This window comes from Aptenodytes patagonicus, chromosome 3, assembly GCF_965638725.1.
Source record: "Aptenodytes patagonicus chromosome 3, bAptPat1.pri.cur, whole genome shotgun sequence".
NCBI lineage: Eukaryota > Metazoa > Chordata > Aves > Sphenisciformes > Spheniscidae > Aptenodytes > Aptenodytes patagonicus.
The window spans coordinates 76915378-77159821 of NC_134951.1; the positions used below are offsets into that span (position 1 = coordinate 76915378).

Below are 244444 nucleotides of genomic sequence, written 5' to 3' on the forward strand. Positions count from 1 at the left end.
AGAACAAAGCATGGCCCAGTCTGGCCACTTCTAAATAATGCTGCCATGTACCTGCCTCCAAGTGCAATCACATTTACAGGCTTAAATTCACACCATCACACCTGGCACAGAAGCTGACCGCGATTTAGTGTTCAGGTTGAAAACTACATCATGCTGAAAAGAACTGTGGTGAGTTAAAGGGCGGGGTAAAAACAGAGAGAGGAATCGTTTTCTGCAAAATCCCCGATGAGGACTGTGGTGAGCGTTTCACCCAAGCACAAGGGAAAGCAGGAGGACCTGAGAGCTGTTTTTCCTCAACAGCAGGTTGATGCAGGCTGGCAACTGCAGTCACGCCAGGCCCATGCAGAGCCCATCCACTGCTGCTGGATGTTGCTGCTCTCTTGGCTGTGCCATCTCCTGTCCCTGCCACATGTGATGGATAATCTGTCACTTATGCCAAGCTTTGTTTCCTGCACCTGCCTCCCTCTTTTATCTACAATATCTCCTGAGTCCAGCAGCTTTGTATCAAGCTGGCCACATTTTTTTTCCAGGACTTCAACTTCTTGGCAAACTTTGGAATCCTGTAGTGTCAACAAAAATAAATCAAAGTAACAGTCTCCATAAATTAAAAGATTTACAGACTTTTAGGACGGTAGAGAGTATCTGATCAAGTAGTCTGGTCCCTATGTAGCCCAGGTCATAGCACCCATTCAGTACTGAGCCCAGTAACCAATTTTGACTGATTCAGAAAGTAATCTGCTTTGCTCTTGGCATCAATTGATTCAGAAGTGTGGAAGAATGCTGAAGTATATAACTCCACTAAGGAGAGAAGAAAGTTTTGAACCAGAGAGGACTGGAAACTCAGAGCTTGAGTGAGTGTAATCTATAGCACTTCCAGTTGTCTGTCTGTCTTTTTTCTCCAGATGTCTGCCACTATCTAGGTCGTTCTGGCACCCTTGAGCTTGAAAATGTGAAATTTAAAGACTACTATTCTGAATGAAAATGAGATAAGGCATAGATAGTGCCTGAAACTAGGGCCAGTCCCTGAAAAGAGCAGGCACTAAACAAACCACCATCTGCACAGCCTGAAGAATAATAACACTGAAATGCTAATCTATGGATTGGTGTTGCTATCTGCTGTGGATTCCAGCAAGCTTTCACTGAATTTTTCATTGCAGCTGATACCTATTGTCATGTGTCCTCTAAAAAAGGCCAATGACTGAGCAGAATTAAATTTCAGTTTTGTGCATGGCACTAAAATGCACAGCACACGCGAGAGCATCATGTTCCTACCACCATTAAAGTACAGTCCTGTGCTCAGTCTAACACAGAAATTTTTGCATTTCTTTAGTTTGCCAATCTAAAACCAACCAATTTCAAGGAATAAGGAACTCCATCAGCTGCTCTGGTCAGTTTTTTTCTTATGAGAAAGAAATTAAGGAAGATGCCATTTCAACAATGTTTAATATGAGAACTTCTGGTGATTTTAAGAAAGTAATCTTTTTCAAACACTGGACACTGTAAATGAAATATTTTCACATTGCTTTTCTTCTTTTCCTCTGCAAAACAGTTTTTAATCAGCTCAAATTTTCTGTCTTGCAGGATCTGGCAAGGCTACAATTTGTTCAATCTACTGTGAGAGTTTTTGAAAGTAATCTGCAATGTATTTTACTCTGCACACCTGTAAATACTAGTTGCTGTGGCTTGCTTGGCATTTTTAAAACAGAGAGACAACATCGTATGTCTGGAATTACTTCTTGACATTACTGAGCAGCAGCCGATCCTTCAGTAACATTTTTTTTTTAGCAGGGCGTTGATTTCAAGAGGATCTGACTGGGGCTGAGTTTGTGCACCTTGTTAAGCTTCCTTTGGTGCTGCCTGTGCTGAGAGGCCTTAAGGAGAAAAACTGGTGAGACCCTCCTGCATAGGGGGAAAGGGAGGAGGGGGCCTAGAAAGGGAAAAGTCAGGAGCTCCCCGGGTCAGAGCAGGTGAGGGAGCACCAGGTCGAGGCAGATGAATGAGACTATCCGGGATCACACAAATCATGCTGCCCTCGTTCACTGCCCGAGCATGGATGATCCCACCGTTATCTGCCCTAGAAAACTAAGCAGAGCTCATACAGTCTGTACCATTAACTTGTTTGCACAGTCCTTTCTGGGCATGTTTTTTGGTGCATGCCTATGAGGAGTCTCCCAAGCAATCCCTGGGTGTTGGTCAAGGGCCAGCATGGGCCGGGAGCCATCCCCAAAGGCAATCCAAGTATGACTACTCTGTGTTGGAGAGTACGGGATTTTAGCCATAGGGATTCAAGCTGTGCTGTGCCAGTATGCTTCAGGGCCAGAGATTACATCTGATTTATTTTGTTTAGGATCCCTGTAGCCACTGGGGCTGCAGCATACAGTAGCAAACGTTGAGCTGGCAGGTGCAGAAGCCTGCACCCCTTCCTGCTGTGCAGAAAGCGCTCGTGCGCTGCGTGCTGCTGCCTGACATTTGGACATAACAACTGTCCTTGTCACACATGCTGCATGTTGCAGACAGTCTGACTGCAGCCACCGTGCTCTGAACACTGCTCCACGCAATGGTTGTGGTGAATATGAAATTAATTTGAGAGGTCATTTGAAAGGTACACGGTACCGTGTACCCCGAAAGCAAATTCCCTGAAATCGGTCAACCTTGTGCACTTGGGAAGAAGCAGTATCTAACCCACATCATCTCAACCTTCCTGTCGAAAAGGCTCGTCGACGAGGACAGCTCCATAACACTGAGCTGCCTTCTCACCTGTGACAGGCTTTATCCTCACCCAAACTTTGGTGCAAATCTGAAAACTCAGCTTGCAAACTCAAGAAGAAATTGTCCTTTAAGGTAACATAGATGGAAGAAACATGATTAAGAACATTAGCATGGGCAAACTCAGGCTGTGCGTTCCTCTAATAGGCTTATGAAAGCAGTTTGTGTGCAAAAGCTAATGGCCTTTTTTCTATAAAAAAGATTTTTTTGTGATTTACCACCCTGTGCTCTTTAAATAATGTTTTAAATTATTTCTGTGCCTATGTTTGGAATTGGCCTTCAAAGAATACCGATATCATTAATAAAAATGGTAGTTCAAATGTCACTGTTAATTGTGTACTTTGATCTGTGACATTTGCATATTATATTATATTGCAATCTGTTGAACCGACGTCAGAAGCACAAAAGCTTTTGACAGCTGATTTTGTTCCGCTTAGATTCAAACGATACTGTGTTTTATTAACAATCCAATGGGATCTGTGCCTTTTTCAATCCTCCTGTGAAATTAATTGTCTTTTAGCTAGCAGAAGCTGATTTCTGACTTCTTCCTTTTTTTTTTAATCTAAACATCAGAATACTGGAGTGGCTGAATTAAAAATTGGATGCTTGAATTGTGGTCGAAATTACAGCACATAATTAAAGCACACTCACCTTTAGTGAGTCTAACATTAAAACATAGAATGGTAATGATTTTTTTTCTTTTACTGAATGAGTTTTTGAGTTATTTAATCTAAATGACATCATTATTTCAAAAGTTCATTTTTTAGACTAAAAAGAGAATGTAAAATGTATTTCTCTCTACTCCTTATGCAGTCTGTAGACAGGTCATGTAATATATGCCTGAGTATCTCACCATCAGGATCACGTGGCAATCTGGAAATACAATGAACAGTAGCTGGGGGTTCCAGCAGTTCTAAGCTAATCTCCAAAAGCAATAAGATCATCCATCATTTTTGTAATAGCCTCATGTTCAGTTCTAGACTGGCCATTTATCTTGTTCTCAACAGGCGTTCTAGCTGTCAATAGTGTAATTATAAATCCTGATTTCCAAATGTTTACACAAAGATCATAAACATCTTACAGTTTCTTATGTCTCATAGATTTTGTCTGAATTTTACCTCCTGCTAAATCCATACAGCCTTCCTGACCTCAACACCACCAGTGCAATAATATATATTCCAACCTGGGCTGCTGTAAAACAGCATTCTGCTGCTGCAAATGGTGAGACACATCAGATGCCTCCTTTACTCTACAGAAAATGTGGAGAAAGGAAACCATGGCATAGCGGGAAGATACAGGTCTAGCTACGAGGTTTTGCCTGCAGAGGATAAAGTAAACTCAAAGCATTCAAACTACAGCTTTCATTGGGCAGACAGATGCAGATTAATAGCCAAACCACTCTAAAATGAAACATTCCTATAGTTTCTTCATGCAAAGTGATGATAACGCCTCAGTACTGAGGAATATTCCATGTGGACAATTTTAATTGTGCTGAAAATTCATTTTCCTCAAATTAATCAAGATGCACAGTTCTGAGCAGCTTTACCCAGAGATACTCCCCTATGCACATTCAAATTCTGGATAAATGTATGGAGTTTTACAATTAAAGATTTTAATGGAGCAGCCAATGGTCTACTTGGCCTGGAGGCATGGAGCGTTCTCTTGCTTACTTATCCTTTCATTTAATTTTTTAAGTTATGATGTGTCCTATGATATAACAAAGTGGTAAAGTATCACGGTGATAATAAGTGTTATAATTTCACAAACTGCTCTCAAGCTTCCCTTGAATGCGTTCTTTCACCACTCAAGGTTACAAAATTACCAAAACAGGAAGCCCCACCTTCTGTTTGTATATATATATATATATGTATATGTATGTATGTGTGTATATATATATTTTAATCACAGACTTTTATCCAACCTTCACCTAAAGAAACCCTGTGAGCTGTGCTAAGCTCACATTTCATTTTTTGTCTTCAGTCACTTGTCCAACCCTGACAGAATTCCTCCAGTAATCTTCCTGTGATGCTTTGCATAGAAAATCTATACCGCTTAAGTATTTGGAATAGTTTTGAGTACTTGGGAAAAAAAGCAGCTTAAAATCCCCAGAAAAACATCTCTTTTCTTTGGCTGTCATTCCACGTGCAGCTGTTGATGTGTCCATTGTCTTCTGACAAAATTTGCCTGCCAACGCGTTGATCTAGCTGGGCTGGTTTTACCAGCAACCTCTTTCACATTAGTGACTGTGCTTAACAGCAGAGGGGAGCTCGAACCTCGAGGCTCGATTCAGAATGCTGAATTGAGTATTTGTGGAATAGTCACTGAATATTCAGAATATTGTTGGCTACTAATAGTGTTCACTTGCAGGAAGACTTACTCTTGTATTAAATTTAAATATCAAGTGTTGAAATTCAACCCTTTTTCTTATTTCTTCTTGGTCATTCTATGCAAGACATTTAGCTAGCACAGACTTCCTCCCTGCCTCATCACGACTTACAAGTGACTGAACGGTACGGAGCTTTTAACGAAATATTTAATCAGGAGGAAAAGATATTGCTTTGTCAGTTCCAGGTCCCTCCCTCCTTCATTAAATCCATGTTCTCTCTCCTAGGTGCAGAAGACAGCCATTTAATGAACAATAAGGCGGTGTGAAGTTAATGGGCATGACCACCTGGCCAGTTGCCAAGCTGCTGGGTGGTTGCATGTTCTGGCCAAAGACTGATTTTGATTAGTTACCACAATTACAGTTACACTTGCAATTTAGCTTCATGTTTACCAAGAGAAGAACCGTCCGTGCCTTTAGACAGTATCCCTTTGCCCAATATTTATGTTATTCATTCCCTTTTGGGAAAACAAGATTTTTCAGAGGTGTCATAGTAAAATGCACTGGCAACTGGGTAGTGGTAAAAGCAACAGTTGACTTCAGAACAAACTTAGCCATTAAATATTAATTAATAAATAAACTCAGAGCAAGTTTCCAGAATTATTAAAAACTAATAGCTGAAAAATAGGCTTACCTGTGTTGGCAGTCTCCCTATTAGCGTGGGAGATAAGGTGTTGCAGGGTACATGGTGCCCTAATTCTGGAAAGCAGCTATAAGTCTTGCTGGATGAGATGCCTCCTGCGCTGTGGCAGTAAGGCAGGAGACGTGCTTGGAGCTTGGATTTTTACAGTCTCACTCTGGCAAAGTTCCTGTGGACCTCAGACACAAGGGCAAAGCAACAGTTACTGAGGGATTGCCATCTTGTCTGTAGTCTTCATGGTTGTGCCAGTTCAAATCATGTAATATTATTTGAATAGGTTTTTAGACATATATTGAATGTGTGTGTGTGTGTGTGTGTGTACACACAGATATTTTTATCTTACTGGAGACATAATCCTTTGGCAGTCAACTCTGAAGTGCTTTGGAGTGCGGCCAAGATACTACTTTCTGAAATCTTTTTGAAGTTCTTCTTTTTTGAACTGTGAACATACTTCATTTTTTTCACCTCAGACTATCTTTTTTTTTTAAAAAGGATACTGCCAGCTTTGTCAGCCTTGCATTATATATCACCAAGCATGCTTTGTGAACAACCCCAGATGAAAAAGAGGCCTGGCGTTCAACTGCATGTGTGCATTGGCATCCTATAGAGCGGACATGCTCAAGTACTCCTTATGGATGAGTCAGGTCTCTGTGCATCACTGTGGGATAATAAAAGACTATCTGCTTAGTGATGTTATGAGACCACAGCATCTGATAAATGACCTTTTTATGAAGACTACTGAATGTGAGTGATTTACCTGTATCTCCCACTGACCCTGCAGACCCAACAGTGATTAGATGCACCAGTCAAATGCATTCATACAAGAGACTGTTTTCTTTCTATCTTCCAGTAACAGAAAGCTCACTTATTTGTGCAGGAATAATGAGTTCTGTATTTATGGAATCCAAAAAACTGCCAGGTGCCCTGTCTATAGGATAAAAGTTTGTACTTCAGGGAGAAGAAAAGAAAGGAAGCAGCATCTAAGCAAAAGATACAAGCACACGTTCTGTTTCTTCCTAATTACCCCAATACTGCTTGCTGTGTTCTTGTAAATTACATAAAATGTGCTTTTTTTTCTTTTTTTCTTTTTTTTTTTTGCTATTTAATTCTTTCCTATTGGTTGATATATACTTTTTTTTAAGTTCAGATGTGTAAAAGAGGGGGCAGTTGGAATATTTCTAAGCTGATGAAAGCTTTAATCAAATTATTTAAAAATCCTGACCTTTTTGTCCCTTATTTCAGATAGGTTGCTAAAGTTATAAGGAAATGGCCTAAGACAACCAGATTTTACAGCATTTTCTCTTTTTTCTCCCTGTTTTTCTTCAGTGAGATGCTTGGCTGTTTTAACAAACACGGGATATCTTTTATCCCATTTTTGAACCATAAGAATATTCAAATTTTCTTTCTTTCCAGATTGCAGATGGGAAGGGTTTTTGCTTGCCATGGAGAAGCTCACTGAATTTTATTTTGGATGTGAGAAGAGAACAAGTTGGCAATACCTATTATTTGTCATTTGTAAATGATTCATTAGGGACTATTATATCATGTTATATATCTACATATTATATAATATCTGCATTAGGTAAGTAGCACACATTCACAAATAATGTGAAATATGAGTTAAACTATTAGAGCTTTTTGGTGTCTTCATAAATCTGTCTTTTATTTCACACAAACAGAGCCACCAGAGACCTGACAGCCACTCTTACAGTGGCTTCTTACCCCCCCCCCCCCCCCCCCCCCCCCCCCCCCCCCCCGGCCCCAGCAGCTTACGCTCCCTTCCACAGAAAGTGGCTCATGAAACACCAGGGCCCCACTGGACATGCACATAGTTAAACCAAAGAGAGATGGACGTGCTGTCAGGTGGAACAGGGCTGGATGTGTGTGGCTGCCAGTGTGCGTATATCTAAGGAGCTATGGGAAAGAAGGAGCTTTCTCAGTCTTTGCTGCATATTTTACGTCCTTCGTTTTGTGTCTTGCATATTATGACAGAGCACGTGACACTATTAAAAGCTACTGCAGAATCCTCTTTGCTAAATTGATGAAAACTGGCCTTATAATGGGACAGAATATCAGAATTAGCACTGCCTAGCAAAGGAAGTTGCCAGATTTCTTAGATGAACTATAGCATAAACAAAAAAATGTGATTGCCTCTCATGTGATTAATTGTAGTGGCAACAAAAGCCCAAAATAACACCATTTATATTGTCAAGTGATTCCCAGATGAATAACTTTTCTTTCGTCTAAATAGCACACAGTCACAATAAATGTCAGGGGATAATGGATGCATCTAGATTTTCAACCAGACTGCTTGACAAAGGTTTAGAACTGCAAGAAATACCCTACTGAACAGGAATAAGAACAGCAGAGGTGCTTTCCTGTACTTCTGAATTTGGCTGATGGTCTACCCCAACATGTGTCGCTGAAGACTGCTACCCTGGCATTGCCTTAAAGCTTTACAGCATCACCTGCTGTAAGACTTTGCTTGCAGCTGCTTGAAATTTTGTTAAACTGAGCTGTGATTTTCCAACAGTTCAACCAATCTCAAATTTTAAAAGGTAAAATTAAAGATTTCCTTTTGTCGGTTAAAAAAAAAAAAAAATCCATCAGCTTCTTCAGGCCTGCAATGTGTCTGCCAAGGGGTACGAGGTACTGGGCATGGAGACCGGGACCCTCTCCCCTGAGAAGGGAAATTGTAGGAGGTTGGTGGGGAAGCAGACACACCTGACACAGAGATCACTCCTTCCAGAGTGAGCCAGTGGCCCCAGCACATGCTGTAAACTCACTGGCAAAGCTTCCCACCACCCTGTAGCACTGGGCTATTGAGGGGGGTGAGAACCCCTTATTGCCGCTCAGTTACTGCAAGGACTATGCAGTGACTTAGCGTAGCCCAAGCCATGAGCAGCCGCCACGAGGCTGCCACTGCTCTGCTGCTGGGTGCAAACCCCAGGCTGTGTTTCAGCTTGAAAAAGATGGTAAATTCTGCCCACAGGAACAGTATTAATACACACCACCTGCAAACTTAAACTCTTAAAAAGCATAACTTTGTTTTGTTCCCTTTGTATAGACATGTGAAGACAGCTTTTAAAGACAGGAGCAAACACCATTTTCCCATGGGCTACTTTTCTATTCAATAACAGGATGAACTTGTTTTAGGAATGAATCAAGTTCATGTGGTAAATGAAAATCATGTAGTAAATGAAGAGGGGGTTTGAGAGAAGGCAGAAGACTGTCTTTCATTAACTTAAAATGTTAGGCTTTATTTCCAGCTTTGGGCAGTCGTATGTGGTACCAAAGTAATGAAGCTGCGATTTTATGTATGACTTCTATATAATATTATAATGTTATGTAAATTGAAGTAGCTTGGCCAAACTGAGGACCCACAGTTAATGGTTGACCCTCCTCTCTCTCTGTCTCAGTTTTATATACAGCTTTGTGGGACTAATAGTGTTCTCATGTCTCATAGGAGTTATAAAATAAAATTAATTTGATTAATTTGAATTATGCTTAGTAAAGAAAGCTTGCTCACCTTCTCATGAGTGAAGAACAACAAAATATTGAGAAGCTACTCACTCTCTGAGCACAGTCCATCCCCTGCACTGGAAGAGAGGGAGAACTCCTGTGAAAGGCGGACGGTTATGTGGTGACATAATTAAAGGCTTTGTCCTAAGGAATGTCTAAAAAGAAATCAGAACTACAGATGAATAAGCAGTCTTACTTTGGGCATGGCCTATTTCAGAATGCTAGATTTGGGGCTAGATGGTACCAAGTGACGTTAGTGTAGCTTTTAATGTTCAAGATGAGTATTGATAAATATTATAGGGTAAAAAGAGGCGAATCACTTCTCTTTCTGCTCAGTGCCACAGGTCCCCACTTGTGCTACAGGATCCTTCCCTTGGAGCAATAGTTTGAAACATTTCTTCAGAAAGGCACCTAAATCCATTAGAAGTTAGATCAACAACCCAAATTTTATATATATGCTTAATATCTGTAGCTGCCATTAACTTCGGGAAAAGACAAGAACTGAAACAGGCTTTTTTTTTTTTTTCTTTAAATGTCAAAATAAGAACTTAGTGCTTAGCTTGAGGAAAATATTTGCAAATGTTGGTGTTAGTATACGATGTGTCAGCCTCCTCACCTGCCAAATGGGGAGGACAGTGCTACATCCCACACAAACACGCTACATTACAGACAGACTGAATCCACGACTATTTTATGCTCTGTAAAGCTCTAGGAGAGGAGCGCTCATAGCCTTCCAGAAGCCAGCCATTGATGAGCCCAAGTGTCTTGTGACCAGGCTGAATAATGACATAAATCTCAGAGGCAGAAAGGACTTGGGACTAAGCTGTTTAAGTGTGAACACAGTATTTTGTAAGATGCCGTGTCATCAGTTTAAAAAATCTTGGAGGTACTTCTGAGAGAGAATGAAGATATTCATGAGGCTTAAATCTGTCTTGAGTAACTTCAGTGTTTCCGTAGGCATGAGAAGGTAAGTTTGTTTACTCCCGCTTATATTTTCCAATAAAAGTGCTGCTTAGTGATAATTAAAAGGTGGACTCATGTCTCCCAGTTATTGGATTAAGACCAGTAATTACTTTTTCTGCATGGCTTGAGATGATTGTCAATGATGAAGACTTCCCACACAATCACTAATGACTGGATATCGTCTTATAAATATCAGGCTTTCTGTCTAAGTGTAAAATCTCTCTTTTCTCCCAAGGAACCAGCTTTACAGTATTTCTTGCTGTAGGGCAAACACGTTTCAGTCTTTTGTTGAAAAACACTGAATTACATATTTCTAGGAAAAGATACAGTACAAAGTGTAACTTCTGAACATGAGCCGGCAGTGTGCCCAGGCGGCCAAGAAGGCCAATGGCATCCTGGCCTGTATCAGAACTAGTGTGGCCAGCAGGAGTAGGGAAGTGATCGTGCCCCTGTACTCGGCCCTGGTGAGGCCGCACCTCCAATACTGTGTTCAGTTTTGGGCCCCTCACTACAAGAAGGATGTTGAGGTGTTAGAGCTTGTCCAGAGAAGGGCAACGAGGCTGGTGAAGGGTCTGGAGAACAAGTCTGATGAGGAGCGGCTGAGGGAGCTGGGGTTGTTTAGCCTGGAGAAAAGGAGGCTGAGGGGAGACCTCATCGCTCTCTACAACTACCTGAAAGGAGGTTGTAGCGAGGTGGGTGTCGGTCTCTTCTCCCAAGTAACAAGCGATAGGATGAGAGGAAATGGCCTCAAGTTGTGCCAGGGGAGGTTTAGATTGGATGTGAGGAAAAATTTCTTTACTGAAAGAGTGGTGAAACATTGGAAGAGGCTGCCCAGGGAAGTGGTTGAGTCCCCATCCCTGGAAGTATTTAAAAGACGTGTAGATGAGGCACTTAGGGACATGGTTTAGTGGGCATGGTGGTGTTGGGTCGATGGTTGGACTCGATGATCTTAGAGGTCTTTTCCAACCTCAGTGATTCTATGAATCTATGATTCTATTCTGTATGGGTTTATGCAGGGCTTTCGTCTCAAAATAAAGGAAATAAATCAAACCTAGTCTTCTGTTAAAGACTATTTTTCTTTGTCTGAACCTGGTTAACGCATATTAGCCACTCGTGGCAGTTATGAGTTGCCCGTAAGAGAGCTACCTTTTGGAAAAGTTAGCAAAACTGGCCTGACTGGATGATTAGCATCAGGCATTAGCTCACTACATCAGGTGTTCAGCCTTAGTCAGGCAACGTGGAAAGCCTGCATACTGCATCTTTAAATGTAGTTGCTCTAGTAGAGACGAAAACGTGACTAAGGGCCTTAGGAAAAATGCTCATAATTGGAGAATCCTCTCCCTTTTCTTCTTTAGGTCAAGCAGCAGATAACATGTGCCCAACAGCTGATCTGAGAGCTGTGATACAATTTCTAGATATACCTGACAGTCTGCAGGAGGCTTATTTTTTGCAATATGGTAAACTAAATAATAAAATAAATATTTCAGTGCTTGAGTGGACCTTTCCTGGTAGGGAGTGATTCAAGTTTCCTTTGAAGTATTCTACAGATGCAGTGATACTTTCAAATCTGCATTAAAAAGACTTTTTGCCACTATATCCTATAACTTTTATATTAGAAGCTGGACCCCGATTCCTCTGTCGGTCACTTAACATTAATCATCCTTGTGAAATTTGGGTGTATGGGCACCACTTAAAGATCTTTAAAAAGAGTTGAGATTTCCTCAAAAGAGCAGAAGATGGAGAAATCCCTGGCATAGTGTTATTACAACACTATGAGGCTTCTCATTTCTTCATACCCTGCTAAGCATTACTCTTAGCCTTTGGCTGGACTGAGGGAAAGTCCTAGCAATTGAGCCGGGGAATTGAGGTCAAAAGGTAAATATTGCTTGCTGCGATGTTTTCTGCCAGCTGCGTGTTGTTCATGCCGCTGTGAACAGAGGTGCTGAGGCTCCCAGCAGCCAGCAGAGCTCAGAGACCTCTAAATGCAGAATGAAAACACATACAACACAAACGTCTCCAAAGCAGTGTGCTGTGCAAGGGAGCTCATTCAGTCCCTGGGTCCTGATCTTGCTCCGGCACTGCACAGTGCCCAGTCTCTCAAGGACCGGGTGTGCTTCTCATTGAAGATGATGACACCTATCTTGAAAAACAGCAACAAGAAGAAAAAGGCTTTGAATGTTTTGTAAGTGGCGGTAACAAAGTGAGGAAAGGTCTGTGCACAGCAGCCATTGAAGATGATGATACCTATCTCAAAAAACCAGCAGTAAGAAGAAAAAGGCTCTGAGTGTTCTGCGAGTGGTGGTATTGCAGCTGACAACACAGCATTATGCTGGAGCTGGGACTCAAAGCCTGGATCTTGCTGGGAAAATTAGTTGTCCTTAGACCTGCTGGCATTTCTGTCCTCCTGGGGGTTAACTGTGCTGTGGATTGTGGCCTTATTTGATGATTTATATGGCTGCAGCACCTGAGCTAGCCCCAGCTGATGTGTCTGTTGTGCCCCCTCTTTGTGTGGTCTTTTTATTCCACAAGCTTTCACAGACCTCCAAAATCTTCCTTTAGCACTGATCACGAGGTAACTGGAAACAAGAAGGAAAATGAGGGGTCCCAGCCAAAACTATTGAACTAGATAGTGCCACCTCCACAGCTATGCCATATACACTTTAGAAAAAGGCTGGAAAAGAATGAGCAAGAGTGAAGTGGCATTGAGATGGAGTTGGGAAGGAGAATAAAAGGGCTATGGAAATCCTCATGTCTTTATACACTCCTCTTTTGTGTCCAGACCTGAAATGGAAGGAAAGACAGGCTGAGTTTTCAAAGCTGTCTAAAGGATTTCCATGTCCAGTTTTTACTTGCATTAATTGTAAACTGGCACCCAGCTCCCTTATGCAGCTTTGGAATACCCCTGGGTAGATGAATGTCCCAAAGCCTCTACATGAGTCAACAGTTGAACTGAGGACAGAGCTTGGGGCCAGGCTGCGATGCACAGAGTTCATCCCCAACAGCGTGACTCCTGCCAGACTGCCCTATATGAGCACCGGGTCCATGGATCTGTGCAAATCCTGCTGCCAGGGACAACAGGAGGACAAAACTTTCTTATTCTGTGTTTTTTAAAGTGAACAACCATGTTGCCCAAGGGCAAAGAGCAGGATGGAGGGGAGGACAGCCAGCATAGCCACCCCTCAAAAAGGGAAATAGAGCTCAGAAGGAAAATCTCTTGGCACTGCTGGGGAATTACAGCCTGACGGGCACTTCCACCCTGCAATTGTGCCAAGGCTGGTAAAGGCACCACGCAAAATGATAAGAATAACGAGCAGCAGCAGCAAAACCAGAGATAAGCCAAAGATCCTCACAACTGCAAAATGGAGCTTGGGGTGGGAAATACATCTTTAGGAAACTCAAAAGTTAATAGCACAGGTACTGGACCAGCTTTTCACGGAAAATGACATAATTCAGGACTTACACTGATTCATACACATTGAGGATCTCAGCACCTAAAGGCTTCAATTTCTAAATTAGCATTGCACAGATGCACAGGAAAAACCTGGCACGGTTAATAATATTGCTAGGTATTCCAGGCATTATTTTTAAGCAGAAAAAAACCCCAACAAAAAACCAAACAACTCCCCCCCCAAAAAAATTACCAAGGTACCTGCCAAAGTAAAATACAGTTGAATTGTTTTGCTTAAGTGTTCAAGCAACACGTCTATAATACATCCCAGGAAAACACATTAGTTCTTGCCTCCTTCCCCAAATAAGAAGACATCTATTTGTCAGTGCATTTTTAAGTCTAAAAGGCACATTACAAAACTCCTATACTGTAAGTTTCTGAAAACATTGCTCAGATTCAGCTTCCATGACAGCCATCACTCCCAGTGGTGGTATTTAAGCATTTTGCTTTGATAATTTTGCAGTCTGTCTATTTTAGTGTAGCTAAAGAAGGAAGGGCCAACTCTTCAGGTCCATCCAAATGCAAATCGCAGGAGCTGATGGGACTTTGTCGGAAGAGAGGCTCTAGCTGAAGCCTTTAGGGATACACTGCTGGCTAGGGAGCACAGTCCTGCCTGCCTTTCTTGTAAGAGAGATAAAAGCAAGTTGTTCTCTCTCTTTTGCTCTTTCTCTTTCCCTGTGTCATTAAGGACAGCGGAAGCTACAGCGAGCCCTCTGTGCCACTCAGCCCCCCCAGCGCCAGCAGCTGAGGGAGCAGCAGGCGGGATGTTTCGACCGAGCACGTGTGCAGGGGCTGTACACACACCACAGACATTTGGCAGCACATGCTGCTGGGCATTCAGGAAAGCAATGGTTCATCACCCCCTGGATTAGGGCCATAGGATTGACAGGTCTGGTTAGCTGTAGTGGGGGAGACTGGTCTCACCTCAGCCTTCATGTAGTCTGTTGGAGGGGAGGTTGGGAAACAGCTCTTGTTAAAATACTGACTTCTTTTGAGGCCCTCCACAGCACTGAAGTCCCCCATCTCTAGGTGGTGCCTGTAAGGAAAATACGCTCTTGGTGCACTGTGAAGACACCCTGTGTAAGGAAACAGGGAGGCAGAGGGAGCCGACCAGAGACTTGTCTACCCTGAGCCGGTCCCCCAGGCACACCACCTGGCCAGGAAGGAGGTCTCGCAGGTCCCTGTTCCTGGCACAGACTCAGAGCAGCGCAGGGAGGTAGGAGTCCCATACACCATACCGCGGTGTGGGTGGGGGGGATGGATCTCATGCCACCTACATATTGCATGGTGTGCAATAAATAAGTGGGTGGATTGAATGTCATAGATACATACCACTCCTAAACACTTATCTGTCTGCACTGGTATCTGTGCCAGCTGCTTCTCCACCTACCTAGAGGCCTTTCGGTTATGGAAACCCACAACTCACAATGATATTTTACTTCTGTAGAGATATACTGCTTACGCCCACCTTTGAAACTGAGTAGATAACAGATGCTCTTTCTTGGTACCAAACAGTGACCTGCTCTCTCAGGTGGGGAGCAGTCCTCTTTTGTGTGATTTACTGAGAACTGGAAGTTGAATTAGCAAAGGCAAAGAATACCTTGCTTGTTTTTTGAGTTGGATAGGATTTACCCATAGCACTGGAAATGGCAACCAGTCACTCCTGCTCTCATCTACCATCTCTGGGAGCTTGCAGCATTCGCCAAAATGTGGGCCCAGGTCCAGATATGGCGCCTGTGGTAGTACCACGCACTTGGCTGCATGACATTCCTTATCTCCCTTTTTGCTAATAGCCTTGTTGGAAATCTTACGCAGATAAAAATAGGCCTTGATATTCACTACAGAGGCTGCATCTCCTTCCCAGTGATTTGCAGACAGGTACTTGCCAAGTGTCTAGTGACTCATTTATTTGGGAAAAAAAAACCACCACAACAATACAATCTGCAAAACCACGCTTTTCCCACTCCCATGTAAGAAACATTTTTAACAGCCGCTCAGACCTTGTGTAGAACAGCTATTAGCAACCTGCTTCTCTGTTCTTCCCTAAAGAGTGATGAATACAACTCCAGGGGCCCGATTTCCATTGTCTTTTGCTTCTGGTAGCCACTTACTCCATGCAAAGTGAATGTGACACACTAGCCTGGGTCCAGAGACCCAGCTTACTGAGCAGAGCTTGAGTGGGTAGGCACGGGCCGGGCTGGTGGAGACGCCAACACTCTGTCCTTGGCAGGAGGCTGGAGACTAAAGCTCAAGTATGTTAAGCTGCTTTGATGCTCTGTGGTCCTGGACCAGTCATCCATTTACTCGGTGTAAAGCTATTTTAGATGGGCTTTTTTGGCAGCTTGTGAATATTATGGTCATTTAATCTGACCCTCTGCATAGCAGAAGCCTAACAATTCTACCCTGTGAATTCTTCACTGGTTTGAAGACTTAAAGAAAATTTGCTTAAATCTCCCAACCATCTGCTGCAGTACTCAATTACATTGACAATTCAGATTTGCTTATTTCTAATTTAAAGCTTTCATACTTGTGTCTCCCCAGCCTTGGATTTTGTTATGCCTTTTCTTAGGTTAGATTAAAAGAAATGCAGCTGAAGGCATATAGCTCCGTTCCCTTTCCACCTGTCACGTTATCTGCCCTTGGGGCTGAGGCCAAAGGACTCTAAAAAGACTCTACAACACCGGAGCAGTCTTTTCCTTTGTCAGACTAAAGCACATTAAGAACTGCTCTGGAAATCTAGAGACTAATAAAGCAGCTTTAACAGGCTGGAGTATCTGGCCTTCTACATATTTTCCTTTAGCACTTCCACCAACTGTTGTTTGCTCATATCTACTGGAGTCTGTTTATATAGATTTTGCCCAATCTGCTCTTTCTGGTAATGTTCATATTGTTGTATGTTTACGTGGAGGAAAAAAAAAAAAAGAATATAAACTGAAATATTTATGTGGTCTAAAATGACTGAAACTGAAATGACTGATCCTCATCCATGCTCTAAGCTCAAAACGCAGCAATACAAAAACTGAAACTGCATCAAAAAGGAAGTAAGACTTGCTGGGCTCGTTGTGCTAGTCAGACTGTTTGGAAAGTCATGCATAAAACAATTAGTACTAACCTCCTATGCAAATACTGCAATTTGAAATGAATTCATTTGCACAGCATATGTGTAGCTAGTTAGACACCAGATAGATAACAATTGTTATTTCTTAGATGATTCTCAGATGTCACCACCATACTTATTCCCATGTTCATTGTACAATGTATCCCCAAATGCCACATGCGACTGCTGAGATGTGCAGCGGCCTCAGGATCAGGTGCTGTGGGCTGGGTCCCACGAACAGTAACTGGTTGCAAGAATGGTGCTGGCAGCAACGCTGCACTGGGTTGCTCTGGAGGGGAGTAACTGCTGTGTTGCCCTACGGATGGTTTTGTAATTGAGTCCACTTGATCAGCAGAACCTTTACTAAGACATAGATTGCCTAGACTTTAATTGAAAAAGAGAAAAAGAAAGAAAGAAAGAAAGAAAGAAAGAAAGAAAGAAAGAAAGAAAGAAAGAAAGAAAGAAAGAAAGAAAGAAAGAAAGAAAGAAAGAAAGAAAGAAAGAAGAAGGAAGGAAGGAAGGAAGGAAGGAAGGAAGGAAGGAAGGAAGGAAGGAAGGAAGGAAGGAAGGAAGGAAGGAAGGAAGGAAGGAAGGAAGGAAGGAAGGAAGGAAGGAAGGAAGGAAGGAAGGAAGGAAGAAGAAGGAAGAAAGAAAGGAAGAAAGGAAGGAAGGAAGAAAGGAAGGAAGGAAGGAAGGAAGGAAGGAGGAAGGAAGGAAGGAAGGAAGAAAGGAAGAAAGAAAGAAAGAAAGAAAGAAAGAAAGAAAGAAAGAAAGAAAGAAAGAAAGAAAGAAAGAAAGAAAGAAAGAAAGAAAGAAAGAAAGAAAGAAAGAAAGAAAGAAAGAAAGAAAGAAAGAAAGAAAGAAAGAAAGAAAGAAAGAAAGAAAGAAAGAAAGAAAGAAAGAAAGAAAGAAAGAAAGAAAGAAAGAAAGAAAGAAAGAAAGAAAGAAAGAAAGAAAGAAAGAAAGAAAGAAAGAAAGAAAGAAAGAGAAAAAAAAGATAAACCTCTACAAGCAGAGAGACCAAACTTTTGGCACTTACCTCTGAATGTAATGTCATTCTCTATACTCCAGCAGTGCAGTAGTTGTAGGTGGACTGACTCCTCAGACATGGGCTCTTGCAAGGCCAGATCCAAACCAAGGAGCCACTAGAAACAAGCCTATTCACAAGTGTAAAGAGAAGAAGAGCTGGATTTTCTATGTTTAGCACCACTTGGGTCTGAAAACCTCAGCAGCACTCCAGAAAAAACATTTATACTCCCATCTTACTGAGCCCATAGATGAGGCACGCGGCAGTTCAGGAGTCACCAAAAAGCCACGGTGTGTGTGAGTTGCAGAGCAGGAGTCAAAGTCCCAGTACTTTGCTCTATACAGAGGCAGTAAAGGAAGGAGGCACAAGATGCCTGGGACGGATCAATGCCTACTGCTTATAGCTGTCAAGAAAGCATATTTGAGTTTCCCTGATAGGAGAAGCTGACCTCTCACAGAGTCAAACACATGGAGCATTTCCAGCGAAGGGCTGGCGTTTCCCCATGTTCTCGGGAAGCAAAATTTCCTGTCATTTCCCATTGAATTCTCTTCTACAACATGTCAGCCCGAATGCATACCTATGGTGCTCCTGATTTTTATTAGGAAGCTAAAAAGCTGGGGTTTGTTTTCTAAACAAAAATCCTCCAACTCTCCACCATCTCACCTACATGCCACAATCTAATCAATACCTACCTCCATTTGAGCATCCCACCATCTCTCACACATGATGCTGAAAAGCCCTAGAACAATTAATTACTATACATGGCTATTTTCTACTTAGGAAGCAAAAATTAACAATCTTGGCATTCTATTTTTAAATAATAAATAGAAAATATTTATTTTACAGCATTTTCAAGATCATTTTGACAAAAAGGCAGTTTTCATCAAGCATTTGACAGACCAAAAGAAAGAACTTTTACAGGAAGCTTATAGCTCATACAACTACATACACAAGGTGAGTTCTTGCTCTTTAGATATATTTACGTATGTGTATGTTTCCAGTTTTAACAATTACAAACTAAAAGCTAATATACTGAATTTCAAGAAAACTCCTACTTATGATATAATTACATTGCAGGAATAAAATCAGTGCTTAATATGTTCAAACCAGACAGATATGAAAACAATATAGTACCTTGCCACATTGCTGCCGCCCCATCTATATGAATCTGTTATGTTTCTTTTTCTTATCTATCTCATTTCTTCAAAGACCGGCTTCCTAGTACTAGCTCTGTGCTACTGATAATGTATGTTTTTGGAAACAGCACAACAAATCTTATATGAAGATTATAAGAAGATAGAATTCATTGCCAGTGCGGTGAGCAGCAAAGAAAATATGGCATTTTTCTAATTTCTTTAATGAGCAATCAGCATTACTCATTTAACAACAAAAAATATCCCCATAAAAGCCCCAAGCAGACAAAAAGCAACCAACTGACCCTCAGGTGTCTTTAGTTCATTATAGAACATCAATCTACCGACAAAGATATAACCGTGTCTTTGGGCAAAGTCATTTCATGCTTTCTACATCAGGACGATGATAGCAATTGGCCACTAGTCATACTGAAAGGAGCAAGCATCGTGAAAAGAGATGAGGAAAAAAGGCTCTATCTGGTTTTGAGCACCAGCCAAACCTTCCAGTACCGCTACTATATAATTAGATCAAAACAATGAGATTTGGATCTTCAGAGAAGAATTGATGACTGGCAGCAGGACTTCTTAAAATTCAAGTGAAAAGAAAGAAGTGTAGAAATATGCTGAATTCAGAAAAACTCTGATAGAATATTCACAAGAAGCATGGTTAAAATCAGGTTTTGCAACTATATTAGCATGAAGAGATTCCTTAAAAATATCTTTGGAAATAAAGTGTAGAACTGTGGGACAGATCCTCAGCTAAATTCAACAGCACAATCAAAGTTCATAGCAGCTGAAATCCTGTCCTGTATATGTATAATGCGCACATTTATAAATAAGGTAATAATAAGTATAACTAAGTTCAAGCCACAGCAATTAGACCTGAACTTTGAACATGCCAGCCATTAGGGAGCTTTGGATTAGGCCCATCTCTAGGAAACACATAAAGGATAGAGGAGGAGGAATGAATGACTACAGCTGCTTAGGAGTGACCTTTAAGATACAAGACTGTATATTAAATAGAAGAAGTGAAAGCGTATGGAAAGAACACGCAACTAAGCATCATAAAGAGATTAAAAGACCTGTTTATAACAAACCCTGGGAATTTATGCACACATTAAGCACTGATGAAATTTCCTGTCCGGACATGATTTTATTTTAAATTATCTGAAGCAACAAAATGGTTTAATTACTTTTCCCATCTCGCCTTTATACTGGCATGTGCAAGATTTCTAAACCACACTTTTTTCTTTTTGTGTTTTCTTTTTTTTGTTAACCACATTTGCTGCAAATGTAAAATAACAAGTTCTCAATGCACTGGTTATTAATGCCATATGTCTACTTCATAAAATATCTGCAAAATAAAGCACCCTATTATAAGGGTAACAACTGTCTCAGCTTGTATATGAAAAAAGATGTGTTAGCACAGCATACAAACCTCCAAAGATCTATCGAATATTTGTAACAATGCGATATAAAACATGATTTAAACATAAAAATATTCATAGTATATATGACAATCTTCCAGTGGTAGTTATTGGACATTACGCTTCACACATACTGTACACACACATACAGAAACACAAACGTACGCTCACTCTCTTGCTTCGAGACTGACTCTATAACCCCCAGTATGGAATTGCCTTTCTTTCAGAGTAATAGTTGTTGCTCTATGTATACAGCTATTTTCCAATGTATTTCATTCCAAAGAAACACAAAGGAATGATGTAATCACATGGCAAATATGTTGTATTGTGAAAAGTTAGTCAATAAATATTGTTCTGCTACAGGAAATGTTGTGTAACAGTTTAGCCACATGGTTTGCAATCTTATACAAAAGGGCAGTTTTTCTAAGTCCTTATCATATTACAAGTACTACAGCAAGGGCTTTCTTCAGAAACCTCTCAAGTCTTAACTTGATCATATTTCTTGCTCTGTTCACAATCAGCGTTAAAAAAAGCCCAGATCCCCCAAAAAGCAGCCTAGTATGAAGAACAAATTGTTCAGACAGAAGTCAGTAAGAGCCACGTGCTTTCACATTATCTCAGCTCCTCTCCCCCAAACACATTACGCAGTTATACCACCTATAGAAACCAGGAAAAAAATATTTATGCAGATATGCCTCAGATACAAGTAGCTTCATTCCTCCTCAACGCACTCTGCCCTTCCCGCTCCTGGGTGTGTTGCTTCCATAGCAGACAGACAGCAGTCATGAGATGTGCTAATGACTTCTCCAGGTCACACTTCCCAGAGTCCTTTTCAAGCATTGCCAAGAGAGGGTGTGACTAAGTGTGAATATTATTTTTCCTCTGTGTTTATTCATTTTTTTGCTATAGAAGTTGTCTCTTGGATTTGTGCTTTGTTATGGTTTCCTATCATTTTCTCAAAGTACGATATTTTTATTTTTAACAGCTAGAGAATTTTGAGCCCTCAGAATGTTTTTTTTTTTCTTTTTCTTTCCTTTTATTTATTTAAGTGCAGGATGAAGTTTTTGCTCTGTCATATATGACTTTGTTCTCTGCTCTCTCTCCCCCCAGCCCTGGGAGACTTGTTTCCCCAGGACCTCCCAGCGGGCAGCTGCCAAAGTCCTTCTCGTCTTGCCTCTTGAAGCGTCTACAGGGTGGACGAGCTTTGCTTATAATCCCTCAGGATGACAGAGGCATAGGTCACATCTGGGGGGGTGCAGAGCACCGACTCCGAGACGGGGGAGCTGGGCACGGAGCTGCCAGAAGCCACCGAATCCCGGAAAGGGGACGGGGGCGTCAGCGCCGGAGAGTCTTCCAGAGTCAGTTTGCTGGTTGCTGGCTCCTCGTCCTCCTCCTCTGGGTTCTTCTCGTAGACGTATCCCTGAATGAGCTTCAGCTTCTCACTTTCTGCTTCCTCAGCTGGGGGAGACAGGGGCTCCTCGCTGAAGGTGGCCACCTGGAGAGGCGGCAGGGGCGGCTGCTGCGGCGGGGGGGGCTGGTAGGGGGGCCGCACGCCGTTCCCCAAGCCGGGCGCGGGGAGGATGGCATTGAAGTCGGGGATGCCGGTGGCAAATTTGTTGACCACTCCTTGCAGCTGGTCCATGAGAGACCGCGGCTGCAAGGGCAGGGTCTTGGGGGGCTGCTCGGGCAAGAAGAGGTGGGTGTCCTCCGCTGTGGCCTGCAGCGGGGGGGTCGTCGCCACCCGCCTGTGCACCACCATGGAGGGGCTGCCGGGCTGGTTGTGGCGAACGGGCTCTCTATCTTCTTCCTCCACCACATTGTACAGAGTCTTACTGCTGATGTCGGTAAAGGTCAGGCTCTTGCTTTGGCCGTGGTAGCTTTTAGTGAGGGGTTTGATCACCGCTGTCTGATTGCACCCTGTCTCCTGGCTCTTCACATGCACTGAGAGTCTGTGCCACATGTGTTCCCCCTTGGGAGCTTGTCTTCCACCTGGTTCAGACCATGACACAGACTTTCCATTAGAACTATGAATAAAATAAAGATGGGTTTATTTGCATTTACATTACGCAGACACAGGCAGTATAACAAACAAGCCTACAAAAACACTGATTGCTTTGCCTCATTAATAAGCCTTCCCCCTCCAGTTCTCCGTGTCCTCCCAGAAATACTACAGAAGAAAACAACAGTGTCTTTTAACAGCAGTAATTACTGCGATTTTCATCCAAAAGCAATTACTCCCTGCTGGTTACGCACCCCACAGGCACCCTGGTAAGCCTAGCCTGCAGGAAGGGCTCTGGGAGGGCTGGGGGTGTTTTGAGCACTCTAGCTATGTCATTTTGTACCTTGCAGGGGGAAGAGAAAAATGGGGAAAAAAGTCACAGGAAGAGCTTTAATTAAGCCTGCTTTATAGCTTATAGGAAATATTTCCAAACTGTTGGAAGAAAACAACCCACAGCCTTAGCCTTTAGCACGCTGGGTAGAGAGAGGAATTGTTACTAACTGCTCCTTTCCTTTTTATTTCCTGGCCCCCCTTTGCACTTAGGAACAGATTAGCTATTACAGAAATGAAGGACTCGCAGGGTCTCCATCAGGTAGGAGGCAAACGCACTTCTTCCCGTGCGACTATTATTTACAAACCAGGATAAAATACTGGGATTGAAAACAGTTGGTTTGTGTGGGTGGAGGAACAAGCAGAGACATGATCACGGGGAGTCGAACCCTCCAGCATGAGGGCTGGATCCCATCAGAACACTGGGATGTTTGGCTGAGTGAGAACCTGAGGGCCAGGTCTGTCCCTGAGGAATTGTAGTGGGTTTTTTGCATTTTCCTGTACCTTTGCAAGGAGCAGCACTCAAAGCAGAGTGATATCTCATTAGCAGCTGGTGGGACAGGGACCTGAGTGGTGCTTTAGAGGACCAACCAATTGTTTAATTGCAGGTCAGGTCGTAGAGATCATTTACAGATTGTAATATACATCACCTGGGTGGAAACCAGAGACTGGAGAGAAATTCTGAGATGATTTATGCGAAGCAGCCTTATCTCAGGGTTTCTTCCCTCAGGGGGCAGAAGTAAACAAAGGATTACATTTCAGACCCTGTGACTGCAGTGCAGGTGGGAGGCAATCTGGGTGGGAGGCTGGCACAGCAGCGTTGTCTCCTGCTACGGCACACACCAGGGCAGATCGCTTCCCTTACATACAGCCTGCAATATTGTTCTGAGTATTTTGCTTTTCTTTGCTCAGACTCCTGCGCTTCTCTTTTTCAGGGAGTAAATAATTAGCAGTTGAATTTTGAAAAAAATATATTGACTAACTTTGTGATAGCTGGAAGAAACTGGTGCAACACCGATAATGTTGTAAATCTGGCAAAACGGAAAAGAAATGTACATGACAATGTGGCACTTTTCTGCTGAGCAGTAAATATTCCTGGAGAAAAAAAGAATTTGAAATGGATCCAAGCTGGGAAGTTCATCTCCAACTCCAGACTCCAAACGCTGGACCTGTGACTCTCCACCTCTGTGGGAACTGGCTCACAAGAACAGGCCAATCTAAAACATTCGTAACTTCCCCCAAGCATGTAGTTGGTAGGCCCTGGAGCTGTTTAGATTTAGAGCTTTAACCTAGAGGGGAAAAAGAAAGCCAAGTTCCCAGCTGAAGAATGAAACCTCTGTATTATAGTGATCAATTAAAAGATAAAAATGAAGGTTTAGAAGCATTTCCGTTTTGATCAAAATGAGCTGTGGTATGGCAATTTTTTGAAGTGCTATAGAGATAAGCAAATGAATGTAACTGTTGGGCGTGAAAGATTTTTAAAGTAATATTTTAACATACCAAGATCTACAAACTCTTCACACAGAAACACATTTTGACTGCTTTGACTTCAAAACAAGTCTCTTGTAGAGAGGAAAATAAGTCAAGTGCTCTCATATTATATTTTGCTGATGCTATAGCTTACAAATACTGCAAAGGGCTTTTCTGAAAAAAACATGATGATTATCTGCTGTCTCTTATGCTAAGTCCACTTCTGCATCATTTACTTCTTCATATCTAGCTCTGGTGTGTCATCTCACTTTTGAATCCCTCCTCACACCATCTGTTTAGTCTCTATCTCATTTTGTTCCCAAGATTTCGTATTTTACATCAAAGGCAAGCACTGCTATTTTAAGGAACTCACTACCTCTGTCTTCAGATCTTCCTCCTATTCAGTTCAATTTCCTCCCCCTCACTCTCAAATTCTGTTCTTCTGACTTCTTCCTTCTGTAGCACTCTCCATAGTGTACTTAATTGAGTCAACGGCCGTACTTAAATCAAACTGCGCTGGGACTGCAATACCCAAACGTGAACAAACCGCTTAATCAGGATTTGTCTGTTACCGACTTGCTCTGTGCGGAAAGCTGGTGCCGCCGAAGTGCCTTGCCTCCGCTTGCCAGGCCTCGCTGCTCATGACTCCGATGGCCTTGTGACAAATAGCTTTAGAGCCGCAGTGGCTCTCCGTGGGGTGAATCTGGTGATTTCCACCAGGAGATCTCTCTTTTCTGTTATTGTCCTCCTCAGTCTCTCTTTCCTCGCTGTGTCTGTGCACCGTTAGCCTGTTAATGAGTCATGTTTGAGACGGAGTCACAAGACTGTCATAGAAATACCTGGGCTCTGTCTTGCTGGACAGCTGGCAGGGAGTCATGCCGAGATTGACACGTTCAGGCAGAATTAAGAATTAACATGCAAGAAAAACGTTTGTTATCTTGGAACAAAGACCAGCTATCTTGAATGGCATTAATTGACATTTAGACAAAAAGCAAAGATGGGGCTGGAAAAGCTCAGACCTGAACTAGGCCCTGGTGAGATAGGAGTCAACTCACTTGTGCAAAGCAGTGATGACAATCCTGACTGTATGTGGGATGCATGGTCACCATTCGCTAAGTGATTGTCACCTTCTTTTTTGAAGGAAGCATCTGTGGGAGAAGGTGAAGACCAAAATAATCTGTCTGGTATAATGGGAGAAGGGATGATTTTTCCACATGAAGGCAGGAGAGGGCAGCAAGCCAGATCACAGTTGGGGTATTGAAAACGTGGTGTTCAATTGCACAGTGACGAGGTGGGACTAACTGGTGTTTTCTTGTTTTTATCAATAGGACCATTACCCATTTCATGTCCATTATGTATTTATTTGCCTTTCCTAACTTTCTCTTTCCTTTATACAATTTCCCGTAAGATTTAGACTTCACACTTACTGCCTAGAACTGAACTCCTTGGAGTCTCAAGGGTGTGTAAGATCCTTCACTTTCTGCAAATTTCTTTACTGAAAGAGTGGTTAAACATTGGAACAGGCTGCCCAGGGAAGTGGTTGAGTCACCATCCCTGGCCGTACTTCAAAGACGTGTAGATGAGGCGCTTAGGGACATGGTTTAGTGGTCATGGTGGTGTTGGGTTGACGGTTGGACTCGATGATCTTAGAGGTCTTTTCCAACCTTAATGATTCTATGATCTATGATCTTAAGGTTTGTAGTTGTGTATACCCAGTGCAACACTCCAAGTACTATTTCTTCAAGTCCTTGCATCTAGCCTAAAAGTTCAGACAGGTTCTTGGATATCCTATCAACACGTAAGATGTGCTTGCTTTTGCTTTATAGGCAAGGACATATACATTGAATTTAGCTGCTGTTTCTCAATTTTCACCACAGCTTTGTCTAGGTTTTTCATATTTTGGGGGAATAGACATGAGTATATTTCTTGTGTGAATTTTTATTAGTTCCATGAGCAGATCTGTCGCTATTTTTGATAACTCAAAGTGTTGTTTTTAATACATGCATTGATCTTTACAACGTACAATCTGCATGACTCTGGGGCAGTCATTTTCAGATACTCTTAGCTGATGATTCTAGACACTAAACAAACCAGAAAACAACTTCAGACCTTAATAGTTACTTGCAGGAAGTCTTTAAAAGAACTGATGTACCCAAATCTGAGACTGTGGTCCAAAATACCCCTGCCCAGCCATTTCTTACCCGAGGACATGCCTACATCTTGTTAGATGGCTCACTGTTCACTGTTCCTTACCTCCAGCTGCCCAAAATCCCGCTCCTGCTTGTGACTAGGACTGCCCCAGTCTCAAGTCCAGTCACAGGCCAAGAACAGAGCCCTGCTCCTGCTGGTGCCTGGGGGATCTGACCGTGTTGGCTTCCTTGGAGCCATATTGAGTCTGAGCACCTCACACAGGTGGTTCCCCCCGACACAGCAGGGTCCTGAAGATGTCTTACTTTAGACATTAGATAGCAAAGGTTTCTTTACATCTTAGAGGCTGAATGCTCCCGAGGTAGAAGATGATTGCCCCATTTCTGAGAGCCAGTGGTCTAATATAATCTAGTCTGTGCAACTCTGATCTTCTCACCAGCAAAGCTATAGCCTGAGACCCAGAGCATAGAGAATCAGATAAACTTTCAGTCATGTGTGCTTGAACCTTTGTCTTTTTTGCCTTGAACATTTTATGCATAACAATTGATACTACATGAAATGGTTAAACAGAGTGATATTCCCAGGGTGCTCTGATGAGGTTAACTTTAGGAACAGGCATATTGGGAAATGGCTCCTCATCTGATCTAGGGCTTGTTACTGCCAGAATGAAACAGCTGGAGATGCAGTCAGGCAAAGAGCTTGATAAAGAGCCCTTCCAGTTAAAAAGGAAGGGACATTCCTTGATCTGGATTGTGTGAATTTTTATTAGTTCCTTGAGTTCATCCCCTATTTGATGCCTTTAGGATGCCAGAGTTGTGGTCTGTTATCTTTTCCAAGTGGCCATGAGCTGAGGGAGCATCTTAAGCTTGCTGAGATGAGGGATACAGTCATTTGGGCCAGGCCTGGTGGTGTTAGACAAGGTTCAGGGCACAGGTTTATGATATAAGGCTGTTGTTTTTTTTAAAGCAGCAATGACAATTAACCAGTGAAAGAGGTTCTAGGAGAAGTGATACATGTTCCCTTTCTTTCATTGTCAGACTGATGCTTTGGCCAAACCTACCTCCTTGTAGTCACTATATTAACTGAAATGCCACAGACAGTAGGAAGCATTGGGATAACCTAGTGGTCCCTTCCGTGAAGCTAAAATTTTAGGAATGAACATTAAATACAACCTGAGAAGGGGCTATCAACTCTGTCAACAAAAATTAGGTCCAAAACAAACCCTGAACTATCTTATCAGCAACCAGACGAGGTCGGTGTCAGGTACTGCCCAGTCAACAAATGACGCTCCCACCTTCACAGAGCCGGGCACCGTTACAGGCCACCTGACAACTGTGCTCCAGAAAGCAGCATGCGCAGGGCTGTCCCTGCACACTTACACAGAGATGGCCAGCCTTCAGAGACAGCGGGGAAGCAGAGCAAAGGAAAGGCCCCATCCAAAAGCTGTGCATTGGACAAAACATTTCTCAGCCCAAACAGCAACTGCTGATGGATGCCCTCCTAGGGAAGCCAGCAGAGGAGTTTCTGCCCTGCCCACAGAAAGGCAGTTAGCCATCCACAAGCTTCCCCCAACCCTGCAATCATGTAAGAAGTGGTAATGAGCCTGAGCAAAGCTGTGTCCCACTGCAGCCTCACCGTTCCCAGGACCCGAGCTAACAAGCTTAAAATTCAAGGCTAGTACCTGCACTGCAGCACATTGCAGGAGCTTTGCTGGTATCCCCAAGGTCTATTCCATTATTGTCTTCATTTCAGTAAGGCTGCTGGGGCATGAAATTTGATTAAGGGAGTGAACTGGTTTTAATCCAGAGTAGTGACACCTCCTTATGCCAAACAGGACCCTCCTCTCGGAGCTGCAGCAGTCAGCCCTGCCACTCATTAGCAGAGCAAGCCACGCTGGTTAGCATGTTCCTGCATGCCTAATTTTTGGAGCATTGCTTCTGGGGACTCATCTCTTTTACTAACCCAGGTTTAACCTCTCTGTGACTCACCCAAGAGTGAGGGAGCCATCACTGACTACAGTCCCTATCTGGTGTATACTCATTTTTTTTGCCTGATAAGCATCAGTTATTATCATCTAAAAGAAAAAAAGAATCACAAACCAGTTTCAGCCTTAGTCCATTTACACTGTAATCTCTATCTCAGTGATAAGAAGACCTTACAACAGTTCTCACAATGTGACTCCAATGCTTTCTGTGGTGCTGTATAATTAGAGCAAAGTTTAACCTCCCACTGCTGTTTCTGGAAATTGAGATTACTGAACTAACTTTTCCTTGCTGCTCCCCTCCCTTTTTTTTAGGACAAAATTGCCTTGGGCATGGGACACAATGTTCTATGTAAATTAGAGACCTGCTTTAAATGTATGATGAAAACTGCTACACAAAATACAGGAAAACATAACGCTGCCAGGCTGTCTCACAGGGGCAGAACCTGATAAGACTTGGGGTTGTTGTGGGTGAGCCCAAGCCTAGAGCCACCTTTCCAACCCTCCATCTTGCCACTGGCTTATGTCAACTAAATCTGACCTAGTTATTTCCTTCATTAGTTATTCTGCTGCAAAAGTTAAACATTACTTTGATCTGAGCTACACATAGGCTTTCTAATGTACATCGACCCTACTGATAACTGATTTTTTGCTGATTTTTTTCTTTTTTTCAATTGAAATGTTAATATTATACAGACTGTAGCGTGGATGCAGTAGCTATGTCTAGCCTGAATATGCTGTGACGTGATCCTGGTTCCCATCCACAGGGTCCCCAGGTTGGGGTCAGACCCCCGGGGCAGGACCAGAGGGTGCCAGATCTGACTGACTACTAATTATAGTTACTAGTATTAATTTTTAGTCTCATCTGAAATATAGAAGCTATGTCACATTTCAGTCATCCATCTAATTATTAGTGAAGAAACTTTTGGCTCACGAGTGTGTTTTGTTATAACAAACTGATTAAAAACAAGTTACTACAAATAATTTGGAGAAATATATTTGCAGAGTTTGCAAACTGCTTGTGATCTGTTGGCTTTGACATTATGAAAGTGTCCTCAAAAGTGCAAAGCAGTGTCGCAGCTCGCAAACTCTTCATTAAGTATTTTGAAAAAAATACCAAATAGCTACTAATGTGTTGCTTGGAGAAAACAACTCGTTCCAATAGATAATACAGGATAATAAACAGTTTGTCCCAAATAGCAGGAAAATTCTTCCAGTGTTCAAGAAAAGAAGATCAGAAACCTGCAAATCAAAGTGAAATTAAAAAGTGCTCTTACTAGTGAAAAGATTTTGAATCTGTTTATTTTCTGGTCATTAATAAGCAAACCCCACCAAATATTCAGAATTAATACATCCTACTGGATCACCGTTGTAATTTTTTTAAGGATTTTAAAGTTAGTGCACAGAAAAAGCGTGGTGTAAATCATCATAGATCCTCTGATATCAATGGAGAAGCACATTTGTGTTACCCGAAGATGTCTCTCATGCTGCACATTTGAATAAATGTATATGACAGTGCAGCCAATGACAATACCTGAACCGAAGCATTTATTCAGACAGGCTCGAAAAGGAGCACAGCTAATAGAACCTGAAAACTGAAAATTACTGTGTGTTGAGCAAAGGGACCTGGAAAGCTTAGGAACACGGGAAGAAAATGATAGAATGAAATTAATTTAGGAAGAGTGCAGGTGGGTGCAACTAAGACAAAATAGCAGGTAGGGCTGGAAGGCTGTGAAGATCAACAACCTTCAAAAAACATTGCATCACAAGAAACACCATCAAAACAGATCTCGAGCTGCTGTTGAACAAGAAACACTAATTAATGACTTTTGAATATAATAAAGCCACGAAAATAGTCCATGAATTCTGTGTTTCCCACTCAAAAGCACCACACCATGGTACAGAGATTAGAAGGTCTTTCCTATGAATGCAGTTTAACAGTAATTAAGACAGTCGGAGGTTTGTCCTTGCTTTCTGTAATCCTCTGTGGTTCTGACGGAAAATGATTTGGGGCACCACATTTTTACCAGAAATATATTGACAAACTGGAAGCTGTATACAGAGCAGCAACAAAAAAAGCATCGGGGACAGAGAAGAGAGTGTGTGAGAGAAAGCTAAAATAGTTGAATATATTCAGTTTGATTTCAAACATTTGAAAGGCATTAGCACCCAGGCTGGAAGGTATTTCACATAGCATATAGATGCAACTGAGCCCCCTAGATGAAATTACAAAAGGGAAAAATTATACTGAAAATCCAGACTATTTCCTAGTCAATAGCTGTATCAGAGCAGGAATAAATTCCTAATGAACTGGTAAAAGCCTGTTGCTCTGGATGTTTGCTGCCAAAAAGTGTGCAGCCCTTGCAGAGGTAGCAGTCACTGAGGTCTTTCTCCCACTGTAACTTGTCAGATTCTCTGCTATACTTGAGAATTAAATAAACTCCCAACAGTTTAAACAGTGCTCGAAGAGCCATCAGACTTGCCTTAACATGCCAGCATTTTGAGTGCAAACTTAACCCAGTTGCCACAGGAAGCTTAGTCATGAGGCCCCTCGCGTGTAATATACAGCTCTCCCTAATGCGCTGTAGTAGATAAAGCAGCTAGGAAAGCCTGTGGGTTTTCTGGGCGTATCTGGAAGTTTCCATGGTAACAAATGTGCAGCTTCAGAAGAAAAGAGCCCTGAAACTCAAAGCTGATGTTTCTGAGTTTTTTAATACGATAATAAATCTTTATTATTCTATATTTTCATGTTTCTGCATTTCTGGCCATCTCCAGGATCACACGGAGAACGGAGATCAACATTAGCACAATAACTGATGCTAAGTATTGTGTATATCAAAACACAAGAGCGTTTCCAGTCCCTACACCTCTTTGCTTGTAACTGGAAGGTGAGGGAAACCATGGCACCTGTGGTGATTTCTAGCATCTTGGGGTAGCAAAGCAGGGCTTCCTCAGGAAAATCCAGACTCGCAAACTGCTGCAGTTCTGGTGACTGAGACTCAGGCATGAGGCCAGGCGGTGCTGATGGGCATCTGGTGATATGACGGACACATGCCTACTGCTCAGCCTGGGCTGCGTGGCCACAGGGAGCTCAGGCAGTCGGTTGCTGATGGAGGACGTGCCCTTCCCCTGACTGCAGTGCAGTGCTGCCAGGCCTCTGAAAGCATCAGCCCTGGCTGGAGGGAGCGGGAAGCCTATGGAGGGGCAGGGCCGGGGGCAGAAGCCAAAATAACAAGCTTCATGCTCAGCAGGTTTGAAAAGCTCCACTGCTTTTTAAAGCCTTTCTTATCTGTGCAGCTGCCACAAGCATTTGAAGTCCCATCGGATGGTTGGAGTCCCACCAGAGGTGTTTTTCAGGAGCTCATGTGGATGAGGATTTTTTTTTTCCAAACTGAAAAAAAAATCCCAAGCATTGTCATGCAAAAAGCAGGAGGTTCAGCCTTCCCTGTGCTCAGGAGTTTTACAGCTTGTGCCCATGCTTTTTAAATATAATCCGTTGTTGCATTCGCCTTTCTTTGCCTCCTACTGGTATGCCTGTGTTGGACTCCCATTTCATCATCAGTCTTTCCAGACAGACAATTGGTGATCTGTGCCCTGGGAATCTGCAAGCACTTGCTCCAGATCAGAAAAGAAGGGCATATTGTTGTCGGACTGGAAGCTAACAACAAAATGCTTGTACTGCTCCTTACACTGGCTTTGTAAAGTTTGCCTTTAAGGGTGGCAAATCTGGTTGCTGCACAGGCCCTGTAAAACCATCACTACCGCTCCAAATATATGATGCATCATACGTATTTCTTCTGATCTGCAAATCAGAGGGGCAGATTTGATTGAATTAACATCATTGCTACCTGTCCACAAATAGCATAGACTGTCAGAGGCATATACAGAGCTAGAATGCTTTGTCGCTGATTAGAGGAGCTGAACAGCATCTCTGGCTGTACAGAGGCAGTGCTGCTCAAAATACCGTGTCAGTGGATCACAGGCAGCTTTCCACCTAGTCGCTGCACAACCTTCCCTGGGGCAGGGAGCAGGACTGTTTCACATCTGCAGTTTATCAGATGGAAATGAGCATAAATCTGTCCTGGAAGAAATTAGGTGAGGCCCTTCTGTTTCTGCAACAGCTAGCATGTTTTCTCCACCGGGTTTGTGTTTGCTCAGAGAGGGCAGCGTTTGCACTTCTTGTTTCTGAAGAGCCGAACTTTGCTATTGTTCACTGAATGGAGAATATGCAGAACCTAAACATCTTTCAGAAACTATAACAGGAAAAATTTCTCTGCTATTGTTTAAAGATACTTCAGAGCAACTATTTGTTCCAGGCCAGATTCCGCTGGTTTTATTTACATGTGCCTGCTCATGATTTCCCTGTTCTGCAAATCCCACCAAACCAGTGTTTACTGTGTTCCCTCTGCTGGCTCTGCAGCAGCAGTTCACTAACAAGCACAGTTAGCAGGAGCTGTGCACAGCAAAGGTGTCTTGCCATGAGACAGCCGCTAGATTGTTGTTTAAAGCACTCAGGATAATGTCATCTCCATGCAAAACTGTAAAAAAGAAAAAAATCTTAGCTAAATGGAAAAAGAAGATAAAATTAGTACCAAAAAAGGGATGTATTTGCAAGGTTGTAGGCATTTACAAATAAAATTGAAGGCTTTAAAAAAAAAAAAAAGTAAAAGCTGCAAAAAAAGTATTCAGTGTCCTCTTCATCACATCTGGACAATCAGATTAAGGCATTGAGCAAAACAGGGGACATCATAAGCAAATTTCCCATCTTTAATGGCATGCACCACATTTGTCCCATCATTAGACATGATAAACCAATGAGAAAGAGAAAGCAAGGGGTAAAACCACTCTTTGTCATGCAGCTTCTCTTACACATTCACTGCAGTGTGGGATTTTTCAAAGCTGCACATGTGCCGACGGACACTGGCTGGTGGGCGAGAACTCTGGCTGCCTCTTCCTGAAGATTGAAAAGAAAAAGACACCCAGTGAGTGGTTATACACATGTGCACACATGGTGGCTATACCACTCAATAGGGTGCCTGTCCCTGACCTATGCCTAAGGGTCACTGCGGGCTTTCCCATTTTTTCTCCTCTTGCTCTGGGCCAGTCACCTCGACTTGCACACAAGTTTCTCCTTGGCTCCAGCACGGTATTGTTTAAAATAAGTTCTCATGGTGCTTGTCCCTGCTTCCTCTGCTGAGCCCTGATGCACTTTACACACCAGATGGCAAGGGCTGCTGTGCATTTAGCTGTCAGTGGGACTTCTCCCCTGGTATTCTCAACGCGGGGTGAAATGATGAAAAAGGAACATCTGCCTTTCGCATCTTATTTACAAAAGCATCACCAAAAGTTTTTGTTGGTGGAGTTTTTAATATATACTCAGCTCCTGCTTTTTCTCTGTGCCTCTTATTCCCATAATCTGCTTTTCTAAATGTTTCCTTTCTTTTGCTTTTTAGCTTTAGCTGAATAGTCACTAGCTTTCATTATATGTGATTTCACTGTATGTGCTGCTTTTTTCTCATGGAAATGTTGGCCTCATTGAGGTAGATGCAAAATGAAGAGTCTCCTAGATGCTCTGTCTGCAATGGCAATTCCGAAAGGGATTGCAGATGGCAGTTTTGGCCATTAATATAAGATAATTTCCACTTCATTCTTCTCCTCTCCCTTATCCTATCAAGCGGATGCAAACTTTCATTTGTCTTCCCCAGTATCAATAAAAATACATACACACACACACGCGTGCTTTGACAAAAATCTCAGGTATTTTTGCACATGGAATGTATCAATGAATTTCTGCAAAAAAAGTTGTCATTGTAGTGCAAATAAAATGCAACTCAAAATTCAGCATTTCTCCCCATCAAACAAACAATCATAGTGCATGCTTGCCAGACTTCTGTTTACCTCAGAACAACAGATTCATGGATGGTGTGTGCATGTACTACATACTCAGCACAGCTGCTCATGAGCCAAACAAGCTATTCTTCTCACCACATACTAAAGCACGGGAGCACAGCGTGATGTACACAGAATACATGCATACCCATTTTGGAGAGGTAGATGCCTTGAGATGACTTCTGAACTATTATGAATAAAACACAAATAAGACATACTGCTGAGCAATTTTGTAAGCCTACTCCATTTGAAGTCTCTAGAATAATTAAATTCCTTACCAGATGTAATGATATCTCTGAGATTTGACAATTTAAAGGCAATCATAATTAGGAACTTAGCTACCATGCTCTCTCCTACACCCTTTTAAAGTTACAGAGATTATTAAGCTCCTGATTAAACAGAATATCCGACATTTCTACAGACCTTCAGTTTTCTTCATCTATTGACAGAACAAAAGCTTTCTACTTTCTGCACTTGGTTTGTTAAAAGACAGAAATTAGTAGTTTATTCAGTCACAGGAGCTAATTTTACAAAATAAGTAGCAACATGAGGTTGATTATCTTGGAGAAAAATCCAGTTCTAAAGGTATTTCACACACACACAGTGCTGTATGCACAATAGAGGGCACACAGCCATGGAGAGCCTTGCTCAGGGACCCTGGAAAAGGTGGAAGACTTTTGTTTCAGAGCACTGCTTAGGACCTGGGTCTTTCTGAGTCAACAGGCTTTACCAGCTATTATCCCTCAGCTACTGCAGTTTGCAGTTGCTTCTGGCTTACTTAGTGGCATCTCGTTTCCCCCCCCTGTATTTCTTCTTATATCCCCAAAGTGAGTTCAGAGCATTTTGCTCTCCAAGCTCTAGACGTCTATAGGTCTTGTTATGAAATCCTCCTATGTGAAAGGAAGAAAGCAGCCTGCTTCCTCGGGCAGTCCAAAATGCTTCCTAACATGTTCAAAATACAGTGAACTCTTTTCTTACTGTGGCTATAGTTGTGCTCCTCAGCCAAAAATCAAACACAGGTGTTAGATTTAATAGAGTATGCAACCCCCAAATGCCTCGCCAGGTTTGCATTCTGTGGGAGGCTGTTGTTAAAATGCTGCCAAGCTCCATCAAAGCAGTGGTCTGCCTTTTGGTCAAGGTCAAAGGGGATCCCCATATGGTGATATATAGCATATACACTACAGAAATCAGCTCTAAACCTCAAAGTTCATGCTTCAGTAGAATTTGGATTTGGATTTGTAATGAAATTTGGATTTATAGTGTTATGGGAAATGTAGTGCATGTGTTGATTATACTTCAGTGAAATATTTTGCAATTATCAAATCATTGTCTAATAATAAATGCTTTTGAAGCATTCAATTTGAAGTATCCTTGTAGGCTTGCTTTGTCTTACTAGTAGTGTGTGCTAATACTGCAGAGCCCTGATTCAGGATTAGTGCCCAGCTCTCTGTACCTCTCTTTTTTCCCTTTTATATTTAATTATGACAATGTGTCCCCTCTCCTTCCTCCCAGCCTTGCAGGCAGTGATGGCACTTCACATACATTTCTCTGGTTACAAAAAAATTAGGTAGCCTGCCTATCTTTACAATATGAGGAGTAATGGGTCATTTTTGGGGCAGTCTTCTCAAGGGTAATTCCTGCTGAGTGGTAATTTGTGTCCTGAGCCCAGAGGCAGGATGGATCTTCTGTGCATTTGAACAAGGAGTTGGCATACCATCATGAAAGTGTCTGAACTGCTTTCTAACGAACCCCTGGGTGCAGTAACAGGGAGTCTGGCAGAGGAAGCAGGGTGGCAGTGCAGAGGGTTCCTGAAAGAAGTGTATTAATTGCTTTACTTTATGTTCTTTGAAGCAGAAAAATGCTTCTAGCCAGTCGCTCAGAACAGGGTAGGTAACAAGCCTGTTGAAATCTGCAGCGAGGAATATAAAGGATCTGAGGGAAGAGTCGCTCTTGCCACTGTTTTTTCTCTTAAGTGTAAAGGAATCATCCCACGAGGCAAACAGCTGTGTCAGGGTTGTAGGAAAGTGTAAATTGCTATCTGTAATGTTTTATATCTGAACAGCTATGAAACTAGAAACATTCACTTTCTGCTCTGGAATTACTCTCTCTGCTCATCCAGACTCCCCAAACAGACACAAATTGAATGAATCTGTCTGGCGTCCAAGATAACTGAAGCGCAGGACACTGTGTTACCTGTCATCTGAAGCCACAGTCAGAGATCCTCCACACTAGACGTTGTCCGAGCTGTAAAAAAAGCTTTCACATTCCCCACAGTCAAAAACATACAGAAAAGCACGGCCCTGGATTTTATACAATCTAATCTGAAACGACTGACCATCAATGACATTAGGAAGAAAGCAGGTGGGGAGGGAATTCAAGAGAGGTGATGATAGCATCATGCTGATGCTTACAGTGATAGCCCTGAATCATTCCCTAGTTTTTAAGAACTTACGTATAACCTGTAGCTTTAATACAGGAAAGGAGAAGCCTTGTGCCATGTGCCCTGTGGCACACTACCATCACATCCTAGAGTAGTTCCTGCTCCAGCATTCAGACTGACTGCCCTCCACACTCCCAAGGGACAGCTCAGCAACACCGCAAACTTTCTAGCCTGCTTTTCACCTCCTCAACCCTCTAGCAGTCTGCAAGGTGACTGGGGAGGTAAGCACACTTCGTATGTAGAACCAGATCAGCAAAGTGCTCAACTAAACACTCATCCCAAATCCTCTTGCCTCTCTAAATCTAGCATCTTCCTAGGCAGAAGCATGTTCATCTTCTGATGTTTGTGTCCTTGAAAGGTCAGGTTTTATGTATGGTTGTCGTGGCTGGATCAAAAGATATCTACATAAAAAGAAGCAAGGCCATGTCCTTTTCCTGTAGGAAGAGGGGCTGAATTTTCAATACCTTTTGTATGAGCCAGGATCTGATAGAAGACTTCTGCAATGTATTTCATTAAGCCAATAGATGAAGTTGGGAAGATGGACAGGTTTTCAGTACAAATTCATTTTTAAAACACAAGTCCTGAATTCCAAGCTAAGTGATGGTTGGAAATAATTGCTCTGAGTTTTAACTTAATTACGCTAATCAGTGGTGCAGCGGCAGTTTTTGGGGGGAAAGAAATCATTGAGAGCTGTGGAGCAAAGAGCGCTGCAAGTAGGAGGGAGGTTATAGGGTCATTCACCCTTGCCAGGCAGGGTGAGACATACAGATAATTATCACCTGCGGAGGACTGAGGAGCAGGAGGGATTTCACAACACACCCTCTCTGTCGAGGTGTGAGCATCTGCCGAAGAGGATAGAAGGGCCACAGTCACCAAGGAGAACATAGTCCCAGTAGGATGCCCAGAAAGACCCAGCACTGAGCTGCACGTTGGAGGCAGAGCTAAGGCTAAACTTAAGGTCACCCTGGGCCAGCAGGAGCCAGCTGTGTGCCCAGGGGAATGCTCCGGCCCTCCCCGGCTGCTCCCTCCTGCTGCTCCACCTGCCCCTCCGCCCCAGCACAACCCTTGGTGCAATTGCTCAATCAACTGGCAGGGAATGACAGGGACAACTAATCTGGGTCACAGCTAAGCCAGAAAAAGAAAGGGGAAAAAAGCCAAAATTATCAGTTCCCCGCTCCAGTTCACAGTGTGGCCGTCCAGGCTCTTGTCCCTGCATAAGTGAAGGGACAGCACAGGGTAAATGAAGGCTTTGGGTGTCATTTCTGGCTTAGGGCAGCTTAAAGCATTTGTGGATTTACATGCTATGATAGCCCAAAGTAGCTGCAGGCAAATCTCTTGGCTGTCCAGGACGGTGGCAGGAGAGATTTTTGAGATAACTTATATAACCCTAAGGATTAAGAAATGTGTATAACTTAAGGAGAAAGGACTGCTCACTGAGTGGCAAGTACAGAGATCCCTGGGGCCATGCTTTGCACCCCACGGAAGCCTGTACTACCCATATGCACGAGCTCCCACTGCACACACACGCGAGCCCCCGCTACACACCCATGCGAGCTCCCACTATACCCCCGTGAGCCCACGCGAGCTCCTGAGGACCCCTGCGGAGCTGCTGGATTGCCCCTGCGTGCTCACGGCTTTAACCTGCCACCTGGGGCACGCACGAGAGCTGGTGGCAGTGCCGGTTAGTGCCGGCTGGCCCAGCCCTTGCAGCCCATGGCTCAGCGGGGTTAACGCCACCCACGTGCTTAATCTGCTCGCTCGGCATTTTTTGCAGTCATTTGTGCTGCTGCAGCTATGCTTTCAAGTGTAGCCCCTTGTCAGTCTGCTCAAGGTAGATAATCCCTCCGTGGGAGCTTACACAGACTCTGGGATTTGCTTTTTTGTTGTTGTTTGGTTGTTTTTTGGATATTTTGCTGCTGGCTGTCTGGTTAGTTGCCTGGTCTGGGGGGCTTTGGGATGGAAAAAAATGAATAACGTGGAGTAAGTCCCAATTTCCAGACAATGCTTGATCTGGGAATGCAAGGCTTGCAAGCCAGCCAAAACAGGCTGAACTGAACCACGTGAAATGATCCAGCTTGTGCCATGAGAAGAATTGGCCAGAAGAGAACATTAAAAAGATGTTTTCCGTGGAAGTAGAGGGAAAGACTAACAAGAGCTTGAAGTAAGAAAGCAACAAGAGCAGAAGTTCCTGGCTTTAACACGCTAAGGATGAGGAAAGATTAGTAGTTTGCAAACAGCGTGGGTAAAGAGAAGGAGGGTATACGAGCTAGAAGGTGGCTTGCAGATGGGCATGTAAACTGAGCCTGTGATTCTCTGGGGATACCTGGGACGGATCAGACTGAAACTGCAAACACCAGCAAACCATCTACTAGTGAGGAGCTGCTAGAATCAGATCAGGGGCACTTGTTTTGCTAGAGTTTAAGATCAGCTTTGACATCTCCAGCTGTGGTGCTGCAATACAGCTGAGCTAATCTAATGATCTGCTGCTGAAAGGGACAACTCTCACCCCTGTTCCCCAAACCAGGGGCAGCAGGGACAGCTTCTCTGGTGCTGACATTAATGTTTGTCTGACCTTGAGATCTGGCTCAAGGACAATCCAGCAGACAATAATTCGCTTTTTTTCTTTTTTTTCTCTCTGTAAGGTTAATTTTACAGGGTGGAAAAACCCCACATCCTGCACGCCACAAAAGAAGAACCACAGAGCAGAGAAAGGGAAACAGCTTAAGAAGAGATAACTGAAGCAGTAAGCTAGAAATGGTCAATTGTTTATAATGCAGTAATAACAAACCTGGAGCTTTTAATTTTCAAGCGGGCTTTAAAGTGACAAATTGTGTGATTACTTCTAGCCTGCACAATTGTTTGCTGTTTACAGTGATAATGCCTTTTAACCTATGCTTGTCAAGTGTGGGAGGCTGAATGCCAGAGCACATATATGCTCTGAAGAATTAGCTGACTTGTTATTTCAAAATTAAATAGTCTTTAACAACTTTAATGTGGAGGCAGATGTTCTATTGATACAATATACTTCCCTTTTCAACCCACACTTAAAGTGGTTTCTTAAAGTCCTTTGGCATAGCAGAGAACATAAATTCTGTTGTTGGCCATGATTTTTAGTGACTCTTTGACAGTGGATGTCTTCTGTGTGGGCATTAAATCTGTCATAGTCTGTTCTGCAGAATTCCAGACGTGGGTCTGGAAACCCCAAACAAAGATCTGGCAATGCTGATTTTGCCCATTCAGAGTCCTTGGGGCACAGAGCTAAGAACTGGGAGAACAGAGGAGATCTCAGTCAGATCTCTGCTCTGGGTGTGAACGGTACTCAGTGCAGTTGGGGAAGATGGAAAACAGTATCAGAAGACAGGTGAAAAAAGCATCAAACCATACTAGCTAAAACAACCCCAAAGTCAAGCAGGAAGTGAAGATGGAGATTTTGAAATTCCTCACTTTTCCCTTTACAAACTCTTAAATCACCGTAGACAAAAATAAAGAGAAGAAAGTTGTTCCATTACTAACATCTGTGGAACAGGCATTTAGCAAAGACTACATCCAGATTTTGGAGTGAGTAGTGCACCAGAAGTTAGCCTCTGCTTTGCCACACATTGTATCCAGCGCCAGTCTCTGCATCTTGTTCTGTGTTCTACGAAAGTCATGTGAAGAATGGAAAAATTAGGATAGCATTAAATGTTGTAGAAGGTAGTACAAGTGTTTGTAAATGAATGTGTCTGAATTTGTGGGTATTTTAAGAAAAATGGGCTTCTGCCGGTGCCTGGCTAGTGTGCTGTGTCCTGTCCCTATAATAACAAACACAGCTGCTGGTGATGGTAAGGCACAAAGGTGTGCAGGTTGTGGTCTCACAAAGGCGAGTGCAATTGGCAGTGGTTCATGCTGTTGAGGCATAAGTAAGCTGAAACTGCTTGACTTTTGTTTCCAAAGTTTAGTAAAACTCCCGTTAAAATACTCCCAGCTCTGGGAGCACAAATAGCAGGGGGGAGCTAACCTGAGCTACTGCTGGTGAGAAATTTTTTTCAAATCCTTCCTAAGGATAGGGAAGAGCTGTGGAGAACATTCCCAAATTACAGTGATGATGTAAGTCAGAATAGTCAGGTCTTTGTGCCTTGGTGACAGCAGGCATCATCCTGACAAATTTGCTTTGAAACACATTACTGATCAACTGACAGCAACGTGAGGGCCTCTTCTCACAGCAAACAAAACATATGTGCTAGTGTCATCCACCAAGGTCTTCAAAGATATTTCTCTAATGAAACATAGAGCAATACTGGACTGAGACTAACACTGTATAATCAGGATAAAACTCTGCTCAGACAATTTAATTTCTAACAGGGTGGAAAACCATACACACCTACAGTCCCTTAATAGAGATGGACCATCTTCTCTCTCTGGGAGTGTGATTCGCCTATGAATTACAGAGTCTTGCTAAAAATCAGGTGCTCTGTCAGCATGTTTGCAGCATCTGCAGTTTGGCTTGCAGTGTTTTGTTTTGTGAGGCATCCCTGAGCAAAGGGGAGCACTCATCACAGGCAGGGATAAGCTCGGTGGACAAGCCAGAATGCGAGATGCCTTTCACATCAGTGAAAGAGGTGACATCCAAGAGTGCTGTCCTCTTCTTGGGCTCTTACGTGCTTGTGTGTCCCTAAGCATGAAAAAGCATTAAATAAATTAGCAGTAGTTCTGCATTTCACATTAGTAACTTTGCACTGAATTGCTGGAATGAATCGAGTATTTTTCAGACTACATCTTAATTTGAGGAAAAAACCAAACCCCTGTATTAACTGTATATAGATGTGTATAGTGCTTGTGCTGTTTTATAGCCTTATCCTTATATAGAGAATATCAGAGATCCACATGATATCCTTCAGTACCCAAATTTTTGTTCACCTCTAAATTAGCTCAAAGATGTATGAAATCACAAGGTAGCTCAGAGATTCCTGCAGAATAAACACTTGCAGAATATCCTGTGTGTTTATTCTATAAGTATTTGTACATGAATCATCATGTGTTCATGAAATGTCACAGCTCTGTTTGCTTCTGCTGAGGGGAGGTGAATAACTGAGGCACAGGGCTGAAACATCACACCTTTGAGGATAGGAAGGAGGTAAAATGCATTCTTGACTTAAAAAAACCTTAAAGTAGCCTCTAGGAGACTTGTATTTTAGTTCTTTATTTCATTTCCATTTTAAAATGCTGAATTAAATAAATAAATAGCTGTTACGCATTTTAAAATGGTATTTCAGACCACCCTCCCTTAAACGTGGGTTGGTGGGGTTTTTTTTCCGAAGTATGTGCTTATGAGAGTTGGAGTCTGACTTCTATATGTAATATAGGGAAGTATTCAGGTTTTCAGGTGCTTATCTGGATGCAACCTTCAACACCTATTTATTTACCTGACACTCTCAAAAGGAGAAGATTTCTTCCTTATTTTTCTCACAGAGAGAATTCTAACCAAAGCAATGTGAGATTACAGTGCTAAGCAAATAAACATCATTTGCTTATACCTATACGTGAATGGAGTTGTTTGTATCACTCACTGTTGAGTTGGTGTATTTTTGTAGCATCCTAACTGGATTGTTATGACTACATTTCAGAATAAAAATGCAATAAATAATATATACAAATACAAAAATACAAGGAAATGTAATAAGTGATCCAGTCAAGCAAGAAATTAAATTACAACTGGTGTCCTTATTCCTGTGTTTTATGCCAAGAAAGATACTAGCTTTCCCCAGGACTTCTGTAGTACTGCCTTTGCTTCCCTTCAGTCAGGAAGCAGAGATTGTGGTGCGTAACTGCAAAGCTCCCCTCTGATGTGACTGTGTATCTATGCGTCATTGTGCTTAAGTATTGAGATTCATTATAGAAAGCTGCCTGGTGCTACAGCAGTGCCCGTTAAGTTACACAACATTTTGTGATTCAGCATTTTGAGAGCAGCAAAACAAGAGAAGGAGCTGTAAAGTGAAGTTCTCCAGGAGTCCTTTGGTAAGAACCAGGCTGCACTCAGAGACCATTCCTTGGGTTTACGTCCTGTCAAAATCCCCTGGGAGAACCGAGTTGTGAATACCCATGAAAAGGAAGTGGCAAAGCTGCCCTGGACTGGCAACTTCTGAGAAAGGGAAGAAATTACATAAAACCTTACACAACAGCCCTTTCACCTAAACGGACCATCCAAATAAAATGTGCCTCTGACTGGTGACAAAGAAGCAGAAGTCTGGATGGGAGCCCAGGTGCAGGTACTGTGCCCTGTAAACTAATTCAGTATAACCTGGGGTTTGTCTGAGAGGGGTTTATCCCCATTGCTCTTACTGGGAAGCCACTGCAGAACCTCAGTGCTTTTCTTATTTATTTCTCTTAAATGTAGTCTCGGGCAGCCTCTGTTCAGTCACAGAAGGAAACCCAGAGGAATAAGGCTAAACTGCCAGATCTCTTGGCTTGTACTTAATGACAATCGTCCCAATCATATTGTATATCTGTCCCTGCTCCTTCTCCTCAGCTGGCCTTAGGAGTGACATGTGATTGGTTATGCATGTGCTGGGACTCCCTTTAGCTGGGATAATTTGCAAGCAAAGCTTACAGTGCCTTATGCAGCCTTACCCCTTATTTCTCATTAGATGGAAAAAGTAAATTCTCTATCTCCAGACATATATTGCGTATATATTGCACACATATACACAGATACACAATTTGGTATATAATTTGGTATACACATTTGCCATGCCCGGTTTTTAAATAAATATGATTCATTTACATCGCTAGAAAGAATGTAAGCGTGGAAGTGACATCTCAGAGTTATTTGTCACCTATTCTGTGCTTTTTCAGATGCATGGGACAGAACTACATCATATCTATTAAAGCAAATAAAAATTCAAGGCTAAGAGGACAATATTAGATGTAATTACATAGCTCAAATTTAATGGACAACCCTGCAGCAGGGCTAGAAGAGATTGTTCTTGGATTATTAAGTTTCAGACTCCCTTATTTGTGTTTCTTTCCAATTCTTTAACACCAATTGTAAGAATCCCTTTGGAAACATGTAACTGCCTTCTGGGAGTTTTAAATATTCACTTAAATCAATATACTGACAAGGACTGAAAAGCTTGGCTGAGTTTGCTGCATTTTCTTATTTGAAATTCACATCACATACATAAGAGAAGTGGGTAAGAGCTGTGTGCTGGAGACACAGTGCTATGTGTCCACAAAATCATTAATGGTTTAAGCCCAGTAAATAGCCCAGCAAAGCCAGCAAGTGTACCAACTGCTGAGAGAGAGATGTTTGGCATTAAAACCTTCAACTATCTCTGTAAGCATACAAGATGCTTTCCCAAAAATGCACTGCAATCTCAGAAAACGGTGAAGGACTACACTGCATATGGAAACTAGGCAAATGCCAGGGAGGGCTGTGACGGGGAGATGAGTCGGGCCAGACCAGGGTGCCACCTGTCCCTGGCACCAGGGAGCCACGCCAGAGCTGCCACAGCTCCATCCGCACCGCAAAGGAAGCAGACTCCTCCATGATATGCCCTGGGTGGGATGCGAGGGCGAACCAAGTGCCCTGTGGTTGTGGAGCCCCGCGCCCTGATGGGGAGCCGGGAGCCACGCAGCCACGGACCAGCGCAGCACCCTACACCCCATGGTGCCACTGCTCTACAGAGTCAGCACCGAAAAGAGGGCCTGGACGTCAACGTTTTATTGCTAGGTTACTGGAGAGATCAGACATACAACAACAAATAAATCATTTAAACAAACAACATAACCTGTACTGTATAATTTTTCCCACTATCTTTTTTTTTTCTTTTTAATCTTTGTGTTAATTCCTACTTGCAGGAGCTTACAACCTTTCTGCTGTTTCAAAATTCTCTTCCGTAATATGCCTTCCCCTCTGGGGTAAGCCTCAGCAGGATGGCTGTGCAGGCCCAGCAGGTTTAAAGGCCTTCTTGAAAGTGCCTTGGAATTTGGTATTTTCCAAGGTCTCTAATGGTAAAAATAAAGGGCTGTCTTTATTGTGTATGCAATACTACTACGGGACATGAGAAGTTTACTCACTGCATCAATTTTCTAAATTGCAAAGCAAGCTAGCCTGCCATTTCCTATTAGATTCAGCGATTGTCTCTATACTGGTTTGACAATGCTGTAGGAAGATAAAACTACACCAGACAGTAATCTGTACAACAAGCATTTAAAGATAATTCTTACATGATGCAGGCTAGGTGACACAATTTAGGACCGAAGATAATAAATATATTGCAGACTTGTCAGATTGGGCTCGTGTCCTGAAGTGCAGGAATTTAACAATATATTCTTTTTTATAGGAGAAGGTGCAATGGTGACCAGTTATTATTAATCATCCTTGCACTTTCCACTAAATCTTCTTGTTTCAGATCTTTTGATGCATTTCAGCCAGACGGAGTGAAATATTTCCTGTGCAGCTGTGCTAAGTTGAGATTGGTTTTGTTCGATTTCACACACTTTAGCCTGCAGAGGTCAGGACAAAAGCCATTGTTCTTACTTACACAAAAAGTGTTTCCATGTCTTCTGTTCACACTTTTCTCCTCTCCCCCCTTGCCTCCATAACCCCGTGCTTCAAGATAGCATATTGACTGCATGGAGTAGTAACGTGAGAGCAAGAAGAGAGAATACTCCTGCGTATGTCTTACTATGACGAGGCACTCAAGTTGGATCAAGCGAGAGGCTGTGAAAGATCTGCATTTGTATGACTGCAGCTGAACACGCTGAACATTTACTCTCTGTTTCTGGAAGCTCCAACTCTTGCCATGCTGCACTGTGCATTTGCTTCCTACCACCACCATGAAAAAACAGTGAAACAAAATGTCCTGCCTTCTGGACGTGCTTATGCTAAGATTCCCCTCACTGCGTGTCTGTGGGAGGCTTTGAAAATGAAGGGACTGAGGAGACCAAAAGCTTTTGTGGACTGTGAGTCGCCAAGTGAAATGAGTCCCAGAAAAACATGGCATGTCAGCACAGCTTGTTCAAGATGAAATGGCAACTCAGCAAGTCAGTTTAAAGAGTAACTTAAGAATACCTGGAGATAATGTTATAACTGGCAAGACAAAAAAGCAGATAGTTCCTTAAGCCTTGGTGAGGGAACAGACACGTTACTAGAGGTAACTGAGAAACCTGATTCCCAGCTAAAAAGCTGTATATAGGGACCCAGTACAGAGGGAGAGAGGATGAAGAACAGGAACAGGCTCCTGTAAAGGAAGCAGGGAGAACGTATTAGGGGATGCTGGGTTGCCCGACCCTTTTTATTGGAGTAAAATAAAGCCATTTTGAGAGATCCTTGGCCCAGGTGACTGCCTGGACGCTGCTTAGGGTGGATGCCTGTGAGAGCAGCTTAGAGGCGTGGACTGCCAAAACATGTTAAAAAGATAAATAAAAAGTACATGTTTGGAGATACTTAAAAACAGTCATTCATTTCTGGGGGCAGACAGCAAATACATTAAAATTACAAGGGGAAGCAGGTGGCTTACGCATTAATGTGGAGTCCTCGCCACTCAGTGAGTCTTGCTAGTTGGCCTTTCCATCAACTCAAATTTTGCTACACAACTTATGTTGACAACTAAATCCATACTTACTCTGAATCAAAATGCACTAAAATGGTGTCCAGACCTGGGGTCTCAACCATAAATTTAAAATCATTTATATGTGAAGACCAAGGCAACAGCTCAGCATCACCGCCAAACCTGGAGCTAATTACCCAAAGATGGACAACAGACTTATCCCCTGTGGTCCCCTCTGCAACACTGATTCTTCTCATGCCACTGCAGCCCACAAGAAGTGTGGGAGAAGAGGTGAGCCTTGCTGTGTGGCCCAAGCTCTATTTGAAGTGTGCATGTGGGCTATAGAAGAGCAACACAACAGACCTGCAGATGCAGGCCTGGCTCCAGCCTCCTGCACATTGAGTAGGGTCCATTTGAAGCAGAGGCTGGAGAAAGTGTTTCCTGAACCCTCCTCAAGATCAGCATCTTCAATGTCACTGGTTATTTTTTCTGCATGTAGTGCAGAAAGGAGCATTGCTTCCTCAGGGAAGCAATCATACAGGCACTGTACAAGAGTGCTGTTCTTCAAGCTGATTGACCCTCGTAGACCAAAGTAACATTTGTGGTCAAGAACAAGGCTAATGATCACAGCAAGATCCATATCCGAAATTTACAATCTCACAGCTGGGAAAAAAAAAAGATTAAAAAGGCTCTCCTAAAAAATGCTGCTATGTCATCATCCTGTAACAGCCAGGATCTTGTAACATCATCAAGCAGCAAACTCTAACAAGAAATGTCCCCACAAAGCTTCAATAAAAGCAGCAGATATTACTCTCTCTTAATCTCTCCTGATGGAGCTGTTCCATTTTTTATAAATGTTTAAATATTCATTTGACAAGAGGCAGAGACTGAGAGCAGCTCTGTACTGAAGACACTTGCGAGGGATCTCTCAGACCCAGGTTCAAGTTCTCTCACAGAATAATACAAAATATTTCTCTAGGGTTTGCATCAGGATTTTTTTCTCTGTTCCAGGACACATTGCTGGTCAAGAACAGAGAGAAGGGAGGAGACTTGCCCTGGGACAGTGCATAGTCCGGTTATAGAGCGTTCACCTGGGAAGTGAAGGAGATGCTCTTAACCTAAGTGAGTGCCTTAACTAATGGCTGTTGAGGTAAAGTTCCCTCACACTTTCCCAGCGCCTTCATCCCTCCATGGGAAAAAAAGAAAGTCCCCCTGGCCCAGAGAGGATCCCTTCCATCAAAGCCCAATTCTGTGAAACATTTTGAGAGGCCAGAATTTTCTGATGGAAAACATATTCCACTGGAAAGTTCCCAACTAGCTCTATTTGAAACAGCGCTGGCTGTAATTGCTCATAGTTTAACTCAACCAAATAAGATAGAGTTCTGTGCTGGTTTTGGCTGGGGTAGAGTTAATTTTCCTCATAGTAGCTAGTATGGGGCTGTGTTTTGGATTTGTGCTAAAAACAGTGTTGATGATAACACAGGGATGTTTTCGTTACTGCTGAGCAGTGCTTACACAGAGTCAAGGCCTCTTCTGCCTCTCCTGCCTCTCACCCCACCCCACCAGCGAGTAGGCTGGGGGTGCACAAGAAGTTGGGAGGGGACACAGCTGGGACAGCTGACCCCAACTGACCACAGGGATATCCCACACCATATGACGTCATGCTCAGCATGTAAAGCTGGGGGAAGAAGAAGGAAGGGGGGGACGTTCGGAGTGATGGTGTTTGTCTTCCCAAGTAACCGTTAGGCGTGATGGAGCCCTGCTTTCCTGGAGATGGCTGAACACCTGCCTGCTGATGGGAAGGAGTGAATGAATTCCTGGTTTTGCTTTGCTTGCGTGCGCGGCTTTTGCTTTACCTGTTAAATTGCTTTTATCTCAACCCACGAGTTTTCTCACTTTTACCCTTCCAATTCTTTCCCCCATCCCACCAGGGGGGAGTGAGCGAGTGGCTGTGTGGTGCTTAGTTGCCAGCTGGGATTAAACCATGACAAGTTCAAACCCTCATGACTGCACTCTTTAGAGTGCAAAAGATCAGTAAAGGCAGCTTGCTTTGTTATTTAAGTGAAGACCAGTGTTACTAAACAACTTATTTTCATTGAAACTGTTGGTAATGCAGCTGGGACAGACATTTTTCAAGAGGATTTTCTGACCTCTGTATCAGCACCAGATATAGCTGAAGGTTTTGAATTGACTAATAGATCCTTTGTTAACAGACTTCCCTGGTTGATTCTTTTGCTCTACTTTAGAAAGGAGAAAGGAAGAGTGCGTTGGCTTCCTCTAGTCCCCAAGATATACTAGCTAAACTAACAGCACAACATTGCATGTGAGTGTTTTATCAAGCCTTATATAAGTTTTACTTGTCCTTGTAAATGTAAACTAGTTTCCATTTTTAAAACTAACTCAGTTTAACTCTGCACACCAATTTAATTTAGATGGATGCCACTTTTCTGTTTACGAATTGGAATTCACTGGATTAGCAGAGGAGAGGTTTGATCCAGACAGGAAAAGAGAGATGAAAATTAAAAAGTAGAAAAAGAAAACCAAGCTAGGAAGAGAGAGATAACAAGAAAGTAGATGGAAAGCTGTTGTAAGTCAGCTGGAAAAGCAATCTTGAGTGAAGCACTGCTGGCCACTTACAGACAGAAAAATGTGGCCATAGGCAGAGACAATTACAGAATCAAGAAGCAGAGCAACATACTCAGGGATCTGAGTTATTGAAAAAGTGGCAAATAAATCCCAGATTTTGGTAAGAAATGAAAAAAAATGTTGAAAATCAGCCTGGAGGCCATTCCTGTGGGCATTAAGCATGTTCCAGTAGTGTCAAGTCCTGTTTCAGAAAGGACCTGACTACACATTTGAGTTATCTAGGGGCTTCAAAGGCTCCAGCAAATTCTACTTTTTCCTTCTTGGTTTCCTCAGTGACTCACATTTCTTCATCTGTGTCAGTGCACTGTCCTCACAAGCTTTGCAATGGACTCTGCTAGGAGCTAAAATACCCTCCAAAGCCCTGAAATGACTTTTTGTGCTGTCTTGCGACTTTACTTCCAAAGCTGCATGTTTGTATACTACACTGCTTTCAGTTCTTCGTGCCCGTGTACAGAGAGGTATGCTGTCCTTCTCCACTGGCAAGCCTAGCATGCCTCCACATCTGTGCTAGTTTAGGTGAAGAATGTAGTAGTAACTGCACAAGAGGTTTAGGTCAGAGTTTGGGATTTTGATGTGTAAAAGATCTGGAGGTTTGACCTGAGACAAAGAAGCATATTAACTAGGTGTTGAGCTTTTAGTTTAGAAGAGCACCTTAAAACTCTATCGGGCTTTTTTGCTTCATACTACTCACACAGGCTCAACAGAGAGGTCAAGAAAATCTTACTAAAATCATGCAACAAACAAATTGCTAAAAAGTTCAGGTAAGCCTTGTTGTTTTTTTAAGGTGACAATGTGTGAAGCTGGGTTTTTGAACAGGATAAAATATTTTCTCATGTTATCAGTTGTGTTCTAAATATATTGCATTTGGGTCTTTTAAAGTACAATTTTTTTGGTGAAAGTAGAAGAACAGTAAGCACAACAAAGAATTAGTTACTAAGTTTCTCATGATCTAAAATACTCAATAGTCCTTTTTTTTGTCAGACATCATCTTAAAGATACCAACAGCGTTAGCCAGAGACTACGCTGCAGAGACACCGCACTAGTTTCTTACAGATATGGAAGACCCCATCCAACTTCCACAGAGTCAGAGGAAGGTGGATCAGGCTCCATCTTTCTACTTGCATGGAATTCAAGCGCTTGAGCTACAGAGATTTTTGGCCATCTCCCTGCATGAGGAGCTCCCAGGCCTGCAACTTTCACACCAACACTGGGTTTGAGAACATGGACAGGTTTACACTAATGATGATTAAGAGCATTGCTTATAATTCTGAATATTAAATAGAGCACAGGAATAGTATGAAGGGTACTTTTGGATCACAATCATGAGGACTGTCACAAAACAGTACCTTAAAAACTAACGTTCAATCCCCAGCTTTCACACACACATCCCAGTGGCCTTAGACAAGTACATGTGATTTACAACTACTCAGAGGAGCTGGCAGCCTTATCGTGGCCCCTGTGGCACACTGAACTGTGTATTTGGGTTACTTATGTCTCCATTCCCTTCTCTTCCGCCCCCTGCCTGGCAACAAAATAGAAACTATTGAAGTAGCATAAAGGTAAAATTGATCACAGCATGGGTTTTCTACAGTATTACCTCCATTCTTATCCCTTCCATCTCCAAGACATACAAAAACGGTTCTTAGGCAAACTGAATCGAAACCAGCTCGAGTGACTCAGAGAAACCTACAGATCCCAAAGAGCTTGAAATTAACTGAATTTTAATTCTATCAGGAAGCTCAGAAATGTAGACTTCACTGGTTCTTTATTATTTTGATAATTTTTTAAAACTGTGATAAAAATAATCTAACCTCATGTCTAGCCCTATGGTGCTTCTTTAAAGATTAAAAAGCAAGAAGGTAATAAAGAATGCAAATGTTCAGACAGCTGCTCACAGGGAGATGCTGTTTGAAGTAACGGTTCTCTCTCCCCCTCTGCTGCACCTGGGTTGCTTTTAATTATTAGCAAGGAAAATAACAGGTTCAATAGATGTGCATGCAAGTTCATTTTCACCGTCAGTTGACTTCTGCAACTTTCACACCAACACTGGGTTTGAGAACATGGACAGGTTTACACTAATGATGATTAAGAGCATTGCTCATAATTCTGAATATTAAATAGAGCATAGGAATAGTATGAAGGGTACTTTTGGATCACAATCATGAGGACTGTCACAAAACAGTACCTTAAAAACTAACGTTCAATCCCCAGCTTTCACACACACATCCCAGTGGCCTTAGACAAGTACATGTGATTTACAACTACTCAGACACAGATTTCTGGTCCCCTTTCCCAAAAGGCTACAATAGCACCTCAGTTTGAACACAATGCAGAGCAACTGCACGTAGGGGCATGAGATTCCCATCACATGCACAGAGAGATGGGAGAAGCTGCAAATGGAGCTTGGTTCCTCTGCCACTGCCTGACCTGCCCCAGAGGTAGAGGGAGTTGTGTACAGGGCTGCCTTGAGAGCAGGAGAGAAAATAAGAAGCAACATGTCAATATCCATCTGAGGCTTAGATCTAAAGGATCATTTCCACCTTTTCTGCTACACACGAGATGAAAAAATGTTACATACCTTACTATTCAGCAAACTATGGTCAACCAAGAGAGGATGGCAAAGAGAGCAACATATACAGGTAGATGTGTACCTGCAGTCAATCACTTACTTTGGATTTCCAGCCCCTGGCTTCTTTCTCCGGAATATGTTGAGGAAGGTGTTGGACTTGCAAGGTGTCTTGCCGTCCCCGACATGCATACGCACCACATCTGAGGTGGTGAAGGCACTGCGGACGTTCCTCTCAGGCTTGGCTATGATGATGTACATCTTAGGAGTGAACATGCACCCCAGCGCCACTGTCACGCTCAGGCTCACTGCAAAACAGGTGGTGATGATCTTGTAGTTGCTGCCGAAATAGATAGGCACAAAGGCCAGCCAGATGATACAAGTGGTGTACATGGTGAATGCAATGTACTTGGCCTCATTGAAATTGGCAGGCACATTGCGAGTCTTGAAGGCATAGTATGTGCAGCTCATGATGAGGAGTCCATTGTAGCCCACAGGAGCCACGACGCCTAGGTTGCTGGTGTTGCAGATAAGGTAAACTTCCTTAATGCTGGGGTAGGAGAGGATGGGCATCGGGGGCTCCAGGATGATCAGCGTGACCACCAGTGTCAGCTGCACGCTGATCAAAATGGAGGCAATAACCACTTGGGCCCAAGCGCTCATGAAACGTGGCTTGCGGGTACAGATCTTCTTTTTGCTGCCTGCCAGGATGCGTGCAATGCGGTTGGTTTTGGTCACAAGGGCAGAATAGCACATGGCAGAGGAGAGACCCACCAGAAGGCGCTGGAGGTAGCAGGATGTTGTGGTGGGTTTAGCTATAAGGGTGAAAGGGCAAACGTAACCCAGAAAGATGCCAGCAAGGATAATGTAGCAGAGCTCCCGGCTGGAGGATTTGACAACAGGGGTGTCCCTGTAGAGCACAAAGATAAGGGTGACAAACATGGTGACCAGGATCCCCAGGCAGGAAAAGACCACAGCCACAATAGACTCTATATTGCTCCACTGGAGGTACTTTACAGGGATGGGTTCACAGCCTGCAGCGTACAGAAAAGAAACAGAGTGTTAGAAAGGCATTTGCTTGAAGAAAGAACTTTTTTTTTCCTCGCTCCCAATATAATCCAAACATTAGTTTATGCCTATGTGCCATGGATTATTAAAACCATTTTACAAAGGAGTGAACTGCAGCATGGAAAAGTTTGGATGAAATATCTTCAAAAAGCAGCCATCAATTTTGGGTGTCCCAAACATTCACTCATGATGCTACAAAGGAAAATGAGATTTGGAATTTTCTTCCTAATTTCTTCTCTTTTCACCATCTCCATTAAATAATGTAATTCAATTCTTGTGGAAAAGTCAAACCCACAAAATATGCATGCCTTCAAAAAATTACTGGAAAGGCACTCCTTTATGACTAGTATAGATGTGCAAACATAGGTATTAGTTAAGACGGTACTTAACTGCTCTCTCCCACACTCAAGTTAAAGGAGTCTCTGGCTACCTTCCCCACTGAGCTGAAGATGTAATACCGGCAATAAACTTTACAGGGAAAATAAAAGCCTCTGTGCTAATAGGATGTTATGGTTGTGAAGCTGAGTTACTGAAATCCTTCATTCTGGCATTTACTAATTTCTGTTCTTGACTTCATAGTGCCAAAATGCTTTTAATATGTTTCTGTATCCCAAGTATCCATGGCCTCTTCTACTTGTTTCTGTCTTCCTCCAGTTTCCCTTGCACCCAGCTCACCTTTTGTGCATTTCCCCCACCTCTCAAGTATCTTTCCTCCCAGTCCCTCACTGTCCCCGTCTCAGTTCCCCTTCAAGTTCAGTTTTTTCCTAGCCAGTCACCTCTCCACCCAGATGTCTCCATTACGAACACCTCTGGTCCAGCTTTTCACAGCCTGGACCGGCTGCTCATCACCTCTGCCTGTCTGGGTTGTTGGACGCGGCTGAGAAGAGCAGGGAAAAAGGCGGTGGTGTCAGCGAGCTTGTAAGAGAGGCATTTTTTTCCTCTCAGTTTTGCTGCTAAATCTTAGCAAGAGCTCTGATATTGTGGTGAGCAAAAGTCGTGCTCAGCCCCTTCCTCCTCAGTATGGAGTATATCTGCAGAAACCAGCCTCTATGAACTAAAAGCTTCCGAGGCCCTCAGTTTTGCTCAGTTTATATGCATCTTCCACATGGTGACACAAAATTACCAACTGATACCTCTACCAAAATGTAAAGTCCTTCCTTCCAAATACAGGAGAAGTAAGCAGAGGTATGGATCAGGGTTGAACAGTTTTACTGTAACCTCATTTTGAGAAATAGAAAAAGAAAAAATGTTTTTTGTTGAAATTAAAAAAAATCAGCCTGAGGCTAAGTCCTGACATGGAAAATTTCTGCTCGAACTTTTAATGTCTGCCAATGTCATATGAACTGAAAGAATGTCTTATAATTCTGTACTCTTTGTCTCTAAGAGTATCGTGCTGACTTAACTACAGGTAATGCTGTCTACTTAACTACAGGTAATGATGTTACAGGTACCTGTAACATCAAAAACAGTAGAAATGATAATATGTGCAACTGGAGGTCTTATTTGAGAAAGGAAAGGAATTCTGTTTTGCTCAAAGTGGTCTGTTCAAGACTCAGATAGGTGAGGAAACCTGTTCTTCCAACCAGTATTTTTATGGTGAAACATGAAGGAAAAGCTTTTTATTAGAAGTGGGAACCTCTGGCCATTGGCCGCCGCAGCCCTGAGTGAAAGTTGGCTCCTTCTTTGATTTAATAAAAGACTAAGAATCAGAAGCTCCTGCTCATTGATTAATACATGCAAAGCTCTTCTTAATCAAGAAGCCAGTCTGTGGTTGCTGGAAGAGTTAAGTTTCAATGTGGGCTTTAAGCTTAGCAACATCAAGCCATACTCATATTATTCCATCTTAAGTGATATTTTCAGAGCCTTAGCCCTGATTCAGCATGGTAGTTAAGCCTATCGATTGCTTTAAGCTTATCCTGTGTAAGGTCTTAGGAATCTGCTTCATTAAATCAGTGTAATTCCTGTGCACCAGCAAGCCCCAAGAGCCACATATGCTACAAACATTGCAAAAAGCTGCCTGCACTGCTTGTATCAGCAAACAGTTGTTGGTTGTCAGCGCCTGTGAAGGTGGGTCATTTCCCAGTTAGGAAAAAGTGGGCTGGGGAATCTTGTTGAGACTGGGGGAGGATACCCAGGAAATGGTGTACTTACAGGTTTAAAAAAAAAAACCAACACAAAAATCCCCCCAAAACCCCACAACAACTAACACAAACCTCAAAAAATCAGAGAATTAGTGGCAAAAGCTTCACAGTTAAAAGTTTCTAGTAAAAAGCTGTTCGGTAGCTTCCATCTACTCTTTTCCTTGCACTTTAACCATGAATCATTTTCTAGAGCAGAAGGCTAATCGAGTTTTTAATTTTTTTTTTTTAATTATATTCATAATGCAAGGCCAATAAGACAATCCAGGAGGTTTTCTGAGGTCATTAACACATCCCGGGTAACTGATGGCCCCAAACCTTTATGATTCATTTCATAATAACTCTGTAAAACTTCCTGTCCTATCTTGTTTTATTGCTTATTTAAGATGATTTATGTAAACTGGGTTTACTAGCTTGACATTCATTCTTCTTATATTGGATTTTGATACTATAAAAGATATCTCTTCTTCTCGGCACAAGGCCTTAAGATACTGGTTTTAGTGACTATTTGTCAGGTCAGGTTTTTATCATCTGTGGTGAGAAATCCTTTGTGCCTGCTGACTCCACTTCACTGAACACATATTTAGGGGAAGCAATCTAAAAAAAAATTTGTACATTTAAAAATAAAATTCAAATGTCAGGAAAGGATTGCTGAGCAACAGAGACTGTTTTCAAATGGAGAGGATGAGCACCTTGAAAAGCATGTCTTAGGAAATGGGTTAGTATGTGCTTCACCTTTCTTAAAGGGACTAAGGATTTTAGAGCCTCCGTCTGCGATGGAAAATGGGACTAAAACTGCATACATGTTTAGCATTTAAGATTTAAGGCAAAGGGAAAAACAATCTGAAATGTGAGATGTTAGATGTTAACGTCTGTGTCTAGATGCTATGGTGACTGGCAGGGCATGAATACAACACACAAAAGCAAGCTATAAAAACACATTTGATGAGAGAAATCTTGGCAAGAAAAGAGAATTCCAAATTAAATGGTACCAATGGTGACTCCCACAAAGTTCAAGAGCCAGAGTTTATCTAGCTCAATCTGCCTTTTCTAAAGGTTAGGATGGCATCAGCTTCTCTTCACAACTTTGTACTTTGTACTGCAATACAAGTAAATGAATTGCAGGGGTTAACAAAAGAAGTTTTTTCCTCAATAAGACAGAAGAAGAAGCTGTGCAGGCGCAGACTGCCATTTTGATGTTCTCTAGGAAATCAGTCGATGACTATGCTGTCATTTGGCTGATGCTACTGTGATTTTAGAACAGCAGCAGTCCAGTCACCTTGCTGAGAAGAAACACAAATCAGCAGGTCATCTACTGATTTCATTAAAAGTTAATAGATTGCAACATGCCCCTGAGATTTTTTCCAGCACTGTTGCTTTCCTCAACTCCTGTCAGCAGTGCCTGTCATTTTGACATGCCCCCTTTTGAGCTATTTTTGGCAGCTGGTAGCACTGAACCATATTTGCTCAAGTGCACATTGATCTCTCACTATGTTCTTGTTCTGCCTTATTGATTAAAAAGAAGCCCCAGTTTTCTTCCCTGAATAGTAGATACAAACAATTCTGTGACCCTCCGAGACTAACAGAACCCGGTTGTCTATGGATATCTGCTTTAAAATTAGCAGATGCTGGTGTCTTAGGAGGTGGGATTTGGATATGAACTTTTCCAATGGCCAGGACATTTATGAAGGGTGCTGTGGATTTTCTGGTGTCTAGTAATAAAAGATGTTTTTCCACAATTGGGGCCCTTACAGAAGGTATTTTTCAAGAACTCCTCTTCCTACAATCCACTTACATGAAACTTGAAGGAACCAAATGATCACTGAGATTTCTGTACCCTGACAAATCTGTTTGAAGTAGGTTCAGTTGCACAACAGAGGGGGGGGGGGGTGGGTGAGAGGTATATACACACATATCTGGGACATGACCATAGCTTATTTTCCACAGAAAACCAAGATAGACAATGGGTCAAGTTTCCCAGTTTATTGTGATTAATCATATATTTTTAGCTGGAGAAGTGGCCAGCTTTCCCTCTCAAAATAAATCCTCTGAAAACTCACTTGGCTTCAGTGACTAGCTTAACAGTATCTCTTGGAAGTATTTAATCAAGGTTTGAGTACTTTATCTGTGTTAAATGCTGCAGCATTTAGTTGCCAGCCAGTCATATTAAAGGACAAAGATGTGATAAGTTGCACATTTGATCTTCAGCTAGGTAGTCATATTGTTTCTCTGACTAAGAATGATGCCCTGCTGAATACTGGCAGCCAAGATTTGCAGATGCAGCATGGGGCAGAGGTGCCAGTTGTCTTTTACAGTGATACAAAGCAAACCCCAAGGTCAAGGTGGTGCTTCTCAGTGCATGAAGTCTCTTTTCTTGGGGTAATGGTTACTGCAAAGCCCAGAGCAGGTGTGGAGGTTGACCTTGATAGGTACAAAATAACAGAAAGATGCCATAGCATACAACTCATCCAAAGCATATACACAGGGGACACCAATTCTAGTTGTTTCCATTTCTTCTGCCAGCCTTTCTTAGGATTTTGTTGACGTTCCTCTTGCTGGCGGGTGCAGTGAGAATGATCCTTATACCAAATGAAAGTCTGGTAGTCAGTTACTGAATGGCCTGAAATCCCAGCTAAAGTATTACTAATTGCATGGTAGAACGATCAGAAAGAGTATCAAGTTAATCTGACAAGGATGCACTGAGCTCTTGTGATAATCACTGCTAAAATTGCAGCAAATGCTGCTAAGTTCATTAGTAGTCTTAACAGATTTATCAACGCTTATGCTAACTGAAGGGGAGGAACAGACCGACTATGTCATTTCTTCTTGGTAGAAATTTTTCCGTCTTTGTTGTCACTGCTGTTGAACTGAGCCAAAAGATACAGCACTTTTCACTTGCCCTAAACTGCATTGGGATGTGTGTTTAAGTATGTACCTTTAATATCTCTGCATGCTGCCACCTTACTCTCCACCACACACCGTTCTCCTTTGTGCCCTGTAAAATGGGAATGCATTTGGAGGGACACGTCCCTACCTGTCAGGTCAGCATTTGGCCACCAGCCAAGCTCACAGGCTTTACATGTGAATTCATCCTGAACAAACTCATTCTCCTTGCAAGCAGTGCAAATCCAGCAGCAACTCACTTCTCCTTTCCTGATCACCTGTAATGCAAAATACATCCTCAGCTATGATCCTCTATAAGACAACACAGAAGCACCCCCCAGCAAACAGATACCGCCTGCGCTGTTTAAAATATGACAGGATTCCTGTGTACGGCACATTTCAAACAACTAGAAAACATGAATCCTGGTTCTGTATCTACCCCTGTGTATTAAAATTTGTGCTTAGGAGTTCAAGGACAATCTCTGGGGACAATTCTATTTTGTTTTGGGGGGAGCAGTTCTGAGTTAAAAGTACAAAACCATTTTCCCTTGGGCACAGAGGCATGGTGAGTGTTATATTTTCAATCAAACTTGAGAAGAGTCTTAATCTGAGAGATGGTTCAGGTCAGGACAAGTAGCTCAGCCCATGCTTAATATCTATTGCATAGTAAAAAGCAGTAAACAAAAGTTAGAACAAAGAGTGATTCATGCATATACATATATATATACACACATACAAGCACATGCACACACACATGAATTCCAATTTACATGGAAGTCTCTTTGGGGCTCATTTCACTAGTGTAAATAGAAATTCAAATAAGAGCAAATAAAAAATATACTGCTAAAAGGATGTAATGGTCCTAGTAGAAAGTAAAACCAATACACAGTGACCAAGAACATGCTTCGGAACAGCTCTTTTGGAGACAAATGTCCCTGAAAGCTGTAACTATGTCTGCTGTGAAGGCTGCTAAGTATAATCATCCAATGTTGAGAAGACAGTTTCCTCGTCTTGACTCCTAGTTTCATTATGCTGAGGCTGAAAGAAAGATTAAGGATATCTCCAGCTCATGGGGCTCCAACAAAGACTCTGGCTCTGTTTGCCAGAAAGAAGGAATCCAGCCGTCTCTCCGGAATCTTCCTATCCATCTATATGCAGAGATAAGTGCAGTAGTGAAATACAAAATGTTTGTTTTATTGAATGCTGGCTTTGTGAGTTTTTTTGTTAACATTTCCTCCTGCAGTCTGTGGAGAGAGTCCAATAGACTTCAATGGGAGCTGAAGCTGGCATTTTGTATGCATGGTGTTTACATATACACACATACACAAACTGCACAATCTCAAAAACAGGGAAAAGATGTTTTGGAGGGTAGTAAATACCGATAATGTTTCCCCTCCAAGATTGTTGGAGTATGTCACTATGCCTTTGCCAAATCATCAATCACTTATTGCTTAGAGTAGCAATATAGAATTAAAAAGCTGCAAATGTTCTTATTAAATGAAATTAGAAAGGAAGGTCTGCTCTAAGGTGGTTTTCCTCAATGGGCTTCTTGCCATTTTAAACTAACTGCATCCATAGCATTTTGAAAGTGGTGGAGCATGTCTTTATGTCATCCAGACATGGCAGGTGGCAAATTATTTGTAGCCTGATAAAAGTGCTACTGTTTGGTAAACACAGAGAGATTTCATTTGTGTTTTCATACCTCCTGTTGTGAACATGAGATACAAATAGGCTTTTTTTTTTCCCCTTTTTCTTGCAGGTGTTGTTGCTGGAACAAAATACTGGATTCCCATGGGTCATGTGAATCACAGCCACTGAATGTTGTAGGCAATGATTAAGTGAAAATCTTGTTCTTTCTCGCATAAGGTGAAATTCAAATCCTGTCACACTAGAAGATTCTGCATCACTACAAAGGGCAATTTTAGAAAACATGGGCCTGTATATGGGATTGTAAGAGTAAGATGTTAATCTATGAGTCTTTCTATATTTTTGGCTTTCCTGAAGAAAAGGAAGTCCTATCCCTTGGCTTGAAAGAAGCTTGCTTGGGTTTAGGGAAAAAAACACTGACTGGTTATTCACATTTCTATAGCAGAAAGTGCCTGAGGCATACCTTAATCTGGCCCTTCAAGCAAGGCTCACTGCACACCGATCGGACCATTCCACTCTTATTCATCTGAATCCTGTAGTCGTCGATGTTGAGCACACCTTCGTGCCAGGTCCCAATGAGGACGTAGTCATAGCGGTTGGGCTCTATGTACTGCAGGTTCATGATGTCATACCTGCAAGGGAAAAAAGAGAAAGCGAGTCACTGTCCTGCAACACAAAGGATAAAAATTTACCTTGCCCTTCTCCTTCTGCCTCCGTAAATATTCATGTCATCCCTTAACACCAGGGACTAGAGTTTCACGGAAACACCAAATACTGTAGGATTTGCAGCAGAATCATGGGAAATGACAGCTCTGATTGCCACACAGTTACCGACTGCCTGCCCTGCTTACATAAAACTGTGGGTAAAAAGTTGTGTGTCCAGGAAGAACTGCACATCAAAGACAGCAAGCTCTGCTAAAGATGCACATGTAGGCACTGTCTGGATGGTGTGTTTTTCAGCCATTTTTCAAGATGTCTTTAACATTCGCTTAGTGCCTACATACAGGTTGGTTGCAGTATAGCCCCCGCTGGGAGCTCTAAAGTAATCAGTAGAAATGCTCAAGCTAACTGAACTGGTGTGCCATAAGTTAACTGTAAGCACTAGTTCAACTATTTATGTTGCCCAGCCCAGTGAGACTGTCGGGAAAAGTTAGCAGCTCAGGCACAAAATTTACTTCCTCGCCCTAGGCAAGTAGGAGACAACTTCCTAAGGCTAATGTAAAGGAAGCATAAAACACTGCTACAATAAACATTCAGCTTCCCTGCCTCCATCATGGCCTTCCATGTGTTGGACCTGATGTGTGCACATCCTTTACTGCTAATTATTCTGTTCCTTCTTTAACCCACAGAACGTGGCTTGTGCCAAGCAGTGATTAACTGTGGTCATTTCTTAGTAGGAAATAAGCAAGAATGGGAGAATGAATATTGGAGAGTGCACAGAGAGGAAGAACCACAAAAGAGGCTGGACCTACAGCCTGGCCTCCTAAGATGAGAAGGGGGAGGGCTTTGTTTAAAAAAGGACAAGAGAAAGAGGGCTGAGAACCAGAAATCAGCACTGGGATGCTTGGTTGTGGGCAAAGAGAGAGACATATCCATTTCTTTCTTTTCCCTTCTGAGGTTCAAACATGCAAAATTTCAGCTCTCTCTGCACTTTACAGAGGAAAGAGGTGCTAGAATTACTCTCTAGATGTCTGTTTTTCTTAATTGAGCCTTTGGGATCTCTCTAGTTAAAGATGATTTAAAGACCTGCATATTTACAGCTGTATTTAGACCTGTCTTGCAAATATGCATGCTTAGAAAATATCAGTGCCACTGCAGAGCTCCACTGAATTACATGGGAAAAGGGACTCTGGCCACTGAGTTCAATGGAGCTCCAAGCAGGAGGCAGCTCCATTGGTTGGCAATTGGCTACTAATTGAGGAACTGCTTAGAAAAGGGGTAAATTTCAAATTCACTAGGAAACAATTCCTTTGCATATCGCAGTTCTTGCAAAAGAAGAACATAAAAAAAGAAATGCTGTTTTCAGGATTGTGAAGAATCAGGATAGCAAGAAGCAATAAGAGCCGGGCACTTTATAATGTAGACTCAACAGACAGGAGCAAAATTGAGCAGGAATGTACATGTCTCTTCCTAGCAAGAAGAACCTACTTGGATTTTAGTGTGACCTTGTATTAGACTGATACAAAATCAGTTACTCTGGGCTGGAAAATGAATTCAGGAAGGGGAATAAAAGATTACTAAAACCTCACATTCCCTTAATGGAATTTCTGAACCTGCACAGATTGTTTTCATTTTTGCAAAAATATATTACAAGGCACAGAGTGGCATTAATGCAATGTCAATCAAGAATTGGCAATTTCAGGGATATGATTTTAGGTTGAAAGCCATTCTTATGTTTTCTTATAATACTGTTCCCTTTTCTATCAATTATCTGTCAAGGAATAAAGTATGCAGACTAAAAGGTCTTACACAGTCTTGCATATGACAAGTTGTAGTACAATGTTTGCAGCTTTGATATGCAACTTGAATTTTAAGTGGAGAAATGTGGTCTAACAAACACACATGGTATATGGAGTCATGCATAAGTTCTTTACCCTTTTCTTCTTTTCCTTAATGAAAAATTTCTGCTTTGAGTAAGAATGAGTTCAGTGCTGGAATACCTCCCCCCATCCCCTCACTCACATATGTACAGCTTTAACAGTTTTGGGCTGTGTCCAAGCTAAAAATTATTATTCCAAAAGAAGTGGGTTTGACAAGAGTTGTGAAGCTCGAAGAGAGCAAGGACCATGGAGGCAGCTGGATTTCACACACATACGGCAGCATTTACAGAAGCCATGAAAACATTCCATACATAAGAAAATGCATCTTTCTTTTAATATAAGGGCAAGCTCTCTGGTATATTGGGAAATGATGTGACCAAATAGGTGGTGTCATATGAACAAGTTACTTGTGAGGTGAGCCAGACCATGAGCCAGCTGGTCACAGGCACACTCTTACTCTGGTTACTCTGAGATGGCTGAAGTTACCTTTCTCCATAATACCAGACTGGCAGTAAGGTTTGCTATCCTGGAAGGCAGAATGGAAAACAGCAATGGTGAACAATGCTGGGGAGTAACTGGCCAAAACAACCACCCACGGAGCCAAACTCCAAAACAACCACCTATGTTTTGAGACACATTCCTTTATGTACTATATAAGTTCGAATTATTTGCATTATGCATTTGATAATTTACTCAAAGCATTTGAGTTGATAGAGTTGCCATATCTGAAGCCAGAACAGCTACTGGAAATTTGGAACTAGATAGAGTTATATGGGTCTACGTCCAAGTCTACTTAGGGTAAAACGAACAACAATGTTTCTGTTAGCTTGTGAACCTTAGCATTTCTCCACACATCAGAGGTCCAGGGTAGGGGCTGAAGTTCTCCTGACAGTTGTCTCATAGCGTTTTATGGTTAGAGGCCTACGCAAATTGTTTGTCCTAGAGAGGTAATTTTTTTCATATCTGCCATAAGCTAGAAGTAGGCAGTTACTCTAGAATAGACAAGAGCTCAAAATGGATCTGTCCCCTGCTCCTTGCATAGGCCCAGAGAAGGATGTGGTGTTGACTACTGCATCCCTCACATCTTCTCCAGCCATTTCTGGGAATTTGAGTGATATGATTACTATTGAGAAAGGAAATGGGAGGTACTCAATGAAAGTAAAAAGTTCAGCAATTTTACCAGCGTGTACCAGTATAGCGAGTACATAAAGTTGCTGATTTTCCAGAGCTACATCCATGTCATTTTTCCCAGAGGCAGTGCAGTCAGTTAAGGGACTGCGGTTGTGCCCTTTTGATAAAACTCTGCTTCACATTTCTGCGTAAAAGCTCTGCAAAGAAAAGGTTCTGCACAGAAGAAATAAGCCTTTGAAAAAGTGCTTCATGTTTTCTAATCTCCTTTTGGTAAAAGCTTGAAACCATGAATTGAGCCTGAGATAGAAAAAGAGTTATATCTAACAAATGGTTAAGGTTTGACGAAGCTGTAAGGGGTTCAAAACAGGAAATTATGTGAGTGTCAGGCAAACATAACTACAGGCATCTCTACCTGCTCTACCCATGATGATATTAACTAGGAGTTTGTGAGAGTCAATTGCTCAAAGAACCTCACAGATTTTGAAAATAAAGTATGAGGAAGGTTGCTGCCTTCTAAGAAGGAATATTGATTTATTCCATCTTGTGAAGTTGATTTGTTCACATGATATAGTAACATAATATCAATATCATTACATATTTGTGTGACGTTCTTGCACTGGCATAGAAAAGCTAAAACACTAGGAAATTTCAGATCTGGCTCTCTTTGCTGTATTTAGGTGTTGTATGTGGTGTTTATCTTTTCATTTTGCTGAGGTACAAAAGCTATTTTGGGTACTGATAGAATGGTATGGTACGTTCACTCATCCACAAAGAGCTGTGGAAACACTAGGGCTAATCTGGAGCTACATGCAATTCTGCATGGGCATAAACTACTGCTGGCATACAAAGATCTGACAGACTGTACAGATCACATTTCAGATACACATCACCATTTTCTGATATGGTATTGCCCATGTCATAAATGCCACAGACTGATACAAGGATTACAGCATAACAAAAAGGTTAATTGAACTTTCTTGCCCAAACTTGCTAACTCCAGCTGTGAAAATATAAATGAGGAACAACAAAAAAAACCCCTACCTAAAATAACCCATCAAATTCTAAATAGGCCAGGGAATCAAGAGAAATGAACCTTGCTATAGACCAAAATGATGGATGGAATAAATTCTATCATCGTGACCTACTCAGAGAAATATCCTGATATAAACTCTCCTGTATTTTGAATTCAGGAACTGTTCATTCTAATTCTATGCTTGGTACTGATGAGAGTTGCGGAAATGCTCTCAGGTGACAAGACAATAAATAAGATTTGGGCTAAAATTGGAAAATTACACCTAAACATCGAACCACATAACTAACACGCAGACAATGCAGCATATGCAAAGCTGGAGTAATGCTTTTACAGAGATAAATAGTGTGAAATAAACTCAAAGCTACACTAAGCAGTAATTTCTCTGTATTATCTAAATGACGTGTACAAAGATTTGATTTATGCATTTGTGTCAATCAGTATGTGTTTGACTGTAAGAGAATTGCTTGCCTCTACTTTCAAAGTCTGACCTAGCTTGTCTATGTCTTTGACTAAAAAAATCTAAAGTATACAGAACTCAACGAGAAGACCAAACTGACCAGCTTTTTCTTACTATTTAAATGTAATGAGCAGTTTAGATGTATATACTGTTTAAATATAACAAGCAATGCAAACAGCAAATGCTAAAAAAGTTGGTCAGTTTTGCTAATAAAGGCTAGTAATAGAAATAAGAGTTTCTTTAAGGCCACTGTGTCTTAGAAATACTCTTTGAAAGCATATGCCAGACTGCAAACTTGTTTATTCCAGAGCACTCCCTCTTTGTGCAGTGTTGGCACTCAGATGCATTTATGCAATGAGCCCAAAGATGGAGTGAGAGAGTCTTTTATAACACTTTAATAACTCAGTAGGAAAACTAGCTTCAATGAAGTAACCCCTGAGTAGGTTTCAATTAATAATGGATTGTGTACTTCGGCAGCTGAATTAAAATTATTTATAAAAAACACCCTCAAACTCAAAAAATAAACCCACAGAACTAAATGAAGAGGAAAAGATTTCTGTCAGCTGGCTCCTGTAAGGGAAAAAAAGGTGACATCCAAGTCCACAAAGTTGCTGTCTCACCCATTGCTCGGGTACGTACTGTGTCTGCTAGGGAGGGGTAGACAGTAGCAGCTGCCACAGCTGGAATTTAGCAGACCCCAAACGAGTGAAACACAGTGCCTTCTGGCAAAAAAAAAAAAATTATTTGTCGTGCTCTACTTGGACCTATCTTTAAACTCTGGGATAGCCGAGCTTATTTAGAGTGAAAAAAGTTAAGAAGCGCACACAGGAGCTCACCAAGCAGAACTAAATAGTCTTTGGCAAGGATACAGTGCTATGTCCCGGCAGCACTTGGAGCAGCAGAGATCCAATTGGAAAAGTACGTGCTCTACAGCCCTACCTTCAAAACCTTAGCAAGCAAATGCTTCATTAATTTCCAAGCACTTGTATTAGGCTTTATACCTATTAAAGCCTTGGTGCTGAGCCCCAGTGGTAGCTCAGACACCAAAAGTCTGTGAGATAGAAGGTTTGTCCTGTTGTGAAACAGTAGAAATGTTACAGGCTGTACTGTAGTTCCTGTCTCAATTTGAGCTGTAGCTATCAATATATCATGTGTTACCAGTGTTATTCCTGGCTATCGGTAAGACTAATCCAGGTAAGTCCATTTGTGTCTCACAGTATGCATGCTGTACGCTTCAGCAAAACAGCCACAAAAACCTCCATCACCAAACCCAGCAACATTCCCCCTTCCCAACGTCTGGTTTAATTAGCTGAGATGAAACATCTCTTTACCTTCCAGGGGCATCTCCCTTTTCATCAAACCAAACTTCTTCTCCAGAAACACCAATGAATGAGGATTTGAGGAGGAACTCCAAGAGCTTGCTGCCATCAATTGGCTTCATAGCATCACACAGCCCAACATGTCCAGGGCAAAGGGAATGATGCATATTTTGGAGCCCATGAGCCATAGCATATATAGCATTGATGACAAATCCCATTTTACTGTCCTGCACATAGTTTTCTTCTAGGCTTTCATTGCCTAAAATAGTAAGAAAAAAGTGTTGTTATAAACAAAGATGAAATAACATGAACATATGAAAAAGCAGTGTGAGATAAAAAGTTTTCTTATTTCTGTTATAAAGCTTTAGAAGCATAAATGAGGTGCCAGCCAGGGATTTTAATTAAATTAAAAAAAAGACCAAACCACTTCTTTTTCAGAAATCTTTAATTCATTGAAAGCCAAATGCCTCATGAGAAAACACCAGTTTAATCAAACTGTCAGCTTTAATTTGTTCTTTTTGGATTTTTCGCTTGTCATTCCCCAATATTATTTATGCTAAGAAGGGTTAAACAGCCCAGCATCAGAATGATGCATTTCAGCTACAACAATTTTTTAAAGCAATTTGCTTGTAAATTTGTCTTTCTGTCACACTTGAAGATTTTTTTTTTTAAATTTCATTTAAATTTAGTTGGCCCTTTTGAGGGCCAAGATAGCAATGTCCCTTTCAGTGTTAATAAGCAAACAACCTAAATCAGCATCACTTCTCAAGTTATCAGAACTAATCATTTTGGGATTGCTACAGAAAGTCAAACGAAATTCATAACACTAAAGGACTTTTTATGTAACTGCAGCTTAGAAGATCCTGTATGAGCAGACATTAAGCCTCTAGCGGTCCATTGAGCGGAAACAACGTGGCAGTGAAGGTTTTCCCCACACGCAGGTTTTAGCTCTGATCTGCTGATGTGCAGGCACTGCCAGAGGGTACCATTTGTGGTTGCATTTCACATCAGACCCCACTGGGTCCTGGGCCATTCCCCCGCTTCTGGTCACGAGCTGCTGAATGCTGTCAGTGCCGACCCCGAGTCACAGCGGACCTTTGCTGCAGGGGTGCTGAGGGAGCTGGAAGTAAGAAACCTCCCTGTTTTGATTCCTTTCCCCTGAGTCATTTTTTCGCAATATGCTCCAAACTGCAAGATGCTTTTATCTGTAGACCTCCCACGTCACTCGGTGTTTAACAGGCATTTGCAATCCAGTCTTTGTTACTTTGTCTAAGTAACACCTTGTCTACGCTAGGGAAGTAGGATGTGTGAGAGACTAGGTGTTAACTGACACTTCTCAAATCCAGGTTGGAGAAGATAGTTGTCATTTTAATATGAAGAAAAGAGGAAACTCTACAAGCTCACTGAAACTTTCAAGTTAAAAAAGAGTTCCCCTAATGTAGATATAAAATGGCTTTCAAATCAAATCATGAAGACCATCCTTACATTTATCCTTGGAAAAGGCTCTGATTTAGTAGGTCTTCTCAGCTCGTTTGCCCTACAACTCAGAAATGTCAACTGGGGATTCATTAGGCTAGCAGAGATCCCAAAGGCAGGTATGTCTAGGTTCCTTTCTCTGGGTCTTCCTTGCACAGGGCATTCATTGCAACTGGGCAGGGAAGTCTTGCTTCAGGAACTGTTTTCCAGATGAACATAGCAAACAGTTGTGATGGTGAATTAAAAAAGCCTTGTGAAAACAGCATAATCTGACTGAATGAGTTCATGTGTTCCTCTCACTGCCATACATTCACCACCAGCACCACCAAGCAAGGAGCAGCTGGAGAAATATTTCCCAGAGGCAACATATCTGCCACTTTCTTTGCAGAAGAAGGCTCATAGCTCCCATTCAAATTGCATGAAACCAACGCCATTCAGATCCATGTTCAGAAACACAGAAAGAATAGAAACCTTATATGTAAGCTGACAGAATATTTACCCATGGAAGCAAAGAGTACGCCACTACATGTACCCTCACTTATGTACTGCATATAGTATGTACGGCATGGTCTAGGCATCTGTTGCCTGTGTATGTTCATGTGCGGTCTGTATATGCTATCTCTAGGTGTGTTGTATCTGTTGATTAGTCCCTTAGGATTAACACACTGTGAATTTATTACTGATTCTGCTTTCTTGTAAACAGAAAATGAATGTGTTCTCCATCCCTATGTGAAAGAGAGGCAGAAAGCCCCTGAGCTCGGCACAGCAGTCCTTTCGTTCTTGTGAAGCTTCGAGGCAGCAAGTTGCGTAAGAGATCACAAAATGACTGACAGGGCACAGCACTCACTATCGACTGTTTTCTACCTGAGAGTTTATCTCAGATACCTCCTTAATTTCTCAATTAGTTAAAAAAAAAAAGGAACGTAACCATCAGTGACACTTGCAGCAGATAATGATAGCATCCATATGCGTTTCCTGAGGCAAGCATTCATGTGGCTGCCGGAGGTAGAAAACTAAATGTAACAGAACTTGCCAATGTTTTAAGAAGAGGCCATTTCCCTCAAGTATGTATTAACTCAGCAAAGCATGCATTTGGTTTCTCATATTTCAATATAATATGCATACCTCCAAAAAGAATAAATATTTGATGGTGGGAGGATTTGCTTTAGGAGTAAACTTCTAGCTTATGTTGAGGCTCCAAGCATATAGTCCCACACTGCAGAGGTGACTGCTTAACGTCACCCATAGAAATAATTGTACTGTAGTGGAAAGCAACATGTGAAGCATCATATGGTCATGAATTGTCTACAGATCAGTAATATAAACATCCCTATGTGTAAATAAGATATTTTCCAGTAAATCCAGTGTGAGAGTCATGCTTTACCTAAACTTAACTTCCTGCAGCTAAAATAAATTTTATTTCATTTTCATCGTTATAAGTTATCAATATACGTACGCATTTGAGCTTGTAAAAATTCACTTATGACAATCAGTAAGAAATGTGTGGGTTTTTTAAAACAAAGGAAATAATGTAATTATGTTCAGCCAGAGACAAAACAGAGGCAATCAATGTTCAATTAAGTTTTCATAGAACAGCTTTTCAATAAATGCAAGAACTATATTATGTTTGTTATGTGGCTTCTCTGTAAAGTTGTATTTTTCCTCAGTGAGTCTTTGAAATGTTACAAAGGGCAAAGCAGAACTCTGGACTGTGAAACTTTTATTTTTCCTTCCTCTTTTACCCGGAAAAAATACCATTGATCTACAAAGACTAATTTGAACACTAGGGTTTATTAACACTAAAAATAGAAAAGTACTTTGTTAGCTTTTTTTTTTTTTATTTTAGGGTTCTTAGCTTTCACTAAGCAAAGAAAAATTGTAAGGCATGTGAGTACTGGATTAATTGAAGTCACTCAAATTAGGCCATTACTTTTTTTAATGACCTTGAAGAATTCAGCTGTCCTAAATTTCATACTTACTTATTTTTGTATTGGATGCAATGCAAATCTTCCTTTAATAATTTCATTTTAACAGTTCCTCAATAATTTGGGTCATTTTTTCTTATTACAGTTTTGGTTTTAGTCTTTGTTTCTGTCAGTCAATCTTAAAGCTGAAAAAGGAGGAGGGTATATACACACATATACAACTAAAACAAAACAAAACAAAACAAAACAAAAAAACCCAAACACCACACTCTGGCTGCACACAACTGAAAAATGCTCCCAACATTGCTAAAAGTAATACCTAAGTAGAGGGGGAAGGAAGACAGGACAGACAAAAATTTCATGAGACACTGTGAGTCTTTCCTTTTACCATAATGTGCCCCAAATCTAACTAATATTAGCTTCAGCTAGGTACTTAGAAGGACCTGAATGTAAAACAACCATGAACTTAGTCTAGTGCCTTTGCTGTGAAGTCGGTGTCAGGCTAACAGTGTTCTCGAGAGCAGAGCGGGTACTCATGCAAATCCCACTTGACAAACAGAAATTAAGAAAAACTACGCTACCAGAATTATGGCTAGAAATGAGTTAACTTTCATGTATAAAGACAGGAAAAGTCTATGTTAATATTCAATAACAAATTAAGCACAAAGGATTACTCATTTGCAGTCCTCAGAAAGGCTAGGGCAGGAAAGAATTTGGGATGGAAAGAAATGTAAAAGCATTTTGGTTGGGGAATCTGATCAATACCTAGCCAGTTGGTAAATTTTGAACAAACACACACATTTGACAAAGAACACAGTCTGTTCACAGATGACTCTTGATTAGAATAAAAAGCAAAAATCTGTTGAATAAAATTGTTATAAACTATAATGTTTCAGCTGGAATAGGCTGATAGTTTTATGGTTTGTTACTAACTGTCATCTGCTGAATACTCAAGGTCACATAAAAAGAGATTTTGTTGTCTTGGTCCAGTTAGCAACTATTATGAGAGCTATCATCTTTTCTGGTGGTCCTGACAGAGGTCTGAAGGTCTTAGAAATTGTATATACTGCCTTCTTTATTTGTAGCGATCCTTCCCGGCACTGATATGCTTCATGGGTAGGCCATATGAGATTTTAGCTTTGTTGCGAGTTACAACATGGTGTTGGGTTACATTCAATACAAGTGCTCATTTAAGCAAAAAAAAATATTCTGGAAGCACAATCGGGGTTAAATTTCACTGGGGAGATGAAATAAAAGAAATTTCCCATACTTGGGCTGCGTGTGTAAGAACTTGGCACAAAGCCGTGCCAAAGAGTAAAGAGGGGTCCCCCACAAAATGCCAGGTGGCAGAGCAGGGGTTACACCATGAACTGGTAGAGCAGTACCCAGGCTTGCAGCAAATGTCCATATGCATTGGAGAAATCATGGAGGCAGATTTCTTATGCTTCTTCAGTCCCAACATACACCGCCTTAACCACAGGGTGGTCAAACACTGGAACAGGCTTCCTAGAGAGGTGGTCAATGCCTCAGGCCTGTCAGTGTTTAAGAGGCATTTGGACAATGCCCTTAATAACATGCTTTAACTTGGTCAGCCCTGAAGTGGTCAGGCAGTTGGACTAGATGATCGTTGTAGGTCCCTTCCAACTGAACTGAATTAAAAAAAACCCAACAAAACAAAAGAACCCCCAATGAATCTGAGCAAACGTGCCCATCTGGCTCTGTACGAGCTTGTGCAGAGATGTGACATAGTATGTCCTTGGAAAACAACAGAAGTCACGTATCTTGCAGTGTCTCATGTTAGAGAAGACCTGACAAACTTTGACCACGACAAATTTGTGTCATAGGATCTTGCAAGGAGCAGGGCAGAAGGCCAACATGCTGAACTGATCAGTCATTTCAAATCTGGGTCCCTAACGGTAAGAGCTAAAGATTATTTTGGCAACTAAATGACACATGAAAGGTGATGAACAGACTTAGCTTACTGTGATTTTAGTGGAATTTTAGGATATTTGGCTTCTTAGAAAAATTAGAGCACTTTTATTTGGATGCTTAACTATCTAATTATTATATCTTTGGACACATTGGAGAGAAAATGCAATCAATTCTACATTTCTGTTTTGTCACTGATTCCTTGAAATAATTTTTTTTTTTCATTTTATTTAGTAATGGCTAATTCTCTGAATAACCATGCCAAACTAAGATTCTATGAAATAATTTTTGCAAAGGGTTTCATTTTTTTAAGCTCATTTGCTGTTATTGGTTCAGATATTTTACAAATATTGCTACTTCGCTCCCTCTTAGATTCTATTTATAACGTCTTGCATTATCTAACAACAAAGATGATAAAATTATTTAACAAATTTCACTTTAAGGCACTGTAAAATGAATAACACAGGTTATAATGTCTCTAAATGCAATTACTATAATGATGGTGTGTTCAAAACCTGTGTACTAGCTGTCTTTTTCTCTTCATATCACTTTCTTAATAACTAGTGCATTCGGTTCATTAATATTGTATAGCTGAATGAAATCCTCACCTCTTGATGGTATAAAGAGGACTTTTATTCATGCCGCTGTGCTCATTATATCCAAATGTAAGTCACAGGCAACAAGTCAGGTTAGTAAAAGTCAGTTATTCTATATGAAAACATCCAAACACCCATCTCTTTCAGCCCACAGTCAAATATACAGCTACAAGAATTTCTGAAGTTGTGTTTTCAGAAGTAGCTGCCTGTTTTCCAGGCAATTCCAGCTGTAGCTGACTGCCTATGAGGGAGAGGCCAGGAAATGCTACCTGGTGACCAGAACAAGCAATTGTGGATCAGGGCTGCAGGCTTCACTTGTCGTGGGCTGTCTCGCTGACCTTGCTGTCTCTATGTGCAAGCTAATGTGTCCGCAAACAATTTGTGGGAAAATGATATTTTTTTGTGTGTTTTACCAAGTCAAAAGAGGGTCAGAAAAAAAGAGGCTTTGTTTCATTCTCAATTAAAAAATGATTTGTAATTTTCATGAGACAGAATGATAGGCTGAAAAATTTGTCACACACCATAATAAATGCTTCATTCAACCTACAACAAATAATGCCATCATGGTAAATTATTGCTTCTTGTATGGCTTCTGCTCCCGGGAAACCAGTTATTATGCTGTTTTCAAACAAAAGCGGACCATATGTGTAATGGTTACCCCTTCATCTCCTACTCTGATGTCTGCATCTTTGCAGCAGGGAGGCAAGTTCAAGAGGCAGCTAAATACAGTGAAAGAGAGGAGAGAGAGGACATATAGGGAGGATAGTAGAAGAGCTATCAAAAAGACACAAGATAAAACAGGTAACTCAATTCCCATTGTATGTGAACTATTTGTTTGACCGGATGAAGCTCCACTACTTGTCAGGTAAAGGTGAGGAAGGATGTATTATTTAAGAAAAGGGATCTTTCCTTAACTGCCTCCTGAGCATCATGTCACCAGTCTGTAGAAAATAATGCAGCACTCTCTATAGAATTGCAAGTTGCTCTGCCCTTTGGCAAGAAGAGAGGAAGCAGAGCTTTCACTGGGGCAGCTAAAAGGAGGGAATATCTTACAATATGCGGGTTCTACACCAGATTTCAAAACACGCTGATAAACATTTGACATCTTACAGTACTCATGAAGCAATAAATGGAGTTCACAGGGTTGCAGACTTCATTTTCAGGATATCATTAAATCAGAAAGGTTTCGCTTCCATTCTTCAAATGGTTTTTATGTCCCCAAGCAAAGAGATTCAATTCACGCAATTATATTTGATGTATTTTTCCCTGAAAAGCTAGGATACAATTACAGTTACCAGTTGAGACACCCTGCTATTTTCTTTCTGAGCATGGGGAAATCTATGGGTCTCCCAGATACTACTGCTTTGTTACATCTGGCGAATGTTGCTTTTTAACTGGGATTAGTGTACTTCTATTCTTGTATAAAACTACAGAGAGAAGTGAAAGCCATTCAAAAGCTGGGCATTCAGCAGAAGCTCCTCAAAAATTTGCACTAGAATTCTCTATCTAAGGCATTAACAGGATGCTGATTGCAGTAATATTTGTATGCAATGGGTTATCTATTTTTACTAGCAAAGTTGATCAAATAACTAATGAACCTTCTTCTCCTGGAATAAAGTTGATATTGAATTTAAAAGGGTTTGTTTGGTTTTTTTTTTACTTACTTTTACCAACATATCTTTCACAGATGTCAACTCAATGGCTGAAGGAAACCAAAACATTAATTCAGCCATCAAGGCACAGGTTCTCCTTCATTTCAGATGTCTAACACCTAAACTCTAGAAGATCAGCCCCCTTTCTAGATATACTATACACCACCAGTGTCTTCAGTTTCCTTGTCTGTTTTTGTGCGGATGCCACATTGTTCTTCAGTGTTCAAAAAGAAGCATCTTCCTTTTGTCTCTCCCAGTGTGTCAGAAGCAGGGGGGAAAGATTTTAACTAAATGTACTTTCTTGGTTCTCCATGTCACGTTATATAAGCACATTAGTGCTTTAAGAGCTTAGTGTCAAAGATTCTGGAATGAGGCTGGCATACACAAATACAACAGTCCCACAGCGAAGCTGAAATATTATGAGGAGAAATGACTGCACAAGCTGCTGACTCACTCTAATCAGATGCAGGGAGAGTCTCAGAGTCGCTAGGCGCTGGGCAGGAGAAAGGGGACTGAGCAGTGCTGCCAGCCCTGCGCCAAGTCTGAACTTGCAGGTCCAGCCCATACACCATGCAAGCTGGGAGCAAAACAAAAGGAAACTGATCTTTTTCTAACTGCTCCCATCTTTCCCAGTCTACAAACTTTGCTTAGCAGACACAAGAGCCTGAAGCTCACTTCCCCTCCCTGCTCTTTCTGCCTCTCCCCATGGACGTTCAGATTGTCACACAGCTATATGACTCCAGGAAAATCAGATCTGAGATGTAAACACCAAATGACAATGCACATAACTCATGCTCACGCTGTGGGAGATGACAAAGCTGTGTTCAAATGTGCCTGTGTCCAAGAGAGCAGAGAGAGCTTTCCTCTTATGTCTCCTTTCTAGTGACCCAAAGGAGCAAAGCAGGGGATGAGAAGACCGTCATTTCCCAAAGGCTGGCTGCAGCTTCAAGCAAATGGGAAGGAGTGGGCACGCCTGATGTCTGTACCTGACAGTGCTGGGGTGAGCAGGCAGCGCACGTCTGGGTGAGATACTATGTATTCACAAAACGCTCCCAGCTGATGTGCAATGCTGCAGCCCCTCTCTGCCTTTGGAAGAGGCTACAGGGAAGCTGGAGGCCTTCGCAGCAGCTGGCAGCATGGCTATGCCAGCACTGCGTCACTGGAGTGGGAGGCAGGGGAGTGCAAAACAGGCCTCTGGTGGAGAAAAAGTTCCTTTTCCCCTTCTCCATAAAACTGCATCGCCTGCTCTGTCTCTTGTGTTGCCTACCAGTGGAAGAAAGGACTCAAAGGGAAATATAATGCACCACCTAAGGGCCATGCTAACAGCACAGCTGTCTGCATGCCAGCCACCCCAGGAGAGGGCTGTCTCTTCCTTCACTAGGCTGCCCCTGGCAAGCTGTAGCTCTGTACCATCACAGGTTTGCAATCTACACAGATTGTCCCCATGTCCTATCAGTGAGAGCTGAAAGAAACTGATCAGAGAGTTGAAAAGTTACAAGAATACATGTCCACAGAAAGTGCTTATAGCAACAGGAAAAAGCAAGAAACTGGGTAACAAGCAGAGAACTTCCTCTACCAGTTAATGTATATGGCACATGCTGTTAAATACAGGTCTGGAGAGATCCACTTATAGCAGATGGCTTGACAGTAGTTCACCAGCCAAATAAAGCTTCTGTAGGGGATGACAGTATGGCCTGAAGCCTCTGTGTTTCTTCCCACTGGGCTAAAATTCTTCATAAGGAATTTTACTTAAGAAAAAACCTAGGGTTTATGGCCCTATGAGGATGATTTGCTGAGATTCTTTCTCCTCTAAACAAGCCTGCAAGCTGGTATTTGAAACCTCTTCTGTACATATCCACTGCTATAAGCTGTTAAAGGCTTGGCAGGAAATTTTAGCATTGCTTCTCTTTGTTCCTAGCTTTTAGTGGAATGATCATGATGAAATAGCGCTGCAGTGAAGACTGTTTTTTAATGAAATAGAAACTGAAGGATACACAGAGTATAGCTCAGTGCAGGGTAAAAAAACCAGCCCCTTCAAAACAAAAAGAAAGATCCACACGTGTGATATTTATATGTGTTCTTGCAATGCGATCAGCTTGAGAAATACAATTCACAGAATGTCCAACAGTGAAGCAACATAACCAAAAATTGACAAGAAGGTTAAGTTTTAAGGTTATCGATTACCTCATTTTGGCTATTATCTTAATTCCTGTCCTTTGTAATTAATAGACTGGAAAACAACAGAGGAAAATAACTGTCCCTATTTGAGATAAATCAATTTCTGCACCTTGGACTCAGAGGCAAACACGGTTCAGTATCAATGCAAATAGTTTGAAAAGAAACATGACTTTGTATTTATATGCCATTCTTTTAATGGCTGCATTCATGAGCCAAACTGGGACTATACATACTTACAACTGCCATAATGCACATAAAATTATGAACGTTCATTATTATGCACGTTCTAAGGAAGATGTTTGGAATTAACTCCATCATGAAGCAAACAAGCTGTAAAGATATTTAACCTACTTGATGATCATAAAACCCCCAATATTTGGCCCTTCTAGCTTATGGAAATTAATCCCCAAATAAAATACTGTGATCACCTGCTGGAAGACTCATGGAACTGACCAGGAATCTGGCATGGAATGACAGTGGCTTATTAGTACCTACGGTCAAATACCCAAACGTAATATTCAAGGCTTAAAACTAGAAATCAATGAAACTCTGCTTGTGATTCTGAACTTGGGGAATCCATCAAGTCGGAAGCAGTTTAAGCTTAAAAAAAAATCTACTAAATTCAGATAGGTAGGATATAACATTAAATGACATGTTCACTCTAGAAACAGGCAACATAGAAGGTAATCTGAAGTGATTCCATTACCTTTCTTAGAGACAGAGAGTAATTATGAGGGTAGGAAGGCTCTGCAGAGGGACCTGGACAGGCTGGATCGATGGGCCCAGGCCAACTGGATGAGGTTCAACAAGGCCAAGTGCCGGGTCCTGCACTTCGGCCACAACAACCCCATGCAGCGCTACAGGCTTGGGGAAGAGTGGCTGGAAAGCTGCCCAGCGGAAAAGGACCTGGGGGTGCTGGTCGACAGCCGGCTGAACATGAGCCGGCAGTGTGCCCAGGCGGCCAAGAAGGCCAAAGGCATCCTGGCCTGTATCAGCAATAGTGTGGCCAGCAGGAGTAGGGAAGTGATCGTGCCCCTGTACTCGGCACTGGGGAGGCCGCACCTCGAATACGGTGTTCAGTTTTGGGCCCCTCACTACAAGAAGGACGTCGAGGTGCTGGAGCATGTCCAGAGAAGGGCAACGAGGCTGGTGAGGGGTCTGGAGAACAAGTCTTCTGAGGAGCGGCTGAGGGAACTGGGGTTGTTTAGCCTGGAGAAAAGGAGGCTGAGGGGAGACCTCATCGCTCTCTACAACTACCTGAAAGGAGGTTGTAGCGAGGTGGGTGTCGGTCTCTTCTCCCAAGTATCAAGCAATAGGATGAGAGGAAATGGCCTCAAGTTGCGCCAGGGGAGGTTTAGATTGGACGTGAGGAAAAATTTCTTTACTGAAAGAGTGGTTAAACATTGGAAGAGGCTGCCCAGGGAAGTGGTTGAGTCCCCATCCCTGGAAGTATTTAAAAGACGTGTAGATGAGGTGCTTAGGGACATGGTTTAGTGGGCCTGGTGGTGTTGGGTTGATGGTTGGACTTGATGATGTTAGAGGTCTTTTCCAACCTTAATGATTCTATGATTCTATGATTGTATTATGAGAGCTTGACAAATAATTATGATGATTAATTTGTTTTTCTTAAAAGCTGGACTGTGTACAAACTGCCTGCAAAATGACCACAACATGTTCTATTATTTATTTGAAATTATTATTTAACTTCTGCAGCAAGACATTATTTCTCAGCTCCTATTTTAATTAGAAATGAATGTTTCATCTTACAAACAGGAATAAAATATGCCAGCTGATTTTTTTTTTGTTCCTTGATTGAATGGTTTGTACATGTAATCAGCAAAGGCACTGATTTCAAATCAAGATATAGCATTTGAAATTTTATCTTATTATTTCTTATTATTTCATTAGCTGACTAAAATTTAATGCTGACAAAAGCATTTGAACAGCCAAGCTCAGCCTTTGCATTTAAAGGACATAGGCAACAGCACAGTTATTTCAATGGAAGATTCACAAACAGGGTGAATGGAAAGGGGGGCTTTTGCCCTGTCTGATCCTGGTCAGAGGCCATACTCTGATCTGGCATCATGATCCCCCAGTCCCAATTTATTCTTTGACTTTGATTCTTCCTTTTTTTAAATTATTTTCTCTTCTTTTCTTCTGTTCCCTTTCTTGGGAATATGGCAATAGGGAATTCAATTTGTTACTCTTACTGTGTGTCCTATAGCTGCTTCTGCCACTCCCAGTCCAACAATAAACTACCTCTGAGCCTCTCTCTCAGGCTCTGCAGGGTCCCACAAGTGCCCGTGCTCCCAAAGCCTCAGGCACCGTTTTAATGTGATCGGCTGTTATCACAGAGACCTTGGATGTGCCTGCTTCTCTTGCTTTCTTTGCAGCCTTCCTCCAGTGCCATCCTGGTTCCTGACCCAGTCTCTCTAGGGACAGGATTCCACAGAGCCCATTTTCTACATGACCTGAACTCCTGTGGAGAAACGATTAAAAAGAAAGAAAACCCAACCTTCAGTCTTCCCCTCTCCCTCAGGTAACTATGTAACCTTGCTGCCTTATTTGCTCACTCTATTAAAGACATATTTAGAACTACTATTCTTAACAGATCTGTTATTTGGAACAAGTCTAGCAGATAATGAGCTGCTGATACTCTTACATGAGACAGGAATGAACACACTTAAAATTGAATTCATTTACAAATTTAAATAAATATTTGCAGATTTTTATGTTATTTGGCTAGCTTTAATCATGCTTTTCGCTCAATAAAAAAAAAAGTTGAGTCAGATACCCTTACAGATATCTTATTATAACACACAATAATGGAAAAATGAAAAGCACAGGAAATAGGACTGATTAAATTTCAAGTGTCATGCTTTTCATATGAAGCCTGCGACTTTATCTGAAAGAAAGAGACAGAACTCAGTAATTGTGCTGCAGCTTTCAGAACATTAACCACCTTAGATACTTAAATTAGGAACCTGATTGCATATTCAGGTACCTAATTAATTGACTTGATTAATACCTGAACTTCTCTAGCTGCTGTTGACTTCCATGGGAATTATGGGAGATCAGTACCCTTAAAAATCAGGCCAATTTATCTAGGTCTCAGAGCATGCACTTCGGGAGCCTAATTTTAGGCATCTTCATCAGAAAATGCTGGTTCAGAGTTGAAAATAAGCAACCTTCATATTAACCATAGAATGTATTACCACTGAATGGGGCAAAGAAGTTAACAGAAATCTAGTCTCAGTATATGTTAAATATTCGGCACCAGTACAACACCCAAAACTATTTCTCAGGGTCTTTAGATCAGAGTGGAAAACTATGATGAAAATAATAAAATACACATATGCTTTAACCTATCCTCTCTGGAGATCTGTGCTCCGATCTGGCATGGAGACAGCAAATGGAACAAATCACATAAACTCTACTCCATCCATTGATCTAGACCTGTAGACATCTACGTACTAGCTCATGGTTGTCAGTGTATGGGCATGAGATCCCGAGGACTTCAAAGGTATGAGTCAATATCTCATGTTAACACCAGACCAAGTACTCCCCTCATGGTAGGATACCAGCCCGTGGCTGGCAGGCACAGACTAGCTGGCCTAATTGGTCTTTTCCTATTTTAAATTGCAGTGGTTCTGTATGAGTCTGAAGAATAGTCAGCAAAGATATCTAGTATTTATCACACTTTAAAACACTATTCATTTAAGATGGGTTTCAGAATTCTTGCATGACAGTGTACCGCCCATCAGCCAGTACTATTGGTTTTCTTTTTCTTTTATTATTATTCTAAAAGAACAAGCCACTTCTTCCTCACTTCTGTTCTTAATGTTAAGGTAGTATTAAGAACACCAGCATTAGCCACCCCAGTATAAATCAATATGAACACACCAATGTATCTCACTTCTGCAGAAATATAGCTCCCTCCAAATTTCTCCTTTGCCAAGTTTACTGTTGGTTTCGCGTTGTTTGGGGTTTTTTTAAATAGACCATATCCTCACACAAGAAACCTTCTGTCTGAAGGGCTAGCTTCCTGGAACCACATGGTTGCATGCTGATGGGGTGGATTTCACACACGCAACATGAGTAATCACGGCATGCCCAGCCTACACAGCAGCCCTGCAGCCACGCAGTTGCAGTCAGAGACTCCCCTTGCTTCCCGGGATCAAAGGCAGCTGCTGCAGCTGCTCTGGAGCTGAGAAGCAAAGTGGCCTCTGCCACCCTAACTAGCACCTAGTTGGACCATGTTACAATTTAACAGAGCACACTCACAGTTTTTGGTTTAAATTAAGTGTAGTTTTCAAATGGTTGTTAGGAGGATCCAAATATTCCCTTGTAACCCTTGCAATATGCAATACATTAATCGCAAATACACAGAACACAAAGATCTGCTTTATTTTCCCCTTAACTGGACATATGCCCAGAGCTGTGTTCAAGTACAGTATCACAGAAAAGATTCATTTTAAAGCTAAGCTAAGATTAGAAACTTCTGAATGACGTCTGCATGAGGACAATGCATCGCTGATTAGCAGCAAACTAGAGCTAAGCAAATCAGAAGATAAAATAAGTGCCCCTAATTTTATTCACACATTAAATTCAACAGAAAAACAGAAGCAGGATTCTTTCAGATCTGAAAGAATTTTAAAAGCATTCATTTTAGCACACCTCCTTTTTTCCTGTGTGTAGCTAAATGTGACAATGCAGAAAAAAGGGCTATCCAACCCAGCCAAACCCAAATTACTGAAGTACTTGAGATCTCGCAAGAAAATGGGCCCTTGTGATATGAATTTTTAAACAAAATAAACCTGGAAAAACAGGCAGAGCAAACTGTCCTTTGCAGAAAGTAGACAGTACACTGCATAGCATGATGTGTAGAGTGCTATGCTTTGAAGAGAGCAGCCCTGATTTTCCATCCCTATAGAGCTGAGCCTGAATCCAGAGCTAAATTAAAGGTTCAAACTTGCAGGTTCCTCCAAAGCTGCCTTCTGTTATATGAATCTCAAAAATCTGAGCTGAAGGAAAGCTTTGGAAATCATCTTGTCTCGCACCTTGCTGTGCTGCAGTGGCCCCCCCTGGCTCAGCCAGCAGCCCAGCCTAGCTGCAGTAGCTGCTTTCATTATTTTTCCCTAGTTCTCTCCACACTAGCAGACTTCAGCGCTCCCCCAGACCTCCCGGTATGAGTGGGAAAACAGAAGTTTATTTTGGCAGCGCTAGTCTTTGGAGCACACACCTTCCATCAGATTATTCTCCCTATGGCTAACAATACAGCTTATTCTAAGCAGGAATGTTTGTGGTTTGTATGGTTCAGGTTTTACTATTCAGGCTCATAATTTATTGTTCTTTACACCACTGCTTGGCCAAGATCTGTTAAGCGGAACCCATTTATTTTAAGAACTCTGTTGGCTATTTTTCAGAAAATATCCTTGTGCACAAAGGGTATCTCTGGGCTGCAGCTAGACGTGTGAGTGTGTGGGTTTGCGCCCACACATGTTAGCCTCTACTGTACCTCCTTTGCACCTGTATTTATGGGGTAATGCTGCCAGTAATGACAACCCGTAAAATTGCAAGCTGAGTTTTAAAACATTCCACCTACAGGTAAATGAGGAAAGGGAAGATATGATCTAATGAAAGACCAGGAGGGCTGACAGAAGGCAGTTGGCCTTGTTTTCAGATCGGTTGCCCGTGTCATTTCATCTGGTTTACTTACTGATTTGGTTAGGTGCTGATATCTAGGCTAATTGTTCTGATGCATGACCTGCACAAACAATTGATTTCTAGGAATGAGTCAACTAAATTTAGTTGTGTGCTTTTGTCTTCACCACACTCTTGATAGAGGTTCAAAGCACCTGTGACAGCCTGAGCAGTCGGGAGTGCTCCCATCACTCTCCAGGCACAGGAGACAGGAGCCCCGAGGAGGCACAAGGGAGCATGATTCATGTGCCCTGTTCCTTTGCAGCACCATCGGTTTAGTCATGTAATGGAGAAGGCTGAATGTCACAAGCCTACCCAAGGACTGTTTCAATCCCAGAAGTGAAAACTTTGACTGTTAAAACCCACAATGGAAAATGTAGATGTAAATATTAGATTCAGAAAACTTTTGTCATATCCTGCTGTAATATGTATATATTCTGCAAACTGTCTTCTATGCTGTTTACAAAGGTATATATATACTGCTTCATTCCTTTATTTGATGATCATTTCATTTTTTCATGGATCCCAAAAGAAGAAAAATATTTATTGTTATTGTATTTTGATTGACAGCCTGGTTTAAAAGTATTTTTGGAAATATAAAATATTAGATAAATGTAGCTGCTTTCTTCCAAACACAGAAATAAGAAGCTAGAAGCAAATGAACAAAAACCTGGCCATAGATATCTTCTCCGAATAATTCATATGATTTATCACAGATAAGCACATTATTAATCTTCCTCTTCTTTAATCCTTAAAAGCTGTCTGTAACCTTGTCTGGGAAATAAAATGAGACTACAGCTCTCCTGTCTTATCTGCTGTAAAAAAGCCTTGACTAAAAAGTGTAGCAATTGGAGTTCTTTCAGACAAGTTGTCCCTAATGGGCTTCATCCTAGGTGCCCATGAAATTGAGATCAGTTTTGATCACTACTGTGGGACGAATCCTAGGATCTCCTGCCTCATACTGAGGACAAAGTGAGTGACACAGGACTCAGCTCCTTCTCTACCTAAGTATATAATGGGACCTAAATATATAATGGGAATCCAAAGCAGGGGTGAGGGAGGGCGAGTCACAGGATACATAAGGTACAATACATCTTGAAGAAGTCATGGCATGTCAATAGCTTGATTTCTTCTTCAAAATCATATGAATGTGTCTCCTACATACTGCACAGATTATTTAGAAGCAGTGCGTGGCCTGGCAGAGTGTGCACCCAGGCTGTTGTAGTGAAAGTAGCTCCTACTGTAGGTGCTTCTGCTGATGCAAAGTCTTATGGGACAGGTGCTCCATGGGGGAGCCTTGCAGATGTTGAGATTAAGGGAGTGTTCTCAGAGACACACCTATGAGCACCTCTGACACAGCAGAATGAGCCCTAATAATGTCTGCTGGATCTAATTTGTCCAACTCACAACATAACCTGAAACTTTAAAAACCACTCAGATCAACTCTCACTGGAAATGCATTCACCCTTTCAGCGAAGTGTAGAAAAAACCAAGTACGCATCCTGGAGTGCTTTGGCCACTGATATGAGAAAATGAGGGCCCCATGTTACCTCATATAAATTCATCAAAACTAAGATGGGTCTTGAGAAAAAAATCCTTGATTAAGAGAAGCTCTGAACTACATTACTGGTGGACTGGATGTAGCCTGAAAGATGCATTAGCCAAGTACAAAACTGTCTGAGGATGGGAATAGGTCAACCATCAGTCTTCTATCTTCCTATCTGGTGCAATAAGTGCAATCAAGGAGAACTTCACGGACAAATACAGGAAAACAAACATCACAACAGGCATGAGTAGAAGCTCTGTAGATCTTCTAAAAAGACGTTATTATCCTATGTCAGAAAAAAAACCACCTCACTAAAAGTATAAGGACTCTGTCTATGTCTGGATGAGATAAAACCAGTTACTTTTTAATGAGTAGGTGATAATGGTGGCAAACACTTAGGGATGCTTTTCAGAGAAATCGTAACTAGAGGCAAACAAGTCAAGCTGGCTCCAGAAGCACTTGTTGAAATTATTGGATTTAGTATCTTGGGTGTAATGTCCCACAAACATAACTATACTACTCCTGTACTTGAACTAGTATGTTCATGTAATGCTGCACCGCTCTTTGTGTGTGTTGCTGTGTGGGTCTCTGATATCTAAAACACCTCTGCACCATGCTCCACATCTCTTTCATATTATGGCTATAGCAAGCAAAGTGAAAGATTCAAGGTCTTTACAGTGACAAAATAATCTATATTGCCTGCAATTTTTGTCTCGAGAAGTATGACTCTGCATTATTCATACCAAAGCATAAATGCTTTTTCTGGAATATTTAGTCTTCCTCACAAGCTCTTTTCTGCTATCATTATTACGTTCTGCCCATGATTTGACATTCTGTGAAAATTTGTGGTGGACATCCAGAACTACCTAGGTGTGATGAAAGCTTATGTCCTCTTTCTGAGCGAGTCTGCTGATGCAGAAAGAAGATGGGAAAAGATACAACTTCTTAGAACCAAATTTGACACAAGAATATGGTGGCCATACAGATCCTTAGCAGGAATGAAGGCAAGCAGCATCCTGGGTTGTGCTGATAGCACAGCCAGTGACTGCGGCATGTGATTACCTCCCCACTACCACTACCCTTTACTGTGCACTCACCAGGGTGCATCTAGAATACTGCATACAGTTTGTGGACCCCCAATACAGAAAGACACTGATAACCTGGAGCACATTCAGCAGAGGGCCATCAAGATGATCTGGAGCTGCAGTCCTTGCCCTTTGAGGACAGGCTGAAGGACTTGGGCTTGTTCAGCCTGGAGAAGAGATGGCTGCAGGGGAACCTCACAACAGCCCCTCATACCTACGGGGTGGTTATCTACAAGGGAGAGGTAGGTTCTCCATGGTGAATCATGGTGGGAAGATAAGAGACGATAGACATAACTTTAAACAAGAGAGGTTCAGACTGGATATGAGGCAAAACTTTTTCACGTTCAAGCAGTGGAACATGTTGCCCAGAGACGTTGTGCCACCTTCATCCTTGGAGGTTTTCAAGGCCCCAGTGAGTAAAGCCCTGAGCAACCTGGTCTGAACTCATAGCTTACCCTGTTTCGAGCAGGGGGTTGGACTACAGTCTTCCTGGGCTACCTTCCAGACTAAGTGATTCTGTGATTCTGTGACTCTGGCTGCACTCAGACTGACTGACTGTAGTTGTCTTGGATCGAGACAGGAATTAACAGATAAAGCAATCCTTATGGCATGACCAAGGTATGAGTAAGCATCCTACAGGGAACTTGAACTGTGACCTCCTTTGGAACAAAAAAAAATCTACATTTCTTGTTCTTGTCCGCCACAAATACGTTCACTGACAAATAATCCTTCTCCTCAAAGATCAATTGAATCGATGAATGAATCATGAATTGCCCACTTTGTTCCACTTCGCTCTGTTGAAAAATGTCTGTGCTGATTGCCTGCCAATGTATTTTGTTGTCCCAGCAGATGAACTGCTGTGAGCATAATCTGATGTTTGCATCAGTTCCATAACCAATTTCATAACTGTTTCTTGTGGTGCAGAGGAGTAGTCATCCCACCCGGTTTACATAAACTACAGCTGTTGTATTATCTGCCAGAAGGTGAATAAAGCATTCTGTAAAAGAGCTGTTAGACCTCCGTACAAGTGTTTGGACTGTGCTGAGTTCTACACCATTTCTGCCTGAGTGTGACTTGCATTTAATTCTGGCCTATGTGGGCTCACCAAGTCCAACAGGGAAATATTTGTCACTGTAGTTTTGTGGGGAGAAAAACACTTCTATTTGGGCTATTTCTATCAGATCAGGGAGGAGAAAACATCCTACAGAACTGTTGGAAGGGTATCTGAACTCTGTTGCCTGACATATACAGTCTATCACCTAATCTTGCTGTCAGCGTACAATCTCCGTACAATCTCCAAAACGTGGAAAAGGCTGAGTTGTCTGATGAACTGAGACAAGTTGTGACTGTTGCTTGGGGCAGTGCCTGTGGTTGTGTGCTAAGGGAACTTAGTGTCAGGTCCATCCTGAGTTAGGTAGCTTCTTAGTATCTCAAATTCAGAAACAGCTTTTTTCTGTTAGTGTTAAAATGGTCTGCCCTGTTCTGACTTTTCATCTGAAGGGCATGAAGAATGGTGTGAAGTTCTGAACCTCGCAATGTGTCAGGGGTCCATGCAGAGTTGCAGGACATGCTTTGTTTCCTAAAGAATGTAGCTACTACATGGAAAACATTGAAAGTACCTTAGTGGCATGGACAGTTTAAGAAGAACAACTCTGTACTGGAAGTGGTTTTGACCCATTAGATATCAAGGAAACTACAGGAGAGTGGTCATATACAAATATCTCTTTTCTACTGTGGTGGGTTGACCTTGGCTGGCTGGCAGGTGCCCACCAAGCCACCCTCTCACTCCCCCTCCTCAGCAGGACAGGGGAGAGAAAATAAAATTAAAAACTCATGGGTCAAGATAAAGGCAGTTTAATAAAGAAAAGCAAAGGCCATGCATGGAAGCAAAGGAGAACAAAAAGATTTGTTCCTGAGAAAAAAAGAGGGAGAGAGGGAGAGAAGGAGAGGGAGAGAGGCATTCCCTTATGAGAGGCATTTGGCTACAACATTAGCAAAGAATGAGTCAAAAATAGCTCCCACTCATTTGGCTGCCACCCAAGTGGGAAAAGTAAGTTGTTTAATTTTTGCAAGAAGGGATGATCCAAAAGAGCAGTCACTGCAAAACTCTGAATGATTGTCTTCTCTTCCTAAGAACTTGTGCTACTACCATACAGTCCTAGTACATCCAGATAAGCTGTTCTGAAAATGTGGCCCATTGTTAGGCATCCCACAGACTTCACAGAGTAGAACACACTTGGACGTGCTTCCTTCCAGTAGTGCTTAGACCAGATAGACCTTTTTCCCCCAAAATACACACGTACATTCAGAGCTCAGTGTAACATGAGAATTCCTGAAGAACAACATCAATCTCCTCAGGGACTGAATGAAGAAATTCAAGCAGTAATTCCTATCATCAGAGAAGGAGGATTTCTAGGAACTGGCTTTCCCTTGCTTCGTAGAGAGCCTGCAATACCAAGCTAGTGCTGACTCAACAGTAACAGGGTGTGAGAAATTGCAAATTCAGCAACTGTAATTGCTTGAGGAGAAGTCCTTGCCTATCCACGAATGCTAAAAATTGAACTTAACATTCCAGTGGCAATTCTGAATAAATCATTCAGTAAAGTGATTAGGTTGTATATGAGCAAATTATACTGGGCAGGCAGTAACTGAAGATTCTCAAATACAACCTTTGTAATTAATCTCCTTTTCAAAATGGATAGAACAAGTATTCTGAATCTTTTTTAATAAGGTAGTTGGAGAACAACACTGCCTTTTCTTTTTTTCTTTCTGGCTGCTCCTAGGCAACCCACTGCTGGTTAAATGCAAATACACTATGCTCCCCTAAATATCACAAGTATTTTTGTCCTTGGTTTTCTTTTTCATTAGATAGTTTCTTGAGATGTTAACTCTCCATACATGGAAGATGAACTTGAGCAATCTACTGCCTTTGAATCAATTTCTGTCTATGAAAAAGTATGGGTGTGCTTTGTTCTCAGTAAGGACTATCAGTGCACTTCTGGAATACAGAACTGATCAGGACCCAGAGAGAGTCACAACGCATGCTAATAATGTGCATGGACTCCTGGGACCACAGGGGACTCAGCTTTTTCCATTTTGCACTATGTACCTTGTTACAGGAATATTGATGGAATACTGTGAGGTAAGAATGAAAGCTCTTAGATATAATGGAGTTAAGGTGCTTGGTACCTGTATTGAATACTGATAATTTTCCTGGGGTGATGCAGTAGTAGCAGCAGTAGTTAAATCTGTAGTACTACAAAGAAGTCAGAACTTCGTCTATTGGCACTTTTAATGGATTTCAAATATTAGTGCTTATTATTTATTGAGCAGCATGGATTCTCTCTGTCAAATTTATGCAGGGAGATACTTTGTGAAGGAGGGAAGAGGCAATTCAGAGTCCTTTTTTTACAGAGAGTTTGTGAAAAGGGCTGTCTCCAAACCTGTGAGAGGTAAAGAAGGCAGTTTCTTGGCAGTGTCATACTAGACCTCCTTGGAGAGAAAGGCTCCACCAGCAAGCTTTGAAGCTGTTAGTATCTGAAGTGACATTCTTAACCCTGCAGAAAGGTCAGATAAAGCTATGTATGCAGAAAGCTCTGGTGGTGCCAGACAGTCACCAGTCAGCTCTATGCAGTTAAAGAAAAAACAAATATGATATTTTATCATCCCCAGACTCACTGGGGACATGTAGGTCTCTTGATTCTGTAGGTATGCCATTACTGGGAATAGATACCTTGTGGTACTTCCCTTTGGTGATTTGAGACATTTATGAACTTCTTAGTTGTGTGTGATAAGCCTGAGGGTTATCAGTGGTTCACCACCAAATTTAAGAGCTGACTGCTTTTCAGCAAAGTTTAAAAAGTATCACACATTTTGAGGCTTCATGCAAAAACTTACAGCTTTTTAGAGGGGGGAAAGATGTTTGAGTGCCTGAATTGTGATTATTAACTACCAGAGTCTGCCAATGTAGACAAATGCTGTTGTGTTTCACTAGTATTATCAGAATGTAGTGGTTCCTGTCTCTGATACCTGACACCCTGAGAAGCACAGGACACAAGGGCAGGCGTGTAACGGTACCTCTGCAGCACCCTCTCCAATGTCCAGTGGCTTCAACCCTGGGATGTCCTGAGCCAGTTTGGGATGTTGGGTTTTTTTTCCCATAAAACAGCCCTTAGTGGTTTTCTTCCATGAATTTGTTTAACTGCTTTTTGGCTCAAGTACAATTTTAGAGTCTGCAGCAACCACTGTCTGAAAACTCATTTACACATTCTGTGCAGAAGTACCTCTTCTTGGCCGTTTTGAACTCGCCACCTGGTATTTGCCTTTGATGCAGCCGATGAAGAATGACTATGCTGGTTCAGAATAAAGTTTTTAGTTTCATAATCAAACAGAGGCTGGGTAACAAACTACCCGTGTTTACAACATCTGCTGAGACTTCCTCAGAAACAAGACCTTTTTATAGAGTATCAGAATGAAATTTATTTATGTGAATGGAATGACCAAATCAATGCAATTTTAAGCTTCTTTTCTTAAAGAAGGCTATGCATTTGCACTGTGCATCCGTCATTCAACCTCCCCTCAGTAATTTCTGCCCTTATTGGCCTATATTAACTCCTTTGTCTGAGCTGAAGCAGCCTCAGAACAACTTAAATGTATATACCATAAATCAACATTTTGAGAGTCCAAAGTTAATGACTCCTTTAAGGAAAAAATATCAGTATAACTTCAACATTTATTTAGCCCGTCTGGCTTGCCATTAGCCCCTCAACACCCAGATGGGCCAGCCTGTCTGCCAGTCAGCACATCAGGACAGTTTTGAGTCAGTGACAGTATTTGGTGATATGTCTCAGCTGCTAATAAGGAACTGGGAGGAAACAAAAGGTAATGTGGAAGGTGTTGTTAAGAAGTGTTACTGATGGAGAAGGGAAGAAGTAGAAACACTATGGGAATTCAGCTCAGGGAACACATGAAGGCCAACTGAAATTACTGCTACAGGATAGAGGGGGTAGAGACGTAAAGAATTGGACACAAATCCATGGGAAGCCAGGCTTCATTAGTTTTGTTTCTAATTGAGTAAGTTCCTTACTATCAGAATATACTTTTCTGACTAGAAATGAAATATTTACAATATTTACCACCAAAATATTTGCAAAAGTTCAGCAAGTATTTTACAGAAAAGTGATCACCTCTCACTCAATTTACTAATAAATTTAATCTTACTGAAACTTTTTAGTTTATTTTCACAGATTCTGTCATGGAAGAGAAAACCTGTCTATGCACAGATACACTTCTCTTCCTATGAGGTGAGAGTTACTTCTATCTGTAGGACAGCGTGTTTTTATATGAGTGCTACATAGTGGAAACAAGCTATAAGTGTTTTAATGGGTGAAGAAAAGAAAGGGTGAAGCAGATGACTGGCCAATTTTAAGACTCATCAATTTTCCTTAAAATTTGTTTTCAGCCATAATATTTTCTTTGAATTTCCTGATTATTCAGCTGATCAGAAAAGCTGGCTTTGAGGAAAGAAGTTTAAATTTGTTTCAATTTTTGTTAAAATTTAATGGTTACTTATTTTTTACAAGCCATAATGCAAACGTGGACACTCTTGTCAGCCTCAGCATAGCCCTAAAACATGAAAAGGGAACAAGTTGCTATATAACAGAGCAGAACTAAATTGAGAGGAGGCTGTGCAACCAGTGCCAGATATGCTCCTGCTAGAGTTGGGATTTATAGCTGTACAATTTGGGGTTGGCACTTTCTCACACTTATGACTTTAGACCATGGGACTCGCTTTGAGAAACCTGGTCTACTGGGGGCTGACGGGGTCCATCTGTCAGAGAAGGGGAAGAGCATCTTCGGTCATAGGCTTGCCAAGCTGGTGAAGAGGGCTTTAAACTAGAGATGCCGGGCGAGGGGAACCTTAATCCATCCCACTCCTACCAGTTTGATGCTAAGGCCAGCAAGAGATGCCCAGAGCCTGGAGAAGGAACACAGGTCAGCAGGAGAGCACCTGAAGAGCAGCACAAAGGAACTCCAGCCAGTAAGACAGCTTCATCAGGGGCCCAACTTAAATGCCTCTATGCAAACGCCCGTAGCATGGGGAATAAACAAGAGGAGTTAGAGATGTGCGCACGCCTGCAGGGCTACGACCTTATTGGCATCACGGAGACATAGTGGGATGGCTCCTATGATTGGAGTGTTGGGATGGAGGGATACAGGCTCTTTAGGAGGGACAGGCAGGGGAGACGAGGAGGGGGTGTTGCCCTCTGTGTCAATGACCAGCTGGAGTGCATGGAGCTCTGCCTGGGGATGGATGAGGAGCCGACTGAGAGCTTATGGGTCAGGATTAAAGGGAAGGCAGGGACAGGTGACATTACGGTGGGGGTCTGCTACAGGCCACCTGACCAGGAAGACCGAGCGGATGAGGCCCTCTACAGACAGATAGGAGCAGCCTCACGCTCACAAGCCCTGGTCCTCATGGGGGACTTCAACCACCCCGACATCTGTTGGAGGGACAACACGGCAGGGTATAAGCAATCCAGGAGGTTCCTGGAATGTGTTGATGATAACTTCCTTCTCCAAGTGGTAGAGGAGCCAACGCGGAGAGGTGCTATGCTGGACCTTGTTCTCACCAACAAGGAGGGGCTGGTGGGGAATGTGAAGCTCAAGGGCAGCCTGGGCTGCAGCAACCACTAAATGGTGGAGTTCAAGATCCTGAGGGCACCGAGGAGGGCGCACAGCAAGCTCACTACCCTGGACGGCAGGAGAGCAGACTTTGGCCTCTTCAGGGATCTGCTTGGTAGAGCACCATGGGACAAAGCCCTGGGGGGAAGAGGGGCCCAAGAAAGCTGGGTAATACTCAAGGATCACCTCCTTGAAGCTCAGGACCGATGCATCCCAACAAAGAGGAAGTCAGGCAAAAACACCAGGAGGCCTGCATGGATGAACAAGGAGCTCCTGGACAAACTCAAACACACAAAGGAAGCCTACAGAGGGTGGAAGCGAGGACAGGTAGCCTGGGAGGAATACAGAGAAGTCGTCCGAGCAGCCAGGGATCACGTTAGGAAAGCTAAAGCCCTGATAGAATTAAATCTGGCCAGGGATGTCAAGGGCAACAAGAAAAGATTCTATAGGTACATCGGGGATAAAAGGAAGATGAGGGAAAATGTGGGCCGTCTCCAGAATGAAACGGGAGACCTGGTTACCCAGGGCACGGAGAAGGTGGAGGTACTCAATGACTTTTTTGCCTCAGTCTTCACCAGCAACTGCTCGAGCCTCACCGCCCAAGCCGCAGAAGGCAAAGGCGGGGCCTGGGAGAATGAAGAGCTGCCCACTGTGGGAGAACATCAGGTTCGAGACCATCTAAAGCACCTGAAGGTGCACAAGTCCATGGGACCCGATGAGATCCATCCGCGGGTCCTGACGGAACTGGCGGATGAAGGTGCTAAGCCCCTATCCATTGTATTTGAGAAGTCGTGGCAGTCCGGTGAAGTTCCCACTGACTGGAAAAGGGGAACCATAACCCCCATTTTTAAAAAGGGAAAAAAGGAAGACCCGGGGAACCACAGGCCAGTCAGTCTCATCTCTGTGCCTGAGAAGATCATGGAACAGATCCTCCTGGAAGCTGTGCTAAGGCACATGGAGGACAGGGAGGTGACTTGAGACAGCCAGCATGGCTTCACCAAGGGCAAGTCCTGCCTGACTAACCTAGTGGCCTTCTATGATGGAGTGACGACATCAGTGGACATGGGAAGGGCTGCAGATGTCATCTATCTGGACCTCTGAAAGGCCTTTGACACGGTCCCCCACAACATCCTTCTCTCTAAACTGGAGAGGTATGGATTTGATGGGTGGACTGTCCGGTGGGTGAGGAATTGGTTGGATGGTCACATCCAGAGGGTAGTGGTCAACGGCTCAATGTCCAGATGGAGATTGGTGATGAATGGCGTCCCGCAGGGGTCCGTATTGGGACCGGCACTGTTTAATATCTTCATCAATGACATAGACAGTGGGATCGAGTGCACCCTCAGCAACTTTGCAGATGACACCAAGCTGAGTGGTGCGGTCGACATGCCAGGGGGATGGGATGCCATCCAGAGGGACCTGGACAAGCTGGAGAAGTGGGCCTGTGTGAACCTCATGAGGTTTAACAAGGCCAAGTGCAAGGTCCTGCACCTGGGTCAGGGCAACCCCCAGTATCAATACAGGCTGGGGGATGAAGGGATGGAGAGCAGCCCTGCTGAGAAGGGCTTGGGGGTGCTGGTGGATGAAAAGCTGGACATGAGCCAGCAATGTGCGCTCGCAGCCTAGAAGGCCAATCGCATCCTGGGCTGCATCCAAAGCAGCGTGGCCAGCAGGTCGAGGGAGGTGATTCTGCCCCTCTACTCTGCTCTGGTGAGACCCCACCTGGAGTCCTGCGTCCAGCTCTGGAGCCCTCAGCATAAGAAAGACACGGACCTGTTGGAGCGAGTCCAGAGGAGGGCCACGAAAATGATCAGGGGGATGGAACACCTCTCCTATGAAGAAAGGCTGAGAGAGTTGGGGTTGTTCAGCCTAGAGAAGAGAAGGCTTCGGGGAGACCCTATTGCAGCCTCTCAGTACTTAAAGGGGGCTTATAAAAAAGATGGGGGCAAACATTTTAGCAGGGCCTGTTGCGACAGGACAAGGGGGAATGGCTTTAAACTAAAGGGGGGTAGATTTAGACTCGATATAAGGGAGACATTTTTTACACTGAGGGTGGTGAAACACTGGCACAGGTTGCCCAGAGAGGTGGTGGATGCCCCATCCCTGGAAACCTTCAAGGTCAGGTTGGCCGGGGCTCTGAGCAAGCTGATCTAGTTGAAGATGTCCCTGCCCAGGGCAGGGGGGTTGGACTAGATGACCTTTAGAGGTCCCTTCCAACCCAAACTATTCTATGATTCTATGATTCTATGATTATACATTTCAAAAAAACCCAAAAAAGCAAAAAACAAAAAAAAAAACAAAAAGCCCAAAGACAAATATTTGCCAGAGCAGAGATTCAAACAGGAAAATAGTTGACAGGTTACCAGTGCAGTTCTTCTGGAAGTTGGGATTCTCTAGCGGGTGCCCCGGGATGCGGCACTGAAATCTGTGCTGCCAGAACTCAGGAAACCAGGGGTTGCGGGTGTTGGTGTCCAGACGCAACTTCAGATAGTAGTCATCAAACGACAAGATCTCTGGAGACTGCAGTTTGATAGTGATGCCTCCGTTTGCTTCAGGTTCGTAACCTTCGATGACTTCATCTCTGTCTGCCCAACCATCACTGAAAAGAGCCAAAAAGCCACTTATTACACAAAGATAGTGTCCTGGTTTCAGTTGGGATAGAGTTAATTTTCTTCCTAGTAGCTGGTACAGTGCTGTGGCTTGGATTTAGCATGAGAACAATGTTGATAACACACCGATGTTTTAGTTGTTGCTCAGCAGTGCTTACACTAGTCAAGGACTTTTCAGCTTCCCATGCTCTACCGACTGAGAAGGCTGGAGGTGCCCAAGAAGCTGGGAGGGGGCACAGCCAGGACAGCTGACCCAAACTGGCCACAGGGACATTCCATACCATGTGACGTCATGCTCAGTACATAAAGTGGGGGAAAGCTGGCCAGGGGGGCCGCTGCTCGGGGACTGGCTGGGCATTGGTCAGCAGGTGGTGAGCAACTGCATTGTGCATAACTATATGTTGTATATTCTTTTATCATTATTGTTGTTGTTGTTGTTATTTCCCCTTCCTTTTCTGTCCTATTAAACTGTCTTTATCTCAACCCACACATTTTACTTTTTTTTTCCTGATTCTCTCCCCTGTCCCACTGGGTGGGGGGAGTGAGTGAACGGCTGTGTGGTATTTAGCTGCCTGCCAGGTTAAACCACGACAGTCCTTTTGGCACCCAACGTGGGGCTCAACGGGTTGAGATAACGACAGATCTGACCAGAGCACATTAGAACAAATTTGTTATAAACATTCATTATATTAGTTTCATAGTCGCTGGTCACAATGTTGATTACTTTGCTCTCAGAGTTGTTGTGCTTGTTCTCAGAGTTGTGTTTTGTAACACCTTACCTGCAGTATATGTTCCCTGTTGTGCTGTTTATCAGCTCTGGGAGCTGGGTCAAGGTTATCATTTTGCTGCACTTTGTAGCACTGGCTTATAATATGATAAAATGGCCGGTCGTGAGACTAATCTGGTATTTATAATCAGCATTGCCATCATCTCCGTACTTCATGAGCCATCTCTCAGAAACTATTAATAATTACACTTTTTACCTCTTCTCAGAGAGCCAATCTACGGGGGAGACACCTTCCTTCACCTTCTCCTCCAGGCTGATTACAATAGCTCTTGAGAATTTTGAATATCCTTGGGATGTTCAAACCAGCATGTTCCTGTTGCTCCTACTCCTGAATGTGTTTCAGATCTTGTTTAAAGTTAAACAACTATTTAAGAATACCACCCAGAGATCTACCCTGAGGCTGGATAGTTATGAGTGGCAGGGTGTGTGAGATAGTATGGGCAAGTACCTCAGACAGTGGAAACATCCAGTGTTTTGGAATTTCACCCCTGAACAAGTGCAGAATCATAGAATCATTAAGGTTGGAAGAGACCTCTAAGATCATCGAGTCCAACCGTCAACCCAACACCACCATGCCCACTAAACCATGTCCCTAAGCGCCTCATCTACACGTCTTTTAAATACTTCCAGGGATGGTCACTCAACCACTTCCCTGGGCAGCCGGTTCCAATGTTTAACCACTAACCACTTAGAATCCTGAAAAACTAGTAAAACATTTGGAAAAAGCATGCTGTCACCCTGGCAATTCCAGAGAGACACAAATCACTGCAACGTGCTGGAGCCTGGCCCATGCCTACCGAGCCCTGTTCAACACTATTCAGTACCCTGAAGGGGAAGTGAAGGTCTATGGATCTGTCGACAAAACGACGGGCATTGTGGCTACTCCAGCCCCTGCGACAGGCACCGCGGTTACTCCAACCCCCACAACAGGCACTGCAGCTACTCCAACCCCGGCGACAGGCACTGCAGCTGAACCAGAGAACCAACCCCTGCCGGTATCAGTTGCCCCTATACACAAGAAGAAATCTTGGAAGCAAAAGTCAGCTTGTTTAGTAAGGGATGTTGAAAAAGTGGGGCCATTGTGAGAAGAGGAAGAGGACAAGGAGGAACTCATGAACAAGACAGTAACCACCTGATCTCTATCCCTGAGTGAGCTGCGAGATATGCAGAAAGATTTCGGCCATCGTCCAGGAGAGCACATTGTCACCTGGCTGCTCCGATGCTGGGATAACGGGGCCAGTAGCCTGGAATTAGAGGGTAGGGAAGCCAAACATCTGGGATCCCTTTCTAGGGAAGAAGGCATTGACAAAGCAATTGGAGAAGGGGCACAAGCCCTCAGCCTTTGGAGGTGACTCCTGTCAGGCGTGAAGGAAAGGTATACCTTCAATGAAGATGTTATATGTCACCCAGGCAAGTGGACCTGGAGAGAGGTATCCAGTACCTGAGGGAATTAGCCACACTGGAGGTGATTTATAGTGACCTGGACAACGAGCATTTATTCAAAGATCCAGATGAAGTCAAGTGCACGTGACCCACGTGGCAGAAGTTTGTACAGAGTGCACCACCATCATATGCCAACTCATTGGCAGTACTGACCTGGAAAGATGGAGAGGGACAAATGGTGGATGAATTGGCCGGCCAACTCCGGCAATATGAAGAAAGTCTCTCTTCCTCCCTCATCTCGGCTATGGGGAAACTGTCCCTGGAGGTCCAGCAACTCAAAGAGGATAGGTCCTACTCCCCACCTGTATGGACCAGTATCTCAGCTATTAGGAGTCAGCGTTCCTCTACTCAAGAGGGAGGATATAGTGGGTACACACCACGGGCCAGCCTGTGGTTTTACCTGCGTGACCACAGAGAGGACATGAGGAAGTGGGATGGAAAACCTACTTCAGCCCTAGAGGCACGGGTATGTGAGTTGCAAGGAAAAACAATCATAAAAGGGGGTTCTTCCAGGAAAATTGCTGCTCCAGTTTCCAGTGGGCAGTTCCCCAGAGAGAGTAGAAGGGCTGATCTCACTCTGATCTTAGTGACGAGACTTCTGACTCATATTTACAAGAAACGAGTAACAAATATTATGACCAGGGCTAGAGGGGCCCTGCCTCCAGCCAGGTGGAGGAAAGGGACAACCGGGTTTACTGGACTGTGTGGATTTGGTGGCCTGGCACATCAGACCCACAAGAGCATAAGGCTTTAGTGGACACCGGTGCACAGTGTACCCTAATGCCATCAAGATATAAAGGCCAGAACCCATCTGTATTTCTGGAGTGACAGGGGGATCCCAACAGCTAACTCTACTGGAAGCTGAAGTAAGACTAACTGGGAATGGGTGGCAGAAGCACCCCATTGTGACTGGCCCAGATGCTCCGTGCATCCTTGGCATAGACTACCTCAGGAGAGGGTATTTCAAGGACCCAAAAGGGTACTGGTGGGCTTTTGGTATAGCTGCCTTGGAGACGGAAGAAATTAAACAGCTGTCTACCTTGCCTGGTCTCTCGGAGGACCCTTCTGTTGTGGGGTTGCTGAAGGTCAAAGGTGTGCTGAATGCCACCAAAACAGTGCACTGGCGGCAATATCGCACCAACCAAGACTCCCTGATTCCCATCCATAAACTGATTTGTCAACTGGAGAGCCAAGGAGTGATCAGCAAGACTCACTCACCCTTTAACAGTCCCATATGGCCAGTGCAAAAGTCTAATGGAGAGTGGAGACTAGCAGTAGACTATCGTGGCCTGAATGAAGTCATGCGGCCGCTGAGTGCTGCTGCACTGAACATGCTAGAACTTCAATATGAACTGGAGTCAAAGGCAGCCAAGTGGTATGCCACAATTGATATTGCTAATGCGTTTTTCTCAATCCCTTTGGCAGCAGATTGCAGGCCACAGTTTGCTTTCACTTGGAGGGGCGTTCAGTACACCTGGAACCGACTGCCCCAGGGGTGGAAACACAGCCCCACCATTTGTCATGGACTGATCCGGACTGCACTGGAACAGGGTGAGGCTCTGGAACACCTGCAATACATTGATGACATCATCATATGGGGCAACACAGCAATAGAGGTTTTTTAAAAAGGGAAGAAAATAGTCCAAATCCTTCTGAAAGCCAGTTTTGCCGTAAAACAAAGTAAGGTCAAGGGACCTGCACAGGAGATCCAGTTTTTAGGAATAAAATGGCGAGGTGGACATCAACAGATCCCAATGGATGTGATCAACAAAATAACAGCCATGTCTCCACCAACTAGCAAAAAGGAAACACAAGCTTTCTTAGGCGACATGGGTTTTTGGAGAATGCACATTCCAAATTACAGTCTGATTGTAAACCCTCTCTATCAAGTGACCCGAAAGAAGAACGATTTCAAATGGGGCCCTGAGCAACAACAAGCTTTTGAACAAATTAAAGAGAAGATAGTTCATGCAGTAGCCCTGGGGCCAGTCCAGGCAGGGCAAGATGTAAAAAATGTGCTCTACAGCACAGCCAGGGAGAACGGCCCTACCTGGAGCCTCTGGCAGAAAACACCAGGGGAGACTCAAGATCGACCCCTAGGGTTTTGAAGTCGGGGATACAGAGGATCCGAGGCCCGCTATACTCCAACTGAAAAAGAGATATTGGCAGCATATGAAGGGGTTTGAGCTGCTTCAGAAGTGACTGGCACTGAAGCACAGCTCCTCCTGGCACCCCGACTGCTGGTGTTGTGCTGCATGTTCAAAGGGAGGATCCCCAGTACACATCATGCAACTGATGCTACATGGAGTAAGTGGGTCGCACTGATCACACAACGGGCTCGAATAGGAAACCCCAGTCGCCCAGGAATCCTGGAAGTGATCATGGATTGGCCAGAGGGCAAAGATTTTGGAATATCACCAGAGGAGGAGGTGACACGTGCTGAGAAGGCCCCAATGTATAATAAACTACCAGAAAATGAGAAGCAATATGCTCTGTTCACTGATGGGTCCTGTCGTCTTGTGGGAAAGCATCGGAGGTGGAAGGCTGCTGTATGGAGTCCTATACGACAAGTTACAGAAACGGCTGAAGGAGAAGGTGAATCGAGTCAGTTTGCAGAGGTGAAAGCCATCCAGCTGGCTTTAGATATTGCTGAACGAGAAAAATGGCTGGTACTTTATCTCTATTCTGACTCACGGATGGTGGCAAATGCCCTGTGGGGGTGGTTGCAGCAATGGAAGCGGAGCAACTGGCAACACAGAGGCAAACCCATCTGGGCTGCTGCATTGTGGCAAGATATTGCTGCCCGGGTGGAGAACCTGGTTGTAAAAGTCCGTCACGTAGATGCTCACGTACCCAAGGGTCGGGCCACTGAAGAACATCAAAACAACCAGCAGGTGGATCAAGCTGCTAAGATTGAAGTGGCTCAGGTGGATCTGGACTGGCAACATAAGGGTGAATTATTTCTAGCTCGGTGGGCCCATGACACCTCAGGCCATCAAGGAAGAGATGTAACATATAGATGGGCTCGTGATCAAGGGGTGGACTTGACCATGGACACTATTGCGCAAGTTATCCGTGAATGTGAAACATGAGCTGCAAACAGGCCAAGTGGTTAAAGCCTCTCTGGTATGGAGGACAATGGCTGAAATATAAATATGGGGAGGCCTGGCAGATCGATTATATCACACTCCCACAAACCCACCAAGGCAAGCACCACGTGCTTACAATGGTGGAAGCAACCACTGGATGGCTGGAAACATATCCCGTGCCCCATGCCACTGCCCGGAACACTCTCCTGGGCCTTGAAAAGCAAGTCCTATGGCGACATGGCACGCCAGAAAGAATTGAGTCAGACAACGGGACTCATTTCTGAAACAACCTCATAGACACCTGGGCCAAAGAGCACGGCATTGAGTGGGTGTATCACATCCCCTATCATGCACCAGCCTCTGGGAAAACTGAACGCTACAATGGACTGTTAAAGACTACACTGAGAGCAATGGGTGGCGGGACGTTCAAACATTGGGATACACATTTAACAAAAGCCACCTGGTTAGTCAACACTAGGGGATCTGCCAATTGAGCTGGCCCTGCCCAGTCAAAACTTTTATGTACTGTAGAAGGGGATAAAGTCCCTGTAGTGCACATAAAAAATATGTGGGGAAGACAGTCTGGGTTATTCCTGCCTCAGGCAAAGGCAAACCCATTTGTGGGATTGCTTTTGTTCAAGGACTTGGGTGCACTTGGTGTGTGATGCAGGAGGATGGGGAAGTCTGATGTGTACCTCAAGGGGATTTAATTTTGGGTGAGAATAGCCAATAAATTAAATTGTATTATGTTAATTGCTATATAACGTATATCATCACTTCTGTGGTGGCTATATGCCATATCAATGGTATTACAGTAAGAATCACCTAGATTAATGAAGAATGAACTCCGATGAAAACCGAGCAAAGTGCAGTGATAATGGAATCAGAACTGGCTTGAGCATGCAAAAATCCAACACCACACACCATCTTTTCTGCCCTGAAGGACTGTTATGGCAGATGGAGCCCAAAGTCATGGACTAAATGAACATAATGAACATTTTATAGGGAATGATATCTGTGTGTATATAACAAAAGACATGAAAAGTGGTGGTGATTAATTAGAATGTACTGGAAAGTGTGGGACCTGGGCATGACGTAGATGGTATAGAATAAGGGGTGGATACTGTCCTGGTTTTGGCTGGAACAGAGTTAATTTTCTTCCTAGTAGCTGGTACAGTGCTGTGGTTTGGATTTAGCATGAGAATAAAGTTGATAACGCACCGATGTTTTAGTTGTTGCTAGGTAGTGCTTACACTAGTCAAGGACTTTTCAGCTTCCCATGCTCTACCGACGGAGAAGGCTGGAGGTGCACAAGAAGCTGGGAGGGGGCACAGCCAGGACAGCTGACCCAAACTGGCCAAAGGGATATTCCATACCATGTGATGTCATGCTTACTACATAAACTGGGGAAAGCTGGCCGGGGGGGGGCCACTGCTGGGGGACTGGCTGGGCATCAGTCAGCAGGTGGTGAGCAATTGCATTGTGCATCACTTGCTTTGTATATTCTATTTTTTTTTTTCCCCTTCCTTTTCTGTCCTATTAAACTGTCTTTATCTCAACCCACAAATCTTACTTTTTTTTTCCCTGATTCTCTCCCCCATCTCACTGTGGGGGAGGTGGGTGGGAGTGAGCGAACTGGGCTGTATAGTGTTTAGCTGCCTGCCGGGTTAAACCACGACAGACAGGAAGCTTGTTTTGAAAAAGCAACCAGCCAAAGGCAGGCCAGCACCCTCGGAAGCAAGTGATTAAGGGAGAACCTAAAGGTATGTCTAAAATTCAGGCAGAGAGGGAAAGAAGAAAGTACAGTGCTGGAGACTTGTAATGAGCAGTCTGACTGATTTCATGCAGAGTCCTCATTAACTCATCTGGAATGATGAGGATTTATCCTTGTCCCTCTGGAAAAGGTTTTTGGACATAGCTTCTGGTGTCATGTCTTTATGACTGAAGAGATTCTGCCTTATTTAGGCTGTCCTGTAAGGGGTGGAAACTGAAAGGATTAATACTGATGGAAAGGAAACTGAGACAGGATCCTGAGTGTTTTGAAGAAGAGATCTCAGCATGCATGGATCTTACAGCTAGAAGAGTAATTCAAATCAAACATAAAGTGAGAAATGCATTGTGTTGGAAGAGAATGGAATAAGAATACTTGATAAAGTTGACCAAACTAAAAAGAAAACCACATGCTGTTCTCGCACTGCATGGGATTTGTGATAACATGCTTTCTTTTTCTCCTTCTTCTTCTTTTTTTTTTTTAACAATGGCTTTCTATTTCTTCTATAAACTTCTCTGTTTATTCATATAAGAGATACTTTTAAAAACCTGAAGATAAAACTCTTTCTTGACAACATTATTTCATGGAAAGTCTATTTTAACAGGTTTGAACAAAGTCCATTGGGCTTAGCATCTGAGTTTTAGTTTAGTTCTTTTAATAAGAAGTCCATTGATTTAGTGTCATTCTCCAGTTCTTATTAGGGTCCCCTAAGAACAGTGCTATTATGGTCTAATTTAAGTGCAAATATAAGTTGACCATTGCTTAATTTTAATATGCTGGGCATGTCATGAGAGAAATAGATTATTCTGGCACCTCAGATCTAGCTCTATCTGCTCAGAATCAAATCAGCAGCGCTGCTGCTGTGAAAAGCAGACAGATGAAGCACTTCCAGCGGCAAAGAGCTCAAGAGGAAAAATGTGATTGAGCACTAAGAAAGAAGTCTCTGTTTCACCCAACAGAGGCTTGCATCCTGAACTCCAGACAGACTGAAAGAAGGTCCTTGTTAGGAGTCTCTTACACACAACCTTGAGAAGAGCGTTGGGGTGCAGACCATGCAGCTGAGGGCATTTATGTGACACTCAGCATAGATGTGCCTGGGACTACACAATGGAAAATAGACAAGATTTGAAGCAGCAAACTCTGTCACAGTCCTAGTCAAACAGGTGTAAAGTGACTATGCATTGGGCATATGTGAGTCTTTGGTCCCCAGCCACCAGACTGAACAGCTGCATGGTTTAGCTGACATTCACGTTAACTGCTGCATCCGTGCTGCAGGCACTTGGAAAAAAATGGCAGGTCTTCATGGAAATACAGGAAAGCCCATGTACTGAATGCTTTCCATATGGGACACATGACCCAAGCCTCTATTACAGGAAGTTATTTAAGACGTGGCACATATGGCAGCCCACTGACTGAGTGATCAACAGGTTCCTTTCAACCTGGGCCCAGGAACCCACAAAGCTATACTTTAAGATGGCACTACATGGCACCTTTGAGCCAGGATTTCTTCTTTGTTTCCCCCTTTGCCAAAGCTTTGCAGTAGAACTGCCCAAAATTTCTGAGCTTACAAACCTCTGACCAATAGCTTCATAAAGCCAAGCAGCATGAGATACATATGTATGCATGTTGGATCTCACGTGTGATATGAGACCAGAGAGCAGGGGGAGGCTCAGGGAGGAGGTCGCAGGAGGGAGACAGCAATGGCTGAAGAGTCCCGCTGTGGAACGGCGCTGGGCATGATGCAGTATCCCAAAGTGACTCTCTCTGCCAGGCTGAACTTGGCAGCATCTGCTGGGTCACTTCTTCCCACAGCCAGCGATGGGGTTTACTCAGGTCCTGCCCTTGTACCAATGTAGCCCGAATGATAACCATGTGGCACAGCTCATCCTCTCTGCCTCCCCCCGCTCCTCACTTGTCCATGTGCTGAGGGCAACTAGCAAAACGTACCGTGCACCCTGACTGCCTCACAACAGGCTACAGACTAGATAACCCTACAAAGGTAAAACCAGGAGAACAAACTTTCTGGATTTCACATAATTCAAGCCATAAACTAGCGCCAGAGGGGAAAAAAAAGACACAATATTTATTTCTTTTTACGTGGGGGAAAAAGAAGCAAGAGGTCACTTTTACAGCATAAGTAATTGAGTCCTAATTGCATGATTACTTCATTCTTTGTCACAATGTTTATGGTTTGCAAACTGTAGACTCAAGCAGAAACATTAGTGAGTCGAAAAGATTAAGTAAATCGGGCCATTTTTTTGCAAGACTTTCTAGAAAGGAGGTAGTTTCTCTACTGCTTGGATTCCTACCAGCCAAAAATTAGAGTGATTTATTTCCTCTCCCCTGTAAGTTTGGCTTGGAAAATTGCCACATTCACTCTGAAGGCAAAGCAGAGCAATTCTGCAAAGGCAAGAGAAAGTGTATTTCAAGTTCTCTGAGGGCAGCTGATGGAAAAGTCCCCCTAAATTGGAACACAGATTGTCTCCTAAGGTTTCTTTGTCTCTTTCCGGCCCCAAATGTTTTTTGTTCTCTCCTCAATTTCCTCAAATTGTTAAATCTGTCTAATAAGTTTTGTGTGCAGCGAAATGTGAAGAAAAGGCACTGGACTCCGAGAAAAAAGTTCATACGTGTTGAAGTTCATATGGGAGCTTTGCTCTACTTTCAGTAAAGTCAAGGAAGCAAAAAGGAGTCCTCTGGTCCCTTAGGGAACCCCTGCCGTCCTGGCGGCTGCAGGCTGGCTGTGCTGAAAGGTGCCCTAAGGGGGCCACGCAGCCCTACCAGCAGCTGTGGGAGGATTATCAGAGACCAAAGATCTTGTTATAATCTCTGCCTATGTTTCTTTTTACTGTGTATATAAAAAAGAAAGAAAGAAAAAAAAAAAGGATTGTCTGGGAACTGTGCATCCTTAGTGCCGTATGACTAAATGGATAGTATTCCAGAAGACAATGTTAAAAAAATTTGACATTTCTAATGCTGGGCAACAGCACCATACTAAAGTCCAGATGACAGTGTGAATGTCAGTGACAGAATCACAAGACCAATAGCTGATTCAACGGGAAAACGAAATCCCACTAAAAAAAGGCAGCGCATACTATTCTTTTGTTGTCAGAATCGAGTACTTTCCACCTACTTTCCTTCTTTTATCCTGCTGAGTAGCAAGTAGCACCGCAGGGAGTACTTTTTGCAAAACCATCCTTCTGCGTGCCTTTACTGCAGATTTCAGGAGGTGGCCCAATATCTATCACCCAAACTGCCTTCCCTGATGAGTGTCTATTGTAGTTTTCGTGTGATTTTCTGGCTTTGAAATGTGCCGGGTATCTTGTGCAACAGTTGATCTGAAGCTCTGTGAGGGGGTTTAAGGTGTGAAGACAGAAACAGGGAGGGAGGGACAAGCGTGAGGGTGTCAAACCAGCAACCACTCTGTTCGCTCTTAGGAGAGAAAGAACCAACTGCTTTTGTTATGGTTTTGTGGTGTTTATCACAATCACAATGGTCACTGATATTCTCCAAGCTACTCTCGGTCCAAGTCCCAGTCTGGTGGCTGACATTCATGATGCCAAATCCAAATTTCAGCATTCAGTCACAAAGAAAAATCAAGCAGAAAGGGAAAAATCCCAGAGCTACCCCATCTAGCTTCAGAAGTCCTAGTTGCCATTATCACAGACTGAGTTTAAAGAAACAAAGCTATTTTTCTCTTACCCAGTTTACTCTTCTGCTAGTGTGTGACAATGGACATTTCTGAATTGTGGCTTCAGCATCTTAGCCTCTCTGTATTTTCTGAACCGCAGACACATATATTCCTCTGACTGAAATATCAGGAGAAATGTAATGGATTTCCAATTTGCTCTCCTCTTCCAAACATGAACACTGTCAGCTGCTTTTCACAAGGGCTGATGAGACAACCAGCAATCAGGCTTTCTATTTTCATCTCCTCAGGACTTAACTCTTAAGCTATGCAGCAGCAGCTCTGCTCTGCTTCCCTGCACAGCACTCAGAGCATTACTAGTCCAGATGCTTTTTCCAAATAAGCAAACACACAGAAAGAAAACATGCTGTTGTTTATGAAGACTACTTGCCCTGTGATTATTGTAGGAGGTAACATCCTTTCACAGGTGAGCAAAATGAAACACGTTTGTCAGTCGTGGACACTGACTGGCAATTTGATCCTTGCACCCTTATAAGGCTTGATCTGATGGACCAAAGCTGTAGAGGGCAACTGATTTAGACTCCTCTTTCTGGAGGGCTGCATCACTGGCAGCTTTGTCAACTCCCTTTGCATTAGCTAGGGTAATGTTTTCTTAAGTTTGCATTCATGAGAAGGGGTTTTTTTATGCTGTATTGGCCAAGTCATAAAATATATTAAAAAAAAGTAGAGCAAAAAGCCCTTTATAAATGCTAAATGAATTATTTTTGCAATAATCCTTCTGCCTACGGCAGATATTCTTGTCATTATAAAACCAAATAAATTAATCATATTAAAATTATTTCCTTTTTTATTTTTTTGACAGGTTCTGTGCCTGTGCTAGTGGATATTTTTATCCACTTTGAAAACAATGTTACATGTAGCTATACCTATGTAAATTGGAAACATTAGTTTCAAACTTTCAGCCTTCAGAGAGGTTCCCTGCAGATACTCCACTCAGGTAGGGCAGCAGGGCCCCAGGTGGCCATAACTGTCACACAAAAGGATCAGAGTCTATATTCTTGCCTTTCTCTCCTTTCCACAAAACTAAAGCCCATGTCAATGTACTTTACTTGTCACGTCGATATACATCCCCATTTATGAATGCCTTCTTACCATTGCTCTCAAGGCTGCCACCTGGCTTGCTGTTATGTTAAACTTCTAATAGATTTAAATATGAGGATAGCACCACTCAAAGAATTCAACATTCAATAAAGTGCCATGCCATTTTGTTATATATGTCAATATCTTTATTTTTAAGGACAATTATTATATGCTGGATTATATAAATAAAAGGATGGACATTTTACTTGGAAAGTGCTTTTTGCAAAACCGTCTTTCTGTGTGGTGGTGAGATACTGCTTATTTAGAGGCTCAGACACTGCTTATTTAGAGGCATTTCAAAATGCTACAAACCCCTAAATAGTGATAAGTGGGATTTTAATAATTTGTTATTTGGTTCTGATAAATGCCAGTGCTCTGGATTTCCAGAGCTGGTCAGACCTGGAAGCCTGCAAATTCAATCTTCTCTTTTTATAAAAGTCTTCTGACAGCGCCCCTCTGGAAAATCCAGCACGGATTCTCCTGCCTGCGTGCAGGAGTTGTACGACTGTGACGGCCTCCTGCCTGCTCCTCCGGCAGAACAGACGGAAACTCAGAGGTCAGCATAAGGCCAACCCAGAAAGTACCAGTGTGGCAGGTGGAATAATTTCATAGGCAGCTCCACCAAAAAAATCTGTGTTGCTACTTGATATGAACACAGGTGGCAGAATCAGGCCCAGAGTAATTCACAAACAGTACTGTAGCTGGCTGCTTAGCTCCCCTCTTCTGGGAGTAGACTTTTAAAAAAATTCTTTATTTCACCAGCCTGATGTACTGGAAAGGAAAAACACAATTAGCTTATTGTGAAGGATGGACCTATTCTCTGGCAATGAGGAACCCTACCAAAGATATTCAGTGTCTGCGTAACACATGCCTCAAACAGAAAATGCCATGTAAAGAAAATTGAAACTGTCCAATATTCACAAGTCAGCAACTGGCAAAGTGACTTTCCTCCTTAGGCTTATGCATTATCAGTCAACCCCAGTGGTCACCAATGTCAGCTGAAAGGTGCTGATCGTTATTGTTAATGAGCATTATTTCAAACATGAGAAAAAAAGGCCATTTTTGCATTCATTCATTCTGCTAATTCATCAGTACTACATACTTGCATTGAAAGGTGGGAGAGCTTTCCTCAGTTGCCAAACCATGAATTCTTAAAAAGCATAGTTTTACTTTTACATGTGTGACAAGTCCTGGCAATCTTAGGAGATTAGTCCCATGGCTACAGATAAGCCTCTATCTCACTGCTGGCAAGACCAGGCTGAAAGGCTGTATACTGTCATGCTATAACCTGAGGCTTGCTGAGCACTGACTGACCTCCTTAAAACCAGAAGAATCAAATTCACTAAATCTTGTCAGCTGAAAGAAAAAAAGGGGGTTTCTAGGCCAGTAGTTTTGCTCCTGCAGGCATAGACGGAGGTAGGCAGGAGTCATCACCTTCCCAGGCTGCCTGTCTTTTGCAGCAGGCATCACAAGGTACTGTGAGATTTGTACCTGTTCCCTTTCCCCACAAACTGTGCTGGGCTCAAATGTACCTTGAATTCCAGCCTTTAGATTTCTCCTAGTTGTTGACCTTCATAGGTCAGTCCTGACTCACATCAGCTGAAGGCATCATGGGAATATCAGCTCTGCAAACTGGAAGCAGGAGAAAACCACTGAAACTCTTTCTGGGAGGGCAATGGAAAATGAGAGGGATAGAGAAGATTGCTGCCTTGACAATCTCCCACACACACAAGAGAAGGTACAAGAGGAGCATTTGGTGCCAGACTGTGCAGTTACTGATTTTAGACTCATAACTCACACAGCGCTACTATGCCACTGTGGGTTGTAATCCTGCCACGGACTATAGATTGAAGAGCGTGTCAAACCTGGTCAGGACTTGGGCTGGGCATCTCTAGAGACCACCAGCGTGACTCAGAAAGAGACCGGTATGATTTATCAGTTAACCCTGCTCCCTTTGAGACAGCTACATGTACCCATCAGGGTTTGAATCCTAATGTCCTACAGGAGGTGCTATTTTCTGAGAGGAATTGAAAGTTGAAGTTTAAAAATAATTCCCAAGGCCACTTTCTGCAAGCGCTTTGTCATATTTCTTAGTAAATTTTCTGTTCTTGCCAGGTTCTGTTTCATAACATTGCATACGCAATTTTTCACTTCCCATCCACAATTACTGAAGCTGCACAGTCGCAGTAGCACATTAGGTCTTATATTTTATGCAAGCACAAATTGTTGGTAAGGGCTTCCAATTTTTATTTAGTGAATCAGTGGATTTTTTTTGAATGAGTGACAGTCTGTAAAGAACTTAAGTTGATAAATGATAGGTCATTATGTTTCAAATTATTATCATTTACTTTTGTGGGAATTTTCAGAGTTTTTGCACTGTTCATTTAAAAAATGTAGATTATAACCTTGTGGACCGTGATGGATTGTATTTTGCAAATATGTATTTAGGAAGGTTTTAATTATCATATGCGGTGCATATATTTGCATGCAATTTACATAATGTAATTTAACTGCCTATCATGCAGGCATTATCTTGGGGAGTCTTTATTGTGAAGATTCTCGACACGGTTGGCATGTGCAGCTTTTTGTAAATGTAGTTGCTGCTTTCACGCAGGAAAGGTTTTACCATTCTCAAGGGTTCACAACGGTGCATATCTTGGAAAATCAGCAGCCATGCATATATTCTCTAAGGCAATAGCTGATTTTTTCAAAAGGTGTACACATGCTTTCACCCCAGACTGTCAAGAGGATTGAATCCTTGCTCTGCATATTTGAAGTTTACAACATGAGGCATCATGAAAGTGCAATATCTTTTCCAAATGAAAGCATGTGTGTAGGGAGGAGAGTATCCAATTTTAAACAAACACACACAAATCGGAAGCCTTAATCTTAGCATTGTGCCTCATATAAGGTGCTCCAATATGTGCAGCCAAATCCAAGATTTTTAACGTCTTATTAATACACCCAAATCTGAAAATAGAGAGGTTTCTCTTTGCTTCTCTGTACCAGTTCCTGGGGATTTCTTTTTATCCCCTTGCTGCTGCTGTGCTCCAAATTATGTGCAAGAAGACTCCACTGAAGAATGAATATAGATAGTAAGAGGTAGTTCCTGCCACGGAGAGCTCAGCTGTAGTCCCTTTGCAGGGAGGATAGTGACAAAGAAATACTCTTGTTAAGACTTCCACCCTGTCTGAAAGTCTTAGAGACTGAGGTCTTTCCTGTGCAACCATGCAAAGGCATAAAGGGGAACAGAGTGCTTCCTACCTCTGCTCCAGCCAACTACAAACTACTCAAGTCTCGGGGCCAGATCTGAAGGACGGGAAAGAGAGATACCATACAGAGGGGAAACAGGCTACAAATACACGGAAACGTACAGGTATACACACAGGAAAGAGAACAGGTAAAGACAGGGCCCTCTCTGCTCCATGCCACTCCAGCAGAGCTTGCTGGATGCTTGGATGTGAATTTGTTGCGCTTCCTAAAAGATTAATTCATAGATATCTCCCTTAACCACAAGCAGAAAAAGGAGAAGCACATTTACTTTCTTCTCTCCTTGCTTTGTTTGTTGAGGTGCTGAGGAACAGGGAAATAGAGAAACATCTTAGAATCACATTTCCATCTCCATTTTCACACAAACTGTGCCGAGCTTCAAAACACCTTGAAGTCCAGCCTTTAGATTTCTCCAAGATGTTGACTTTCGCAGGATAGTCCAGAATTTTCTTTCAGTGGTTTATATTCTTATGTGATTCCCTCAAGCCATCCCTTACTGTAACCATCTCATACGATAATGCTTAAGAGAAATATACACAGAGTTTATAGGCCTTTTTTCAATGGAAATCAGATTTCAAATATGCAGATCTAAAGAGCACATCCTACATCTTGCATCAGGTTGCTATCACTGGTTTGCATATATCCTATTTCCATACCTGTACAAGGCTATTTCCACACTCATGCTTGAAAACCGAACCTTTACACACATATTTATGTAGGAACTGCTCATTGCTTTGACAGCCCTTCAGTGAAACCATGCCTGCAGAGGAACTGGTAGCCATAGATAAGAGCATGCTATCCATTCCATACCAAAGCATACCAACACGGGCTTCAAAACATCAGATCGAATAAAATGGAAAACAAAAGGTGAAATATGATGAAACCCATGATAAAATCACAAACCTTGTGAAGTTATTAGTCAAAGTTAACATGCATTAGAAGAATATATCCATAAACACTGTTTCTGTTTCTACCAAAGCTATTTTCAATTTGGCCATATCTGCCATTCTTTCTTTTTCACTTTCTGTGGATACTTGAACATTCAGATTACTATGAATGTTTATGAATACGATATTTTCCACTCGACTATTCAGAAGTTGTTCATTTGAAATTATATATTGATATGGAAAATATCCAATTCATACTATGCTATTGAGTTGCCTAACCTTTCCAGTGAGAGAATCAAGTAATACTTTAAGGCTTTCATAGAATAAATAAAGTAAAATCATTAGACTTCAGTAACCTGCGAACACAGCATTGCATTGTGTCTCCAATGAACAGCTCATGAACCACTTGCAAACCAAGAAACCAATGAATAATTTGAATCATGAATTCACCTGAAAATTAAGCAATCTTTTCACAAACAGTTGCTGAACATTAAAATAGTGTAATGCCTTGAATATGTTTTTAATAATCCACTTTGTTCAGGTAATACTATTATACTTGACCCAAAGCAACTGTTATAGAGGGCTTTAAAAATATATAAAAGTATTATTGATTTACTCTTCTGCACTTACGGCTGTCTTAAAGTCATAAATGTTTATTCATGTAGCTACACAGATATGAAATAAGAAATCTAAGTACAATCATCTGCCTGTCTAAATCAAACTTAGTTCAATATCACCAGCTAACCTCTACGCCTTAAAAGCATCTGCCTTATCAAGAAGAGCTACAGTAGGACAGTGGCAGCCTTTTAGGCATTTAGGTGTCTGGTATCCAATCCATATTAAATCAAAATATGCCCAGAACATAACTGGAAATTATGAGGTATCTTGCTCAGAGGAACCACTGAAATGCGTCATCTTGTTTAAATGCTACTTATTAAAGACTAGACTGTAAGTTTATTATTCAGATTGTTCAAGTGTTACTCCTTCTAGGTATCATGCTGGCATCACTGAGAGAGCTGGGATGGCAGACACCCACTGATGTAAGGAAAAGGTCCACACAGGCTCCTGCTAGCGTGCAGCAGCTGAATGGTATTATGCTGCATCTCACAGTAACCTCATTTTGTGGCATCCGAGGCATGGAATAGCCATAGCGAGATGCATACTTAAACACAGAGTTTACATACAACAATACCTGCCTACCAGCCTGACTATCTGGGAATTAGAAATAGCACCTATTGAATCTTTTTTTTTCTATTTAAAAATTGATTAATATGCAGACTTATCTAAGTGTTTGAGAGAACAACATAAGTAAAGATTTTCTAAAAGCGATAGGTTTCTTTGTAACTTATGCTAATCAGAAAGGTATATTGAAGATATTATGAAAAACAGGGTAAAACTCACTAATCTGTTATAAACATTACTAAAATTGTGAAGTGAACAGATGTACATTTAGAAAAAGACTAGAGTGATTTGCCAAAATCTTGCTCAGACTACATGTACTCTTACAAGTACTTGAAACGTGCTTAAAATTGCAGGAGTAAAATAGTTCCATATACTTTTTATATGGTCAAGCCAACCTATAACTAAGTAAATGTACCATTGAATAAACTACTGACATTTCATTAGACTAAATAAGAATACAAAAATGTAGCAAAGTCACAACTGAGAAGGCCTCCATTCTTCAAAGTGTGTAAATTACCAAATCACCAAATTAAGGCACAATATAATCAGATTAATTTCAAAATGGATGAAACAAAGAATTATTCTTTGTTAATTCTGTACTGGAGATTGAGGGAGCAGCTGTTTTCCTTCTAGATTCCAAGTTGTACTTGAATTGGAAAACTTCTTCCAGGCAATAGATATGGATATCTTTTCTGATATCAGACGTTTTCCTGATGGAAACTCCTCTTAATTCTCATCTTTCCCAAGAAAAGATGGGGGGTTTGCTTCTGACGTAGAGCCTATGCTTGAATAATTTAGGTTGGAAGGGACCCCTGGAGATCTTACAGCTCAGCAAGGTATATGGTCCATGCAATCTCCCTTCAAGTAATTTGGCTCATTCCTGACATTGTCTTTGGGTCATTAGAGAAAGTACGAGTCATGTAACTAGGGAGAAAACAAATCTGCTACTATAACTTAAGCTTTATGCTTTTATTTAGGAAGCCAAAACTTCTTTTATATTTTATTAATCTGTTGACCCCAGAACAATCAAAGTGTTCCTAGGACCACATTTTATTAATTAGTGATGATGTCACAACTTACTAATGGAAAACTGAAGTAAGCTTTTTTAAAACAGAACCTGATTTTGTCCAGCTTTTGCACAAGGGCACAATCAGGAAAGAGTGTGTAAGCAGCCTTTCCTCTTACATGACACAGTGAGAGAGAAATATTTTTCCCTTTCCATTCATGAATCCAGCCAGAGAAGAGGAATGGGTATGGACGCACATAAAATAGATAATTGTCACTTTGCTTCATGCAGTAGCGGGAGATACGCAAAGAAAATCTGAAAGGCACTGTGCAGAAACTTCACTTGAGTGAAATTGCTGTGTTTATGGTCAAGGAAAGGCGGAAGAGTAAAATCCAGATAGCACCAACTAAAGCCCACTGTCAGGGTACTGCATGGGCCAGCTGCTCCCTGAGAGCTGCGGAGCCAAGAGCCGAGGGGGACCCCAGGGCAGGGCAGGACAGAGCCTTGCCAGCCAGGGCTCAGTCTGACTGTGCCCGAGCCAGGCGAGCCGGGGAGACCCAGAGGTCGTGGCCAGGTTCAGGCAATAGTTGAGGTCACTGGGGAGAGCATCTGAAGGCATTAATTGAAGCGCTGACTGATGCCACAGCAGAAGTGTCCCTTATTTTTTCAGCTTTTTTTAGTGATTTTTTACAATCTCTTAAATTGAAACAGGGACCATTGTTTTCTTAATGTTTCTGTTCCGCAAATAAAATTGCTATAGTCACCACAGACATGCAACACATGTGCAGACAGAAGAGAGAATGACCCTCATGACAACAAACTGGACCAATTGCCATTTCCCGATGATCAGAAAGAAAAAGGAAATTCAAAGCCATGGAGAAGATGACAAGTCCCCAGTGTTGTTGTTTCCTTTTACTTTATGGCTGAATGATATGTGAAAGGTTAAGAATCCATCTCAAAGAAACTAAATCTAGTCTACCTCTATTAACAAAATCTGAAAGCAAATTTTTAAATCCATGTTTATACATGAGAACCAGAAAAAAACAGTTATTTCTGGAGAAGAACTGAAAATAAAAAACTTCTTTCTTGTATTCATCCATTGAAAAACCAACAAAACCTACAGGCCCCAAGGTAAGTCACATGCATATTTAAAAAACAAACAAACAAAACAGAAGAGTGGAAAAAATAAAGGAAAATAGCTTTTTCAATAAAAATACTGTTGTGGGGCAAATGTAAGAACAGCAGTCTGAATCTTTGAATAGTTTGGATACAAGGACTGTTGCTCACAAAAAGATAGAAGAGATGAAGGAAGAAAAATAGATGGAGATGACAGAGCCAGAAAAAGAGCTCTGTAGATTTTGTGTATTATGACCTGTGAGCTGTAAGTAAAGGAAGATTGCACAGTTGGTACTACCTCAGGAGAAACCTGGGATGTGATTAAAAGCCAAACAGGCACAGCGCTTTCAGCTGCTTCCTGCTGTCTTAAGAAAATTGTTTGAGTTTTCCAGGGTGCCTTTTACCTTGTACTGATGGCCACCTGTGCTTAGTCTTCTACCTTCCTCTTTACTTGATTCCTGGTGCATTAAAACTCCTTATTTCCCACCCCACTGAGAACTAAAGTATGGGTAGGTTTAAGGTACCCACAAAAGGACTGGACACGGAGGACAGTCTTACAGTAGCCTGAGCCTTGAGGGACCAGCTATTCTACATGGACCAAATGACTTATCCTTAGTCAATACCATGGGATTGATTCTGAATCCTCTAACTGTGGTCTGGTAACACTTATCTGAGGGATACAACAGAAGATAAATGAGGTTGCTCAGCATTAGTAAATATTGGTCAGTTAGCGAAAGGAAGGACTATGAGGATAATATCAAGGTCACTTTCATCATGGGTCATCACCTTTTCGGAAGGTCCATGGCAGGCAGAGCACACAACTGTTGAGAAAGAATGTGGATGTGAAGATACTTTGAGAGTTTTTAAGTAAGAAGAGTATATAAATATATAAATACAGATATATAAATACATTGGCGATACCATAATTTTCCGAGTGACATTGTAACTAATGGAGAAGGGGGAGAAGAGAGGGAAAGTAGTAAATTACTACAGGACAGTCAATGCTGTTTGAAATATAAATCGTTCATAATCTATCCAATAGGTATTAATCCTGTTTCCAGTTGTAAGAAAGGAAAAATATTTAACCCAATGCCCCATTTGACAACATTTAGGAAACAATGCTGATGGAAAGAACAGGGAAAAAACCAGCAGCATTATGTTTTTACTCAAAATGGAGTAAAAATATAGCTCTTCAGCAAATTAACCCTTATTTAAAATCAGACTTTGTTTACTAATTAATTAGAAATAGTCATATATTTTTAAAATTTGTGCAGTGAACTTCACTCTGCAGTTGTTACCAGGGGAAGAGGAGGAGATGGGAGAGCTGTGCAGACATGAAACCTATGTATCATCTATGTAGTAACCACAGATATAAGCCAAAGGGGAATCCACATGAACAGGGATGAACCCTATTTGCCAATCAGTTTTCACCCTGTGACACTTGCCCACTAAGTCTCCCACGCTGTGCTATAGGGCCACTTACTGTCTCCTGTACACTGACTTCTGCTATGGCCAAGCAATCCCTTGTCACTCCACGCTTTTCTCTTTCCCATCTGCTTGTCTGTTATCTCCCCAGTTATTCTTCCTTTCTACCCTGCATGACCTCCACCCTTTCACAGTGTCTGGCTAATGGGACTTCATTTGATGAAAGCCTCTAGCTATTGCCATGATTTAAATGACAGAGAAACATAAAACTCCTCACCAACTACATGAAGAAAAGGATATTTTTTATTAGCTACTACTTTTTGTGTGACAGACAGTATCGCCATATGCACAGCCAACAATTGCATACTGGAAACTACATTTTAATCCCTACAGAAATACAATAAAATAGAAGGATGCCGCATCAGTTAAAAAGAATTAGCTGTGAAAGACTGGCGTTGTCTTAATGGCAACTACATAGTTTTGGCAGAGGAAGAACAGAACTGTCCCTGGAAGACTGGCCCAGTACAAAGAATGAGATCACTACAACAATGTTATTTATTTCCTTTGCTGCATTATCATCAAGTTTAACTGTGCTACAAGAAACGTGAACTCCAGCAAAGATATTAATTTTACATTTCCCTATTGCTACTATTGGTCTTATAATAAATGCATGTTTGCGTTCTGAATAATAATTAAAAAAAAAGTAAATACATCTGTTTAACAAAATTAGAACTTGGTCCAGTACTGGTCAAGGAGATGCTTGAACTGTCTAAAATGTAACTGCTAGATCATAACACTTTCACCAGGAACTCAGTTGACTATAAAACTCTATTTTTGCACAGAGGATAGAAGGGAAAGTGGAAGTATGTCATCGTGATGGAACTAAAATATCACTCCCAAAAAAGACAGCCTTCTGTCATATTATAGTCATGTATAGATATTATATATGTGTGCCATGTAATTCTGCCAGCCAAGAAAACAGGAAGGTAAGAAAAGGTTTTTGGGGAAAAAAAGTAACGTAATTAGAAGACAATGAAAGTAATATTTGCTAGCTCAGTTTTTATTGCCTTGGTGAGGAAGTCTCTACCTCAGGACTCAAAATCCACAGGCATTAATGAATTCCAGCTTAGGACTATGTTTTCTAATATCCAAAGAGAGGAGAGGCATGCCTTTGTTATGTGCCTGTCTAATCAATGGCCAGAAATAGCAAGGATTATTTTGCAGGGATGGTTTGACAGGAAAGTGTCTGATGGGAATTGGTTTAATAAGATAACCTTTTAAAATGATATATTCAGGAACTCCTTAGAGAAGCACATACCAGTGTTAATTTGACAGCCTTCTCTGTAGAAATATTTTTTTCTTAAAAGAAAATAAAAATAAAAGTAATGAAGCTCAATAGGGACAGATTCGTTTTTCTCTTTTCTTTTTTTTATGAAATACCAGAGTCTAATTAACCAGGCCTGTTTTTTTGTTGTATTGAAATGTAAGCTCATTTAAAGCCAATGAGCCCATGCAACAATAATGGAAAGAGATACTGCTGCTCCTTTCTCCTCTCCGACACCACCTTTACCACCCACCATGTCACCATTATAAACCAACCAATATTAGTCCACATTGGTCATTAGCTGCTTTGCAAAGACCTTACTATTTCATCATTTATTAAAAGTAAAAACAAAATCAAGAAAAATTACTCCTTTCCTCACTGAGGTGAGGAAAGCTACCTATCATACATAGATAGTAACTTCTGTGCCTATGCTAATGCATAGTACTGAAAGACACACTGCTTCATCCTTAGAAGTGTTGAAGTGTTTATTGTTGGCTCTTCACGTCGTATTCAAGTAGACTGTCCCTGTGATTTTTACATTACCAATAACCCAAATATTTGATACGCACAGACAATAAAATTGCAAGACGTTTACAAATTAAGAGATATTACAATATACAATATTTTCAGAGACTTTTTAGAGTCTTCATGGCTTACATATTTCATTCTTTGAAGCTTTCTTTGAAATCGTAAGAGATAAACAATTATTTTATGTTAAATGAAAATGAAGATTCTTATATGGTTGCATGACTTCAGGAACAAGAACTGAATAGAAATACAAAATAATCTATAAATCACCAAAAAGGCTGCTCTGCTTCTCCCACCAAGGACAGAGAAGCATACTTAGTAAGCTAAGTGCAGACATAATGCTAGGGCTAGGAGAAATCCTAGTATTTCATTCCACAGTTTGCTCAAGTTAATTTCCCAGAAAATCTATACACAAAAAGCAGAAATATTCACACAAGATATACCTGCTGCTCTGTACTGCACTGACAATATAAAGTCATTTGAAATCCATCTTAGCTTTGTATCTTCATAGTACAAAGTACCTTAAGTTCTTAGACTGGTCCTACAGACTCATCACAGTTTTGCAGACCAGAAAGACAGGACACCAGCTTCTCCTTAGTGTGTTATTAAAGCCCTAACTATTCAACTTTTTAATGGAAACTCCTTTGGGGCATGCATCTGAAACAGCCACTGGTGTCCTGGCATTACAGAAAGACAGCTTCCAATAGGCCAAGGATGTCTGGGATAAAGAGTAACCTTATTTATTTTCCCAAGTTGAAAAGAAAAATAAGATTTTCTTTTTATTCATTCAAAAAAAAGTCTGGAATCAAGAGTGCATCTGAGATCTGACATCTAAAAATTATGGAGGAAAATAAAAGGAGATGGAAATACTATTAGTGATTGTTTTTACTCTTCAGAACACTGGGACTCGCTCACTGCTGCATGATGGAAAGTTGTTGTTAATTTCAAACCTCACATTTACATAGAAATACACCCAGAATTCTTCTCATCCTCCTGCTCTTTACATGGACTTCTCAGAATCTTATACTCCCCTTAATGATCTCCCTCAGTATACTTTTATATTGTAATTTATTCACATGCAAAACATAAATTTGAATCTTTTTTTTTGCTGCCTAACAGTTTACATCCTTGACATTATTTGTCTATTTGTTCATTTCTACATTTGATTTCTTTCTCTTACATCAGCAGCTATATTTGCAATGTCCTTCAATACTTTTTAGGTGCCTATGTGCCTCATCTCCATTTCTCTTGAGACAGATTTAAACAGCAGCTAGTTTAGTCATTTTAAACTCATTATTTTCTATCTTTATTCATGAGTTTACATCCTTCCTGCTATTTTTTTTCTCATTGTAATTGTATAAGTCTCTCCGATTTCTCCTAACACACCAGCTATCTCCTTCTGTATGTGTTGTAATTTCCTTTCTTCGCACATTGTTCTTGTTTGGCTTACTGTCATATCCTTCCACTTGGCAGAAAACAAGAATGCTCAAATAGCCAGGCTGAACAAATCATATTCCTCATTATGCACAGCACCTTATTAATATGCATTTCTTATATACATTTTGAAATAATTGCTCTTGTAATTTATACTGCAAGTTCCTAGGAGGAAAAGCCTCTCTTTGGAATTTCAGTATTTAATTTGAAATAATGCAAATCAGAAGCAGCGCTTCTAATACATATTTGATTTAATCTTCAGGCATATGTATATTACTTAGTACCTGAGGGGATGGGAATCCTGAGCATACAACAATTGTAGGAGCATTGCATTCTTTAAGTAAATAATTTTGTAAATACCACCTTGGCCTTGAGAGGATCTAACAATTTTTGTATTGCTATTTCTGTATATGTTTTTGCATGTGTTTGAATATATATTTCTCTGCACCTGTACTTAATAAAAAGAATTGAAAACTGGTTGCCTACTTACTGTAGTCATTTCTTTCAGAACAGCCCCTACGTTCCCCAGCTACACAGAGATCTCACCGCTCAGCTCAGCTCTGCTCCTGTTAGCTCACCCAGTACCTGCCTTGAACTTGGCAGGAAAAGTCACCAAGCTTCAACGAGTGCCAGCACACGTGCTGCTGTGCCTCCCCTATGTTCAAATGGATTTGCTCTTGCATGGAATATGGAAAGAGGAACTACAGGACATTACTTCTGGCAGTGTATCTCCAACACACAACATGCCCCAGCCGAAGCTGCAGACTTTAACCTTGCTCAGTTCTCATCCCTGCCAACTCAAAATGTACATTAAACTCTTACTATCCATGCAGAGAGGTCTGGGTTCATGGGGAAAGAGGTAGGGGAAGATGAAAAAGATCTGGACTGAACTTTCTTATCTTGGCACTTCGGCATCCCTGGTTGAAGAGGTACTGCACATGGGAACTGGGAGATCACTGCCTTCAACGCTTGGGTTTTGTGAATCCAGCTCTTTGTTAGTGTTAAATAGCCTCAAAAAATGAAGTGACTGACTTCTTTGAATATTTCCTCTTCAGAGCTTTGGTCACAGAGCTGAAAAAAATCCATTAGGATAGTTCTGTGCTCAGGAGGAAGCCCAGACCCTCTCACAGCCCATTTCTCTTTCCTGAGAGAGACAGAAAGCAAGCTGTGGGGTTTTGTGGGGCTGTAGATTACCTGGCCTCTCTGCAGCATTTAGGCAGTGAAATTCAGAGATGAAGAGAAAGGGAGAGAAAGTCAATGGGTAGTGGCAGGGGAGTTAGTCTTGGGCAAAGATATTACCCAAATAAAGTCCGTTCCTGTTTACCTTATCTCTAGGTAAGAGTTTGTGCCCTTGTGCACGGCTGGTTGTGGACAGCACAATTCCTTTATAAACAACAACAAAAAAAGAGTACATTTGGCTGTTCTGGCCTCTGTTGTGAGGCTGGCAAGGCATGTCAGACCCAAGTAAGTAGCAGCCATGTGTGGTAGCTACTGAGATGTTATTAGGATATGCAAGCACAGGGCACTAGTTGCATCAGTATCCTTTGACTGACCAGTAGCATCTCCAGCTCTGATGAGGTTGGCTGCTAGGGAGATGTGTATGTAGCAGGAGGCTAAATCAGTGGCACTCCAATATATTATAGGCGTGGTCTACAGTGTCTTGTCAGTGTGTCTTCTGGCACATATGCTGGTTATCTGGTATGGCTTTTGTCTGGGTTGTTCTTAAGTGTGTGGTCCCAAGGCTTTCCTGTGACATTCCCAGTCCTGCTCCTTCTCAAATTTGCACTTGCTCCCAAAGTGACCCTGAAGGTGCTTGTAGGGACTTTGTAATGGGACAGCACCTGTGGGCCAGTTTGTAACAGCAGAATATGAGGGGGACTCCAAACAACTGAATCAGAAACCAAAATACATATTGGAAAGTCCAGTAGAATTGGGAGCTTATATTGGGAAGCTAAAGTAAGGGACTGCGTGGTCTTGAATTGAAAGTAAAAATGAAACGGATTCAATTCTTAAAATCAGTGGCAACAAATACTTTGGCCCAAACTCAATTTTTAATTTAAAACATGCTGCAGTCAGCATGAGATGCAGAGGCTGTATGTCGTGAAAAAGCCCAGAAAGGGTAATGTAGAAGACCAGCTGTCCTTAATGGTATGTGTACACTGGCCATAAATCCTGTTCATTTAGAAATCTCTAAGCCAGAAATAGGGACAGAAACTCCAAGAGAAATTCTACCATTCAGTTAACAAGTGACAAGAAAGATTAGAAAAGGCCACTGAATATGTACTGCTAACATTGAAAGGAAATCTCCGTTACTGTTTGTGTTTAGATCTAAGAGAATTAAACAGATTGTTAAAAAAAAACCTTTTTTCCATGAAGTGACACATGTTTAGCCTGGAGAAAAGGAGGCTGAGGGGAGACCTCATTGCTCTCTACAACTACCTGAAAGGAGGTTGTAGCGAGGTGGGTGTCGGTCTCTTCTCCCAAGTAACAAGCGACAGGACGAGAGGAAATGGCCTCAGGTTGCGCCAGGGGAGGTTTAGATTGGACGTGAGGAAAAATTTCTTTACTGAAAGAGTGGTGAAACATTGGAAGAGGCTGCCCAGGGAAGTGGTTGAGTCCCCATCCCTGGAGGTATTTAGAAGACGTGTAGATGAGGCGCTTAGGGACATGGTTTAGTGGGTGGTGGTGTTGGGTTGACGGTTGGACTCGATGATCTTAGAGGTCTTTTCCAACCTCAATGATTCTATGATTCTATGATTCTATGTTAATCTTTTAACTAATTTAAATGTATCTGCCTTGCTCTTACAAATCTCCCCAGATAAGAGGAGTTCAAGGCAAGCCACTTTCAATGCCCTATGCAGGATGTAGTACTTTCACAGGCTTCCTTTGGCTTAAAATATGCTCCTGAGAATTTTCATTAAGTGCTACATATCACTTGAAGGAACTGAATCTATTGAAATGTATACTGATGATGTTCTGACTTGTGAGAAAACAGCAGCAGAACATCACAAAAGACTAAAAAGTGCATTTGGCAGGACTATGAAATAGGACCCAAATTATACAACAAATGTGAAGCTTCAGGCTCCAGAAAATGTGTGAAAGAAGGGCTAAAGAAGATGGTACAAAGAAGGCAGTCAACTCCAAGCTATTCCAGACTTCAAAGATCAAAAGACAAAGGAGTGTGCAAAGTGGGAGGGATGGTAAAATCTGTGGGAAAATTAATGCCAAACTTGACAGACTTTATTAGTAGCGCTGTCAAGCACTTATAAAGAGCACACAATGGTACTCAAGCTTGGACAGAGACTTTCAAAGCTTACAGGGCTAATAAAGTTCCTATCTTCACGTATTTTGATACCAGTACACAGACCTAGGCATTTTCAGATGATTTGGAAAATAGCTGAAGGATGGGATGCTTACAGAATAGGCTGAATACCAGGCACTTACCAAATCAGTATGTCCCTGTGCATTAGCGGAGAGGAAGAGGGCAGGTGAAAGAAGCTTTACATGTTCACTTACAGAAAATTGGCAATAGCAGGAATTAGTCACATAACATTTGTGCCCACAGCAAAGGTGGCACCGGTTAAATATAACTGCAAAATAAGGTGGGTTTTTTTCAGTTGCAATTACAATATTTGAAAATATAGAATAAACCAGGAAACTCTCAAGATGAATTCTCAAAAATAATGGAGTATTATTGCACATGGGAATAGTAACAAAAAGTCTGTCTCAGAAATTATACTGTTGGTTTATTATTTGTGTTACCATAAGGCTACATGGAGAAATTTGTAGGAAAATGTTTTCATGGGAAGAATTAAATCTGTGTTTGCCAGACATGTCCTAGAAATTGTTACCTCTGATCATGGTATACCACCTGATAGGCAGAACTGTTGCAGAGGATTATGGATTTCAACATGAAACATATCAAGTTCCAGACATCCTAAACTAAATGGTGTGGTGGAAAATGGCATTAAGACAGATAAAAGGTTAATCACAAGCAACTCTAGAAGAAATGTATGCTTACTGCTGATGAATGTGTGAGCACCATCTCTGGAACGGTCTATCACTAGCTGAAATTTTGTTAAACACAAAAATCAAGATCAGACTTCCTAGGTTAGTCAAAAATACAATGGAAGACAAAACTAATTCTGAATGTAAAATGATACAGTCATAGAATGACAGGAGTTCTAGGGTATTAAAGTTTTGGAAGCCTGGAGGTACAGATTATGTATAATGGCATTTGGTAGATGGAAATGGGCAGTGACTCAGGAAACCATGCTTTGTTCATCTTACACAAACTTGGGAACATACTTTTATGGGAAGCTTGAAGCCATTACAATGTTTTTCTGAAAGAAAAAAAAAAGGGTGGGGGAGAGAGGAGACAGAAACTGCTTTTCCCTGAAACCAAACTGGAAGCAGGATTGTACACAGCTGCTAGAGGACTGCAGAGTGGTGGGAAATGGGTCAAAGTCTGATGTGCTCTAAGACCAACAAGAATATGTAGAGCACTACTAAAATAGTTGTTGTGGTTTAACCTCAGCTGGCAACTGAGCACCACACAGCTGCTCGCTCACTCCCCCCACCCCAGTGGGATGGGGGAGAGAATCGGAAAAGTTAAAGTGAGAAAACTCATGGGTTGAGATAAGAACAGTTTAATAATTGAAATAAAATAAAGTAAAATAGTAATAATAATAATGATGATGATAATAATAATAGAAGAATATGCAAAGCAAGAGATGCACGATGCAATTGCTCACCACCCGCCGACTGATGCCCAGCCAGTTCCTGAGCAGTGGTTGCAGCCCCCTGACCAACTCCCCCCAGCTTATATACTGAGCATGACATCATATGGTATGGAATATCCCTTTGGCCAGTTTGGGTCAGCTGTCCTGGCTATCCTCCCTCCCAGCTTCTTGTGCACCTCTCCACTGGCAGAGTATGGAAAGCCGAAAAGTCCTTGACTTAGTATAAACACTGCTTAGCAACAACTAAAACATCGGTGTGTTATCACATTATTCTCATGCTAAATCCAAAACACAGCACTATGCCAGCTACTAGGAAGAAAATTAACTCTATCCCAGCCAAAACCGGGACAATATTTTAACATTTTTCTTATGACCCCTGTAAAAGAAAATTTAGGGTGAGATCAGTTTCTGTTTCTAAAAAAAAAGGAAATGTGGAATTTATGTACTGGCCCTTTGAGAGTAAAATAACAAAATGTATGGCCTGAGACCATTAAATCGAAACAGTGAGTTCTTGAGCAGAAAGCACGTTAGTTAGAAGAGAGCAAATCTGGATCCCCCTCTTTTTATACTGTGGATAGTGAAATTTCACAGGAAGAGTAACTCTGATAATGGAGAGGTGACGAAAACAAGTTTCATCAATTATCAGCTGGTTTTTAGTTGTCAACTGCCAGTTGAGCCTGATTTGACCCTGTAAGTGTTTCTGTTCTTCTCTGGTCCAGCACAAAGAGAAAGTTTAAACACTCCCATATGACTTTTCTTTGGGATGAAGCAGATGAGCTGTGTTCACACAACATTGAAAATGGGAGAGATGGTTTAAGAACCTGTTTCTTGCTGCTTTCCAGTGATTAGTCACTCCTTGCCTGCTAAGTAGCGTACTTGGCTTCTGTCTTATGAATATAGCTCACCCAAACACCAACAGTGAAGATGCTTGCCAGCATGGGCCAAATAAGTAATATAAACCTACAATTTTGCATACAGCTATAGCTGCAGAGCCACTTGGACCTTGGGTGCAAGTAGATGCCTTGTTCCCCAGCAGCGAGAACAACTGCAGCCACATTGGTAGTCTCCCCAGCACCAGTGTACGGCAAAGCTTCACTGGGTACCTCAACCAAGCTACACTGATGTGACATTATTGGCAGGGATCAGGCAGCTGTGGAAATGTGAAACTGCTTGGATTCAAACAATTCTGCAGTAATTATACAGTTGGGTCTCATTCAAAAATGCTGGGAGATGAAAAATTCCCATCTGTGCAAATCTGTGCAACCATTTTAACTCTGTATCCAACATGTAAGCTGAATCCTCACCTCACTGAGACTAGAGTCACTCAGGAGCAGCTGAAACTAATGGAGTTACAAAACAATGTAGTAAAAGATATTGTATCAGGACTTTACCTACCTACAAAATTGGGTTTGTTTTAAATTTAGACTTTCCAAAGCTCCTTGAGATGAAGATGAAACAATATACCAGGATAGCATTAGTCCCTAACATTCAGCTGCACTCGGCATTAACCTGCTGCCTAGTCTGTCTCTGCTCAGGACAGCCCAGAGCCAAGGGGTAGCACAATGCAGCAAGCTGGTATTCAAAGACACTAAACAGACACAGGGCCGGATTATGATGGCTACTGCTAGTGTGCTCTTTGGGCCTGATCAGGCATTTAAAACTCCGTTCTTTCCCATAAGCATGACACTTCCTTCGTGCAGAATATATGCTTAGGTTATCTAGGGGATACTGTGTTAATGCAAGTATGTGTAGAAGAGCAGAGACACAATCATACTCTGTTGAGAAAATGTCTATCCCCATCCTGAAGAACTACATCAGTTCTTGAAATAGAAAAGAGAAAAACTGAGATAATAAAACCAGCAAGACCTCACAATATGTGTGTGTAATCTTAAACAGCCAAGAGAATTATCCAGGCCAGTGTTACTTGTGGCATCATGAAAAATAGCAGCCAGGCATGAAAAAAGGGAGAGAGGGAGAAAAAGCTTTATTAGGCAGTGTCAGGATGAGTAAATGTCAAAAAACCACCCAGTCTTCATAAAAGATCAGTGATAAAAATATCATCTCATGAAGGTTGAAAATAGCAGAATAACCTTACAGGAACAAGTGTCCCACTTTTCTGAATGTGACCTGTAGGATGAATTACTAAAATCTTAGCATAGGAAGCTGAAGATTAGAAAGACAGCATGTAGCTATGAGTGAGTACGTACCAGACTAAGGATCTTAAAATATATGACTGAGGAAAGTCACAGAATAAGTCATAATCCATTTAATAAGCTCTAGATGTGAAAGGACAGCAGCAACAGGTAGAATATCTATAATGTGATGCTATATTTAAAGACAGATGACATATACAGTAAATTAAGAGAAAGTAACTCTCTTCCAGCATTTTTGTTCCCTTATGAAATAGAATTCAAAGATAGTTTGGGCCACTTAAAAAGATCCAGTAAAGGTTGTAGCAGCATATGAAAGGGAGCATATGAAAAAAGACAAGCCTGGTAGTGGATTAAAACCAAATGAATTTCATTTCATGAATTCCATAGCAGTAATTCCAGACCTTTCATAGATGTGCATATTTCTTCTACTCCTGTTTTTTTATTTTCCTCTAGAGTGAGCCAACCTAGTCAGCTAATACTCAGCCCCGTTCCCTCCTTCAGCTGGATCTTCCAAAGCCTGTGAAGTTTGTACCTGAAAGAGCTTGCCTAATCCACTTCTGCTGCTTTTCAAGGGACAGTGCTGACTTCACTGTCTCAGAGGTGTCTATGTTCTTATCAGAAAACCAAAATTGTCTTCTGGAGGCTGGCAGGAGTTCAGAAAGACTCACCAAATTCCTAATTATTGTGTTAAGGAAGCAGAGCCTCGCACTTTTAACCTGAAGAAGACCACAGATTACAACCAACTGATGACTAAATCTGGAATTAAGGAATTTAAGCCACAGTTACATTATGTCTTCTCAGCAGGAATTCTAGGGGAAGGAAGATAAAACACATCCTCTGAGAGGAGAGAAAATTACAATGTGTAATGATCTACTGTGCCCTGCCCAGTCCTGGGAAGTATTACATTAGGTTATGAAGTACTGCATATGTAGTTAATCTAGCCACTGAAATGTGAAATTGAATAGAAAGCATGCTTGAGAAGAAGAGCTTCCTGACAGAAACATTAAAACAGTCTGGAGTAAGTACTGAATGTGTGCATGTTACCAGTTATATATGTTTAGCTAAATGAATTTAAAACACATAGAGCACCCACACAATTTTTTTCAAGATGGTGGGGCACCATATGATTATTCATGTATTCATCTTTAAATGGAACTAAATTCCCAGAAAGCAAATGTGTGGATCTTGCTAGAGACAGCTTTAGTGTTCCTTCTACTCCCTCTCTCCCTTCATTTATTCCAGGATACACTCTCACACTGGACCCTTTTCGAAAAGCTGTAGTAACCACTTGCTGAGTGATGAAGGGAATCGCTATGAGTTTCAAGACTGCACTAATTTATAGTCAAGGATAAAGCCCTGTCTGACAGCCCCAAGGACCAAGCAGAACATAGCTGATATACATAGCAGTTCACTAAAATGTCTAGTAGCTATATGATAAAAAACAACCACTGGGAAAAATAACAACAGCAGAATTTGAAGGTTCAGTTATACAAGTATTTCCTTGGATTAAAGTCCACCAAAATAATGCAAACCTTGTAATTTGGGTCTCAAAATCTTATTACGGGAAACTGAACCGATTCCTATAAGTTTGATTGCAAATAGAGCAAAATGAGTGCTCTTTTCTGACATGTTCAGGTTATAAGCAGAATTGCAGAGACATGCAAATAATGCATCAATTAAACTTATTAACCATTTCCAACTTGAGAAGGACAAAGATGTGTAACAGATATTTAAGCTGAACTATTTTACCTGTCCCTACTCAAAAATCAATAGCAAATACGTCTTCTAAATTGCTTTTTCAGAAAAAACAACTCTCCTGATCTAAGATGCTAACACAGCACAGCTGAGAAACAGTTACCTCTGCAAAAAACAACATAGAGCAAGCATCCGCAGGTCTAAGGTGATGAAATCCAGTCAGCTATTTGTAGCACAACTACTAGAGGCCTGTTTCTAGTATTAGTAAGCTTTTAAGGTCAATGCAAGTTTTCATATGAAAACAAGGTAAAGATTTTAAAACGGTGCTAATGTGTTAAGACAGTCAAGTGCCACTAAGATTTTCAGACACTGTCACTTTGTATAAACAGGGTTTCGTAAACAACATGGTCACAAAGATCCCATAAAGACAAAATTGCCTGGGTCAGACCTTTAAAAAAACGGAGGTGTTAACTGACTCACAGTGTCATTTTTAACCACCAGGGATCCAGCTTTGCAACTTTTCATATCATAGAGAATAGTAAAACAGAACTGGTAGATCCAAGGTTAGAAAAATATGATTAGTCTAGTAACATATGAAGAGGACATCATGCATAGAGGGAAATGCTAGAGGAAAAGCCTCACATATATTTAAAGATGAGTAACGTTATTTCTGTTTTAATGTTATAAAACTATGGGACACCCATAGCTTAACACAATGAAAGCTCGCCATCCAAATCCATCATAATAAAACCTTGATGTGACGGAGCTGGAGAAATTGTGACATTAATGTTATTTGTAATGCTGCATAGCTGAATCTGATAGCATCATAGAGAAGCAAAGAAGGACATACGAAAATACAACCTTCTTGGCAAGCTGCAAAGTAGAGCAGGGATCATCTCAGAACTTGACATGTGTCCAACATATTTCAAGGCCATGAAACACAAAGGATGCAAATAAACCACAATAACACTGGATTATAAAAATAATGGTCTACAGCCATATCAAAAAAAGTCACCTGAAAGCAGTGGAAAATAAGTAATTTTCCATCACATTAAGTACTGAGGGAAAGAAGAACCCAAACAAAAACAATCTTGTCCTTTTCATAGAATCATAGAATCATTAAGGTTGGAAAAGACCTCTAAGATCATCGTGTCCAACCGTCAACCCAACACCACCATGCCCACTAAACCATGTCCCTAAGCACCGCATCTACACATCTTCTAAATACCTCCAGGGATGGGGACTCAACCACTTCCCTGGGCAGCCTCTTCCAATGTTTCACCACTCTTTCAGTAAAGAAATTTTTCCTCACGTCCAATCTAAACCTCCCCTGGCGCAACTTGAGGCCATTTCCTCTCGTCCTATCGCTTGTTACTTGGGAGAAGAGACCGACACCCACCTCGCTACAACCTCCTTTCAGGTAGTTGTAGAGAGCGATGAGGTCTCCCCTCAGCCTCCTTTTCTCCAGGCTAAACAGTCCCAGTTCCCTCAGCCGCTCCTCAGAAGACTTGTTCTCCAGACCCCTCACCAGCCTCGTTGCCCTTCTCTGGACACGCTCCAGCACCTCAACGTCCTTCTTGTAGTGAGGGGCCCAAAACTGAACACAGTATTCGAGGTGCGGCCTCACCAGTGCCGAGTACACGGGCACGATCGCTTCCCTGCTCCCGCTGGCCACACTATTTCTGATACAGGCCAGGATGCCATTGGCCTTCTTGGCCGCCTGGGCACGCTGCCGGCTCATGTTCAGCCGGCTGTCGACCAGCACCCCCAGGTCCTTTTCCGACAGGCAGCTTTCCAGCCACTCTTCCCCAAGCCTGTAGCGCTGCATGGGGTTGTTGTGGCCGAAGTGCAGGACCCGGCACTTGGCCTTGTTGAACCTCATCCAGTTGGCCTCGGCCCATCGATCCGGCCTGTCCAGGTCCCTCTGCAGAGCCTTCCTACCCTCGAGCAGATCAACACTCCCGCCCAGCTTGGTGTCGTCTGCAAACTTACTGAGGGTGCACTCGATCCCCTCATCCAGATCATCGATAAAGATATTGAGCAAGACCGGCCCCAAAACTGAGCCCTGGGGAACACCGCTCGTGACCGGCCGCCAACTGGATGTAACTCCATTCACCACAACTCTCTGGGCCCGGCCGTCCAGCCAGTTTTTGACCCAGAGCAGAGTACACCTGTCTAAGCCGTGAGCCGCCAGCTTCTCTAGGAGAATGCTGTGGGAGACGGTGTCAAAGGCCTTACTGAAGTCCAGGTAGACCACATCCACAGCCTTTCCCTCATCCACTAGGCGGGTCACCTGGTCATAGAAGGAGATCAGGTTGGTCAAGCAGGACCTGCCTCTCATGAACCCGTGCTGGCTGGGCCTGATCGCCTGGTTGTCCCGCACATGCCTTGTGAGCGCCCTCAAGATGAACCGCTCCATAAACTTCCCCGGCACCGAGGTCAGGCTGACAGGCCTGTAGTTCCCCGGATCCTCCTTCCGGCCCTTCTTGTGGATGGGCGTCACATTGGCAAGCCTCCAGTTGTCCGGGACCTCCCCTGTTAACCAGGAGTATTTTCGTACCATAACAATGTATTTTCAATTTACATAAAAAAAAATCCCACATCTTTTATGCTTCAGGTCATTTGGTGCTCTTTTTTGTCTTTGATGGTCATTTCAATAAGGGTTTATGAAAAAAAGTCTTCCCTGTTCAGTATGCTTGCCTGGGTATGTGTGCCTGGGGATTTCATGCAATGTGGTGTGTGTGTATAGATATGCAGTAGCCGGCATGTATGAAGATAGCTAACGAGTGGAATATAAAAGTACAACAACATTTGCTGAATTTATCAAGCTGTAATCACAGCAAAGTTCTTGTGATTACACACTTCAAAGGGCTTCCTGTCTGCACCTCCTAACAGTTTCACCAGATCACATGTGTGTCAGTATTAGGAACCAAGCTTTACTTAACCCTTTGGTTTTTATTCAGGCTCTCATTTCTGACACTTCTCTCCTAAAGGCCAAGTTAATTTTCTCTCTGAATTAGTCACCGGTATCTTCCCCAGTCAACAAGGTCTCATTTTGAGCAGCCTTAAATGAAAAATCTGGCAAATTTTTCAGATAAGGAAATTGAATAAAAATTAGTGAATAAACCAACCAACCCATCCAGACTTAACATGACAAAACCCTACTAAACTGGCCACTATTGAAGAATAGAGATTTCTTGAATTATCTCACACTTTTTAATCCCACTGGTAACAGCTCCCAGCAAATCCTTTTGCCCAGCTAGCACATCCCAAACATTTACTAAAACTTGGGCTGATCACTCTGCTTATTACTAAAATTGCCTGTTACTTCCTAGTGTGAGATTTTGTTTACAGTCATTTGTAACTTGGACAAATAGCTGTGTGGATGGAAATTCTCTTTGCCTGCTGTTTACCTTAGGCTCTCTTTTTTATTTATATTTTTTAAATGTCATCCAAAACAAGTTTGTAATTTCTACTATAATGACTGCAGAAAAAGACAGTTTCGCCTTTGCAAAAATTCTCTGACTACCTTCTTCTGAAAAGCTCTTGCAAACTCCACCTCGAAATTTGTGAGGGGGTACAACATTTTTGTTAGACAAGTGTCTGAAAATCCACCTGTAGTCGATGCTCATGAAGTCTCTCTCTTAGTGGACAGGGGCCAGGGGAGGGCTCTTGTCCAACCCCCTGCTCAAAGCAGGGTCAGCTCTGAGGTCAGACCAGGCTGAACTGAGACATAAGAGAGAGTAAGACAATAAGTACAGACTAATTTAGGTGTCCAGTAGGGACACCTAGGACCCAATCCTTCAGACAACCTAGTTGTTTTTTTTTTTTTAAATCTGTTCTGTATGCTTTTTCCATTGATTTTTATGACAATTGAATGCATTCAGCACTTTTGCAAATCACATTCCAAGGCTTCAAAGCCTGGCCACCTGCTAAAATCTTATTCTAAATGACTCGGTCAGCATCACACAGAAGTGTGATGGAAGTGTGATGTTGTGGCAGAGATAGGGATTTTTTAAAAAACTTTATCATAAATGGTGGCATTGAACTGTCTTAAGCAACAGACTCTCCCTCCTTGTCCTATTGTCCTCTGTTTTGTTTATTACCTCCGTGATATTTCAGTATTCCCTGAGGCAGAGTTATTCCAAACAGCAGTTGCCTTCTGTCACAGCCTTGCCCATACCTAGAGGAGGTCTGGAGCATGTACTGAATAAGGCAGTGTCTTATGGAGAAAGAACCTTTTGGTCAAGTAATTAAATAGTGCTTCATTGCATTCTTAACTTCCAAGTGATTTACTTCATAACTTGAGGAATAAACTTTTAAAGTAGTTCTCTGTGTGTGCATCTGTGTGTGTGTGCATGTGCGCATCATGGATGTCCTCTTCTTTCAGTTATTTCCATTCTTTTTAAGAAAGTATTTCCCAGCAACCCCTTGTAATAGACTATAATAAGCTGTATGTTATCTCCTCTTGTGAAACCGTATCAGGCAAGAAATAAATTAAGGATTTGAACACAGCTTTGATGATTCATGCATTTTTCTATTCCTGCACAGTTACGTTCCAGATCCTTTTTGTGCTTTCATTATTTTTACACCAATAAGTAAGGATCCTCATAACAAGAAATCAGGCCAAGTATATGCAGGCCAGCATAAATAAGTATATGACATTGAATATGTAGATTTTGTCCCATATTCCATGGGGAATCCATTTGATCTGTAAATAAAATCATTTGGGGAACAACATGAGTTTTGACAGTTCAGAAAATTAAAATGGAAAGCCCATGTATTATGAAAATGTCTATCAGGATAAAATAATAATCTCTTTTCTTAAGTTTTTTCATGAATGAAATGCTTCCAGAAGTGCTGATAGGTACTGATATGTTTGGGGGAAGGTGTAGGTGGTAGTTAATCTCTACCTTGATGGATAGCATCTGCCCACTGGCCAGCAAGGAACAGGTGTTGGGTTTGGTTTTGCTTTGTTTTTATTATTCACTGAGCAGACAGATTGCTCCATGCTAGCATTATTAACTAAGTATTCTGATGTGTAAGTGCATTAATTTGGTCTTATGCAACATGTTGTCATATGTTGCCTCCTAAGGCTTCTTTCCAGGCTTGAATACACCGCCTGTCTACAGTCATATGTTCCCTATGGGAAGACAGGTCCTACCTAAATGCACGTTCTCTTGGTGCCTAGTAACGCCCTCTATGCTTCACGTCACTGAAATAAAATCCCTTATCTGCCATTATGAGGTGAATGTTTATTGCTCCTTGTTATCTAAGGGCATCTACTGTTCTCAGCTCTAATAATCCTTTTTATTTCTTTGCCCATACCATGCAACGCCTTCAAAACTCTCGACACTACAGCGTGGAAAAGAAGTTCAGTGCTGACTGCCACGGATGACAAGAAAGAGTAAGCGTGGAAAATATAAGTGAAATGAAATGGGAAAACAGTGCTATGCAAAAGTAAAATGCAGGTCTTAAGCTCAGGAGATTTAGTTTCATGTTCTGAGTCAGACATAAAAATTCTCAAGGAAGCATAATATTTTTTCTTCCTGAAAATCTACACAGTTTAGGAAAATGTTGTTTCTAATCACCCATGTGAGAAATACAGAGGAAGTATTGCTTAGGGTATAGCAATTAGGAAAAGAGTAGTGTCGGGTTTTATGTTTTCTTCTTTTGACTTCCTTTTCATGGTTGAATTTTGATTCTCATTGAAAAATTAAACAACCATTTTCTTCAAAGTGCAGTAAGGGAGAAAAAAGAAACACCATTTCAGTCCTTTATGTAGGTTACAGTCTTTTTTATCAACTTAGAGTTGATAATGCGATAGGGGCCTATCTCGTTCAGATCAAATCTGACTACCACGGATGGTAAAGAGCAGATTCTTCTTTTTAATAGGACGTATGCATTGGAACAGTCCATGAGATTAGGAAGTTTGCTTTCAGATTTTTCTATACAGTGTCTGCTGATCCTTACCACCATATTTTGCTGCTTTGCTTGTCCTTAATGAGTAATTTTTTTTTTTATGAATGAATAAAATGTTTGCTTTAGTAAATGACTGCAAAATAGATACTATGCTTAGGCTGATAAATTTGCATGATAAATTTGCAAACTCATACCAAATAATTAATAAGTAGCAATGTCCAGAAATATTTTTCCATTTCTCTGTATTGACTGCTACAGGCTGTTTGCATGACTTTGTTGCTATGTACTTCTACTTCCTCAACACAAATTTAAAGCTGCTAGTCTCGACTCATAGTAATATTGTGAGAATAAAATCAAATTCCAGCTGCTTTCATCAGTACAGGGTTATTTAAGGAAGGGATCCAACAGGAAATTACAGCTGATAAATAAAGACCTTTGACATACTGCTTATGGCTATGATAAAGAAATTGATTCTCAGGTGAGATGTGTAAGTGAAATCATTAAAAAAACACAGAATTTACTGCTTTTTTCTGTTTGTTATCAACCAACATTAAAAAAATCCAAGCACTTTCTGTATGCTAAATGGTGACTATGTCAGCTTCCAGGCATGGTAATCAGCTTCAGAATTTCTTTAACTTTTTCGTAAGCAAAAATATTGACACTATCTGACAGTACGTTTAATACCTAACAGTGACAATATGCATTTTTTTTTTTTTAATTTTAGGAAACATTTGAAGCGGATAAAAGTCAGGGAAGGATATGATTATCAGGCTGAAATGCTTACGTACCACTCAGAACAGAGCTTATGATTTTTTTTTCCTTACATTGACCTTTTCTTTTTCTTATGGTAATGGCCATTACTCTTGCTAACAAGAGTAACAAAATCCAGTAATTTAAATAGCCTATTGTCTAGCAAATAGGGTTCCTCCTATGTTTATCATTCAGTCTGTAGGGATGGATTTTCAAAATGACACATGGAAAGTAAAGAGAAATTAAGCTATTGTACTTCCATTAAAATCAGCAGGAGTCAAAGAGCTAATACCTTGGGCACTGCTTTGAAAACACCGGGGTGAGACTCAATTGACTGGGCAGTACTGGTATCTGGCAAAGGATCTGGATTTCAAGGTTATTGAGGCAGCATGAGTTCTCGCAACACTAAATTACAATGCGTAAATCAGAGATCATCCAATGCAATAGCCATCCCACAAAATTAGCTTTCAGGATGATCGCCGGTATATGAACTCTTTCCTCTGTGAACTGCCCTCGCCACTCAGCAATCAAATGGCTAAAACATGTAGCACTGTTATAGTCTCTGCAGTGGTCTCTGTGAGCCAGAATCAATTTATCAAATGGGATAAGTGTACGGAATTCTCTAGCCGATGAAAATTATTTCTGGATAATACCAGTACAGAAAGATATTTATTGCTAGTTATTCCTTTCTTTATCTGGGGAAAGAATAAATTGAAAATGAAGTCCCAGGAACCATTACAGAGTGATTTCCAATGAGGACTTACCCTTGCGAACTTTTGTTACATGAAAAAATGGAAATTACTTTTTGTGCATGAGAGAAGCCTGCAGCATCTGCTTCTGGTTGAATTTGGACATGTTGAAGACTGAGATGGTCCTACAGTTGTAAGGAGATTGCTTCTCCCTTGGAATACTTTCATTGTGTATGCTGGCAAACACTATAACGCATGAGGAATATACAACAGTGAGCAATAATGAAGCTCTAGAGTACCTACAAAATATACCTTGCACAAGGTTTGAAAATACTATATACCAAAAAATAAATAATGTGTCTGGGTGAAGTTCTGCAATTTAAGGAGAATTATTATGCCCGGTCTGCCTGCCCCACAAAGAACTTAGCCTTTCTATTAGCTGTTTTAACACATTAATCATAGAAATGCTGGAATCTATGAAATATGTGGCTTAAATAGCCATTTTCTAGACTTTTCTCACAGAGAGAAAATAAGATATCTCTCTTGGACAGATGTTCTTCCCTAATTCATACAAGTCATGAATTTTTAAAATTGACTAGCAACAACCCATATTTGAGAAAATCTCAACTGGACAGTAGCATGTAATCAGGAGCAAATGCTAAAGAATATGAAGATATGGGACTGGATTCAAAGTCCACACAAGTTTTTGCATTGATTTTAGAAAGGTGTGGATCAGTCTGAGAAACCAGAAGCAATCTAGGACTAATGAATAGCAAGTGACATTCAGACTACACAGCTGCTGGTAAAGTGCTTGGAATGAAGTAAAAGAAATCAACACCAAGGAAAGTTGGAAAGGAAGGTTAAAAAATCATAATCTACCAATAACTATAGTTTAAAAAGTAGATGTATTTATATCACATGTTCCCTCTTTTAACAACTGTTGAATGCAAAAATAAAAGCTGAATACTAAAACCAAAAAAAGATCGCTGCCGAATCAGCGTATGCCACAGCTGCGACTGGTAACCTACCCTACACCAACAAATTTAAGAGTTGGAAAATACTAGCATATGTGTATATTTCTAAGGAATTCTGTTGCAGAATTTCTCCAAGTAGAGTTATTTATTACTACAGGAAACTTTAAGCACATTTCCAACTATGAATATTAAGACATCTTTGCATTTAATTGAGGGGTTTTGAAGAGGAATACTTGTTACTTCCGGTATTGGTCTAATCCTGCAAAAAACCTCCACGTAGACAGACCTTTATGGCCCTGAGGAGACTCGCTGATTTCAGTGGTTTCTCTACAGACTTATTCAATAGATCACTATTGCATTACCAGTTCAGGTCTGTGGTCAGCAGAATATTTAAGAGCACGCTTAAATCCATATTTACTCATCAGAGCACTCAACTTTAGGCATGTACTCAAGCACCTCCAGAATCAATATGACTTAAATGCTTTACTGACTATGGGTAGATATTTCAGTTGGGACATAGGCTGTATATGCCAGCACATCTCATTTCTCTTCTGTAGGTAGGAATATGGAATATTTAGTGTGATTCATTCTATTATTAAATTGTTGGATTTGGTTAAAAATTGTCAGATTATATTTGACCTAATACATTTATATTTTTATTTTCCAAAAAGTTTCTTGGAAACGTAAGTCTAATACAGCATTTCTGTGACGTTTTTCACAGGACTTCAGCATGACAAAACTTGCTATTGCATTGCTGTGTTGGACAAATTTGCCAGAAACAAATGAAAAGATGACCCATCTATTTTCACTGTCCATTTTAAAAGAAACACCAGCTCTCAAAATTCATTCAGAGACATGTACATGGAGATAATTAAAAAACTGAATAAATTTAAAACAGGATTTTTTAAGCTGATTCAATATTGACTTACTCTGGTTTTAAACTAGAGTAACACTTCTGAGAACAACAAAATACCTGGGGCTGGAAATAGAGTACTATTAGGACTGTTAATTTGAAAGCATTTCCTATGACTAGCTAAATACAGAATTAAAAAAAGGTGAAATCTCTCATTTTAATTTTTCATATGAGCACTTTTGAAAAGGTTGCTAGAAAAAAGTTACCCACAGAACGTCTTTAAAATAAGATATGTGCCTCCAAATCTAGAGGTTGACAGAAGACATCATTATTTCTATTGGTAAGGGAAGTGGAAGATACATAAAATACCACAAAATTTATTTTGTGGTATATATATTTTTAATGCAATTGGTTTGCAGCCAGAGGATAAGGATGCTGCATCAGTTCGCGAAATAGAAAGACCTTTCCTGTCCTTGGAAAGACAGATCAAAAAATACAAGAACTTTTCAAAACAAATAATGCACAAGCCACTAAAAATGAAGGAGTTTTTGAGTTCAATATGATTCTGTTATAAATTGAATAAAACTGCAGTGCAAAGTAGAACTGTCCTTTGTTCAGAACAAATGTCAAAAGCAGTTATACTCCTTTATGTAATCAGAGAGCTGAAGTCTCTACAAAAATCAGTTGCATCAATCACAGCACAAACCAAAGGCCAGTTTCATCTCTTTTCACATTAAAAACTTTCCAGTGAAACAGTTGCCAGACTCCAAAAATCTGTGTCAGCATTTCAATTACATTTAGAATTGTTAGCGTTTTGATTGTTTTGATGGTATGTCAGTTGCAGTAGTAGTTGCAGTAGTAAATAATACACAGAACTGCAAGTTGCCTGATACTGCTACAACACCCTAACATAGTATTTGGAACAAGTAAAACAGCTGGAAAAAAATAATTTTAAAACAGCTAAGGCCCCTAACTAGTTAAAGCAGATTGAAGGTTCTGATCTTCTCGTGTCTCCTGCTTGTGGTGTAACAAACTGGCGTGACAGTCGCATCTGAGTGAGACACAAGGGCTCTGTACAATAAGCACTTACCAGCAGCCAGAGGGAAACCCCACCAGCATCTCATCATACGTTGCTATGTGGGTATCTGCAATTGCTGTTTCCCCTTCCGCAGAACAGGCGGGTAACTTTGCATTAAATGTGTACAAAATATTGTTGTAATGTTGACAAAATCCATTTTTTTTTAGGTTAGTAGAGTGCATTTATACATTAGGACAGCGCGCTTCAATGTTTGCAAAACAAGGAACAGTATGCAGATTGCAAAGGACGCAGTCCCTGTGATTATCCTCTTACCCCTGCAAGCTTGCACAGAGTTAATTATCAGCTTTGCAGTCTGCAGGTACAGCTGAAAAGTCATTAAAAGATCAGATTTTCTACCCAATATTATACTCCCAGCAGAGGGGAAAACCTTAGTTTACCTTAAATAACATTAATAGCAAAAGTGAAGCAGTTCGAAGTTCAGGCTCTGTTCTCCAAAGCAGTATCGAGGTGTCTACGAGCACCACTGAGGGCAACAGGAATACTTGGTGCTTATGGCAGCCTTACCAGAATTGTAGAAAACCTAACAGGGATAAAATCAGTCTCAGTGGCTGAAAAAATAGATAATAACATTTGATTTAACCCTCAAAAAGACAGACAAAGCTCCATATCCACAGATTATTTTAACATAGAACTGGCAACACTGGAAGTCTTTAAAAAAAACCCCAAAACACTACTTAATTTATTTTGAGCTTTTTGTGAATGCATCATTATAGAACACTTAGCGCTATAGACACAGAAGAAATATGTTTTTTAAAAACTAATGCTAATCTATTTGTCTTAACTATGTGACTTAACTTCCCAGAAGATCTTATTTTTTATTTTTTGTAAGTGTTGTTATAACACATAGGAAGAAACTAAAGAATTGGTAGAAGATATTCTGAGAGGCTATCTGTACTTCCAAACTTTTGCATTAGCAGGACTGTACAATTGTTAAAGGTGCCATTCAACAGTTTTTAACAAACTAATCACTGAATTTTCCTCTTCACCACTGGGTTGTGCTATAAGGTTGACCAAGCACTGGCACAGGTTGCCCAGGGAGGTTCTGGAGTCTCCATCCTTGAAGATACTCCAAAGCTGCCCGGACGCAGCCCTGGGCAACCAGCGCTAGGTGGCCTTGCTTGAGCAGAGGGGTTGGACCAGATGACCTCCAGAGGTCCCTTCCAACCTCATCCACTCTGTGATTCTGTGCTAACTCTGAATTCATTGTATTTCCCATTCCCCTCTTTAAATATGAATATTCCACTAAACTTTTCTGAAAAGTTCTTGGACAAAAACCTAGTCATGCAATACAGATTCAGTCTTTGGTTACTATTTCATGTCCTCCTTTTTCCACTGAGCAGAAAGCAGCCCAAGCCTACAGATACTATGAAGAATGTGGGACTCTTTCTCTTAAATTGCTTTTGCACTGCTGACACCAGGAGGCATGCTAGCACAGTGCTCTCTGAGTGCTCCAAGGGAGCTTGCCAACAGATTGCCATGTGAGCTCAAATATTTTATCAGGCTCACATCTGGATCCATCCCCATTGTTATTTGTCATGAGTAGGAGAAGTCATTTGGAGAAGGCATCAATGAAAAGCTCGAGGGCTTTGTGCAAAGTGCAGTTCACCTTCAAATGACTGCAAAAACAACAATCTTCGTGTCCCTTGACAGAAACACAAGGAGGCACCAAGCAATGTGCTTTTGCTTCTTGTATTTTACAGACAAAAACCTGTCTCAAAAGAAAGAAGGGCAATGAGCTACATCCATCTGGTCCCTCTGGCCTAAGGTATTGTTAGTCTTAAAATATGCCAAATGGAGGCCACGAGCCCCTCAGCCATGTGGCAAAAGCAATCCAACAAAGAACTAAAATCTGTGCAGTTCTGTGTGCCTGCCTCTTGTGGAAAAGAGAGCAGAGGGAACTGATAATAAAACAAAATTAAGAAAGGATACGTTTAACAAAGAATACTGCTGACATCAATAGAAAGCACTCGGCAGCCAAAGGAAACAAGACCCTTTTAGTCCTCTACAATCTTTACATTTCATTGTCTTTTTTCTGGTAGACTGAGGACTCGAGGCCTTGAAAACCATCATCTTGAATAGCTCACTGCTAAGTCAGTCCAGAATGGCTAAGAAGGTGCCAGGAACTGTAATAAACTCCCTCCCAACTGAAATGTACTTCTAGGGTGCAATAAACAGTTTTAGTCATACACAGAAGCACTATACAGCAGTTTAAAACAGAAAACAAAGAAGGAAAATTACACTCAATGACAAAATTCCAAAGGCGTATGACACAGTTACACAAAATGTCGCTATTGATGTAGAGGGTTCAAAGGAGACTCTATGGGCTCTGTACAGGCTTATTCCACTCTGCATGGAATAGCAGAAAAATGGTAGATCAGAGCATAAATCTGGGACACTTAAAGCTCCACCTGAACTCCAAGATCCCAGAACGTCTTCAAGCTCCAGGGCTCAGGTGAATGTTCTGCTTTTATCTGGCTCTGTAGTTGGGACAAGGCCTAGGAGGGACCTTAACAGCTATGCTTAGTCCTTAGTCCTTCTGCTCTGCCCTTTGGAAAAGAAAAACCACACATACTAACATTTGTTGCTCATATTCAGATGTCTCCGCGATGCACAGAGTTGAATCACCACAATTACAAGACTGGATACAGGAATTTTGTGTGTACGCACACATATACCTCGACAATTTCTGTGTTGGAGTACATGGGTTTGTTGGCAATGCCATAGTCGGACACTTTTCTCACATTATTCACATCTCATCTATTCGTATTTCCATCTAGAACTCCACTAAAAAATTTCACATGCCAAAAACCATGTGAAACAGTGGGAGAAGCAGTTCCCTACCACAGGTGGCTCCCAGCCAGCTCCCTCGTAGTGTCCTAGAGCGTGCAACGTGCTTAGATTGGCTGTGACCCAGAGATACAAGCTCAAACACTGAGAGCTGCTTGGAGTCTACAAGCACTTAAACCTCCCAGGAGGAGTTGTGATTCACAGCATTTCTTGGGGATTGGTATGCAATTTTTATCTTCTGTGTGTTTGACTGGAAAAATATCAACAGTTTTGCTGCTTCCACTCTCAAACTTGTGGTAAACAAGTGAATTTAGGAAGAAAAAATAATCCTCCTCCGTTGACCTGAATGTGTTGTTCCACAACATTAACACGTTGCTCCACTCCAAACATGACTGCAAAGGAGACACTCTGTGGTACCAAAAACGCGTTGAGCACTAGAATGGCTGGTCTTCTGTATGTCTGTTATTTGAACTTTATTTTACTTTGGGGGCTGGAAGGGGAGGGTTCATTGCTGTTCAGAGCTTAGTGCAAATGCAGCAGCCCACCAAAATTGTAAATGTAGGTTGCTTGGCAACTGCTTTTAAAGAGTGTTATTTGCTCTCAGAGACAAGCTGTTATTTCTTGCCTTTTAAAACAAAAACATAAAAGAAGAAAAAAATGGGACTAAGGAAAAAAAAAGGAAAAAGGTAATTACTTCACCAGCTAATAGTATAAATGGCTCCATTATACGTACACAGTGGTGATGTGCAAGGTCTTCCTTGTTACCACCATATGATTTCCAACAGAGAACCTGCAGCAAAGAAGTTGTTTTCTACAAGAAGTGCAGTCAAGTGGAACTGACATCCCATACCAACTCAGAAAAATAAATTACATGCAAGACAACGTATCTCACAGGGGAAAAAAAAGAGCTGTTAGAGACCAAGGTCAAACGAGCTCAAATTTTTCTTTTTTAAAAGTGCTAGCCAGCAGCCGCTTCAAGAAAAGCTGTGACTCCCCCCCACTTACCCCCACCCAGCTGTTTAATCCTCAGCTTAGAAGAGACTGTGAAGGGGTGGTGCACTCAGCACCACTCGAGCACCCAGCCCACAGAGCTCGCAGTGCAGCTGCAGAGCAGAATTAGGCCATCCCAATCCCAAGTGCCTGCCGGACCTTCCATGTAGCATATCCAGGCCCAGCACAGGGCTCTCTACAGCAGCATTACAAGGGACAGGATCACTGGGCTCCCTGAGGAGGACACCCCCCATGTGGAAAGCTTTCACACCTTCTCACACATCCTTTGTATCCACTCCTTATTTACACAGCTGTTTCTACACGATAAAAATATCCCAAGTATAAGCAGAGTATAAAGCATTTTTTCTCCTTCCCTCCTCCAAGCATCACTGTGGAGATGGCCCTAACCCTGCCACAGCAGACACAAACAGTATGCAAGTAATGCATTTTAAAGAGCAGCAGCTACCAGTTGTACATCAAATCCCTGTATCCACCCATGTTGTCTGCCTCAAGCCATAGTCTGACAACAGCAGTAGCAGTTCCCAGCTTGATTTAAAGTGTAGTAGATGGATAACTCGGCTTCTCATTAAAATAACCAAAAGACTGTACATGGGGTTCGGCATATGCGGTATTCTAGAAATAGAGGAAAGATACTAAAATGCAAGCATACTTTAAAATACTTCTATTAAAATGATCTTTCATCTCTATTCATTTTTAGTCATCTTTGGCCTTTTCTATAAATATTAATTGCTTGGAGGTCACATAGCTTCTTACTTTAGTGAGCAATAACTGACAAGGGTGTGTCCTAATTGTACTCAACATCAAGAAGAAAAATTTTAAAGCAAAAAAAGAAATCTTTTCAGGAATATCATAAAACTGAAGATGATTTTTTTGAGTAAAACATTACTTGTGTCTGGATCTTCTTACTAAAAGCAAAATGTTGGATGCAGAAGAGGATTTAGGTAACATTACAAAGATGCCTGTATATGATTAGGACACTTACTTGCCATAGGAAGACTTACATGTGGAACATCATCCCTCCCAATTCAGAGCAGGAATCTGAAGTTGTGTTTAGGATGCTGTCATGTACAGAAAGAAATTTCATTACCGTGCTAGTTGTTTTTTTTTTTTCTTTTTTTCAACTCACACTGTTTATAATGTTCAGCTGAGCATTAAAAGTAAATGCTCACTGAGTAAATGAGATTTGGTGTAAAGCCTGGTAATCACGGCTGGACATCTAATTATTTTTTTTTAGGTGTTTATACAAAGTGAAACAATCTCAGCAGGAGAGGGTGAGAGGCTGGGCCATTCCATTGCTTGTAGGACACAACATCCAGGTTTTTACACTGCCGAATTTCATCCCCAACAGGAGCAAAATGCCCCAGTACAAGAACAGTGGAGAACTTTGGTTCACATCCTTCCTCTAACTCTAACATAGAATCATAGAATCATAGAATAGTTTGGGTTGGAAGGGACCTCTAAAGGTCATCTAGTCCAACCCCCCTGCCGTGGGCAGGGACATCTTCAACTAGATCAGCTTGCTCAGAGCCCCGGCCAACCTGACCTTGAAGGTTTCCAGGGATGGGGCATCCACCACCTCTCTGGGCAACCTGTGCCAGTGCTTCACCACCCTCAGCACAAAAAGTTTCTTCCTCAGGGATATCTATGTATATGTATTTTGTCTACTCTGAGCAAGTAAGAGTCAGCTATGTGAATGTCTCTGCAGAACAAATAGAAAGGAGAATTGCTGATAAAAATTAATATCTATGTTTGAGTAAATACAGTAGAAAGCTTTAAAATTGCAGGCTACAGCTCTTAAATATACTAGCAAGAAGATGGAATATGCAACAGTTTAATATTCTTCTAATACTGACAGATGACTAGAGGTTAACAGTAATCAGGTTTCTCTCAAGAATACCCTGCAGATGGTGAAAGTTCCCAAATCAAAACACAACGACTAGCTCAGCTAGTATTCTGAAAGATTAAGTCACTTGAAACCGCTGTATGCCTAGAGTTAGCAGATTTCATTTAATCTACCTGGAAAGCTTTGTGCACAGTGAATCTGCTACATAGCAAAAGAAAAAAGTAATAATGGAGACATAGATATAAGTCAATACAGAGGTCAAGACTCATCAATTAGGCCTGAATACTTTGCATCACCAAGTACACCAATTGTGTTGCACCAGAGAAAATCTGTATTCAAGTGATGGACCTATATCTCTTTCAAGTCCAAAGCTGAGCCACTGCAGCACAGGTCACTTTGACTGCATGTGGATTTATTTTTTTTTTTTTTAATTAGTTTCCTGTGTAAGAATGCAATTCTAACTATAATGCCTTAAACATTTTGCAGTTTCTTTGATGGTCACCAAAACAGAGCCTGATTCCCCTATATTCTCAAACCACATTTTGAGATGACATTTTAGGATAAAACTTGCTTCTGCAGAGGGGAACTAAGATGCACTCACCTCAGAAAATGGATTATGTGAAATGTCTTTCCTGATCCGGTTCCAACAGTAAAAGAAGAAATGTATTTTCTGATACACACTAAAAACCGTTCTTAAATGAAAGGCTCTAGAGATGTGTCTTCACATTTTATATGAAAAATACAAAGAATGCCCAACAGCACTACCAAAGAGAAACTCATGTAAAACATGTAATTTTACGCCAGAAGGGTGGGATTTTTCTTTTTTTTTTGGCTTGTCATTCAGAAATTATTTTCTATAACTATCTCTACAGAAGAATGTTCCATGTGACTACAAGAGATAATAGCAAAGGTAGATGCATGGAGTTATATAGCTGTGGCTGTGATCCTATACAATTTTGTCATCGCCCCGCCAGTGAGAGCCAGCAGTAGTATCACTAGAAAAGCTTTTTATAGCCACTGTTAATAGTGCAGAATCTGTAATCATCGCAGCCAACTTTTAATTTGTTGGGGTGTTCTGTAAGAACTTAATGATTGTACCAGACATGAGGAAAATGTAGTGGCACATAGCATCAGATGGGCAACTGAGCAGCTGGCCAGCTGCCAGGCCTCTAAACACAGCAGCGGTAAAGTTGCAACGATGTCTCAATTCAATTTTGTCTTAATCTAAAGCAACATGCAAGGGAGGTGCACGAGGGACTGTGGTGAGAAGTAATGAACTGCTTTTCTTTCTGTGCAAGTCATAACTGACCCCATAAAGCCAGCAATGTTTCATCAGTGTGGTCCTAGTGTCAGTCCATCAGGTATCAGGCATGTTTTTTCCCCACAAAACTGTCAATAACATTAGGAAAGGTGCAATACGTGCAGTGGTTACTTTTTCAGAAAGCTATTTATATTTCAGACTGCAATTATTGCCAGAATCAGTTTGAACAAGTTAGAGCTTTTTCCCAGAGATGGAATTAGAGTAAATATGCATCTCTCTAGACTGCTCAGCCCTTTATAGCACGTGTGTTATAATAAGGGCCAGATTCAGAGCACTGATAGTGGTCATTCAAATTCTGTACTGCAGAGAAAAAGAAAAAAGGAAAGAAAACATCATTAGAGCGATTCTGAGTTCTAAAGTTAGTCTCTGTATGTACTGAAGAGAGGTGTAAACATCTCTGTTGGGCAGCTGAAGGCTCCTTGGTGCATCCTGAGCCAGCAGACCAGGAATGGACAACCTGGTCTGCTCAGAGGACACCTGCTTCAGGCCTCTCCAGGCAGGCAGGAGGCACTTGGACAGCAGAATCTGATTACGCAGGGGCATCATCCACCTTTGCACGCTAACCTACTGGTAAAGCTGTTCACGCAGGCAGTGACAGAAACCTGGGTTCATGTTCTTTCTCAGTCTAAGAGATTTGAAAGGCCCATGTTCCGTCTCAGGTGTGTCTCAAGCCATGGGTGAAGCCAATGAGCACTCTCAATTTCAGTAGCCTCAGTTAGACTGAAGTGTGGAAAAGAAGTTAAAAAGGAGAATATGCAGTGAAGTCCCTTTCTGTAGCCTGGAATTCGGCTACAAGGTGAGGGGAAAGACTTCTAGCTTTCACTCACTGTTTCCTGGATTGCTTATGCATTTTACATGACTTTTTTTTTTTTTAATGGAGAATGAAACAAGCCAGGAAATTCTTAATTAAAACTATTCAGCAGTGAGCTTTCCAATTGCATATTCACTAAAGCAGAGCAAGAAAATCAGAAAAATTATGGAACTCTCTATACCATGAGATTTCGGGTACGTTTTTAGGAGGTGGAAAATGTGTCTGGATGTAACATATATTTTTAGTCTCAGAACTGATTCAACAAAAAAAAAATACAAAATGGTACTCAGTTGAGCTTCCATAACATAGGTGTAAACTTTTTTTTTTCCCTCTGCATTCTAATTGGGCAGTGTTTTATGTCTGCTTAAAAACTACAATCACCTCTCAAGTGACATAGAATCACAGAATCATAGAATAGTTTGGGTTGGAAGGGACCTCTAAAGGCCATCTAGTCCAACCCCCTGCCCTGGGCAGGGACATCTTCAACTAGATCAGGTTGCTCAGAGCCCCGGCCAACCTGACCTTGAAGGTTTCCAGGGATGGGGCATCCACCACCTCTCTGGGAAACCTGGGCCAGTGCTTCACCACCCTCAGCGTAAAAAATTTCTTCCTTATCTCTAGTATAAATCTACCCCCCTTTAGTTTAAAGCCATTCCCCCTTGTCCTGTCACAACAGGCCCTGCTAAAATGTTTGCCCCCATCTTTTTTATAAGCCCCCTTTAAGTACTGATAGGCTGCAATAAGGTCTCCCCAAAGCCTTCTCTTCTCCAGGCTGAACAACCCCAACTCTCTCAGCCTTTCTTCATAGGAGAGGTGTTCCATCCCCCTGATCATTTTCGTGGCCCTCCTCTGGACTCGCTCCAACAGGTCCGTGTCTTTCTTATGCTGAGGGCTCCAGAGCTGGATGCAGGACTCCAGGTGGGGTCTCACCAGAGCAGAGTAGAGGGGCAGAATCACCTCCCTCGACCTGCTGGCCACGCTGCTTTCGATGCAGCCCAGGATGCGATTGGCCTTCTGGGCTGCGAGCGCACATTGCTGGCTCGTGTCCAGCTTTTCACCCACCAGCACCCCAAAGTCCTTCTCAGCAGGGCTGCTCTCCATCCCTTCATCCCCCAGCCTGTATTGATACCGGGGGTTGCTCTGACCCAGGTGCAGGACCTTGCACTTGGCCTTGTTAAACCTCATGAGGTTCACACAGGCCCACTTCTCCAGCTTGTCCAGGTCCCTCTGGATGGCATCCCGTCCCTCTGGTGTGTCGACCGCACCACTCAGCTTGGTGGCATCTGCAGACTTCTTGAGGGTGCACTCGATCCCACTGTCTATGTCATTGATGAAGATATTAAACAGTACCGGTCCCAATACGGACCCCTGCGGGACACCACTCGTCACCAGTCTCCATCTGGACATTGAGCCATTGACCACTACCCTCTGGATGCGACCATCCAACCAATTCCTCACCCACCGGACAGTCCGCCCATCAAATCCATACCTCTCCAGTTTAGAGAGAAGGATGTTGTGGGGGACCGTGTCAAAGGCCTTTCAGAGGTCCAGATAGATGACATCTGCAGCCCTTCCCGTGTCCACTGGTGTAGTCACTCCATCATAGAAGGCCACTAGGTTAGTCAGGCAGGACTTGCCCTTGGTGAAGCCATGCTGGCTGTCTCAAGTCACCTCCCTGTCCTCCATGTGCCTTAGCATAGCTTCCAGGAGGATCTGTTCCATGATCTTCTCAGGCACAGAGATGAGACTGACTGGCCTGTGGTTCCCCGGGTCTTCCTTTTTTCCCTTTTTAAAAATGGGGGTTATGGTTCCCCTTTTCCAGTCAGCGGGAACTTCACCAGACTGCCACGACTTCTCAAATACGATGGATAGCAGCTTAGCAACTTCATCCACCAGTTCTGTCAGGACCTGCGGATGGATCTCATCGGGTCCCATGGACTTGTGCACCTTCAGGTGCACCATGGTGCTCTACCAAGCAGATCCCTGAAGAGGCCAAAGTCTGCTCTCCTGCCGTCCAGGGTCGTGAGCTTGCTGTGCGCCCTCCTCGGTGCCCTCAGGATCTTGAACTCCACCATTTTGTGGTCACTGCAGCCCAGGCTGCCCTTGAGCTTCACATTCCCCACCAGCCCCTCCTTGTTGGTGAGGACAAGGTCCAGCATAGCACCTCTCCGCGTTGGCTCCTCTACCACTTGGAGAAGGAAGTTATCATTGACACATTCCAGGAACCTCCTGGATTGCTTATGCCCTGCCGTGTTGTCCCTCCAACAGATGTCGGGGTGGTTGAAGTCCCCCATGAGGACCAGGGCTTGTGAGCGTGAGGCTGCTCCTATCTGTCTGTAGAGGGCCTCATCCGCTCGGTCTTCCTGGTCAGGTGGCCTGTAGCAGACCCCCACCGTAATGTCACCTGTCCCTGCCTTCCCTTTAATTCTGACCCATAAGCTCTCAGTCGGCTCCTCATCCATCCCCAGGCAGAGCTCCATGCACTCCAGCTGGTCATTGACACAGAGGGTGACACCCCCTCCTCGTCTCCCCTGCCTGTCCCTCCTAAAGAGCCTGTATCCCTCCATCCCAACACTCCAATCATAGGAGCCATCCCACCACGTCTCTGTGATGCCAATAAGGTCGTAGCCCTGCAGGCGTGCGCACATCTCTAACTCCTCTTGTTTATTCCCCATGCTACGGGCGTTTGCATAGAGGCATTTAAGTTGGGCCCCCGATGAAGCTGTCTTACATCATCAAGCAACATTTGGGGCTTCCATAGTTCTAAGGACTACAGCTAAACTGTAGCAGTAAAATTATAAGATACCATCTTTGACATTAAAATATGACCTCAATATGGACTACATCAGCTCCAAAACATTAACATTTATATAAAATTATTAATTACCTGCAGCTAACTTAGCTTTCTTACAATCGGAGGCACATCTATTAGCAAACACATTCCGCACTACTTCAGCAATTCCATCCAAGGCTTAACTAAAGAACTTGTGTTTTGATACTGTTTTCACTTTTGGATAACATTCAGACTTTAAATTAGAGATTTTTTAGTGAAGTACCATCCCTGACTGTAAGCTGGCAGTTGAATTTGTTATCTTTCCAGTAACTGCCTATACTGAACATAGATTTGTACTTCAGTTTAAGTAAAAGGTAGTAACAGGCATTATTTGTTGATAATGGAAAAATACATGTACTGAAAAAAGGTGCTTGAATCAACACAATGCATAAGTTATGATCTAAAGTAGGTATGGTTTCAAAATACTGACAGTCATTTTCTGCTGATATCAGAATCCTTTGATTTGAGGAATAAATGGGGGGAGGAAGGCTGACTGAAGCCTGAGCTGATCAGACCCTTTGAAATGCAGCCAGCCCCCTTGTGTTTGTCTTGAAAATATAAACCGAAATAAGCTGTTTTCAGCCTCCCAGGCTAGTTTTTCATCAGACCATAGAAGGATGCTGGCACAGCAGCACTGCCTCTGCAACAGAGAGGACTTCTAACTGCTGGACCAGACTGGGTAACATCCCTGAAAGGAAGTTTCCCTCGTTGCTGTCTCTTTTGTGGATGCCTGTTCTCTTCTGCAGTCCTCCCTTCCAGATCAGAAACTTACACCAGTTTTCTAGCATGAAACAAGCTATATGGACCCTCTTCAGGCTTCCCATAGTAAAGTGGGCAACAGTATGATTGAGTGAAAGCACCTAGATTAGGAAAGTACCTTTAAAGGAATTTAAATCAAAATTAAATGCTTGGCAAACCACAGGCCTTTGATCAACCTGAAGCACCTTTCACAGAAAACAGTTGCTGCTCATTTTCTATTTCTCCCTGGAATAAAGCGTGGCTGAAGTGCTCAGAGAAACAGAATTTCTCCTCTTTCAGATCCCCATTGTAAAGCTAATTGCTGGAAATGCTGTTAGGTGATACAGCAAAAGGACTGTACCAGCTTTTCTTAACTGTGCCTGTTGCCTTTTCAGGTTGAGCCATTCAAGAGCATCCTTCTTCTGCTTCTCTTTTCAAGGATTTCTCCTGTTGACAGGAGCATTTACATGAGAATACAGAACAGGCACTGACTGACACTGTGTTGAGGCTCGTGTAACTATCAAATTATGTTAAATTAGAATAAATGTCATTGACGTACAGGAACATAACACGCTCACTAAAGCTTCTGCACTAACAAGTTTGAATATTTACTGAAAACTATTTAAAAGTAGTATAACAGTCTGTCCAAAATTAGGGATTTTTGTTTTGTTTTGTTTGTATATTGTAGAGAAAGAGAAACTATCATTTATTTAAACTGTTATGACAGGTGACATCTGATCAGTTTTATCCCATCTCACATTTCTAATGGAGACAGGTTTGAGAATATGCTGAAAAATGTATTCCAGAAATGACGGAGATATTTCTCACTCTGAGTTATTATATCCTGTAAACAAATACACCTATGCATATGGACACTATGATGTGAGTGAAACTTAAAAATAATAGATCCACTACTAATAAAAATCTCTTTTTTTTTTTTTTTTAACTATTTATAGTCAAAATGTTGTATGGCTGAATCTCAAACCTGTAAGATACACAGGAATGATCTGCAAATCTCACAGCAACAGACAATTCCTATTTCTGGCCAGGCTGAGGACGATATGTAAAATTCAGGAAGCAGTGAGAGGAAGACTTATCCAATATTTTGGGTGGATATAAAAGGAACTGGAACAATACACATACAGCCTACTAGAAACCATTTGATCCAAAGGTGGTGGCGGAGACACTTATGGAGGGTGGAGGCACAGATACTGATAGCATTCTTTGCTTAGGAAGGGGGATGAAGTCACTCAGCAAACGACATTTTAAAGTTGTTTCCAGCTAATAATGAAGAATTGTTTGAGATTGCAGAGATATAAATTTGGGTACAAATGTTCATGAATTGATACAGAGCACTATCATAACACAAAGGATGGAACGAGAGCTTCCACTGTCATTGAATGAGCCTCAATCAACTCAGGGAACAGATAGGTATCTTGGTAAGATAACGTAATGTATGAAAGAGTGTGAAAAGTGTCATTTACTGAGAGAGACAGTGTTAAATGCAGAATGGCAGAACCTTCTAGTGCTATGGAAAATGGTAAAAACCCCACAACTCTTCAATAACAAGAAAAATTGAGCAGAAGTAGCTAAATGGCATGTGTCAAATATGGAAATATAAAGAGCAGTGCAGGTATCAATGGATAAAACTCAAATTAAAAAAAAAAACATAAAGGAACAAAAAGATTATACAGGACCATTTGAATGAAGATTAAGACCATTATTTAAACAGCAAAGGAGAACAAATAGATGAGGCAGCACCTAATACTTTTCTGAACCTCTGTCTTCAGTACAGGATTAATCAGTGCTGACCACAATTTTAACAAACGGAAACAAGAAGTTCATGCCAATGAAAGAGTAGCTTCTGGAACTATAAGACAAACTATGGGTATCCAGGTTACAAGGTGTGATGAAATTTACTCGAGTACTAAGGAATGGACGGAGGCAGTCCCTGCACTGTTAACAGTTGTCTTGAAGACCTCATGAAAGAACATGGGAAGTCTCAGGGGACTGAAGAAGGACGAACACAGTGCCTATTTTGAAAAGGAGGGGGAAAAAGGAGAATTTAGAGAATTACAGAACTGTCAAACTGACTTGTAACCCCAAAAGACACTTGAACAAATTATTAAATGGCCCATTTATAAGCACAAAGAGATAACGGAGTGATCAGAACAGACTGCATATTTGTTAAGAACAAAAGTTCTTCAACCAATTCAATTTCCTGCTTTGTCAGGTTAGATATATTAGTGGATTAGAATGAAATACCACATGTAAGATATATTCACTTTAATTAGGCTTTTGGCAGTCTCCTATGTGAGACTCATGCACGCAAATTACAAAATATCGTCCTGTTAACGTTATCGTACAGACTATATAAAACTAATTCAAGCAGTACTTAGTGTGTCTGCTGTGGAGGGATCAAAAGATGTTTTCTGAGAATTCTGTGATATCCCTTTTTTATTATTATTTTTTATTTTAATTTAGACTGAAAAAAGAAAACAGGCCTGTAATTTATGGCTATCCCAATTTGAGAAGGATTGCACACACACTGGAAAGCAGAATCAGAATCCAAAGTAATCTTGAAAAAATAAAAATCCGCTTACTAACAACAAACTGAAAGTAGCATCCCCAGGGAGAAATCGGAAGTCAAAGTAATAGACTGGGGGAAAAATGTATTGCAAAGGGACCTGGTGAATATTAAATTGATAACAAACTGAAAATGAGACAACAATATCAAGTGACAGAGTAAAACTTTCTGGGACATATTAATTGACATTGTGTGTAAGATACCACAAATAATTACTGCAGCCTACTTGCTACTTCTGAAGCTCTAACCAAAGTACTCATCCAGTCATGACCATAATGTTAAGAAGTATCAAAAATTCTAGCATTCCAGGGCAGAGCAAGAGGAAAAATATAAATTATGACCTATGAGCAAAGGTTAAAGGTAATGGTTTACTGAAAACTAAGGGTTAGGGAAACACGTTAACAATGTCCAGTATGTAAAATCTGCTAGTAAAAGCATAGCACAGAATTTTGTTTCATATCCAGAGGAGTAAGGAGAAGTAGTCAGCTTAATTTCTGCGATATAGATGAGGTATGAGGAAAATCCTTTTAAGTAATAAGTGTTGCAAAAAAATGGAGCAAATTAACTTGACAAGTCATGGAATTTCTTTCACTGGAGGTTTCTAAGCACCATCAGATAAAAATACGTCAGAGATCACTTACTTTAACTTTTTAAGTGCAAAAGAAACGACTGGATGGTCCCTCTTATTCATTTCAGCACCATATTTCAGCTGTTTCTTGGACAAGATTTCCTTTGCCATTTTGCTTTTCTGCTTCTGGCTTAGGCTAGTGTGAGGAAATGCGTGAATAAATATGACTAAATAATACTATAATTGTTATGTTAACTTTTTTGCAGACAAGGATTCATTCTGGGCTCAGTTATGATGAATGTAGCATCCATGAAACCAAGGAGCGTCCAACATTTTCATTGTGAAAAGGCAACAAAAATGACATAGTTTTTATAGCAACATCTATCTCCTTAATTCAGAAACATGTAATTCAGAAGCTCTTAAAAGTAACGTCAAAAAATTGTTGTGGCCCTTTAATCTCTTCCCTTATGACTAATGAGACTGTAAGGTAAAAGAACATAATTGTGCAACAGGTTCATCTGGTAATAGCAAAGAGAAAAATAAATTAAATTTGGGTTTATTTCATTTTGAAAAGAGTAAAGGCTCACCACCTAGGTTATTCAGCATTTCCTAAAATTGCTGTGCCAGAGATTTAAATACAATACCAATTGTATTTAAGTTCTTAAATATTAAGCAACCTTATGGAAGATTAGGGATGATTTTTCGAATGATTCAATCAATGAACTTCAATATATATAAATATATATATATTCAGAGGTCATTGCATTTTAATATTTTGACATTTTTAGAACAACATATGGTTGTTCTGCAAAACTTTCATTTTGAAGTACTTATATTCAGAATACTTGATATAACAGAAATCAGTCTTACTGCATAGTACACAAACATTCAGGAGATATTTACAGAACAACTGGAAATTGTAACATACTTCACCTTTCCAAACCTTTTTTCTTCAGGTAAAGAGAGCTTCAATGCTAGAAATATTGTTATGAGTTAAAATCCAATGAAATTATTTTAGAGGTTAGAGTTCTGAGAGTAACAGAACTTATACAAGCATTGTAGTTTTAAATATAATAGACCTCAGAGCACAGACTTACAGACCAACTTTGTTACTTTGATCCTCTCACTTGAAGTCAGCAAGTTTTTCTTCCCTTCATTTTTCTGTTGTTGGGTTGTTTTTTTTTTTTTGTTTTGGAGAGTGCTCCATGGCTCGTTATTTGCTGTTCCTTTGATTAAAATCTCTGGGATTGCCCAAAGAATAATGATAAACACTTTACTGAGCGCGATGTAAGAAGGACAGAATTCTGCATAAGTCAAAAAATAGCATTAATCATCATATCCACTAACAACTCTGGAGAGAAGGTCAAGAACTTGCTAATGAAAATTGAAAATGGTAACAAACTGGGAGAAGTTATGCATACTAGTGAAGATAGAAAAATAATACAAACTGAACTAGAGTTATTAAACCATGAATAGAAAACAGCAGTGCAAAATTAAGTTGGTAATCTATTTAGAGAAGAAAAAAAGGATTTTAAAAGGATACAGCATTCCAAAACTTAACAGCAATTTCAAAACTAGAGAGATCAGGAAAGAAGAAATAGAGGTGAAACTGGAAGTGCAGTACAAGTCGACCATTACCAGTGGGAATTTCACCATTGACTCTAACAAGCTTGTGACAACAAACAAATCAGTGGATTAATGCACTTTATATGGAAGGATGTCACATTTTCAGAGCAGGCAGAAAATTGAAAGAGCCTCCTACTTCAGCTGGATCAGAGATCCATCCCCGGATCTCTGGCATTTAACCTTCTCACCAGCAAGACCGAAGAACCGGAGGACAATGGAGAGAATTGGAGGGGTGGAGGGAAACCAACAAAGCTATACTGGATTAATTACGAGAAAAGAATAAATAATTGCATATGAACAGCTAGACTAAGAGATAGCTATAGTCGCGTGGAAAGGCTCAAGAACAAACCAAATATATAAACATAAAATACACTAAACAGAAATAGTAGTTAAAAAATGTGGTGATATCAAGCAGTGGAAAGGAACTGGCAAAAAGAAAGCTTGAGATGTGTACCATGAGCATCTGACAGTTCAGTCCATTTGGCTGTGGAACAGCTCAAAGGAAATGGCAGAAGCCAGCAACCCCATTGCTTGCAATACTTCAAGGACTGGCAAATGCAGAAAAGGTGCTGTGAGGAACATTTCCTTGCCCTAGCAGGAAGAGAGACTGCATGATTTATGGAGGTTTTTCAGCTCTAAATTCTATGATAAAACATACAGCTGCTGAAAGTGCAACAAAGCTATACCGTTCTTTGATGAAAATACCCTAACCTTTGAAAAGGTAACTGCCTTTTAAACTTACAGGGAACCTTATAAGCTTTTTTTCTCTTAGGAGGACATTTAGCCATGCTTATTATGAGGTGTAAAATTATTGAATTAATGATAAGGAGTGTCATGTAAATAAATGTTAAGGAAGTATTTAATGACCCCCCTTTCTTCGTCACCAGAAGGAAGGCAACTTCTTATAACTAATGGTAATATAAGCTTCTTTGAAAATCTAAAGTGCTAGATGACATTTGAAGTATTATTATTGCCTGGTCTGTGTTGGTAGCAATCAAATATGAAGAAAACCCATAGATCCCAGCCTATTGGAAGGTATGAAAACAATACTGATTGGTATTTGACATTTCCTAAGCCTGGTGAGCACCTTAATTCTCCTTGAAATTAATGATTGGAGGGAGAAATTATCTCAGCATCTTCAGGAGCTCCACAGAGCTTCCCAGCAGATTCTGGCTGCGTTGAGAAATACTGATGTTTAGCATGTGACTAAGCAAAGAGGGAAAAATATCCAATATTCAAATAGTTTTCCTGAAAAAAAGGTTTCATAGCTATTATAATGTATCATATAGTTGTTATCATTCTTTGGATAACTTTTTGCATTATCAGTTTCGGGGTTTTTTGAAACATCCTTGATCCTTACTTCTCTTGTCCAGTTGTAAACATGGTAGATGCATATTGCCTCTTCACACCTTTCTCTGTTGTTTTTGATCAAAATGGCATTCGTCCTCGTTTCTACTATAAACTATTCTGCAACGTTGTAAGCTGTGAGCTTTCACTTTATATGATTAATCATTCTAAGTCAAGAGAATTTCTGGAATAAGTAGGAATTAAAGGATCTCACTGGCGGTTATGAGCTACCAGAGGCATAATTATTAGCTTTTTTTTGGTTTAGGAACATATGGAAAATGTCACGTTATGGACCCTTGATGTGCGTGGCTTTTCATTACTTTAGATTTTTACCAGAGAGCAGAATAAGAAAGTGTACCTGAAAAAAAAATCTTCAAGCAATACAGTCCACAAGAATACAATAGCATAGCAATATTGCTGCAAGTGGTGTAACCCAAAATACTAAAATACTCACTGTAATTGCTGAAGCAATTAACATAGGTAGAATCATTCCCAATTTACCAACTAGGTTAACACTGCTCCAAGTTAGAAGAACAGCCACGTATCCAACTGCACACACAGAAAATTCTGGCACAGGTGAACAAGTCCAATCTCTAGATGATCTGTTTGTCTTCAGAGTGGGGCAGATTAGCGAGCTGTTCACTGTGTCAATGAAAATTTCCAAATAACCACAGAAAACTTTTCTCATTTGAATTTGTGCTCTGACTCATAAAACCTTTAAACTGGGATTTCTAGTATAACATGCCTCTTAAAGAGAGACAAAGGCTCACCCTGAGCATAGATACCAGCAGTGAGGGAGAACATATATCAGTACCTGCCCTGATATCCCATTGAGACAAATGCATAAAGCATCTGCTACAAGACAGACAATAGCTTTAGCTGAAACTGTAAATCCAATACAGACAATTTATGCTTTGGCTATCTAATACTGAAGACATGACAAGCTCCATCCTGAAGCTCACTCTTCTCCTAACAGCTGGCTCTGATGCTTAGCCACAGAAACGTTTGTTTATCTTGCTGAAGTAATTATGAGGACGAAATTAAAATATCAGTACTAGGAATAATATGCCTCTTACCTATTTTCAGCTTCAGGTAAGAGCAAGTGTAATGAATTTCATCCAGGGAAAACACCCCGTTTCAAATAAAAACTATGTGAAAGGAGGTAGAAGACATGAGATGTACTGTAATGGATGAAACACTAATGACATTCTTTTCAGAGGTTTGGTCAGAGACATGCTGTAAGCAGCAGTTCTTGTGACTTTGAAAGACTAAAGCAAGGTTACCGTTTAGATATTGAAGACACAAGGTGTCTAGTACTTCAACACTTCTTTGCTGCCCCAGTCCCCGATCTATGTTCATTTTCAACCCTCCCCTTTACTTTGCTGCTCACACAACATTCCTAAGGATTCAGTTCACATCTGCTCACAGAGCTCAAGTCCTGATCCAACTGCTGCTTAACTTTTCCTTTGCCATGCTCAGTCAAAACTGTACAACGTAACCTTACTGGTAGGTTGATTTAATCATGTTAGACCCAGTTCCTCTACTGGTTCCTCTACGCTGCAGCCATTTTTTTCCAACTGTCCCTTGTCATATTAACTAGCTCTTTCCCCTCCAACAGACTCAGTACCCTGCTTTCCCACAGCCTATTCTCTGCTTTTCTCCCCAAGGCTCACTCTACCTATCTTTCTGCAAGTATGCTATCTTCGCCACTCATGTGTGTTCACAAAAGCCCATCTACGGCTTGACACGTGCACAGAACAAATCACAGCATTCTCAGGATACAGGAAAAAAGACAGCTCTCTCACTGTGCTATGACTTTGATAAGCAAACTGTAATTTTATAAATATAACATCTTCTCTGTGTGTCATCTCCATTCTTCTGGTTACCTTCTATATTATGGCATATTTTTCTTTTTTAATAAGCCCTTTACATCAAAGATCATGTCATTATATTTGCACTTTGCCATTCCTGCTTGTATTCTCTTCCCCAGACTAATGCAATAATGAGAATGCTGAGGTAGCCATAAAGAAAAAGTTCTGAATCACAACGTTAGGGTGTAGAGGGCAGTAGTTGTTGCATTCAATATTAAGAGAAAGAAACCAAGGCAGGACTAGATTAGTCAGCTAGGGAGCCAAGGCAGGGCTAGAGAAAGACACTGAAAAGCCAAGCTGGAGAAAATTGCTGACTTACACCTAGGACTAGAACAGAAGCAGAGAGCTGTGGAGATGAGGCAAGTGCAAAGCAGAGACTGAAGGCAGGAATAAAGAAAAAGCAAGATCAGGAAGTTAAGGCCAAAAATGGACCCAAGGAAGAAGGAAGACTGGGCAGACACCTTGAAGTCATCAGAGGAAAGCTTATATACCATCTTGTATCACTGCTTGTCCAAAGCTCCTTCTCTGGGAGAGTCAGCAGAAATACGAAAAGGCAGCTGAGGAGCTCACATTTCTCCTTCCCTGCCATGAAAGAAACCAGAGTTCTTTGAATGATAGAGACAGAAAGTCTGTCCAAGCAGGAGCCACATAACTGTTCAAATACTTACAGTCACCAAGTAGGCTAAGAGTACTACTGATTAATCAGCAAATTAATTTTCTAGAAATGAATACACAAAAGAAGGGCAGACCTGGAAGAGTCAAGCAGACTTTGATCATAAACACCAAGATTTTTCTTAATAGACTTATGAAAAGAGCTGAGAAAAAGATGGTAATTTTTCAGATACAGGAGGAATACAGGTATACAGCAGTGAACAACTCCTACCAGAAGGACTGAAACTTTGTCTTAGTCTCTGCTTGAAAATGAAGGCCTGCAGATATCCAGCCCAGTGGAAATCATATCAGACAGCAAGATATAACTAATGATGAAAGCCATAATTTGGAGGGAGAAGGAAGTATTCCTACCAGAAGTGTTATGCAGCTCTTCTATACAAACTCAGCAGAAAAATATTCAATCATCTTGATAATAAATTAATAAAGCATGATAAATATTGTTCTAAATTTTGACTGACTCTTTGCACTTGTCCATTGATTTATGGAGAATGATTTAAAGGAAAATGACAGTTCCACCACACATAAGAAAACAGCTCCTTCCAAAATTTGGAGACAAACCAAGTCCTTTCTTTCAAGGGTAGCCAGCAGAGAAGAATATCAAGCAGCAACTGTTGTATCCAGCGTTGGGCTGGCATATTATTCAGAGAGCTCCACTCTACAGAGCCAGCCAGTTGCTGGTGTGCCAATGACTTAGTTTGAGTAATTATTCTCAGCAAAAGAAGTACAAATATCTCCCAGAATTTACATCTAGCACCACAGAAAGTTTTTCAAGTTGACTACAAACATCAAAAATATTTTCAGTAATTATCTACATCACACGTGCTTGAAAAGAACTGTTTGGCAACAAAGATATTTTCCCCTCTTTCAAATTATTGCATGTGGTTACTATTTTGACCAGTCAGGTATCAGTCCTTTTCTTCTTTGTAATAAATTGTTAAAGAAGGTGGGAACATTATTCATACTAGCAACTAGATGATTCAATGTTTATTTGTATCCAGTATTTGCAATAAGGTGATACACATTTTAGCTGGTTGTTGAGTGATGACATCATTACTGGCCCATTGCAGTTGCTACAGAAACACAACTGGATTTTTCACAGGCCAGACAACTGAAAAGCTTTAGAGATCTGCTTGTCTAGTTTTGATAAATGGTTTTTCAGCCAAAGTGTAAACTCCTAATACCTTTTACCTTCTGGAGAATAGAAGTATCAAAGAGTCAGTTATCTATACCCTAAGAAGGGTGGATTTGATAAGATCACTACTAAACGATCTTTTTTTTTCCTGCAGTTCAACCCATATAAGCAGATCATGATGCCAGCTAGGGAAGGATTTACTCTTGTATCTGAAGTGAGCAGAGTACTCTTACATGTGGGCATCCTCACACTGGCTTAAATGAGAAAGTCCAAGTCGTGTTTTTTATACCTCTCCATTGCATTTACGTTTAGATGTTATCGGCTGCATGCATACTTTCCCATTGCTTACAAAACCAAAGAAAAAAAAACCAAACCCAAAACCCAACCCAACCCACACATTGTACTGGATGCTACACAATCTCAAAATAGATATACTGGCTGCGATTCAGTCTCACAGCATGAAACCTTAATTTATGTGTGTACGTGGAGGCATGTTTACTTATATGCCTATAAGTGAGCTAGGTGTCAAAGTTGCCATTACAGTCAAAGAAAATTTAATCAAATGGAGGCAACAGAGACTAGCTGGCCAGGCAGCATGTGTCTGCTTTAGGGAGACTGGACTGGTTTTTAGGTTGTGTTAACTTGCTCTCCAGTATCTATAGTGGGATCCTGGTCATATGACATACACATAGACACCTACACTGAGACACTTCAGTTTAGATGTCTTAATCTGTAGATACATCTCAACCATAGATCTGAAAAATAAGGTTTAATCATTCCATATTAAAATAACATTAAAATAACAGTTGTAAAGGCAGTAGGAGCAAACACAGGTGCTATGCTTGGGTATTATTCCTCCCTTACACAGTAATGCATTATGTTTTCATCTGGAAAAGCAAAACTTGGGTTTGAGTATATGAAACTCCAGGTGAGTGCTCACACACGGAAGTCTGTAAAAGAAGGGCCTTGGCGTGACCTCCTACAAAGGATTGAACTTCATGTCAGGGGTGGTTTTACTGGGCAAAGTGCCTAACTCGACTGTGCTCTTAAAGAAATTTTTGTCATGCAATGAATGAGCTACTGGAGAGCCTTCCCATCCTTACACTCCCCTTTAACAGCTCTGACCAGCTTAGTTCAACCTCAAGTATATTCATTTACCTCCACAGCTCAATTCAGTTTAAAAAGGAACAGTAGAAAATCAAGCACTATGCGTTTCAAACTTTTACGCCATGACAAAAGCCAATGTTTGCCAAGTGCATATTTCTTTTCTGAGGAAGGAATACAGTTCCAATGCAGACATTGGCTTTTGTCTGTTCCGGAAATGGATCCTAAACCCACAGGAAACATTCAGTAATTAAAAGCAACAACCAACCTAGCACATCTGCACTATCTTTATTTAGCTCAGAAATGTCGAAAAGAAAGGCTACATTTCCTTTTGTATTACCAGGTTTAAAACACTCGAGTTTGAGACTGAACAAGCAGCATCACATTTCTTTAATCACTGAGCTACTAGAAAGCAGCTTATCAGTATTTTCAAATGGAAAAATCGTATTACAGTATGATTTGCATGCATGTGTAGTAGTCCTTAATGGTTTATTAAGGACTACCAAGCTTTAAGCCATTCTGCAAAATGAATTGGGTAATTATTTCCCTTGCTTAAGGACATTATACATGAATTTTTACTCAAATAAATGCAAAGAAAAATATCCTATATTCTGTTAGTTATAATGTGTTATTCTTGCACCGGTGAACAATTACACAAATGTTTCTACTGAATTCATCATGCCAACTTCAGTAATGAAGTGTTCAGCTAGATGAGTAAGAGAGAGACTGTGCAATTTAATTTTCTCTTTTTTTTACATTAATACAGGTAAAGCCTGTTGGTTAATACTCTATCAGACTTTCCTACAAGGAAAATTAACAATATAAGCAGTTTTGGTTAGACACCAAAGGTGAGAAATTTTGTCAAATGGAAGACATTTTTGGAAATTCTAAGTGCCTACCAAAGAAAGATTTAGAGAAAATGCCAACTCATATGTGATTGCAGTGATGCCATCCCTGTGTATCCATGCATTTACTATGGCATGTAAGCAGTGCAACCTCCCAAAATGAATAGCACAGAATGGCTTAGCAGAACATGGTGAAAAATAATTCATTCTCCCTTCAAAATCCTTTTGCAAAACATGCTTCCTCTCTAGTTTAATTAAAACCATCCAAATCCCAGTATTTCCTTTTCTTGATTTGTTCACATGATTTATTTAATGCTGAAATCTTTTATTTATACAGGGTTGTGCAGGTAATTTATTTATAACAGATGTTATTCAACTGAACCATCAGTGAATTGTGCATGAGATCACCTGTATCCATAGAGAGCTCAACTGAAGTCACCCGGATCCCACCCGAATGCAATGAATATTTGAGATGTGACCTTAATCATGGCACTTAGCTTTTCCTTTTAAAAGAGGGTTAAAAGAGGGTTCAGACACAGAGGGTGCCACCAGTTATACCATGTTCACCGTAGATGTGTGTTGCCCATTTGTTGTTTCCAAGTTACAGATTTGTTGATTCCCATCACTTACACTAAAAATTTTGCTATGGGCAAAAGGAACACAACTTATATGCAAACCCAAGAATTTATTGTCAGTTTAATTAGTCTTAACAGCCTGATCCATTATTTTTAATCTAGTCACAATGATACTAGAATTTTATTCCAGACATAATACAGTGTAAAATGTAGTATAATGTATTACATATATAAAATTATATACAGTTTAGATTATATTCAAACTTTCATGCCTGCCTTTGATGTTTTGCCCACCTTCTTAAGGTCAAAAGCCTGGGGGGGGATGAGGGGGCGCAGGGGAGGGGAGAGAAGAAGGGGACTCTTCAGTATCCAGAGAACTTTTCCAGGAGGAGAGTGGTGCTGATGGTTTCTTCCTTACCACTCAGAGTAATTTTTACGTTTTTTCTATCCTAGTGTCCTAGAAAAAATTCAGTGACAGATTTCTATAGCAAAAGTAGATCTGGAATCTACCTCTGAACACCATATGTGAGATAAAACTGACAGAATAACATGCTTGAAGTTAAGTCTGCTGAGGTTGAGTTATGCATCCATGTAAGATCAAGGAAAAGAGGTAAGAGTCGTGCCTGCTTACTGATATACACACAAGGATATATTTGTATGCTTAATTGTCTATACTATACTTCAGAGTAGCAAGCTGCACGTGTATAATATTTACACACACACACACCAGTCTTTCCCTAACCCTTCCTGGCCCATCTGCTCAGCTGAACAATCCAACAGACCAAATCCTAAAGGAAATTTCTAAAAAAGGATGTTGAACCCTGGCTTAAGAAGTCTCAAAGAAGACTTGCTCTCCTGATCTTCTATTTGGTCCTTTATAGTCACCGCAAACCCAAAACAATTCATTTCACTGCATGATGCCACCTGAATGATGTAATTTTTTTCATTCTACAGTGTGACAGGTAAGATCTACAATTTTTCATGTAAGGCTTTTCTTGTCTTGATAGCTATATGTTTTTGACACCACCATGTGACTTCCTTTCTGCTGTTTGCATCACCTTCCATCTATGTCCATCTCTATTTTCATTGTTTACATATAAAATTTTAAAACAAGCCCATACTAGGCTAGGTCTGTGATTAAAATATTTATGAATATTGCATAGATGCCATGGGAACCAAAAAGGGAAGCTGTGATTTGTATATCCACCAGGTTGCTAAGCAAAGCAGCATCTTTTCCATTACAGGCTGCATGACTGCAGGAAAGCTTTAGGGAAGATGCAATCCCTACAGAAAGGAAACCCATAGGTTGTCAAATAAGAGTAACTTATTCTGCATTACATGAAAGCTTTCTGTTTAAATGCAGGGGAAGCCTGGTTAAAAAAAGAGAGAGAGAGTGTGTCTACCGCCAAAGGCTCCAACTTATGATATCAAATTGTTCCTTACTCTATTCATACTATATGAAAGAATCAGTTTATTTTCACATTGTAGTATTGTCCTTTATAATACAGGATTTCACAGAAGGTGATCTTATGAAAAGTGAATAGGAAGCCAAAAATATCGAAAGAAAAAGTCCTTCACATCCACGACAGTCATGTCTAGCATATTTGAACTTTCAAACAAACTGTTGCTATGGCAACAAAAAACATTCATAGTTCAAAGGTAGAATTGATAGTGTGGGATATATTGTGTACTCACACAATTGTGTGTATTCACGTTCAAAAATACATTTTGAAGCCTCTGTTATTTGATTAGTTTTAAAGGCAGATGCTCCTCGATATATATTTTCCAAACCCAATAGATCCAATAAAATTCTTCCAAGAAATTATTGTAAATGATTACCACTCCCCCGAAAGCAGTAAGAAAAACATAGTTTTCTGACCAGTCCCACATAATCTAAGTTGCTCATGCTTGTGAACAGAATTTGTGTATTGTTTTTGCTCCTCTGTTTGGCACAGTTTCTGAAATTTCACTGCAGGGGAATCTGACATTAAAGTGACAAATTATCAGACACAACACAAACACAGATACCTTGTAGGTGCTAATATATAATTTTAAGTATCAAACAAGAATGGCATTTAAGAAAACCAGCCCTCACCTTGAATTAGCATCAGTTATAGCCTGACATGCAAAATCCTTTTGATATGGTAAAGCAAAAGGCTCATCTAGTTGTTCTCTGAGATACATGACACGCATGAGGGACTCCATCATATTGCATTCATCTATCTAGCTTACTCATTCATGTCCTGAACGTGCTGAACTACAAGATGTCAAAAATGTGATCAAGGTGTCATTTAGTCTTCTCACATTGAAGAACGCTGAGCATTTTACTGCTTATAGCTGTACCAAGAGCACATACTGACAGATGCTTAGGAAGCTGTGCTTGTTTCTGCTATACAAAATTAAAAGGCACATCTCTCTGATGTGCTCCACATGATGATCTTAGCCAACAATACGCGTCAGTCCTGAGCAGAGGGCATCCAGCACACTGATTGGCTGAAACTGTACTGTGCCATTTTTAAGGATGGTCCAAAAGGCTGGTGCCATCTGGGTCACTATCTTTTCTTCTCGATGCATGAGAGCAGCAGTGAGCATAAAATACAAAATCCAACATCTGAGTTCTACTGAGAGAGAGCATGGCCAGACGATTAAATCTGTGAGCTGTATCTATCGTGTCCTTGTATGCTGGTAGAAAGAATCCCAAAATTGTCATCTACCCCCTTTACAGAAACAACTAAACACCCCGGTGTTGCTCTTAACTTATGCTAATCAAGCTACTCTTACTGAAAGCATTATCAGTGCCACGAAAGGTAACCTCATGTTCATCACACATCACCATTCACTGTCTAGCTCATTTTCGTTCAATGTAAAGATGTCTTACTTCACTGATATGTTACTAGAGAACACTAGATCAAGCAGTCAAAGTGAATTTGCTTCATAGCCTACTCTAGTAACAGAAACACTCCAAGAAAACTGGCAAAATATGTAGTTTGTGGTACTTGGCAAGATAACGCAGTATGTGAAGGCAATGCATCTTCAGAGAAAACAAACAAATCAACAACAGGCATTTCATCACTTTCAGAATTCATTAGTTCAAAGGAATTTAATTCCAATTCCTGTATAGGCTCAGTGTAGGGGGGGGGATGTGTGTGCATATGTGTTCCAACAAGTTTTCTGGTAGATTCTGCTTTGAGCATCAGTTGACAGTACACTCCGCAATTTAGCCAAATCCTTAACCAGAATTCTCTGACACAAGACCTCATGCTTTATTAAATCATGTTTTAACTTTATTATGCCATAGTGGGTAGATACCATTTCTGAGCAGTCAGAAAATCTCACCTATTGTGGCCAAGGTCATATTTTCTATTTTGAACCAAATCATCCATCTGTCACATCATTTTGGCCAAGGCTGTTACTGTATTTGACTTCACTTTGTGTCAGTCTGTACATACAGCAATGAATCTCCTTCAGATTTAACAGGCCTTACTAAGGTCTTTAAATAATAACTGTAAAAAGAAAGAAATCTCCAACTTTTTTTAAGAGTTAAAAGTGTTTCCAACCAAGATCAGTATCCACTTTTTTGAGTGAAAATACGATGCTGGAAAGCTGAAGGAATAGTAAACTCCATTTGCAATGCAAATTGTGTTACATTAAAGAACAATATCACTTTTATCTTTTCTTATATCCTCATTATGCTGGGATTCACTGCATTTTTCAGATCATGCAGTAACGAACTCTTTTCCTAATGGGTATTCAGTACTAAGTCATTTACACCAATTTATTTCCGTAACGAATTCCAGAAGCACCACAACTAACGAAGCACTGATTCCCTATCTAGTTGGTTTCTGCATTTCTACATCACTCCCCAATGAATAACCACAGATCCTCTGCTAGTCCCTTCTTTTCTTTGACCTCAGACTTAGGAGAAGTACCTCTGGCCCCATCCATGCTGACTGCCTGGCCAGGGAAGAGGTGCTGCTTGGTGAGCCAGGAGGCAGAAGAGGTAACTTTAGCTCTCACTGAGCTAAAGGACACTGCTTTGGGGTTTCCCCTCTGCACAGATGCTGATTGTGGCAAGACTGGTAGGAACTTTAATCCTGAAGAACTTTACTTGTCTGCCAAATCTCTTTGAAATTGGCCAAGAGGTTCAATACTTGTTCTAGGCTGCCTGGTAGGCAGGCAGATGGCCTGATCGTATAGTGTGTTTTTTCTTATAGAGGCTAGGGTAAGAAAAAGAGTGAATTTCAGCTGAATTCATTCCCTTTCACATTCATTTTTAAAACTAAGATTTTAATAACCAAGTATTCAGATGCTCATCTCTTCAGCATCTAGCTTTGCCAGTAGAAAGTGTGATTGTTCATAAAGTAAAAGTTATACTACATTATTAAAGAATGTACTCAGAAGTTTGGTTTTTTGGGTTTTTTTTCCTTGTGAAGGGGAACTATGTGTTAAGTTTAAGGACATTCCAGCAAGACTGTGAAATAAGAACTTCAGCAAGCTTATAAAAGCAATCATTCTTACTAATGAAATGTCCCAGATTCTTAAGCTTCCCCAGGACAGAGTCAACTGCTTTTTTTATTATTATTATTCTTTTTTATTTTTAAGGAAAAATGGATGCCAGATGTCTATTTTTCTATTTGCATCTCTCTCACCATTATACAGAATTGTAGCCTTTTACAGAATTATTTTACATAGTATTTCTTATTACTGACTGATGGTACATTTCTTGCCAATACCAGATACTTCAATTCAGAACCAAGTTGTGCATCTGTATTTTGTCCTCTTTACCCATTTTTTTCCTTTGATGACAAAGAGGTTTTTTAATTAAAAACAAACATATAATGACTGGGATACACTTAAACATTGATGTAAGAGGCAAAGTAATCTTAGTGCTTTCAAATAATTTCTTTTAAAAAAATCAATATCCATAAGAACTGGATAGTTTATAGAACTGGTGATGGGATGTGAAGACTTCTATTAGTATTTAGGTCCAGCCTTACTACTGAAAGTAGAAACTTATTGAGTAGATCACCATACCAATGAGTGTCTGTTATTAAATATTTATTGATGTGAATCCAGTTCCTCGTGAAACAAAAGCAGTGCCATTGGGAACACAAATGTAGTTGACATATCATTTGTTATTACTATTCAGGAGGCCAAAGACGGTTGTCCTCTTTCATTGGGAGCATTATATTGTTGGGTGTTACACTATATCTGTTCGGTCTGTAAAGGACATAGATTTCTGCTGTTTTCCCTCTAGTACGCTATGTGAAAACTAACTTCACTTTTTTCCCCAAAATAATTTAAAAACCGATTAATGTATTCCAGTTAGGTAGCACACATTTATCCCCTGTGATCTTCCTTATATAACCAAAGTATCATTTGACTTTCAGCATGTTTTTACTTCAGGACAACTGAGGGAAATATACAGACGTAATCAGTATTCTTAGATAACACCTGAATAAACAGAGATCATCTAATCTATAAAACAATAGCAAAGCATTAACACATTAATTCTCATAACAGTCCTGCAGAGAAACAAAAGACAAGAAAGCATTACTATGCCCATTTCACAGACTGCAAAAAGACTAGGCATTTGCAGGAGTGGTTTGCTCAGGGCCACAAAGTAGAAATAATAATGATAAATCAGCATTTCCTTCCTATCAAGCTTTAGCTAAAGATGACCATCTCCCTTCTCTAAGCTGAAAACAACATACAGTCCCCAGGCTGCTCTCAGAAAAATTAGTCAAAGAGAAGTAGCAATACAGTCCTAAAACCTCTGAGGAAAAATAGGCCAATAATGTAGCCCATAGCCTGATACAGCTAGAGTCGTTGAAGATTATTGCTTCAAAAGGTGCTGGAAAAAAACAAAGAACAAGTGTTTGTGCTGATGGGAGTAAGGATGAAATCCAACACTTGTTTCTGTTCCCTTAGTAACCCTTACTCCATGGTTTTTGATGTCTAATCTTCATGACCCTAAATCTTCTGAAAGTCAGCTGTGCTAGCACTGTCAAGCAGTGATTCGAAAAACGTTCACTATTAATGCAACAGCAGCTGGCCACAAACACAAAATTCAGGGTTCAGACTGTTTGCCTCAGGGCTCGGTCTTATCTGAAATAATAGAAACCATTTTTGGCACAGTCTTTTAACCTTTTAAGCAAGTAGAAGCCATGGAGTGTGAACATACCCCAAAACCCAGTCTCTAAGGTATGTGTATTCTGATGTATTACAAGGTTTGAAAAAAAGTCATTTGATTGCACGTGTTCTCCATTACATATGTAAACAGTCTACACTGCCATAAATGAAACATTTGCCAGACTGCAAGGCATAAAGGTTCTTCTTTATGAAACAAACACACATTTAGCCAGGCCTGATCATTGCCAGCAGTTGTTTCCTGAATTGTAGTCAGCAAAGCATGGTAAATAGTCTTACCTTGCCATAACGTACCATGATAACAACTCTGAGTCTGTACCCCCAGCACAGCACTGCAGTCCCTCCCTCACCACTTACACTGACACATCAAATATGTTCTCTGGGCTCAGCAAACCTTGCATCAGGTCCTGCTTCTACATGATGGTGTGGTGAAAAGGAAAAGTTAGGGAACAACTGATGTGGAATAATCACAACTGCAGAAGAAACTGATAGTTATCTAAACCTCCGTGCTTGAGACTCTGACAGGCTCACTCCATTATTAGAACATGTTAATTAGTATATGTGCTCTGGTTTTCTCTCTGCTACTCTTCCTGGCACGTAATAAAAAAAATTGAAATTAAGTGTTAATTCACCTTATAAATTAACACATAGACAATGGGGAAGCGTTGTTTGACTATTTTCAGTTTGACTAACTTCATAACACTTAAAACCAAATCCTAGCCTCATAGCTACGTGAAATTATCAGCCAGTAAGAATCTTATATCAAATATCACAGTCATAGTGTGTTGAACAGGCTTTTTCATTTCGATGCAACTATGGAGAGTGTGAGCTGGTAATCAAGAAAGTACTTAGCTAGATTTTCTTACTTGCACTGAATTCCAACAGAGACAGGAGGTGTCTGACGAGAGACAAACCAAGAAGGAAGAAGATGGGAGAAAGGAAATTCTTGCTGATCAGTAGATCAGAAGCCCTGAGCTAAGCACATAGAGAAAAACCTAGCCCTAGGGATGTCGAGCAGTTCTGAAATCTCTCCTGCATGGCTAAAATCCTGACCAGTGTGACACTGGTTAAATGGAAAGAGAAGGAAGGAGAAGTGGTGGCTTTCCTTCTCAAGGTAGAAGAGAATTATTCAGAAGTATTTGTGAGCCAGCCATATGTGCCTACCAAATGTAGGCTCTAGCAGTGCATCAAAGTGCATTGTGCCCTGCAGAGAATCCCAACCCGGGGGCAAGGAGACCTTACCTGGGGGATGTGGGACCTGGGCAAGATCTACCTGGTCAACAACACCTGAGCCACTGATAGTTAAAATAGCAGATTTCATGCAAGCCTGAAATATATGATTGTACATGAAGAAAGTCTTTCTATACCAAAAAAAAACCCCAAAACCCACCAAAAGCAAATGTTCAGTGTTTTCCAGATTTTGATTGGTGAAACTGTAACATTGGGAGACCCTTCGGAAACAGTTGCCGCTAACTACAGAGAGATGATGACACTGATAACATGCTGTCTTTGCTGTAAATATCACCCTTTGTTCCTCAGAATACAGTGCTGCTATTTACATGTTTGTTGCAGCCAAGGTTCAGTCTCTCCTGTAGGTCAGAGCAGAAGATTACTTAATTACATACTTTTATGACAGAAAATCACTGATTCACATCTGCCTTTGTGTCAAAATATATCTGCCTTTCATCTAGCTACATTAATTGCATCAAGTATGCATAGTCTGTATGCTGGTGTAAATGAAAATTACATCATCTCATTTTCTAATACAAAGAATAAATTCAGGAAATTAGTCATATTTTAAATTGAAAAGTTAGGACACTGTTCTGCTTAATAATTTGCAATGTGTATTCATACCACAGCTGATTGTCAACATGAAGCCAAATTACTTTTCTATCACCATAAATATGAAACCAGTCCTTAGATAAAAACCTAATCATAAATCTAGGTCCTGTTGTCTCTCTAAAATAGCCCCAAGATTACTTCTGACATTCATTCCCTTCGAGAAAATTCAAATACTAAATTTTAGAAGCCAGTATAAAATGCCTAACACTTTTCAAGTAAAAAAATTGAATTGGAGGAAAGCTTAATACACCACATAAGTGACAAGTTCTATCTCTGCAGGCTTCCAAGCTTCAGGGGTGCTCTAGCTTTTAACATAAGAGAAGTCAGTTGTTCTGTGCCACTCAACAGAAACCACAAACCAAAAAGGAGTCTGGAGGTATCAAAGCAGTTGCCCAAGGCCCTGGAGTTACACCAAGCTCTCAAGAGATTCCCCCTTTTGAGTTTCTGTGGGGACAGAAAAGCTTCCAATGCTGTTGGCCCTAGCTATGAACCATAGCTTCCTGAATCACCACCTTTGGGCCAGTAGTCCAACAGTGCCGAGAAAGAAACTCACTGGAGACAACTTCAGTCTTTACTTTCTCTATGAGTCCCACTGTCAACTTTTTTCAGGGATTGTCAAATACAACTTCATCTCCTAGAGACTCCTGTGTCTTTGGAAACAAAATATTCCCATCTCACAGCTAAATTTAAAGTTATCCAGCATAAAAATGTCTGCTTATGTACCGGTAAAGAGCTTGTGGGCTACTTAAAATAAGGAAGGTATGTAAATTATATACGTGCATCTTTTCCAACGTGAAACTTATTTTGTGAAGGGGCATGAAAATGTAGATAATATGAAATATAAGACTGGCAAAATGACAAGGAAGCACATGCTAAATGGCAACATTCTCACTTCTGAAGGTTTGGCTGGGTATTCTATTCACACAAATCTGCTGGCTAACAAATATTTTGGTGTACAGACATGCCCTTCTCCTCTCAAACCATCATCAGCTTTTTTGGTCACAAGATATACTCTGGAAATGATGAGAGAAACTGTGAAAGTTCGATGAATTTACCCTTCGAAAAGATTAGTTCTTAAAGCATGAGACAAAAAAGAATTTAAATAAAACCTTAAACATAGCATAGAGTGAGTAAATAAAGAACAATGAGATACAACAGTGTCTTACGACAAGGAGATCACATATGTCAGCAGTATGAAATATGTGATTATTATATATAAATCAAATCCTGTCTTGAAAATCACAAATAGATGGCCTACTTATTACAAAGAAATGTTATGTCATTTACCTGAATTCAGAAACAAAATTACAAATAAAATCTTGATGCACCCACAGGCAGGGACCGAGGCACAAATGCAGGTTCAAAGACTGAGGAATACTGTTTTCAGAGACCTCTTAATATTTTATCACTGAAATAAAATTGTGTCACTCTCCTCCATGACTACTGCATAGCATGAACACTAAGTTATCCTTGAATACATAAATTAACAAACATATCTATATCTAACATGTAATTTTATTCTATACAATGCTTACAAATGCATCTACTGGCTTTTCGATCAAGCTGATATTCTGACTTTTGGGACTGGCAAGTCTCAGCTCATTTCTTGTTTCTGAATCCTCTTCCCTTCTGTGTTTTCCAGTCATCTTTACTTAGCATGATTAAAGCCAAGCTAGAGGTATATTGGCTATAACTTTTACTCATTCTTTGCTAACCTACTAAATGTTATCCTGTGCTTCTTCTTAAACTATAATTTAATCTTACTGCTTACATTTTGTACTAGTAATAACTTATTTAGTAGTCCAGAATGTAAGGTTAAATTATAAATGTATACTTTTCATAATGACCACACAACGTAAGTCCTTTCAAGAAATCAGCATTAAACCCAAGATCAGATGTGTTCTCTGTAATGTTTAAGTGAGATAACTATAGAAGTCTCACATTTTTCTGACAGTAACCAGGCAGTCATTTACCAAAATGTTATTTTGTGGAACTTTAAGCCTACGCTTAAGAGTTTTGCTGGACAGGAGCAACAGCATCTCCTTGACCTTGCAAAGTCAAGTCTTAAATAAGTTACTGAGGAGTAGCCCTCTTCCTTCACTCTTACTGTGTTTAGGATCCAGTTTTAACGGATTTTATATGAGAGACCATGCAGTTCACAATGAGCGGCTTTTCTGAAAATGGTTGGTGCCAAAATAAACAGATTTTTTTAAACCTGGGAACAATCTGCTTCTTTTGTTTTCCAAACACTTATTTTGTGGCAGCTGTGGTGAGCAGCTGAGTGATCTCATCTGTTCCCAAAGGAGCTCCATTTCTACTGATGGTCACTACTTTTCTGTGTTATGCACCTAGAGGATTTGAGTGTAAATTCACCATTAGATGTGGGGATAACAGTAACCAAAATAACCAATCAGCCAGGTTAGCATGTTGTCAAAGCTGAGGGACAGTATCAACTTAAATCTATTACTTATTATGAAGATCTAGTGACTGAAGAATCTTTACATTTTCCTATCAAACCTCAAGTATAATGGCTGTCAGGACATAAATGTCAAGTATTGGAATAATCATTAAAAACTAGAACATAATTCAAGTTCAGATCTAAGGATTCTTTTTATTTTTCCAGATTCAATATTTTTGAAATAAATATTTCAAATGTCTGTCGTGGTTTAACCTCAGTAGGCAACTGAGCACCACGCAGCTGCTCGCTCACTCCCCCCCACCCGGTGGGATGGGGGAGAGAATTGGAAGAGTAGAAGTGAGAAAAACTCATGGGTTGAGATAAAAACAGTTTAATAATTGAAATAAAATGATAATAATAATAATAATATGATAATAATAATAATACACAAAGCAAGTGATGCACAGTACAATTGCTCACCACCCGCCGACCGATGCCCAGCCAGTCCCCGAGCAGCGGCCCCCCTGGCCAGCTTTCCCCCAGTTTATGTACTGAGCATGACGTCACATGGTATGGAATGTCCCTTGGGCCAGTTTGGCTGTGCCCCCTCCCAGCTTCTTGTGCACCCCCAGCCTTCTCAGTCGGTAGAGCATGGGAAACTAAAAAGTCCTTGAGTAGTGTAAGCATTACCTAGCAACAACTAAAACATGGGTGCCTTATCAACTGTGTTCTCACCCTAAATCCAAAACACAGCACTGTACCAGCTACTAGGAAGGAAATTAACTCTATCCCTGCCGAAACCAGGACACTGGCCTCTCCACTGCCCAGAACAGTATACCTCAGCATTTTATTCTAATTTAAAAGAAAAATAAAAATTAACAACAACATAGGAGATAATTTATATGATGTACAAGCTGGTTTGAAATTACTAGAAATGTAATCAGTTTTCATTTAAAGGAACTACGATTCAAAATTCAGTTAATGCCTTCAAAGGGCCAAAGACTATGCATGACTATTTTCATAGTACCAGAACCTCCAGGAAAGAAGTGCTCTATACCCTATTTCATGCCAGATACAGTCTGACTTCATTTAAACATCACTAGGATAAGACAGCAAGAATTATACCAACAGGGACACTAGCTTTGCCTATCGATGATCTCCACACTTGTTTGTACTCCGGTGGCTGTAATCGTCTCAGATCTGAACTGTGAAACAACGGGAAGGTTTAAGCGTGCAGGGTACAGGTTCAGTAAGCTGGATTTTGTGGAGTGAAGCTAGGGAGGAAAAAAGGCAGCTGTAACACAGAGGAGGCAAAACACAAGAATCTGAGGAAAAAATAAGTTAGTGAAGGGGAATTGAGTAAGTAAGCACAACGTGAAAATGACCAAGTCAACAGAGGAGACGCACACACATACACACGCTCATGACCAACAAAAGTAAGAAAAAAGGAGCGTGAGGAGATTCAGGAAAATGAAAGACCGAACACGAAGTTTAAGTGGGAAGGTGTGCAGGCCCATTTACAGAACTCGTAACCTGACTTCTCACTCTTTGCTGCCTTTTTTAAACAAATCTATGCAGAACAAGAACATTGTCCCTGCCCTGGCCTGTACAACCCCAATAAGATATGCAAGGACAGAAGTGGGAAGCCCACGTGGGAGGAACCACCACATTTCCCAGAATACTGAAGTGCTCCAGGATAAATAAAACTACACCAAAAGGTGAGCTCCAGTTCTACCTTACAAGGGACCCCTCTGTTACCAGGTGGTAGAGAAATGAGGTTGTGGCCTCTTTACTGACAAAATTCCCTCCTTCCTCAGCAACAGAACTGATGCTGTCAGCACATGATCCTTTTCTGCCCTGGACGGCAGAAGCATTTCGCAGAAAACCTGTTTCTTTCTCTCTAAATAAATGTTTTCAAACCTCCATGTCTGATGCTGGAATTAGAGGTCTGGATTTCTCTTGCATGACTTTGGATACATGTTACCCCTATAGCCAGTGGAGCAGGGGAGCAGGGAGACAGAGGGATGGACAGACAGACAGGTGCCTTCAGAGGGCAACTCAGCCATCTGTAGAGAGCTCAGGGTGACTGCCCTCCTTGCTCAGGTACTGCGGGAAGAGCCTAACCTCTAGCAGGATGACTGTGAGCCTGAACAACCTCCTCTCTGGTTCTCCTGTCCTCTTGCTGATAAAGCATTGTATATATCATGGAGCTTTTCTGTTTTAATGCATGTTTGCCGCTGCTTGCTAGGCAGTTGTTTGTTTAGGGGGTGTTCATTCTGCGTTCTCCTCATGTATATATTTTTATGATCATTGATGAGAGAAGCCAGCACTTGTTGTATACCTTATACTCTACATCCTAAGGCCAGTCTCAGACAGAAGCTTTGTATTTTGCACAGAACTGCTTCACACTATTACAGAAAAATCCCTTTTGCCATTTTGGCCAAGGCAGTGGTCTAAGTTTTGACCCCAAAGACCTCCGATGTCTTGTAGATAGCTTAGTCAAAGATCACTAAGTTCCTTAAGGATAAAGGGAAAGCTGACCTTGAGTAAGGATTTTGAAGCCAAGACACTATTCTATGGGGAGCCAATGCAAGCAGATGATGGATTTGATGTGCTCAGGGTATCCCATGCTGCTGAGAAAGCATGTTGCAGTGTCCCATGCTCCTAAGGACCTGAGTCTATATAATTATTATATTGTGTTGGTGTAGTTCACAGAGAAAAAAAAAAATGGAGGTTTGTATACTATCATTATCCATGAGAACAGGATGGAGTCTCAGACTACTGAAAATGGTGAGAGATTTTGATTTGTGGAGTCACTATCAGTAGGGATTTCCAAAGCATTACTAAAACTACAAAGAAATGGATGAGTAATACATCTGTTGGAAAATACACTTGTGGGGAGATCAAAATTATTCACAAATTTGGAAAGCATGGAGGGTTAAATATTATGACAATTTATTTTGACATTCTCTAGAAGAAATAGTTTCAATATTTTCAAAATAGGAATATTCTGACTTGCTATTTTGAAATAGCATATTTGTTTTGAAATTGACACAACATTGTTCTGGATTTAACAAAAATGTTTCAGGTTGGCAAGAATAAATTTTTTCTTCCTGCTGAGAAAAGAAAACAAACCATTAAAGTCATCAAAAGTTGCTTTGGCTTGTTATAAGCATCGCCTCCAGAATGTTTAGTTCAGCCACTAAACTTTCAAAAAGATGACGAAAGGTATCATTCCTACAGCTCTTTGAAAAAAAGAGGGGAAAAAATCAACTGGAGATGCATACCTTTCAAAGACCTGTTTCTGAGGTTGGTTTTTCCTCGACTACTACTCACTGCAGCACAAATTGAGTTCCTATGTTGTAAACCCAAGATAAGCAGATCCATATCACCTATCACTGCACAGCTCTTTCTCCCTCTGTACATTTGCCCCTACCATTTAGCTCCCCACATACTCCATAATGGTCAATAGACCCTGGCTCCTTCAAGAGGGATGTAAATCACTACCCACCTACCTCATGGGGGGATTTCAGTTACACAGCAAGGCTCCTTCGGCTTCTCAGTCTGAAAATTTGTGGCAGTTTCATTTAAATGAATCACAGAGCTTTATATTAAGTTACATACAACATAGAATAATGCAGTCAATACAACAGTTGAGGTCTTATTTTTATGTTAAATTAAATTTATTCTTACAATGTCTCCACCATTTCAGCTTTCACTATGCTGCAGACTTAGGCATTAACAACGTATGAAGTTTATTTTAGAGGTTGCCAAGAGCAGAGAGCTGGAGAATCTGGACAGGTAAGGGGCAGGTACATGAAGCTCTGCTTGCCTGGGGACACAAAAAGTGATTTGGGGTTAACAGGAAACGGACATTTGAATCCGGTAAAATACCTGGCAATGAAACAGCAACTCTTGGACTGTAAAGCCTAGTTCTGCAGTGGGAACTGCAATCTTAAAGACATAGATTACATAGAGCCCTGAATATTGCAAGTGGCTCACAAAAATAGTTTTCTCTAATCCAAGGACTTTGGTTTAAGGAAAACTTAAGTTTTTAAAAGATGAAGGGCTAGATTCTGTACTACAACTTTCATTAGCTCAAGCCAGGAAAAGGAGGAGCATGACTTGAGGTAGGTCTCCATCACTTTGCAGTATCTGGTTTTGGAGCTCTGTCAGAGAAGCTGAAGCTTTACTTAATGTGCCCATACAGCCTGAAAGAACCACAGCACTTTGATACAGACACTTACCCTCCAGACTCCTAGCCAACCTCTTTCCACGGTCATCAGGACAAGTGGCACAGCTGCTCATGCTGATCCTGAGCACCTCCACTTAAGCAGTGAGGCCATGGCCCCCATGCAATGACAAAATGGGACTTTAGTAAGTATGAATAATTTATCCTAACACCGCAAGTCTCTTTTTAAAAACAGAAAAAAAAAAAAATCTCCCTCTTGTGTTTGGTGTTTCCTGTACATTCTTTCCTAAGTAATTTTTTTTCAGTTTTAAAATGTTATTACTATTTGCACGAGTTGCAGTAGTGACCAGCAAACCCAGTTATGAGCCAAGGTGTGTGTGTCCCCCTGTGTATGGCACTGCACAGACCTAAAAATTGTCCCTTCCCCAAAGCATTTGTAGTCTGCAGAACCTTAAAAACAGTGCATTTAGTTAGAAAGAGACATGAGGACAAACATGATGTGATGTCTAACATAAATGATGAAAATGAATCCAGGTAGACTCCTGTTCCCTCTTCCATTAGGAAGACTTGATTCAATTAAAAGCCAGCAAATGTAAAGTACACAGAAGACATCCTCTTATATTCAGACTAAAATGTGGAACTCACAGACGCCGCTGAGTTTTTGTGGAAGTAAATAGCTTAGGAAGCTTTAAACAAGAATCAGACATTAACAAACAAGAACAACATCTGTAATTTCCATACCAAGGATGAAAATTACAAGGAATGTCAATCATCTGGCTTGAAACAAATCAGCCAGTCAGCAGATACTCCCAGGAGAAATGTTTGTTCACAGAGAAGAAAAAAAATGGAAGTAAAAGATCTTAATTTGAATCGCAAGCACTGGATGTTCACCACTGACAGAAACACAATCCTGTAACACATGGACATTTTTCTGTTTTAACAGGTAAGCACTTTGTATCAGAAAGTTATTCTCATTTCACACTCACTTTAACAGCATTGTTGTCCAGAGGGTTATTCATGATTCACAGCACCATGAAAACAGAATTCAGCCCTTGGTGTTTTACTAGAGAGCTTCAGCATCAACAGAAGCATTCTTGTATTGAATCCTGATGGGCTAGCAGTCCACCACTTTATCCAGTTCGGAGTCATGATTCTGCTTTCATTCCATTTGTGCAATTTATAGAGACTCAGCTTGTTCCATGTATCTTAACACATCTCATTCTGTATCAGAATAAATAACCATTGCCTGAAACCAAAACCCAATCACTCACCATCTCTTTCTTACATACAGACTCTTACCTCTGCATCTCTCTACAACTGCAACTCTTACTCTGCTGGAGTAGCAGGTTGTGCAATTACTTGAGTTAAGTCTTCCCATCTAAGAAGTTTTCCCACAAACATAATGGCAAACAGAAAAAAGAAATCAGTCATACTTGGACAACAGAGCTATCAAGAGACATTAGTGTGCTCTATCATCCTCTATTTCTGTTTTCATGCTTACCAGAGAGACAGTGGCAAGTTTCTCGTGAAGACTTTAAACTCTCCATTCCCATTTTGGGTTCATTTAACATACATTGTAATCACACTGCTGAGACAAATTCATTTGAAATGCATGCAGATTAACGCATCTAATTTTGTACTCTAGGTGTTCCACTGTAAATCAGTCTGGCCACTGGCCTCAGCAGTAGTTCTTTCAGTAGACTTCAGCATCTGGTTTGCTTGTTTACATCATGTTACCTCTTAGTGAGTCCTCACATCTACTTATTTTGCAACTCTGAAAATGATCAACTGCCAGCCTGCAAAGTCAGATCACCTGCCCAGTTTTTCCCTTTATACCACTGCCTATCCTCAGAATTTAGTTTTAAAATTTTGATAACGTGAGACCAGTTTCAAGTCAGTTACCTTTACAGTATTTCAGGCCTGTAAAGGCAATAGTGGTTAATGTGATAACAAATGCTTCATACTGTATTTTTTAATGGCAACAGTGATGCAAGGTCCCATCAAGAACAATTGAAAACAATAAAGGGGCCAGTCTTAAATACCTGCATAGCTACTTTTGAGGTTGGGGGGTCCTCTTTTTTTTGACTGCTATCGCACATCCACAAACAAAAACAGGATACATCATTCCTAAATTGTTAGGTTTATTTAATTATGGCTTTGGGTGATACTTCCAAAAAAGTGTGTAGAGAGCAGATCTGCCTAGCATAGTAGGAGAAAACAGACAAGGCAGAAGAGTTGTGAAATTAACCTGTTCCTCAAGTATCTCTGTAATATGAGTAGATTTTCAAGAGCACATTTTGCTTATCTCCATTTCTGATTAAGAAAATGCTAAAACTCCTCCTGACTTCACAGAAAAGAGATTATACCAACAGTGCGGATTTTTTACTACAAAAAAATAAAAGCCCCATAATGGTGGCAGGTGCTGAAGAGTTCAGTATGTTAATTGGCAGGAAAGTCTTGAGACTCAGGTAAATGGGGATAGGAAGACCAAGAAAGGATGGATGAAGATGCAAGGAACAAGGTGCAGCATGCAAGGAACAACTAAAGAATGCAAATAATATATAACAATAAGGAAGCAGATAAAAGTGGATATTCAGAGATGTGTTAGAGGAAGAGTAGAGAAAATGTAGAGATTTCCCATTAGAAATAGCAACTTACAATGATTCAACCTGCTGTGAAAAATCAGCAGAAACCATAACTGGAGTCACATTCAGGTTGTCATTTCTTCATACAGAAGTGCTTAAATCTGACCTATTATGCAGCTTTCCTAATCCTCATGTTAACATGCAAGAGCTGATATTCAGCCTCTTCTTAGCAATGCCTTCTTTGGATTGAAACCAAAGAATTCAGTTTTATTCTGTAAAGCAGAAAAACAACACATTCCATTTCTACTAAACTAAACAACAGTGGTATATTTTTCTTTCAAACTCTGACTTGTATTGCATCCCTCCAGTCTTTGAGGAAAAGAGGGCCAGGAGGAAAAAACTTAAACTAACTCCCCACAGAACGAATAAATACAGCCAAATCACCAGCATGGAAAATAACTATATGAGCCCTAGGTACTAAAGCTTACCCACAAATAGCTCATAGTGAATAATGCATACAGTTTAAAGTCAGTTAAAATAAGTGCCAGGTCAGTTATCAGGCAGCCATGAATTTGCAAGGCTTTGAAACAAAATTCTTTTTTTGATTCTCCCTCTCTGAGGTACGAATAACTGAACTAAGATGCAGATGGTAATGACTGAAGTGAAGTGTAGGCAAGAGCTGGCCAGTTCTGCAGTCTTTCAGTCCTACATCAAAACAGACTGGTGGTGCTGAAGAGGCAACAGTAACATGAAAGAGCCAGCTTTGACTTTGTGAAATGAGTTCTTGATATCATGTCAGGTCCTAAAGCACCACTATGCCTCAGAAATGGAAAGGATTTGTCTTGGCTGAAAATTTCAGCAGAAAAGCAAAAGACTAAGGATCTACCACCATGGGCCAGTTGCCTCGATTCCAGTCTCATTTCAACTTTAGAAACATTACATATTTGGCTGTCAGATTACAACCTTTGCATGACCTAAAGCTTCCACACTGTATGTTCATACAGATGCTTCAGGGCTAGCCTCCCTTCAGATGAATTCATTTCCTCAGACTGCTGAATGCTGGGTGCATTTTCCAGCCCTGTAAAGGCACCAGGGGGTCTCCAGCAAGGCCATTAGGTTGAGGGCATTTATGAAAGGAAAGGGAAAAATGAATAAAAATCAGGAAGTATATGGAAGTAGATGGGTCTTTCCCCACAACATTGTACCCTGCTTTTTATTTTACCTTCTCTGGTCAATGAGCCAAAGGCTTTAACAAGCAGTAAATTGCCGCACTGAAAATGCAGCCAGCTGATTATTCACAGGAGCTCTAAAGCTTTTCAGTCATTGCTTTCCAGGATTCAGTAGAAAGGTGTTTAAATTGCAACCTAGATTATTTATTCCTTGATGTGCTTGTCCCTGTCAAAACACGTGCTGTTTGTATGAACACAGCTCAGGCAATTCTGATTACCTTCAGCCAATACCTTACCCCTAATGGCAACATTTTCTAGTGATCCAAGGACTGGAACTGTTATTAACAGTGATATTATATATTTCCATCCTGGAGCAGGAAGAACTATTTTTATGCCAAGGCTTGGCAGGAAACATGAAAACGATTATTCTTAAATAATAATAAAATGAGTAAAGTATTCCAGGAAAGGTTCCTCTCTAATTTCTGTTTTCCTTGGAAAAATAGGGGATTAATTTACTGTTCAGAATTAAGAAATTAAACCTGAAAAAAAAATTATGGAGCTTCATGTTTTGAGGGAGGGTTTTGCTCATGTTTTTACTAGAACTGCATTAAGTTACATTTCTATTTGAGCACTGAAAAGCACCTGAAGTAAACTGCAGAAATTCCAAAGTTCACAGCGTTAGGGTCTTATTTTAACTGTTGATAGTAGAAATATAAACTGCTTAGTTTCCTCAGCATTTATAACGAATCCCAGCCTCAAACAGACATGCCTGAAAAAGTCTGGCCCTAAGTAAATTATGCAAAGACCCTTGAAGTAGCATCATTCAATATGATTCATTCACACAGAAGTACAGCATATTCTTCCAGGTGAGCAGCAGCCATCCAGCTACTGATTTCTACAGAGGCATGATAAAACATATGCCACCCAATAAATAATCCATCAACAACACATAGCACTATGTTATAACTCAATGATTCTAACATCAATATTAATTCATAGACAACAAGCAGACATTGAACTGTTGCACTTTTTCAGTTAAATTTTGCAGAAAATGTAAAGGTACATTATTTCTGCCAAGGTTGTTCCTTCCTTTCATTCTGTTGGACATTACTAGCTTAGATAACTCTCCCCGCAGAATCCACGCCAAGACAATTTGAAAACACTGAACCAAGTCTTAGCTTTCTTTCGCTAAGTAAGAAGCATAAACTGCCTTAGAATTATGGAAGTTTTTACCAGAAATCCAGAAACAAGAGGGTTTTGTCCCCACAGGTTTTACCATCATGAGGTTTAAGTGTCACATTTTGTATTGTGCTTCAAGATACTTAGTTGTATGCTTCTGTCTCCTCTCCTGTTCCAGTGGATTAAGCAAGTGAAAGATCGCATTACTTTGCCTTAATAATTAATTGCACTACACATTCAGAAACAGGAAAATCCCAGTCCCTTTTCTCTCCTCAATACAATCAACATTTACGAAAAAGGTACATTAATGACTACCATTAAAAAGTGTACATTGCCTTCAAACAGGTTTTCACTTGTCCTGTTTGTTAAATCAGCAACCTTTCATATCACTTTAAAAAGCTGTGTAAGTATTTACTTTATTAAAATAACTTAACTTATACATTTGTATTTTAGTAATCAATACTGCTTCCACTTTAATTACTCTTACACATGTATTCAGGTTTTGGTAAAGTGTTGTATTTATTTTTTATAATGTATGGATTAACAATCCATACAAAGACATCTGTTCTTCTTCTGAATAATAGCCTGGATATTGTTTTTCTTCCAAACTTCTGTATAGAAATCAAAGAAGTGATCTATGACCATTGTCCAAGAACAAAAGATACTCAAAGCTGCATCTAATCTAAATATTATCTTCTGTGAATTATTTCTTACCATACATAGTCTGCAAGCACTCAAGTACAGTTTAAACATACCATTTCACATCTGGGTGGCCTACAACCTTAAATCCCTATAAACTTGATCCTTTCAGGAAGTCTTTGGATACATAGGCATGTCAGGACAGACAATTCTAAAGATCATAGGGGAAAATCAACCTGGAAAGGAGATTGTGATGAAGGGTTTGGGCTTTTCCCTATGTCTTCAAGCTATTAGAGACCTAGTATTTCATGTCTGTCAGTATGGGACCTCTCTTGGACAATCTGGGGCAGGAATTTACATGGACTGCTGGAACACAGTCTCATACTTGTTAGTGGTGTGATCAGTTTCCTCTAAAGTGGATTCACTTTAGCAAGCACCATACCGGAAATTGTGTGTGAAAATCTTCTGTGAAGAACCAGGAATAACAGAGAGAGACCATGGCTGAAATTTACTATTTTGTACCTATTTTTATTGCATAAAGCAGAAACTAGAGAGTTACAAAAAAAAGGGGGAGTTTAGTAAAATTGAGTAACATTTCAAAAGCACCAATATCTCACCTACAACTTTTGAAAATGTCAAGCTCATTAAAAACATTGAGTGTATCCACAGAAATACCAAAACTAATTCTGGATGCCCATATGAAACAGAGAGGTTTGATTATATCCAAAACCTAGTTTAGCTCGTGTCACACAGAAGGGAGAAGGAAGTCAAAAGACCAAAAAAAAAATTAAAAAAATTGCCCATTGTAATACTTAAAACCCATTTACCATCAAAAACAATAGGTACATGTCTTGTATTTCTTGTCTGTCTCTGAATAAGTGAACATTGTTCCTGTTGTTAACATCAGCACGGAAGTGCTCTCTAAAATCCCAGCTAAGTAAACCTTAATCTTACATCTAATTCATCATGACTATCAACAAGCAACAGCCACGCAATGATTATTGGTGAGCTCCAAAAGCAAGCTACAAACTCAAATCAAATGCAGTTCTGCTCTAATATATGCCTATTTAATTGGCACTTGACATGTAATCCCATTTTAACATGGATTGATGTTATTCTAGATTAGAGGGTAAACAAAACATGCATTCATAGTCTTCTTGTGTCACGTAATGCTGTTTTCACCCACACCGATTACAAATTCTCATAGTTAACAGGTGTTAGACTGCAACTACAGATTGAACCATGAATAAGTAAGGAATACAAATCTGTAGAGACTGACATGTGCTGAGGTTCCAGACTTTAAAATTAGCAATCGATCCTATTACCAACCTTGATAATGTTCAGGAAATGGGCTGATGTTGCCAGGTGGGACTATCTTCATTGACAATATTTTGCTTAACTGCCAACTTCAGTTAGACTTTGAAAGTATTTGAACATTGATCATGAATGATTTCAGCATTTCATGAAATCTACCTGAATTTTAATCCAGCAATTTGAATCCAAACCCAGCTAAACCTCTGATTACATCTAAATAGCTATTTAAATACAGAGTCTTCCACTAACTTGGAGTGTCAGCAGCAACAGACTCATTAGTAACAGTCATTCTGAGCATCTTTGGCCCTGGAGGCACCAGACAGATAAAACAGTCCTCTTCCTGCTGTAAACAGCATGAAAAGTAAATCTTTTGCTGCTTAAATGACTATCTTCCTATTTGTCAGCATGCCACTTGTGTTGTTATCTTTACTTTAGGCTTTCAAACCACTATGAGTTTTATCACTCAGACTACCCTCCCAAAAAAACAGCACACAGTGTGCTAGTGATTTGGGTTCTATCGTATCTATTTGGCAATGCTGGATTACTACCAGTTTTCTTAACACCACATTTCCACTTACAGCAAGTTGGCGTAAAATACTATCATGAGCAACACTGTGTGATATCTACTATTTTTGCCAGATTTACAAGGCCCAAACCTATCCTGGATAATCTAGGCTAGCACAAGGCAGGTTTTTTTCCCCCATTAACAACATACTCTTGGCTTTTACTGATTTCTTTGTAATCTCTTATGTACTTAAAAATAGCTAATAATAGATTTTAGAAATGGAGTTAAACACATTGGCCCTGCAAAGCACTTCAGCTCCTTTGGGAGAATGTGGACATTTCTCATTGATTTTTCATAAACGCGGGGCAGCCCCTGTGGTAAATGAAGACACTGTGCATTGGAGACAGAGTACAGCATCTTTCTTTCAGCTAGTCTAACTTAAAAGAACAGTAACATCCTTTGATGGTCATCTTCTTTATGAAAAACATCCCAATCTAGCAGCAGAATATTCTCAGTCAATTTGTAGGTAATGCATGAGCCACTGGCACCAAGGACTCATCTGGGAGGAACAGAGAGGCAGACATAGAAGGTATCTTTTTAGCCAGATACGAAAGGTGGTATTTGTGATACTCCGTGATATTTATGATATTTGTGATGTCAGAACTGAATGAAAGAGAAAGAGAAATACCTGTCATCATGCTGTTGGCAGTGCAACCTATGTCATCTGTGGTGGGTTAGCTTTGGTCAGCAGCCAAATGCCGACCCAGTCGCTTGCCAGCTACCCCCACCCAACAGGACAGGGGTAGAAACTAGGATGAAAAATCTCATGGGTCAAAATAAAGACAGGGAGATTGCTTAACAATTACCATCACAGGCAAAAGAGACTCAACTTGGGGCAAATTAATTCAATTTATTGCCAATTAAAATAGATTTGGATAGTGAGAAACAAAGACACAAATTAAAACAACACCTTTCTCCATGGTAGTCTACTTCCCTCAGAAATTTACAAGATCATTCCTGAGGAGATGCCTTGCCTTCACGCTTGACATGATCCACTTCCAGAGGTTGTGGATTGTTGCTTCTCTTCCAATTTCTTTGTCTCTTCCCTGGTCCCTAGCAAGGTATCCCAGCTTCTGGGCTTCCTTACTTTCTAATTCCTGACTGTCAGCCCCAGTATCCCAGTATCTGAGCAACCAGACAGCAATCTATTTGCCTGGCTGGAAGATACAAACTTCCCACATTTCTCAAAGTTCGCTCAGGGACCAGGTGATTTCTGCCTATAGAGTGACCTCTGTCACCTCCTTCTCCTGTTTCCTTGCCGAAGGACCAGCTTCCTGATCAGACTCTTCCTCCTCCCTTACTGATTGATGCTATGGACCTGTCAATTTCTGCTTCCAGTTTTTCTTTTTGACTACAGGAGTGATTAGTGTGGATAGGGTTTGGGTCCCTGTCTTAACTATGGTGTCCTCAGATGTAGAGGCCCTCCTTCCTCTGCTCTGATGGAGCTGAACAAAAGCTCAGTAGTCACAGTTGCAGTGCTAGGAACTGATGGGTCTCATTCAGGTAGGCAAGGCACTCTTCTGTCAAGTGGTGCACCAATTCAATGGGATCACATGCCTGTTCAGGCATAAAATCCCAGGCTTTGGAAGGTGATAACTGCCCTAGGCACCTGCCCAAATCCTCCCACACACCCTGCCACCCAGGGATTGACCATATCAGGGCATGTTTCTCTGTCAACTCACCAAGTTGTTTACTCTTACACCTGGATGAAATCAGGTTCCACATATCCAACAATGTCAGATAATAGGACCAAACAGCTTACATTGACAGTGCCTTGTCAATATTTTAGAAAGTGTGACGTTAAATGCCATTATTAATATTAGCTTGTGAAGGGAGGGCAGTCAGGAAAAATTTCATCACAATATGCATGCTGAAAGCTCTGTCACCCTATGCTAAAAGGGTTTTATTAGATATAGAAAAAGAACTGACTTGCCCTCTGTCATGCACTGGGTTCACAGCAGAGAATCCAACCGTATCCTTACTGCTAAGTGTCCAAACTTTCAGGAGAGGTCACCCTACCAACACTTAAAATTCGTAGTTCTACAACAGCCCATAGAGCGATAGTAATGAAGACCATAAAACATTGGAAAGCCTATGGAAATAAAGCGGTACATAGTCCATTACCAAGTGTTATACTGAAAAGCAGCATGTGCACTAATATATCCCTTCCTTCTAAAGTTCCTCATACGTTTACACAAACCATTTTGTGTAGGAGTTTGAGAGATCATCAAATTGCAAAAGAGCATTTTCATTTCCAACTATTTATCTAACATGTCTCTTCTCTAATGATCTCAGAGTAACTCTTAAAATAAATTGGAGATTTCGTTTGCATCTTTCATTTGCTTTGCATTACCCGCACAATGCTGGAAAGTCAGTTACGTGCCTTGTCTTGATGCATCATCCCAGGGGATATACAGGAGATTCATCTGTCTTGCAAGATTCTCACAAAACCTAATTGATGCTTATTAAGTAATATAAAACCCAATGGCCTGCATAAACATCATTAGACACATGATGTTGAGTATCTTTCTACATAGTCTCTTCACATCAAAACTAATTTCTGCTGAAAGAGCTATCACCTGAATTCCCTTAAGAGTACAGCTTATGTTCTTAGCGTAATTTTTGCCTTTGGTTACTCCAACACTATTCCAATCATTGTTTTTATACAAAGCCATGATCAATTTTTGCCTTCTCCTTTCCCTTTGATTATCAGCCACTTCTTAAAGCTTTATCATCCTTAATTTCATAGCTTAATAAATTTTCTCACTGAACTCTCCACTACATTTGGACACCGTATCGATTTCAGAACATCCTCCATTCTCCCTCAGGCAGGATTGTAACCTCTTCTCCCTGTCCCGTCTTAATCCCAGCTTCCCTCCAGATTCACAAGTAGGAACTCCCTTTCTTCTCACTAATACAACAGACTCCCATTCCAGTAGCAAAGGAGACTGAACTTCTAGTTAGATTTCCAATCTGAATTTGGGAACACTTGCTTAGATACGGCACAAATGGGGTCTTAACTCCATGCCTGAGAAGAGTCAGCGCATCCCGGAAAAGTCCCCGGTATCTGACAAACCAGTCCTGGCTCAATGTAACCCCCTATATTTTCCAATGTATCATTCCCAGATTAAACTGAAGTCAAATTTAGTTCCCAGCTCTCTTTCTGATACCTTGAATTTAGTTAAGCTAAGCTGTTCCTGTCTGCTTTGCTCAATGGCAATACTGAAGATAGAGCAGAAAGAGAGCTATTTAGCCAGGTGTCCCTTTGTAAAGGCTTCCTCTTTACAGTGAGTCAGAGCAGAGAACAGGGTTGATACAGTGTGGCTGATAATAAACCTGTGGGTAAATTAAAGGCTTTGTTTAGCTCATTATTGCAAAAAAATCTTGATTTCACATTCACTCCCACTTCCCTCAATTAAAAGAATGTTCTTAAAAGGCTTTTGGTTTTTTGCTTAGCTGGGTACTTGAATAAAAAAGACTAAACAGCATGTCAGAGCAATGTTAATGCGTGCCTTGGTTCCTGTTTGTATATAGATGACCAAATTCATAGCACTGCAGTTTTGCTGCAACTTACTTGTGAATAATTTTGCCAGATTTGCCATTTTTTAAAATCACTTAATTAGGACAATTCAAAGAAAATGTCTTTTCTTTTACTTCTGCAAGCACATATAAAACATGTGCAAGCCCTATAATACTTTTTATTTCAGCCAGCTGTTGGGCACAATCCAGACTACGCAAAGCAATAGCCAGCCTGTTTTACAATCAGAACAGCCCACCCAGACTTGAAAAGGGCTCAGTTACTAGCATAAAAGAAGAGTATGTCAAAACCTACCTAAAAAGGCATTGTGATTTCCAAAGAAATTCCATCATTAGCATTTAATAGGTAAGAAGTTGTGACAAAAAGTTCAGAGTAACGCTGTTGGGCAGATTCCAAGACAAACAATTGAACTAAACAGAGTAGCATAATGCTTGGTAAAGTGTTTTAGTCAAAATTTCAAGTTAAAATGTTCCACATATCCACGGAGTAGGGGATCAAGTAATTGGCCTAATAGGAAAACTAAGGTTTGTACCACCAAAGTACCTACTGTTGGTGCTTAATGTAGGAGACTCATTTCTTTTGGCTCTCTGTATGGACAGCGTCAAGAAAGAGCACCAAAATCAGATGAACAGTAAGACACCACTACAGAGGGACAACAATACATGAAGAAAGCACAGCATTGCCTAAAGCTGCAGGGCATTTACAAAATGACCAGGGATGCCGTCACTCAGACTAATTTTATCATAGTTAGTCTCTTCAGTTCACTGAAAAAATATACTTAAAACATATCAGTCCTAAGGCATTCCATTATTCATTTCAAATGATGCATATTGAATGATGCAGACAAAAAGCACATGCACAAATCTAAAAAAATAATACCATTTTCAATACCGCCTTACTATTTGTCTCATTTAATGCTGATGGCTTTCCAAACGTGCTATATCTTATCTATACACCCTTCTAGAGATACAGTCGCTGCTCCAAATAGATTGTAATCAAAGACCGCAACAAAAATAAATTATGAAAGGAGAGCCATTGATTGTTTTCAGATGATTATTTGGGCCAGATTAGCTATCTGACTTATAAAAATCATAATTGTGGGTTTTGAGGAGCGATGCAGTCAGGGAAAGACCAATATTATAGCACAGGGCTAAAGGAGAGCATCCCAGTCACAACAATGACAGACAGAAAGACTTTAGGGAGAGAAAGGGACAAAAAGAAGTCTGATAGATCCAAAAGACAACAGAATAAAAAGGCAACAGAAGCTAAGTAGGTAAGGAGACAACTGTCAAAGGCCTTGAGGGAATGGTGTTTAAAAAATAGATAAGAAACAAAGAGTAAATAGAAGGATTAAAAAAGACATTACCAATCTGATAGAAAAGACAGAAAGAGTCAGCCCTCATCATTTGAACAAGATTCATCAAAATGGAAAACCAGACATAAAGACATTGCAAAAATCAAGGTGAAAGTCAAAGAACCCTCAAAATAAGAACTATCACAAAAATGGAAATGTGGATAGACCATATGTGATAGAACTATAGTTGACCATATTTTAGTGAATATCTACAAAGAACTGGTAAACTCTAGAAGAAAAAAGCAACCGTTCCCATTTTGACGAAGCCGGTCTTTGCCTGTCCAATACACGTCTGCACTGTTACTCTGGTAATATAAAAACACACATACATACTGACTTGGCCATCAGTAAGTTTGATGTTTTAAAAACCAAACAAGTATGTGTAATATCAGTGCCCTAGCTTTCAACAGCAAAGATCAGAACAACGTGTACAACTGAGAATGCCAGGTTGTAATCGTAAGACTGTGAAAAAAGTTCAAGTAATCAAGACCATTCAATAATTTGGGGTTTCAAATTATCAGGAGACATTCTTAGTGAAATACATGAAATTTTGTCACATGTCACACTGCCAGATCACATTCTGAAACCAGAATTCTTCGCTCCCTACTTTGGTTGTAAAATCTGTGTACGAAACATTCCTCTAGAGTGCACGAAAGTGCAAAAACAGTAATGTCATATATCCATATAAAAGTTAGTAATTAACATTTACTTCAGCAAAAGTTAACACCACCGATAAAGTTGGCACACATCTTCATATCCCCTTCCTGAGATCTGCTTTACCATCTTGCCACTTCTTTTCATTCATTAGACAAGTAAATATGGAAATTACTGGTAGCCTGAGTTGCACAGTTCTAAAATGAAAGGACTGCCTGCAGGACAAGGGGGAGAGGACAGGCAGAGAAACCACACTCAGAGCCTCACCTTCCAATTAGCAGGAACTCCCCAAGCACTCCCAGGCGCCTCATGGCGATGAGGATCCCCCTCACTGTCATTCCCTCGCAGAAACAAACCACCACTCTAGCCTTGGGTAACCTTTCTCGCAGCTTGCGGAGCAGGCGATCAAAGCTCTTTTCCCCAGCATTGCTGTAGATCTTGTCAGAGTGAGCAATGCAGAGACCCTCTTGGGCAGCCAGCTCTTTGAAGGCTTCCATTCCACTTTCCCCATAATTTCCTGTTGGGGGAAAAAAAAAGTTGATATTGTATCATGCATTTAACCAGTTAAGGGGGGCTGTGATGGGAAAGGGATAGTTTTCCTCAAAAAAACCCCAACTAGCAGAAGGAAGAGCAAAAGAGGTCCACCAAAGTGAACATACTCAGAGTTCAGTGGAGCAACAAGATATCCACGTATCAGTAGGTCTTAACTGACCTGGAGACTGCAAGTTTCTTTTCTTACATTCATTTACCAGTGGATATTAAAGCCAAACAAGGGATGGATAGGTAGAAAAGGGGACAAAGACAGCTCAGACAATAAGGATAAATTTTTATTAACAGTTCTATGGCAAAAATCACAGTTGTGTTAGTCCAGGAAAACAGTCACAGTAAGGAGAAGAAAGGATTTAATTCCAAGCCGTTCTGTACCACATGCAGTCCACGCTCATAAAAGTGAAAGAAAGATGGCTGTAAACTTAAAACATACTGATCTGGTAGCATTTTGAAAGCCACTTACACAAATCTGACTGACCATTTACCACTTTTGAAAGCCACACACTAATCTTAACTGACAGTTAAAATTTAGGCTCAATGTTTCTCTTGGAATAGGAGACTTTCTATCTGTAAGAACTTCAGAAATAACTCTTCCTACTATAGAAATATTTGAACTTTGTGGTCCAGACAGTATCAAAGCTGATTCTCAGGTTCCCTTCATTTTTCTATTTATACATTTTGGAAGCCAAATCAACAGCTTTACAAAACTCAGACTGCTTTCAGCTATGGAGACAGGTGAAATCTCAAGTTTTCTTTGAGTATTTTATGCCTGCCATGAGCACAGGATTTATGATGAACATCAATCAGGCAAGAGGAGCAGATGGATTACAAAAAAATGTCTATTAACAGTAACAAGAAATGGTTCAAAAAGAGAAGCATGAATTTTATGCTATCCACATTTGTAATGTTTGCTTAATTTATTGAGGAAGTAACATCAGATATGCTGATCACTTCTAGACCCAGACCTTTTCAAGCCAGGGGTGACTGAAGACGTCCACCTTCCCCCTTTGCAGCGATAGTTTGAAATAGTAAATTGCAATGAGGAAGACTTCTGAATCAGCCTAACTTCCTCCACAAAAAATATCACAGCAACTCAAAAGGCTACCGGAGAGAAAATTCAGCAAGAGGCAGTTCAGGCATTCTTTATAAATCCAACAAAAATAAGTGCATTTTTCCAGAAACGTGGATTGTTTGCAGCAGATCATACACTATGCAGACACACTATGACAGTGATAGTCATACTAGAATGCAGCCAAACCTGCCAGGTCTAGTGTCAAACACAAAACTCAAGTCCCACAGCCTTTTGCACTGAACTGCCCTAGTTTCTCACAAATTTGCAGCACAGCGGAATGGCCTCTTTTCCAATCTGTGACTTGACGCCAGATACAGCAAGCAGGTCAGCTGCTTTTTTGTCTGTGAGCCAGACACAGTCCAGAGCGCGAGTGATGCCATGGCCCTGCATGACTGTGGGGAAGGGAGAAGAAGAAGAGCTGTGCCTAGTGGGACCACACCACCAAGCAGCCCCCACTGTGGGCTCAGCGCTGCAGCCCCATCCCATGACCCTGCACTTCGGTAAATGATGTGGCCTCATATAGGGCTTGTCATATGCTGAGAAGGACGCAGGTGGAGACATTTCCATATATTTATAGGCCATAACCTGCAGTCACCAAGGGATTTACCCCAGGACCTGAGGCTGGGCAGTTTGAGCCATACTGCTTTTATGACTTGCCTCAGGTCCCAGACTGAAGCAGGGCAGCCTCATTGCTGACTTGCCATTGGCAAGCACCTTATGCTTTGGAAGGAAATTAGGATATATTTCCCAATTTCATGTGGAACTTTATGCAACACAGACTCATTTGAAACCAGTAGGATCTAAGGTGAGCCAGGGGACTAAACCCAATCTTCTTAGATGTTTAGGCAATGCATATTAGAAAATAACGTAGTAGGTTTCCTACCTAAATAGTAAGGTAGGATGGGATTTTCTCATACATCAGTATAGCACTAACTCTGCTGTGTAATTCAAGTTAATGATTTCAACAAATGACAAATTAAATCCACTTGGAATTATTTTTCCCAGCTTTAATTTTGATGGAATAACAATTACCTCCAATGTAGTCACACCTGTACTGACAGTACAACAGCCGACCAAAATACAGGTTAAGAGGAAGTAAGACTGTTGCCTATAAATTCCGTGTGATAAAGAGCCTAGAAGGAAAAAAGCTAATTAAGATCGCTAACAACATTGACACAAGATGAAATAAGCAAAAAACAAGGCAGAAACAATCTGAAGCTGAAAAGGAAAGCATTCTAACCCTTACATGAAAGTAGTGGAACAGCTTTCCAACAGCAGTACAAAGAAAGAGATCTGATGTTAGACTGGCGCTTGCTCCGCTCACAAGAGTATTATATAACATAGACGTCTGCAACAGCCAGAGACGAGACTTGATGACCCGGGAGGTCCTCTCAAAGTCTGTCTGCCCTGCTCCCAAAGCAAGGCAGCACGCTGCTCACCTTCCCCCTCCAGGGGAAAGGATCAAGGAGAAAATAAACATGTGACAGATGTTAGATACATTGTTCAATGCACTCAGCTACCGGGGTGTGCACAATGTAAGGGCATATATAGAATAGAAAAACAATAATTAATTCTGCGCAACAGCCAAGAACATATCCATCTGTACCAGCTTGCTGGGTACATCCATGTCAAGCCACGTGCATGCAACAGCTGAGAGGGGAAACGTGTAAGGAAAGATATCTGTGCGAGATGGTAGTCAGTGAGGAGTTCCAACAGGGCCCTGGGCTGAGGACTATTTTTCCTTTGAAAGAGCCATTGAAGTAAAGATCCAATCTTATCTGCAACTGCCTTTTGTTACCAGAAGCAGCTGTGAAAAGCCGAAGTATTTATTACTGTGAAGCTACAAATAACTGATTTTCGTTCTGACCTGCAGCCAAAACTAGGTGAGCCAGTAACATACTTTAAGCCCCACAAGACCTTGCTAATTTTTAACAATTTTTTTTTCTTTTTTTTTAGCTCTGTTCAACTTGTACCCTATTCAGGGAACCAGGTATTTTCCTTGTATGCTCCAAGCAGACTCTGTACAGCAGTGCAAAGGTAAATTCTAACCCTAACATGGCTGCAATTTTACTAAGAGGATTTTCATGACACCTTTCTCAGTGCCAAAGACAGCTTTGCTTCACCTCTGTAAAAATCCTAGGTAAGGCCATTCCCGAGAGGGATCCACGTATCTGAAGATGCTGGTGAGAGCTACGTGTAGTGGGAATTATTTTCACTCATTGCATTCCATGCATTAAATATCTTAACAAAAACATTATGATGCTGCAGTAAAAATCAAAGATGTTACCTTGATCAACAGAAGACAAACAAAAGAAGAAAGTACCAAAAATTCAGCCTCATAAATTGTTCCTATGAGACAGTAAGTATTACATTCGTGTCACAGCTACACTGGAAGAAACACTATTTGCTTGTATTAATACTTGAGCAGTGTGGGGAGCAGAACCCATGAGCTCCATCTAAAAGGTTTATACTCTTCTTTTTATTATAGCTGTTTGGCAAATTTACACCCATCTTCTTTGTCAAGAGAATCATTTAGTTTTTATATATGAAATGGAGCAGAAATGTAGCATCAGCAATCAGATGCTTATAAGAATCCTGGAGATCATCTTCTTGAGGGATGCACAGAGCGGCTGTGTGGGTCTTCCCAAGCCACGTGACAGAAAGCGCTGTGTTTTCAGGGGCTTATAACCAAAACAGTGTGTCCCGCGTAAATCAATGTCTGATTTCATTCAAGGATAGGGGTTATTTGTGGGGCAGCATAAGGAAATATGAACTGTTCATATTTGTGCTGCAGAGAACATCCCCTTGAAACATAGGCTAGCATCTGTTTTAAAAAAAAAAATCTTAAAGAGAAAGAAAACCATAATGCTGAAGAGGAAGACTGAGACTGTTCTCTCTCACTCTGCTTTCAGTGTCGATAGGAAATATCAACTACTTTTTAGAGACCCCTTTAGAGACACACCTACAAAAACAACAACAAAAACCCACAGCAGAGGACTGCGCCTGGAAGAATGCTCCAATGCACTTAAATAACAGAAGGCGGGGAGCAAGAGATACTTCACCTACCTGGGCCGTGAGCAGTACCTTCAGGTGAGGTCACCTATTCCTTGCCATTAGGGGCTTATTTGCTGCATTTATTCCTCTAAACAGCAGCAGTAACCACAATCTAGATGAAAGGTGAAAACAAAACCCCATATACCCTGCAAACACATAGCAAAGGAAGTGCACCAATAAGACAACCACAAAATCTAGCTTCACCGCAGGGCACTAGAGAGGCAAGTCATACCGCAGGAAGGTCCCCCTTTTCACAAATAACAAGTGAGAAACTATTCCCTGTCCTTTTCTTTCCTCTCTCAACATTACGATTTGTTTGTTCACCTCTCCCAAGCTTGTAGATACATTGCTGGAGGTATGAAGTTTGTTTCAGTGTTCAGTATTGATTCACTATAAAACATCTCTTTTCCTCAGCTAATTAACTGCTTTTTGGTAGAGAGAAAATAAGAGGAGAACAAGAGGACTGCATGACATAACAGCAAAGAATAACTACTCAAAAGCTTCTCTACCGCAAAGGCAGATTATTTGGGAAGAGTAGAGCAAGGACATGATCTGATTATTAAGTTACTTCCTGATATATTGCAATAACTAATTTGTGAAAACTAGTGGTAATATTAAATATCACAGTAACTGTACAGTTGCCAAATACAAGTCTGGGAAGACTGGAAGGTTTTGGACCAGTGAACAGAAAAAAAAAAAGGAAAAAAAAGGCAAAAAAGAGTGCCAGTTTTCTCTCCTATAACATCCTGTGTTTCCCTATGCCACAAGGGCATCTTTGAATAGGGTCAGTTAATAAGAAAATTATTGATTTATCTCATTTTAATGTATTTCTTATCAGTTGAACCATATTAAATAATCATGTGCATACTCTTAGTCCATTGCAAACTAAAATTAAAAAGTTCAACCATCAGATGTAAACTAATATGTTAGTAACAGGTTGGGAACACATACATAATCAGCTAATGTGTCTCAGATGACTAGCAGTCACTTTCCAAACTGTAAAAATTCAACCACTTACATCCATTTGCCCACACCTTTGATTGGGAGAGTTAAAAATAAAAGCCAAAGCCTACACTTACTCCCTGAATGTAGCAGACTGGCAAAAAATGAAAAGTTGTAGAAATGGATCTGCCTATGTGTGTTATTTTGGTATATCCCAAACATAAATACTACACTCATAGAAAGCAGCTCTGTTGGCACATGGCTTCCAGGACCATTGAACTGACACCATCCCTCCTCTGCCCTCTGTCACTGTGGAAAGGGCAAAGATCAAACACTCCCACACTTCCCGAGAATATCTTTTTCAAGGCTAAAATCACAGTGATGTCAGGAGGGGCTGCTTTTTACCAGTTATCAGTTATTCCAAATAGGATTTGTGCTTCCTTTTTCAGTGAACCCTCTTCACTTAATGTTGACTTTGCCACCTAAAGCCCTTTACCACACAATTTCTTTTCAGAGTTCAGATACCTTTCTCAATATCATTTTCTTTCTTCACTGAGTGTATCTCACCTCAGGTGTTTTTAAGGGACAACTTCAAAGCAGGTGAGTTAGGCTATGACAGCACTTCACAAACCCTAAAGGACTGGCCACTTTACAATAAGAAGAATTCTGCATGGACGTGGACTCCAGTTCTGATATCAGTCGGGACAAAATAGTGGAGAAAATACCAAAAGAAAAAACTTCACTAGACCTAAAATCCCAGTCTAACGGCAAAGCTTAAAAAGAAAACTCTACCTCTTATTTTATTCTAAGTAGTTTGCAGATAAACGAGAAAAAAAAAATGCTTTACAAAGAATGCTGAAGTGGCTATTTTAATTTCTCCAAGTACAATGGTTTAAAGAAGAGAGAAACAAGTCCTTCCAACGTTGACCCCTAAGGACAGTTTAATACAAGTTGAACATCACAGATACTCACTACAGGTATTCCTCTCCTGGAGACGAGCTGCATCGCCCACTGCTCCCTGTCGCTCAGATCAGGTCCAGCCACCCAGCTCCTCAGTTCTAAAGCTGCTTTTAACCTGCTGCCACCCGTAGGTATCACAGACCTTCTTACCACCACCAGCTTGCCTCCAAGGCCAACTCATGGCTCTGTGGAAGTCAGCATTTCCCTTACGTTTCCCTGGTTATTCTTCTTTGACAGTGCTAGAGAGATTTGGTGTTGGGTGGAGGCCTTACTGTCCTTTAATTATGGAGAGGGTAACTCATTATTAGAAACTGAAATAGCAGTGTATACATTCTGTATTCTTTTAAACTATCTTAGCAAAGTTTTCTGGGTTCACCACAGATTTCAAAGCAACTGCACTTCAGCCTTGCAAAAGCCAGAAGGATGTGTTAAATGAATTGATTGAGTCATCTTTGGTACACTACAGACCTCTGCCATCTGTGCTTACAGCCTATTTTCTTCAGAACTTAAGGCCTTCTAGAAATGCAAGAAGTGAGCTGTTGAGACCAGACTAGTCTTTTCGTTTTCTAAAGGCAAGTAAAACTGAGTACAAGTGTATTGGGTTTGTGTGGTAACATTTTGGCAGCGGGGGGGCTACAGGGGTGGCTTCTCTGAGGAGCTGCTAGAAGCTTCCCCCATGTCCAACAGAGCCAATGCCAGCCAGCTCCAAGATGGACCCGCCGCTGGCCAAGGCTGAGCCAATCAGCAATGGTGGTAGTGCCTCTGGATAACATATTTAAGAAGGGGGGGGGGGGGAACCTGCACAACTGCGTCCAGAGAGGGGAGTGAGAATATGTGAGAGAAACAGCTCTGCAGACACCAAGGTCAGTGAAGAAGGAGGGGGAGGAGGTGCTCCAGGTGCTGGAGCAGAGATTCCCCTGCAGCCTGTGGTGAAGACCATGGTGAGGCAGGCTGTCCCCCTGCAGCCCATGGAGGTCCACAGTGGGGCAGATATCCACCTGCAGCCCATGGAGAGCCCCACACCGGAGCAGGTGGATGCCCAAAGGAGGCTGTGACCCCAAGGGAAGCCCACGCTGGAGCAGGCTCCTGGCAGGACCTGTGGAGAGAGGAGCCCGTGCTGGAGCAGGTTTGCTGGCAGGACTTGTGACCCCATGGGGGACCCACGCTGGAGCAGTCTGTTCCTGAAGGACTGCACCCTGTGGAAGGGACCCACACTGGAGCAGTTCGTGAAGAACTGCAGCCCATGTGAAGGACTCACACTGGAGAAATTTGTGGAGGACTGTTTCTCGTGGGAGGGACCCCCCGCTGGAGCAGGGGAAGAGTGTGAGGAGTCCTCCCCCTGAGGAGGAAGGAGCTGCAGAGACAATGTGTAATGAACTGACCGCAACCCCCATTCCCCGTCCCCCTGTGCTGCTGGGGGGGAGGAGGCAGAGAATTCAGGAGTAAAGTTAATCCTGGGAAGAAGGGAGGGGTGGGGGAAGGTGTTTTTAAGATTTGGTTTTATTGCTCATTACCCTACTCTGACTTGATTGGCAATAAATTAAACTAATTTCCCCAAGGCCGAGTCTGTTTTGCCCGTGGCGGTAGTTGGTGAGTGATCTCTCCCTGCCCTTTTCTCGACCCAGGGAGCCTTTCGTTATGTTTTCTCTCCCCTGTCCAGCTGAGGAGGGGAGCGATAGAGCAGCTTTGGTGGGCACCTGGTGTCCAGGCAGGGTCAACCCATGACAACAAGGGAGAAAATATAAACAGAAGATGAAAGGGTGGAGTTAGATGATTGTTATAGCCATAACACAATAGAGTATTCCTATCATAGTCAAGTTTTCAGAGAGATGAAACTATATTTCAGATAAGAAAATCTGCATTATTTTAGTAAATGCTAGGTTACAGATCACCATAGTGATGTATTACCTCAGTAAAGAAGACCAAAACTTAAGTAAAACTCTGGATACAGTGGTTACATTTAAGCCTTCATCCTGAATGAGGCAGGTGCATCACCTTGAAAAACTAATTGATATTTTTGTCAGAAATACAAGCACAGGTGAAGTCAGTCCTGAAGTAGTGAGGGTATTAGTGCTAAATTGCACTTCCCTAATAAGAGAAATGCCAAAATGTGGTCTTATGCCAATATCTTTTTCCTAAATGTATTTAAAGACTATGCCCAGTGCTTATTTATTATGTATCTAACAAGGAGCTTTAGAGATTTATATATATCCTAATGGAACTATTTCAGCTCCAACCCTGGCTGATATACAGTACTTGTAACAAATTTACTTGCTGAACTTAGTCTTTCTGTTCATGACTTATCAGTAGGTAGCTACCAGTTTTCTTCACAATGTATTAAAAATGATCTAGTGATGTCTAACATTAACTGTTGGTTAGTTCTGCTGATTAGCATTGGTTGAACAATGGGTCACAGATGTTTTCTGTTTCTTGATGAGACTGGAGAAAGTAAACATAAGAATAAAGTTTCAACACTCTCCTATGAATAATCTCTATTGTTTTTTTGAAGCTTGCTGTGAATATTATAGTTAGTAAAATCATTTTATCTGTTATATAGTTATAGAAAGAATACTCAGAAGGGACATAAAAGTAGGAAAACAATATTCTCTTTTTTTTTTAATATGAGCAGACATTTCAAAAAAAAGGAATGAAATATATGCTCAGTTCTGCTCATGTTTTGGCAATTACGCATTTAGTTTAGCTCACATTTCAAGCACAAGGTTTAAAACACCGATGCCAACTTTGAGCAAGCAAAAATCACACGCACAAATACCCTACTATGGTTGAAGATTTGAACATAATGGAATGAATGGAAATTTAAAAACGTATTTCTACTGCTTATCTGGTTTCTGAACCTGAGGGCACAGAGAGATCATAGTTTCTGACCTTTCCCCACAATTCTGAAAGTTAAACGTAGTTATTTTTATTTTTGTGAACCTATTCTATCTGATACTCACAAATCATATGTTTTCATGGGCTGGGACTTAGAGGGCCAAACATCATGAGATAGTCCATAAAGAGTCAGCAAGACTATGAACACTTCCCGATAACCTACATTATCAATGGCTTCAGGAGGTATCTGGAAAGAATGTTAGAAATGAGATTACTTTTTGAAGTGTATTTTCTACTCATTTTCTCATTAAAGAGAAGTTAGTGCTTGGAACTATTCCCACTGAAGTCCTTGATTTCACTGGCTACACTATCAGATGTTTATTAATTTTTAAGAGGGCCAAATGAACTATTACATTTTATTCCTTGCTGCCTGTTAACACACATCATTGAAACAAATATCCAAAAAGCTACTGACCTGAACTATAACCCCAGAGCTAAATGTTCATGGCCTTTATGGCAATTTTGGCTTATGTATGATTTTTAGACACCAATACTTTCTGTTTATGTGAGCCACAGCTGTAGATGTGAATTATACCAGGTTTGGAATAACAGGTAAGTAACAAATCTTAGTCTTCTGTCTAAAAAACTATACCTAATCATGGCTTATCCATCACCGGAGAAATTGTTCATCTAAATGGAATGAACTTCTGGGTTTTGTCGCAAATGAGGAGATAGATAGACTTTTTGATGTATGCTTTATCAAATCCCTGGATATTATAATCTTATTATTCAGAAGAAAATTATGTGGTTTTAGAAAGCACTGTGTTTCAATTTAAACGTTTAAGAAAGACAGTGGCTGCTTTGCCTTACATGTCCATTAAAGAATTTGATGAAAATAAATATAATTTCCTAATATTATCTGAATTGTCTACCCTCACTCACAGCCTACTTTTGATTTTGACTATTATGACCAATCATCTGTAATCAATTATGTCGGCACAGCTGGAAGAAATCCGGAATAACATATTAAACAATTCTGCCTCTTGGATTGATACAAGAAGAAAGCAAGCAAGCCAGAAAGGTTTAGATGCTGAGTCTGAAAGCTAGCAATAAGAAGCAAAAGGACATTTTTAACAATTTAAGAACAAGGCCTAGAAAAAGACAACTGGAATGCACAAGCAAAAATAAAATGTATCTAAACAGAAGTGTTTCATTTTTACAGAATCAACATTTTCAAAAAGATTTAATTTAACTTTATAAATATTTTTTCAGTAACACCCCCCCTCCAAAAAGCATTTAGTCAAAATATTTCCAATCACCCCTAAGCTGAAGTCCCAGTTCTGCAAACACTGTCACAGATGGTGACTTGAATACTCACAGTGATGCTTTAAAAGACTTACAGCAGAGAAGTTTAATACATAGCACAAGTGTTTATAGGATTTGAGACCGACAGAAATTTTTTTTTTTTTTTAAATCAAATCCTAATTTTGAACAGTTCTCCCAGTGATCAAATTGAGGTGAGCTATTCATGCTGGCATTTCCAATTGAATTCATAACCTCAAGGATTAACACAATATAAATATTTGAATTACACAATGTTAAAAGGCATATCTGATGCTGATTGGTGAAACATTTGAAATACCTTTCCCCACAGGCTACTGTAGTATCTGCAGATGAAAAGGTGACTTAATGCTGAGAAACCAGGCAGAGCTAGTACAGGAAATGAATGTAAAAGCTGGATTACCACAAGCAAAGAACAAATTATTAGTTTCCTTTGCGTAGCTCCCACAGAGGTAATATAAAAGAGTGAAATTTAGAAGGGCAGACTTGTGAGATAGAAAAAACTGTCTAAATGCAAGTAGGACAAAGTGATAAACCTGAAAACATGAGATACTGTAGAGCACTTAAGAACACTGCTTGTGAATTAAGAGCAAAATGAACAGTTCATCTTCTTTCCTCTGAATTGCCATTAAGCTACAGAAGCACAAATTGGGACTGAGCATAGATATTGAGTTAGCCAAGCCCAAAAAGAACAAAACTGTCACAACTGTCACAAAATTATTTCACAAAACAGATAACAGCCGTTTTCCGACCTCGGCAGCCAGGAGTGACCGACTCCGTCCGCCAGCACATTGCACGCTGACCAAGAAGCGCAGCGGTTCTGCGTCCGTACGGCTTTGCCAGGCTGCACCCCAGCGACGATGCCTCGGACCTCCTGAGTCCTCCCGCACCCGCACCCAGGAGTGCTCCCAGATCACCTCCCACGCTCTCTGGACCGAATGGGGGAGGCCTTAGGGGCGAGAGGTCCTTGCAGCACTCCTGATGCGGTTCTTCACGCATTCTGCGTCCTTGGGGAGATCTATGAAACGCTGCTGTGCAGACCTGTAAAATGGCTTGTTAGAGGGAGAAAAGAAGGACCCTTTGCTGGGTTAAGAAACAGAAGGAAAGACAATTCATGGAGAAAGAAAAAAAAATTGTTTTGTTTCCCAGACATTGCAATTTTGCTTTCTCCACACCCACAGCCCTGTGGCTTACAGACAGCTCCTGAGGAATGACATCTGGGTGCTCTCAAGTTGTACAGTCATCCAGAAGGTCTTGTCCCCAGCTCACAACAATCTGAACCCAAGTACATCATCCCAGCATGGCCTCAGCTGCTCGGCCCTCAAATAAATGCTCCTGGAAAGCCATGCTGGAGGAATGGAACAGCGCTCTGTCAAAGGCCTGTGAACTAACCACAGCCCCCTGCAAGCACCAGTGAGGACAGCGACAGCCCTGCTTGCTCCCACCACCTTGTCTTTTCCCAAATTGCACTTGTGAGGGCCAAAGCACTCGGAGCAACCAGGCACCAGTAAAGCAGGCAGGCGGAGAGGGCACCGGTGACAGGCCCTGGAGACAGGGCAGAGCCAGCAGAGCAGGGGTGCAGGCCCTGCAAGGCAGGAACTGGCGCCCCAGCGTCCGGGCTGCCCTAGCTCCCAGAGGCAGCTGATGGCTGGGCAGGCGTCTCTGCCAGGCCGTGTCCGGTTTATTGACATGGGAACTCAGGTTGAGAGGGAGAGGGGGGGAGAGGGAGGGCACAGGGAGGTGGGTGACCCTGGATGGCGGGGTGGCAGGCGGGAAATGGGAGGAGAGAGGCCAAGGCTGTGCATATATCGGGCGCATCCAAATACAGCAGCTACTGAGGGCAAGACAGCTATGCTTATGCACTTTGATGCATATAAGCTCTACAAGAACATTGTAATTAACTGCTGTCAAAGCAGGCTGTGAGATGGCAGACTGTGAGGCAGATTTGGGTGGCCTACTAGCCTCAGCTTTGGCACTTTGCTGGCAGTGTAGAAGCAAGGCTTTCAGCCTCGGCAGCAGCCGAAGGGCGGCATCAACGTGGCTAGCTCTGGTCTCACAGCTGTGGGAGCAAGGAAGAATCCATCTGCAGCTGTAGAGATGTGATCTTCTTGGTGAGAATGTTATAGGAGACTCCTTAGCCAGTCTGTGCTGTTGCTGCAGCGCTCTGAGACCAGGCGACTCCATGTGTGCCAGGGTTTTTGGTGAGGGTCTCCATCAGGGGTGTAGAGGAGCGATGGGGTTTTTCAGGATGTTCTACGTTTCTGCCTTGACTGAATCAATAAATGACTACGTGGGTGTCTCTTGATCTTGTGACAGCAAGTGTGGTAGATCTGATCTGTTGTGCTGGTTTTGGCTGGGATACAGTTAATTTTCTTCACGGTAGCTAGTATGGGGCTGTGTTTTGGATTTGTGCTGGAAACAGCATTGATAATACAGGGATGTTGTCGTTACTGCTGAGCAGTGCTTGCACAGAGTCAAGGCCTTTTCTGCTTCTCACCCCACCCCACCAGCGAGGAGGCTGGGGGTGCACAAGAAGTTGGGAGGGGACACAGCCGGGACAGCTGACCCCAGCTGACCAAAGGGATATTCCACACCATATGACATCATGCTCAGCATATAACGCTGGGGGAAGAAGAAGGAAGGGGGGGACCTTCGGAGTGATGGCGTTTGTCTTCCCAAGTAACCGTTAGGCGTGATGGAGCCCTGCCTTCCTGGAGATGGCTGAACACCTGCCTGCCGGTGGGAAGTAGTGAATGAATTCCTGGTTTTGCTTTGCTTGCGTGTGTGGCTTTTGCTTTCCCTATTAAACTGTCTTTATCTCAACCCACAAGTTTTCTCACTTTTACTCTTCCGATTCTTTCCCCCATCCCACCAGGTGGAGTGAGCGAGCGGCTGTGTGGTGCTTAGTTGCCGGCTGGGGTTAAACCATGACATCTGTGCACTAAAATACTCCATATATTTCTCTCCAGCAACAAGATGTACTTTTGACAAAGAGGAGTACAGCAGTTCAACAGATGTACTTCTACAACTGGGAATATTAGAAAATCAGTCCCTGAAGTCCTGACTGGGCACCGTGGGAGTATGATCCAAAAGCACAAGACACTACAAATTCCATTTTGGCGTTTTATAACCTAGTATCACTAACATGCCTCTGGTATGAAGTAGCATAATGTTCTGTGACAAGATGTAAGCAACATACAGTGAAAAGATACTGAATCCTTCAGACACATAGAAAGTTTTCAGGCCAGATATCATCTGCTTCTTGTATCTAATCCAAATACAATTGACTGAATTGGTGCTGACACCAAAATACATGTGAGATCCAAAAATAAACAAATTTTCAGTTTCTAATTATACCGGACAATTTAATGTCTTTTTTTTTCTTTCTTTTTTTTTTTTTGCAGATGGGCTGAAAAGTTCATTTTCTCTTTTCTGCATTGCCATTAAGCTTCAGAAGCACAAATTAGTATTAAGCATAGGTGTTAAGTTGGTCAAGTGTTAAAAGAACAAAATAAAACAGTAGGGCTATTTATGACAGCAAGCTCATAAAAGGTTCATAAAAGTGTTAAATAGCTGGAGAAGAGGAATAGGTCTTCTTAGAAAAAAAAATCAGCAGTGCAGAGGTCACTGCAAATTCTGTATACCACTGAGGTCTCACATAAACTCTTTCTCTCTCCAACAAAGCATTTCCGCCACTGAAGTGAAGACCCGGTAGTCCTTTGTATGAGTCCCACATAATCTCCCTCTCCTCCATAATGAGCAAGATATTTAAGTTAGATTTGATGATTATTAGTACAGAACCAAGATTTCACCAAGAGAACATAGAAAACCTTGACATTCCCATACTTTTGTAGAAAGAAGCTAACAATTCTTATTAAGGCATAACTAAGATATACCAGTCACATACCATTTTGGATGGCACTGATATGTCCCTTTTATTAATTTTAAATGTTTTCTTTCTTAGCACTATTTTTCATGCAGTTTTATTATTTCATGAATAGTTTGTTTGTATGGTGTTCATGCACTTGCCTACTTGAGAAGTTGTTCATGATGCAGTGATCCTACAGGGCACCTTTAAGTAAATGAAATATACCTTAGAGAGGCTATTTTGAAAAGCCCTCTCCTATTAGATGCTGTGATTAGATTGGATTAAACAAGTGATGTTTCTGTAAGTATGTGATTGTATACAGAAACAAACCCACAGCTGCCTGGAATGGGGAAGTTCAGGGCATCTGTGAGTCTGCACTACATGAGAGCAGAGACGCTCAGGGACTGGGCAAATCGCACTTACATGCTAGGGGAATTAGACTGCACAGAAAGTGTTTAGCTGTTTCATTATCAGCAGGAATTCTCTATTTCTAAAATGCTGCTATATTTTTCACCATCCATGTGTTCCATAAATAGTGAACAGTGTTTTTACTTAAAATATGGTCTGAATGCAAATTTTTCTCTATCATCTCCTTTGAAACTGGAGCCTCAGAAGGTAATATTGAAACTAGCCACTGCTCATTTCCTTTGGTGCCATCAGGATCTGGCTCAAGACTTCCCGGTTACACAGACAAAATATCAACGGGGAAGGGAGGGAGAAAAGACTGCTAGTGATAAATAAGATCATACGCAAACTGTTGTCACAGATTTCAGCATATATCCTTTATGGATTCAGCTCAAACCCCTCTAGGACACTTACCCAGAGGAATAAGGCGATAAGAAGCTCCCTCACGTATGCAATATGCACAACTTCCATGAGCAATGCAAAGCAACTCATTCCAAGCTGTTACTCTCCCATACGGACAGAGAGCAAAAGGTGCCTGCCAAGGACTGTCTGGCCCTGACTCTACTCTGTTAATGCGATGGCCTCTCTTCCACCCTCACTGCAGCCCCACCCAAGGCGGGGGTGGTTGTGTTTTTGATGCATCTGGGAGGGTGAGTACAAATGCAGAAGGCTGCTCTTGAAATGTCAGCCTGATGACAGGAATTACTGGCACAACTGTGAGTTGTTAGACGCTTCTGTGGTCCTCTCTCCTTCATAACAACAGTTAGGTTTTGCATTTTATGTGTATGGGATTTTGTGTCTAAGATTAGTTTTATCCTTAAAAACGTCTCCCACATTGCTATGGTATTTTCAAAGGAACTACAATCTTATCATATACATCTGTCCAGGTTTTAATATAATCAGAAAAGCATATGGTTATGCATATTAACATATTATGAGAAGGAGACGCTTTAGGCAGACCTCAATTTTCAGCTTTAATAACCTGACTATTTATATGCTGTTGGAAAGCACGCTAAATGACACAGTGAGGGCCAAAATCTACTCTGTTTTCAGGATGCAGATTTCACTGTTTGAATCAGGAGTTAGGTGCACACACAAGTGCAAAAACAGGCACTTAGGGCTTATATTTTTGACATTTTTAAACATGCTGTTGCAACTTGATGCAGAGAAAGGCCAAGGGATGAAAGTTGTGTAAGTTTGGAGATTTTAATAAATATTAGCAACACTTGTCTTCGAACTTTTGCCTTTCTTGGTTCCAACGTCCCTCTATATATTCTTTGGGCGCGCACTGTCTACACAGAGGCAAGGAGATTGTGCTGCCGTGATAGTTACAGGAGTACAGGGGGGCCATGTTTAAAAGCGAAAATGCATAGTTGACAAGGCATGCTCATAGGCTTTTGGGAGCCTAGGAGGTAAACTGATTATCTCTTCTGAGATAAATTAATTTTAAAAAACCTCAATGTACGGAGTGGGAAAATCTAAGAGCGGTATAAAACCCCCAGAAATCATTACTGAACTCTGGAGGACAGTGAAGTACATCTTATTGGTGAGTGAAACAGCCAAGGCAAGATTACCAAGGAATCAGAAAAGACAAATGGCCCTGCAAGAAGCTTCTGAAGTCTGCTAAAGGTCAGTTGAAGTGAAAGGTATATCATTGTATTCTTTTTTCTGACCCCTGAAAAGGCTTTGTTTCGGCTGATGACTATTGGTATAGTATTTTTGCATAAGGATTTCCATTTTTAGCGAAGTAGTTTGCCTGCCCTAATCTTAGGTCAGTGCTTTTTGAGAAATTCCAAGCTCTTATTAACTTAAAACCAAACTTTTAAATGGAGCCCCTTTAAAAAAAGTATGAAATTATCTGGAGTGAATTTCTATTGATTTTATTTTTAAAAAACAGGCTCAAGCAAATGATTGCCGAAAAAATTAAGGGTTGCAGGCTTATACAATGCCTATGAGAATTCTTACAGTACAGAATGGCAATATTTCCAAACTGTCTTATTGCATCTTCCTTAGCTTACAAAGAGGGCATATCAAACCAGTAAGACATGCTAAAAACAAAATTAAGAGATCAGAAAGCAAACAAAACAGGATCTGATCAAACATGTAAATCACTAGACTCTGCTAGAGGTAAATTTAACTTCTTATTTAAAGATAATATTTAAAGATAGTATGTTTAAGACATCGTCTGACAGCTTACTGCAATTATTAAAAAAGGAAAAACAGGCAAACTGTTTATTTACTGAATTAATATAGAGGAACCTTCTGAAATAATTTATTGCATAGCGGTCTGTAGCCAAAGGAACTGTATCTGATGATTCTTTTTGTCCTCTCTGTTCTCTGCTCCCTAAGATTACTCACTCATTCAGTTGTGGGCAAAAAAAACACACTCAGAAAGACAACTGAGTAGCCAAGTTCTCAGCGGCACTGGGACCATGTTTGGCGGCATACTGCTAAGACACCTGCCCAGGGAGAATTGCCTCTCTTCACGGAGGCATTCATTGGCCTCTTAACTAGTGCAGCAGCTTTGCGGCTTTTTGCCCTGTACTGCTCGCTAAAAGCAGTTGTGTTTGATGCTTTCCTTGGAATCACTTTCACTCAGTAAGTGATAGAGAAGCCTCATCATAACATCTAAAGAAAAGATCAGGAACAGCAGGACCTTTATCGTGACTTAAATCCTGTTGTTGCGATGAGTTCCACTTGGCACTTCTCAGCCGTAGATTAGAGCCTATCTCAATAACCAGCAAACAAACATCATGACTAATAATTATATCTGAAATACATTGCTGAAATACCTCTGAAATATCTTATTGGAACACGACTGCCAGCTTTGCTTTCAACCCTACATCCCAAAGACAGCTGTAACTGAAATTTTACAAGGAAGTAAGTTGCAAGAGTTCCCCCCATAGCACTCCATCTTCTGTTAAATCTCACCAACAGATATAATAAAATAATGTTTGCATCTCCAATTAAAAAAACCCAACTTGAGACAGAAAAGACTGTTAACAAACTCATGCTTTAAAATGTCATCTCACACATTGCCTGGGAAAAGAGGTTAGATGCTACAGTTGTCCTTGGCAATATTAATCAGATTAATTACTTCATTTTGCCTACAATCTAAGAAGCTAATGGTTTTGCTATTTTTGTAGGTAGATGTCTGCCTATAACAAAAAGTATTGATGGTCAAAGATAAACTGATTTAAGAAAAAAATTCCAAATCTGAATTATCTATTTCATGGACATCATAGTGCTAGGAAAAAACAATTTAAAACATCACTTCCTGAATTGCATCCACTTTAGTCACATTTTGTTATAGGTGTCAACTCTGTCAGATTATCATCCGTCAAAAAGAATTAGTGGAAAATTTAGTACTTCACTTTTAATGAAGAATAAGATTGTAATGGCATTTCAATTTTCCTTCATCCTCTTGTTAGCACTTGATAAATGCTCTCTCACAAGCACTGCTGCTCTTCTGACATGATGCCTGCACTGTAATCTAGCAAATCTAAAGAAAGTCAAAGGCAGAAAGATTTCTGGTTTTCTTAACGTTTCTTGAGATCTCTGCAAGCTATTTTCATCTTGATGTTTTAATTTGAGTGGATTAGTTGGGTTTTTTCCCCCCTCCTAAATAATGTTTTATTTTGAGTGGATATCCATATTAGCAGAGATTAATGAACACAAAACAATATGTCAATGAAAAACATCCGAAGCACTTCTGTATGTTCATGTATGTATATACAACAAGAGAGGGATGAACTATTTTGTCTCTTACCTATGGGGTGCTGTGAAAAATTTTTATTTAATCACAAATGACTGTTTTTCTTTCTTGTCTCAAAGAGTTGAGATCCGTCATAACGCAACACTGAGAATAGACACTTCCCGTGAGATATCTGCTGTACTTACTATCCTTGAGAAACAAAATATGGTTTTCTTCAATGCAAAACCCAACTGTAGGCACAGCTAAAGGCACAACAATGACTCAAGTGGCCCAAATGTTGACTGGGCAACCTTTCTGAGCAACACCATCACAGATTTGCCATCTTCTGAACACGCACAGGAACAGGCATCTGCTATGCAGGGAGGTCTGTCACTGGAGCTGACTCAAAGTTTGTCAAAAGCATGAGCAGAAGGGAGGAGAGGCCCTGAGATGTAGGGCTAGGTGAAAGCTATGGAGCAGCAGGTTGGTCGTTCCTGGCAGGGGCCCTGACCGCTGCTCTCAGGAGCTGTCACTCCCACAGCAGCAGCTACTGTCTCATATGTCATCTCTTGCCCTTAATGACACCAACCAGCCCTGCCCGCCAGACTCGGCACGGACAAACTAGGCAGCAGAGCTGGGCTTTCCTCTGCCTTTCCCAGTAAGCCCTCCCAGCCACATTCTTTGCTTAGATCTGAACTGGCCTTCCTGTCTTTGAAAAAAGGAAACTATGCCATTTGGCTCCAGTCAGTAGTATGGGAGTCCAAAAGGTAACAGAGAAACATTAGAAGTTGGGAACTGCAGAAAAGAAAAGAAAAAAAGGATACTGATAAAGGATAATGATGATGGGTCAGTGCTAGAAGGGATTCTGCAGAACAGGAAGAAACATTCAACAAGTTTTTGTGTTCTGTATTTTGGGAGAGAGACAGATAATGTATACATACCAGATGATGACGGTGTTGATGGTGATGATGAATGGTAATTTCCCTTCCCAACTCAGAAGGAAATCAAGTGGCAGCTCCAAAAGGCAGGCATTTTAAAATGGATGTGTTCAGATAACTTCTGACAGAAGTTGCTGACGAGTTCTCGGAACTACTAGAAATGATTTTCAATAGCTGGTGGAAGTTGTAAAGTGCCAGAGGACTGCAACAAAGGCAGTAGTGTTGTGCAATACTTTAAAAGGATTAGTGAGTTAACCTGCGTAATTACAGGTCTGTCAGCCTGGCATCCATTCTGGACAAAATAACTCAGGAGCTGACATGGATCTTGAGTAGGAAAAAAATTAAGGGGATGGGGCAGTATAACAGGTGCCAACTGTTATGTGTATGCGGAAACTAGATCTTTCAAATTTGGTTATCTAAAATATCTTTTACCAATGGATTTACAAGTTTGGTTATTAAAAGTAATAATGCAATACAGTTATATTTCTACAGGACATCTACCTTCATTTTGCATGACATTTTGGCTATGAACCTGGAATGATAAGAATCAGTATTGCATACATAAAATAGATTAAAATCTGGCTGGTAGGTTTCAACATATACTTGCAGTGAAGGAACAGTCATTGAATGGGTGTCTTTTTATTGTGTCCCATAAGGATCTGTTCTTAGATTTTACTAGTTAACATTAATCAGTGACCTGAAAAAACAAAAATACAAAAGCATTACCAATAACATTTGCAAATGACAGAAGGATTGGGAGACAGGTTACTAATGCAGCATGATCTAGGTAATTCAGTAAACTGGGCATAGAAAAAGAAATATGCAGCTAAATGCACACACAAATTTAAACCCTCAGGAACTAAAAATGCTGCACATACAGGATCTTGGACTCCGTCATGGAATACAATTACTGGTTTGGGGATTATAATAGATAAGCACTGAAGGTAATGCTGTGGCTAAAAAAATAACATAATTGGTTTTTAGTTATGTAAATAAGTGCAATACTGTAGCAACAGAGAGATCATACTACCTTCATTCTATCTGACAGCAGTATGACTGCTTCTGCAGTAATATCCAGTACTACAAGATATTGAAAAATTGGTGAAGTTTCAAAGAGTAGCCATCAAGATCATGGAAGACAGGAAGATGTTACTTAAAGTGAGCTATCCAAGGGCTCAGTCTCCTTCTCAGATAAAAAAAACCCAAACCTCCAAAGCAAGAACCAAAAGCAAAGCATTAAGCAGCAGCTTCTAATTGTAGAAAGAATTAAATTCTAGAATGACATTCCAAGAGAACTATTCATATTACGGAACTTACCAGGCTGGATTTTAAAATGGGTTAAGTGTACACACACAATTATACGATGTGGGGTGTCCATGAAGAAGATGTTTGAAGAATCACATGATCTTGAGTTGGACTGTATCTTGGGAAACTTCTGCTCAAGAGGCACCAAAGCTGGACCTCTGCCTCTACTCTGCATTCCTAAAATGTATTTCCTATTTCAAAACAGTTGAAGTTCTCATGTTCAAAACACGAAGTTCAAAACATGAAGTTCAAAACATGAAGTTCTCAATCACGGTTTGTAGAACACTTGGGAATATCTTAAAAATGAAGAAACTTTCAAAGGTAAGTGTAGCAAATGTCATTTATCTGTAACATGTCCCTATAACTTGTCAGCACAGTCACACAGATATCCAGGCTACTTAAGCATGAAGCATCCAACCTGGGAACTATCCATTAGAGTGCTCTAGGCTGTAAATCTAGATTAAATAATATTACACTTCTAAGTACTTATTACAATGTAATATTACAAACTTCTAAGTACTACAGTTTGAAATGCTAGTGCCGTTAACTCTAATGTGTTAGTTGTGAAAACTTCAGTATGCTGACATTACAGACCCAATAAGGCCTCTGCAGACATAAAAATTCAAGTCAAGCAGTTCAGCATTTAGAGCGCTCATCAGAGAAGTGGGCAATACGGCTTCAATTTTGACAGAGGAGGATAAGAAAATATATCTTTCACACAGGAGAGTGATTTAATCACTGAAATACGGTATTTCTTGAGCTGGAATCTACTAGATCTGGCTGGGATGGAGTTAACTTTCTTCATAGCAGCTTGTATGGGGCCATGCTTTGGATTTGTGGCTAAAACAGTGTTGATAACACACCAATATTTTGGCTACTGCTGAACAGTGCTCGCACAGCACCAAGGCTTTCTCTTTTTCCCACTCTGCCCTCTCCTTCCCCCACAGTGAGTAGGCTGGGGATGGGCAAGAAACTGGATGGGGACACAACCAGGACAGCTGACCCAAACTGACCAGGAGGTTACTCCATAGTATATGACAATGCGCTCAGCAATGAAAACTGAGGTAGAAGCGGGGTTTGGACTTCCAAGGGAGTCATTGTTTGGAGACTGACTGGGCGTAGGTCTGCCTGTCAGATGTGGTGAGCAATTTCCTTTGTTTCACTTGGGTTTTTTTTTCCCCTTCCTGCATCTGTTAAGCTGTCTTTACCTCGACACACACGTTTTCTCGCTCTTGTTCTTCGTATTTTCTCTCCTCATACCATTGGTACGGGGTGGGGAGGAGTGAGTGAGTGGCTGTGTGGGTAGTTGGCGGCTGGCCAGGGTCAACCCACCACTTGGAACAACGAACACAGAAAGAGTTCTTACAAAATACAGCAGTGTAACATTTGACAGGAATGCTTCACAAAATTGTATTCCCGTCTTCTCAGAGGAAAAGTTGATCCAGAATCTCTTCCAGTTAGTGTGATGAGTGAGATAACATGTAAAATAAGAACCACCATCATGTTTCCCTCCCTGGCTCTTACTAAGAGTCCCCCAGAATAAAACATTTTTTTAATGTTGAAATAATTTAAGTTGTCCAAAGCACTTTTTTCTGTAATATCCACCTATCTCTACAGCTGAGTTGTAGCCAGTCACCGTTTCAAGGTGACTTAGGATTAAGGTAAAACGTCCCCATTTTTTTTGGTTTTCTTCATGTAACTGTGAAACATATTTGGATCCCTCTTGTCTACTATTAGATCTTCATAGATCTAATATAGATCTATATAGATCATCTACTATGATCTATTCCCTAACTAGCAGTGAGGCAGAACTCCTTGATGCAGGCAGAACTTGCAGGCAGAACTAAATGCTCTGAAAAAAATCAAAGTTGCAGAAATTAAGGGTAAAACATCTGTGCTTGCAGGTGTGCGTCATCTCCACCCTCTTGTTCATTAAAATGTATGCCTTTGCCTATTGGTGCTCCTGATTACAGTATGGAGAACATCCTTTTCCCTTTATTCTAAATAACAATGGCCTTTGTCACCACAAAGATAATTAGTACCAGCATGAAACCAACTTTCCTGGAGGCGGAAATTCAAATGTACATTACCATGAAGCAATTCTTTATAAAGATTTACATTTTTAGAATGCATCCCTGAAATCTTTCTACATAAAAATAAGGCAAACTGAAGAAATATAGTTTCTATTAGTAAGATGTACAGGCTTTCCCTCAGCTCCCCTGTTTTATAAGCCTCTTTCCTCATATACATGTACATTTTCCTCATATGCATGTACATTTGCATTGAAATTGTGTAATAATTATACCCAAAACGTCTTCCTACAGAAATCAGTGGCAAATCTTCCATTGACATCAATGGAATCAGGTTGAAAGTGAATTCTATTTTTAGATTAAAATAACTTACAATAATAAAAGGTTAATTATGATCTAATTGTAATGACTACAAAGTCTTCTTCAAATTCTTTGCCTGTCTGAAAACTAAGCTTGCAGGTCAGCTCAGACAGATTTTTTTTTTTTCAGTCTAAAGAATATGTACTTCCCAGTGACTGAGGGCATGATCATCAATTCTGTATGGTCCAGAGATGCTTACACCTGGTTGTTCAAATTACTGAAATACGGTGGCTTATGGTAAAAACATGGAAAGAACAGTACTGAAGAAGAGTGATTTGGCAATAAGTGCGTGCTTTTCCAGAAGGCAATGCCTTCTGAACACAACAAATAGTCAACTGAGCTTTTTAGAAACTGTTCTAGGTATTAATACAGCTTCTGAGGTACAGGCCTGGAACAGGAAGCTGTAGGAAAGACGAGGAGAACTTGGTACAGAAAGGTACAGGCTGTGATTATTAGGGGATGGGATGATGAGACCCAGAGTTAGAGGCAGAGCCAGTTAGAAGATTCCTATAGGATGTTTCCCCCTTTGGAAAGTGCTGATTCAGTGAAATAAAATGATTCTACAAGAATCTTTTCATTTCAACAAATTTCTCCCCAAAGCAAGGCAACCCAGTGCTGTTTCGTGGCAGCTCCCAGTCACCTTCTGTATTCTGCTGGCTACACAATGAAACCTCCCTACTAAGCAATGAAGCATGCATAGTGCTTATTCTGAATATGAGCTGTAATTTGTAATTTTGTGAAAATTTCTGTTTCACAAAATATTGTGTATTCTGAAATTTAAGTTAGTATTTGTTAGAGGCTAGACACTTTAAGATAGCTTCCTTGGAAGTTAAAGTTTGTACTAGTATAAGGAGGCTGGCAACACCAAAAAGCCAGTAGCCTTTCACAAGGGAAGTCTGTGTGTGATGGAGACACAGTAGTTCCTTTCTTTTCTGCTTTGCGTGTTATTTTCCTGCATGTATTATGATAAAAGAGCTGTCTGAGCTTGTGAATTTAAGCACATACAAACCAGCACTCTAAAAGTATTCATTAAAAAAGAGAGAGGAAAAAAATCCAGGTGACCTTTGCCCTGGTGTAATCCAGTTTCTAGCAAATGAGTAATAAAAGCAAAACAAATAAAATACTTAAAAATAAATCCTATCTTTTACATGGGCAAATACAGTGACGTTTCAGCACTCAGTTAGCTGCCTACTTACCTTGATCTTCTACTTACAAAATTAGAAAAGATAGCCAAGCTAATCAGTTATTTCAGCACTCCACTTTAAATTAAGAAAGACAGCGGCAACTAACTTTTACCTGTCTCTTCGAAGCAGCACGTCCAAAATACTGCCCTTTTTCTCCAGCGGGCTGCAGCCTTTAGTCAACCCACTCATCAGTTTTCGTAATCCTCTGATATGCACAGTTCTGAGGCTGTTTGGTTTCCCCCTAGCCTAACCCACTACACAGACCTTTACAAGGCTTATAAATGTTAGCTTTATCGGTAGAAAGCCTGTCTTTAATGTGAGATAAGCACATCGTGCCTAATCTTGTAAGGCACTGGACACTGCTGTGATGTCAGCAATCTCCAGAAACTGTGTCCTGTAAGTGTATGGTTAATTCTTGTCCTCCATAATTCAGGTGCTTAAAGTTAAGCTAGTGTTCGCACGCCTTTTGGGATCAAGCAGAGTATTCTGCACCTTAAAGGATCTTTCCACAGAGTCAGATGTATGGCTAAATTTCAGTCCATAGCTAATCTCCCACTGACTTCATTAAAGCCAAATCATAGTTCTGAATGTAAATACAGATGTATTGCCAGAATTTTAAAGAGCATTTTATTATTCATAGGTCCTCAGGATATGAACTATAAAAAGCGGTGATGTGACTGGGTATTTGTGGTACCAGCACATTTCTGCTTAACACTTCACAGGCACCACCACAGCTATGACAAAAGTGGGATACATTATTTCTTATATATATTTGGACTCAGTAGAAAAGGCACAAGTAGGTGTGACAAGGACAATGACTTTTCAGACATGACTATACTCCAAATTGCCTTGTAAGAGCACATTAAAATGTTCATTGCATGAAGGGATAGCATCTATTATCATGCTGGTTGTGTTCTGAAACAACCAGAAAATATCAATGCCCATATTTTCTCTGTTAAAATTAAAACAAATATTCACAGAATTCACCACTGAATTCCTTTCTAGAAAAACTGCTGGCTAAAATTGTTAATTACCCTAGCTGCCAACTTCTTGTTTTCTTCCTAGTGGTTTTTTTAATTTATTTTGCATGGGCTGTCAGATGAATTATATCATTTTAGGTGCAAAGTAGTATTCTAATTAATGAGACCAGAGAAAAATGTCACTGCATCCTTTTAGAAAACTTGCTGTTTTCTTCAGTCACAGGGGCCAACATTTATGTCACAAGTAAGAGAACAAGTGCAGTATAAAATCCGCATGAAACCGAAAATTTCCCCCAAACAAAACCAGTAGGAACTAAAGGGCTCTGTAATCTAACGGTAAAATGCATAACAAGCACCAGCTGCTGGTAAGGGAACGAATACTGACTCAAAATAATGCATGTAAATTGCAACAGTGGACTTAATTTGGCTGAGGGGATTATTTCATCCTGAGTTTCTCTTCTTCTACAATCAGTATCAACAGCACAGGATACTTTGAATTTTCCGAGACAGCTGAGCAGATGAGCGAACACACGAATGTTAAGCTACTCTTTAAATGAAAGGTTTTTCCTGCCTGCTTACGTAATCAAAACTATCCATGAATGAATAGGATTTAATGCCAGAAAGAACCATCAGCTCTTCATATCTGGCCACCTGTATAATGGCGGCCCATACATTCACTCCAGATCCCACTGCGCTGTGTCCAGTGACTTGCATTTCGAATAAAACTGTTCTGGAACATCTGCAGCAAATTTTGATTAGACAACATCAAAAGTCTGAAAACGTATCACTCTCCTCAGTCACTTGTCCCAGTGGTTAATCACCGTCACAAGTAAAAATGTTTGTCTTTTTTCTAATTGGAATTTGTTGGCTTACCAGCAGTTGGTGCTTGTTATGTGTTTAACCATTAAGGTACAGAGCCCTGTAGTTCCTACTGGTTTTGTTTGCTTGGAGGAAATGAAACATTTTTTGATAAAGCAAGCTGTATCTCTTTTTGACAAACCAGATGGACTAAGCTGGTTTAGATCCCTGCTATAAGGCATTTTTTCCAGCGCTCAAATCATTTAGAGTTTTATCCCTCTCTTTTCAATATTTCAACTTTCTTTTTAAAATGTTGACAACAGAACTGAACAAAGAACAGCAAAATTAATACTAATAATCCTTAGGTTGAGGTAAAGTTCCCACTCTCTCAAGGATGACATTAGCTTTTTGTATTTTGGGTTGGGGTTTTTTTTGATGCAGCTCCTCTATAACCATATAGTATATTTAGGGCTTCTTTCAGGGACACAATTCTATGTAAGTTGCACATGTGCTTTATTCTTGTATTTATGGTTGATGTTTGACTGTATTAGCATGCATTTTCTTAGACTGGGCCTAGCTTACCAAGAGATCTGAATCGTCCCTTTTCTCCCCATTAATTGCCATTTCACAAATCTGCATATCTTGTCAGCAGTTATGCTTTGTATATCATTGATGAAGACAGTGAAGCATTAGATCCTTTGTCAAGCTCTGTGCGATGCAGTAGACGTAATCTCATTTGATGGTCAGTCTTTACTTGCTGAGGTCAGTGTGCTGAGTTTTAATTTATGTGACGTCTGTTTTCCTGACATTGCATAGTGCTTTTTTAATAAAAATATCCTGTAATACTAATTCAGTGCCTTACAGAAATCCAAGATATTTCATCCGCACTGTAATCTGTAGCTACCAAGTTTGCACTTTCATCAGGGAATAAAATCAGGTTTGTTTGAGAAGACCTATTTTCCATAGAGTGACACTGATTGGTTTTAATTTAATTGCAATTTTTTCAGCTGAATCCTGAAACATCATCTTACTGTTTTTCTGGGGATTGCTGTCTTGGTAGGCAGAGCTGTCTGGCATAGCTCATTTGTCTTTTGCATTTGGATTTTTGGCACAACTCAACACTGTCCATTTTTGGCTGTTCCATAATATATTGAAATCAATATTCATTGCCTCACTCAACTTCATAACATCAGTTTTGCACGTTACTGTCCTCATCCTGCAGACTCAGACTTTTACTGCATCCTTATCCTACCCTTTTGCAAGATGCCAACATTGGAGGACACCATTGCAGGCATGGTTAGGGGCATGTATTTAACAGAATATTGGCCACCTCTTTCTGAGGTCAGTGACAAATCCAGAAGGAGCTCCTGGAAAACCTTCTTGTCATTCTTGTAGTTTCACCTGCTGGTTGGCACTGCGTGGGAAGCAGGAGGAATTCTGGCTCTGGGAGACCGGCACTGGCACCGTGTCACTTGGTATGCACAGACTAAGCTGTCAGATGTTGGAGTCCTGGTCAAACTTGACAGTGGACAAAGAATGGTTTGAGTCGGGCAGGCATCCACGTGAAAGAGGAAGGCTAAGCCTATTTACAAGCGAATGCAGTGACACCTGAGGACCACAACTGTAGTGCCTTGAGGGGGAAGGGAGCAAGAAAGGACTCATGAAAAGGCAGGTGGCTTAGCTGAAGAAGTTACCGCATGGTGTGCTGTGGCTAAGTGATACCCAGGCTGCCGGGGCTGCTGCCTGGCTCATCCCCCCTTCTCAAAATCTTGAACACCTTTGTTCCAGCAGAGCGACTGTCCCAGCTCAGCACTTTGCTTCATATAGCGGTAGAGTTTTTAACCTGATCCTGAATATGAGTTTATCCTTCCAGGGATTTATGGCTTGGCAAATAAGGACATCCTCTGAGAGAATGCTGTCAGCCCACTGCTGTAACCCATTCTGACCAGTTCAGTAGGAGTGGATTTTAACTTTCCAGTCTCTCAAATCATCCTACCAGTTTTAGCAATGCTCATAGCATTCCTTTACAGCACTGTCAATATTCAGTTTCACATATTTGCTGCTCAGGCAAGAGGCTGAGATTTACGCATGTGGAGCTTGCGGTCAGAGAAATACATTCTCGCTAGGAGGATCACCATCTTTCAATACCCAGCACGAGGGTCTACATGACAAATTTCCATTTGCTAAAGCCTCTCCACAGCACCATGTGGGTAAGAAAGGCTTATATAAATAAGCATGAAAGGTTTCTTTCACTTCCTGACAATTAATTACAAATTTATCTTTTATATTCTACTCCACATAGGAGGAGACATTCAATGTTCAATGGAGCCTGGCCAGACATTTTAAGAAAGTATTTATGAACGCTTATTCAGATTTCAAATAGCTGTCACTTCAGCAGTATTCATGCCTGGTTCTTATTGCTGTTTGCCAGGATGAGTTTTGTTTGAATAAATGTTTGGGGAATTACTAGCTCGTACAAATCCATCTGTATCCACAGATGAATAAGGATGAAAGTTGCTGGTCAAACAGCTGCAAATTGTGACTGCATTTAAGAAAATGAAAGTTGGCTCCTCAAACAATTTGCAAAGAGAAAGAAGAGTTAAATTCTCTGGGGAATTTGTATGGGAAGAAGTGAACTAGATTCAGCCTTCTTCTAGTTGGAAGGAAAAAATTATGTATCTTAATATCCTCTAATACCTATGCAAATCCAACAAACACAGTTTGCCTTCACACAGTTTTACACCACTTTCAATTAACTATGAAATCCTTCTAGCTGTGGGATTCACAAGCCCTGTGGATTTTTAGTGCTCTCTGAGGATTGTCAGCTCCGTAACCTGAAAAGATAACACCTGATGGCCATGCTGAGCCCCATTCAGGATCCATTGGACTCAACAGAGGACCACCAACTAACTTCAATGAGCATTGGATCAAGAGCCTTACAGCTACACCTGCTCTCTGCACCAGCGCGGGACATGACCTTCTCTGCTTTGCCTACCAGAACTGCCAAATGCCTACCCTTACAACATTTCTATCACATTTCAAAGGGACTTATAAATCATTGCTGGCTGTTAATATAATTCAAATACACTTTAAGAAATTCATTTGTTTAAAGACATTCAAGAGAGAATATGAATGGAAATTGTTCAAACAGAGGACCATGGCATTGAATAACACACAATATGATTTTTCAGTAAAATGAAATATCTGTCACACTCGTCTTTGATAGACATAAGCCATCTAGGTAGTCGCATGTCACAAGAGGAAAGGACAGCTTGTGATGCACAGTACTGTTCATTAAGAAGCACCCCACGTGTCACAAAACGCTATTAACACACCCTGGCTCTGTATGTAGTACTGCCAGACTGTAGGTTAGAAAATGGAAAATGAAGGCAAATCTTACATACTGTGCATTGATTTCTTTTTCATGTGTGTTACTCATCTGCTCATTGGACTCACAAAAGAAGTAGCAACTCTTGATTTAGTCTTGAGCAGTATACAAGGCCTTATTAAGACCTAACTATCCAAAAACTAGTCTGTAATTGTGACTGTACTTTAGTCATATTTGGACAGAAAAAGCTGCATGTGAAATAAAAAATCAGTAATAGTAATAGTTAATTTAAAACAAAATAAGTTATATAAAAATGAGAAAGCTAATTTCAAGGAAATTAAAAGGAGCAGCTAAAGGAGCGAAATACTAACAAATTACATGGAGACTACTCAGAAATATATGAGGCTGAAAGCCGAAGTCCAAAAGGATCAAAAAAGCCAGCATGATAAAGCAGAAAAGTAAATTTCCTAAAGCTATTAGAACAAAACAAAACAAAAGAAATAAAAATAAAAATAAAACAAATACTTAAAAAAGTCTAAGTTGTATCCTAATGAGGGAAAGAGAACAGAGTGTACCTTGGCAAATGAAATCCAAAACAACAATAAAAAAAGATGATACAATTTTGAGGCATAAAGACATAGAATCTAATAACCCACTATTCTTCAAATATTCCAGAAATGGGAAACTTGCCTGATATTCACTGATAACCAGTTATATAAAAAGAGCACTCAGGGAAGACAAAACCATAACAGAAAAGTTAAATTAGTTCTCTGAGTCTGCACTGCCTGTGAAGGCGGATAGGATGGTTCTCATATAAAGGTCACTCCTTATGTAGGATAAGACTGAACCGTTGTCTCAGAGTGTCAATAGAACAAATCCATAAGATGAACTTTAACAAATTGCCAATACCAGCTGATTTTCTGTTGTGGTACATTACCACCGGTTAAACTGGCCTTAGTACCAAAACAGATGGAAGTGGTAAAGTGGAAAAAGTAATTTTATATTTTCACATATCAGTTCTCATTTTTTAACAGAATTTATAGAGAATACAGAGGCATTCAGGGTAATCCAATGAACAACAGACATGATATTTCTGCAGACTTAAGATACTTCTGTACAAAGCTAATTGGTAGGAACCGTAACAAAAACAGCATTAATGCACAAGTAAATAAATATGCCATATCAGGGAAGAACCAACATAGCTTTTGCAGAGAAAATACATACCTCAGAAGTTTATTAGACTTCTTTGTTGGAGCAGGTAACCATATGAATGATACAATCACTACAGAGTACTTGAAATTTAAGAAAGCTTTTGATGAGGTTGCTTATTAAAGCAACATTTCTCTGACAGAAACAGAGGTAATACGGGATAAGACAGAAGGTCCTGGATTAATAATTGGCTAACAGATAGGAACCAAAGTGTAGGAAATATATAAATTTTGTGTTAATAAATGAAAAGTAATGCACATGAGGAAAACACCATGTATAATGGCCTCTGAAGTAGGCTTTATTGTGGTAATTTTAAAGTATTTTCTGACAACATCCATTCAGTGCATGGTGGTAGCCAAAAAGGTAACGAACTACTGGCAGTTTATTAGGAAAGGTCTGAGAGCAATACTGAAATTGTTACTTCACGAGTGAGTTTAACCGTGGTGTACCCCCACCATGAATACTGAATATAGGTCTGTTTCCCCACATTTCATATTGGAATTAGAAGTACAGAATAATGATCAGGATTAACAAATGATGAGAAGTTTTACATGAATGTACGAAGGTAATGCAGTCATCAGGGAATAGTTTTAAGTAAGTAACGGGAAACACTTGTTCACACAACATACAATTAAGTTATAGAATTCATTGTTATCATACTATGGAGACTAAAGTACAAACAGATACAAAAAGGGATTAGACGAATCCGTCCACTGGCGGCTGGTAGCCCTAGTATTTGGGAAGTTGCTACATACTGGAGCGGTGAAGGTATGCTCTGTACATGCCCTGCTCTTGCTTCTTTTAATATTCAGCCCACTGTTGAAGGACCAGTACAGCAGTTTTAATATTTCTTTAATTTTTATTTCCTTTCCTCAGCCAAAGACAGTTTATTTTTCACATAAAACAATTACTATGAAGAGCCTTTATATATACACCATTCTCAGGCATACTTCTTACACACCATTTGTCTACAGTGCGAGGTATTCTAATTGGGACAGGGTTTTAAAAAATGGCCCTCATCTTGCAAGTGTTTCTTCACTGGTAAAGAACTAAGATTGGCGTAAACTCAGTTGACTTCAGTGGCTTTACGCTGCTCTAGGGTCCACGAACAGCCGCTTGCGGGCACTCCTTTGGACCAGACAGGAACCGGGGCTGCAGGCCAGCAGGCAGCAATGGCTACAACGGCTTCAAAGATCACAAGATTCCTGCCACCTCTCTCAATAGCCAACTTTGTGCTGCGTTGATAGGCAAACCAGATCTAGAAGGTGCTCTTTAAGCCGTACATTAATAGTAATAATAATAGCAATATTAGTGTTTGGGAAAAGATCCGGTCTGAAAAATTAGCCAGCAAAACCGAGCTGGTTACCGATGGCATTCATTTGTTGCACACCTCTCTCCACCCATTTCTGGCGATATCCCTTAGCGTCCCTTAGATACCAATAGACGAAGGGATGGTTTCTTTAGGTGAAACGCTATTGTAGTCACGTCCGGTCAGTTTCTGGCCCTCCCGTCCAGGCAGCCAGCACGGGTGTTAATTACTGCCATCTGGGACGGTGGCTTCTGCTGCGAACACCTGCCACCCAGAAAATATACTGAAATCCCCGCTTTGTTTCGCACGGGTCAGTGAGCACCAGTTAGTAATGACTTTGATCAGTATTTTTCTGGGTTGCGTGTGGCGGGTGCAATGCTTCTGGTCTCCCACTACCGTCACCAGCTCACTGATGCATCAGACCCCTGAAGAATCTTTCTCAATGGGCGACACTACTTCTAGTTATTTCACTTCACATAGCTTTTGGTTTTCTGTCTGAGAAACCTAAGCACAAGCACCTTCATATTATGAACCATATGTTCAAAGGAATATTTTCGAGGCATTTTCATGTAGCTTTTTGAGAAAGCCAAGATCATTTACCTTTTTTAAAACAGTCTTCAGTGGGACAAGAATCCTGCAGGAGTTTACAAGGGTCGTGGGACATACACATCTGAAAGCAAGGGCATAATGCAGAAAAAATAGAAGTAAAGCACAAATGAACCCACGGTGCTGACTGATAAAGATGAACTCTAGCAGTACTGCCGAGAAGGCAGGCACAGAAGTTAGATGAGTCTTCTGAGTTGATTGAACTCATGCAGCTGCCAGTTGTGTAGTTGAAAAGCTAGATTATTTGTGAATTTAGGAGTACTGCAAAGCAATATATTTTCAAGAGGGAATTTCTCTTGGTCTCTACGGTGTTTGTCACCCACAATAATTTTGTCAACTTCAATCAGTGTAAATGATTCTCCCAGCACCTTCTAATAAATACAACTAACGCGTCCAATGCAGGGAATATTCTAGTCCCTACTTGTTTTCAAATTAATTTCTGTCCTCCTTGGGACGTACCTCTCTCCTTTTTTCCCTATCACAAAGCCTCTGAAGATGGTTAGTGAAGCTAGTTAAATGGAGAAAAAAATAGATTGGAATATGCATTTGTGAACACGCATCTCAGGCACAATTCACAACACTTCATGAAGTTAACCTTTAAGAGCATTTTTGTAACTGTTGGTACCTATAGATATATTTGTAAACTCTGAAATTTCAAATATTTGATTTGGAGTTGCTTTTCTCTATTGCCTGGTCATAATTTTATCAGAAAGTATCAATCATAGAGTGACACCATGGAATTAATAATATAACATTGTTGGAGACAGCTGTGGGAACACCTTGTGAGAAATTGAACACAACTGTATGAAAATTATTCCTTTGAGTTATTTGATGGAAATTGCCCCACTTATCTTTAAACAGAACTATTATTTTCTAGCACCTCTAAAGCTACTTTAGTGAGTTCTACTGAAAGAACTTATTTCCTGTGAAATTTGCAATAATGTGCAAGATTCACTCCCTTCCATCCTCTTTCCAACATATATAACCATGCCTATGAGTTTCCTGTACGCTACTACAATGGAGAGCGTGCGGCAGTCAGGTTATCAAAAGTCATTGTGAGGATGTCTACCTACCATATACTTTGATCTGAAAGCCTTTACAGTTGTGCCATCTGCCTCGTCATAGTTCATTTATACTCAAGCAAAAGGAACAGCCAGGCAATACAAATCTGACAAAATTGATCAAGACCAGAAACATCTCAGTGCTCTCAGTAAAATTAATCTATAAACAATAGAAATTTGGTGCAATTAATTTAATCGTTCCATTTCCAAAGTTTTTTCTATGAAGTCTGTATGTTAATCTGTTGGAATGGAAATTTTGTTTATAAAGGGGTACTTGTACACTAAAGTGTAAGAATCGTCCATAAATCGCAAACGACACTCGAACGGATCTATTCTGCACATTCAGATTTTGTTTTCACAGAATCAAAAATCTCACATACATTTTATAAGGCTAACACGTATGCAACGATGTAAATGAAAAGCCAGGCACAGGCATTAAGTATTTCTATTTGCTTATTCAGAAGTGATATATTTGGAAGATGAGGTGGTAAAAAGGCTTCTTACACCATCATCTCTCCTGCTTCGTGTATAAGAGGAACAGCTAAAGGTGAGGGATCTGGTGGAGACTCCATGCTGATGACTAGCCAGGGTGTGGGCATCTTGTGGGTTTTGGAAATCGCTGTAACCTACAGCAATCTCCCAACCGCTCTGCATTTTCTGGAGACAACCCTGTTAACATCCATGCCTTCAGCATCAAAACAGCGCAGAGGTGGTGCCCGCCATCTCCGCTCAGCATTTCTTACCTCATCCTGGAGGCAGCCCAGGGGGTTTTCTCCAAGCAAGGAAGAAAGTGTCCCCTGTAATTCTTCAGTTTTACCAAATAACCAGTGGCTCCCTGCAAGTTGAGAATAATACCTGACTCTGAGGTTAGCTCACCGAAGACCAGAATATCTTGCTTGGAAAGTAACCCTTAGCAAGCGTAGCTCCTTCTGCCCTTATCACACTCGGGATTGTGCCCAACTTAACACATGTGCTTTTGATGCCTTTGATTTCCATAGGAAGCCTTGGCCTGGAGTTAGACATCCCCTTATGTGCATTTCCAGATAAGAATGACTTTGAAGCCTAAGAGCCGAGATGCACACACACCAAGAACTCCAACGCTTAATTATCTTTGAAGAATCCTTAAAAAAATAGTAGCCTTGAAAATGCCTTGCAGCTCCTATACAGTCACACAGCCTTCCACCGGCAAACGCACAGATTTCTCACATCGTTTAATGACTCCCGCCCACCCTGGAAAAAATGCACTCTCATGATGTGCAACTACGCTCAACTGAGATACATAATAAAATAACCAAACATAGTAACTTGCTTTTCTTTGTTCTTGAATGTGGAGCTTTACATGTCAGTTTTACTCTAGAAGGAGCTATGTGCCCTGTGGGCCTTTGAAAACAGATTTTATTCACTAACTGAGAAGTTTCTACCCAAGTGCAATGTTTATACATCTTAATAAACAACTGTGCAAAAAAAACCCCACCCCAAAACAAGTATGGCATACCTCCATGCAACTTCATGTACTAGTGTATAGAGGTTGTCTGTAGTTAAATGCCATCACCACTAATTAACACTAATTATCCTATTAACACATGAAGAATAAAGTTGCATATCAAATGCAAAGTAGGATATTGGGGACTACTTAAAGACATCATGCTACAGATTGGGTGACTTTATTATCTTCATTCTCATGGCATGTGTAGGCTTCGTGTTAAGAAACGTGGGCGCCGAATTGTGTGGTATATATTTCTGAGTTTCATTAAAGGTATAATTGTGTAGACTGCTATTGTTTGGGGCATTCAAATAACTCCAGCTAAAGTGTAGGAGTAGAGGAAGGGTAAACAGAGGAGTTGGATGGTTCAGTGTCTGAGACAGGGCGCATCACCTCTGGGCTGTTTCTGTGACCCTGGGCCAGTATAGACTGAGGAGCACGGCTAGCTGGCACAGGTAGTCGGTCAGCTCAATGGTCTCATTGCATCCCCTTGTGGTTGGGTGGCTACAAGAGCTGAGGATTGTCCATCCCCACGAGAATGAGGGGTCGGGTAGAAACTAAGCAGCTTTTCTGCACTAAGAGGTGACCAGACTGGATCTGGAGTACTCAGGAGGTGAAACAATTAACTTCTTCACAGTGTCAACCTGTGCATTTCCTAGAAACGTGCCTGTTGCTCACAGTCCCTGCTGAAGTGATTCTCCAACCCGTGATACCCTAGAATTCCTCCCAGCGCATTATGCAGCCCACCATCAAGACAGCGTAGAGGCCTATGAGTAAGTGTGGAGGAGGAATGTTTCTTACTACACTTTATCCCCGTATTTCCAAACACAGCACGGATGGAGCTGCTCCTGTTCACGCAGACTATTATTCAGAGTGGCTTTGTGTTGTCTGCGAAGAATGATCCTACCTTTAACACATCAGCAAGCAAATCTCTCCCAGTGAATGCGTGGGATTTGAAACAACAGAAATGTAACAATTTACACCGATTTTCATGAGCACTAATTTCACTTTAAATAGGAAAAAAAAAGGTCTTTGGAATCCACCCAACAGCAATTGGGATGGGGTTAATAACTTGTCTTTCTGGAAGGGAACACAGAAGTTGAAGCTTGTTACATATTTCCAGTGCAATTTGTAACTTGAATCTAACAATAAAGGTATGGCAGATACAGACTAATAATAATTTAAAAAAAAAAAAAGCAAATATGAATCTTGAGCTGCATAATCTGCAAAACCCTTGTGATGTTTCCTAAGGGGAGACTGTTGCCTTGTGGGGGTAGAACTGATCCACTATTTTCAAAAGAATCACTTTAAAGTCTATAAAAATATCTTGCAACAAGCGTTTTTCATCAGTCAGTAACATATTCACAAAAAAAGATATTTAATTAAAATTTCTCGCAAGCAATGACTGAAATTATTATTTATACTGATCTTTTAAAAACGAATGAACAAGTAACCTTCATAATCTGTTGTCTTTCCCGAAAGAGGTTAAGTCCCACTAACATTAACGAGAGTTACATCTACAGAGTGAGAGAGCGAGGGAGCAGGTCCCTTGAGGCAGCTCCTCAGGCCCTGTGAGTTAGCGTAGCTCCCCGAAATGCATTGAAGGGAGAGGTGGCGATTTACACCAACAAATAATTTACCCCTTTCATGTTTATTTTCACCCTGGCCTGCCACAAGATCTAATCTTATCTGTCAGCAATAGAGAATCTCCATAGCTCATGTCCAACTCTTGCTAGCAGTTCGTTTTCTCATCTGAACAGGGCATAAAATGAACTGCAAATGTCAGCTCATTGATTCCTGCTCTTACTCCGCCCCCCCCACACACACACATTGCAGCACTTTCGTGTTTCAGGTGTCCAGTTTAATCCAATTCACCTTTGAATGTTGTATATGCAACTCTTCCTGGAGATTCTTTTATTTATTCATCATAATGTATCTTCTTAACTCTTTTTACTTAGTCATCTCTTTGAGAATAAAAGGTGTGCAGTCAGCTCAGTAATCAGAGGGAATCATAAATCAAATCCATACAAGAGATACAGTCAGATGAACAGAATAGCTGCAAAACTACAGCAATAATGTGGTCAGGTTTGCAATTTTGCACTTAAAAATCCCATTTTGAGGACCATAACCGGACTATAGGAATGTCACAATAATGTATCAGAAGAGTTTGCCTTCTATCAAATGCAATTACTTCTGTAACTTATGTTGGTCCGCCTAGCCTGGCTATAAACCAACGTCTCCTTTTTAAAATACCCTTACTTCTGATATTTTTCTTGTGATATTTAAAATTAATAAAACCTGTTGACTACGAGCAGACTGTACAGAGCAGTATGTTTTACTAGTGCTCAAGCCGCATGAAAACACGCTCGCCCGGACCTGCTGAGAAACTGCCCGCCGCCCTTCCCTTCCCTTCCCTTCCCTTCCCTTCCCTTCCCTTCCCTTCCCTTCCCTTCCCTTCCCTTCCCTTCCCTTCCCTTCCCAGGGGACGTGGCTTCGCAGGGGCTACCTGGGCCGCAGGGGGATTTTCAGGTTTCTTTCCTCCGCGTTCGCAGTCCCAGACAACGAGTTCACCCGCAGCAAAGCCAGCAGCTAATCCAGGAGTCCCTGCCGAGCCGTGACTCCGCTTGGCTCGGGCAGAAACGCCAAACTTCCCGTGATGGCAGCGACCGAGCGTGTGAGTGGGACCCTCTCACCGGCCCCACGGACAACCTCCCGCCCCCACCGCGGCGCAGCCAGAGCCGCGATCAGCTCCGGCTCCAGATGCCCGCACCCGTTAACTTTTTATTTAGAAATACACGAGCCGCTCTGTGTGTGAATGAGGACGGGGGACGGGGCCGCCGGGGAGACGCCTGGTTTCTTGCGGGCTTTCCTGCGCTGCTGAAACCCCTCCCGTTTCCCGCAGCCGCGGCGCCCGGGGCCGGGGCGGGAGGGGGGGCTCCTCCGCGCCGGGGGAAACCGCATCCCCCCCAACGCCTTTCCCTTACGGTCTCCCCGAGTGGCAGCGGCCGGTGCTCTCCCGGGGAGAAGCCGGCTGCCCCGGGGTCCCGGCGGGTAAGCCAGCGCCGGCCCGTCCTTGCGGAGCCGCCGCGGAGGGCGCGGAGCCCCCGCGGAGGACGCAGCGCCCCGGGGCCGGCCGGGGGGCGGCCCTGGGGCTCCCGCGGGAGGCTGCGGGCCGCCCCATACCTACCTTCCGTGTGGACGGCGGAGACGTAGGTCCAGTTGTAGCGCTTGACGATGTCGAGCATGGCCCTGGCTTGCAGCGTGTCGGAGGGGACCACCCTGAGGAAGTATTTGTACAGCGTTTTGTCGCTCAGGTCGATGCTGGTGGCGGAGTAAGCGATCTGGGGGATGTCGAAGAGCTGGAGCAGATTTTGGACTTGGATAGCGACCGAGCTGGAGCCGGGGCCGATCACCCCCGCGATGGGCTTTTTCACTCTGGTCTGGGGCTGGGGCTGCGAGTCGGAAACGCAGCGGGCGCCCCCGTCCCTGTCGTCCCTGATGGAGATGAGGGAGTCCCGTATGAACTCGATGCTCTGCTCCAGGGCCACCGAGGAGTGCCAGCAGGAGTCTCGGATCTCGCTGCCCAGGGTGATGTTAGGTAGCAGGACCGGGTCGGCGTTAATTTTATCCAAAGTGTGAAACATGGCTTCGACTCTCTGGATGCCGTATTGCTCCCGGATTTCCCCGCACTTCCTCTCGGGCACTTTCTCAGCCGGCGGCTGGTGATGGACAGAGAAGAGGGCCCCGATGATGACATCCCCGTCCATCCGAGCCACCGACCGCTGCGAGGAGGCTGCGGAGAGAAGCACCTTCCGCCCGGCGCTCCTGGGCAGCACGTCCATCTCCAGGAGCAGAGCAGGGAAAAAGACCAGCAGCACGCCAATCATTTTGTTGCACGATGCCATCCAGACCCAGGTTACCAATTTCATGGGCTCCTCTTGCCTGCACATGGTTTAAGGACATGTAGGAAATGGCATCCGCTTCCCCCCGCCAGCGCCCAAGTTGCTCCAAATACCATCACAGCGAAGTCTTACAGCATCGCTCTCGAAGGTGCCAAGGCAGCCGTCATCCTAGTGACTTTTAACCTGGTGGCATAGAAATAGGGGATAAAAGACGCTAACCGGGAAATCGATGTCAAACCGGAGCTCGATAAAGCAACCCCCCACAGTCCGCGGTGACTGCTTTCGCAAATGCCCAGGTCAATTTGCTTCGCTAAAGGCTCGCGGAAGGAAGCTTCAAGAGGGATTAAAATGTGTATTTATTTGCCTTGACGTATGATGGTGCATACTCACGTGTGTTAAGTTTATATGATCCTTTTCGTGTCCGCTTTTCAAGCCAAGGGGGCTGCTCCCCGCACCCTCAGCCGGCACACACCCTCCCCTCCGCCCCTGGGAAGTTTCGAAAGTTTCGCGAGGCAGCTAGCTCCTCGGAGAAGCGTCCCAGCCTGGCCCCAGCGGCCCCAGCCCTGAAGGAGGGGTGACAAGTGCTTCTCTTCTCGCGTTCTGCCTACCTGAAGGCATCTTTCTCAGCTCAGGAATTTCCTTTCCCAATACAGAAAGGGGTGCAAAGAGCGAGCCAGCGATCTGCCCTGCCAGCGACGGGAAATGTCATTTAAAGGTCAGCGAAGGGAGGAAGAAAGGAACCGCTTTACAGTTCAGATTAACTTTCCCGTGTGTAGGGGGCAAAACTGTAATTCAGCCAGGGACACACATATGCAAGCGGGGGAAAATACACATCAGTTACTACGGCAACCGCGGGCAAAGTCCTGATGTGCCTTACCGGCACGCCTGCCTTGCATGCAGGCTTCGGGCGGGGAGAGGCGGCGAGCCCGGCGGCTGGGCTGGGAGGCTCGGAACGCCGTGGCGGAAAGGGGGTGGGCGCCGCGGCTGCCGCCGCCTCCGCCGCCGCCGCCCGGGGAGCCGGGAGCGCGGCCGGGCCGGGCCGGGTCCCTGTTGCACGGCGGCGCCGTCAGCACCCGGGACAGCGCCCGGCAGCCGGGCCGCCGGCCGGACCGCCGCCCCCTGCCCCGCTGGCCCCCCGTCGCCCTGCCCCGGCACCCCGCCGTCCCGGGGTCCCGCCGTCCTGTTACCCCGCCGTGCCGCTGCCCCGGGGTCCCGCTGTTCCGGCCCCGCCGCCGCCGGCTCGGCCGCCCGAGAGCGCCGCTGGGCGCTTCCCCCAAACTTCTGCCCCCCGCCCGGCGCTGCCGCCGCGGTCTCCCCGCATGCAGGCAGGCACACGCGCACGCACTGGCACACCCCGAGGCACGGAGGCTGGCCGCGGCGCGCACCGCCCCAGGCTGGCCGCCGCTCCCCCGTCCCTCCCCGGCGGCGGGCAGGGGTGCCGGGGCCGGGGCCGCCGCCGGGCTGCCCGCCGCGCGGCGCGGAGGGCTGGGGACGGTCACGGGGAAGGCGATGCTCGGAGGAGAGCCGCCGTCCTGGCCGTGTGTCCACACATGCGGGCAGGTATAGCCCCCGAAGTAGGCTCCCCGGGCAGCCCCGGAGCCCGCCTCCGGAGCGCCTTTTGCCTGCACCGCCTGCCCCACAGGCAGCCCCGCGGCTGAGCCCCGCGGTCGGTTTGGAGGGTTACCCCTGAGACGTACCTGGCCGGGTGAGGCAGTGGCTCCCTGCCTGCTCGGAGCAGGCATTGGCGGCTCTCCGGCCGCCCCGAGCTGGCGCGCTGGCGGCGGGGCGACGGCTGTGGGCTGGGCGCTGGTGCCCTCTGTCTTCAGCACCGCTCCACCGCAAGGAAAAAAACAGGTCATCCCGGGCTCATCCATTATTTCACACAGAAGGATCAGTCATTTTCTCCCCCTCCTTAATTTCTTCGGCTATTGTCTTGTAAGCGAGCAAGGAAGCATCACCCGGAGCACGCTGCGGCTGCAGGGGAGGTGTCTGCTCTCACCTCCCGCGGCTCTTAATTCATTATCTTCTTGCCACGATTAGCAAGAGCGAGAGCAAAAGCAAGAGACTGCTGCTCGAAGGGGACTCAGACCACGCTCGGGAGACCCGAGATAGTGAAATGTGCCGGTCTGCCTCACGGGCAGGGTTTCGCTATTGAAATAAATATTTATATTTTTTTTTAAAAAAAAGATACTGCAACAAGATAAATCACCTGTAAGGATAAAGGCATTGAGATTACAGTTTTCAGGTCAAGATGAATCTCAATGAAGCACGTGAGAGGCATGTCAGATTAAAATAATACCAGATTGAATAATCATAATTCAGACGACCTGCTTGCATCCCTAACACAGGTCTCGGGTGTTTTACTTGACTGTATGAAAGTTAAAGTTAGATTACCTCCCCGCTGGGAACTCTATAGATATTTGCCCTACTTTTGAAAGAAAGAGGCAAGGACAAACATTTAACTATTGCTCATTCAGAGAAGGGTTTGCAGTGAACGCTGCCTCAGGGGTGTCTTCTCCCTGTGTCAATATTTGCGCTTTTTTTTACCGTCACACAGCTAGTTATTTGCCTGCGCTACGTGTTTGTCCATGAGGCATGTTCATTATGGAAGACCCAGATGAGGGGGTTTGCCTGTGCCCACTTTCCCTGCAGGTCATGTTTCCCAAAGAGGGAGCCAGGGACAGAGGGGCTGCCTGTCCTCTGCCTCTGGGCATGAAGCTCCCCCAGAGCCCCACAGACCCAGCTCGAGGCAGCTCTGCCAGGACCAGGCCTGGAGGGGCATCCAAATGTGCACATAAAGGGGGAACAAATTCCCCTTCGTCCACGCTTTAATAATTAAACTTTAGTCTCTGTCCTTGACACAACGAACCTGCAACATGCCAGCAAATGATTCCAATGGTTGTTTAAGAGAAAGGTTTGCCCCGCTGGCTCTGGCAGGGGAAGCGTTTGCAAATGCTCCCAGTGGTTCCTCCCAACATTTAACACCCTGTAGCCTTTATCCCCTCCAACCTGGTACTTGCAAAGATGGCAGGTCTTTCGCTGAGGCTCATGCATGGCTCTCACACAGAGAGAGCTGCTCTCCCTCCTGTGATGGTCTGAGTTTTGCTGAGACTGGAGAGCAGGTCACCAGGTCCTGATGCCCAGCCATGGCCTCAACTGCTGCCTCTCCAATCCCTGCAGCAGCAGGTGGGAGCAGGTGAGAGCTGGCAGAGGTCTGGAACTCATGAGAGGACACCTGGGATGTCGGGAGGCTTTTGGAAGGTCTAGGGAAAGAGGGCACTGGGACTGCACGGGCTTCAGTCTTCCCCATTGGTCACAGGGGAAACAAAGGTTTCCCCCCCGGGGAAGGAGCACCATGTGACCCGGCTGTCCTTGTCCCCCCAAAGAGGCCAGAGCCATCCCACTGCCTTCTGCCCCTGACTCCTATACATCCTGATCCTGCCCCGGCCCACAGATCTAACGCTTCTCCCCTCAGAAACAGCCCATGCCCCCAGTCCTGTTGCCTTCCCAAATTTCTTAACACATGGTACCTTTATCATCCGGTAACCATCCTTGGGGCACTGCACAGGACTGCATTTTTTGCAGACATACGAGCTGCCATCGGACAAGCAGAGGATCAGGGCAAGAACAGAGCAGGGGCTGGAGCTGGCTTGTAAGCAATGTTTGCTTTCCGTGGGAAATTACCTGATGTTGAACATTTTTCCTTCCTGAAATGGAGGAAAATTAAACAATTTTCAGTCTCCCATGAAACACAATTTAAAAATCACTTGGAGGTTGATTGAAATACTCTATTTTGATGGCATCAAAAGTGTTTTGTTCTGTTTTCCTTTTAAACATTTTATACAGTGTAGCACAGTGTATCATTATTTTTACTTCAGATGAAATCAATCATCAGCTTAAAATGGAAGTTCTGTTCCAGTATTTCTTCAAAAGATTATTTTTTTTTTTGCTACAACAGGCATACTACTATTAAATGTTTCTATTTCATCAAAATGACCTCTTTCAACGGAAAATTTTCTACTGGAAAAGTTCTGGTCAGCTGTAATGAGAAAGGCCAGTGTCTTGTAGAAAACGGTTTGAAAGGGGGGTGGTTTGGAGTAGCAAAGACCAAAGCTTGGAAACCTGGTTTGCTGAGACCCCACTTTTCGTTTCCCAAACATGGTTCTTCCCTCTTCTACTTCCTACCAAGACAGAAAAGTCAGATTGACTGTCTAGTTGTGCTGACTCTCCAGCTAAATTACTGGGGAGATTTAAAGCTATTCTGCAAGGATCAATGCCGCTAAAATTATACAATTTTATTCTGCCTTGGAAACAAGTAGAAAGCTCATGAGTTCCTGCCTGAAGTCAGTTAAAACATATACCAGCTATTTGATACGTTGTCTATAGCCCTTTCTATTCTGCTCACTCAGATGCTTTCCTTTCACAATGCACAAAAGCCACCTACTATATATAAACAGCGTGCATGCAAAACCTTTAAAAAAAGATTTTAATCTTCCTAGTATATTCAATATATTTTCTCCTTTTCTCTTAGCAAAGCAAACATTTCTCATAGGTGTTGATTTAAAACATGTGCCTGCTACAACATCGTTTTCACCCTCTTTCTTATATTTAAGCTCTTAAGTCATCCTATCTGTTAAGAAACAAAGCAACAGCATTTTTAACAGTTTTGATTACTTACACTTACTTGCTGCAGCTGCTAGGAAATGAACATTAATGGATCGATGTCGGTATACGTGGCGCTTCGCAAAGGTCTGATTGCTCAGCTGTTCCTTGCACTAGTAGATCCATTAAAATTAAATAGGAATAACCCATGAAATTTAGGCCTCACTTCTGTGATACTTAGAAACTAGCGATAGCTTCTACACAAACTTGTGATTATATGGGGCTATTCTGCTCTTCTTTTGACAGGCATACACACCCCTTGACCCCAAAGATCCACAGAAATTTGAAGACTTCCATTGCTAGTCATCAAACACCTGCCCCCTGCCTCGAGTCACAGTACCTTGAGCATATTTTAAAGGCTTAGGAGATTTCACATCCTTTTAAAATAAACAAAATGCCTCCTCAGTGATTTAGTCAGGAGGGAACTGTCTGCCTGGTTATGATTTCAAATGTCTTTCAAATAAGTATGAGATCCAAATCAATGCAAAATTCAGCGTTGGGGGACGTCTTGTAAATTTTTGACACTCTCTAAGGATTATAGACTCCATGAAGTGATGAAGAGACTAGATTTATTCAGACGTTCAGCAGTTTCCATCTCTGGCTAGCAGAGCTGTCAATAAGCTAAGATTAATTCTTTCTACATTTTAAAATAAGTAACTGATTGTTTTTATAACACCATATTAAAAACTCCCAGCAGAAGTGCTTCATGACAACTGTTAAGGAGAGAGGCTGGAAGAGCGTGCTCCAGAAGAGAAAGGGCCTGGCCTCTCCTCAAGGGCAACTCATCTCACAAATGGTTTCTTTGCCACAAACACGTGCCGTCCAAAGAGTGACATGCGATAGCCAAAAGCACCCGTTTTCCCTTCATTACAGAAAGGGCACGTCTCAAAGCGTGGAGATTTCTCGGGTACCCGCTCTTGTGAAACACAATGACGAATTTTGGTGTTCTGATGGCTATGGAGACGCTCCCACACAGTGAAGAAGAAGTCAGCTGAATGTCTCCTTTGCTAAACAACGTGACTATTTGGTCCTGGATAATGTTTCAAACCATTCCTGTATTTATTTATTTATTAACTGCAAAAATGTACTTAGGGTGCCCTCTAGGCCAAAATGCTACACAATATTTACAACACGCTCTATCCAGTGTGTCAACACCAATTCTATCCAGCTCAAATAATTTTGATAAAACTCTCTTGCCCTGAAATCCCCGATTTCCCTGAAATCATCCCCTAAGAAACAACCTGAGTAAACAGATAAATCTCTGCTGGGACTTGCATACCAACAAGCTTACGCCACATCAGGCCAAAAAGAAAAGTGCATTTCAAAGTTAAAGGTCCACAATTTCTGAGCTTCAGACTCTCCATTTAAAATCCACAGACTTCTAATTTAATTCGGAAATGTCAGTCTGAATCACTCTGGCTGAACTCGCCAGGCAGCAACTTATGTAAGTGTGAAGAGAGAGACAGCGTCTTGGATATATGGGATTTAATACAGATTAACTAGACAGGTCTACTTAATTAGATTGTAACTAACAAACAGGACAAGGAATTTAACTAGAAGTCACTGTACCCTATGGAGAAAGATTTGGTACTCTGTTTGTGGGAAATATGGCAGCTAAAGCATCCGCCAGCCAGAATTTTCTAGTGATTTTCAAGGACAGCTCTGTGTAAAGTCATCTGCAGGAATCCAGTCTGGTACCGCGGAAAACTGGTAACAGCTGCATATGGAAAGGAAGTCCTTGCCGGGTAGATGAGGGAAAGGTATTCCTGCTCCCTCCTGCCATCTCGGCTTTCAGGCTGGAGCGGTGGGTCAGTAAGCCCTTACGCTGCAAATTTCAGTTACAAAAGGAACAAGTAACTCGGGAAGACCGAAAATCTACTCTTAGACTGTACTATGAAACAACACATCTCTGCACCGCTCAAAGGGAAACCTGCGAGTACCTAGTCATTTCTGAAATTTCCCCAATGACTACAGCCAGCACCGAAGAAAACAGCTCTGTATTTACTGTCTGTTATTTGTATCCTTCATTTCACCACATATTCCCCTTCTAGATATTTCATAAACCAAAAAGAAGAAAAAAAAAGTCATATTAACAATCACAAATGTTGGAGATGGAAAAGGCTAACGGTTTTTCCAAAATGGGAATATTTTACGCGACTAAAGAATCAATGGAGGTTTTACAAATACCAGTTTAGCAATCAAACCACGTGTAACAAATATCTGACACGTTTTAAAGAACCTTTCCAATGCTTAAAAAAAAAGCCCAAATTAATGGATCAAAAGTGTAACTTATGCTGAATACCCCAGAACATTACTTTTCCCATTTACAGTCTATTGCTGTTTATGTAACGCTATGTACAAGATACTTTATCAGCTTCCATAAATACCTATTTTTGAAGACTGCAATAGCAAATAAAGAATGGGAGAATGGAATACCTTAAAGATTAATAGGATTTTGTGTTGACCTTTAACTGAAATGATCTCATTTGCTAGCCTGCACCTTCTTTATGCTCTCCTGCGTATCTTTCTTATAAGCTGTTAAAAATCTTTTGGCTCTCACTGAGCAAAACATAGTTATGAGACACTAACAGATCCTGATTTTCTATAAACACTGAAGTAACAATGTTCTGAAACACCAGACCCTCTCATATGCTTTGAAATGGACATTAAGGAAAAGGATGCACCTAAAACCACCAGTTTCTTTAAAAAAATCTTACTTACTATCTGCAGCCATGGGGTTGAACTGAAAATGATCAAAAAGGAAAGCCAGAAGCAGTGAACAAAACCCAAAGAGAAGAACCTCACATAGTCTTAATTAAAGAACACTTTTGTCTTGGTTGTCTAAGGAAATAAAGCCAGTGTGTTTAATGTGCCTACTGCCTCCACAGCCCCCCCCCCCGACAAAACAGCAAAAACTATTCAGTCTGCAACTGGGGAAAAAAATACTGAAATTTGAAAAAGTCTTGAAGATAAATACATTTGTTCAAGTTTTTGAAGGTCAGTAGTTGACTAGAAGACGTACACCTACGTAAATACCCACACTGGGAGAGAGGCAGGTGAAATAACCAGCAGTGGCAACCAGGTGCCCTGTCAGCACAGCTCTGGGCCAGCTGCAGAACGGGGTGTCTCTGCCCGGGGGAGGTACAACCGGGTACTCAAGAGAGGTGATTTTCAGAGGTGGAGGATGGAGCGATCATTCGGCAGACTTATTACAGGTGCCTGATTACTAGGGTTGGGTAGGAAAGTGGGGTCCTCATGGAACCACTAATCCCCTCATGTGTGTAAATCACGTCTATAGATTATTAATTGTAACTCACAAGGTGATCCTTGAAACTTGATTAGCAATGAATGGATGAAGGGACAGGAGGAATACATGGCTGAGGTGCTGTGTCATCATACTGTAAATAAAGCGCATAGGCAATCAACACTTGCTTCACTAAATTAAGAGAACTCACTTAAGGGAAAATTTCTAAATAGCAGTTAGTTGTATTGTTTAGAGAATACCCACATATTCACGATGATGAGTTTAAAACAAAGTGTCCGTGTGGTTTTCAAATTAACTGTACAAGCCTGTTGTGTAAGCACATATCCATTTCATGGCACAGCCATTTATTTTTATTCTAGAGGACATTTTCTTGATAACTATAGCCTGTGCTTGTTTTTACAGCATATGCTTGTTTTTGTTTTTGTTTTCCTTTTTCTTGGCAACAGCTTCTAAAAAGACTCTTTTTCATCATCATTGCACTTTTTCCTTAGCTGCAAACCATAAGTCCCCAATAAATTACCCCAAACTAGCTCAATTGATTTGACAGCTGCTAACTGTCACTACAGTAATAGGCAGCTATTGATTTCCATGTCTTCATTTAAATTCAAGACACTTGCTAGTGCTATAAACATTTTAATTCCTATTGTGTTTCTGATTTCTAAATGGTACCTGCACTTAGTTTGTCTTCTTTGCCTTGTGTTCAAATCTCAGAACACTGGCTTTTGCAAATCTGTTATTAGATCTCCCAGCCTAATTGAACATCTTATGTCCTATCTGGCTTTTATTTTTCTCTAAATTCCAACCACTGTCAACAGAGGAAGCAAATCTGCACATCATTCTTTCTTCTTACTCTCCTTTACCAGACAATGTTGTATGTGCCACTCAAATCATTTATACAACATTTCCAACCTATTTTCTAAATCATCTTAAAATTTGAATGTTCAGCCTAAATCTGTGTGAAAAGTCTTCCCCGTTCGCTTTCATTTTGTGGCTACATGTAAATAGACTGATGACACACGTACAGAACCTAATCCCAAAGAGCATTTGGACATATGCTTAACTCCACTCTCATTTAACACAGCTTTTAAGCTTGTGCCCTCAGTTTTCTTTTTGGAAATTGAGGGGAGGGTAAGGAGAGGAATTCAGGGATATGCGGTGAGAAGACCGCCTTCAGCTTCAGTTGTCTAGTTCATTTTTAATTTTGTTTATTCATTTCTAATGTAGTAAAAGCCTCATGAATAAATAAAAAAAAAAGGTCTGCCCAGTAAACATTCAGAGGAGCTACTATTCTATGAAAGGAGCACCACACGTGTTTTCCATGCATCACAGCTATGCTTTCCACCCAGCTACGCTTTCCACCCATGTATATACTTTCTAGTTCAAGACCCCCACAGCTGAACAGAGAGACATCCTGGCCTATTTGTTGCTGCGAAGACCTGATGCTGCAAAACCAGAGTTCACATTGTCTGCTTGAGGTTGCAGGGTACATATGAGAGTGTGGAAGAGCTCTAAGGGGTGTTGAAAAGAGTCTCTTAACATTTCACGGTTGTAAATTGTACTTTTTAGGATGCTGAGATTAAACTGTCTTATCTCTTTGCCCATTTTAACTGTCTTGGTTGGAGATATGAAATGTGGGTGAGAGGAAGCTGTTATTCAGTTTGATGCTATTTTAATCTTATAGTGTAGATAATGTATTCAGAAACCTTTTCTTTGAAGGCAATCTGCATTTCATGCTGTTAAAGAGTATCACATCTTTATATAGTTTATGGGATAATTTTGATTAGATGCAGTTCTTACTCTGCGGACAGAAGCATATAATACCTACAATAATTATGGTAATTGTATATTGGAGGTTGGCTATTCAGGAGAAAGCTATTTGTTTAGCATGTAATACTTAGGGCTATGAGATAGGGAATTGTCTGCATTTGAAGAATAAACATTAAAGACCACTTTAGAGCAGATTATCCTTTACATTACTTGACATTACACATACCTTAATGATCACTCAGATTGAAGTTATCCTGCTCCAAACAACATTAACTTCACCAGAATCTCTCAGAAGTGCAAGGCATGAATGGGGAAGAATCAGCTTGGCTCCTCAGGGAACCACCTTGCTTGTGCAGAAGCAGACGTGGAAGGCACATATTGCCTGGGAAAGGTGGCACCAAAAAGCCAAACCACACCAAACTCTCATCGGGCAAACCAAACCCAAGCCTGGACAATTTCAGCTGGCCCCAATCAGGCAGAATTGGAAAATGCAACTGCCTGGGCAGGACCCTCCTAGGAAAGCTCTCAAGGCGCAAGAAGCCGGGACAAAAAGTCTGTGAGGGTTTGCTTGGTGCGGACACTACCCCTTTTTTCCCTTCTCAAATGATGGTGTTTATTTGGCTTAAGAACAAGGAGCAAAATTTTGAAACAACACCGGCAGCTGCAGATAATTCTTCTGGAGTTACCAGGGTAGCAAAGCAAAACAAAACTCAGCATCCCAGGTTATATCACTTCTGGTGGATAACTTACAAGTTCTCTGAAAATACCCTAGCCTTTCTTGTGTTACCAGTGATGTCCGCCTTCAAGTCTTCTGACACCACGCTCACTAACAACGCACTGATGTGTGCCCGGAGCTGGACTGACCCCAGGGCAGCAGCGAGCGCAGGAAGCTCGCCTGAGCCTTCTCTCTTCATAGGGCCCCACCAGCAGCTGTGCACAGCCCTGCCACATTTCTAAGATGAGATTCAACACGGCCAAGTGCCGGGTCCTGCACTTCGGCCACAACAACCCCATGCAGCGCTACAGGCTTGGGGAAGAGTGGCTGGAAAGCTGCCCAGCGGAAAAGGACCTGGGGGTGCTGGTCGACAGCCGGCTGAACATGAGCCGGCAGCATGCCCAGGCGGCCAAGAAGGCCAATGGCATCCTGGCCTGTATCAGAAATGGTGTGGCCAGCAGGAGTAGGGAAGTGGTCGTGCCCCTGTACTCGGCACTGGTGAGGCCGCACCTCAAATACTGTGTTCAGTTTTGGGCCCCTCACTACAAGAAGGACGTTGAGGTGCTGGAGCGTGTCCAGAGAAGGGCAACGAGGCTGGTGAGGGGTCTGGAGAACAAGTCTTCTGAGGAGCGGCTGAGGGAACTGGGGTTGTTCAGCCTGGAGAAAAGGAGGCTGAGGGGAGACCTCATCGCTCTCTACAACTACCTGAAAGGAGGTTGTAGCGAGGTGGGTGTTGGTCTCTTCTCCCAAGTAACAAGCGATAGGACAAGAGGAAATGGCCTCAAGTTGTGCCAGGGGAGGTTTAGATTGGATGTAAGGAAAAATTTCTTTACTGAAAGAGTGGTTAAACATTGGAAGAGGCTGCTCAGGGAAGTGGTTGAGTCCCCATCCCTGGAAGTATTTAAAAGACATGTAGATGAGGCACTTAGGGACATGGTTTAGTGGGCATGGTGGTGTTGGGTTGACGGTTGGACTTGATGATCTTAGAGGTCTTTTCCAACCTTAATGATTCTATGATTCTATGATTCTAAGCATTTGGATTAAAACTGGATATCGTGGGTATTTCCCTCTGGGTTAATCTTTTCTGGAAGACTTCCTGACAAATGCTGTTTCCAACTGCAGGAGAAAGGAAAAACCACCCTTGGCCTGCGGTAGAAGCATGCTTGTTGCTCTCCTTGCGGAGCAGACATCGTAGGGGTCCCCATGGGGGTCCGTCGGGGCAGAGCCTGGCAGCCAGGGCCCGTCCCACCACCCCAGCTGGGAGCGGGGCAGCTGGGGGCAGAGCCCCGGCGGGGCGGCCAGGCAGGGACAGTCAGGGCTGGTGGTGTCCCCGGGGCCCTGACAGAAATACACCGACTTACGCTTTGGGCAGGAGCCAGAACTGTTGCAATTTGTGATAAGCCATACACAAGGTGCTTATCAAGCCAGAAGATAAGCATTCCTTGTTTTGCTGATATCTCTACACACAACATCGTAGTATTGTTATTTATATTCCATAACATCTTAATCATTTATCACTTTCCATCTGTGCTGCAGACCCAGGACTTCATCTATTAGGAACATCTGCAGGTCCATAAGCATCCTAGGAGAATATTTTTTGCAATGTTTTAGTACTCTGTTCCTATTGCCTAGAGAAACAAACTGAAGTTAATGAAAAGTAATACTTTGTTGGAGAAAAAAGGAAAAGATTTATTTTGCTCTGACCCTGTTATTTTCTCTCACAATCATTTTTCAAATAAAAGCCTGTTCTCCCATCTCTTTGCACTTCCCAATTACCTCCTCAATTAAAAAGGTTTATTTTTGCTCAGGCAGGGTTGTGAGATGTATTATTTCATTGTTTTATTGTGTGACAAGGTGATTTTTTCCCCGAGACTGTCTTCAGTGATGCACAGTCATTTCTGCTGATTCATTTCCCCAGCCAGAGAAGGTGGATGCTACCAATCCCAGCTAAGAAGGATGAACAGTCCTGTGGTACACAGACAGGACACCATACAGGAAAATGCCTTAGAACAAAACAAGTCAAAAAGAAAACCCCTCAGAGCACTGAAAGCAGGAAGGAGGTCGGGTTGAAGCATGGTTTATTATTGAAATTTGTGTACAAACTTCATAACTATAGTGCTACATAACAGATTATGCATCTACCCTGGTGAGAGTAGAGTAGACATAGAAATATTTTTTTTATTGTTTTACAGCTAGAACACAATCCACACAGCTGGGTTTGGTTGGATGGGGAAAGGCAAAGTACAGACTAATGAAAAGAGAATATTTACAGATATTGGAGGTTAAAGAAAAATATTAAAATTCAGTTACAAATTTCTGTAATTGGAAAAGGTGACTATGTATAGAAGTACCAAAATAAAGTACTTAAATTGCTTGCATCACTTGTGTTGGTTATAAACCACAAACTAGAGCTGCTCATTTACTCAGGCCGTTCCATCAGTCCCTATTAGGTTGGGCTCCCTGTGGTACCATGTAGAAAAACAAAACCAAACACACATTTGGGGCCCCAAACCAACGTCTCATTGATCATTGCATTTCTAAGTTTTAGGCCAAAGACATGCAAAACCATAGTTTGATTAATAGAAGTGGAGGTGCATATATTATGGGAAGTACAATGACATTTATATCCAGAGAAAATATTCTTCGTCATCAGTTAAGGTTGCTGCCTTAGTGAGTTAATGCCCCAGGCCAAAGCTCAGGGATGCTTCAGGCTCCTCTCCACTAGAGACTTGCTCCAGGGATCCACGGTGCACGAGACGGCTGGGGGTCTAGAGGCTTCTGGTCTCTTAACGTTTCTCCCTGAACGGCAGCATCAGCCTTGTACTACCACACCCGGGCCTCTCCTGTTCCAGATTTACCGTGCCTTTCAGGGAAAAGGTATAAGGGACCAGATCCCATTGCACTAGCAGCACAAAGCAGCCAGTTCTGCTGCCCAGCCAAGAACTGCCTCGCTGTAATTCCCTTGTGGCGTAGTGCTGCATAGGCTTCTTTATCTAACTGCTTCATATACTGCAGATAGATAGAAATATCCCTATGTCTTCTACCAGAAATGCTGTTTGGCACTAACAACACCCAGGTAAGGTGTAACTACCCTGAAGCACCGGGTAGTTCGCTGACAGCTTTGTGGTATCTCCTCGGCTGTTTCACGCCCTGTGCAGCCTGTGATTCAGCACTGCCTGCTCCTTCAGCTCTGCGTCAGAACAAATGCCGGGTGGTGCGGAGTACACATCCTACCCCCGTGTAAAACCAGGTGCTTTTTCTGAGTCAGTGTAATAATCCAGGTGGGCTCGAAGGTGAATTTTGGACAGATAATTAAATATAACACTCCTCTGAAGAGAATTATTATTAATCTTCTGCCATGAAGCTACATCAATCTTTATGAACTAATTTTAACATCAAACCTTGTTAAACTTGAAGAAAACATCTTTGGAGACAGATTTTCAGCTGTGTTAAATAAATACATTGGTTTGTGGCTTTCTGTATTTCTAATTTTATAAATCAAGGAAATAACATCCCTGATGAAGCTCATATTTTCTTTGACAGGAAATACAAAGACTGCTTCTCACTTCTTTATGAGGAAAGTGGCCAAAAGAAAATTGCCCCAGGAGACTGCACATTTTTGTTTCAATTTCACTTTGAATCGCCTTTTTATCCGTAGTGCAGACCACAGATAAGAATTGTGCACAAAGAAGTTTTGATTGGCTTAATTTTTATATTAGTCAGCTATGAATTCAAACCTTCTCTTGCAGAGTGTGAAAATAAAGATTTTTCACCGCCAAGAAAGGTATCTCTAATAGATAATGTCTGAAATATCTCTCTGTCATGTCCTTCAGCTCTCCTCCAAACCAGTGTGCCACATATTATGCTATAAACATCTATATTTTGAGCCTAAATTTCCAAATGTTTTACTGATTTTATAATAAACATTTTATTCCCTTAATTCCAGTTTTATTAGAGGGCTTGTTTTTTCCCAGGAACTGCAAACTTTTCCTTTATGCATTTTTTGTTATGTAAAAAAAAAAAAGGCTCATAAAAGCAATACTAAAGCAATGAAAACATCTTATTTAGGTATATATTTAAATAACTCCAAGAACTGGATTCCAAATCCTACATAGTAACTCTAGACGATGCCCTAGATGCAATGACATGGTTATTTTTTTTTCTGCTCTATATTTAGGTAGTCTTTTTAACTGTCCTTTTCTCTTGGAAAAAGGGAGATGGGCTTAACTCCCACCAGTGACTGATCAGCTGCTACTGTCAGTCCTGAGGTCAGGTGTATCACCTGGTTTTCACAAAACCAGCACGTAGCTCAGCTGAGCGGCAGATGGACAAGGGTGTGTAAGAATTGTGCGTACACGTGAGCTGAGACAGATGGTCTGAAGAGTGTTATTCTGTGGGGTGCAGACAGATTCCTCCAGGAGATGCTGTGTAAGAGATAGAAGGGCACGAGCGATATATTGAACTTCGCTATTTTGAAGAAACAGAACTGAAGCCCTGAAGAAGTGAAAAGAGAGGCTTGCCATCCTGTGGCTCCGTGCCGGGGAGTTAGCCTACTGGCTTACATGATTGCTTTTGGCACACAAAAATACTCTGCTCTTTGTAGCTCTCTGAAAAATATTTAAATCTTCTACTCTTTTGCCTGAAGCAGTATTATGCACTGTGGATGGCAGCAATTACACGGTAACACTTTAAAAGTCCGACTATGATAGCTAAATTACTTTAAAACACCAAACACTAAGTAAGTTGGGTGGAGCTGAACCTACGAACATAATTTCCTACCAGGGCACAGAATACTGGCCATGAGTCAATTAATCTGGAATAGACTGGAGCCGTATTATACCTCCATCGGGGTCCATCTTTTCATTTCTACCATATGGCGACTTTTAGCTATAGAACTCAAAAGATTTTTCCTACTAGTTAACTAAGATATTAACACAGTGAGTGGTTTGCCGAGGCACACAGATGCTCAGATAGCTCCTCAGTATAACGTACAATCATTGTAGTGCAGGGAATATAGTCTATCTGCCCTTAGTTTTATTCTTTTGCTGCAACCATTCACCTTTCCTGCCACCAGAACCAATCTGGAGACAAATACAATTTTGATTTTCTTTAGAAAACTTCTGCTTGCCTTTGCAACTGAAATATTGTTGGAAAGGACTCTAAAATATCACGTCGACCAACACGCTGTTTTCTCTTCTCCATCCTCCTTCAAAAACAGAAACCCTTTGGAAAGTAGCATGTCTCCTGCTTTTATTTGCTTACTCCTTCTGGGATTTAAGAGTTGCTACTGAGAGCAAAGGGGAATTTGTATCCGTAGGCAAGAGAAGCTATCTTCTCAATTGTGGTCAAAAAAACCACACGGTCTCATTTTATGTCATATTCTTGTCTCTTTATACTGTTCCCTTCTATTTCGTTAAATTAAATGGCAATTATCTTCTTTCATGCATTCAAGTTCTTTAGAACAGGAGGGAAATTACTAGGTACTAATCACTAGAATCCTTAGTCATTAGACGCTGAATAGAAACGGGCATTCTTCCACCTGTTCTTGACCCTTATTTCAAAATACAGCTCGTTTATCCTGAGAACTAAGGAAGATATTTCCTACAGAATGGGGGTGAGAGAAAAAAAGAGAGGCTCGGACAGAAATCATTACGCAGAACAGGCACCCTCTCGGTGCCATTGTATTTTCCCCTCTTCTGAAAGCAGAAAGGTTCCTTTCTTGCTTCCTAATAATTTTTATGACATCCAGATGAGAAAATAAAGTTCACTTTCACAAGTGCTTTACATTAAAAGCCTTAAAAAAATCACCATCACTACCAAAGAAAGCACAAATCCCAACCCTGGAGTGGAAAACATTAAATAGAAGACATGCACAATACAGAAATACAAAAGTTAACTAAAAGACAAGGACTTAAGAGATTCACAGCGCTTAGCCTGTGAACAGAGCTCGCTGAAGTATGGATTGTTGTCTGCTATTTCTATATGGATTCTTGAAGTGTATGCTGTTGGAGCAGTTTCTAATAACGGGTGAGTGATTTGACTACCATCTGTTACGTCTTTTTTCTTTCTTTCTTTTCCCACAGGAGAATATGTGATGTAATGTTTTGGTTCAGTCACTTTTGTCTGTTCTTTTTTGTGCTGCTGTGTATTTCTGTTGGAGAAGCCTAATCAAAGAAGTGCTCTTTGGGCTTTTAGTGGGAAGGGGGTAAAGCTTTGATGGTCACCAGTTCCTGGGAAAGCTAGGGTAAAGGGCTAGGTAAGATAGTTACTGCTAGAATGTTACATCGGTAATGTGTTTTTCAGTTTGAAGATGAGGAAAATTTCTCTGGATGATTCATCAGCTACTGGATTCAGAAGTAGATGGAGCCTGTGCCAAAGTTTAGCGCTCCTTCAGAAATTCAGAACATTCACTCTCACAAAGAGTTTTTGGGGGGCTCACAATTCTGAACTGGAAAACTGCGAGTTGTTGTCAGGGTAGATCCATCACGTTTAAGGAGGCTTTACCGATTTATAATGAAGTTATAAATATACCCCAGTGTTGCTTGCTAGCTTTATTGCTAGTTGTAGATCCCAGGACATTAATAAAAATGTTTCCTATTACTAATCTTAGGATCAGATTTGACAGCAATTATGGATCCTTATAGGCAGCCCTTTAGGCTACACCTGTGTAGCCTCTATCAGGCGCGCCAGTGGATACAGGATAGTTCTTGGGCAAGCGGCATGGCCTATATTGTATCTAAGGCCTTTTGGAAGGAGCTGTGCTCAGTCTGCATTTAAACAGGACTGACCTTCAGCATGAGAAGAATCCAGTAACCTTCTGCATTTCTATCATCTCACTCACGTCTGGGACAACCCCTCCCTACCCTTCATATGGGCACAGGCCTGACATACCTCTTCAGTCTCTAGTCGCAGTAAGTGGACAGTCATGCAATATGTTGCCGCTGGTGCTAGTACTCCTGGGGAAGCTTACCACCAGAGGCCTGTCTTCAGAGCCATCCAAACCCAAAATAAAAAGGCGAGTGATCCGCAATGGACTAGGTGAAGTCTATATTCCCTGTATTCCCAAGTACCTTTGGTTACAGACTGCAGGCAAGGGGGATTGTTCCACCCGGCAGACTTCCCTTTTCTTTCCCATTTCCCATTGCTGGTAGAGCCCAGACTCCATCAAGCGGAGGAGATCGAGCAGCAGTCACTGGTGGGACTCCATCTTTCTCGCAGCATCAGGTCGTCAACAGCAGGTGCAGGATACTTGTATGAAGAGTCCCACATTTGGGCTCCCACGGAGGGGGAACCCACGCTGCCCCAGACTGACAGCATACTAATAAAAGTGACCTCCTCACCTCAGTAACCGTGATGGGAGCTGTTGTCCTCTGGCTGCCCTGACTCCTATCATTAAGAGAGACAGTTCAGGATGGGAAAATCCGATGTTCACGTCTTGCAACGTGAACCTGGGTGTCATCCCTTTAAAGGAAGCTGTCTACCCAGGCATATGGCTGCATGCCAGGAGGTGGGAGTGAAAAGTGGTAGCTTCATAAATTCCTAGAGAAGCACATAACTTGTGCTGCTCACTATCTTACTGATTGAGCCAACAGCCAAATCCCAAAAGACACCAGAAATAAAAGGCCTCCATAAAAAAAAAAAAAAAA

The 244444-nt window shown here is 41.5% G+C and overlaps 1 protein-coding gene across 8 annotated transcripts; it reads right to left on the bottom strand.

The window, feature by feature from the left end:
* Positions 1-18664: 18664 nt before the first annotated feature.
* GRM1 (glutamate metabotropic receptor 1) lies at positions 18665-228256 on the bottom strand. Of its 8 annotated transcripts, none has more exons than XM_076333904.1 (11): positions 228087-228256; positions 225675-226572; positions 187447-187696; positions 92759-92994; positions 65634-65880; positions 59605-59773; positions 57646-57772; positions 51509-52439; positions 34372-34410; positions 33204-33288; positions 22346-22395 (listed from the first exon to the last, which is right to left on the bottom strand). In XM_076333904.1, exons 2-10 carry the CDS (start codon positions 226435-226437, stop codon positions 33228-33230), a joined length of 2823 nt encoding a protein of 940 aa, XP_076190019.1. In that variant the 5' UTR covers positions 226438-226572; positions 228087-228256; the 3' UTR covers positions 22346-22395; positions 33204-33227. The 8 variants fall into 8 exon arrangements, with proteins under 8 accessions (XP_076190014.1, XP_076190016.1, XP_076190015.1 ...); XM_076333903.1 differs by having other exon boundaries at positions 22372-22430; XM_076333905.1 differs by lacking the exon at positions 22346-22395 and adding an exon at positions 32856-32872.
* Between the last annotated feature and the right edge of the window lie 16188 nt (positions 228257-244444).

What these genes read in the sequence shown, in the direction of transcription:
- GRM1 (XM_076333899.1), bottom strand. Translation starts at nt 226,437, where the DNA reads ATGTGCAGGCAAGAGGAGCCCATGAAATTGGTAACCTGGGTCTGGATG. An exon ending in GAGTTCCTGCTAATTGGAAG is followed by an intron (nt 92,995 to 187,446) that starts GTGAGGCTCTGA and finishes GGCTCTTTTCAG; the next exon opens with TGATGGTTGGGCAGACAGAG. An exon ending in AAGGGAGATGCCCCTGGAAG is followed by an intron (nt 59,774 to 65,633) that starts GTAAAGAGATGT and finishes TTTCCCTTGCAG; the next exon opens with GTATGACATCATGAACCTGC.